Source organism: Dipodomys spectabilis, unplaced genomic scaffold (assembly GCF_019054845.1).
Source record: "Dipodomys spectabilis isolate Male_0828 unplaced genomic scaffold, ASM1905484v1 ptg000210l, whole genome shotgun sequence".
NCBI classification, from domain to species: Eukaryota; Metazoa; Chordata; class Mammalia; order Rodentia; family Heteromyidae; genus Dipodomys; species Dipodomys spectabilis.
In genome coordinates, this window is record NW_024870887.1 from 7,863,306 (window position 1) to 8,151,663 (window position 288,358).

At 42.6% G+C, this 288,358-nt stretch overlaps 2 protein-coding genes across 6 annotated transcripts in view; both read left to right on the plus strand.

Annotated features, from left to right (window-relative positions):
- Positions 1-301: 301 nt before the first annotated feature.
- Positions 302-134,661, plus strand: Ttc27 (tetratricopeptide repeat domain 27). Of its 2 annotated transcripts, none has more exons than XM_042696777.1 (20): positions 302-545; positions 3,189-3,366; positions 6,349-6,478; positions 9,399-9,539; positions 16,120-16,222; positions 24,629-24,793; positions 26,435-26,568; positions 27,675-27,787; positions 29,413-29,479; positions 43,554-43,667; positions 59,824-59,919; positions 63,484-63,606; positions 84,968-85,195; positions 96,976-97,074; positions 99,154-99,206; positions 102,824-102,989; positions 123,751-123,948; positions 125,177-125,288; positions 129,941-130,041; positions 134,353-134,661. In XM_042696777.1, the coding sequence occupies exons 1-20, from the start codon at positions 458-460 to the stop codon at positions 134,473-134,475; spliced, it is 2,532 nt and encodes an 843-aa protein (XP_042552711.1). In that variant the 5' UTR covers positions 302-457; the 3' UTR covers positions 134,476-134,661. The 2 variants fall into 2 exon arrangements, with proteins under 2 accessions (XP_042552711.1, XP_042552712.1); XM_042696778.1 differs by lacking the exon at positions 302-545 and adding an exon at positions 2,028-2,180.
- Positions 134,662-230,857: 96,196 nt separating this feature from the next.
- Positions 230,858-288,358, plus strand: part of Ltbp1 (latent transforming growth factor beta binding protein 1) — a 400,428-nt gene continuing 342,927 nt past the window's right edge. For all 4 annotated transcript variants that reach the window (XM_042696612.1, XM_042696614.1, XM_042696613.1 and 1 more), the window contains exons 1-3: positions 230,858-231,315; positions 232,276-232,346; positions 279,677-279,974. In XM_042696612.1, coding sequence (XP_042552546.1) covers positions 230,858-231,315; positions 232,276-232,346; positions 279,677-279,974 — 827 coding nt within the window. The remainder of the gene's footprint in view (positions 231,316-232,275; positions 232,347-279,676; positions 279,975-288,358) is intronic.

The window sequence follows — 288,358 nt, forward strand, 5'->3', positions numbered from 1 at the left end:
CATGCTTTTGCCCCGGGGAACTAGCTTTTTCCCTGCTTCTCAAAGGACTGAATCTAGAGCCAGCTTGGCCCCAGGTCTAGGAGCCTCCAGCCACTCCTAGACTTCCGCAGCTAGCTGGAAGCCTCCCGGAGCGGCTCTGCGGTCCACCTGACGCCCCAGCCCCGCCCACATCCTGCCCAGGGGCGGGGCAACCCAACGGGCATGCTCACTATCCCGGCTCTGATTGGCCACGGAGGCGGAAGCATGCCGTGAGAACGTGTGGTTTCTCCCAGGTTGCACCGCGCTCCTGTCATGGCTGCCTCCTGGTGTTAGTATCCGCACATGGGCTGCTAGGCCTGTGGGGGTCCTCATGGTAGTTGTACCCGCTGGACTGCCGCGACGTGGGGCCCTCCTCCTCTGACTTTTAGTTCGAACCTGTGACGCCCTCCCTGCCGTGGCTGCGGCGGAGTCCGGGGTGATGTGGGCCCCGGAGATGGCTGTGCTGAGGGGCTTTGCCACTGAGGCCGAGCGGCAGCAATGGAAGCAGGAGGGGACGTCGGGACCAGGTGAGGGGACGTCGGGCCCGGGACGCCGGGCCAGGTGCGGGGACGCCGGGCCAGGTGCGGGGACGTCGGGCCAGGTGCGGGGACGTCGGGCCAGGTGCGGGGACGCCGGGCCAGGTGAGGGGACGCCGGGCCAGGTGAGGGGACGTCGGGCCAGGTGCGGGGACGTCGGGCCAGGTGCGGGGACGCCGGGCCAGGTGCGGGGACGCCGGGACCAGGTGAGGGGACGTCGGGACCAGGTGAGGGGACGCCGGGCCAGGTGCGGGGACGCCGGGCCAGATGCGGGGACGCCGGGACCAGGTGCGGGGACGCCGGGCCAGGTGAGGGGACGTCGGGCCAGGTGAGGGGACGCCGGGCCAGGTGCGGGGACGCCGGGACCAGGTGCGGGGACGCCGGGCCAGGTGAGGGGACGTCGGGCCAGGTGAGGGGACGCCGGGCCAGGTGCGGGGACGCCGGGACCAGGTGAGGGGACGCCGGGACCAGGTGAGGGGACGTCGGGCCAGGTGCGGGGACGTCGGGCCCGGGACGTCGAGCCAGGTGCGGGGACGTCGGGCCAGGTGAGGGGACGTCGGGCCAGGTGCGGGGACGTCGGGCCAGGTGAGGGGACGCCGGGCCAGATGAGGGGACGCCGGGCCAGGTGAGGGGACGTCGGGCCAGGTGAGGGGACGCCGGGCCAGGTGAGGGGACGCCGGGCCAGGTGAGGGGACGCCGGGCCAGGTGAGGGGACGCCGGGCCAGGTGCGGGGACGTCGGGACCAGGTGCGGGGACGTCGGGCCAGGTGCGGGGACGTCGGGACCAGGTGCGGGGACGTCGGGACCAGGTGAGGGGACGCCGGGCCAGGTGCGGGGACGCCGGGGCAGGTGCGGGGACGCCGGGACCAGGTGCGGGGACGCCGGGCCAGGTGAGGGGACGTCGGGCCAGGTGCGGGGACGCCGGGCCAGGTGAGGGGACGCCGGGCCAGGTGCGGGGACGCCGGGCCAGGTGAGGGGACGTCGGGACCAGGTGAGGGGACGTCGGGCCAGGTGCGGGGACGTCGGGCCCGGGACGTCGGGACCAGGTGAGGGGACGTCGGGCCAGGTGCGGGGACGTCGGGCCAGGTGAGGGGACGTCGGGACCAGGTGAGGGGACGTCGGGACCAGGTGAGGGGACGTCGGGCCAGGTGCGGGGACGCCGGGACCAGGCGAGGCGACGTCTGAGCCTGGTTCGGGGACATTGGGCCAGGTGAGAGGCGCACACCTGCCAGACTTCGGCCAACCTAGGAGCCGGGAAGTCCGAGGTTGCCCAGCGGATTCTCACGCTTTAGGTCCTGGTGCACACGATCCGCTCCAAAACCAACACATGGGTTTATTGATCTCTTGACACGGTGGGCGGGGCCTCAAGATAGGTGCAATTCTTTACTCCAAATTTCTCGCTGCCCAGGTTTGGTAATAACAGTGACAGTGAATAACAGTCAGTGTGTCTTCTTAGTCTTTAGCGTTTATTCAGTCATTCCATCCCGGTGATAGACTGTAAGGTAGATACTACTGTTAAGCCTGTTTTGCAGGTGGAGACATCCTGGAACAAATAGATGAGTTAAATACTTTATTCAAAATCACGGAGCCAGAAAAGCTGAAACGAGACAATAAAGATGTAACTCTTGTGAGCAGTGTACATTTACTGAGAGAGGGGGGAAGAAGGCACATTTGCTGCTGTCACATAGGCAGATCTGCTTGTGCGATTTAGGCTGCGTCCAGAAGACAAAACAGGAAGAGAGAGAGAGAGAGAGAAAGAGAGAGTGTGTGTGTGTGTGTGAAGACAAAACAGGAAGAGAGAGAGAGAGAGAGAGAGAGTGTGTGTGTGTGTGTGTGTGTGTGTAAGTAGCAGAAGAGGACTGGGAAGGTGGCACAGTGTTCAAGTGCTTGCCTTGCATGCATGAGGCCCTGGATTCTATTCCTCAGCACCACATAAACAGAAAAACCCAGAAGTGGAGCTGTGTCTCAAGTGGTAGAGGGCTCGCCTTGAGCTGAACAGCTGAGGGACAGCGCCCAGGCCCAGAGTTCAAGCCCCACAACTGACCAAAAAAAGAAAAAAGTAGCAGGAGGGAGAAAATTTGTTGTTGAATGTTTAGTTTATATCTGGTGGTTTGGAAAAGTTTTGTGAGAGGTCAAAAGAGGTGGTTTTATTGATTTGTTTGTTTATTTTTAGGTACTGACAAGTGAAGAAAAATTTAGCAGGAAAATGATAAGTGCAAAAAGTGTTAAAGTTGGAATGTGCCTGGGGACTATGAAGGAACAGTGGGTGACCCAGTGTTACATGGAGGAGTAGTAAGGGTTGGAGGAACCAGCTTGTGAAAAGTCCTAGGATCCTAAGGATATTTTTCTGCTGTCAGTTGGAGTCTCTGTGAATTTCCCAGCAAAAGGACAATAGGACTATTGTATTGATATCACATCTACATTGCTACTCATACTCAGGATAGGCCAGCCTCTAGTTCTAGGAGAGATAATGATTTCTAGAACGAGAGGACTCAGTGCTTTGTAATTAATATACAGTAAGCATTCTAAGTCCTTATACTTTTTTTGTACTTAAAATGGTGGTTAGCTAATGGATTATTCTTTAGAGTGTGAACAAATTGTTTTCAGCTTATTGGACTAATTTTTTGTGTTGCAGACAGTGGATCTTTCTTACAGTTGCTGTTAGAAGGGAGCTACGAGGCCATACTGTTACATTCAATCACTCAAAATATTGTAAATTCAACAATGGTAACTGAAGAAAAGATTGACAGCTGCCTGGAAAAACAGATAGTCACATTCCTGGATTGCTCTGCAGATTTGGATGAAACAGAAAGGTAGAATTTTAACTGAAAATTTCATAGAGAAATAGACTTTGAACACATATATTAGCACTTAGACATAGAGACATTAAATGTCACATGAAATGTGTAATTGTCAAGCATTAATGTAATCAGCACCTTCTAAGGCACTGATTTTAGCAATTGTTGAAAGGCCTGGACTCATCGTATACCAGTCATCTGTGTAAAGTCACTTGTCTAGAAGATCATCTCTGAAGATCATCATATGAAGACATAAAGGATAAAAGAATTTTCTATGAAACTGGCACATAATTAGTTGGTAACTGTGCATGCTCTGAGCTTAGGTCTGGTAGTGTTTTTTTTTTTTTGTCGGTCCTAGGGCCTGAACTCTGGGCCTGGGTGCTGTCCCTCAGCTCTTCCGCTCAAGGCTAGTGCTCTACCACTTGAGCCATAGAGCCACTTCCAATTTTCTAGTGGTTTATTGGAGATAAGAGTCTGCCTGGGCTAGCTTTGAACCATGATCCTCAGATCTCAGCCTCCTGAGTAGCTAGGATTATAAGTGTGAGCTACCAGGCACCTGGCTCTGGTAGGTTTTGACCTCAGACAAAATGTTAGATCTTGTCTCCTTTTGTCTTAAACACATATCCCTTTCATCTTGTTTTTTCTAGATAACTAAGTGATACGTCTACATAATTTTATTATGTTATAGATTGTCTTTGGGGAAATTAGGAAACTTTTTTTTTTTTTTGGTCAGTTGTGGGACTAGAACTCTGGGTCTGGGCAATTCAGCTCAAGGTGAGCGCTCTACCACTTGAGCCACAGTGCCACTTCCAGTTTTCTGGAAGGTTAATTGGAGATAAGAGTGGTTAATTGGAGAAAAGAGTCTCACAGATTTTCCCACATGGGCTGGCTTTGAACTGTGATCCTTAGATCTCAGCCTCCTGAGTAGCTAGGATTATAGGTGTGAGCCACCGGTGCCTGGCTAAGACTTCATGTTCTAATTGTAGAACCTTTGGTTTGCCTTCTTCCACTACAGTTTATGCAATTTTAAAGGGAAACTTGTACTGGAAAGTTACACAGCAGTGAAATCTAAGCCTTTCAAGGGCTTTGATTTTATTATTGGAGATCTGTTAATATGCCTTTTCCTTTTTTCACCTATCTATGGGATAATGTCACATTTAATGATCTTGAAAACCCACTCCATTTTATTTTACCATTATATGTAGGGGGAATGACTTTATTTAATCTTTCAACAAATAAACCAACTATTTAGTAGTTTGTTGAGGTTGTAAAAATGAGTAATGCACTGGGTGCTGGTGGCTCATGCCTGTAATCCTAGCTACTAAGGAGGCTGAGATCTGAGGATTGCAGTTCAGTCAGCCCAGGCAGAAAAGTCCTCATGAAGCAGGAAGTGATGCTGTGGTTGAAGTAGAGTGCTAGCCTTGAGCAAGAAGAGGCTTAGGGAGAAAGCCCAGGCTCTGAGTTCAAGCCCTACAACCAGAAAAAAAAAAAGAGTGCGATACGACCTGTATTTTATCAGTTGTGGGGTTTGAACTCTGGGCCAGGGCGCTGTCCCTCAGCTCTTGAGGGCTCTATCACTTGAGCCACAGTACCACTTCTGGTTTTCTAGTGGTTTATTAGAGATAAGAGTCTCATGGACTTTCCTGACTCTGTAGTGGCTTTGAACCACGATCCTCAGATCTCAGCCTCCTGAATAGCTAGTATTATAGGTGTGAGCCACTGGCACCCAGTGTCCTCTTCATTCTTGATTCTTATTTTGCTCTCTGATGTGTTTGCACTTTTCTAGCAGCTAGCTTTGTCAGGGAATTCTATCAAACTCATGCACAGAAATGCATTACTCATTAAGAGATGAGAACTCTCTTAAAAAGAATCAACTCAACTGGGGGCTGGGAAGGTGGCTCAGTGGTAGAGCCCTTGCCTTGCATGCATGAGGCCCTGGGTTCAATTCTTCAGGACCACATAAGCAGAAAAAAAAAAAAAAGGTGGAAGTGACACTGTGGCTCAAGTGGTAGAGTGCTAGCCTTGAGCTGAAGAGCTGAGGGACAGCGCCCAGGCCCAGAGTTCAGGCCCCACGACCGGACCCCACCCCATAAAAAGAATCAACTCATTTGACTCATTTTGGTGCATTTGCGATCTAAAGCATATTCTTAGTTAACCTTAAAGATTTTATTTTATACTTAGTGGTATAAAATAAACTTTATAAAATAAAAAAAATACAACTTTCTGCATATGCATTTTCTTCGCTGTTTTCTTCTATTTATAGATGGGTTCTTTGTTATTTTTCGCAAGTGCTACATATTCTTTGCTGTCAAGCCTGTTGCACTGATGACTTTATATTCTGAGTATCACAGGTCTTATTTTTTAATCCTAAAATTCTTTTTGAGGAAGTTCCTAGGAGTCATAGAAGAGAGTGTCACTTTCGCTTCAGAATGAAACTCTGGAATTCCCTAGCTATTAATTAATTAATTTATTCCCTGTTCATACACTAAGTGTAAGTTTGAAAAGCCACATATGGATCATAGTTGCAACATTGGACATTACAGACCTAACTTGTCTTAAATCCCAGATAGTATGAATTAATATTGCTTTCTTTTCCTTTTTCTTAATTTTTTCCAATTTAGATTTTTTTCACCTATTTTATTTATTTATTTTTTAAATTAACAATGCTTTCTATTTCTTAATAAATCTGAAATTAGCTGGGTGCTGGTGGCTCATGCCTGTAATCCTAGCTACTCTGGAGGCTGAGATGGGAGGATCACAGTTCAAAGTCAGTCTGGGCAGGAAAGCCTGTGAGACTCTTATCTCCAATTAAACCACCAGAAAACTGGAAGTGACTCTGTGACTCAAGTGGTAGAGCACTTGCCTTGAGCTGAAGAGCTCAGGGACAGCGCCCAGACCCAGAGTTCAAGTCCCACGACCGACAAAAAAAAAAATCTGAAATTAAATATTATGTTTGTGATTCTGGTTTATATCTTTTCTTAACTATTCTTTATGCAGACAGCAGCTGGTCTTCTTGCTTGGTGTGAGCAGTTTGCAGCTCTTCGTCCAGAGCAACTGGACTGGCCCTCCTACGTACTCATATCCTCAGGAGATTCTGTCTTCTCTCTTATTCCAGCAGTTCAGTGAGGTATGCTTCTCAACAATCCACATGCAGCCACTGTTGTATTAGTTATTCTTTGTTGTTGTTGTTGGTTGTCCTTAATCTCTGGGCGTTGGCACTGTCCCTGAGCTCTTTTTTGCTCACAGATAGCAATCTTCACTTTGAGCCATAGCACCACTTCTGGTTTTCTGGTGGTTAACTGGAGATGATGGGCTTTCCTGCATGGGTTGTGTTGAACTGTAATCCTCAGATCTTAACCTCCTGAATAACTAGGACTACAGGCAAGAGCCACTGATGCTGGCCAAGAAATAGTTTTTTTGAAGGGAGTTCTTTTCCCTCTGCTTTGTCTGAAGCCTCTGGAGGAAGCACACTAGAACTCAGTTGGTGGGATTGGGAGAAATGGGATAGACAGAAGAAAAGAGTGATCATGAATCAAGATTGATTATGATGAATTGTACTGCCTTTATACAACTACTTTTTTTTTTTTTGGTCCGGTCATGGGGCCTAAACTCTGGGCCTGGGCGCTGTCCCGCAGCTCTTCAGCTCAAGGCTAGCACTCTACCACTTGAGCCCCAGCACCAGCCACTTCCAGCTTTTTTTTTCTTTTTGCTTATGTGGTGCTGAGGAATCGAACCCAGGGCCTCATGCATGCAAGGCAAGCGCTCTACCACTGAGCCACCTTCCCAGCCCCTATACAACTACTTAAAAGATAATGAAAATATAACTTAAAATAAAAAGAACTCAGTGGGACTATGAGGATTATGTCTCAGAGGAAGGGACAACACAAGCAAGTGTCTATCTTTTCCCCTGTTGAGGCACCACTAGGAGTTAATGTGGTCACTCACTGATTGCCTTATTTGTTAGAGAAAGGGCTATCTGTCATCTGTGATGCTAGTACCTGGTTCCTGTGGATAAGAATTTCTTTTCCTTGGGGCTGGGAAGGTGGCTCAGTGGCTCATGCCTGTAATCCTATCTTTGAGCTTTGAGCTGAGGGACAGCGCTCAGGCCCAGAGTTCAGGCCCCATGACCGGACCCAAAAAAAAAAAAAAAAAAAAAGACCTATTATCAATAGCTATAGATTAGGATCTGTACAAGCTAAATAAACACTAAATGACTTAAAAAAAAAAGAATTTCTTTTCCCTATGTTGTGGCAGCTGTTAACATTCTTTCGTTCACATTTTATAAACATAGGTGCTTTATCCATGTGGAAAATCTCTGTTCAGAGAAAGAGACTTCTCAAAGGCATCCTGCTTTTGGAGCCATCCTTCTTTTCAGTTCTAATCTATGTTACATGAGTACTTAGATTACTTTATTTATTTTATTTTATTTTTTTATCATATTTTTCATATTTATGACTGGACTCCTGGTGAAGTTCTTGTGTTTGTTCCTCATTTACCCAGGGTTAGACTGGGTCTTACTCTTTTTTGTTGTTGTTGTTGGTCGTGGGGCCTGAACTCTGGGCCTGGGTGCTGTCCATCAGCTCTTCAGCTCAAGGCAAGCACTCTACCTTTTGAGCCACTGTGTCACTTCCGGTTTTCAGATGATTATTTGGAGATAAGAGTATGATGGTACTCTTGGGGCTGGTTTTGAACTGTGATGCTCAGATCTTAGCTTCCTGAGTACCTAAGATTATAGATGTGAGCCACCAGGGCCTGGCTGGGTCTTGCTCTTGTAGGTCAGACTGACCTCAAATTTATGATTCTTCGGCTTGGCACTTGATATATTAGACTTGGTTGATGATTTGGCTTGATGGCATTTGTGGAGTGGAGACAGGCTTTATAACAATCTTTGCCATCCAGTGAGGCATAAGTGAAATGTAGTCTAAATTCTGTTGCAGACTAGTTAATGATATGGTAATTTTATTGTAGGTAAATCTATGAAGTGATGGGACTAGTTCGTTGCTAGCATTTTCTTCCCTATTTCTTTTTTTAATTGTTACTATAAAAGTGATGTACAGAGGGATTGTAATTACATAAGTCAGGTAATGAGTACATTTCTTTTTGGACAGTGTCACCCTTTCCCTTGTACTCGTGGTTTTTCCCTACCATTTCCACTCATAGGTTGTGTAGTTCACTTTCAACATAGTGTCTAGTGAGTACCACTGCTGGATTTGTTCCCCCTTTGTCCCTCCATTTTTGTGTTCCCCATTACCCTCTCAAAGACAGATAAACAAACAAACAAGACAAAATAAAAGAAAACAAAAACAACATCAAAGAAAAAACCTCTTGTTTTCATATCCTGGAGTTCATTTCAATAAATTTATTTTATATGATCAGAGGCACATAAGCATTTCACCTTTGTGTTCCTACCCTAAGTATTTCCCTATTTCTTCAGTTCAGTTTTTTGTTGTTTTTGCCCTGAGACATTTTACTATTTCCATGTTACTTGGTGTTGGACTTGAACTTCTAGGCTCAAGTGATCCTGCCTTAGCTGGGACTGCTAATGGGTATCACTGTAGCTGGCTCATCTTTGCAATTGTTTACTCTGAGATTGAGTCTCTTGCTTCTGTAAAGTTGGAGCTTCCTCTTTTACAGGATAGGCTTGATTTGTGGATTTCTGAGGGCATTTGAAATATTATGATTGTGTGCTGTTAGTTGCTCTGTCATAATCTAGTGTTCTTCTTTCCGAGCCGAATTGGCTGGAAATTGTGTGTGTGTGTGTGTGTGTGTGTGTGTGTGTGTGTGTGTGTGTGTGTGTGTGTGTGTGTGTGTGTGTGTGTGTGTGTGTGTGTGTGTGTGTGTGTGTGTGTGTGTGTGTGTGTGTGTGTGTGTGTGTGTGTGTGTGTGTGTGGTCATACAGAGATTTGAACTCAGGGCCTTGAACTTGATAGTCAGGTGTTCTACCACTTGAACCATGTCCTTAACCTATATATATTTATAAAACATAAAACACAGAAAGATGAATCCTTGTTAAATTCTGTCATAGTAATTTACAAATCTTTTTTTAGGTCAAAGAACTAGATACAGTTGTCCTGAGTCTGCTCATTCTAGATGGTGAATCAATTTACAGCCTGACTTCAGTGCCTCTACTGCTGTTACTAGCTCGCGTTATCTTAGTGAATGTAAGACACAAGCTGACAGCTATCCAGGTAAGGGAAAAGGTCCATGAGATCTATATCCTTGAGTGGCTCTTGTGCCTGTTAGCATAGATTGTAACTGAAACTGACGATGTCTTGGCATATTTTGGCTTATGTTTTGACTGTGATAGGGCTTCAGCTCAGAGTCTCCTGCTTGCTAGACAAAGGCTGTGCCACTTGATTATTCTTGAGTTCTTTCAAAGATTTTAAAATGCAAAATGTGTTTTTGGGTTTGGGTGCCACACCCATCTACAGACACAGTATTCTTTCTGCCTTCCTTCCTTCCTTCCTTTCTTTCTTTCTTTCTCTTTCTTTCTTTCTTTCTCTTTCTTTGGCCAGTCCTAGGGCTTGGGCACTGTCCTTTAGCTTCTTTTTGCTCAAGTCTAGCACACTACCACTTGTGCCACAGTGCCAATTCTTCTGTTTATGTGGTACTGAGGAATCAAATTCAGGGCTTCATGCATGCTAGGCAAGCACTCTATGACTAAGCCACATTCCCAGTTTCCAGTATTTCCAAAGGTAAAATTATAGGCACAGTTTGTACTGAATAGGGGTTTACTTTCCAAAGCATTTAAGCTTACACCCTGGATTATTCTAAAGAGAAGATAGTTGGGCATTGGTGGCTCATTCATGTAATTCTAGCAGGTTGGAGGATCCCAGTTCTAATCCAGCCTGGTCAGGAAAGTCTGTGAGACTTATCTCCAATTAGCCACCAAAAAGAGAGAAGTGGAGCTATGATTCAAGGCAGAGCCCTAATCTTAAGGAAAAAAGCTAGGGACAGTGCCCAGGCCTTGAGTTGAAGCCTCAAGACCAGCACCATAAAAAGAAAAAAGAAAAAGGAAAGAAAAAGAAAAGAGGAGTTAGGAAAGGAAGTCTCTGATGGCAACTTTCATGAGAACCAGAATTAGTTGTATTACAATGACTTTTTTCTTTTAAAAAAAATGGTTATTATAAAGATTATTATATACAGGGGGTTACAGTTACATAAGTCCAGTAATGAGAACATGTCTTTTTGGACAGTATTACCCCTTCTCTCGCTCTCTTCCCAGTTTTTCCCTTCGGTCATCACCCATAAGTCATAATACAAAGATTTTGAATAGATGGATTATCACATTTCTTAGCAAGTGTAAGGTGATCTTCAAATGTCAGTAGTTTGAATAAAAGCATTTTTTCCGGTGCTGATCTGAGTTGGATGGCCTTACAGATCATCCCCGTGCTCTAACGAAGGTAAAAGCTTAGGAGGCTGCACAATGGCAGCCTTTTTTGCTTTGTATAATGAGTGAGTAAACCCATTTTGGGTTTTGTCAGTTGAAAACTTGTATTAGGAATATATTAAGCATAATTTGAAAAATCTTAACAACTTCAGAGGATTAGTAAACATGATGAATGCTGCTGGTAGGCATTGTGAGGTGTTACTTCATCTTTTGCCAGATACTAAACTACTTTGACTTCTGCTTAAAAGCTTGTTTTCTTGAAATTTATCATGATGCAAAAGCCATTCTGTGATGACATTTTGCCTTTCGGTGGAAACATTCTGTTATAATTTTTTTCCTTCGTGTCTTTGCTTATCCTCATTTTAATGATGCTATTTAAAATGAAGATAAAATGTTAGTAAAACAGCATCACATACTAATTGAAGTTAATTTTAACCTTTGAAAATACCAGTTTTATTTTCAGTGCTGGGGAATTGAACCCATCTAAAGCATGCTAGGCAAGTGCCTAAGCTAGACCTTTGGCTTCATTTTAAATTGATTTTTATTTTACCTGGGTGCCGGTGGCTCACACCTATAATCCTAGCTATTCAGGAGGCTGAGATCTAAGGGTCATGGTACAAAGCCAGCCTGGGTAGGAAAGTCCATGAGACTGTTATTTCCAGTTAACCATCAGAAAACCAGAAGTAGAGCTGTGGCTCAAAATGCAAAAAAAGCTCAAAGATAGAGCCCAGGCCTTGAGTTTAAGTCCATGACTGACCTCCCCCCAACCCATTGATTTTTTGTGTGTGTATGTGGTATGATTCCTAAAGTAATATATTGTGTTGTCTATGAATTTATTATTTTGTAGGACTAGAGATAATGCTAGTAACATATACATGCTGAGTAAAATGTTCATCTTTCAAAGCAAACTGCAGTTCTCACTCTGTTGCTTTATAGCTGTGAGAACTTATGATAGATGATTTTCAGAATATCAACTTCCTTATTTATACTGTAGGGTGAATCAGTACATTGATGGGGTTACTTTGACCACCATACGCATTCTTGACCAGCGTGACTTCTCACTCAGACTTTTCTGTAACCAGGCTTAGAATCAGGAGAGAAAGTTGAGAAGTTGGATAAAATAAGATTTTTTACGAATACCTCAATGTTTCTATAAAGCAGTTCTTAACAAGTGGAAAAGGGTACTTATATTGTCTAGTGAAGGAATGGGCTGATTTTTATGCTAGCTCTATAGTCTCCTCCCCCATAGAAAGCTTTTGGCTCAATAATTCAAATTTATAGGTCATAGGTCATTTTTTAAAAGAGTACAGCCTCTTATGTGATATATTTCCTTAAAAGGGTAATCTTTTCCACTGGAGCCATCTAAAGTCCCTAGCAAAGCATAGAATAAGCTGCCAGACCTGACTCACTTGTTGCTGATGGCAGATAAGGGTAGATAACTAAAACAGAGACTAACTTTACTAGCCTTAGTGAAAAGAAGGACCCTTCTAGGAACAAAATAAAAAATGACTGGAAGCTGGGTGCTGGTGGCTCATGCCTGTTATCCTAGCTCTTTTTTTTTTTTTTTTGGTCCGGTCGTGGGGCCTGAACTCTGGGCCTGGGCGCTGTCCCTCAGCTCTTCAGCTCAAGGCTAGCACTCTACCACTTGAGCCACAGCGCCACTTCCGGCTTTTTTCTTTTTGCTTATGTGGTGCTGAGGAATCGAACCCAGGGCCTCAGGCATGCAAGGCAAGCGCTCTACCACTGAGCCACCTTTCCAGCCCCATATCTTAGCTTTTTAGGAGGGTGAGACCTGAGGATCACAGTTTGAAGCCAGCCTGAGCAAGAAGGTCCAGGAGACTCTTTTCTCCAATTAACCACCACCAAGCTGGAAGTGGAGCTGTGGTTCAAGTGGTAAAGCTGTGGCCTTGAGCAAAACAGCATAGGGATAGCACCTAAGCCCTGAGTTCAAGCTCCAGGACTGGTACATACACAAACAAGACTCGACATGTCTTTTATATTAGCTAATTGTGCCTTTCCTTAATTGGATTGAGGAAACAATAACAATTACAGTTAAACTCATTTGTATTTGCATTCTGGTTCTAGCAGTTGTGGGTAGCAATTGAGGGACCCTCTTACTCAAGTGAAAATGGAGGTCATGTAAAACAATTCTTGTAGTAACAAGGTGTGTACCTCTCTCTTTCTCTTATACCCATATAACACATATGAGCCACTGGTGCTTGGCTAGGCATGATGTATTACTAGTAGGTATTATTGTTAAAAAAGGAAAATTAATTTCTTGTATCTTTATGTAATATTCAGAAATACTCATTTTTCATACTTAAGTAAACCAATAAAAATACCTATTATATCTTGTACATATATAAACGTGTAGAGGAAAGTATCAACCTTTGGCATGGATGTTTTTAGAGGAAGAGACTGGCATTGGGTCAGTGGAAGAGACTTGCCCTCTTCACTATATTTGCTTCTATACTGGCCTATAATTCTCTCTCTCTCTCTCTCTCTTTCTCTCTCTCTCTCAAGAATGTGTTGATAGGTAAGAACAAGCATCAAAGAATAAAAGAAAATGCCATATGATATGCTCAGTCTATGTATCAGTCACCCCAGTGTATAAAATTCAGTCTCTACTGTCAAAAATGTGTGTTCCAGGTAGAGTGAGACATTGGAAACACTAGTTCTGTGCCATGTGGTAGAAGTGAGAGATCACGGTGCACTCCATTAGTAGCAGGCTTCATTGATGAGCTTTCCTGAGGGTGTGGAAGGAATCTGTCTAGTTTTGGGGAGTATCTGATTCTAAAGTGTTTCTTGCTCTGAGCGGACATATAGATGAAGAAGACTGGAGTTCTTGTCCTGTTGGGTCAGTACAGAGCATTGTGTTTACAAGGGAACTGCAGGCAAGTGCACAGTCACCTACACCAGAGCTCTCTCTCTCTCTCTCTTTTTGGTACCAGTTCTGGGGCTTGAAGTCAGGACCTAGGTCTTGTACCTTACCTAGCTTTTTCACTTAGGGTTGGTGCTCTGTCACTTTAGCCACAGCTTCACTCCTAGCTTTTTTTTTTTTTTTAATACTTTTTTTAAATTTTATTTTATTGTAAAGCTACTATACAGAGGGTTACAGTTACATGAGTGAGGTAATGAGTACACTTCCTCTTGAACATTGTTACCCCCTCCATTGTTTTCCCCCTGCCATCCCCTCCCTCCCTCCCTTCCCCGAGGTTCTTTTTTTTTTGATTGTGATTAAATGATTACATAATTTCAAAGTCACAAGTTCATTCTAACTTCCCTGGAGCAAATTGTCTACCACAGTCTGTAATATATAACAGTGTTCACATGTTATATACCATGTTTGTGATCAGCAGCATGGGGATATTTAGTAGTGGTTCAACCAGATGAGCGGGAGTTCTTTGTTTCTTAAGTCCTGTTAGTTTTGTCGTATCACCTAACCTTTTGGATTTATCAGGGAGACCATGTACCGTTTGTCTCTTCGTTCTTGGCTTACCTCGCTCAACATGATTCCTTCTAGCTCCATCCATTTCCCTGCAAATGCCATTATTTTGTCATTTCTAATGGCTGCATAATATTCCATTGTGTATAGATACCACAATTTTTGGATCCATTCATCTGTGGTGGGGCATCTAGGTTGTTTCCATATCCTAGCTATTGCGAACAGTGCTGCAATAAACATGGAGGTGCACGTGTCCTTGTATATTGGTTCCTGTTGTTCAGGGTAGATGCCTAGAAGTGGTATGACTGGGTCGTAAGGGAGGTCAATCTTTAGCTTTCTAAGGACCCTCCAGACTGCTTTCCAAAGTGGTTGTATAAGTGTACATTCCCACCAGCAGTGTAATAGGGTTCCTCTTTCTCCACATCCCCTCCAGCATTTGTCGTTGGCTGATTTGTGGATGTGGGACATTCTGACTGGGGTAAGGTGGTATCTCAGGGTTGTCTTTATTTGCATTTCCTTCACCACCAGGGATGATGAACATTTCCTCATGTGTTTCTTTGCCATTTTTATTTCTTCATTTGAGAAGTCCCTCTTTAGTTCCCTTGCCCATTTAGTAATTGGTTTGTTAGGTTTGGGAGGGATTAGTTTCTTGAGTTCCCTGTATATACAGGATGTTAACCCCTTGTCTGATATATTGCTGGTAAATATTTTTTCCCAATTAGTTGGTTGTCTTTCTAGCTTAGTTGCGATAGATTTAGCTGTGCAGAAGCTTTTTATTTTAAGGTAGTCCCATTTGTCGAGTCTCTCTCCAACTTGTTGTGACCCTGGGACTCTGTTCAGGAAGTTCCTTCCTGTGCCTATTAGTTCAAGTGTCTCTCCTACTCTGTCCTGCAGTAGTTTCAGAGATTCAGGTTTAATGTTAAGGTCTTTAATCCATTTTGAGTTGATGTTGGTGCATGGTGATAGGCTGGGGTCCACTTTTAGTTTTCTGCATGTGGCTGCCCAGTTTTCCCAGCACCAGCGGTTGAAGAGGCTGTGTTTCTTCCATTGTATGTCTTTGGCTCCTTTGTCGAATATCAGCTGGCTGTAGGCCTGTGGATTTATATCTGGATCTTCTATTCTGTTCCATTGGTCTTCGGGTCTGTTTTTGTGCCAGTACCATGCTGTCTTTGTGATTATAGCTCTGTAGTAGAGTTTGAAGTTCGGCATGGATAGCCCTCCCATATTGTCTTTATCCCCTAGAATTGTTTTGGCTATTATAGGTCTTTTGTTGTTCCATATAAATTTTTGGACTGTTTTCTGTATTTCAGTGATGTACGTCATTGGGATTTTAATAGGAATGGCATTGAATTTGTATATTAGTTTTGGAAGTATCACCATCTTTACTATATTAAGTCGGCCTATCCAGGAGCATGGGAGGTCTTTCCATTTCCTAGTGTCTTCTGCAATTTCTTTCTTTAACTTTTTATAGTTCTCACACTCCTAGCTTTTTAGTGATTAATTGGAGATACGAATCTCATGGATTTCCTTGCCCTGACTGGCTTCTAGCCATGATCCTTAACTCTCAGCTTCCTGAGTAGCAAGGATTACAGCCATGAGCCTCTGGCACCTACGCAGCACTGGAATTCTTGTGGAACGTCTCATAGAGGAGTTAGAATTGGGCTATGGTGGTGATGGTCTGCCACAGGAGAGATAATAAGTTTGAAAGGACATTAGAAAGCCCAATTGTCTAACAAGGAAAGAATACAGGCTCTGAGAAAATAGATGTAAAGAGTAGATTTAGGTACTATTGAAACATAGTAGTATATGGAAAAGATTATTTACAGTAAATCTTGAGTGTAAAAAGGCTAAAAATTAGTGTAAATGTAGCCTGTATTTTCTAAAGTGTCCTTTAATCTCAGCTTGTCTGTTTTGTTTTGTTTTTTTTTCCTAGAGCTTGCCTTGGTGGACTTTGAGATGTGTGAGTGTCCACCAGCAGTTGCTTGAGGAGCGCTCACCTCAGCTCTTTGTTCTTGCTGAGAACTGCATTGACCAAGGTATGTTTTCCTTTAATGTGAGGTGTGATTTCATTCTAATTTGTTGCCAACACATTCTTTTTTAGTTTTTTATTTACTTAAATTATTTTTTTGTCAGTTGTGGACCTTGAACTTTGGGCCTGGGCGCTGTCACTCAGCTCTTCAGCTCAAGGCCAGTGCTCTACCACTTGAGCCACAGCACCACTTATGGTTTTTCTAGTGGTTAATTGGAGACAAGAGTTTCATGGATTTTCCTGCCCGAGTTGGCTTTGAACTGCTATCCTCATATCTCAGCCTCCTGAGTAGCTAGGATAATAGACGTGAGCCACCAGAGCCTGGCTTTTTGTTTTTGTTTTTGTTTTTTTGACAAGTACTGATATTTTATTTGAAGTTGTTTTTATTTCTTCTTCTTTTTTTAAAATTTGGAATATCACACATTTTTAGGTGGTAGCAGTAATATCTCTTAAGTGAAAAGTAGAGGATGGCCCATCTGTTTTTTCTGCAAAAAGTCTTTGATTTAATACTTTTTGCTTGCAGAAGATTATTTATTATTTTTCTGATCCTGGCTAGAAATCAGTGCATGGGCACTGTCCCTGAGCCTCTTTGTGCTCAAGGCTAGTACTCTACCACTTCAGCCACAGCACTACTTCTGTTTTTTTCTGAATAGTTTGTCGGAGATAAGAGTCTCATGCTCTTTCCTGTCCAGGCTAGCTTTGAACTGTGATCCTCATATCTCAGCCTCTTGAATAGGTAGGATTATAGAAGTGAGCTACTGGTGCCTGGTGGCAAAATATTTTTATGAACGGGTTTTGCCAATTGACCCATGTATATTTCACTTAAACTGGACACTGTTCTAGGTTGTGGTATCTTTTACAGGTATCTGAGAAATTAGTTCTTCATCTCAATAATGGCATCTGTCTGGGTTAAATTTTGACCAAAGATTTTCAAAAGTATAATAGTATAGAAGTTATAGGAAAATTCATCCTTTATTAAAACTATCCAACTTTGAAAGTGAAGGAAGACGTGACATTATCCAAAAGAGAAATGTACGCATTACCTGAATTATGAAGAGATAACTCCTTTGTGCGACACCTTAATAACAATAAAAATATTAATAATAATAAAAACAAAAGAGCTGGGCACTGGTGGCTCACGTCTGTAATCTTAGCTACTGAAGAGGCTGAGCTCTGGGGATTGGGGTTTGAAGCCAGCTCAGGCAGGAAAATCTGTGAACTCTTATCTCCAATTAACCCCAGAGAACTAGAAGTGGAGCTGTGGCTCAAAGTGGTAGAACACTAATCTTAAATGAAAAAGCTCAAGGACAATGCCCAGACCCTGAGTTCAAGCCTCATAACCAGCAACAACAACAAAAAAAGACTTTTTGGGGATTGCAGAGAGCCCCACAAAAACCAAAAAAATCTATATTCAACCTTGACACATCACTTTTTTGTTGTTATTATTGTTGGTTGTGGGGTCTGAACTCTGGGCCTAGGCACTGTCCCTCAGCTCTTCAGCTCAAGGCTAGCGCTGTACCACTTGAGCCACAGTGCCACTTCTGACTTTTTCTGCTTAGTGTGGTGTTGAAGAATCGAACCCAGGGCCTCATGCATGCAAGGCAAGCACTCTACCACTGAGCCACCTTCCCAGCCCTGACTCTTCTCTTAATAGTGTCATATAGGGATGATATTCTTTTCAAAATGAAAGATGAAGTAGAACTTGAAGAAAATTAAGGCTTGATACCCTAGTTAGCAGTACATATTGACTTGATTCTGGTTTAGTTAAATAAAAAAAACTGTGAACAAAATCCTCTCCCCTTTATATTATATCACTGGTTTTTGAAATGAAGAGAGAACTACCCTGTTAATCTACAGTACAAGGGGATGAGCTTCTTGTTCATGAAATTGGGTAAAGTTTGGGAAGCCAGGAATGAGGTGAGTGTTATTGATCTTAATGAGAAGCAGAAATGATCTCCCAAAGGATGAAGAAAGCATTTAGTGGAGTCTGGTCCACTATTTAATTTTATGAAGAGGCTGTTACATTATACTGATTGGATCTTACATAATTACCTATACTTCATTATATTTTAATGGAAAATTAATAGTTGAGGAAACTAACGTAAATCTGTACTTGCAGCCATGTCTTTACCACATCTTAGTGGCTAATCTTAATACCATGGTCCCTACAAATTAAGGAAAGAAAACTTTCATCTTTATGTGTCTTGTTACAAGGTAGGAAGCAGCTAGTATGCTTCAAAGAAATCTAAGAGTTAAAATTAGGTCCTAAAACAGAAATGGTTAACCTAGATATGTGGAAAATTTGACTCTTGAGTGACTCATTCCCCCAGGGGCCTCCTGTCTTTCGTGCAGTGTATTTCAGGAGATCCTTTACTTTGCCACGAGACTAGAATTTTTTTTTTTATGTTGCTCTTCTGGGCTAATCAACTGCATTTTTCATTTTATCTGGTCATAAATTGGTGACTAGATATAATTAGACATTTTGGCTCTGACTAAATAGGTCAGTAGATAGTATTTAACTGTAGTATTTCATAAACACTTTTATTGTAAAAATGTTTTGTTCTGGGATATGACCCAAATGATGACCAGTTATAGCTGAAATACTGCTCAATGTCCAGAGGAGGATATTTTATGAAGAGGGCCTCAAAGGATCATCAAAACATTGGTAGGAGTTTGGGTTTTTTTCAGCCTATGAGACACAAGCAAAGGATTTTACGAACAACTGTGCTCATCATATTCTTATATAGAATGTCAGCACAACTTTGCTGGGTGTTTCCTTATCTGAAAGAAGCATATTAGGATCTTGAAAACTGTGTTCCTGGGGCTGGGAATGTGGTTCAGTGGTAGAGTGCTTGCCTAGCATCCATGAAGCCCTGGGTTCACTTCCTCAGTACCACATACACAGAAAAAGCTAGAAGTAACACTATGGTTCAAGAGGTAGAGTGCTAGCCTTGAGCATAAAGAAGCTCAGGGACAGTGTTCAGGCCCAGAGTTCAAATCCTAGGACTGGCAAAAACAAAACAAAGAACCCCCCCCAAGACAACAAACAACCCCCCCCCCCAAAAAAAAAAAAAAAACAAACCAAAAAACAAGAAACCCTGTGTTCCTAGGCACAGACACTGAATGAAACCACAGTTCTCTACAGACAACTTATGGAGTCACAGCAGCTTATTTTGGGGTATGATACTGAAAATGCTTTCCATACAATACATGAGATGGAATATAGCAGTTTAAGTATTTAGATGGGAATTCATGAAGTTACTTTCCAGAGAAAAAAGGATAAAATATTTTGTCAGCAAGTTCTGCTAGGACATCTATAGGCAGCTGTGTGACTTAGGTTGGATTGTTTCCACATCGAAAGAGATGTTCAAGAGATGAGTCTCTTGGTGACTGGTGAATACATTGATTTTTTTCCCCCTATGAACTTGATACTTTGGAATGAATGTATGTCCTAAATATGATTATCCATAATTATAATTGTCCATGGGAATTTCATTTTAACATAGAATTAAAACAGTCTCATGAGATTTGGTTTTAGCATATATTTTAAATATACTGGTTGATATTTTGATCCAGGAGATCATGAGTTTTAATTTCATAGAGAATCTATAGATTTATTAAAATAATAAATACCTATTGTGTCAGTGTGCTCTCCTTTGCTTTAAACTTTGAGTCATCTAAAGGTTATATATATGCTCAGAGTCAACTCACTGTCTTCCATGTTTCTGTTTATCTAGCCAGTTCTTAAATCTTACCAGTTTTTCCCTGAGGGTTCCATATCTATCTCTCTTTTTCAAGTTTTATCCTGGTCTGAAATCTTTGTTCTGAGAAGGTTCTTTAAAGATCATCTTGTCTAGCTGTGTCATTTGACAGAGAATCAAGACTCAGAAATTGCCCAAGTGCCAGAACTATGACCTGGAGTTTCCAAGTTCTGTTCTCTATTTCCATGACCTTTCCTCAAGCTGGTCAGCAGGGCAGCATTTGAGTAGCTAGTGGTGATAATTCAGCTAACACTTCAGTGATGTGTGTGCTACATCCAGCACTGTTCCATATTGGCTAGCTTAATGTTCACATCCATTCTGAGAGGAACAGGATGTGGCAGTAAAATGTGCTTTTTATTTTTAGTTATTATTAATTTTATTATTTTGGGGGGGTCAATCCTGGGGCTTGAACTCAGGGTCTGTACTTGAGATTCTTTTGCTTAAGGCTAGCACTCTACCACTTGAGCCACAGCACCACATCAGCTGTTTATGTTGATGTGGTAGTGAGAAATGGATCCTGGGACTTCATGCATGCTAGACAAGCACTGTACCTACCACTAAGCCATATCCCCAATCCCTAGAATGTGCTTTTTAAAAACAGTGTTTTTGAAGTCCAGTTAATGACTGAGATTTCAGGTGTACAGTTGAAGACATTTGCATATTGTATGCAAATTATAATCAAGGTAGTGAACAGGACATCACATATTAATGTTTGGCTTTTAGTTCCAGCCTTGTTGCTGACTCCTCTGTACTCTCTAGTAGCTGATTTGGCTTGCAAATAAAGATTACTTCCTTTTAAAATGATTGTTGAATCCTTTCCCGATATAAAGTAATGTGAATTTTGTGTGTGCGTATATGGCTTTAATATCTCATTGATCTTAATGCTGGTCTCTCAGAAGCTACTTCTAAGAGGTAGCTCTTCTTTTCCTGGACACTTTGATTAGGAGCTTATACCATTGCTAGACTCATGATCCTACAAAGTGCTTTGTTAGAGAACTTGAAAAGGTTATATTGTAATGCTCTTAGTGTGATTTGGAATTCTAATAGCTTAGAATGCCTAGAGCAGAATGTGAGAGTAAAAGTTTCATGGTAGGGTTTTACCAAGTTCTGTCTATCTTTCAAGGCACTAGCTTTCTGACTGGGCTCTATAACTATCCCAGATTTGTGAATTTCCTCTTTTCTACTTAGTCACTCACAATTTGGAATCAGATTAACTGTATATGGAATACTAATTGTTATCTTCAATTCATAGCTGCTTAATTCTCCACCCCATTTTATTTTATTTTTTTGTTCAGTTGTGGGCCTTCAACTCTGGGCCTGGGCGCTGTCCCTCAGCTCTTCAGCTCAAGGCTAGTGCTCTATCACTTGAGCCACAGCGCCACTTCTGGGTTTCTGGTGGTTTATTAGAGATAAGAGTTTCTCAGCCTTTCTTGCCTGGGCTGGTTTTGAACCATGATCCTCAGATCTCAGCTTCCTGAATAGCTAGGATTACAAGTATGAGCTACCAGCTTTTATTTTTGTTGGTTGTGGAGTTTAAACTCAGGGCTTGGACACTGTCCCTAAGCCTCTTTTTGCTCAAGGCTAGCTCTCTACCAGTTGAGCCACAGTGCCATCCCTGGTTTTTTGAGTGGTTAATTGGAGATAAGAGTCTTATAGAGACTTGGCTGCCTGGGCTGGCTCCAAACCATGATCCTCAGATCTCAGCCTCCTTAGATGCTAGAATTACAGGCGTGAGCTGCCAGCACCTGGCTTAGATGTTGCTGTGGATCTAGCATGATTCTAAGAATATATAGTAACTCTGAAGATAGCGACTAAAGGTTATAAGGATGGCAGAGAGGGAAGCACTTGGGAAGCACTTTACCTTGTCCTCTGGGTGTAGCAGACCTCTCTCTGTTTTATCCTTATGCTGAAGGCCTGTCTTTGTGTCTCAGCTTTAAAGGTAGGTCTCCCACTAGGTTGCTTACTGTGAGTGCACCTAGGCCTCATCTGTTGATTTTGGAGCTCCTGGCAGCTGTCAGAATAGAGCTGTAAGGTCTCTGGGTTTGGTTGTTAGCTTCACAGAAACAGAAGAATAACAGCTTCATGCAAGCTTACTTCCTAAGGCTGCAGTTCTCACCACGTTTTTGTTCTCTGAGACTTATATTTGTTCCCTATACAATCATGTACAGTATATTAAGAAGATAAAAATAAATAAAGCTAACTTTTTAGGTGTTGTTATTGAAAGAGAACAATTGACCATGTTGGTGGAATCTAAACACTAGCTAGCTCTTTAAAATTACCAGAATCTGCTGGGCACTGGTGGCTCATGCCTGTAACCCTAACTACTCTGGAGGCTGAGGTCTGAGGATTGCAATTCAAAACAGCCCAGGCATGAAAGTCCGTGAGACTTACCTCCAATTAACCATCAGAAAACTGGAAGTAGCACTGTGGCTCAAAGTGGTAGAGCGCAAGCCTGTAACAGCACCCAGGCCTTGTGTTCTTGTGTTCAAATCCCACGACCAATTAAAAAAAAATACAGATATTTGTAGATATACCAGGATCTATTCTTTCTTTCTCTCCCTACCTCTCTCCCCCTCCTTTCCCCCCTCCCCCGCCTGCTTTCTTTGCCAGTTCTGGGGCTTAAACACAGGGCCTGTGGACAGTCTCTGAACTTCTTTTGCTCAAGTCTAGCACTCTACCACTTGAGCCACAGCGCCATTTCTGGCTTTTTCTGTTTATGTGGTACTGAGGAATGGAACCCAGGGCTTCATGCATGCTAGGCAAGCACTCTAACACTGAGTTACATTCCCAGCTATCTTATTTTTTTAAACTAGCAATATTTGGTACCTGAAAGAGAAGATACAGAAGTAGAAATTAAGTTGTAGTTATACATACATACACATTTAGCTGGCGAGCGCTCTACCACTGAGCCACCTTCCCAGCCCAAGCTGGATAGTAAGCTGGATATGTGACCTATTTTATGTCATTAGGACAGTTTAAATTTGGTAATCTTCCCTAGACTTGTGTACATTAATGCAGAAATGGCCTTTCTGTTTTAATTGAGAGAAGTTTTTTTTAAAAAAAACAACTTGGCCAAACTTCATTTCTCTTGATCTTTGCATTTAGAAACTTTTGGGATCATTACTATCATTGACAATAAAACAAAATTGTATCACTTACTATTTGTGCTCAGACCATAGAAGGCTGTTATATTTCTGACTAGAGTCAAGAATAATAGGCAGGACAAAGGAAAAGAGTTGATAAAAGGAGACCTACACTAAGAGCAATAAGTGTTATCAGGCCCAGCTGTTCCTGAGTCTGGTTTGCATGATGAAATGATCTGAAGTGTCTTCACAGTGAGAAGTTTGTATTTGGGTTCCTGTGTGTCTTTTGTGGTAAATTATGTGCATCTAGGCTTAATCCCTTCATCTCAGCCCAGGAAATCTCTCAAAGGGCTGGGAGTATAGAAAAATACCATGTTGGGTTTTCAGAGCTATGTTAATTTAGCAACAGTTGGCCCCAGCATCAGGTAGAGTAGACATTTAGCACAGAAAACGTATCTTTTACCTTGACTGATAAGGAAATGACATTCCATTTTGGACATTGTAAGTGCATTCCCATTTCATGTGCACTTTTTTTTTTTTGTTTTTGGTTGGTTGTGAGGCTTGAACTCTGGGCCTGGGTGCTGTGCTTGAGCTCTTCAGCTCAAGGCCAGTGCTCTACCACTTGAGCCACAGTGCCACTTCGGGTTTTCTGGTGGTTAATTGGAGATAAGTCACATGGACTTTTCTGCCTGGGCTGGCTTTGAACCTCCATCCTCAGATCTCAGCCTCCTGAGTAGCTAGGATTACAGGCATGAGCCACCAGTGCCCAGTCCCTTTATTATTATGTTTTATTGTTATTATTATTTTGTATATATGCTACATTATTATTGTATAGTGTATATATGTCTATATACACTACATATTTATATATATATGTTTATATGCATACATACATACATACATATTTATTAGTGCCAATGTTGGGGCTTGAATTCAGGGCTTTACAATCTTACTTGGCTTTCTTGTTCATAGCTGGTGCTCTACCACTTGAGCTTCATCTCCAGTCCATATATATAATTAATTTTGAGCCATGCTTTAGATGCTGTTGCTAGGTTATTATCCTCTGATTTTTCATCTTGAATAGTTACAGAAAAAAATTAGAATAGGAATGGCAAACCATTATTCATTCTCTGATACTCATATTATCTTAGACATATACGGACATGTATTGCTTCTTTTAGGGGAGAAATTCTATATTCTTTATGAGGTTAATTCAGCTTTCATCAGACTCTGTAGTTATAAACTGATAGATTCATTTGGACGTGCACATCAACACCCTGTGTTATCACATTGTTTGTAGCATGATTCACACATGCACCTAAGAAAAAGCAGCATTCTGGTGAGGCGTAAAGGAGGTAAGAAGTGGTGGCATAGTATCCTTCGTTGTGTATTTGGAGCATATGAGTGTTAAGAGAATGCAAGCTGGTCATTGTTAATGCACTAATGTTCTTTACTGTCTACATTTAAAATTCTCCCAAGAGTATTAAGTGTGTAATAATTCTTTAATATTGTAGACTTAACATTTCACTCATCATAGTTTTCAGTGTTTGGTTATCTTTTGTTTTGCAGTGATGAAACTGGAGAATCTGTTTGTAGCTGCTTCAGGTCGATATTTGGCTATTCAATTCCACCTGGAATGTGCATATGTATTTTTGTATTACTATGAATATAAAAAAGCAAAAGAGCAGTTCAGTATTGCTAAAGATATCAGCAAATTACAAATTAATTTGACGGGTGAGATTTTTATCTTTTATGAATAATTGGATTTTGTGTTTGTATTGTATACTTGTATGTTATCTCCTTTTATCCTTTTTTCCTTCCTCCTTTTTCCTATCCTTCTTTTCTCCTTCTTTCCTTCTTCCTTTCTTTCTTTACCTCACTGTGTAACCTAAGCTCGCAGTGAACTTGCAATTAAATTTCCCAAGTCCTGGGGTTCTAGATAGATATCACCATGTGTGACTTAATTGATTTTTTTCTGGCCTAGTTCTTGCTTTAAAAAAAAACGCATTATAAATTTTTTTTTTTTTCCCTGTTTGTCATGGGCTTGAACTCTGGGCCTGGGTGCTGGCCCTCAGTTCTTCAGCTCAAGGCTAGTGCTCTGCCACTTGAGCCACAGTACCACTTTTGGTTTTCTGGTGGTTTATTGGAGATAAGAGTCTCAGACTTTCCTGAACTGCAATCCTCAGATCTCAGTCTCCTGAGTAGTTAGGATTACAGGTATGAGCCACTGGCACCCGGCATTTTAAAGATTTTATATTTTAAAATAAGCTTCACTTTCCGCTTTTTGGTGGATTTTGGAGATAAGAGTCTCATGGACTTTCCTCCTGGACTTGCTTTGAACCTTGGTCCTTAAATCTCAGCCTCCTAAGTAAGTAGGATTATAGTTACAAGTGTCAGTTTATAACTTTTGGAATAATGTGATAAATAACTTGGAGTCTTATGTGTATTTGAAAATGGAATTAGTTATATGTCTTATAACTTACAAGGTTAGACTCAGATACAATTCTTATATATTTTGGCCCTAGGATATTTTTTGGAAGACTTTAAAAAATGAATGACACCAAACTCAGAGTATTTAGATTTAATTGTTGGTAAATTTCTTAGCTAGTTTTTCTTACGTTTTTCTGCTTCAAGAGTGAAGAACTTAACAATACAAATATATTCACAAATAAAAAATGAGCATTGGTCATTACTGTTTTTCCACTCAGCTATAGACTACCATAAAAAAGTAAGCTATTTCAGTGGCTATCATACGCATGACCCATTTGAAAGGTTGATGTGTAACTTAGTACCAGACTCATCACAGGATAAAAAACAGACTTTTTTCCACTGGTCTTTGAAATCAAGGGTCTCTGTAGCTGACATTTTCCAGAAAGTAGATGTTGGAACTTCAGCTTCTCTTAGAAGTCGTCAGCACACAGCTATTCCACAGCACATTATTTCAGAGAGACATGTAGGAAAAAACCAGTTGTGTTATCTGAAGCTGGATAGAATGCTGCACTGTGGGATTTAGAACATGAAGACCTGACTTTAAGGGCCTGCTGTAATGTAGAGAGCTCTGTGACTCCATTAAGTGCCCTTGGCTTTTCTTCTGTTACCCAGAGCAATACTAGTACTTCTGTCTATTTCATTTAGTGAGTTATTATTTGAAGAAAGGAGTGGTCTGATGTGAAAAGAAGTGGGAAATTGAGTGGCTAAAGTCCTGGGTTTCAATCCTGGCACCGTAGCTTATTGGTTTTCTCATGTAATAAGTCATTTTATCATCACTGGCTTCCAGGTGTCTCTTAGGAGAAATGGAGAAACTTTGAAAGCATTTCTCTTCATATTGGTATTGTAATCTGATGGATAAGGTGGTGCATATAACTATTTTTTCAGGTGCACTGGGAAAAAGGACACGATTTCAGGAGAATTATGTGGCACAATTGATTCTGGATGTCAGACGAGAAGGAGATGCTCCTTCCCAGTGTGAATTCAGTCCAGCAGCCACCCCTCAGGAACACTTAACCAAGGTAGGTTGGGTTGTAAATGGTTTAATTCCGTTAACAGTTAAGTAACAATTTCAAGTGAGTGTCATAGAAACTGAATGGGTTGAGAAGCAGCTTCATTTTTCTATTCTTTTTTTCCTTTTCTTTTGCTTTCTCTCCTGGTTTGAACTCAGGACTTTCTGTTTGCTGGGCATGTATATTGAGCCATGCTTTCAGCCCCTCCTTTTCATTGCACCAGTGCTGAGAGGTGAACTTGGGGTCTGGGAACTGTCCCTGAGCTTTTTAGCTCAAAGCTAGCACTTTACCACTTGAGCTATTTATTTATTTTTGGCTTTTTTGGTGGTTAAGTAGAGATGAGAGTCTCGTGGACTTTCCCGCCTGGGCTGGCTTCAAACTATGACCCTCAAATCTCAAATTCCTGAGTAGCTAGTATTTCAGGTGTGAGCTAGCAGGGCTCAGCTTGTGTTAGTTGTTTCTGAGATACAGTCTTGCTTTCTGCCTGGTCCTATGTCTGGGCCAATAACCCCTTATTTTGATTGCCTGTTATAACACTTCTCTACCCACCTCTTTGTAGAGATGGGGAGTGGGTCTTAAACAATTTTTCTCTCAGACTGCTCTCAAACTACTATCATACCAGACTCAGCTTCCAAAGTAACTAGGATTATAGGCATGAGCCACTGGTACTTGGCCATTTTGTCCTTTCTTGCATGGATCTATTGTATTATTATGTGAAATTTTAGAATCAGCTTGTCAACTTGTTTACATTAGTGCCAGAGTACTTATAAATGTATCACAACTGGTCACATTATATTGTTGAGACACAGAGTTGGGGAGCTGACTCTTTGGATTACTGGCTTGAGGCCAAGTAGAGAGATCAGGGTTTGAATCCTGATACTACTATATACTTTGAATAGGATCAGTCAGCTGCTCTAAGTCCGTTTATTTTTTGTTCCCTCTTCTGCTTCTACAAGATGAATGGGTCTCTAATAAACATTTAGTCAGTGATAACCTGTTGATTGTGTGTATATATTATAGCAAGTTAAAGGTAAGTTAACATTATTTCCCTTAGGAAGCTTCTGAATGAATCAAACTTAATTTTGTTCTAAATATTTTCTTTTGTGTCCCACCAGAATCTGGAGCTCAATGATGATACTGTTCTGAATGAGATAAAGTTAGCGGACTGTGAGCAGTTTCAGGTCCCTGACCTATGTGCAGAAGAGCTAGCTGTCATCCTTGGAGTCTGGTAAAATAATTACTGGCTTTGCTGCTTTGAACATCTTGAATGTTGTCCTCTTGTGTTTGAAGAAATCTTTATTCAGAAAAGTCCAAAGAATTTTTAGGCAGCTGATTAAAAGGTTTGACATTAGGGATTTTTTTTTTTTTTTTTTTTTTGTGTCCGGTCATGGGGCCTGAACTCTGGGCCTGGGCACTGTCCCTTAGCTCTTCAGCTCAAGGCTAGCGCTCTACCACTTGAGCCACAGCGCCACTTCTGGCTTTTTTCTTTTTGCTTATGTGGTGCTGAGGAATCGAACCCAGGGCCTCTGGGATGCAGGGCAAGCGCTTTACCACTGAGCCACCTTCCCAGCCCCAAGATTAGGGATTTGTTGTATGTTGATATTCTTTCTGTTAAACTTTCTTTGGTTAGCCTCAACTGGGATTCCATTTATTTATTTATTTATTTTGGGTCCAGTCATGAGGCCTGAACTCTGGGCCTGGGCACTGTCCCTCAGCTCTTCAGCTCAAGGCTAGCGCTCTACCACTTGAGCCACAGCGCCACTTCTGGCTTTTTTCTTTTTGCTTATGTGGTGCTGAGGAATCGAACCCAGGGCCTCAGGCATGCAAGGCAAGCGCTTTAACCACTGAGCCACCTTCCCAGCCCCTGGGATTCCATTTTTTTTTTTGTTTGATGTCAGTACTGGATTTGAACTCAGGGAGTAGATATTGTTCCTTAGCTTTTCCGCTCAATGTTAGCATTCTACTAGCTCTACTTCTGTGTTTTTTGGTGATTAATTGGAGATAAGAGGGTCATAGACTTTTCTGCCTGGGCTAGCTGCAAACCATGATTCTCAGATCTCAGCCTTCGGAGTGGCATAGAAATAGTAAGCCATTAGCACCTGGCCATGAGATTAGATTCCTAATAAACTATAGAAGATAGGTGAGAGTGTTTATTTTGACTTCTGAAAATATTTACATTTCAAAGAATAGAATTTACTTAAAAAAATATAAAACTTTGTATTTTTGTATGGGGAGTGGGGCAGCTGTCCTGGGGCTTGAACTCTGGGCCTGGTGGGCGCTGTCCCTAAGCTCCTGTTACTCAAGACTAGCATTCTACCGCTTGAGCCACAGTGCCATGTCTAGCTTTTTCTGTGATTTAATTTGAAGATAAGAGTCTCACAGACTTTCCCAACTGGACTGGCTTCGAACTGAACCAAGATCCTTAAATCTCAGTGTCCTGAGTAAGATTACAGGCATGAGCCACTGGTGCCTGGCTTTTTTCTGCTTTTAAATAATTTGAACCTTAAAAACATAATTGTAAGTGATGGGTGAGTACAAAGTACTTCTGGTTTTCTTGTGGTTAATTGGAGATAAGAATCTCACAGACTTTCCTGTCTGGGAAGTCCTGGGCTGACTTTGAACTGTAGTCCTCAGATCTCATCCTCCTGAGTAGCTAGGATTACAGGTGTGAGCCACCAGCGCCTGGCAGCATTCCTTACTTTTTATACAAGCTTTGCCAAGCACATTTCTACATGTATGTATATAATGTAACATTATTTCTGCTAATATATAGAAAATTGTTCTATTTACTTTAAAATTTTTATTTCATTAGTTTTAACAGTAAGAATTAATTTACTTTTCTTTAAATCAAAGCACAAATTTCCAAAAGAACAATCCAGTTCATAAGCTAACTGAAGAGGAGCTGTTGGCTTTTACATCCGTGAGTAACGTCTTCCCTTTCCATTTCACTCTTTTTCCTTGTGACTAATTTGCCTCTGGTATATTCTTGTCTTTGATAGATCATGTTGAAACACTGACACTGGAATAAATTTCCGGGGGAGGAGGCGGGGGACCCTCTTCATTCTATTTTCCAAGCTGCCTCTTTCTAGGACAGACTTAAGCATGATTATCTCTCTTTGTACTTGCTTAGATTTGAAGACAATGACCAAATATCTCTCTGCCTGAATCTCCCTGCCTCATGTCCAGGTTTTCACTTTCAACACAGCCAGCGTAAACACTGTCCTTGCTCTCAAGGTTAAGAGTGGTAGACTAATTGAGCAACTATTATAAGCAAAATAATAAAATAGGGAGAGTCTGTGCATGGGGGTGAGGGAAGAAGAGGCAATAGAGGCTGCTTGTCAACTCTCAGCAGTGTCTGGAGACAAATGTGACTGAGAAGAGGCTGTGCGGTTTGAGAATTCAGGAGCACACAGCTTTTCTCTAGTGTAGAGCCTATGGATTATTTGGTCTCTTTACTGCAAAGAAAAAAGGAGGGAACGGAGGGTAAAAAAATGAAGGTGGCAGATAAAGACCACAGTTGGAGAGGAACAGCTATGAAGAGAAATAATGGCAGAACAGATGTATTCGGATTTAAGATGAAAGAAGGGTATTGAAGGACAGAAAAGAATTCCCAGAGGGAGAAGTCGGTCAGTATTTCTCCAGCGTAAGGCATCTTAATGGTCAGAAATTAGCTAGAGTTTTGATCTTCCTTTGTAATTTTTCAGATAGGGCAAAAGAAAAAAAAATTGATCTGGTGGAAAGAAAAGCTAGCTTATTTTACACTTTAGTAGAGAATTTTCAAATTACTCTTTCTTAAATACTCTCTTAGAACCGGATGTTGTTAATGGGCTGAGTTGGGTTTTAATCCACTTCTGATTCTTAGGAATCTGTAGTGTTCTTGTTTATTCCTCATGTGTGCCTGAGGGAACTTGGCAGGTGACATGGTAACATGGTTTTAATTTTGTTTATCCTTCAACTGTCTGTAACTATGTGCAGTAGATCATGCTTGTATCCTAGCACTTTGGAGATTAAAATCTGGAGGATGGCCGTTTGAGCCCAACTTGGGCAAAAAGTTTGCTAGACTTCTCAACCAATAAAATGGGGATGCTATAGCTTGTTTATCATCCCGTCATCCCAGCTATATAGGAATGAATAGAAAGATCCTGGTTGAGGGCATGAGCAAAAAGAAGATTGTGAGACTCCCATCTCAACCAAAGAAGCGGCTACAGGAAGTGTAAAATGGGATTGAGGTCCAGATGTTGGCCTGGGAAAAAAGTGAGACCTCAAAAATAATCAGTGTAAAAAAGGGCTGGAGTAGAGTACCAGCCTAACAAGGGTACTGCCAAAAAAAAAGTATTCTGTGATAGGTCTAGAGGCTGGTGTGCTGTTAGCCTTTAGGAATGCACTGGGGTACCTGGCCCCTAGTTGGTAGGAGAACATTCTTTGTTCCAAGCAGCCTGAATGGCTAAGAACTGTTTGGAACTAATGTTGATGTGGGAGAGAGCAGCATAGGGGACAGGGGCAGCATGCTACTCCTTGTTGCTCATATCTGTGTTTCTGCTCTGGTAGCAGCATGGTGGCCTCTGTCTGGGGTTGTGAACCTGAGTTGTCTTCTGTTGATAGAAGTGCAATAGGCATCTTGATAGCTTGCCAACAAGCCTTTGGATAGATGGAAGTCATAGGTTTTTGACATTTTGTAAATATTTATTCAATAAACAAAGGAACCGTTTTCTAGTTTTGATTTTGTTCAATTTTAATGAACTATCTTAAAGTTTACTAAAATACTAGTGAAAACTTTCCTAGAGAACTTTTTAAAAAAGTTTACATTAGGGGCTGGGAATGTGGGAGTGCTTGCCTCACTTGCTTGAAGCTCTGGGTTCGATTCCTCAGAACCATATACACAGAAAAAGCTGAATGTGGCGCTGTGGCTCAAGTGGTAGAGCACTAGCCTTGAGCAAAAGAAGCTCAGGTACAGTGCCCAGGCCCTGAGTTCAAGCCCCAGGACTGCCCCCCCCCCCAAAAAAAAATACTATATTGTTATTTTAGAGGTGATGTTACAGAAGGGTTACATTTACAAGAGTCAAGTAATAAGTATATTTCCTTTCGTATAGTGTTATCTGTTTCCTCATTCTCTCTCGTATCCTCTTTCCCATTTCCACCCATGAATTGTATAGTTCACTTTCATCAATGTTTAGAAAACTTTTTGCCAGTGGGTTTTTTGTTTTGTTTTGGTTTGTTTTTTTTCCATCTGTGTTTCCATGTTGGTACAGCATGTTGAACGGTACATGAGGTATGTTAGGAAAATGGTTTAATTCAGCAAAGCTAGACTCTTTTCCTAAGAGGAATAGCTTTACTTATGTAAGGCTGTCATTATTCTTAAGAAATTGTATCTGCATGGTTCAGGAAAACTGACTGAGTCATAGTAAAAATAACCCATATTGTTTTAGAGAAACATTTAAGTTATATAGGCTTGACAAGTTAAAATTAGCTGTGATATCTGTGTTATTCCCTTTCAGATGAGCCAAGTCAGTGACATTCAGTAATGTTTTTAATTTCCTCTCATTGTTGAAATGGGAACAATTTGGTTAATTCATACAGGTGTTTCAGTTTTCCTTGGCAAGAGTTTTGTTTAAGTGTGAGTTGACACTGGCAGTTTGCCTTCCGACTGTCTGCCTTAAGCCCTAAGGTCTCTACAAATGAAGGAAGGGAAAAGTCCTTTGGAAGTTTCACATTATATTACATATATTTTCTCTTTGTTATTGATTCCTCTTTCTTTATTTCTTTTTTTTCTTTTTTTTTGTTGGTTGTGGGTCTTGAACTCAGCACCTGGGTGCTATCCCTGAACTCTTTTGCTCAAGGCTAGCATTCTACCACTTGGAACCATAGCTCCACTTCCCTTTTTTTTTTTTGAATGGTTGGCTTCGAACTGTGATCTCAGCCTCCTGAGTCACTAGGATGACAGGTGTGAGCCACCAGCACCCCTCTCCTTTTTCCTTTTCTTTGCTTTCCTTTATTTTTTCTCTGTTGCCCAAGCTGGGCTCAAGTGCTCAAGTGGTCCTCCTGCCTCAGTATGCTTAGTGTTCACACTGCAAGCCCATACCACTATATATGGCTCTGCTATCTATCTATCTATCTATCTATCTATCTATCTATCTATCTATCTATCTATCTATCTATCTATCTGTCTGTCTGTCTATCATCTATCTATCTATCTATCTAGTCAGTTTTGGGGCTTGAACTCTGTGCCTGGGCACTGTCCCTGAGCTCTTCAGCTCAAAGAGAGTGCCCTACCACTTTGAGCCACTGTGTCAATTCCAGTTTTCTGGTGGTTAATTAGAGATAAGAGTCTCATGGACTTTCCTGCCTGGGCTGGCTTTGAACCGTGATCCTCAGATCTCAGCCTCCTGAGTAGCTAGGAATACTGGTGTGAGCCACTGACACCCGGCAACAAAGAATTATTTTATAGTAAAACCTATTAGGCAGACAGAACAGTCATAAATGTGAATGTGCCTAATAAAAGCTACATAATATATGAAGGAACAGTTGACAAAATTAAAGTGAAAATAGGTAATGTTGCCATCATACGTTAAGATTTTACACTGTGCTCCTTAGCAAGTGATGGAACAATTAGGCAAAAGCAGTGAGTAACTACATTACATCCCTATAACCACCATATCTGATTGACGTCTGTGGAATATATGCTCAGAATCCATGGGCTTTTGAAGTGCACATGATAGTAATCACCCGTGTCAGAAACAAACACAAAGTATTCAGCCTACCTAATGTATTTTGTGGAAAGAAGGTAGAACAAATACCCTAAAGAAAATTGCTTTATGTTCACATGTATTACAATTTTTACTGCTTTTCTGAGGTATAATTGGTGTAGTCTCCTTCAGATGTTTTTGGGAACCTGCATTCAAAAGAAGCCTACAGCTGGGTGTTGGTGGCTGAGATCTGAGGATCACAGTTCAAAGCGAGCCCCCTAGGAAAATCTGTGAGACTCTAATCTCCAATAAACCACTAGAAAAACTGGAAGTGGCACTGTGACTCAAGCGGTAGAGCGCTTGCTTTGAGCTGAAGAGTGCAGGGACAGTGCCCAAGCCCCTAGTTCAAGCCCCACGACCGACCCCCCCCCCCCAAAAAAAAAAAAAGCCTACATTCAAGTGGAAGACTATTCTGGCTAGAGCTATGTTTGATCTCATCTTTTTTTAAAAAATGAAATTTTTTTTTTTTTTTTTGGGTCCTGTCGTGGGGCCTGAACTCTGGGCCTGGGCGCTGTCCCTCAGCTCTTCAGCTCAAGGCTAGCACTCTACCACTTGAGCCACAGCACCACTTCCAGCTTTTTTCTTTTTGCTTATGTGGTGCTGAGAAATCGAACCCAGGGCCTCAGGCATGCAAGGCAAGCCCTCTACCACTGAGCCACCTTCCCAGCCCATGAAATGTTTTTTAAATTGCTTTTATAAAGGTGATATACAGAGGGGTTACAATTTCTTAAGTCAGGTAATGAATACATTTCTTTTGGGACAATTGTCACCCCTTCCTTAGCTCTATCCCAGTTTTTCCCTCTTGTCCCCACCCACAAGTTGTATGTATAGTTCATTTTCCATATAGTATCTAGTGAGTACCATTGCTGCATTTGTTCACCCTTTGTCTTCCATTTCTCTGCTCCACCCCCCAGTGACAGATAAACAGACAAGATAAAAAAAAAAGAAAAACAAAACATTGTTTCCATTTCCTGGAATGACCTCATCATTTAATATAGGCTATTGATGCTGAAAAGATTTTGAATTAAATTCTTTTTCCATTAGTAAGTCAATAATAAATAAGAATCAATAAACAGAAAGATAGCTAATATGGATATAAAAGGTTTAAAGAAAAAGCCCTCTGTTAAGACAAGCTACATAAGCTGTATGAGCTAAGCACATCATTGCTTCATAGCTAGATAGTTGTTTTATTTTTTTGATACTAGGACTAGGGCTCGAACTCATTGCCTAGGTGCTGTCCCTGAGCTTTTTTGTTCAAAGATGGCACTTTACCACTTGAGCCACAGCTCTACTTCTGGCTTTTTTGATGGTTAATTAGAGATAAGAGTCTCAGTCTCTTAGACTTCCTACCCAGGCTGGCTTTAAACCTTGCTCTTCAGACTTCAGCCCACTGAGTAACTAGGATGACAGATGTGCCCTGGTTAGGTTGTCATCAGTATTTTGGGTTGAAGATATAAGCAGGGTCTCTGGGTCATTCTCACATGGTCATCATTGAATTGTCAGTCTGTTTGTGTCACTTTTTAGGTTTCAACCTTGTGTCTTGCCTTAGAACTCCAATCTCTCCTATGTCAGATATTTTCAGAGACCTCCCTTCTTTGGGCCAGTTCCTTTCTTTTGGGGTTATTGAATTATATTGTCTTTATTTTATTTTATTTTGTCAGTCATGGGGCCTGAATTCTGGACCTAGGTGCTGTCCCTCAGCTCTTCAGCTCAAGGCTAGCACACTACCACTTGAGCCACAGTGCCACTTCTGGCTTTTTCTGCTTATGTGATGCTGAGGAATCGAATCCAGGGCCTCATGCATGCAAGGCAAGCATTCTACCACTGAGCCACCTTCCCAGCCCCTATATTGTCTTTAGTAGCATAGAAACCTGGGAGAAGCCAAGTAATCTTAAAGACATAGAGTAAACAAAAGGAAGGGGGTGATAGACCAGATATCACTTTGGGTAATTTTTGACAAACTTAGTCTCAGAGACTGACCTGTTGTGAAAACAAATAAACCTTGGAAGTACACAAGCATTAAAACATTGCTAGTCTTACAAAAGGCAGAGGTGTCTCACTTGAGTTAAACCATATGCAATGAAAGTCAGGGCCAGAAGTGAGAGGTGGGGAGCTGAAGTTTGGGTAGCAAGTTCAGCCCTTTCAGAGCTGTCTACCGAACTAAGGCTTCAGACAAGTCTGTCTGGCCTCTGGGAGCAGAATCCAGTCATCCATCTCCAGACCAAAAGCCTTTCTAGACCAAATGAAAATTGTGCAGTGAGTTCACAGATAAAGGTGAATAATCAGAAAGGCAACCTCCTATGATTTAAACAAACAAACAAATAAACAAACCATGCTTGTAACCTGTGTGATATTTCCACACATTCACAGCAGGCACTTTGAACACATTCTCTCCCTCAACCACACTCTCATTCTTCCCCCATGACTTAAAGACAAAAGAAAGAGCAAACATTTGATTGCAGGACTGCACAAGTTGCAGTTTTCTACATCAGAAAGCAGAACAGCTGTATAGGGAATGTTGGAAGAAATACAGGGTGCAATTACAAAGATAGACTAACAATTTTTGTTGTCCAACTTATTAGGAAAGGAAAGTATCTTCCTGAAATAACTTGAAAATAAAAAAAAGTAGATTTGAAGGATAATGACTCCACATTTAGCTACATCGGAGTGATTTCGTGTGACATGAAGAAGTGTGTATGACAAGTGTTCCAGAAATTTTATTCTGAGATGTGTATCTAAGTGAAACTCTTGCATCTGTGTCAGTGAACATGTTTAAGAATGTTTAATAATCATACGTTGTTTATAAAGACAAGAATTTGGAAATGAACCTTATTGACAGGAACAAAGATGAGTAAGCTGTGACTTCCCATCATGGTAATGAAATATACACTGGAAAAATGAAACTAGGTCAACTGGAGCTGTAAGTACCAGTGCAGAATTTATTAAGATCGTTTACCTGTTATTTGATCTCTTACACCATTTTAAAAAATAGACAATGCTGCTTTCATTGTGAACATTTTAAAGGTAATCTCAGTGTCATTCATTCATCAAGTCCGTAAGTGGAGTCAGTAATGGTTGGGAGCATTCATGGAATGAAAAAGAAACAACCAAGAAAGAAGCCCTTAGTGGGATTTACACACCCCTCCTCCCCCCTCCTACCCCATGAAATATATAGGACTTAAAGCAAAGATAGTTGACATGTTTGATATTAGGAGTTTTGTGCAAACTCATGGCGTTGTGCTTCCAGTGTTGACCATCATTGAATGAACACTCTTAGCACTTCTGCCTCTATGGATTCACTGTGGATCTGTGGTGGTGGTGTTATGAATTAATGGTGTTAAAGGGTGAAAATAGTCTAAGTTTTAAATAGTTCTGCTTTCATATTGTGTGAAAGGCAAACCTGTCACTGCCCAGAGCTGGCACATCCAGAATGCTGAAGCTCTTTCTCCTTTGAGACAGTAAAATGACCGACAAATTGGCCTCTGTTTCCCAGGTTTTCTAGGAAAAAATTTGCGCAGCAGAGAAAATAGCTTTAAAGGTATTTTAATAGCAGGAGATTCAAGCTAGCCTTCTACTGGATATTATGGCAAAAGTAAAGGTATAAGACATGAGACTTGCCTTTGTGGAATTTTTAATTTAGCTCAGATCAGATAAATTCATAAGTGTAATTACCAATACCAGGTAGTTTGAACCGAGAATTGATAGCACAGATAAATAAATCCCCTCATTGCTAAGAAAGGAAGAAATTATTTAGGACCAAGCTGTCAAAGAAGCCTTTGTTGTTTAGGAGAGGCTTTGATGCAGGCCTTGAAAGATAGATGAGTTTTGATGGAGCCATACAGTAGAAGCAGAGGCACGGGGATGGTTGAGCAAAGATTTGTTTAGGGCAGGAGTGAACCTTAGGGACATGAGGGTTGGGACAGGTTGTTTTTTTTTTTTTTACCAATCCTGGGGCTTGAACTCTGGGCCTGGTACTGTCCCTGAGCATCTTTTACTCAAGGTTAGCCCTCTACCACTTGAGCCACAGTCCACTTCTGGCTTTTTCTGTAATCAATGAGAGAGAAGAGTCTCACAGGAGGAGGCAACAATGCTTGATAGGATATGTACTCATTACCTTGCTCATGTAACTGTAACCCCTCTGTACAGTATTTTTACCATAAAAAATGTACAAAAAAAAAGAGTCTCACAAACTTTACTGCTTGGGATGGCTTTGAACCTTGATCCTCAGATCTTGGCTTTCTTTGTAGTGGGGATTACAGGTGTGAGCCATCTCACCCAGCTTGGAACAGATTTTAAATGTCTGTATGACAAGAATTGAGCCCACCATTGTACAGCTCCTGAGAAAACTGTAGGATTAAATAATAATTTACAGGATTAAACTTGGATTTTAAACTTGATGTTTAAACTTACTGATTTTAAAAAGTGAGCATTCTTTTAAAATCAATTAAAAAGATGGAATAATACTACTTTTCATAGCATTTTTTTTATTCCTTGCTTTGTAAAATCAGCCTGACTTGGGTGGGCTTTAGTGTTGCCCACAGGAAGAGTTTTGAGGTGGTGCTGACTGACATGTGGGAAGAGCAGATCTCTGAAAGCTGCTTTGTGTTGAAAGAGTGGACTGCTTGTCTGTATACAAAGCATACTAGCGACCTTGAAATGAGGAGAAGTTGTACTTCATATAGTAGAAGATATTAGCTGAATACAACAATAAATGTATATATGTGTGTGTACATATAAAGAGCTAGTTATATAAATGTAACTTTAGATGCATTTTAGAGTAGGATTACTAACAACTTAATTTCAAGCAGTGGGCCAAGTTTGCTTAGATGCTAGCATTTGTATACACAGTAGCTCAGTGGCATGTCTTAAAACAGTTAGCTTCCCTAAGACCACTGAACAGCATCTTCCCTTTCTTCTGTCTCCCTGAACCTTCTTTTTTTGCCGGTCAGAGGGCTTGAACACTGGGTCTGAGCGCTGTTACTCAGCTCTTCACCTCAAGGCTAGTTCTCTACCACTTGAGCCACAGTGCCACTTTCTGTTTTCTGAGTGTTTTATTGGCGATAAGAGTCTCATGGACTTTCCTGCCTGGGCTGGCTTTGAACCATGATCCTCAGATCTCAGCCTCCAGAGTAGCTAGGATTACAGGAGTGAGCCACCAGTGCCCGGCTTTCCTGACTCTTTGCCTTATTAACAGCTGGTGAAGTGGATGGCTTTTTAATTTATAAATATGCTATAAATAGGAGCTCAGCGGTAAAGGGCTTGCCTGTATGCTGAGTGTTCTAGATTTTAGTCCCTAGTACTACAAAAACAAATCCCAAAACAAAACAAACAGAAAACTACAACCCAAAACAGAAAACAATGTAACTGTAAATAAAGAGCATCACCAGAGTTTATTTCTATATTCACAATGATGAAAAATACTAAAAGCATCTTAAATTATGGAATTTGCTGCTGGACAAGTGAAATAGAATTAAAATAGATTTTATAGCCTAACACAACCTGGGAGACCACCAGATCAAATACCATTGTCACATAGATGAGAAAAGTTAGGACACAGTGGTAAGCATCTTTCCTGAGGGAGCTGATTGGTAGAGGGGCCTGAAGGCTATCCAGTTCTTTTTTGTTTTTTCCTGAAGTTTTGTTTTGTTTTGTTTTTTGGTTCCAGTCGTGGGGCCTGAACTCTGGGCCTGGGCGCTGTCCCTCAGCTCTTCAGCTCAAGGCTAGCGCTCTACCACTTGAGCCACAGCGCCACTTCTGGCTTTTTTTTTTTTCCTGCTATGTGCTGTTGAGGAATCGAACCCAGGGGCCTCATGCATGCAAGGCAAGCGCTCTACCACTGAGCTACCTTCCCAGCCCACTTTTTTTTTTTTTTGCTGGTCATGGGACTTGAACTCTGGGCCTAGGTCCTTAGTTCTTCAGCTCAAGACTAGTGCTTTACCACTTGAGCCACAGCACCATTTCCGGTTTTCTGATGGTATATTGGAGATAAGAGTCTTACGGACTTTCCTGCCTGGGCTGACTTTGAATTGTGATCCTCAGATCTCAGTCTCCTGAGTAGCTAGGATTACAGGCGTGAGCCACTGGCACCAGGTAGTCTCTAGGACTTTTAGGCTAAGTCTGGCCTCATACTGTGATCATATGATCTCTGCCTTCAAGTATCTAGCATTACAGGCTTGAGCCATCATCCATCTCAGTTATTTTTTCACTATGGTTTCCCACTTTGCCACATACGTTGTATGTTACAATTTAGGAGTGACTTCTTTTAAAAAGTTGTAAGGTCTTTGAGTTTGGGAGCACATGTGAAAGAAAAAAAATTTAAAGTACAGTTTAGGTTTCTTCCACACAAAAGCATATTTATCTATCTATCTATCTGTCTGTCTGTCTGTCTGTCTATTTAAAGTACACTTTAGGTTTCTTCCACACAAAAGCATATCTATCTATCTATCTATCTATCTATCTATCTATCTGTCTGTCTGTCTGTCTGTCTGTCTGTCCGTCTGTCTATCTGCCATAAGCCAGGCACTGGTGGCTCACACCAGTAATCCTAGCTACTCAGGAGGCAGAGATCTGAGTATCATGGTTCAAAGCCATCCTGCGCTGGAAAGTCTGTGAGATTCTTATCTCCAATAAATCTAGAAAACAGGAAGTGGTGCTGTGGCTCAAGCTGTAGAATGCTCTCCTTGAACTGAAGAGCACAGGGACAGTGCCCAGGCCCAGAGTTCAAAGCCCCACCACCGACACACACACACACACACACACACACACACACACACACACGCACACACATGTAGTGTGTGTGCGTGTGTGCGTGTGTGTGTGCCATAGATTGCCTGGAAAATAATAATGAAAGTATTGTTTCATGATAGCCACTTATCATTTGCGAATTATATCCTTGAAGAGTATATTATAGGGAACGAATGGAAAATGATCTGGTGACATTTACTTTCAGCACTCTGCCCCTGAGCCACACTCCCAGCCCCTATAATCTGGCCATTATTACAAGTACCATCACTGGGAGTTACACCTTTGTACAGACACCTCTGTTAAAAGACCAAGTCCTACTCTCTGCCCTTTGTTCTCTCTTCCTGTGTCCCTGCAATGTCCCAGGCAGTCTGTAGGGCCAAGCAGAACTAAATACCTGGGGGTCTGCTCTGTAGGAGCAAACCTGGAGGCAGTGATGTGTGGGGATGGGATCATGTAGGTGTGCTGATGGTGTTGGGGATAGAGAAGGCCCTCTGCAATGGGACTTTCAAGCTGAGACCAGGAGCTGATACTGAGGTAACTGTGTGGATAGTCAGGTAATCACTTCTCTGTTCTAAATTGACTGGGGTTAAAAGCAGTGATACCCAGTTGGCTGTAAACTCTGAATCACTGTCTCTGAGTTCTTTAGCTCAAGGCTAGCATTCCACCACTTTCAGCCACAGCTCCACTTCCAGTTTTCTGGTAGTTAATTGGAGATAAGAATCTCATGGACTTTCCTGCCTGGACTAGCTTTGAATTGCCATCCTGAGATCTTAACCTCCTGAGCAGCTAGGATTACAGGCATAAGCCACTGATGCCCACCACTTCTGACTTTTTGCTGGCTAATTGAAGGTAAGAGTTGGATTTGCCTTCTCAGACTGGATTTGAACCTTGATCCTCAGATCTCAGCCTTCTGAGTAGTTATGATTACATGTGGGAGCCTATTTCATCATTTATATCTTTGTTGTGCCTTATGTAACTTGATCTTGGTAAATGTTTTCTTTTTACAGGATTATGTTAATGGATAAGGTTACACATTAATCTCTCTTGAAAACTATATTGCAAGGAGATGAAATATTACAATTACCAAGTTGATTTAGGAGAGTGAGATCATTTGCTAAGACATTGCATTAGAGTGTCAGCCATGTGATGCAGGGACCTTGTCTGCTCTGCTTGCTTTTCTGTCATTAGGGCCTAGTGCCTGCTGCCTTGTCCAGAGTAAGCACTCAAGTGAATGAATGGATGAAGTGCATTCTTTTGATTTTACATTTTCTTTGCTTACTCCTCTTCTCCCACTGTTTCCAAGGTTCTTTCCCTGATCTTCTTTTGCTAGTCTATCTTCTAATTTTTTTCTTGGTTTTATCATCTGTTTCTGCAATGTAATCATGTATTATTTTTTTTTTTTCATTTAAATGGGGACAATTTCATTTGGGAAAAAAGTTGCAGAATAATATAAAGATGTTCAGGAGACCAAATGTTAGCACCAGCTTTTTCTGTTACTGAAGGTGTGACCTTGAACAAATACTCTAACCTTTTGGTACTGCAACTCTGAGTTGTGAGAAAATTGTGTAGAATTGGATTAGAAATTCAACTGCTTGGCCTGGGAAGGTGGCTCAGTGGTAGAGCGCTTGCCTTGCATGCCTGAGGCCCTGGGTTCGATTCCTCAGCACCACATAAGCAAAAAGAAAAAAGCCGGAAGTGGTGCTGTGGCTCAAGTGGTAGCGCGCTAGCCTTGAGCTGAAGAGCTGAGGGACAGCGCCCAGGCCCAGAGTTCAGGCCCCATGACCGGACCCAAAAAAAAAAAAGAAATTCAACTGCTTGGAGTGGCTAGTAAGGTAACACAAATGAGGGAGTAGACTGGGCTTCTTACTGAAAGAAGTTGTAGAGACTTTGATATAGCTGGTGCTCCATTGCAGGACTTCTTGCTAGCCTTAATGAGAATGTGGAGTTACTATTAAATTTAACTAAATCAAAGTTTTGTGTTATTTTAGTTTACTAGTTCTTTTTCTTTTCTTTTTTCTTCTTCTTTTTTTTTTTTTCCTGATCCTGGAGCTTGATTGAGCACTGTCCCTAACCTCCTTTTGCTCAAGGCTAGTCCTCTACTACTTGAGCCTGCTTTTTCTGTAATTAATTGAAGACTCTCATGGACTTTCCTGCCCAGACTGGCTTTGAACCCTGATCCTCAGATCCCAGCCTTCTTAGTATTTGAGAATTGAGCCACCAACACCAACAGTGCCTGACTTTACTAGTTCTTAAAACTGACTGCATTTGCTGGACACCAGTAGCTCAAGCCTGTAATCCTGTTTACTCAGGAGGGTGAGATCTGAGGATTGAGGTTCAAAGCAAGCCTGGGCAGGAACGTCCATGAGACTCTGATCTCCAGCAAACCACCAGAAAACCGGAAGTGGCGCTGTGGCTCACGGGGTAGAGAACTAGTCTTGAGCTGAAGAGCTCAGGGCCAGCACAGTGCCTAGGGCCAGAGTTCAAGACCCACGACCCAAGACCAACAAAAAACAAACAAAAAACTGACTACATTTGAAAATCACCTGGGGGAGTATTTTTAAAAGCATTAATGCTTAGATCATGCTTTGGAGATCTGGTTACTTTTAACATGCCAGAAGCTTCTCTGCTGCTTCTAAGGAGCAGCTACGTGTTGAACAATTGATTGATCCTGCGATGTTTTCCACACCTGGGTTTTAGAGGCAAGCTTGTTTAGCAACAGACAACAGGATGGCAACAACTTTCAGCCAGAGAACTCTTGTTGCAGTGATCTTTAATGGACATTATTTCTGGAGTGGCCACTCAGGGACTTGTGTGCATTTTTCCAAGTAGTTCTTGTTGATCGCATTCTGGTCCATCTGAAACTTGCACTCTATTTCCACTATTTGTGGTCATATTTGATTTATTTCCACTACTTGTGGTCAGAGCGCATACTTGCCATGCTCTCTGATGGATGGCTTTCTCTGGGGTTACCTTTACAGTGTGTGTATATTCAGTTCTATTGTAGGTTAGTCTTTTTCCAGAGGCCCCTTCAGGAAAGCATTTTATCTAAAATCAGAGACTCCCTGCTCTTACCAGTCGCCAGAAGGCAATCTCATATGTTTTGAAATGATACACTCTAATGAAAATTGAACGAAGACCTTTTGTCTTTGCTGGCTTAAGTGGTCAAATTTGAAGCCAGACTTTGGTGGCTCATGCTTGTAATCCTAACTACTCAGGATGCTGAGATCTGAGGATCTTGGTTCCAAGCCAGCTTCGGCAGGAAAGTCCACGTGACTTACCTCCAGTCAAACCACTCAGAAAAAGCCAGAAGTGGCTCTGTGGCTTAAATGGTAGAGCAGTAACAGTGCCCAGGACAGTGCCCAGGCTCTTGAGTTCAAGCCCCAGGACTGGCAAAGAAGAAAAAAAGTCAAGTTTGAATTTAGCTCCCCTGAGATATTTGAAATAATTTTATCCAATTCACAGTGGGTTCACTAACTTAGCCCTTTTATGTCCCCCTCATTCCATCAGTGTTTGCTTTCACAACCAAAGTTCTGGGCCATTCAGACATCAGCCTTGATCCTCCGGACAAAACTCGAGAGAGGAAGCACACGTCGAGTGGAGCGGGCAATGAGGCAGACACAGGTAGGACTTGGTGTGCTTTGTTTCTCTCATCTCTGTATGTGCAGAGAGAAAGGATGAGGTGGCTTATGCTTTACTATGTATATTTTGCTGTTATTTAGAATTTGACTTGGCTCCAGAGTGAGCTTTGTTGCTCTGACCCACTATTTGACCTGTGTTCCTCATCTGTATACTTGTGAAACAGTAATAATAGTAGCACTTACAGGTTTACGGAAAGACTTAGAATAGACAGTATAAATAAGTATTCATTTTAAAAGATCTGTAGTCCCACAGGTATTTAAGGGAGTAAAATTCATCCTAATACAAAAATTCTCACCGATGAACTAACCACATGTAAAATTAATACACATTCATGCATCATTTTCTATTTAGTTGTAATGTTTATTTTTGTCCAATCAGCAAATTGCTTGTGGTCCTTTTTATTCATATTCATTGTCTGATAACTACCCATGATACATGTTTACTAAACCAAGAAAAATAGGAAGTCTTGCAAAAGATGTAGGATTTCATAGTTTATTTTCTTACTGTGCTAGACACTGACAAGTCCAGGATCAAGGCATTGGCCCCTGGTGAGGGTCTTTTTCTCGTAGATGGTGCTGTCTAGTTGTTGATAATTGGCAGAGGAGAGTGAACCCATTCTCTCAAGCCCCTAAATAAGAATCCCTTTTTCTTTTTTTTTTTTTTTGCCAATCCTGGAGCTTGAACTCTGGGCCTGGGCACTGTACCTGAACTTCTTTTGCCTAAGGCTAACACTCTACCACTTGAGCCACAGCATCCTTTCTGGCCTTTTCTGTTTATGTGTTACAGAGGACTTGATCTCAAGGATTCATGCATGCTAGGCAAGCACTACCACTAAGTCACATTCCTGACCTTAATAAGGATCTTAATTCCCATTCATGAGAACTGTGTTCTGTGGCTTAATCATCTCCAAAAGCCCACTGCACAGTTCTTTCACATTGGCCATTAAATTTCATATGAATTTTGGGAAGAGCTTTCAGACTATAACCGTCAATGGAAATAATAGCCACTCAGGCCCTTCTACTTGTTCTGGTTAACTTAGGAATTCCTAGATCGTGAAGGTGATAAGGTCCTTGATCAAAGGAATGAGGCTGATATAAAGCAAAAGTCAAGCAAAGCTTTATTTTGGACTAAGCATCAAGAATCAAACTGACTGGTCAGGGCTGTCTCTATGGAGAGAGCGACCCCGCCTAATCTCACAGGCTAATTTTTATAGAGCAAAACTGCAAACCACAAACTAACTGTAAACATGTAGCAGTTATGAGCTAATTTTACTCTTACTGGTTAAAGCAGAAGGGTTACATGTGTGTTTTTTTACTGATTGGACCCCTTCACCTGAACCTGACTCTAGTCTTTGTTTTTCTGGGCTCTGTCACTGAGGCAAGCAAGCAAAGTTTTTTGCTTCCTTCACAGACAGGGTCAGCTTGCCTTTACTGCTCGAACAATAGGTGTGGGCAAGGTCAGCTCATACTTATACTTTACAAACCAAATGGCTGCCTAGATAGAAAATGGAGTTACTTTGGCTAATGTGGGCCTAACAAAGGTATGTTTTACTTCTATATTATCTGTGATACTGGAGCAGTAGTGGTGACTGGTCCTCTTTAAGCCTCACAAACACAAGGTGTGGTTATCAACTGTGAGTGCTTTTGCAGGAAAAGAATTACAGAGAGTAGGGAGATAGTAAGGAATGATTTCTTAGTAATGTGAAAGTATGCTTGAAAGGCTGGTAGTTCATAAAGTACTGACTACCTCGAAGTTGTTGGGGTTTCTGGATTTTATTATCCTAATTAGGCACCAATTGGGACCTTGTGTGTGTGTGTAAGTGTGTGTGTGTGTGTGTGTAAGTGTGTATGAGTTCTGAGGCTGAGCTCAGGGCCTGGGCACCATCCCTGGGCTTTTTTCACTCAAGGATGACACTCCTATTCTTCTACTTCTGGCTTTTTTGGGTAGTTTAATGGAGATAAGAGTCTCACAGACTTTCCTGTTCCCACTGGTTTCGAGCCATGATCCTCAGGTCTTAGCCTCCTGAGTAGCTAGGATCACAGGTGTGGATCCCTGGCAGCTGGTGGGATCTTCTTTTTGTGGCCCTCCCCAAATGGCATGATGACTGCCCAGGTGTGGGAATCTATATGCCTTTACTTTGGGGAAGGTGAAGGTAGGCCTGTATGTTTGATCCTTTTTTCTATTCCCCATCTAGCAGTAGAAGTCATTACATCTCTTGAGGCACATGCTTGGCCTTGATATGGGAAGTACTCTCCCTAAGGAGGATGTAAGGGCCATTATCTTAAGGTCCAGGGTGAGGGATCATCTGGGGATTATGATTCTACTTCTGTGGAGGGGAAATAGATTCTTGTAGCTAGGGACATTTCCTCATTTTTGCCTAGTCTACTTCTCTGCCTACTTCAGACTATTGGAAACTGGGCTAGAAAGGCCATTCATATTACATTCTGGAAAGAATTGGTTTACATTTTACCTGTGCCCTGAAACTTTATGGAAGGCTTAAGTTAAACAGACTAATTTAGTGGAGATAGTAGCAGCATTCAGATAACATAGCAGTCAAGATGTCATAGCATTCAGGCTATGCCACGGTTCTTGTTGGCTGCTGTTAGCCAGGTTTAAGTGAAAATTAGGAGCAAAAAGCAGAATAGAAACATTTGGAAGTTATCTGGCCAGAAAACAAAGTTGTAGACAAGAGAAGAGCATAACTGTTAAAGGGATTGCAGTTACTAGAAAGAACCTAAGCACTTACCACTGGGACAAAAGAGGAGATCCCATGAGATCATGTTGGGAATTGTCCACACACTGGCATCAGAAGCTTTCTTGAGAAGAAGGAGCTACTAGAGTGCCCTGTAATTACAGAGCTGCTAGTGAAGAAAATTTTCTGGGTTCAGCTGGCTGATTGAGCTATAGTCCAAACAGACCCAGCTTCTGCTCAAGCTGGTGGCAAACTTTGGTGCTGTCCTTATACCACAAGGTGCTGGCTTTCAAGCAGGCAGGATATGGGGTTCTAGAAGCTTCTATCCAAATTTCAGAGGAAGGCCTGGAAGCCAGGCAGTATGTAAGTATGTAATTTGGATGTCTTTCAAGTTGGGGTTAAAATTAAACAGTAGTAAAACTCATAAAATTATTTTCATATTTCTGTTAAAATGTAAATATCTTAAGAAAAAGATGTTTCTAATAAGATTTTTTTTTTTTTTTGGTTGTGGGGCCTGAACTCTGGGCTTGGGCGCTGTCCCTCAGCTCTTCAGCTCAAGGCTAGTAGTGCTCTACCACTTGAACACAGCGCCACTTCCGGCTTTTTTCTGCTTATGTGGTGCTGAGGAATCAAACCCAGGGCCTCATGCATGCAAACAAGCACTCTACCACTGAACCACCTTCCCAGCCCCAATAAGATTATTTTTAAGATATGGATAGAAATCAGGAAACTAAACAACTTGAACAGTTATAAAAAAACAATTTCAATTTCTTTTTTATTTTGGTCAAAATCTTAGCCTTCTTAATCAGTATAAGTGGTACTAGAATAAATTCACTTATTGATGAAGAAAATACTAATCTTGAAGTGATTTCCTTTGTATTCATCTCTTCTATTAACTTAGACATGGAATGTATCTAGTCAGAATTTAGTTTTCTTTTGTAGTGGCCAATTAAACTAAAAAGTACAAAAGTAAATCTGTTTTTATAAATACAGTTTGAAACATGCGTCAGCATGAATTTTGATTATGTCTTTTCTATTAAAAAAAATACACTTGGCTAGGTACTGGTGGCTCATGCCTATAAACCTAGCTACTCAGGAAGTTGAGATCTGAGAATTGCTGTTTGAAGACTGCCCAGGCAAGACAGTCGTGTCTGAGAATCAACCCCCCAAAAATTGGAAGTGGAGGTATGGCTCTCAAGTGGTAGAGTGCCAGTCTTGAGTGAAAAATCTAAGAGATAGCACTCAGGCCCTGAGTTCAAGACCCAGTACCACACATGCAACACAAAAATGTATATTGTGTACAAACATGAACTTAAAAGAAGAATCAAATCACTTTATTTGAGCATTTCACCCTTTCTTAGCTTTTCCTCATCCTGTCACCTACAGGCTAGATCATCAGAGGGTTGTTTTACTTTCAACATAAAGAACAAAGTTAGGGAGTTTTTCCTCCCTATGCAGGATGGTTTCTGTGAAAAAATATTGTCAATCTTTTAATCCAGGAATTTTGGAAATTAGCCAAATCATATCACAGGATGAATGAAAATTTATCCCTTTTTTTTTGTCACAGTTGAGCCACTTAGCTCATAGGCTGAACTTTTGCCAATTACTCTGATTCAAAGTTTGATACTGCTGTGTTTGTTGAAGTTCTTTCATTCCTGAAGAATAACAAAAATGATTTTAAATTATATAGATATATATATACATATATAAAACAATGTTTTTAAAAATTGTTTTAATCTCCATAAAAATCTCTTCCTTCCCAGCACGGTATAGAGTAATAAATTGTTAAAGCTGGATGAAATAAGCTTGAGGGGTCCCTCAGTGAAAAGATTACTCTTGTCCTGTTTTTGCTGAAGAAATGCAGGTGTGGTGGTCAGGTGACTAGCCCAATTTGGTCAGTTATCAACAGTCTGGGCTATAACTTACAATTATAGGCATTTACATTAAAGGCTCAATGCAAGTCCTAAATCATGGCAGATTTGGAAAGGATTTTTAAGTGAAAAATGTCAAACTTAAAAAAGAAAATGTTGTATCTAACCTAAAGGTAAAAATAACATTCACAGAAGAAGTGGAACTGGAGGACAGTCCATTAATAGCTGTCTTATGAGGTCATTTTCAGCTTCTCTTCTCTGTTTTTTTAAAAATGTTTAAGCAACAAGAACAAGAATCATATCTTTTAATAATAACCATTTAATCATAATACTGTCAGTCCTTAGAACTGTTAAAAGTATAAAGTAAGGATGTATATTTATATGAGGTAAAACACATGTTCAGGGAAAGGAAACATTTCTGTTTCTTGAAAGATAAGACAAAATCTTAACAATGAAAATAATTCTATGCAAAAAAAAGAAACCCAGCCTAGCAATGCACTAATAATGGCTGCCATACAGATAAAAAGGGTGATATGACTATAGGTGTGAGCTCTTGGTAACTGGCTCAGCTAGGATTTCTGTGTGTGTGTGTGTGTGTGTGTGTGTGTGTGTGTGTGTATTTGGGAGACCTGAATTTAGTGCCTGGGTGCTTCTGTGTGTGGTGTGTGTGTGTGTGTGTGTGTGTGTGTTTGGGAGACTTGAATTTAGTGCCCGGCGCTTCTGTGTGTGTGTGTGTGTGTGTGTGTGGTGTGTGTGTGTGGTGTTGTGTGTGTGTGTGTGTGTGTGTGTGTGTTTGGGAGACTTGAATTTAGTGCCTGGGTGCTTGTGTGTATGTGTGTGTGTGTGTGTGTGTGGTGTGTGTGTGTGTGTTTGTGTGTATTTGGGAGACTTGAATTTAGTGCCTAGGCGCTTATGTGTGTGTGTGTGTGTGTGTGTGTGTGTGTGTGTGTGTGTGTATTTGGGAGACCTGAATTTAGTGCCTGGGTGCTTCTGTGTGTGTGTGTGTGTATATGTGTGTGAGGTGTGTGTGTGTGAGGTGTGTGTGCGTGTGTGTGTGTGTTTGGGAGACTTGAATTTAGTGCCCGGGCGCTTCTGTGTGTGTGTGTGTGGTGTGTGTGTGTGTGTTTGTATTTGGGAGACCTGAATTTAGTGCCTGGGCACTTGTGTGTGTGTGTGTGTGTGTGTGTGTGTGTGTGTATGTGTGTGTGTATGTGTGTATTTGGGAGACCTGAATTTAGTGCCTGGGTGCTTCTGTGTGTGTGTGTGTATGTGTGTGTGTGTGTGTGTGTGTGTGTGTGTGTGTGTGTGTGTGTATGGTGTGTGTGTGCGTGCATGTGGTGTGTATGTGTATGTTTGGGAGACTTGAATTTAGTGTCTGGGTGCTGTCCCTGAACTTGCACTCAAGGCTAACACTCTACAACTTTGAGCCACAGCACAGTGCAACTTCTGTTTTTCTGGTGGTTATTTGGAGATAAGAGTTTCTTGGCTTTCCTGTTCCTGCTGGCTTTGAACTGTGCTCCTCAGTTCTCAGCCTCCTGAGTAGTTAGGATTACAGGTGTGAGCTACTGGGACTGGTTCAGTTAGAAATTTTAAAATAGTGCATGTTCAAATGAGGATGATGATGTGATGATGAAAAAATGTTTATGGAGATGCTCTTTATTGTAGTGATGATTCAGAAGCTGCATAAGTTAACATGAAATATTCTTCACTGATTATTTATGCTCTACATTTTTAAAGCCATACCATTTTCTCTGTGTCATTCTGCTTTTCATTCCCCATCTATCCAAACCCATATGATCAAAATATCACGTCTTTCTCCTTTTGCCAAGGCAAAAGTACCACAATATTCGTATAGTCCACATACATTGCTGATTAATTGGACCCTGTGAATCAAAAGAACCATCTTATTTATGTCCATACCAAAAGATAATTGTGTAGCAAAATTTCCTTATTGTCTTCCAACTTTCATCTGAAATGTTTTAATTACTCTTAAGTGAATAGCACCCAGGCGCAGAGTTCAAGCCCCATGACTGACCAAAAAAAAAAAAAAAAAAGAGTCTCTTGGACATTTCCTGCCCTGGGCTGGCTTCAGACTGATCTCAGCCTCCTGAGTAGCTAGGATTATAGGCATGAGCCACCAATGCCCAGTTCTGGTTATATTTTTAATATCTTAATTTTTTAAAAAGGGTCTGTCATGGTACCTGTAACCCCCAAACTTAGAAGGCTAAGGCAAGAGGAACATGAGTTATAGGCCAGGCTGGGATATTGTCTGAAAACAAGACTATCTCAAAAACAAACTCAGTGGGCTGGGAAGGTGGCTTAGTGGTAGAGTGCTTGCCTTGCATGCATGAGGCCCTGGGTTCGATTCCATATAAGCAGAAAAAGCTGGAAGTGGCACTGTGGCTCAAGTGGTAGAGCGTTAGCCTTGAGCTGAAGAGATGAGGGACAGTGCCCTGGCCCAGAGTTCAGACCCCACAGCCAAAAAAAACAAAACAAAAAAAAAACAAACTCAACAAAAACCAACCAATCTAAACAACAAACACAATATCTATGTACATATGACCACATTTTTATTTCATACTTGTGAGTATTACAACTCATGCAATGGAAATTAATGTCCTCCACAGTTATTTATGTAATAATTCTAATATAAATAAACTTCATTGATAAAGAATATTGCTATCAGCAGAAGACTTGGCATTGTGGGGAAAGGAGCTGGGAACACAGGCAGGAAGCAGTGGGGGAGGCTTTGTGAGAATGGTGATAGCCACTTGCACTCTAGCAGGGAGGGAGGGAAATGGAATGCCTACAATGTCCGGATATGGTTCTATACAGAAACAGAACCTGTGAACGAATCTGTGAACTTGGCTCCTGATAAGCCATTTCCCTTGGCTAGAGCCTTGCAGTTAGAATTGCATTCACAATAGGAACTTCAGATTAACACATGACCAGTTTGTAGAAAAGTGAATAGTAGGAAGTTACAGAAAGGTGAAAAAATAGGTTAAAAGTAAGTAAAGTAAAAATAAGTAAAAGTTGAGTAAAGTAGTTTTTTAATGGAATAGAGTAAAATGTACTCACTTATAGTATACTTCCAAAAGCCTTAACAATAACTTTACCCTGACTCAGGAATTCCTTCTGTTTTCACTTTTTTTCTTTTAGGAGGAGTAGGGTAGGGTCATAAGAATTTATTGATAAAACCACCATTGTAAAATGCAAGGTGAATGTGAAAGTCAAATTAAGATTTGTATTGTACAGATTTAGAGAGTTTTTTTTAAATTTTTTATTGTCAAGGTGATGTATATAGGGGTTACAGTTACATAAGTAAGGTAATAAGTACATTTCCTGTCAAACTTGTTACCCCTTCCATCATTTTTCTCCTACTTTCCCTCCCACCCACCCCCCAAGTTGTACAGGTCATTTCCAACATATGGTCTTGTCTATATCACTGTTGCATTGGTTATCCCTTGTCCTCTGATGCTGTTTTAACATAGAACAATCTGGTGTTTTGTTTTTTTTTTAATTGTGAAAATACCATACAGAGGGGTTACAATTACTTGGGCAAGGTAATGAGTACTTTTCTTTTCAAGCATTGTTGCCTCCTCCTTTGTTTCCCCTTCCTAACCCTTCCCATGTTCCCCCCCCCCCCCAGCCCCCCGCCCTGGCCAAAGTTGTAAAGTTCCTTTTTCGACAGTTTATAATAAAAGTGATAGGTACATAATTATTCTTTTTTTACTTTTGGTAGTTCCAAGGTTTGAACTGAGAGTTCGGGCCTGCACTTGAGCAACACCTCTAGACCTGCTTTCTCTGGTTACTTTGGAGAGGGCGTCTCATGGACTTTTCTACCTGGGATTGATAGGGAGTGAAAAGTCACATTCTATTGATTGAATGAATGAATTCTGTTAATGAATTAGTTTTCCTGGAAGGACAGCCTGTGAACATCTTAGGCAGCATTTCCCGAACTTGTCTGAATTTGCATGTGCCATACATCCTGGGTGCTTGTTGAAGTCTAGCCCTTCAGCCCACAGAGATTCTGGGTCCAGTATGTAGTGATTATTGGTGGTTAGTGGCCTGTTTGAGAAAGCCTGCCTTAAGCAGAGGAAGACTGCTATAGTAGCTCCAGATGATTTTCTCTCTGGCTTCCGTACATAGGCAACACAGGCTAATAAAGTAAACACCATGCTGGGGAGGCCAGTGCTGATTGAGTAGGAGGGTGAGTTCCTTGGACGCTTTGAGGGGTGTGCTGTAGATGTGAGTGGCCAACCCACTGCTATGGAGATCTCTGCAGAGCTGGTGCTTCACCAGAAACTGTAGTCTAATTATTGTGAGACTCAACTACTTTTACTATTTTATTTTTAAGAGAATGTAGTAGAGATGTAAAGCATTCACTCAGGATTGTTGTGTCTATCATGGAGATTGAACTCAGGGCCTGGGCACTGTCTCTGAGCTCTTTTTGCTCAAGGCTAATGCTCCACCACTTAAACCACAGCATTACTTCCCCAGCCTTTTCTGATTAATTTATTGGAAATAAGAGCCTCACATTGTCCTGACAAAACTGGCTTTGAACTGCTATCCTCAGATCTCAGCCTTCTGAGTAGCTAGACTTACAGGTGTGGGCCACCAGCACCCACCTCACTCAAATATTTGTTGTTCTTTGCTTTCTTTCATTTGTGAATTGCAGAGAGGTCCACTTGTGCTCTCATTTCTTTTGTTTTTTGAGAAAAGCAAATTTTATTTACAAATGGCTTTGATGAAGCAGTAGGTATCATTTTATTAAATCCTTTCCTTTGAGAATATGCCATTTTGATGTTCTCTTTGACCACCTAGGGAATGAACATTTTCAGTTGTGCCCCTTGTTCTGTGCAATGGTTATTATCTCCAGGAAAACAGAACCAGTGGCTTTCCCCGTACAGTGTGATTTTTTCCTTGAAAAACAAACTATGGGTATCTAGATGTGGGTCTTTGCCATAATTTTTCTCAAAAAATAAATGAAGTAATTTCACTTCAAGGGAAATTATTGACTTTATTAGTTACTGCTGTTAAAAATTTGAGCTTTCAATAAAAAGAGCTTTGTGAAACTTGTGACTATAATTATAAACTTGACAACTTTCTAATACTTCAAGTATTGGCATGGGACTTTTTTATTGAAATTGGTGGTGATGTCACTGCATGTAATTTATTAATATTATGTAGAAATGTGTCAACTTTTGGAAGATCAGTCTGTTTTCCAAATGACTAATACATGTTACAAAATCAAGCATAGTTAAAAAGTTCCATTCAAGGTATAAGGTAGGCCAATGAGAACTTTTGCTTTAATTTTTGAAGAATGGATTTTTAACATAACAGTATTATTATTCATTGGCAGTATTTCAAATTCTTCATGGCAAATAACTTTTAAGAAACTATCAACTATTGAATTTGGATTTGGGTGTGATATGGAAGAACAATACCCACAATTAACTATTAAAAAAAAAAGCTACTAAAATGTTCTTTCCTTTCCAACTACATATTTTGGGGAATGAAGCCAGATTTTCCTTGTAAACTTTGTCCAAACAATTATGTTGCAAAATGCTGGCTGCAGTAGCAACTGCAGTTGTCCATTTCTGTGTGACAGGGAAGAGATTCGCAGAATTGTAAGAGTGTCACAGATACACTGTGAGGCTATTTGCCACATTTTTTTCTTTAAAAATAAACGAAGTCAAAGCTGGACATTAGTGGCTAACACCTGTAATCCTAGCTACTTAGGAGATTGAGATCTGAGGATTGAGGTTCCAAGCCAACCTAAGTAGACAAAGAGACTCTCATCTTCAGCTAATCAGCAAAAAGCTAGAAATGGAAGGCTGAGTTCAAGCCCCAGTCCTGGCATTTAAAAAATTAAAAAATCAAGTAAGTGTATTACTTCATGGAAAATCATTAGTGGTATTTGTTACCAATAATAAAATTTTGAGCTTTCATAAAAAGTAGAACCCAAATTTTCCTTTCAAGAGTTTTGTCTTGCCGTGGGAAATATAATTCCTTTTCATAAAAACGTGCTTATGTTAATAAGATAGATAGATTTGTTATTTTTAAATGAATTTATAAATTTTGGACTTTTTAGTTTTGATTTCTAATATGATGAATATTGACAGATCATAGCACAGGGGAACAAAAACTCCTTGGAGTCCCTTAGTAATTTATAAGAATGTAAAAGGACTCTGTTTTAAGGACTCAAAAAGGGGTTGGCCAGGAAAGGATCCTACATGAGGCTTCTCGAAGTTTGACTAGCAGAAGTGGATCTGGTTCTCCCAGCTCCCCTGAGAAATCCCAGTTGATGCCAGGACATCAGCAGTAACTGCGCCATGTCCTTGACCAGAATTCCTTCATTACAGAATATAGATGGAGAAAAGATGGTTAAATGAAGTACTCTTTGGTGGTTCATTGGAAATAAGAGTCTCTCAGACTTTCCTTTCCCGGGCTGGCTTCAGGCTGTAATCTTAGATGTCAGCCTTCTGGGTAGCAAGGATTTTAGGCATGAGCTACCAGCACCCCATGAGATAAAGTTGGGTTTTTTTTTTGGGGGGGGGGGAGTCTGGTCGTGGACCTGAACTCTGGGCCTGGGCGCTGTCCCTCAGCTCTTCAGCTCAAGGCTAGCGCTCTACCACTTGAGCCACAGTGCCACTTCCAGAGCCTCAGGCATGCAAGGCAAGCACTCTACCACTGAGCCACCTTCCCAGCCCCATCCAAAGATAAAGTTTTAATGAAGCTCCCATTTCACATAGTTTAAACGTACCAATTTATAGTGTTGGGATCTTGGGCAAATCATTTTATTTCTCAGAGCTGCCATTTCATGCTTATGATGTAAAACTGGTGTAGCAACAGGCTTCTTGATATTGATTCCCAGTAGCTATCTCAGTAGATTAATTCGGATTCACTTTGTTCCCATCGGAAAAAATAATTTTTTTGGCAATATTGGAGTTTGAACTCAGGACATTTTACTTGCTAGGCAGGCACTCTGCCATTTGAGCTGTTTCCACCTTCCCGTTAGTAATTTTCTTAGGTATGGAGTTTGAGGTGGCACTCAGCTTGACTGCTCTATTTATAAATCACAGCTGAGTGACTGCAGGCTGCTGTCAAATAAAGCTATTTATTCCCTCTGTTAGATATAGTTGGTTAAGTGTGTGTTTTCTTTCAAGTAATAAATTCCATCTTCCTTCTTATATACAGACCTGTATGGAGATTGCACAACAAAGCAGGTGTACGGTAGGCAGGTATATGATCACTCATACCTTTTAGATTATCAGCTAATTTCTACTTGGCTCTTCAGAAAGTTAATAAACACTTTGATATGATGAGAATGAATAATTTTCAGTGAAAAGTCTTTTGGGACCTGCTGTGTTCTTTTGAAGATATGTGTGCATCTTTTAGGTCTGCGTGCATAAAGCTTAAATCATGCCAGACCTGATTCAGAATTGTCCGTATGTACTGAATCATCCTGTGTCCTAACTTTACAATGTAGTCTTCCCTTGTGGAGGTTCTCTTGATTAGAAGCCATATAAAAAGAAGGACATGTCATTGCTTTCTGGAGTTTTATCTTTGGGTGCTCCTGATATACAGGACTGGACTGCAGCTCCAGGACCTGTGGACATTGTTCAGGTTTTGGAGCTCCATATGCACAAGTAGTTTTTCTTAAGGAACACTTGAAGCATAAATGCTTTTATGTGGATTTTGGGAGAAACTGACATTGGAAAGGAGTCTTAAAACTTGAAATCAAACCAGGCACAATGACACACACTTAAAATCCCAGCTCTTGAGAGGTCACTGCGGGAAGATGGCAAATTCAAGGCCAGCCTTTAATTTGAGAGCTTGTCTTAGCACAAACACAAAACTCTTTGCAAATACTGTTTTGTCACAATAATCCTATGCAATATTTAGTTCTTGTAACTGGCTTTCCTGCTACTGGACTCCCACATCTCTAGACTGTACCCCAAAGCATTTAGTTTTCACTGTGCTCCTTGTTCTGCCCATTTAGCCATCTTCATTCACCCTCTTGGAGTAGACTTTGTCTTGCTTTCAATTCTTAGATTGCTTAGGAGGCTATCAGTGATTGGTTAGGGTATGTTTGCATCTCTATCCATTTTGGATATTGCCATCTTATTATTACCTTTTCTGGAAGACTAGGCAATCTTAGTTGTCTAGGTAGTAGATGTAACCAGGTACTTATGGCTAAGGTGGGAAATGTAGAAAATGGGATGAAAAAAATGGATAGGTGAAAAGGCAGGAAGGAGACAGACATCAGAGATCATTTCCTCAAATTTCTATACATATTGGAAGGCTTGCGCTGTGTAGATAGTTTACACTCTGTTCATACATAAATGTATGCAGTGGTAATCAAGGCTTTGTTTCATCCAGGCCTATTCTCTCAGGCCACTCTACCATTGACTGCCAGATTATGTGGGTACTTGGTTTGTTGTAAAAGTTGTACATGATACTGTGTTTAACAAATGATGCCTACAGTTGACCAGCAAACTTCCTCAAATGCTTCAACTAAAGCAAAATGCTCTTGATAAACCCATCATAATAGGTTGTTGAACATGCAAAGTTTATTTAAAAAAATCATTTATAAATGATTGCCACTAGGGTTAAATGATTCACTTTTGGGATTAGAAAAGAAGTCTGGTCACTCACTTGCCAGTGCTTGACATGCCTGGGAAGGTCTGCAACTTGTTTGTAGTTGATGGAATTATTTCACAAGTTGTTAAAAATTATCCTGCTCTGAAAGTCCTGAAGATATATTGTTGAATTGGAGGTATGGCTGAAGGGGTAGCATGCCTACTGCCTGGGAAAAGTCCTGTGAGAGTTGGAGGTCCTGATTTCAAGCCCTAGTAACAGTATGTACATGCATGCGTGAGCTATATTTGTCTCTGTCTCTCTTTTTGTCTCTTTCTGCCTCTGTCTCTGTCTCTGTCTCTATCTCTCTGTCTCTCTCTCTCTCTCTGTCTGTCTCTCTCTCAAGATGTACTGGAGCAATGCCCTGGTAGTTTTAACAAATTAGTAAATCAAAACGAATACCTTGGCTCCAGGAGAGGAAATAACAGTATAACCATCATCCCTTATTTTTCTAATATTTTGATGATCTTAGTTTTATGGTTAGGTAAATCTCATTTAGATGGTTGTCATACTTAAGGTGGGAAGAAATATATTTTGTGGAGGAATGAAATGGGGTAGAGTTCTGTTTTTAATCTTTATCATGCACATGGCCAAATCACATTCTTGTACAGGGGCTTAGTCTTGGTATGCAGCTGAGTGAGTGTTGATTGTCTCTGCCCTCTCCAGTGGTCTTTGCCATTTGGAGAGTAGCCAAGACCCCTAGATACTCTGAGATCATTTAAATGTAAATGAGAGTATCTGAGATTCATAAAAATCTGTTTATTAACAAATCCAAAAGTATTTACTGAGCACTTAATATATTTTAGCTAGTCACTGCAGCAAACAGCATTAGTTTTGTTGGATCCTTACTTTTTTGCTTGTTATTACTACAGTGAAATGTTCATTACAGACAAAAGGTATGATGTTTTTGCTTTTATGAAATTAAGTCAGCACTAGCTATTTTTTACTTCCAAAACAAAAGCATGTTGCTACAAAAATCTACCCCCCCTTTCAATAAGCATTTCTGTGATCTCTAGATATTATAACCATATGCATTCAGCCAGAAGTTATACTCTCTCCCCACCCCTACCCCTCACTAGCATTGGAGAAGCCTGCAACCTTTTTGCTAGTAAGTTTCTGTGAAGTTAGGCCAGAAATGACAAAAATGGCTTAGGAGTCTGATTATGTCTCAATCTGTTCTGACTGACTTGATTGAATTGGATTGTAGGTTGTCCAAGAAGTGATATGTAATGAGTGTTTACTCACACTTGAGCTCATTCTCTTCTTGGACAAACAATGGATCCCCCACTGCGTACAAGAATGAGAACCTCCCATTTAGGAACTGTTTCCCTGCCTATAAATTGGTCTCTTTGGCTTGGGCTTTCCTCAAGATGTGCTTGTCTTCTGAGAAAATTTGTACTTACTACATTTTACTTAATTTTTTTTTTCAACTTTTAAAGTGTATTTTAGAAAACTTGGAATAGTTTAAAAGAAGGTATTAGTACAACTATCTGTCTTTTGTGTCCTGAAGTATTGGAGAGTAAGCTGCCAGATGGTACTTCATCTTCAGATTTAGTACTGTCATACTTAGTTGATATATACATTAAAATCAGAAAGTTGACTTTGACACATCCAGATAGCTAGTCCTTATAAGACAAGTCTGAAAACTGGAAAAGACTCATTTGAATACTGCATTGTGGCAAAAGGGTCATAGTAATTCATGCTGGAGAGCAAGACTAAGTTGATCAGAATAATTAAGTCTATTTAGTACAAACTTAATGATTAATGGAGAGGCAGGAGTAGATGATCCTGGCACTGGAGCTGCTGTGAGATGTTTGTCTAGGATTCTGGAGTGCATCTTTTGGTGAACAATCACTTGACTATTGGACGGTGTCACTCAAAGCTTTGTAGTTGCCCAGGTTCCTTTTCTTGGAGTCAGCTATCTTGACCTTGTTGGTCTGCTTCTTGCTTTTACCTTCTAGGCTTCAGTTATTATTACTAGGCTAGTGTTTCCATATCCATCACACAAGCCATCTTGTATGAATGGATGTCTAGCCTTAAAGCTCTGCTGCTGAGGAGAGCACCCACTCTCTTGGTGATCTGCTTTCTCCCTTGGTTTCAGAGAAAATAATCCTGAGTGAAGTTCTTCACATAGTTCCTCGTTGATTCATAGAGTACCATTGTCAAAGCAGCACTGTGTTGTAAAATGGATATTTTCCTACTTTTCTGAGTAGTTCATTGGAGATAAGAGTCTCACAGACTTTCCTGCCCAGTCTGGCTTTGAACTGCGATCCTCAGATCTCAGCCTTCTGAGTAGCTAGGATTAAAGGTGTGAGCCACTGGTGCCTGGCTAGGTCTTTGTTTTATATAAAACTTTTCCTGCTAAATTTTTTTTTTTGCCAGACCTGGGTTTGCACTCTGGGTTTGGTTGTTGTTCCTGAGCTTCTTTTGCTCAAGGCCAGTGCTCTACCACTTGAGCCACAGCACCACTTCTGGCTTTTTTAAAAAAAGTAGTTTATTAGAGATAAGAGTCTTTAGGAGTTTCCTGCCTAGGCTGGCTTTGAACCAAGATCCTCAGATCTCAGCCTCCTGAGTAGCTAGGATTATAGGCGTGAGCCACTATCACCTGGCTGTTGTTGCTTTTTGTTTGTTTAGTTTTTTTGTGGTCTTGGGGATTTGTGGTTTTGGAATTGAACCCAGGGTCTTGTGCATCTTAGGCAAATCCTCTACCATTGAGCTCTGTTCCCAGCCTGAGTAAGTTTATGTAAATGTTGAACAAGCTAAAGTTTTTTAAACATTTAAAGAAATTTAAGAAATGATCACACAACTTACCTACCTTATTAAAAATACTTGAATTCTTTATTGCTTGTATTTACATTGTATGATTTTTGCAATAGGAATTTTGTTTATATTCAAGTTATTACACAGGTTCTTACTATTATATATTCTTCAGGCTCTTGCAGACCAGTTTGAAGATAAAACTACATCTGTGTTGGAACGTCTGAAGATTTTCTATTCCTGTCAAGTACCACCTCACTGGGCCATTCAGGTATTTTTCTTTTTCCTTAGGAAAATACTTTGCATTAGAATGAAGTGGAAAGAGTGATTTCAACCCTTAGTTGAATTTTCAAATATTTCAATAAAAATAATAAACGTATCTTAGCTGGAGAGTGCTACTTCAAATTACTGTTTTGATTCAAGTGATACTAGACTTTTTTTTTCTTTTTCTTTTTTTTTTATTGTGAAAATACTGTACAGAGGGGTTACAATTACATGGGCAAGATAGTGAGTACATTTCTTATCAAGCATTGTAGCCTCCTCCTTTGTTTACCCTTGATACTAGACTTTTTAAAACATTTTTATAAGAATCTGAAATGATAGTAGAATCCTAGAATTTAAATTCTAGGAGAAAGCTGGGCACTGGTGGCTCATGCCTGTAATCCTAGCTACTCAGGAGGCTGAGATCTGAGTATCCTGGTTTGAAGCCCACAAGGGCAGAAAAGTCAGTTACACTCTGATCTCCAATTAACCACCAGAAAACTGGAAGTGGCTCTGTGGCTCAAAGTGATAGAGGGCTAGCTTTGAGCAAAAGAGCTCAGGATAGCATCCAGGCCCCGAGTTCAAGCCCACAACAGACCATACATGCATACATACATAAATAACATACATACATACTAGGAGAACCATCATGTCTGCATTTTCAAGATAGCTTTTTTATATTTGAAAATTCTCTAAGGACTTTTTGTTTGCCAAAGAATGAACCTAGTTCTTTACAGAAAGTAAAGGAAAATATTTTGTGGTTTGGATCTCTCCCTCCCTCCCTTCCTTTCTTTTTTCCTTCCTTCCCTCTTTCTCTTTTACTTTTGTTCCCTCTTCTTCTTTGTGTGGTACTGGGTATCAAACTAAAGGCATTGCATGTGCTAGGTGAGCTCAGGTATTTCTATCCCTGAGGATATAGTCTTTTTTCTGTTTCTTTTTTCTTGTCTTTTTTTTTTTTTTTTTTCCAATTGTGGGCTTGAACTCTGGGCCTGGGCACTGTCCCTGAGCTCTTCAGCTCAAGGCGAGCACTTTACCATACCATTTGAGCCACAGTGCTGCTTCTTGCTTTCTGGTGGTGAATTAGAGAGGAGTCTCATGGACGTTCTTGCCTGGGCTGGCTTTGAACCTCAGTCCTCAGATTTCAGCCTTCTTAATAGCTAGGACACAGGCATGAGCCACCAGCACCCTGACTTTTTTCTGTTTATGAACAGAAGCATTAAGAAATTTAAATAAATACTACTCAAATAGAATTTAAACTAAATGTTTATCTTAACTGCTTAGAACTCTGTGGATTTTAGAATCCTTAAGCAGTTAGATAAAGATTGTTTAATTACAAGGTAAATCACTGCCTGGCTGTGGTGGCCCTGTATCTGTGAGGCAGAAGCAGGAGGAGAGTGAATTTCAGGCTTTGTACTTGTTAGAAAATTCCAGGCCAGCCTGAGTTACATAGAGAGAACTTGTCTCTACCTCTCCCAATAGCACCCTCAAATGAAACAAAAGTTAAATCACCCTTTTTCTTGCCTCTTTATGTGTTATTTTAAAGGTAAAGAGATTATCCCCCCCCCCCAAAAAAAACAAACTTATTTTTGGTTGGTCATGGGGCTTGAACTCTGGGCCTTATTGCTGTCCCTGAGCTCTTCAGCTCAAGGAGAGAGCTCTACCACTTGAGCCACAATTCCACTTCTGGTTTTCTGGTGGTTAATTGGGGAGAAGAGTCGCATGGACGTTCCTCCCTGGGCTGGCTTTGAACCATGATCCTCAGATCTCAGCCTTCTGAGTAGCTAGGATTATAGGCGTGAGCCACTGGCACCCAGCTAGCACAAATTATTATAAAGGGAGATTTACTCTTTGCCACTAACTAGCCATAAAATCTTGAATGCCACTTCTTTACCTACTAAATGAGACAAGTGAAATACTACATTTGCACTAAATTTTATTATAGGTCCCACATCTTATGTCTAGTTTATTTGAAAAGTTTAAGCAAATGCTCTGAAATTGCTAAATTGTTCTGTATTTCATGGGATTCAGAAATATTAGACCACTTTTTATGTATTTCAATAATATGCTAGCTTATAGTTTTGTCTATTTCATTTTGTCTAAATTTTTTGTTGTTGTTATGTCAGTCCTAAGGCTTGAACTCAGGGCCTGCTCTGCTGTCCCTGTGCTTTTTTGCTCAAGGCTAGAGTTCTACCACTTGAGCCACAGCTCCACTTCCAGCTTTTTGGAGGTTAATTGGAGGAAGAATCCCACAGACTTTTCTACCCTGACTGGCTTTGAACTGCAATCCTCTGATTCTCAGACATCAGCCTCCTGAGTAGCTAAGATTACAGGCATGAACCACTGATGTCCATCCTATTGAAAAAAATTTCTTAATCCAGTATCTTCCATATCCAGTTTTAAATGTGAGCTGAATTTTCAAAGAATGGTATATGTACTCAAGAGAACTCAATGTAGCTCTTACTAATGAAATTATTTCTTATTTAAAAATCTCATATAGGCTAGATGCCAGTGGCCTGTAATCCTTACTACTCAGGAGGTTGAACTCTAAGAACAGAAGCCAGCCTGAGCAGTAAAGTCTGGGAAACTCTTATCTTCAATTAATCAGCAAAAACCCAGAAGTGGAGAATTCAACCCCAGTACCATAGAATGCATGTACATGTTCGTGTGTGCATGTACACACTAACACATACACACAAAAGTGGAGCTGTGGCTCAAGTGGTAGAGTGCCAGCCTTGATTGAAAAAGTCAATTGAGAGCTTGAGGCCCTGAGTTCAAGTGCCAATACTATGCATGCAATGTGTGCATAAGAAGAATCTTGTCAGGGCTGGGAAGGTGGCTCAGTGGTAGAGCGCTTGCCTTGCATGCCTGAGGCCCTGGGTTCGACTCCTCAGCACCACATAAGCAAAAAGAAAAAAGCCGGAAGTGGCACTGTGGCTCAAGTGGTAGAGTGCTAGCCTTGAGCTGAAGAGCTGAGGGACAGCGCCCAGGCCCAGAGTTCAGGCCCCACGATCGGACCCAAAAAAAAAAAAAAAAGAAGAATCTTGTCTACCTTTTCATCTTTCTGACCTTGTTTCTTACTACTGCTTACTGACCTTGTTTCTTACTACATACTTCTAAACCATAATATGTTGTGTATGTGTACCCTTCATTGACTCTATCCTAGTTTACTGCTTATCTCCCAGGGACTAGGAAAAGCAGTAGTTTATTAGAATGAACCTAAAATAAATTTTGAATAAACCTATGTGAGAAAGAGTCACAGGTCCACTTGTATATAGTTCAAGATGACTGACATAACATTTATGTCATCTACACTGCCTACTCAGACTTTTCAGAACTCATCTACTGTCTCTTACGCTTACAAATAGAGATTTTCATATATAATCTTTAGGTCAGAAGGAAATAATTGTTCTTAAAAATTGAACAGGTTCTATATAGTTTTTTAATTCCTCATCTCCTATAAAGAACCTTGCTGAAGTAATCTTGATTATCACAAATTCCTCTTTATAACCTGTAAGTGAAACCGAAATATCTGTGTACATGAACAAATGTTAAATATCCTAACTTGTTTTTCTAGCGCCAACTTGCAAGTTTGCTCTTTGAGCTGGGATGCACCAGTTCAGCCCTTCAAATATTTGAGAAGCTAGAGATGTGGGAAGACGTGGTCATTTGTTATGAAAGGCTGGGGCAGCATGGGAAGGTATGTAAGAGTAAGACCCTGTGTACTAGTCTTTCTACACAGGACTCTGTCCCTTTGAGCATCTCCTTTCTTCTGTTTTGTTTTTTTTTAAGTTAATTTACTTCGTTGTTATTATAAAGGTGATGTACAGAGGGATTACAATTGCCTGAGTCAGGTAATGAATATATTTCCATACAGTGCCTTCTGTTACCTTACTCTTTCCCAGTCCCTCCCTCCCTCCCTCCCTCCCTTCCTCCCTCCCTTCCTCCCTCCCTCCCTCCCTCCCTTCCTTCCTTCCTTCCTTCCTTCCCTCCCTCCCTCCCTCCCTCCCTCCCTCCCTCCCTCCCTCCCTCCCTCCCTCCCTCCCTCTCTTTCTCTCTTTCTCTTTCTTTCTTTCTTTCTCTCTCTTTCTTTTTTTCTTTCTTTCTTTCATTGTGGGGCTTGAACTCTGGGTCTGGGCACTGTCCCTCAGCTCTTCCTAGCACTCTGCCACTTGAGCCACAGTGCCACTTCCGATTTTCCGGTGGTTTATTGGAGGTAAGAGTCTCATGGACTTTCCTGCCTGGGCTGGCTTTGAACTGCAATCCTCAGATCTGTTTCCTTAGTAGCTAGGATTATAGGCATGAGCCACTGGCACCTGGCCCTTTATTTTGTTTTTAAGCTCCCTTTTGCCAATATTCTCTTATGTTCCTCCTTTCATTTTTTCTCAGAAACTTTTTAATGTTTCTCTGTTTTCTGATAGGACAGATTCTTTTATGTGTCAACAAATGAGAAAATTGGACTGAAATTGATATATTTGACATTTAAGAAACAAGAACGAAAGCTCTGAAGACACTGCAATTTGATTTTACTGACTATGGTATAGGACAGCTTCGAAGTGAAATATGAGGATTTATTTATTTATGAGCTGATGGCCTGGGACAGTGCCGAGGATAAGAGATAAAGAGTCTCATAGACTTTCCTGCGTGGGCTGGCTTTGAACCACAATCCCCAGATCTCAGCCTCCTGAGGAGCTAGGATTACTGGTATGAGCCACTAGTGCCTAGCAGGAATTATTTTAATTATCTTCATTGTCTGATCGCAGAGCCTGTGGTTATATGGGAGATTACCTAGGAGGCAGAACAGCTGCCTCAGCCTGGATAAGAAATCCAAAGGCTACAGTGACCCCTCTTGGGGTAGAAGAGTTGTCTAGTGTATGATGTATATTTATTTAATTCCACTCTTAAATTGCGTCAAGAAGGAAAACAGTGCAGCATTTGCATCTGTTATTAATCTGTTAGTGGACTTTTCTCTCCTACATGAACTGACTTTTAAGAAAAATAGGAACTCCACATTGTGAATAGCCATAAAAACTGACACATTGTTAATTTTGAATTAAGATTTTAAGTGACTAGGTAAAATTTATAGTGGAGTAAAACCTTCCCATTGAATCGTTTGTATCTTTGATCAGCAACCTTTTGCTATCACATGAAAGATGAGAAACAGTGATTCAAGGACATAGTTTTCTTTTTTTTTTAATCCATATATTTTATTGTAAAGATACTGTACAGAGGGGTTACAGTTATATGTGTAATGAATACATTTCCTATCGAGCGTTGTTACCCCTCCTTTGTTTTTCCCCTCCCATCCCTTCCCTCCCCACCTCCCCAACTCCTCCCTCCCCCACCCTGAAGTTGTAAAGTTTGTTTTCAACATAGTAGGACATAGTTTTCTTTTCTTTTTTTTTTTGTCGGCTGTGGGGCTTGAACTCTGGGCCTGGGCGCTGCTGTCCCTCAGCTCTTCAGCTCAAGGTGAGTGCTCTACCACTTGAGCTACAGCGCCACTTCCAGTTTTCTGGTGGTTTATTGGAGAGAAGAGTCTCAGCCTTTCCTGCCCGGGCTGGCTTTGAACCGAGATCCTCAGATCTCAGCCTCCTGAGTAGCTAAGATTACAGTAGGACATAGTTTTCTTAAATATCTTCCCAAGTATGTCATTTAGAGTAATGGTGACAGATGCATTTGTTTCACTAATTAGTCTGTGATAGTAAAAGTCTTTGGTTTGTATTGGCTTATGGAGAAAATAGCACAGAACTAGAGTTTTTATTGTAGAGATTGTGGAATTATGATAGTTTGATTCTAGGAAAGGATTCCATAACCGTGGATTCCTCTTCCTTTTCTAAATAAGCAGAGGCATCCCTTTTCTTATGATTTACGTCAGACCACAAGGCCAGTTATTGATTAAGCTGTAGTCACGCATAGCCTCTGAATTTAGGTTGCTCGGGCTCAGATGCTGGCCTGCCCTCACGCCGGCTTTGAGCTATTGGGTAAGCACTTTATCCCCCTTGCTTTAGTTTCTTTGTCTACAAGTGTGTGATCTACTTCACAGGTTTTCATGAAATAGTATACGTAACGTACATAGAATGGTGCTTACTGCAGAGTGCTACATGAGAGGGTGTAGCTCTTATGGTGTGGAGCTGTGAGAGTTGTTTTTCGGAATTATTTCAATGCCTCTGAAATCAGTGTATCTAGCAGTTAGTGATGTTTCAGCTGTATTCGCTGAGGTGGTCATTTCTTCAGGTTATCAACTCCTGTGCACTTTAGTTATGGTGATTTTCAATATTGTCACTTCAATTGAGTTATGGACACTGTCTCAGTACTGTCATATGTTCGAGAAAATTTTTATTTTAATAAACATTGAATATAGAGAAAAAGACATAAATTTGTAAATAGGTATAAATTTGATATTAATGAAATAAACATTTGCCCTTGGAAAAAATCGTCATAATTGCATTAGCATATCTTTAAAAGCAGGGTTTAGGAGTCATGCAGAGAAACACTTGGAAGTAGGAGAAACTTTGTTTTGTACTGAGATGTATATATATATGAGGTATATAAATATATATCAAATATACCATATGATATATCAAATATGCCATATGATATCATCTCTCTTTATATCATATATATATATATTTTTTGCTTGGTCATGGGGCCTGAACTCTGAGCCTAGGTGCTGTCCCTCAGCTGAAGGCTAGTGCTCTACCACTTGAGCCACAGTGCCACTTCTGACTTTTTCTGCTTATATGCTGCTGAGGAATTGAACCCAGGGCCTCATGCGTGCAAGGCAGGCACTCTACTACTGAGCCACCTTTCCAGCCCCAGATATATTTTCTAAATTGACATTTAAAATATCAAAGAATCTGGGCACTGGTGGCTCACACCTGAACTCCTGGCTACTTAGGAGGCTGAGATGTAAGAATGGAGATGGGGAGCCAGCTCAGGCAGATAAATCAAGGAGACTCTTACTTCCAGCTAACCATTCAGAAACATGAAGTGGAGCTGTGGCTCAAGTGGTAGAGCACCCAGCCTTGAATGAAAAATCTAAGGGACAGCATGCAGGCCAACTTCAAACCTTAGTACTAGCGTTAAAAAAAATAATTTACAGGGGCTGGGAAGGTGGCTCAGTGGTAGAGTGCTTGCATGCATGAGGCCCTGGGTTTGATTGCACAGCACCACATAAGCAGAAAAAGCTGGAAGTGGCACTGTGGTTTAAGTGGTAGAGTGGTAGCCTTGAGCTGAAGAGCTGAGGGACAGCGCCCAGGCTAGAGTTAAGGCCCCATGACCAACAGTAAAGAAAAAAAAATTACAATGTCAAGGAATGTACTGAAAGCAGGAGAAATTGCCATTTTTTACTGAGTAGACAAATAAAATCAAAGCAGAGCAAGGTTGGTATGAATCATTCATAGTATTAGATCATAATTAAAAGCATTTTCTCCTTCTTTGTTAAGACTGTCTTATGATTGATTACATCTCACATTTGATAACATATAGATCATGTTTCTTCAGGAATTTAACTATTTTTTTCAGTTTCCATTGTATGGTACTAAAGTTACACTCAAATGTTTAACAAAGAAATGATCAGATGAACAAGTGTCTTCTAATTTGATTTAGTTCCTATTATATTATTCTGTAATCTTTCCATTTTTAGTCTTTTACATTGTCTGAAAAATAAATGAATGTTATATAAAAGTAGGGTAGGCTTTTGAGATGCTAATTTTAATATAATTAGGCAAGTAGGTGAATTGTAGATCCCAATACATGTCTTGAGATAACAAGTCAATTATTTTTAGGAAGTGTGGGAAGCTGTGACTCCTTTATTACAAGAGAAAGAATTTAATACACCTATCCCTCAGTGAAGAGCTTTAACTATGTCCTTCTAAGTCATTGTAAAATTATTTTTTAAGGTTCACATATGACCTTGTAAGAATTGTCTTATAGTAATGATGAATACTGATGTTTCTACATACTCTTGGAAATATGTATATTTAAATTTTTAGGAATGTAATTATTCAATTTTTTTGTGAATTGTAGCCAACACCAATCCCCATCTTGATTTTACATGCTAATTTTAGCATTTTGTCTTATGAAAGACTTCTCTTAATCTGGTTTTCTTTTTTTTTTTTTTTTTTTTTTTTGTCAGTCGTGGGGCTTGAACTCTGGGCCTGGGCGCTGTCCCTCAGCTCTTCAGCTCAAGGCGAGCGCTCTACCACTTGAGCTACAGCGCCACTTCCGGTTTTCTGGTGGTTTATTCGAGATCGGAGTCTCACGGTCTCTCCTGCCCGGGCTGGCTTTGAACCGCGATCCTCAGATCTCAGCCTCCTGAGTAGCTAGGATTACAGGCGTGAGCCACCAGCGCCCGGCTTAATCTGGTTTTCTTATTTGTATATACAGATCTGATCCTAAAGAGTTTTGCTTCAAGTTGGAAGCACATGTTTTATTTCTAAAACAGCTGAGGTTCTTTTAGAATTTGGTCATGTGCCAGAAGTTTTCACCACTACTAGAAGTTTGTGAAATTTTAATCCTTGCTTTTAATGCTCAATGGCATACTTAATTTTGAAACGGCAAACTTAGAGCAATGCCTCAACCTAATTATTTTGTTCTGGGATGCATGTGTATACTCTGCTGCAGTAGAACTCAGCCCTTCTAATTTAGAAACTACCTGTGGACATGCTTGTGATTTAAGGACCACTGAAAAACACCTCAGGTGAATTTTGCTTGACCCTTGGATCAGAAGTGGATCTCATCTGTTGGTTTTTAGGTATCTGGCTTACTCACAACAGTTTCTACTAGCTTGTGACAAATTCTTACTCAGGTTTAGTCTCTAAAAGAGCAACAACGACAAAGCTGTCATTAATTCAGTTGGAAGTGAGAGTGGGTGTGGTCCTACTGAGACCTCTCTTGTCCTTGCTTCCTGCAAGGCTTCTTTGAGAATATGTAACCTTATGTAGTGTTGTTCTCTGTTTGCATATTAATTCAGCCAGGAACTCTTTTTTTTTTTTATTTCCAACTAAAAATTGCAGCTTGTTTTGTGTGTCTGCATGTGTGTGTACTTCTGGGGCCTGAACTCAAGGCCTGGTGCTATCCCTTAGCTTTTTTGCTATAGGTTGGTGCTCTGCCACTTGAGCTACAGCTTTTTAGGGGTTTAATTGGAGATAAGATGCTTAAGCAATTGCCTGCTGGGCTGGCTTCAAACAGTGAACCTCAGTTCTTAGCCTCCTATGGAGCTAGGATTATAGGCATGAGCAACTAGTGCCTGCCTAACCATGAACACTTAAAAGTTTGCTTTTCTTTAGATTGTAAGTAAATGTTTTATTTCCAAAACAGTTGAGGCTGTTAGTTTTTTTTCTTAGCAATTTATCTGGATTTTTTTTTTTTTTTTTTTGCTTGGGGGTTCGTCTTGGTTTGAATTACAAGACTACCCAAGTCCTTTTCTCACACTAGAGCCAAAGTGATCTTCCTAAAGACAAACCTGACCCCTGTCATTCCCACCTGTTAGTAACTTCTTTTTCAGGTCTAGGATTAAGTCTGAGTGTTGGGAATGGCTTACAGGTGCTTCATGATATAGCTTCTGCTTCCATTACTATTTTTGTGCTATTCTTTTGTCATTGCTCTCCCCCTTCACACTCTCATGTTCAGGTGGTTCCTAAACTTCTAGAAAGACCAAATTCCTTGTGGTTTCCTGGCTTTGCAGCATCATTTCTATTCAGGACCTGTGGACATGCTGTTATGTGTCTAGAACCTTTGTCCTTCTTTAGCTAACACGCCTGAGTTCTGCAGGTTCTCCATGTTGGTTACTCTCTACAGGAAGTCTTCCTAGTTACGTTCTTTTGGCTTTGGTGTTGCTGTTCTCATGTGGATTTCTTTAGCACCTTATGATACCCATTCGCTGCCCTATCTGTTCTACTAAATGTAAGCCATTTAAGAATCAGACCTACATTATAATCAGTGATTAAGTTGTGTGCTCACCTGTTAACTGCATTGAAGCAGATCTCCAAGTGTAATTCTTCTAAAGATGATGTTACGTGTAGCAGAATATACTTCTCCAATTGCTGCCATGCTATTCTTCCTCCACAAACCAGTGAGAGATTTCCCCACTTGAGCCTCAGAAACAGAAATAGGAACCTTCAGGAATTTCAGTGTTTGGTCACTAAATTGCAAAGACATTTGTGACTGTGTTGTTCTATAATGCAATTTTAAAATTTAATTTGATCATATTTATTCTTGATGTTAATCCTGGGGCTTGACCTCAGGACCGTGGCACTATCCCTGAGTTATTTTGCTCAAGGCTAGCACTCTGTCTCAGCTGCACTTGAGGCTTTTGGCGGTTAATTGGAGACAAGAGTCTTGGGGCTGGAAAGGTGGCTCAAGTGGTAGAGTGCTAGCCTTGAGCTGAAGAGCTGAGGGACAGAGCCCAGGCCCAGAGTTCAGGCCCCATGACCAAAAAAAAAAAAGAGTCTCATAGACTTTCCTGCCTGTCTTTGAACCCCAATCCTCAGATATCCATCTTCTGATTAGCTAGTATTACAGATGTGAGCCAACTATGCCCAGCTATAGTGTAATTATTGAGTGCTTCTTGTGTACTACTTTATTTAGGTGATTATTTTGTGCTTGTCACGTGCTGTGCTGTTCACAACAGTCTACAATGTTTGAGTAGTTTCTGACACTTTAGATGGCATTAGTAAGTGAGCACATACTTTCTTTCTTGCTCTATCTCCCACACCTGCCGCTGTCATTGTTACTGTTAGTCCCTTAAAAATTGTACATCGAGTTTGTAAGCTAAAACCTGTTGTAGTCACTTGAATGACAAAAATAGGCAAGATAATGGGAAATGTTCCACAACTTAGTAATGCAAATAAGAGATCAACAGATAATTGGATAACTAGGCCTGTTTTAATTACTCTATTTCACCTTGGACTTGGAGTGTTTTTTGTTGACAAATCTAGCCCGAGCCTAGTGTTGTCACACGCATGAATGGAAGAGACAGTGAACAGGTGGCTCTGTAAGTAAGTGAATAGGCTCTAGCATCACATAGAGGGTGGCTGTGAGGGCAGGCTGGGAAGGGGCAAAGAGCTTTGTCCTTTTCATCTTTTAGTTTCTGCTCATAGAACAAGAAGTTAGATGAGGAGAAGGTGTTTTGGTGCTGTCTTAGTCTGCCCTAGTCATCTTATTCTTGGTGTCAGGGATGGTAGAGGACCTTCCCAGAGGACAGTCTCCTGGTGTCTCAGAACCAGACACTGACAATCAGGGTCCACGTTTGTACTCTGCCTTGGAGGAAAGATGGGAATTAGACTGTGCTCACGGTTTTGTGCATTCCATGTCTGACACATGAGCTTGTGTGCAAACATACACACACGTGCAAATCTTCTTTTTCAATCCTAAAGCTACTGCCAGGAGGCCGGATCTAATAGCATGTCTTTAAATTCTTTGTCTGTTTTTTTTTTACCACCCCATGAAAATAACCTTTAGTTGTTGAGCCTATCTATCATTTCTATGGTCCTTAAGATATTTTTTTTATACTTGGTATTGTATCTGAGTCTAGAACTCTCTATTTTTTCCCCCTGGTAATGGACATTGAAGCCAGGGTTTCATGCTTGCTATATAAGTGCCTCACCACTTCAGCTATAACCCCAGCCCATGGGCTCATTTCCCCCCACTTTTTTGCTTTCTAAAGTCATTGGTTTACCAGTTTCTCTTTCCTCTGTTCTGACCAGATGCAAGGTCAGATGAGGGTCACTGAAGTCACACAGTAGAATTTTCTCTGTTAAGATACAAAATCAAGGTTCAGCTCCCAGTCGAGAAAGCTGTTTTCATAATTACTTCTTACTCAAGTATGAATAATTTTTCTGAAGTTCTTTAGCTGCCTTTTCATTAGAGGCTGGACTTAACTTGTACTCATTTTCTTTACCCAAATCCCAAGGCCTTGTCTTTGACCCAGTGCTGTCAGAATTTTAGCAGTACTTAGCATAGAACTTCCCACCTTGAAATGTCCCATTTAACAACTTACAAAAACATTGTTATAGGCTGGGGATATAGTTCAGTGGCAGAACATTGACCTAACATGTGCAAGCCCCTGGGTTCTATCTCTCCAGAAGTTGTTTTGTTGTTGTTTTTAAATAAATAATTGCATAGTTAGTATTAAGGTGTTGTACAGAAGGGTTACCATCTCAGAAGTCAAGTAATGAGTACAATTCTTTCTTTCAGTTTTCCCCTCTCATCCCTGCCACAACGTGCATAGTTTATTTTCCACATAATGTATAGTGATGTATTTATTCACTTTTCTTCTCTCCCTCTGTGCCCACTTCCTTGCCAAAAAAATAGTCAAAAAAAAAAAAAAGGAAAAAAAGAAAAAAACAAACAACATCACTGACCACCACCACAATCACCACCAACAAAATCCTGTTTCCATTTCCTGGACTTTTTGTCAATAAATAGTATTTTGAATGTTAAGCGGAGTTACGACTGTGGGTACCTCCCCTAAGGGTATCCTCCTTTAATCTGTTTGTATGTGAATGCCTAGAGTCCTGACAATTATCATGTCCAATTACATTTTAAATGTAGCTTCCACCATTTCTCTCTCTGAGCTTGGCTTACCTCATTTAGCATGATTTGTTCGAGGTCATCCATTTCCCTGCAAATGACATAATATTATTCTTTTTTTCATATATATTTTTATTTAAAAATACTGTACAGAGGAATTACAGTTATATAAATTATTCTTTCTAATGGAAAAGGTAACATTTCATTGTGTATTAGCACTTTTTTTTTATCCACTCATCTATTGTAGGGCCTCTGGACTGTTTCCATAACTTGGCTATTGTGAATAGTATAGTAATGAACATAGATATGCAAATGTCTTTACCAAATCCTGACATATTACAAGTCTCCAGAAGCTTCAACCCTTACTCATAAATATAAACGTGTTCTAATATAGCATATGTGAGTTCTTTTGCTTCTGTACATCTTCAGTTCTCAGTTCTCAACATGGGTCATCTAAGTAAAAGGTATATGTCATAAGAGTGGACACACCCTCAGATTCTTAGAATCTGATTTGGAGCTATAAATATTACTGCTTGGCTTTAGGCTAGTCTCATGGTACAGAGACACATAAACACAGTAGTTGAGTATGATATGAAGGTGTTGAGATGTACAAATGTTCAGAACCCAAATTCTGTTTAACCTACCTTTTACAGTTAAATATTTTTTCTCTAAAGCCATAGCCCCTCAGTTTCTATCTTGTATAGAGTTCTTCCTAAAATTCCTGGGACATTCTTGTGATTTTCCACATTTGATTGAAACAAACAAAACAAACCTTGATGTTGGGTTAGAATTAAGTCTTTTGTTTTGAACCTGGGGCCTGGGCACTGTCCCTGAGCTTTTGCATTCAAGGCTAGTACTCTACCACTTGAAACACAGTCCTACGTCCAGCTTTTTTGTGATTAATTGAAAATAAGAATCTCCTGGACCTTCCTGATTAGGCTGGCTTCAAACCACAATCCTCATATCTCAGCCTTCTGAGTAGCATGAGCCACCAGTGCCCAACTAGAATTAGATGGAAAAAATTTAGCTTTAATCTTATGCTATCATTTGCTCTTTCTCTTGGAGTTCACTGAATTGGCTCCTGTTGGCTCAGTCCTATCATGTACTTAATAGTTAACTTCAATTTTTCTGCCTTTGAGGAAACTGTATAGTTGACCAGTGAGATTGTAGAAATTTTAATGTTCCAAGTAACAATTTCAGGTTTTCAGGAAACTTTTTTGTTTGTTTAGTCAGTCATGGGACTTGAACTCAGGGCCTAGGTGCTATCCCTGAGCTTTTTTTTGCTCAAGGCTAGTGCTTTACCACTTTGAGCCATAGCTCCATTTCCAGTTTTCAGGTGGTTAATTGAAAGTCTCACAGACTTTTCTGCCCAGGCTGGCTTTGAATTGCAATCCTCAGATCTCAACCTCCTGAGCTAGGATTATAGATGTGATCCACTGGCGCTCAGCAAAAAGAAACTGTTTTAATTGTTTCAGCTGTTTCAAGTGAAATCTCATGCATTTTTACTTTCCTGCCTGGTTTTCCAGCAGAGAGAGTTGAGGAAGAAAACAGACTTTAGTTGAGGGCTGTGTTCCTCTTTGAACACTAGGTACATTCCACATCTAATACTTTGATTCTGAACTAGGTAAGTACAAATGAAGAGCAGTCAGTCAAACACTGGTTTAATTTGTTCATACATTATTAAGTACAGAGTGCTGGCATTTGCTTTTCCTGACTAATGACAGCTTCATTCTCACAGCTCTTCCTCTTATGGTTGAAAGTTTATAGAATGGATGTGCCACACAGTTTTCTAGAAATGTGTTAGAACTTATTTGGTTGTAAAAAAAAAAAAATCAGCACACACTAGTTTAGGAATGGGAATCCAGTGGTTCACACAACAGAACATTTGAGTAGACCTTGCTGTATTTGGTGGGGGGGGGGGGGGGGGGGGGAGAGAAGTGATGTCATTATGACTATAGCTCTCTCCACGAAGCAGACATTATGGCCACAGGAAGCCCACACTTAGTAATCGCACTGGAAAAATGTAGTCAATGTTTTATCTCTAACAGAAACACTGCAGAACACTGAGAGGTCTGACTCATGTGCCTCCCATCTCAAAGTCCTGCCTGTGCTACACGAGGCAAGGCGTGAGGGAATGGGTTCCCCTCAAGAAAGGGGAGCTCTGCTACTCCCAAATCAGGGAAAAAGTGTTGGGCAGAGCAAAGAACACCTGATGCTCACCATAGGGTAGGAGTTGAGTGCTCTGAATCTGGAGTGTGCAGCTTTGCATAGGTGGGCAAAGGTAGGCTAGCAAAGTATTAATCTGCCTTATACAGTGTTTTTTGGGGGGGAGGGGGTAGTAAAAGAAAAAAAAACAATAAATGCTGCCAGATTCATCTACAATACTTAGATTTCTTGGAGAGTGAAAAGATATAAAAACACTGGGCTCAGTTCCACACTGATATTTTAAAGTGGTAAGAGCTGAGCGGCAGCTCAGACCATCCTCTTGGACGGTCCCTAACAAGCCTGGTTCATTCATTCTTAAAAGCTGGCAAGAATCTCTAGGCACTTAACTGTGTGACCCTTGCTCTAAACATGCAGGTTTCCCTGGTAAAGTACGTAGTATTCCAGCATGGGGGGATATGGGTTCAATATGGTAGAAGTGCTTGCCTGGCAAGCATAAGGGACTGGGTTCAAATCTCAGTACCACCACCACCTCCACCACCATGCACACCTAAATAGTATTCCACCTATCCTTCTAGGTTCTGCTTGAATCGTGGTTGTCTCAGTTTCATGTTAAAAATTTTACTATCCATATTTACCTGTTGTTAGAAAGTTGTATTAAGGATAATTAATAACTATAGGCATGTAGAATTCCACAGTAAGAGATTATTGGAGCAGCCTTTATTTGTGTTTATGTGAAAGTTGGGGAGATCGTTAGGGCTTGCATCTGATGAAGTTCTTGCAGCACAGTGCCCTGTTTAAATATCCTTTGCATGTGTGGAAGCCTATTTTTACCTTAGTAGACATTTAGAGGAAAACTTTCTTACACTCTATAAAATTATAAGCCTATATTTTCCCATAGAAAAGCAGCAACCCATCACTAGATACATCAAAGAATTTGGACTTAGTGAAGATTTCTGGTGGTTCACATTGGTGTACAGTAAAAGCATTGCTACAGAAGCTGTGCACAGTGCCTTTGGGCTGTAGGCATCTTCACTGGAGTGTCTTCTGTAGTTCTTTTTTAGTGATTGATTGTGTAAACTGAGTGGACAAGGGAAGGCACAGGGAAAAAATTAGAACATGTTGGAGAGAATGAAGAAGACAGGAGTGGAACGCGACTAGTTGAAAAAAGGAAATATATTGCCTGCAAACAGGGCCCCTGGGAAAGATAACAGTCTTGGCAGAAAGGGGTGGAAGATCTCAAGGAGAAAGAATGAGCTTATCTAACAGAAAAATGCAGGATAAAGAATTTGAGGAAAGAGATGAGTTCAAACTGGGCAGGGTCACTGCTCCAGAGTTTCTCCCATTCTGTAGAAAGCCGCCCCTCTCTGGGGGCCCTCCACACCCATCCCCAGAAGCAACACATTTCCTACCACCCACTGTGTTGTTGATAGCAGTTAGGTGGAGGAAGCAAACATGGAGGTGAAATTTTGTCTCAGCCTTTCTCAGTGTGAAGATTTTCCTGATGTAAATTTAATCTTAAACTTGCATACTTATTTTGTCTTATTTGTACGGTTATAAACACTAGGTCTTGGACTCCGATTTAATGCTCTGTCCTTAGAAGTAGAATAAATTTGCATACAGAAGCCTGGCACTGGTGGCTCACACCTGTAATCCTAGTTACTTGAGAGACTGAGATCTGAGTATTGTGGTTTGAAGCCAGCCCAGGAAGAAAAGTCCCCATGAGACTCTTATCTTCAATAAGCCACTCAAAAGCTGGAAATAGCACTGTGGCTCAAGTGGTAGAATACAAGCCTTGAGCACAAAAAGGCCCTGAGTTCAAGCCTCACAACTGATGTGTATGCATATACATACATACATATGCATGTATATATATGTGCATATATACATATATATGTATATGCATACAGTGATTTTTTTTTTTGTCAAGCAAGTACTTGTAAGGTATGGTTTGATGGTGTGAATCTTGCATTCTATTTCTAGTATAGGGTACTTGTGGAGTATAGAATTCCTTATAATCTTTTTTATTTGTAGGTGGTAGCAATGTTTCCTCTTTCCTTTCCTCTTTCCTTTCCTCTTTCCTTTCCTTTCCTTTCCTTTCCTTTCCTTTCCTTTCCTTTCCTTTCCTTTCCTTTCTTTTCCTTTCCTCTTTCCTTTCCTCTTTCCTTTCCTTTGCTTTCCTTTGCTTTCCTTTTCCCTTTCCTTTTTCCTTTCCTTTTTCCTTTCCTTTCCTTTCCTTTCCTTTCCTTTCCTTTCCTTTCCTTTCCTTTCCTTTCCTTTCCTTTCCTTTCCTTTCCTTTTCTTTTTTTTTTTTTTTTGGGTCCGGTCGTGGGGTCTGCACTCTGGGCCTGGGCGCTGTCCCTCAGCTCTTCAGCTCAAGGCAAGCGCTCTACCACTGAGCCACCTTCCCAGCCCCTCCTCTTCCATTTCTAATTACAGTAATTGGAGTGTCCAGAACCACTTTTTGGTTTGCCTATTTTCTCTTGTTACTTTTTTTTCTTCTGTTTCTTTTATTTACACCCCAGTTGTTTTTTTTTAATTGTTATTTCCTTCCTTCCGATTGCTTTGGGTTTCATTTGCCCTTTTTTGTCTGGTTACTTATGATTGGAGATTAGATTGTTGAAATATTTCTTCTTTTTAAAATAGCACTTAGAGCTAAAATTTCCCTCTAAATATACTTTTGCCATATCCCATAAATTTGGAATGTTATGTTCCTGTTTTTATTTATCTTAATGTGTTTTTAGTTTGGTGGTAATTTCTTCTTTGATGCATCAGTTATTTAGGAGTATCCTGTTTAATTTTCACATATTTGTGATGCCCAGATTCCCTTTTGTTGCTGGTTTCAAATTCTGTTGCGGGGGGCTGGGAAGGTGGCTCAGTGGTACAGCGCTTGCCTTGCATGCCTGAGGCCCTGGGTTCGATTCCTCAGCACCACATAAGCAAAAAAGCCGGAAGTGGCGCTGTGGCTCAAGTGGTAGAGCGCTCGCCTTGAGCTGAAGAGCTGAGGGACAGCGCCCAGGCCCAGAGTTCAGGCCCCATGACTGGACCCCCCCAAAAAAAAATTAAATCAAATTCTGTTGCGGGTGGAGAACATATATTGAATAACTTTTAGTCCTTTCAAGTTTACTGAGATGTGCATTATAACAGCATAAACTATATCCTGGAGAAGGATGCGTGTACTTGAGAAGAATATCTGTCTTGTTATCATTGGGTATAGCATTCTTTAAATGTCTATTAGGTCTAGTTGGTTTGTAGCTTTATTCAAGTTTTCCATTTCCATTTCTTCAGTTCTTCTATCCATTATGGAAAATCAGTTGTGAAGCCTCTTTTTTTCCCTTCATTCCTGTCAGGTTTTGCTTCATGTATTTTGGGGCTATGTTATAAGTTCATATATATTTAAAATTATTATTATAAATAATCATGAAGGAATGACTGTAATAAAATATGCCTTTTTATTTTGCTAAAAAATTTTGTCATAAGTCATATTTTTTTTTTTCTGAAATAGTTGCCTCTGGTGCCCTTGGCCAGTTCTTTTAAAATATGGAGAGAATTTTCAGATGTTCTGAAATCATGATATCTACCTGTGGAATAATATTAAGTCTAGAGTCATGATTCTTGCTTTTCAGCTTAGTTTCTTTTGGTTGGGGGCTGACCATTTGACCAAGAATTCTAAACTTTTACTTCCTTGTCTCAAAATGGGTACTTTCTGGTTGTCAGAATTATTATAGAGATTGAGATAATACATTCAACAATGGAATGGATAAAAACTAGCCTATAAATCACTATCAAATGGGAATATACATAGAAAGTTTCTTTTACATAAAAGGCAAAAATAAAAGAATGCTGCCACTTACACTTGCTTTATTTATAGAAGTAGAGCCATTTTAAATCTGTTTTTTGTTTGTTTGTTTGTCGGTCATGGGGCTTGAACTCTGGGCCTGGGCACTGGTCCCTCAGCTCTTCAGCTCAAGGCTAGTGCTTTACCACTTGAGCCACTGTGCCACTTCTGATTTTCTGAGTGGTTTATTGGAGATGAGAGTCTCATGGATTTTCCTGCTCAGGCTGGCTTTGAACCATGATCCTTAGATCTTAGCCTCTTGAGTAGCTAGGATTATAGGCAAGAGCCACCGATGCCCAGCTGACCACTTTAAATCTGTTAGGGAATATGGACAAACTTGGAAAATGAAGAAATGAAAGGAGTCAGGAGCAGGGAGGCAGTCATCATCCACCAGTCCATCTGTACCACCGTTTATCAGCCAGAATTTATACCCGTATCCCAGAAGCCAAGCGCTTCTAACCATTGAGGCCACTGAGATGGGACCACTAGAGAAGCTGGTGGAGAGGTTCTAGAAAGTGTTTGCTAGTTTCTTCGTTGCTAGCAACACTGTGAATCCACAGTGAAAGTGTATCTAGGGCCTGGAGTTCCATCAGTTCAATCAGTAAGGCCTGCCGCTGGACAGGGTCAGCCTCTGAAAAGTCGCACAGGTCAAGCTGGGACCTGCAGATCCCCTCTGCATCTTGTTTGACACCATACTTGACTGTGACAATTTTGCCATGTGAATGTGTTGCTTCACCTTCACTTTTCAAATCTCTGAGAAGTCCCTTCTGACCAGCTCTAACTTAGAAACAAGAGGAAAGGGTTTAAGGCAACACTGTTTCTCAATTGCTATAGCATACAACAGTACATGGGTCTGTGCAAGAATGTAACCCTTTAATTTGGGAGTTTGCTGTTGGGAAAGTGGTGGAGTACCAGTAGTTACATTATATAATTAAAGAAGAGTTCTGATAAAGGGAAACATTAATGGTTGTTTTAGAATAAATGTTTATGTTTTATCTAATAGACTAGATCCTTAGGGGGTAATATAACAAGTGAACTGTTTTTTTTCTTCCAAGATCAGGACTCAAACTCAGTATCTGCCGCTTTTGCTTATTGGCCGTTGCTCTACACCTCAGCCATGCCTCCAGTCCCTTGGGGTTAATTATTTGTTTTTGTTTTGTTGTTGTTGTTCAAATGAACTTCTATAAAGTGAACATAATTTTACCTATTACAAATTATGGTATCAAGCATATGATGGCTTCCAATTAGCTTTTGGTTGACTTTGGCACACTTTGTGTGTGTGTGTGTGTGTGTGAATGGGCGTGCACCACACCTGTGCATGTGCAGGTAGTGGGGTTTGAACTCAGTGCCTGGAAGCTGTCCTTGAACATTTTTGCTGAAGGCTAGTGCTCCACTTCTGGCTTTTGGGTGATTAATTGATGATAGGAGTCTCATGTATTTACCTGCCCAGTAGCTAGGATTGCTAGGTATGAGCTACTAGCACATGGTGACACTGTTTTTTGTATTTTTTTTAATCTTTTTTCTTGAGTTTTGTTGTTGTTGTTGGAGGTGGTGGTGGTGGTAGTGGTGATAATGAGGCTTGAACTCTGAGCTTGGGTTCTTTCCAAGAGCTTTTGAAGAAAGCTAGTCCTCTACCACTTTGAGCTTCAGTTCCACTTTCAGTTTGGGGGTAGTTAATTGGACATAAGAGCTCAAGAACTTTTCTACCCAGACTGTCTTGAATCTGCAATCCTCAGATCTCAGCCTCCTGAGTAGCTAGGATTACAGGTGTGAGTTACCAGTGCCTGGCTTCTTGAGTTTTATTAATGTGCTGTCATGAGGGACTAATAAGCTCTGATGGGGTAGTGAGACACTCAAGGCTTGTGCATGAAGTCCAAGTAATTCTGAGGCATGATAGGAGAAGTGTACTTTTCTCTGTGCTGGTGAGCTCACTGAAGGTTGGCTATTGGGTATCTCTATCTAAAGACTGCTTTCTGTATAAGGATAATGACTCCCATAAGATCATACCTGAGGTAGTAGCTGCTTTGGAGCCATCTCTGTGCTAAGTTTATAACAATCCATGATGCTTTCAAGGACCCAGGTGTGTTTTCAGTTTGAGTGTGTAAGTCAGTGACATACATACCCTCAAACTGTCCACCACTCACACTTCTTGTACCTTTCAAGTTTTTAATAGTAGTTCAAGTCATTGTGGTAGTGTTGCTTGGATTTACTTCTAACGGGAAGGGGAGCTTTGTGGGCTTTCTCTTGGCCCTCCACTTAAGAAAGGCTTTCCTTGGTATACCTAATTCAATAGTGTATTTGGGAACTGGGGAAGTAACCACTGGATGGGTTCAGAGACTTACTAGGCCTACTGTAGGATGGTCGGATTCCCATAAAGCCTATCACTCACCAGTTGGAGTCCTAAAGGCTTAACACTAGCAGCTAACTGTCAAAGAAAAGATATTTTGCTGGGTATGGGGGCTCATGTCTGTAATCCTAGATACTAGAGAGGTAGAATTTGGGAGGAATGCAGTTTTAGGGCAACCCAGACAAAAATATCAGTAAGACCCATCACACTTAACAAACTGATTGTTGGCACACAGCTATGGCCTTTGCTGTATAGGTGGCCTGGGTGGGAGTGTTATTGTTTGGGTCTGACCTGGGCAAAAACTCCAGATCCTGTCAGAATAACTGAAAGCACACAAGGACTGGGGTGTGGCTTAGGGTTCTTCCTAAGTGGTTGGATTCTCCTCTTTTTTAATTTAATTTAGTTTTTTTTTTTTTTTTTAATTTAAGAGTCTTTGAGTCTATAAGATGACTCTGGTAGAAACTGGGTGAAAGACAGTATGTTAGCAGAGTGACTCAGGTATCTCCAAACCCAGATTTCTTTTCTTGTCCGTCCATCCGTCCGTCCATTCCTTTTCTTTCCCTCCCTCCCTCCCTCCCTCCCTCCCTCCCTCCCTCCCTCCCTCCCTCCCTTCCTTCCTTCCTTTCTTTCTTTTTTTTCTTGGTTGGTCATGGGGCCTGAACTCTGGGCCTGAATGCTGTCCCTCAGCTCTTCAGCTCAAGGCGAGTGCTCTACCATTTGAGCCACAGTGCCACTTCTGGCTTTTTCTGCTTATGTGGTGCTGAGGAATCAAATCCAGGGCCTCATGCATGCAAGGCAAGCACTCTACCACTGAGCTACCTTCCCAGCCTAATACCCTTTTCTACTCTTGGCCGTGATATAGTAGCTTTAAACAACAGCTACTGTTCCTGTTGCTAACAAACCCACTGGAAACTTAGTGGATTAAAATGATTATAGTCATTTGTTTTTCTCTCATGGTTTCTGCGTAATAGGAATTCTGGAAGGGACTGATTGGGTTTCTCATACAGTTGGCAGTAGATGGAGACTGGCTTAGCAACTCTTCTCTGGTCTTACCATCTCCCTTGTGGTTTCCTCTTCTGAATTAGCTTGTTTGTTTGTTTTTATAACATTAATGACCTCAGGACAGGGCGATTATTTACTTTGCAGCTCCGGACTCCAACTGAGTATTTTAAGAGAAACACACTGTGGCACTCTGACCATAGTCACAAATCTATCTAAGAACTGTCACCAAAGAAAAATAAAATGTTTAGCTGAAAGCCAGTGAAGGAAGTGATAAGACCAAAACCTATTTGATCAACCCTGACTTTCAGATAGAACTAATGAAACTGAATTCATCTTCCATTGTTCTTTAGCAGTCCTGAGTGGCAGGGTCTATCTACACTTCATTTTGGCTATGTTTGATTCTGCTAAGCTACAAGGGAAAGTAAAATTTTAGATTATCGTGGAGATTCCCTGTTTCCCTGACCTTGTGAATTTAAAACACTGAAGGTCATTTTCTCTCTTCGGGTAATCTAGTGAGCTTGGAAGCAGGAAACCTGCCTCACACTTGTCTTTCCTCCTAATGTCCGGCTGCCTAGTCCACAGAGCCTTGTTCCTGCATCACTGAGTGTTGTAGACATGAGTGTTACACCACCTTGCCTGCTCACCATCTTCCTGATAAGAGACCAGTCGGAGAAGTTCCACTTTCTCCAGGGTAGAGTGCCTGCATGCAGTTACTCTAATGCCATTATATTACTGCGCATGTAGAATCCACTGTAACTGGCTGAAGTGGAAAGGAATTACTATTAAATGAATTCGCTCCCAGAATTTCTGGATTGGGGTGGGTCCCAAGTACCAATGTCTTTCTTGAGAGAAAAACCTTCAACCACATTATGAGCTTATTGTTGCAAAAGTTGGTAACAGCTACAATCTGTTGTATATAATTTTAGTTATATGCATCTCTGTATGGGTAGCCTTACAGAGTTATACTCAGATACATTAATACCTCATATTCTTTGTGACTGGAGAAATTACATGCATTATATTCTGAAAGCTCACATTTGTTTTGACTATTTGGGGTTTAGAATTATTTTCCCTTAGCAACTGCTGTATAAAATCGGATTCCATTTTCAGCTTAGTCCTGAAAAGCCTTGTTACTGACATTGTGTCACAAATGCAGAGGGGGCCAATATCCAGAAATTTGTTTAAAAGATTTCACAAAGCCAGCCACTGGTGGCTCACGCCGGTAATCCTAGCTACTGAGGAGGCTGAGATCTGAGGATCACGGTTCAAAGCCAGCCTGGGCAGAAAAGTCCGTGAGACTCTTATCTCCTATTAACCACTAGAAAACTAGAAGTGGTTCTGTGGCTCAAGCAGTAGAGTGCTCGCCTTGAGCTAAAGGGCTCAGGGATAGCGCCCAAGCCCAGAGTTCAAGCCCCACGATGGACAAAAAAAAAAAAAAAGATTTCACAAAAATCAGACAGCTTAAGAACTGTAGATATGTTCAACTTATGTCAAACCAAATATACAGACTTTCAAAGAGTCAATGTACATGCATTAGAGACTTTACATTCTCATTTCACCTTCCTGGAGGGCAACCTTCCAGGATATCTATGTCTGTTTTGCTGATGGTTATCTTAGCATCTTTAGGGATAGCACTGCTGTATATGTGAAGGTGGGTGAGGATGCAAAGTAGGGTGACTGTCATGGGTTTTGTTCTCTGGTAAAATTCATCAGAAGCAAGGTGTCAGGCATGGTTGAGGTGCAGTGGAAGATGATAGTAGCCAGTGCAGAATTAGCTCCAGCAACAGGGAGGCTCTGAATTGTGGGCGTTGTAATAGCCGAGCCTGCACAGTGATTGCAGGATGAGTTCATTTCTAAAGTGAATGCACTGTCTGGGACCAGATAAGGTCACAGCTTTTGTCTGAGAGGTTTGATGTGACTTGTTTAATAAGTAAGTTTTTAGCCTACTAAACTGTATCTTCTCCTTTCTTTTTCTTTCTTTTTTTTTTGGGGGGGGGGGTCCGGTCGTGGAGCCTGAACTCTGGGCCTGGGGGCTGTCCCTCAGCTCTTCAGCTCAAGGCTAGCGCTCTTGAGCCATAGTGCCACTTCCGGCTTTTTTCTTTTTGCTTATGTGGTGCTGAGGAATCGAACCCAGGGCCTCATGCATGCAAGGCAAGCGCTCTACCACTGAGCCACCTTCCCAGCCCTTCTCCTTTCTTTTAAAAGTTTTTTGGCAATCAAGGAAGGAAGGAAGGAAGAGAGGAACAGGGGGAAGAGCAAGGTGTAGTCAAAATTTCATTGCAGCTGGATGTTGGTGGCTCATGCCTGTAATCCTAGTTACTCAGGAGGCTGAGATCTGAGGATCCTGGTTCAAAGCCAGCCCGGGCAGGAAAGACTGTGAGACTCTTATCTCCAATTAACAACCAGAAAACTAGCCTTGAGCTGAAGAGGTGGGGGATATAGCACCCAGGCCCAGAGTTCAAGCCCCACGACTGACCAAAAATAATCAATCGATAAAAATAATAAAAAATTCAGTGCACTCTGTACATCACGTTTATAATAATGCTTTAATTTTTTTAATTCAGTGGATATACTACAAAATTAAGAAAAGTGAGGGAAGAGGTGGATTGAAAGGAATAGGCGAGAATGTTGAAAGGGATGACATTGATCAAGATGCATTTTATGCATAAAATACTTCGTTGAATGGAATCTTCTTTGTACAGCTACTTAAAAATAAAAATATGAAAGAGGGAGAAGAAAGGAAGGAAAGGAGGAAGAGAGGAAGGGAGGGAGGGAGGGAGGAACGAACGAACAAAGAAAATAAGGAAAGAAGGAGAGAAGATAGAGTGAATTATAGGCACTGCTCTGATGAAGTCATTGTGGTAACAACCAGGGCAGGGACGTAGATGTTAAATAGGCGGCAGCAGCCTGTTACCATGAAGTGAGCCCTAGGTGCTGTGGGGACTAGAGAGGCCAGTAGAACAACATATGCCTCCCATTCCTTCTTCCTGTTTTACAGGTACTGTACTTCTTTCTCCTGAGCCTCTCTTCTGTAGCCAGCATCCTAGATGCATAAAATACACAAGTACTCTCAAATGCTGAAAATACACATTTGTTTCATGTGGAGTAAAATGTGCACATGTGATAAAATAAAGATTAATCACGTCAAAGCAGTTTCATAGTTTCTGATGTTTCCAGGCAGAAGAAATTCTGAGGCAAGAGCTGGAGAAAAAAGAGACGCCGAGTTTATACTGCTTGCTGGGAGATGTACTCAGAGATCACTCCTGCTACGACAAGGCCTGGGAGTTGTCCGGGCACCGCAGCGCCCGGGCCCAGCGCTCCAAGGCCCTGCTTCACCTTCGGAACAAGGAGCTTCAAGAATGCGTGGAGTGTTTTGAACGCTCAGTGAAGATTAACCCCATGCAGGTTAGACAGTTCAGAACCCCCTTGCCTTTGGTGTTTGTGTTTTTCTTCAGATATGATCTGACCGAATGAATACCCACTTTCTGTCCCAATGACTGGAGAGCTTGTCCTTGAGAATCTGATCTATTTCTTGCTTGTCAGCAAGCGTGTACTTTCTGTTAGTGTGTGTGAGTGTGTGTGTGCGTGCATGCACATATGTGCATGCAAATGATGCAAAGAACTCAGCCTGGTGCTCTTGTTCACTATGGCATGTTCTCTATCACTTTACTCACAGCTCCACTTCTGGCCCTTTATAGTTTATTGGAACTAGGATTTGTCTGCCCCAGTCCTCAGATCTTAGCCTCCTCATAGCTGGGATTACAGGCTTGAGCACCAGCTCTTTCTGTTTCTTTAACTTTGCTGTTCCATTTTGTTATTTTTTTCTCTCACTTATATTTAATGTAGCTAGTAAAATTAGATACTGTTTTGAGCAGTTATGTTAAAAAGGAAGTGTAAAATTCTGCAAGTAATTGATGAAAATAGTAAAGAAACCTTTTTATAAATAATGTAACCTATAGAATTGATTTTTTTATCATCTAAGAGGAAATATAAGTACATATATATATATATATATATGTATGTGTATATATGTGTGTGTGTGTGTGCTCACACTCATACATTTGAGTGCATGAGTATTTTTTGGTAATCAACTTGTTTTGTTGTAGTTGTGGTTTTAGGGTTTGGACTCAGGGCCTTGTGTTAGCTAGGCAAACATTACCACTTGAGCCACACCCCAATCCCTATTTAATTTGTGTGTGTTGGTCCTGAGGCTTGAACTCAAGCTTTTTTGCTCAAGGCTAATGTCCTATATATAACTTGAGTCATAGCTCTACTTCTGTCTTTTTGATGACTAATTGGAGAAAAGCATCTCATATACTTTCCTGGCTTTGAACTGAACCATAATTCTTATATCTCAGCTTCCTGAGTAGCTAGGATTGTAGGCATGAGCCACTGGTGCCCAGACTAAGTATTTTTTTTAAGGTTTGCAAAACTAATTTTAAAAAATGACATGAGGGCTGGGAAGGTGGCTCAGTGGTAGAGTGCTTGCCTTGCATGCCTGAGGCCCTGGGTTTGATTCCTCAGCACCACATAAGCAAAAAGGAAAAAGCCGGAAGTGGCGCTGTGGCTCAAGTGTTAGAGCGCTAGCCTTGAGCTGAAGAGCTGAGAGACAGCACCCAGACCCAGAGTTCAGGCCCCAAGACTGGACCAAAAAAAAAAAAAAAAAATGACATGATACATGTGTAGGATATTTGTCTCATGTCATTAAGCAGCCATTGTTCAGAACTTTTCATCTTGTGAAACTAAAATTCTGTATCTATTAAACAACTCCCTATTTCCCTTGTCCCATCACTCCTGGCATCCACTAGGAGTAGTGGTAGTCGCATGGATTTAACTATTTGATACACCACATGAAAGTGGAATCCTCCAGTATTTGTGCTTTGGTACCTGGTTTATTCACAAGGCATCTTGTCTCCTGGGCTCATCCATGTTGTAGCAGGTGTCAGAGCCTCCTTCCTTTCCATGTGTTCAGCTGCACTTTGTTACTGTTCATCTAGTGGACACTTGGGTTGCTTCCACCTCTTGGCTGTTAAAATAGTGCTGCTGTGGAAATGGGTGAGGTGTATACCTAAAATTCCAGTCTATGGAAGGCAGAGGCAAGAGGTTTGTGAGTTCAAGTCAAGCCTGGCTCTATTGCAAAACTCTGTCTACAAAAAAGGAGTGGTCATTTTTATAATTGAGCAGAGTTGGGAAGTATGTTTTATAGAAAAAAACCCAGACATTCCAAAGTACATTAATTAATTATTATTTCTGGTTACTGAGGCTCGAACTGAGGGCTTCTTTCACTGTCACTTGGCTGTCTTACTCATGGCTGGTGCTCAGCCACTGGAACCATGCCTCTTATCTGTCATTTTGCTGGTTAATTGGAAATGTGAGTCTCATGGACTTTACTGCCTGGGCTGGGTTTGAACTGCAGTCCTCTATCTCAGCCTCTACAGTAGATAGGATTACAGACTAAGCTACCAGTACCCAGCTCAGTGTGTGGCTCTCTCTCTCTCTCTCTCTCTCTCTCTCTCTCTCTCTCTCTCTCTCTCTCACTCTCTCACTCTTTTCTCTCTCTTTGTCCTTCCCTCCCTCCTTCCCTCCCTCCCTCCCTCCCTTCCTCCCTTCCTTTTCTTCCTTCCTTCCTTCCTTCCTTCCTTTTTCCCTTCCTCCCTCCCTCCCTCTCTCCTCCCTCCCTTCTTTCCTTCTCTCTTTTCCTCTCCCTCCTTCTTCCCTCCCTCCCTTCCTCCCTCCCTTCCTTTCTTCTTCTCTTCCATTAGTAAATTGGATGGTTTTCAGTGAGGGGAACAAGACAGCAGGGTGGTAATGCTGGAGTCTTCTTGTGAGGTTAAACTGTTGGAATCTGAGAATCTCTGAAGTTGGTTTGTTTTGTGCTTGTTTTAAATGCAGGAATAGGGTATACAGGGAGCTAATGCTGGAACACTGTTTTGGCAATACTGTCTGTGGGAGATGGTAGAAGGGCAGAAGTGGGAAGCTACAGTCATAGTCTTGTTTTAGCCCTGACCAGCATCTGTGGGAGGAAGAATGACTGAAAGGAAGTTACAGTGGAGGACTTGATAAAGCTCCATGGCTTATTATATAATTGAGAATTAATTCCTTAGATAGACAAAGAAATGACAGTTACTTTTAGCAGAGTCACAGATGTTGTGTGAGGACATTTTGCAGCCTGTCATATGATCCAGTTCATGCAGGTTGCATACCTGCCAAAACATTCAGGCATTTGATGGTACTCTTGTACAGAACTTCCATAGGATGCAAACTTGAAGGCTGTATAGACTTGAGCTTGTTATCCAATGTGAACTAGCTCCAAAAAGTGTTCCTCTGTACTGTTGTCTCTGTTAAGTCCTTAGCTGAAGGTTGATTTGGAAAATAGAAATAAAAACATTTCTGTCCTCTTTCTTTCCAAGCAGGTTTAACAATCAGGTGAAGGCAAACTGTGAAAAGTATAGCTTTGGAATAAAAATTGGAGTATTTGGCCTCAAATTAGGGATGGGATGCAAAACTCACTGCACTGTTTGTGGTACATTTGTTAGAGAATCAGAAGATGGGCACAGTTTACAGTTGTGTCTTCGAGATTGCTAGCTACTCTTCATTAAACTCGCACATTTCCACTTCTCATTCTAAAGCTACTAAAATACACCCTTAGATTTGCATTGTTGGGAACTGCAAAGAATAGAAGGGAAATCTAACCAAATACTCCAGGCCAGATTTTGCAGACCCAGATTTAAAATACAGATATTGGCTAGGCACTATTGGCTCAAACCTGTAATCTACTGAGGAGGCTGAGATCTGAGGATCTCAATTCAAAGCCAGCCTGGGCAGAAAAGTCCATGAGACTCTTATCTGCAATTAATCACCAGAAAACCAGAAATTACACTGTGGCTCAAAGTGATAAAGTGCTCTCCTTGAGTGAAAAGCTCAGGGACAGCATTGAAGCCCTAAGTTCAAGACCAATGACTGAAAAAAAAAAAAAAAAAAATATATATATATATATATATATATATATATCCATATCTATCTGGGGGTAAGTAGAGCTAGATAGGTAGATAGACAGTTAGATGGACAGACAGATAGATAGATATTGCCAGAGTGGGGTAGAGTGTGTGTGTGTGCGCGTGTGTGTGTGTGTGCGTGCAGTCCCAGCATTTGGGAGCTAGAAGCCAGAAGTGTGCCAATTCAAGGTCAAGCTGGCTATATAGCAAGACCTGTCTTAAAACAAACAAGCACATCTTTATTATTATTGTTATTATCAGATAATAATGATTATTCTCATTGCCTTCCACTTATATGCAAAAAGTAAAAAATAATATTTAGATGTCAAATCAGTATGTGTACTACTGATAAAGGAAAATATTACATCCTGGAGTTCATTTCAATAAGCATCATTTTATATGGCCATATTCACACAGCTATTGAGCCATTGTGATCCCTTCCTAAGAATATCCTCCTCCTCACTGTGTGGTGCTTAGAGTGATGTTTAGTTAATCATGTCCAAGTGTAATTATTTGTGTTTCTCTGGTTAATTGGAGATGAGTTTCTTGAATTTGTTTGCCTGGGCTGACTTAGAGTCTCAGTTCTCAGAGCTCAGTAGCTAGGATTGCGGGTGTGATTCACCAGTACCCAGAGGCCTTTTTCTTTTTTTTAAAGACAATTGATTTTTCTGAGCTGGAGGCATGACCTAAAAGGTAAAGCACCTGCCTAGCAAATGTAACTTCCTAGTTCAAAACAGAACATTATTTTCCTAACTTTCTCATTGGTCCAAACTCTCCTCTTTGGACCTCTACCTGGTCACTGGCCTTTGTAAGCTGTGTGATGTAAACTGGAGCATGTGTACTTGAAAACATGCATGGCAGGAGGGCTTGAGGCGTGTAGGATAGATGAATGGCCACTGTAGCTTGTGGGGGCCCGGAAAGCTTTGTGTAGGAGGCAGGAGGCAGGTACTGAGTAAGAACTAGAGAGTATGTAGGAGGGGAGCTGGCTTCCAGGTGGGGGAAGAGCTTGAGGAGAGATGTGGATTTGTGTGTTTGTAAGCATCTGTGGCCATCAGTGTATCCCTGCTATCTGGGTGGCCCATCTAGTTTAGTGTTTGTCCAGACCTCATTTTTAAATGAAGTGCTGATAGTAATGGGAACCTTAAAGGAAGCTGGCTGGGTTTTGTAGGCATCTCCTTTGTTCTTCCATCTTCTGCTGTATTTTCATCCTGAAAATGCATTCTCATGCTGAATGTATGTACAATGGCTGGAGCCCTCACTGTGCGTAAATCTCAAGGATGACAAGTAATATCCTGTCTTTTTTCCCTCAACTTTTTCCAGATGCAATTCAACTAACATACTCTACCTCTACCCCCCTTGAAGCACTGCACTCAGGCTGCTTGCTGGTAAATTTAACTGCTGGCTTTAAGTAGTTAATTATAGTCACATCCTTTAGGTCTTGGCTATAGATGGGAGAAATATTGGAGCCATTGTCTCTGTGAGCCACTTGATATATACCAGACATTCACGCCATGCCGTAGCCTGTGCGCTGCATGGAAATTGCTTGGCTACCAGTTGGCAGGATTCGTGGGAAAGGCAGAAATTGGAGGCTAGATGTGTGGGGAGGGGTAGAGCCCTCCTGTTGCAGATAAAGCATATGGAGAATAGTTCTTATTCCCAATGAAGTTGGGGTTGGCTCACTTACTAACCTGAATCTACCACTATTTTATGCCATAATGCTTAGTAACTTTTTTTTACAGTTTATTATAAACCTTTTAGCAATCACCATCTCTAGAAAAATCAGACAAACAAAAATTACAGTTTTAGGGAATAAAGACTCAGCTTACATTTGTCAAGAGAATTAATGAATAAATGTAACTGCACGCCATGTAGTTGGTATTTCCTCCCCGCTTCAGAAATGTTTTTTAGGTGAATAGATGGATCATATAATTCCTCTGATAATAAAACCAATTTGTTTATCAACAGTTGGTTGGCCAATAAATAAATTTTGAAAGAACGTTTAATTTATATTGCTTGAGTATTTTGGTTTCGTTTGAAAAGCGTTCCGGTTTAGACAGGAGGTTATGTGGTATTTGGCTTCCCGACTAAGCATTGTCAAGCGCCTGTTTGTACAGGACGCAGATGTGGAAAGGAATTAGGTTGTGGCAGCCTATCAGAAGAAAGTATGGTATTTGTGCTGAGAAATGAGATGGTTTATGAGGGGCATGAATGCCCTGGTTATCTAACTCTGGATGTGGGAGTCTATTGTGGTTCTGAATAAAAGAGTGATATTTCCAAAGTAAAATTATAGGAAGTTTAAGTAAGGAATGAATGGCCTGGGTGAGTATCAGTGACTTTTCAGTAAGCATGAAAAAATAGAAAAGTTGAAGTCTCATTACCAAGGAAAACTTTTTTGGATTTACATATTGAGATGGTAGGATTGAGGAAAACCTTAGAATCAGAAAAAGATGCCAGTGTTCTAGTTAAGAAGGAAAATGTTTGTTTTGGGGGGTGGGGTGGGAGAAGGGTATCAAATGTAGCTGAGGATTAAAACAAAGCCTCATATGTCAAGCACATACCACTGAGCTGCTTCCCCAGCTCAAAATATCTCCATTGATAGTCACAGAGAATTCAGCAGGCAGGGAAAGTATCTTTTGCAGGGAAGGTAGTGTGATTTTTTTTGGGGGGTGGGGTGGGGTGGAGATACTAGATTTGAACTCAGGGCCTCACACTTGCTGGGCAGGTACTCTACCACTGAGCCATGCCTCTAGTGTTTTTTTGCATTCGTTATTTTGGAGATAGGGTCTCATTTTCTCCTCTAGATAAGTATCTAAGCCGGGATCTCCTGTTTCATGCTTCCTGCTATGGCTAGGATGATAGGTATGCATTGTCATGCCTAGTGTCTTTGCTTAAGATGGAGTCTCCTGGACTATTCTTCCTGTGCGAGCCTCAGACTCTATAAACATTCTGATCTCAGCCTCCCAAATAACTAGAATTATAGCTATGAGTCATTGGTACCAGTGTTGATTTTTATTTTATTTTTTTGAGATAGGATCTTGCCTCAACCCTGTCGTCCCTGCTTCTAGTTCCTGAGTTCTACGTGTATAGCCGTATACCGTAATACCCAGCTTAGTTTAGTTGTAGGAAGAAGAAACAATTTTTTACTTGAAATGGAGTGAGATAATTGGTGTTGTAAATTCGCATTACTTGTGGTAGGCTGAAGGAGTTCACATTCCAGTGGTGAAGATAGGATAAACATATGTGAATAGTATGTACAGAAAAAAGATTCTTTCCTTTTGGTTCTTCCTTTTTCATATGGGTAAGTTTTAAAGAATGGACTCCTGGCCGGGCGTCGGTGGCTCACGCCTGTAATCCTAGCTATTCAAGAGGCTGAGATCTGAGGATCTCGGTTCAAAGCCAACCCGGGCAGGAAAGTCTGTGAAACTCTTCTCTCCAATAAACCACCAGAAAATCGAAAGTGGCACTGTAGCTCAGCTAAAGTGGTAGAGCGCTAGCCTTGAGCTGAAGAGTGCAGGGACAGTGCTCAGACTCAGAGTTCAAGCCCCATGACCATCCAAAAAAAAAAAAAAGGACTCCTCAGGTTGAACTTGATGAATGGCCCACAAATCCGAGTCCTGTGATAACATCTGGGCTGTAGCTGTGACCAAAGAACAACAAAGACTGCAAAAGCTTTGCTGTGGGTATCTGGTTCTGAGTTCTGGGAACCCAAGGAACATAGAAACCAGTCAAACGTCTTCATCTTTCTAAACTCTTTTTTTTTTTTTTTTGTCGGTCGTGGGGCTTGAACTCTGGGCTTGGGCGCTGTCCCTGTGCTCTTCAGCTCAAGGCGAGCGCTCTACCACTTGAGCCACAGCACCACTTCCGGTTTTCTAGTGGCTTATTGGAGATAAGAGTCTCACGGACTTTCCTGCCCAGTCTGGCTTTGAACCATGATCCTCAGATCTCAGCCTCCTGAGTAGCTAGGATTACAGGCGTGAGCCACCAGCGCCCGGCTTCTTTCTAAACTTTCATAAGATGCAAGTAAATAGTAAGGACTGGGTAATAGATGTTCCATAGTATTACTTTTCTCTCCTGTGTATTACACCAGGGTGAGAATGAGGGTGGTAGAAATCATTGCTACTCCAGTGTCTGCAGCCTAGTAGAAGACTCCCAACAGGCCATTTTCATATGCAGATGACTCGTAAACGCAGTGACAATGCAGTGAGGCTTCTCTGCAAAGACTGTGTAGATATAAGAGCTAGTGCTAACCATGAGGTGTAGTTGGTCCTTTAAAGGAAAACACTGAGTTAGAGAAATTATTCCTTTAGTGAGGCTGGTTAGCTACAGGCCAAGTTTGCTGTTCCTTTATGGAGGAGAATTTGAAAGTTCGTGAGAAAGTTGGCATTGCCTTTTTTTTTTTTAGATTAAGTGAGCCAGGCACCAGTTTTTCATACCTTGTAATCTTAGCTGCGCAGTAGGCTGAGAACTGAGGATTGCTGTTTAAAGCCAGCTGGAACAGGAAAGTCCATGATACTCTTACCTCCAATTAACCACCAAAAAACTGGAGCTGTGGCTCAAGTGGTAGAGCACTAACTTTGAGCAAAAGAGCACAGGGACAGCACCTAGGCCCTGACTTCAAGCCCCAGGACACACACACACACACACACACACACACACACACACACACACACACACACACACACACACACACACACACACACACACACACACACACACACACACACACACACACACACACACACACACACACACACACACACACACACACACACGATAAGTCATCACACACACAAATGATGTCTTCACTTTAGGAAAAGCTACTATAAACAGCATTATTTTTGGCTTGGACCATTTCCCGTTTGATGAAACCCGTTTAACATCTCTTGTGCATTTGGGTTAGGGGAATGAGGCATGATAAAGGAGAGAGGGAGGGGGCGTGGCTTTAGGTTTGCATTGTAATATGCTAACCTTTGTTATATATGACAGAAGAGGTCCAACAGCGGATCCTGTAAGGAATTTAGCCACTAATCATTCATCCTGCAGAAAACTTGTGGGGACAGAAGCTGAGTAGTAGGCTTGTAATTTAAAAGGAAAGTTGTGATGTATAAGGAAGGGACCTACTGCAGACAATTTTTAAACAAGCCTTACTGTTAACTTCTCTTGTAAAAATAATCTGTTCCTTATCTCGTGGCACTTGCTGGACTTCAGACTATTTAATTTTTTCTTTGCACATATCATACACCAGAACCAGTAACCAACTGTGTGGCTTTCAACAAATTGTTTCTTCTACATTTTCCTTTTGACATCTTTTTAATTGATTTCTAAGGCCTGTAATCAAATAGATTATATTCCACCACCAGATGGCACTAGTGTACCTTTGAACCCTGTGACCTCTGGTTTTTAATCTGAGGAGACCTCAAAAGCTTCATCTAGTCAGTCGCCCTCATTTAACACCTGGGGGGCTGAGACTGAGGTTAAATGACATGGGCAAGGTCATATGGTCTCAGAACCATTTGAGTTGGTCACCTCTATTACCCTAGATACCTTAGAAGAAAAGTCTAAGAGATTATGTTCACCATTTGTTTTTTGTTAATCATTTAAAAAAATTAGGCCATCCTTAAAGTACAGCTATAATTAATATTCAGAATAACTGCTGTCCTGCTTTTGTGTTTCTCCCTCATAGATACATACTAGATTATCTCACTCCTCACCATGGCTGCTTGTCTTCCTGGTGTGCCCTAGAAATAAACGAGCTGTACAGAAATCTCATCCAGAGCCTCTCTGTCAGACGATTGTCTCTCTCCATTCCTGCCCAGTCCCTTTGGTGAGAGGTTTTTCCTTCCAGCTCTTTCCTCCACCAGAGGACACTTTTCTTTGGCTGCTATGTGCCTGCTTAGCCCCCAGCCAAGATGGTCTTTGGGAGCTTGTGTGGATGGCTCATGCCTCTAATCGAGGCTAAGATCTGAGGTATCAGTTCTCAGCCTGGGTAGACAAAGCTATGGGACTCATGTCTAGTTGACCAGCATAAAGTCAGAAGTGGCAGTGTAGTTCAAGTGGTAGAGCACCAGCTGTGAATGAAAAAAAGCTGAATGAGAATGTGAGGCTCTGAGTTTTAGCCTCAGTACCAGCACACACGCACATGCGCACAAATACACATGTACACACAAAAGAGAGAGAGAGAACATGTGTGTGTGTGTGTGTGTGTGTGTGTGTGTGTGTGTGTGTGTGTGTGTGTGTGTGTTTGAGGGAGGAAGGGAGGAAAGCTAGGAGAGACAGAGAGTCAGAGACATGCTTCCAGTTCTTTAAATTTTGATATTTTGCCAGGCATTTGGTGGCTCATGCCTGTGCCCTAGCTACTCAGGATGCTGAGATCTGAGGAGCACAGTGTAAAGCCAGCCTGGGCAGAAAAGTCTGTGAGACTCTTATCTCCAACTAATCACCAAAAGGACTGGAAATGGAGCTGTGGTTAAAGTGTGGTAGAGTGCCAGCCTTGTGTGAAAAAGCCAAGCAGAAGAGTGAGACCCTGAGCTCAAGCCCCAGTATCAACACACACACACACACACACACACACACACACACACACACACACACACACACACACACACACACACACACACACACACACACACACACACACACACACACACACACACACACCCTGCTTCTGATATAACCAGCCTTGTGTGAAAAAGCCAAGCAGAAGAGTGAGACACACACACACACACACACACACACACTCACACACACACACACACACACACACACACACACACACCCTGCTTCTGATATAACCAGCCTTGTGTGAAAAAGCCAAGCAGAAGAGTGAGACCCTGAGCTCAAGCCCCAGTATCAACACACACACCCTGCTTCTGATATAACTGGCAAGATATTAATGATTTAAAAAAACATGCACCTTACAATGGATGGAATATATCACACAGGTCACAGGTTTGGAATTTCCAACCTGACTAGAAATTAGAGGGCTTGTTTTATATGTTGTTTTGTTAGTTGGCATAAGACTTTGGTCCTGTCTGGCTGTGTCCTGTTCAGGGAGTGTGCTTTGACCATTGAAGGTCTTTTCATGTGATTGTATAAATAACCAGATGAAAGGAAAGTAGTGAGCTCATCTTGAAGTTGCTGGAAGTTCCATAATTCAGAAAAGTGAATCTCTTGTAGTTTCACCTAGTCCCCCTCTCCTCACTCCTCCTGCCAGACCCTCTGCACTTCCTCCAGACTTCACCTGTCCCGCCAACAAAATCTGTTCTCCATAAAGGCTCTTGATAGCAGTTATTTATAGCTTCTTGTGAGTTCATGGCAAAGTGGTAAATTGCCCAAGGATGTTTGCTTTCTAAGCCTTATCTCTAATTAACTGCCTAAAATTGTTTTATCTGCTTGGAGAGCTTTCAGGCCTCAGCCAGCCATATGGAACAAGTTTTATGGGAATGATGGAAGGTTCAGAATGTGGAGGCAGCCTTGACCTCTGCCTCTGAGGAGGCTAGGGCCTTTCCTTTCCACCTCAGTGGCTCCCCCTAGAAGCCAGCAGCAAGAGAGACAGCAGACGTCCAACTACCACTGGCTTTCAGTATGAAAGGAAAATAAGCAACTCATAGCTGCGCTCTGACTAATGGTTTTCACTTTGTATCAGCATTATCTCTTTTTTGATAGAAGCTATTGAATTTTAAGGAAATGAGATAATATGAAGAATTCCTTTGTAATGAATAACTACTTCCTATTTTTTACCTGTTTTCAAAATCTCAGTGTTTATCTATCTAATTGACTGGAGTTTGCTTTGAGTCACTTTACAGGTATTCAGTAATCTAGTTTTGGCCTGTTTTCCAGGTTATTTGTACTTGGTGTACTTCTTTGCATAGTAAATACTCAGTGAAAATATTCAGTGAATGCAGATTTATAATACCAGATTTATAAACAAAATGTAACATTGCTCTTATGGAGTTTGGTTAACATGATGTACAAACTTTCTCAACAAGAGATGTGTAATGACATTGAACATGCTCTCTGAGTTGTAAGTGAAAACCACATAGAAAATCCATTTCTGTTGATAAATTGCCTATATTTACATGCAAGGCAAAAGTTTATTCATGTACTAGTGTTTGGTGGAGTATTTCAAATCCTTTGCAGCTGGTCTTGGGAATGTCTCTGCTTGACTGACCTGGATTTTGTTCTTTGCAGCTTGGGGTATGGTTCTCTCTAGGCTGTGCTTACTTGGCCTTGGAAGACTACGATGGCTCAGCAAAGGCATTTCAGCGCTGTGTAACCCTGGAACCTGATGTAAGTCTGCCTTGCTGACTTTCCTACTTAAGCTCCTCCATATTTCTTAAGTGTTATGTAGTCTGAACACAATTCCTCTGTGGTGGAGGGAAGTAAATTTGGTGGAAGGTCATACCACTCAAGATACAAAGTTTATAAATTTGGAAATAAGGGTTTTTTTTATTACAGTAGCTATAATTTGGTTTAGAAAATAACTCGACAAAGTAATTTTTACTTAAAAATGTATATTGATAAACAACAACAAAGTGTCATGTATATTTTACCATTTCAGAAATTTTTGGGGTGTTGGGAGGTAAAAGAGGTGACATCCATCAAGATGTGTTGAATTATAATCCCTTTGTACAACTATTTAAAGATAATAAAAATAAAATTTTTAAAAAAGGTTTTGGGGGCTGGGAAGGTGGTTCAGTGGTAGAGTGCTTGCCTCACATTCATGAGGCCCTGGGTTCAATTCCTCAGCACCACATACACAGAAAAAGCTGGAAGTGGCGCTTAAGAGGTAGAGGGTTAGCCTTGAGCTGAAGAACTGAGGGACAGTGCCCAGGCCCAGAGTTCAAGCCCCACAACCGATCAAAAAAAAAAAGACTTTGGCCATTACTCTTATAATCTTAGGTACACAGTGGCAAAAATCAGAATAATCCTGATTTAAAGTCAATATCTTTTATTTTTGGTTCTATTTCGATTAACTTTTCCTGAGGGGGGAGGGTTTTATGAATGCAGTTATTATCCTGCTTTTTAAAAAAAATTTTTTTTATGAAAAAAGATCTCACTGTATAGTCTAGACTGGCTTTGAACTCATAATCCTCTGGCTTTGCCTCTCAGGTATTGGGATTATAGGTATATGCCACCATGCCTGGCTTTTAATTCTTTTTTATTGTATCCTCCACATGATGAATACTATGTTGTTGAGTTTCTGGATTTTCTTGTCTTCTTTTATTAAAGAAGATTGCATTTTATTTTGGCATTCAGTTAATTTACTTGTGGATTATCTTGCTTTAGAATTCTCCTTTTCTAAAGTATAACCTTTCTGGGCTTTAATCTAATGCTGTGTGTGATCAATAAGAGCTCTTCCCTATGGACCTTGTCCAATCTACTTGTGTCACCTCCAGTATTCTCAGTCAACTCACAACCCTTTTGTGGTTGTTCTTTCTGGGACCTCAGAAAGTTTTACTTTGCACGTGTAGAGCATTCCACCAAGGAGGCTAGAGGATGCTTGCTGAGATTTCTAGAGCCTGTTCTCAAAGCATATCTCTCTCCCATAGTATTTTGCCCTGAAAAGTGTAACTGTATTTTCAGCCTTCATCTCCAGAAGATTTCCTGTGCTTTGTTTGCTTTCTAACCTCCCTGTATTGCAGCCCTGAATGTGCCTCTAAGGCAGAGGACTAGGTGTGTACTGAGACACCTTCATTCTTCCCTTCTCTCTGGAATGGGACACCTGTGCTGCCTGTTACTTACTCTGTATTGTCCAATGTGTAGTTTTCTTGTGGCAAGAAGACTGGGTCAGTGCCTAAAGGAGGAAGTCTAATACCACTTAAGAAGTAAATCCTATATATGGAGTTTAAGAACAATGCATGGTTTACAAAATGTTTAACAAAGAAAAAATGTAATTCATATTGTTCTTACTGGAGACAACACTGCTCTAAATCTTTTATTATTTTCACTAGGTAGAAGAATTGGTAGAGAAGTATGTTTGGTTGATAAGATACTTAGAATACTGGAGAATTCATAATCTCCTGTCTGATGGAAAAATGGCAAAGCCTCTAGTATAGGAAGACCAGTGTTCTGTTGCTTTAGATTTGTAACAAATCTCTCTATACTATATAAATTATATTGTAAAATTTTCAACTAGTAAATAAAATTAAAATCTTCACTAAATTCCAAGTCAATGCTACTTAGACCACTGGTTGACTACTTTTTTGACCTTTCTATAAGTTTCAAAAGGTAAGTTGAATTTAATTTCTTATTTTTATCTTTAAATATACTTCACTAAAATTGTCATTTTTAAGAACATATTTTTAAGAACACATATCAGATTAGTTTCAGCAATTCTTTTCCTAACTGGGTTCTCTATCATTTCAGAACGCAGAGGCTTGGAATAATTTATCAACCTCCTATATCCGATTAAAACAAAAGTAAGTGCATCAGACAAATATACTTCCAAGATAAATGAGTGAGATTTTCTGTATTTCACTATTTTCTAAATAGTGAAACATTGTATCTTCTCTTTCTTTTCCTTTCTTTGAGGAGAAGAGGCTTCTGAATTTCAAGTACAGTTTATTTTTGAAAACATTTGATATGTAATAAAATAAGAAATATTATAATTATATATTATATATAATTTAATTATAATTATATAATATATAACTAATATATAATTGTATATAATATATTATTATCTGCCATATATTATATATAATTATATGGCATATAATTATATATTGTTATATATTACATAATTATGTGAATATAATATATAACTATATAATGTATTATATGTAATATAATTTTATTATATAAATATAATGTATATATAAGTATAAAATAAGAAATATTACTGCTGAAAATATTTACTGCTAAAGGTTTGCATCCTAAATTTCATTACAGTGATACCTCTAATTGGTTAATTCAATTGATAGACTTCCTAGTAATTGATTGCTTTGTACTAGATATAATTGAAAATTATAAGTAAATAGGAAGTAGTCTTTTTAGGAAATGTAGGTTGAAGAAGTAGAATAATATGCCACAGTTTTAAAAATTGATTCGCAGTATAGACTACATGTGGTCAATGTGAAGGACAAATAGAAAGGGGGCTGTAATAATAGTTGAACACTTATTTGTCACACCCTTCTGAGCATCTCAGGAGAGAGAAGATTCAGAGGTAAACCAGAACCAGTGCTAGGGGGGATAGATTTGTTGACCTAGAGTCCATTGGAAGGTTGAGTAGAAGGACAGAGGAGAGCCTTTTGGGAAATGATGTGAGCAAACACAGAATGGTAGAAATGGAGTTCTTTTAGGCGTTGGAAGCAGAATAGTCCAGCCATAGAGCAGCGGGAGTCGTGTGGTGAGAGGGGGCTGGTAAGATAGCTGGGGTGCACTTCTCTACTCACTAACGCCTTGAGAGCATCCTTCCTGTAAGCAATAGGAAGCCAGAGACTTCGGTGGGGGTAATTTTATGAAGAAAGAAGCTATTTGGAAGAGTTATCTGGTAACAGTGTATGACATAGACTAGAGAGGAAACTGGAAGCTGGGAAATCAGTTAGCAGACAGCTTTTGTAACAGTCCAGCCTTGAGAGAACTTTCTAGGAAGGAAAAAAAAAAAAAGGACAGATGCCAAGCTGTATAGACAGGAGACAACCACGATGGGATGGCCAAATGGGCCTGTGACTGGCGAGGAAAAGCGAAGGGAAAGGAACAGAAAAGAGTTGCTATTGTCAGGGTTTCAATGAAGTAAAAGAGGGTTATAATGCTCGATAGGAAATGTACTTGTTATCTTACTTACGTAACTGTAACCTCTCTGTACAGTGTTCTTACAATAAAAAAAATTTTTTTAAAGATGTTTACATTTCTTTTTTTTTTTTGGTCCGTCGTGGGGCTTGAACTCTGGGGTTGGGCGCTGTCCCTGGGCTCTTCAGCTCAAGGCCAGCTCTCTACCTGCTTGAGCCACAGCACCACTTCCGGTTTTCTAGTGATTTATTGGAGATAAGAGTCTCACGGACTTTCCTGCCCGGGCTGGCTTTGAACTGTGGTCCTCAGATCTCAGCCTCCTGAGTAGCTAGGATTACAGGCGTGAGCCACCAGTGCCTGGCTTTATAGTTCACTTTTATTTGGTCATATTTTAAAATTTTTACTTAATTTTCTGGCAATACCCTGTAATCTATAATACATTGAAGTCATGAAATGCTTCCTCCATTCCTGGATGACAGTCTTCGAGAAGTGCTGTTTGATCTGCCATTTTCTTCAGAAGACATTCCTATCAGAGACTTCTTTGGTTGTAAGCAGTGGCAGGGGAAATGCCTGGCAGAGTTGTAGAGTGCTCTCAGTCTTCTTCCTAGTGACCCAGATAAAGCACCATAGAGTCTTCTACCTGGTCTTCTAGCTTGATAATCTTAGCTATTCTGTATGGACATTTCTTGCATAGTGTTCCCTTGGCCTCTTGTTAACCCTTGCTTGCCTTTCTACAGCTGCATTCATGTCTGTATAAAAGTAGGATACAAGACCAGAAGTAGATTATTAACATTACTATTTTTTATGTGTGTGTGCCTGTACTGGGGTTTGAACTCAAGGCCAGAGTATTGTTTCTGTCTTAGATTTTTCACTCAAAGCTTGTGCTCTACCACTTGAGTTACAGCATCACTTCCTGCTTTTTGGTGGTTAATTGAAGATAAGTCTCATAAACTGTTTTGCCTAGGCTATCTTTGAACTGGGATCCTCAGATTATGATCTCCTGATTAGGATTACAGGGATGAGCCACAGGCACCTGCTTCCCCTTTTATTTTTTTTAAGAAGGGATCCTTTTATGTGTTTTTCACTTAGGGTTGGTCAGTAGGTGGGGTACTCTCTTTTTCTGCCAGATGTATATCTGAATCTTATCTCATTCTTTCTTCTGTTTCCTCACTGTTCTTCTGTTTATTAATCTGAAATTCCTCAATATTCTCTTCTAGTTCACAAGTTTTTTCTTTGACATTCTGCAGCCTAGTTTTAGTCGCCTGTTGATTTTGTTTTGTTTTGATGTTTCTTATAATTCTGAAATGTCCAGTTGGTTCTTAGTCACATCTCCATGATCTTTCATTTCTACCTGGTTTTATTTCACAAGCTCTTACTCTTTTAAAATGTAAATTATTTCTTTTGTCTCTTTCAGTATTCGTTATAAACAAATTTGTTTAAATATTTGATAGGTTTTTTTTTTTTTTTGGGTCCGGTCGTGGGGCCTGAACTCTGGGCCTGGGCGCTGTCCCTCAGCTCTTCAGCTCAAGGCTAGTGCTCTACCACTTGAGCCACAGCACCACTTCCGGCTTTTTTCTTTTTGCTTATGTGGTGCTGAGGAATCGAATCCAGGGCCTCAGGAATGCAAGGCAAGTGCTCTGCCACTGAGCCACCTTCCCAGCCCCATATAGTTTCTTTTCTTTTCTTTTCTTATTTTTGAGACAGAATCTCACTGTGTAGCTCAGGCTGACCTGATACTCCTTCCTCAAGCCTCCCAAGTGCTGGGATTATAGGAATGTACCACCACACTTGGCATAGATTGTTACAGTTTTATTTATGTCTTGCTTGGTAATTTTGTACACTGTTGTTTCTAGTGTAGCTTTTCCCCACAGGTGGTAGAATTTTGTTTTGTAGTTTGGTTTAGAGTATGAAGAACTTTTTGTTTTGTTTTTGACCTTACCCATAATCTCTTGACTACTTTCATGTCCCTATTTTTTTGTCTTGCAGGCTTGCACTTATGCTAACTAGGCTATTCTGGGTTTGGGCCTTCTCCTGGGGATGGTGAGACTGGCCCCTAGTTATAAAATAATGTCCTGTTACCAGTAAATAGGTTAGGAAAGGAATATTTCTGTAGGTATGCTATGTATGCTAAAGGGTCTGTCAGATTTTATAGGAAAGTTTGAGCTAGTTAGGGTTATGTGGGCCTCTGGTTCTGTTTATTGACAAGGATGATGGACCGATGGTTCACATTAGCATGCTAAATACTTAGCTATGTTGTATTCTAATTTTAAAAAAAGGTTCATTTTAAAAATTTGATCTTCGCTAGAGTCAAAGCTTTCAGAACTCTACAAGAAGCTCTCAAGTGTAACTATGAACACTGGCAGATCTGGGAGAACTACATCCTCACCAGCACGGATGTCGGGGAATTTTCAGAAGCCATCAAAGCTTATCACCGGCTGTTGGATTTACGAGACAAATACAAAGATGTTCAGGTAGGATATTCATGTTTTCTTGTTTCGGCTTGTGTTTTATATTAATACTTGATTATATAATACAAATTGTTTCCTTAAGTATTACATGTGTCTTGTTAAAGACATCATCTGTGGAGAGACTTACTTTCTCTAGTCAAATGGTCTGTTATTCACAGGTTCAGTTTCAGAGTGGTAACACAGTCATAAACAATGTCACTGCGACCCAGCTATAAAAACTTGGACTTACGGTTTACGAACATATGGTCAGTTTAGAGGAACTAACTAGAATGTTCTTTGCATAAGTTATGTCTTCAGGTAACTCAGTATATGACGTATAGCTGGAACAAATTCTATGCTTATTTTTTCACTCTTTTAACAAGCATTTATTACATGAGCAACATAAAGGATGGATAAAATTTTCTGGTCAATGTTTAAGAGATGCTCCTCTTTCCAGTGAAATGACATTATGTTTTCAAAAATTATAGGACATTTGCAGCTGCTGTGTTTGTTAACAGGTTAAGCAAGACCTTTTGTATTTTCATGACCAAAGACAGCCTACAAACATAGGTCATGGTGGGAGTATATGGGTTATGAAGTCAGAGGGCTAGAAAAATTGAATACTTCAACATTTGTGATCATCACAATGTTATTTAAAATGATGTGTTTGGAATTGCAAGAAAATGGAAATAAATAAATGTGATTAAAAAATACTTCCATCGTCATACCTCCATTATCTGTCCAAGTTGTTCTAAAATTCAGCTTATTTCAGCCCTGTCTTAGAGCCCTAGCCCTACCATCTTGCAAGGACAGCTATATAATTGACCAAGCCATCCTCAGGGTTGGGTTCTATTCAATTCCCTGGAAACAAGTGTAACTTCAAGTAAAACTCACTTGGGGGAGCTACACTAACTTTTTCAATTGTTCTTCCGTTCTTCTTCTTTGTCTTTTGCTTTCTTTGTAATATTACTTATTGAGCACCCATTATAGAAGGAAGGGATTTCACTATGTATAGATGGCTTAAAAGGTAAATAGAAGCTGGGAGTGTGGCTCAGTGGTAGAGTTCTTGTCCAGTACTATGAGGTTTTGGGTTTGATTCCCCCATCTGTAGGAAGGGAGGAAGGGGGGCTGGGAAGGTGGCTCAGTGGTAGAGTGCTTGCCTTGCATACCTGAGGCCCTGGGTTCAATTCCTCAGCACCACACATAAGCAAAAAGAAAAAAGCCAGAAGTGGCGCTGTGGCTCAAGTGGTAGAGCGCTAGCCTTGAGCTGAAGAGCTGAGGGACAGTGCCCAGGCCCAGAGTTCAGGCTCCATGACTGGACCCAAAAAAAAAAAGGGAGGGAGGAAGGAAGGAAGGAAGGGAATGTAAATGGAGACAGGACAGCGTTTTGCATCTTACAAGAGATAGGTGCTCTAGCAGATCAGTGTGCATAGCCCCTAGAAATCTAGTATTTGTCCTGTTCATACAGCTACATATTCTTTCTCCTCTACTCTTTGCCCCTTGGCCCAGGACATCTGGAGGCTCAAAACAGATCGTAGTACACTCACTGAGAATACTACTTATCTTTTGTGTATGTCAACTGTTATATTTAAGATCTTTCTTTACTAAGAAAGCTTTCTGAAACTTATTCCTAATAATCTCAGGGAGAATGTGAATTATTTACATTGGCATTATATTCCATGTTTGTATTTGAAATCCATTATGTTTTTTCCTCATTTAGACATCATTATATGCTCAGTTATGGCACTCTTTAGAGCCACAAACTATCGGAGGAAGAAGGTACTTTGTTCCCATGGAATTCTTCTGGCTGGGCTAAGTAAGTGTGTAGCTCAAATGAGAAGGAAGTCTAAAACTCCCTCCTTCCTGATGTCACCCTGGTTGGTTTTACTGCTGGCTGCTTGGCTATCCTGTCTCTTCCTTCATAGTCTTGGAATTGGCTTCCTTATTCACTCAGATGTCACGAATCTGCTCTTTGAGTTCTAATTCATCTGCTCTTTGTGGTGTCAATGGGGTTTCCTCTTTAAATCTGTATTTTAGACCGAAGAATTCCTTTGTATTCACTGAGAATAACAATTGACACCCAAGATTGGCTTTTTGGATCATGAAAAATCATGTGTGTCTTGAATAGGAATTAGTTCTATATAAAGATCCCAGATGGCTAGTCTAGGCCCCTGTCTCCCCTGCAAGAGATGGACTTGTGTGGGTTACAGTGTAATGCATTGGAGGAAGGGGCTTTCCTGTCTTCTCTATGTCATGTTCTCTGCTTCCCAAGGTACAGAAAGCAAGTCACAGTGGACACAGTGAAGTAATAGTAACTCATAGCTACTGAGGGCTGCTCTGTGTCCAATACTGTGGCTCAGTTAATTTCCACCACAGTGATGTGGGATAGACTTATACTGCTAATAAGCTGTAGCTTATATGTATATCTCCCTGCCTATTGATTCCGTATCTTAAGGGCACTAATGGTATCATTCACAATAACTATTTCCAGATTATTTCATACAGGTGTTTCTTCTACATCATAGTTATGAAATTACCAAGGTGATGCTACTTTTAGTTGCCATAAATGCCTCAAATATGCCAAATCTTCTTGCTAACTATGCCTGAGAGGCAAATATAAGCATGTGAAATAATCACTTTCCTAAAGATGCTGACCTAGAGGGCTGGGAATGTGGCTTAGTGGTAGAGTGGTTGCCTAGCATGCATGAAACCCTGGATTCAATTCCTCTGTACCAAATAAACAGAAAAGGCCGGAAATGGCACTGTGGCTCAAGTGGCAGAGTGCTAAAGAGCAAGTGGTAGAGAGCAAAAGAAGCTCAGGACAGTGCCCAGGCCCTGAGTTCAAGCAAAAGGAGGATGTTCACATAGAATAAAATAGATTGTCTAGGAGGTGGCACTGTAGCTCAAGCACTAGAGCATTTGCCTTGAGCTGAAGAGCTGAGGGACAGCGTCCAGAGTTCAAGCCCCATGACCGATCCCCCCCCAAAAAAAATAGATTGTCTGGATTGTTCCTTTCCTTTGTAATTTCCATAGCTGAACAGGTATTAGGGAAATTAAAATTTCCTTTTTCTCACCCTATTCCCAGCTTAGGAGTCTCATTCTCTCTCAGAATGAAAGAATTTCTTGCTAATGTTTAGGCATTGTATTTGAATATCTGCTAATGTATGGGGAGCTGTAACATTTGGAATAATTTTATTGATAGTCAGAGTGGTATCAGCGGAGGCAACACTGGCAAAAATATGCTCAGAGGGGCTGGGAATGTGACTTAGTGGTAGAGTGCTTTCCTAGCATACATGAAGCCCTGGGTTTGATTCCTTCTTGCCACATAAGCAGAAAAACCCGGAAGTGGTGCTGTGGCTCAAGTGGTAGAGTGCTAGCCTTGTGCAAAAGAAGCTGAGGGACTGTGCCCAGGCCTTGAGTTCAGGTTCCAGGACTGCCCAAAAAAAAAAAAAAAAGCTGAAAAGTTATTTGATCCTAAATATAATACTTTCGGTTATCAATTTGACATATTATATACCAAACTAAATGCATTTGAATGATGAGAACACTTGCCTAGAAATATTTCAGGTGTCTTCCCCAAGGATGATTGAAAGGACCCAAAATGCACGGTAACGTCTTGGAGCATTTTTTTCAGTAAAGGGGACCCAAAAAAAAAAACCCCACCAAAACAGAATTTGAGTTGCCTTGATTTAGCCATTATCTTAAAGGGCTGTTTCAAACATATTTTAGTAGTCATATTTATTCCTAGCTCCTTACTCCTTTAATCACAGAGTATTTTAAAACCACAGCCAAATCATTCTGTTTCCCATTTAAAGTTTTCTAATTTTATACCTGACTGAATAAAATTTGTTTGCTATATAAAACTATTAGAATTATTTAAACTCGTCGCCAGCTAATATTTTGATTTCTTTTTCCTGTCATCCTTCCTTTGTTTCACAGTTTCAGAATGAGATATTCTTTTCTTTTCATAATAGGATCTCAGATCTGAGTGTGAACATTTATGTGTGTGTATGTATGTATGTATGTATGTATGTATGTACGTATGTATGTATTTATGTGCTGGTACTGGGGCTTGAACTCAGGGCCTGGACACTGTCTCAGCATTTTCATATAAGGCTGGCACTATACCCTTGAGCTACAGCTCCACTTTAGGCTTTTCTTCTCTTTTAGTTAATTGGAGATAAGAATTTCATAGACATTCCTGCCTGAGCTGGCAGGATCTGGCAGGATCTGCCTGAGGCGAATCTCAGCCTCCTGAGTAGCTAGGATTACAGGTGTAAGCCATCTGTGTCTGGATGAGTATGAACATTTAGATGGATTTGCAATGTGAGTTTGTGGAAGTTAGATAGGGAAAATCAATGAATGATGACAACTGGATACTTGATTCCTTTCTGCAGCCCTACTCTGTGCACCCAAGACCAAGAATAGTCCTCTTCTTGGGCATATTGCATGAAAACACACACTTTGAGAAGCACAGCATACTTCACAGATGTTAGATGTTAGAGTTGTCAGCTCAGTTTTCACGTCTGGACTTATTAGGAAACTGTTACTGAAAACATAACCAATAGATAACCACTGACTTGCTTAGGTAAGCTGATCTCTTTAGCACCTTAACAAAGAACTCTTGGGCACTTAGATTTAGGAATAGTGTGATGAGATCACCAGCCCTGTGTCAGAATTCTGAAGGCCTTGTCCAGAAGGCATGATAGAGCCTCCAGCAAGTCGGGCCAAGAGGTTAGATGGTCACTGACACACAGTCCCCATGGATCAGGAGACTCGGGCATACCCAGCTTCCCAGCACATTGTCTGTCATCATGCTTTGTGACAGCTAGTCTGTGTGCACCAGGACAAGTGATACAGTTCTGGGGATATTTTTATCTTGAGTGAAGAATTTTTACTTAATTTGACTCTATGTGTTTGGCAACAGTTGTCTGCAAAAATCTCTGATATTCTTACCTTTGACACAATCTGACCCCATTCTATTTTAATTCGCTTTAAAATTCCTTTTATTCCTTTTCTACTTCTTTATAGATGTGGATTATTATGATTATATTTGTTCTTTTGTGGGCATATGAGAATTATGATTTCATTCTCATTTTAATACAGACAGGAATTAAATTAGAAAAAAATTACTTTTTTTTGGTAGCAAGAGCATGAGCATATTTACTTCTGTATTATCATTAATCTTTTTTCCTCTGTGTCCTAATTTTAACTAGTAAAACCTAGGAATGCTTTCTGTGAGGCTTTTCTGAATATTCATGTCTACTTTTGTATGTCTCGTGTTCATGTACCTTAAGTACTTGTTCAGTGTTGCAGGTTTCTACTATTAGAAATACTGCCACGAATCTGCTTCTAGACAGATCTTCTTCACATATATATAGCCATGTGTAATTCCTAAGGGAAGGGTCTAATTTTTTTTAATTATAAAGGTAATTTTTATTGTTATTATAATCTACTGACGGGTTATAGTTACATAAGTCAGGTAGAGTACATTTCTTTTTCAACAACGTCAATGTCACCCTAATGCTAATTTCTTAGTTATAAAATGATTTGGTATGAATAATGTATGCAGTTTTTAAAATACTATTCCAGTATCAATTTTCTGGTTTTGATAAATACATTATAGTTGTATTAATTATCCTCTGGGAAAGTTGTCTAAAATACACTCAAGTACTTTCTGTACTATTTTGCAGACTATTATGAGTCTAACATTTCAAAATTAAGCTGTTAAAAAATTTAAAAAAAAGAAGAGTCTCACGGACTTTCCTGCCCAGGCTGTCTTTGAACCATGATCCTCAGATCTCAGCTTTCTAAAATAGTTAGGATTACAGGTGTAACCACCAGCACCTGGCTAGGTACACAGATCTTAAATGTTAGCTTTGTGTATCTTGATTGTTACATATTCATATGTATTCATGTATATTTGGTAGTGGTCTCTGTCTGGATCTCCATGTGGTATGTTCTTTGGGATCAGGAGAAGGCTTATTTAATCTAAAGCCCTTTCCAAACTGTAAAAGGATTTTTGTTTGCTTGATTGATTGGTTAGTTGATTGGACTTGTTTTTCTGAAGGAAAAATACTAAACTCTCTCTCTCTCTCTCTTCCCCCCCACCCCCCTCTCTCAACTGAGGTTTGAGGAAGCTGAGGGTAAGGGTTATCAGACAAGGAAACAGCAATTTACTTAGAGAGCTCTAAGCAGGGGAGGTGGAAAGTTACTTTTTTCCTGGCCTGGAGCCCTCCTGGAAGTTTTTGTGACTGGACCCAGGGCAACCCTACCCTTCCTGCTATGAGGACCTCCAGGATGTGAGGGCCACAGCTTTGAGCATTCAGCCAAAATTTGATGAGATTAACTAAGCACTGTAAGCTTAGTGTTAGTATTAGTATTCTTTTCCCTTTGTGGAGATTTTTCAGCTTTTATGTTAGACTTGCTGCTTCTTTAGATGAGAGGCCCTTAACTCTTCAAGGGTCAGTGTTGGTTTTTTTTTTTTTTTTATTGTGAGAATACCATACAGAGGAGTTACAATTACATGGGCAAGATAACGGGTACATTTTTTATCAAGCATTGTTGCCTCCTCTTTTTTTCCCCTTCCCATCCCTTTCCATACTCCTCCCCACCCAATCCTCTCCCCCAATCCCCCACCAAAGTTCATTTTTCGACATAACGGAAAAAAATTATATTAAGTGAAGTAAGTCAGGCCCAAAGAAACATAGGTCCCATGGTTTCCCTTATTTGTAATAATTAGTATATGTCTGAGTCAAGCAGAAAAGGTCAGATAAGTTGATGTTAGGGGAGTGAACCCCAAGATAAGTATTCAAATGTTTTTTTTTTTTGTTTTTCCTTTCATGCAATTGTTTCAGTGTTGGCTCTTCATAGTCATTCTCTACTTGCTGAATTCTCTAAGCACAATCTGTGATAAAGATGAGAAATAAAAGAATAAAACAAAGGTTCTGTTTCACCTAAATAAATTAGAATGTGGGTAAGGGGTTGTTACATGGACTTGGTGGCATGTTATTGGTTTGAGTAGGGTATAAGGGACTATGGGGACTTGTATACTAATTAAGACAAAATTTCCTACTAGTCACAGGGCTGGGAAGGTGGCTCAGTGGTAGAGCACTTGCCTTGCCTGCATGAGGCCCTGTGTTTGATTCCCCAGCACCACATAAGCAAAAAGAAAAAAACTGGAAGTGGCACTGTGGCTCAAGTGGTAGAGCGCTAGCCTTGAGCTGAAGAGCTGAGGGACAGTGCCCAGGCCCAGAGTTCAGGCCCCACGACCGGACCCCAAAAAAAAAAAAAAAATTCTTACTAGTCACATACAAGGGATCCTCAATAAAATTACCAGCAGATTTTTCATCAAAAACTCTGGAAGCCATAAAGCAATAGGCTCATATTGTACTAAAGCCTCACAAAACACAATGCTGTATTTGAAAAAAAACAAAAAAACAAAAAACAGCACTTTGAGACATTGAGACATTAACATATTCTTAGGTAAAGAAAAGCCAAAGAAATTTGTAGCCACAAATATATTCTGTAAGTAATGCTCAGGGAAGCTGGATATAAGCAGCCCATGCCTGAAAAGTCCTAACCACTCACTCTGTAGACTTGAGACCTAGAGGATTGCAGTTAGAGCAACCCTGAGACAAAAGTTTGAAAGACCTCATCTCAACTAATAAAAAGTTGGTCACACTAGCTCTCATCTGTCATGCTAGCTATACAGGAATCATAAATAGAAAAATCACGGTCCAGGCCAGCAGTGACAAGTAGGGAAACCCTATTTAAAAAATAACAAGAGTTGCCAGGTGCTAGTGGCCCATGCCTGTATCCTTGCTACTTAGGAGGCTGAGATCTCAGTATTGCAGGTTGAAGCCAGTCCTGGCAGGAAAGTCCCTAAGTCTCTAATGTCCAATTAACTACAATGTCTAGGCCCTGAGTTCATGTTCCATGACCAGCACAAAAACACACAAAGCACAAAAGGGCTGGGGGTCCTGGCTCAAGTGGTAGATCACTTGCTTACCTGGTGTAAGGTTCTGAATTTCAAACCCTAGTACTGACTAACAAGCTCTTCCCACCAAAAGAAAAAAAAAATCACAGGAAAGATTTTCAATGAACTTACAGTTTAAAGAACTAGAAAAAGAAGAACAAATTAAACCCCAAATTAGAAGAAGGAAAATAATAAAGATTAGATCAGGGATACGTGAAGTAGAGAATAGAAAAACAATAGGGAAAATCAGTGAAACTGAAAGTTGGTTCTTTGAAATACAATTGACAATCATTAGATAGATGAAGTAACATTCACATTACTAAAATAAGAAATGAAAATAGGGACATTATTACTGGTCTTCAGAAATAAATAGAATTGCAAATGCGTTCTATAAGCAGTTGTTTACCAACAAATCAGATAACCTAGATCATATGGACAAAGTCATAGAAACTCAAAACCTACCAAGACACAAGGAATAGGTTTATAATTTAGAAAGGAGATCGAATGAGTAACTATAAATATCCCAACAAAAGAAAGGCTGGATCCAATGGCTTTATTGGTGAATTTGACCAAACATTTTAAAAAAAATCTTGATATCAAAGCCAAAGATACTAAAGGAAAGAAAACTATATACTCATATCCCTTAATGAGCATTGGTATAAAAGCCCCTAACAGAACATTAACAAATCTGATTTGGCAGCTTAATGGAAGTATTACACACTATATCCAAGTGACATTTATATTTGCAGTATGAGGATAGTTCAACATATGAAAATTAACATAATATACCACATTAACAAAATGAAGTAAAATCCCCACACATGATCATCTCAGTTGAAGCAGAAAATACAGTAACTCTTCCTAATAAAAACATCCAATGAGCTAGGAACAGAAGGAAACTACCTTAACATAATAAGAGCAGCATTTGAAGCAAACCCACAGTGCCTGTAACTGTCAGTGATAAAAGACTGAAAGCTTTTTTCTTAACATTAAGGATGCCTTCATTCATTATTTAACACTATACTAGAAGGTCTAGCAAGAGCATTCGGTCAAGAAAAACAAGTAAATGGGAAAAAATTGAAAGGGAAGAAGTAAAATTAACTGTTTGGCAATATTATGATCTTACATGCAAAAAATAAAAAAATCCACAAATAGCTGTTAGACAAAATAACTGAATTCTGCAGGGTAGCAGAATACAAAGTCAACACATAAAAAGTTAAGTTGTGTTTCTATACACTTACAATAACCAAAAAGGAAGTTTTTAAAACATTTCTGTTTACAACAGCATCAGATGGTAATCAAGGAAGTAAAAGACCTGTACAGTGACAACTGCAGGACACTGCTGAGAGAAATTAAAGTTGATATAGGTAAATGCAAATATTCCATGCTCATGGATTGAAGGCTTAACATTATTATGTTACCAGTATTTTACAAGTGATCTACAGAATTTGGTGCCACCTCTATCAAAACCCTGGTACAGTTTTTGCAGAAATAGAAAACTCTCTCTTTTAAGTTCATGTGGAATCTCAAAGAATTTTAGGTAGTCAAAACAATCTTAAAAAATAAGAAGTAAGCTGAACAACTTAAGTTTCTTGATTTCAAAGCCTACTAGAAAGTTACAGTAATCAATACAGTGATGCTAGCATAGACACACGTGTGGTAGATTAGATAGGGAACCCAAGAATAAACCCTTGCATATATGATCAAATGATTCTGAGGGCCAAAACCATTCACTGGGCAAAGGACAATAGTTTCAACAAGTTGTGCTGGTGTCCACAGGCAAAAAAATTAAGGGAAACCCTTATCTAACACCTTATATAAAAATTAGCTCCGAGTGGCTGGGAAGGTGGCTCAGTGGTAGAATGCTTGCCTTGCATGCATGAGGCCCTGGTTTCCATTCCTCAGCACCTCGTAAGCAGAAAAAGCCAGAAGTGGTGCTATGGCTCAGTGGTAGAGCTCTAGCCTTGAGCTTAAGTGCTGAGGAACAGTGCCCAGGTCCAGAGTTCAGGCACTACGACCAAAAAAAACAAAATTAGCTCCAAATGGGTCAAAGACTCAAATGTCAGAGCTAAAACTATAAAACACTTAGAAGCTTAGAAGAAACTATAGGGCAAAGACTTGATAATATCAGATTTCATAGCAAAAAAGAAAATACAGACAAACTAGATTTTCCCAAAATTAAAATTTTTGTGCATCAAAACATACTATCAACAATAAACAGGCAAATCAAAAAAAAGGGGGAGAGAGTATTTACAAGTCATATCTGATAAGGGATTAATATCTAGGTTGCATAGACAATTCCTTAAGGCCCAAATTCCACCCCCCCCCCCAAAAAAAAACAACAAAAAAAAATCAAACCAACTGGGCACCTGTGTCTCACACCTGTAATCTTAGCTACTCAGGAGGTTGAGATCTGAGGATTTTTTTTTCCAGGCCTGCCCAAGCAGGAAAATCCAGAAGACTCTTACCTCCAATTAAATACCAAAAAGCAGGAACTGGAACTGTGGCTCAAGTGATAGACCACTAGCCTTGTACACAAAAGCCCAAGGACAGTGGCCAGGCCCTGAGTTCAAGCCTCAGAACTGGCATCAAAAAAAACCCAAAAACCGAACTAGTTAAAAAATGGGCAAAGGACTTGAGCAGATATTTCTCCAAAGTAAAGAACAATAAGCAAATGAAAAGATGCTCAACATCACCAATCATTAGGGAAATGAAAATGAAAACTATGAGATATACCTCATATCCATTAGCATTACTGTTTATTAAGAAAGCTAACAACAGCAAAGCAACCAGAAAATTACAAATATTGGCAAGTATGTGGAGAAACTGGAACCCTTGTATATGTTAGTGGGACTATAAAATGATATAGCCACTATGGAAAGTGATATGGTGACTCCTCAAATAGCTGAAAAAAGAAGCTCTGGGAAAATACTTAAAAGAATTTAAAGCAGCGGCTCAAAACAGATACATCCATGTCCATGGCAGCATTACTCACAGTAAGTTAAGCAGGGGAGCAGTCCAGGCTGGATGGCTCATTGGTAGATGAACGGATAAGCAAAATGTGGTGTATCCCTGCAATGGAATGTTCCAGCCTTACAAAGGAAGTTCTGGCATGCTGCAACATGGATGAACCTTGACATTATACTGTGAAACAGGCCAGACAAAAAGATTAGTCTGTATGATTCCACTTACATAATTTTTTTTCTTTTTTGCCAGTCTTGGGGCTCGAACTCTGGGCCTTGGGCACAGTCCCTGAGCTCCTTTTGCTCAAGGCTAGTACTCTACCACTTGAGGCACAGTGCCACTTCCTGCTTTTTCTGTTTATGTGGTAATGAGGAATTGAACCCAGGGCTTCATACATGCTAGGTAAGCACTCTACCACTAAGCCACCTTCCCAGCCCTGTATGGTTCCACTTAAAGAGCTACCTAGAAGTCAATAGCAGAGACTCAGAAAAGAATGGTGTTGAGTTGAGGAGAAGAGGAATGGGGAGTTAGTGCGTAGTGGGTAGAGAGTCAGTTTTACAGTATGCAAAGAGGCATGGCAATGGAGGTGGTGGCACAGTATTATCAATATATTTAACACTACTGGACTGGTAACAGTGATTAAGATAGTAAATGATGTGCTACATGTATTTCACTACAATAAAAGGTTGGGAAAACTCTAAGCACCCAAGCTTACAATTTTATTTAGATTATTTTATGCTACTCGAACTCCAAATGGACTGAATATATGCCAAATATTTGGGTTTTTTTAATCTCATAGTAAAATTAGAAATAGAAGTGGATGCTTACCAGAGTTCTTGAACTCTGAAGCAGTAGAAGAAAACTGGAAGGAATTTTTATGACCACACTAAAAAAATATGTGACAAAATATTTGTATCAAATAGGAAAGGCTAAAGCTAACAATATCCTTATTATATAAAAAGCTAACATCTGCTACAGGGGTGAAATGGAGTGTATAGAGAGAATTCAGGACCAGATTCAAGTAGATTTGCTAGTGTAGTACACTATCATGATGGCATTTTACAGCTATGGTATAAAAATAGAATGGTCAATATGTATAGATTGGTTGGCTGAACATTTAGGAACCAAAGTTTCAGTTCCATCTCACTCTTAAAACCAAACTAAGTCAGATGAGTAAAATATTTAAACTGGAATTTCTTGAGAAGCAGAACAATGGGGTAAGAAACGCAGTCTGGGTTGGACATCTTGGATGTGCTGTGTGGCCTTGAGCACGACTTCGTGCCTCAGTTTCCTAGAACGGGGAGAAGATGACTGTCTGGCACCCAGGACTGTTGTGAAAAGGCTTGGGGCAGAGGGCAGCGCTGAGAGCTCTTTAAATGCGGCTCCTATCTGGTTCGAGTTGTCATTGAAAAAACTGATGAAAGCATTAAGAAAATATGGTGACGATATTTGTGAGATTGGGGAAGGTTCATGTTTTATTATGACACAAAAGCAATACTTCATTAAACAAAAGATCAATAGATTTGATATTTATACCTTTTACGCATGGGGAAGTGTGGGTGAAATGACGAATAAGGTACTGGTGTATGTGGGGGGGGGGGAATCATCAACCTTAGAAGACACAGGCTGTGACAGTGACTGTTTATTACTTCCTGCACTGAAGTCAAGAAGAAGAGCCACTGAGTGCCCTGGGAAGAATTTGCTTCAGTGTGTCACATGTTTTGGTCTTTCTATGTATGTGCTATGTATTGGTTTCTGAGGACTGCTCGCTATAACAAATTACCACAGACTTGGTGTCTGAGAGAGATTTTTACCAAGTTACATGTGATATTGATAAAAGACTAGAATCTCAGACCATGATTGGATAAACTGAAATTTCTCTTGGAAAATCACCTGAAATTCCAAGAAAAGAAATTTGTGTGTGTGAATATGTACCTATTCTTAGAAAAGGGTTCAAAATCATCATTTAGATTCACAAAGGGTGCACAGGCTCCAAGAGTAGTAGATTATGAGGCAAAATTTTCAGACAAGAAGGCAGTGGGGCCTTTCTTCTAACCACTCTAGAGTAAAATTTACCTGTATAATTTGTTACAAATGGAAAAATAGCACTGCATGCATTTATCTGTTATCCTTGGTTTTGACAATTATTAAGTGTTTTCCAAGTCTGTATAAATAATTAGGCCCCAGAAGCAAGCAAATATCCCCCTCGCTCTCAATTTCCAGCCCCTTTCCTGCTGATCTTCAAGGCAAGCAGGTTCCTCCCACTGGTGTGGGAGCCCATGCTTGTAGGCTTACAGCCTACAGTCCACTGAAAGTGCCCTCAGCAAGGTCTGAGTGGTGACTATGGCTCACTCAACCTGTCACCCTTCTTAAGCCTCACTGATCTCGATTTCCTCTTGAACACTGTCTTCATGTGGCTTCCAGGACCTCATACTCTTTTGGTGTGTGCTGGTACTTGAGCTTGAAATCAGAGCCGTGTGCTCTTGCTGGTGCTCTGCCACTTGAGCCACAGCTCCACTTCTGGCTTTTTGGTGGTTAATTGGAGATCAGAATCTCACAGACTTTCCTGTCCAGGCTGGCATCGAACTTCTGTCCTCTGATCTCAGCCTCCTGAGTAGCTACTATTACAGGTATGAGCCACCGTGCCTGGCAGGATCTCATATTCCTGCCCCCACCAACTGCTGCTTCCAGTCTCCTTCAAACTTTACATCATCTTTCTCCGTGAGACAGCCGAGCTGAGTCCTCACAGTTTTTCTTCCTCATATGTACAGTGCTACCCAAGGGATCTTGTTCATTCATTTGGTTCTTACCTTCCTGAGGGCATACATGTATTGTGAGATGTAAACATTTTTTTTCTGAACCTGCCCCTTGAATTGATTTTTTTTTTTTTTTGGTCGGTCGTGGGGCTTGAACTCTGGGCTTGGGCCCTGTCCCTGCACTCTTCAGCTCAAGGTGAGCGCTCTACTGCTTGAGCCACAGTGCCACTTCCGGTTTTCTAGTGGTTTATTGGCGATAAGAGTCTCACGGACTTTCCTGCCTAGGCTGGCTTTGAACCACGATCCTCAGATCTCAGCCTCCTAAATAGCTAGGATGACAGGCTTGAGCCACCAGCGCCTGGCTTCTCTTGAATTCTTTTCCACACAGTCTATTCAGTTTATGTTTTATGATGGGTGCTTTTTTTTTTTTTTCCAGATGTGTCTTTTTTTTCCCCTGTAGATGTGAACATCTCTTGGGACATTGGCAGTTGTACTATAATATGTGTTTGCAGGGAGAGACCGAAGGCCAGTATCTAACTCAAGCTCTCCTGAGTTGGGTGCTCACCTCTCAGTTATACCTTCCCTGTGAAAGGAAGCTTTCCTTCCCATGGCCAAATGCTCAGCACCAGCTCACCTAGGCACATGAGAGAAGAGGAGGAAGGGGTTCCTGAGGGTCAGCCAGGCCCCCGAGCCTCTGCTTCCTGCTCCCCACCCTAGCCAGGTGCTCTGCTCTGATGTGCTCACATAGTCCCTGAGTTGCTGTTTTCACATTGTGACAAGTGGCATAAAGGGTCACATGTCCTGTGTGAGCTTGGGCACCTAGCACCTTCCACCCTGTCGGTAGCCAGCCAGCTTCTGTCTCATTGGGGGTGCTCCTTCAATTTTTTTCTGTTTTGGGGGTTCGAGAGTGAGTTAATTCTGGGTCTCACCATGTAGCCCAGGCTGGGCCTGGCACTTGCTTTCTTCCTGCCTGATCCCCCATCACCTGGCAAACTTTCTCTTTCAAGCAGTGTATGGGCTGGGCTGGCAATCAGAAGAAAGAGCTAGCAACATGTGTTAGTTTATATGAACAGTACAGCTTTTCACATTGGGAAAAATCAGTTCAGTATATATTAAGGAAAAAATTAAATTTCTTAGACAGGAAATATATTTAGTCCACAAACATTTGGAAATGTTTAAGGAAATGGAAAGGCTTAACTTCACTAATAATGAAAGAAAAGTAGTTCAGAATAATAGCTGCACCTACCTTTTATGGAATAAAATTTCAAAGATTAAAAAAAGAAGGGCTAGGACGTGGCATAGTGGTAGACCTGGCAAGCGTGATGCCCGCGTTCAACCCCAGTACCACAAAAAGAAGGCTGAAAGCAGTAATCCATAATAAGCTCACTTGTTAAGATAATAGCTGCAGTGCTGGGAGCATGCAGTAGAGTGGCGCGTTTTTGTGTGCTCCTGATGCTCGCCATTTGACTTGCCCTCCTAGAAAGTTACTAGCACCTCCAGAGTCTTCAGATGTTTATTTTCTTCATTCCAGAATTATAGCCTAGGGAAGTCTTTTTTTTTTTTTTTTTGGTTCAGTCATGGGGCCTGAACTCTGGGCCTGGGCGCTGTCCCTCAGCTCTTCAGCTCAAGACTAGCGCTCTACCACTTGAGCCACAGCGCCACTTCTGGCTTTTTTCTTTTTGCTTATGTGGTGCTGAGGAACCGAACCCAGGGCCTCAGGCATGCAAGGCAAGCGCTCAACCACTGAGCCATCTTCCCAGCCCTAGGGAAGTCTTTAGTGTGAGAAAAATCTTTAGGTACAGAAATTAAATCTTTAAGCACACTGATTTACCCTTTATTCCACGATTACTAACAAACACAACTCACAGGAGCAGCATAGCCCACTCCAGAGGGATTATGAAGTAGGCGTTGGTCTCTGCACCAAATTGAAGTGTGTGTGTGTGTGTGTGTGTGTGTGTGTGTGTGTGTGTGTGTGTGTGTGTGTGTGTGTGTGTGTGTGTGTGTGTGTGTGTGTGTGTGTGTGTGTGTGTTGGTCCTGGGTGTGTGTGTGTGTTGGTCCTGGGTGTGTGTGTGTGTTGGTCCTGGGTGTGTGTGTGTTGGTCCTGGGCTTGAACTCAGGATCTGTCCCTGAGCTTCTTTGCTCAATGCTATTTCTCTACCACTTGAGACACAGCGCCACTTCTGGCTTTTTTGGTGGTTAATTGCAGATAAGAGCCTCACAGATTTCCCTGCCTTGGCTGGCTTCAAACTTCTATCCTCAGATCTCAACCTCCTGCATAGCGAGGATTACTGGCATGAGCACTCTGCCCAGTAAAATATTTTGGCTCTATTAAAGCAATATATTTAAAAAGTATATGAAAAATGCATACATGAAAATTTCTGTAACAGTGCTAACTGAAAAAGGTGGGAAGGGAAGACAAATAAGAGTAATGGAAGTAAATATGACTAAATTACATTAGAAACATGTATGAAAATGCTATAATGAAATACATTATTTAAAGCACAAAATTCAATGACTTTTGATATATTCACAGTTTTGTATTCATGAAATACATTATTTTATACAATTAATATATACTAATAAAGGGGAAAAGGCAAGATAAAATTAGTTGCATAGTATATTTAAAATTTATGCATAGCAAAAGATTAGAAAGAAATTCAGTCTAATGTTAATAGGCTTATACTTAGCCGATGTACCATTGGGAATTTTATTTTCTCTTTTTATTTTGTGTTATTTTTAATGTCTTGGAGAAGTTTTCAACTAAAAATTCACAAAACAAAAATATGTCTTTTTGGTTGAAACAATATTTAGCAAAAAAACAATGAAATGATAAAAGTCAATGGCATATATGTATGTGTATATGTATATATGTGCATGTATATATACGTATATATAATCTTCAGATTTCCCATGCTCATGGTGTACTACATTACCTGGTGGTTCCATTTGTTCCAGATTTAGCTGTTCCTGTATACTTGATGTTCAATAGATGACACACATTTAATATTTTAGGTTTAAAATTCTTTGCCCTTCTTCTTATTTCATTTGAGCAACCCGTTCCTATTGTTCCTACCTTCTTAAGAATTATTCTTCCTCCATAATCTTAGCCTTCAGTATTCTACTCTACAATCACTTTATGTAATATTTAAAAAATGGCTACTTTTGGCTAGTTGCTGATGGCTTAAGTAATTATGATAATATACTCATGCTAGTGGATTAAAGACTTTACATGTTTTAAATAAAAAAAGAAGAATGCTGATATATTTGTAAACTGCCCCAGGGGAATGGTACTCAATGATTCATTTAACCAAGGAAATTTTATTATAACGTTCTTGTTCCTTTTAAGCTATGAATGTCTAGTTAAGCAAAGTTAGATATATTTTGTAATTTGTTGCTTTTTGTAGTTAGCCTGGATAGTCATAATTGATTATGAAAATGGTGCTATTAGCTAGTAAATTATAAAATTACTCTAATAGCTTTTAAAATAACTATGTTACCATTGAAACCACTTTATAAAATTGCATTTTAGCTTCATTAGTTTATATATTTGCATAAATTTATTTTTTCTGCAGTTCATAGAGTTTTTTTAATTGCATAAACAAATTTTTGAATTAGTTTTATTGAAAAATAATGACAGTAGACGCCATCATTTTTGTTTCCTTTTTTCTGATCTTTGTATGTACTTGTTTTAGCTTTTCTCTGTTTTTGTTTTTATTTTATTAAAACAACATAGGTATGTGGTTTTATAAGCCGAACAGAAATAAAAAGCTAATTACAAAATATAGTGATCTCTTCTCTACTCAAGATCCTTCTCTCCAGTGTGAAGAAATTGCTTCTCTCTTGCTAGTTGCACACTTGCAAATTTATATTAATAGCTATGTACCATTAGTGTTTTGGGGGGGGGGGGGTTTGGGTCCGGTCGTGGGGCCTGAACTCTGGGCCTGGGTGCTGTCCCTCAGCTCTTCAGCTCAAGGCTAGCACTCTACCACTTGAGCCACAGTGCCACTTCCGGCTTTTTTTTTCTTTTTGCTTATGTGGTGCTGGGGAATCGAACCCAGGGCCTCAGGCATGCAAGCACTCTACCACTGAGCCACCTTCCCAGCCCCATTAGTGTTTTTTTTTAACCCAGAATTAGGCATTGCCTGTTGGCTTATCATAATGATAACTTAGGACTCTTATGCCAGCACTTTTACTCCTTCTCTTTCTTATCTTCCTAATATATTTACATTAAAGATTTCTTTACAGGAATAGTCTCTGTTATCATTATGATACTCAAAGTCAGTATTATAGAATACTGTGGTTAGTGGGAGGTTTTTGTTTTGTGAGAGAGAGAGAGAGAGAGAGAGAGAGAGAGTGTGTGTGTGTGTGTGTGTATGTGTGTGTATGTGTGTGAAGAGTCTCACTTTATAGCCCAGGCTGACCTCAAACTCCTTATTCTCCTGCCTCAGCCTGCAGAGGACTAGAATTCCAGGTGTGTGCTGTCATGCCCAGATTTATTTTTGTTTTTCGCTCTTTGTTTTTCATAATGTTAATAATTGCTTGTTTTTCATGTGTTTCTCTGTCTTTGTAAACTCCTTGTTTGAAATTAAGATCTCTCCTGTCATGCTTGTACTGGCCGCAGTCCTAGATACAGTTAATAAGCCTGTAATTGCCAGATGCAGCAGAATTTACTAGTCCTAATCTTTTTTAGATAGAATCTCCATGTGAATGTCTCCTTTCTTGGTTTCTATGACATCACTTTCCCCCACTTTTCTGGTTACTCCCTTTTCGCCTCCGGAGTAGATTATGTTCATTGCCCTCCTCTCCAATGTGTTCCCTAAGACTCCTCAGCCTTATTCTTACCCAACATGTCTCTGGGTGATATCTTCCATGCCCATGAATCACTTTTGTGGTCTTTTCTCCAATAAAGAACTCTCCTAAGTGCTAAAGCCAGCTTTTTTAAACTGGCCATCAAACATGCAGACAGTTTATCCTTCTGCTCACCTCTACTTCTTGTAGTATCCATATGTGAATTGATAAAGGCCGTCCTATACCTGTCCTTCCTTCTACTAGTGCCCGCTGTCCTTGGCTCTCCCAGCACAGACTCCTCTCCCTAGAGTGCCCTTCATCTACTCCCTCAGCATACGTGCGCTCGCACTACCACCACTGCTGCCAACAACAGCAGCATCTTCTTCCCTCTCAAATGCCTGTGATTGTAGCCCTCCATTTTTAGTTGTAAGAAGACCACACGCTTTCTCTCCCCCCATTATTTCCCCAGGGAGACTGGAGTAAGGGGATGGCATATTGGGCCGTAAGATCCAGAAAGCAGGGAAGTAGTTTCCTAATCTAGTGTATTACATTTACTGGTGACTTACCCCCTTTCAGAGTGTGTTAATCCTCAAAGTCCTTACAGAATGATCACTGGAAACAAGTAGCACACATCCCTACTGTTGCTTCTGCATGGTTACTTTTAGATTTAAAACCACAAATGAGCTTGTTGTAATAGGAATTTTGCTACTTTTAGTTGTAAAACCACAAATGAGCTTATTGTAATAAGAATTTTGCTACTTTTAAACATAAAATTATGCACATGGAATTGTAATGTGAATTTACAGGCCGAGACAATTTACATTATTCAAACAAGGAAGAACAAGCAGAGATAAGTACTATGTATATTCAGATCTGTGAGTCTGTTTGTTCTAGGAGAGACTCAGTTCTTCAACTATGTCTCAGGCATGAATCAGAATGGTCTTGTAGCTGAGATGTAGATCAATAATATACACAAGGCCCTGGATTCTATCCTTTGTAATTCTTTTCCCCTCTTCTCCCCCACACACATAAGAAAAGAATGTTCTAGAGGAGAAAGACCTAGATTGTTCCAGAGGAGGAAAGTGTTACCTTGGTTGCATGTCTCTTAACACTTGAAAGAGAATATTCTGCTCAGCCTTTCTTTCGGGGACAAGTGTTTACTTGGTGCTATGTGCAAGCACTATGATAGACACTGGTGATCCAGGATGTTGAAATGTGTCTCCTGGGACCTTGCTATTCCAAGTTCTGTAGGCTATCAACATTAGCCTTCACCTGGAACTTGTTAGAAATGTAGAATCCCATTTCCCCAGGATGGGATCCAATACCTCTCTTCTGGAATTCTGCATTTCTGACAAGTTCCCTGGTTCACGGACAAAATGTCATAGAGTACTGTCCTCACCAAAGGAAAGGAAGATGAAGGGAGCACTTGTTCCACCTTCTCAGATCTGCTTTGAGGTGCACAGATGTGTCTTACCATAACAGTATAACCTGTTGATTTTATAATCTTTTGATTTAATCTAATCCATCCACCAACATTCAGAGCAGCTAGAATAGAATATGAGAGCAAGCTAGCCAATCAGTTACTAAATGGAAAGCTGACCTGGGGATAGTCAGAAGGAAAAGAAAGACCTTGCACGAGCAGTTTGTCATTTAATAATTAGGAAAAGGTGGGAGCTCTTTAAGCAGAGTTAGATTCTGTCACAGCAATGCAGGTGAAAGTTCATGAAGACTAGGGAAGGTAGGACTATAAGGAATGTCAAGTTGAATCAGATGTAACAAAAGTGGGAGAAAAGAGCGTTGAGATTGATGCTCAGAATACTGGCTCTGGGAACCATGAAGGTGGGTTTATCTAGAGACTGCAGGAGGCAGAGGGATGTGAGATCCCTGTTTCACTCTCGGGTGAGTAAGTATGCTATATAGCCAGGGTCTGCCCAGTAGGTGTTTAGGTAACAGTCCCGTGCTGTAGGCAGAAACCTTGCTGAAGCTACAGAGAAACCACGAGAGTAGCCTGTGGTGTTGCAGTTGAAGTTACTAGTGTGGGCGGGGCGGGGCCTCAGAAAGGATGTGTCAAATGGAAAGAGAGGAGAGCTGGAGACAGGGCTCAAGACAGGGCTTTCAGAGAGGTGGTCAGTGTACCACGTTAGATGGTGACTCTGGTAGTCGTTTGTTTTGTTTTTAAAATTTGTACCAGTGATACCCAGACAGATTTCACAGGGTCATTCATGTCATTATCATTGATGATGAGCATGGACTGTTACTTGGTTTTCTATCTTACCAAATCTTTCCGTACATCTTAAGGTCCTTAAAATTCTGGTCAGGGCAGTGGTTAATGGAATGCCTGATCGAAGTGGAGATGTTGCTACTGGCCTCAAGGGAAAGCTGCAGGAGCTACTTGGCAGAGTAACTTCAAGGGTGACCAACGACGGAGAAATCTGGAGGCTGTACGCCCAAGCCTATGGAAATGGACAGAGTGAAAAGCCTGAGGAGAATGAGAAGGTGAGGCCAGCTCCCAGACTCCTGCGCCATTGTCTGGGGCTCAGCTCACAGGCAGGCGATTCTCTTTTGTTTTGTTTTGTTTTTTAATAAAAGGAGGAAGAGTTTACTACTGTGAAAGGTAGAATTCATGGGCTCAAATTCAACTTTCAATTTTGGTTCAGAGTCTTTGAGTTGTGGGCAGGCTAAGACTTGTAACATTTGTCTTTTTACTTTTCGTGGGTTTCCCTGATTTAGCTGTTTCCTATCAAGGGTCTCGTCCTTACTGTATCTACAGCGACCAGCTGGCTCTTGTTTTTTTTTTGCGCCCCACTGCTGCAGGCCCATTGCTAAAGACCAAGGCAGTCTTGGTACAAGGACAGAAAGCGTTTACATCTGAGGCATTACTACCACAAGGAAAAGTTAAGGGCTTAGATAAGGCAACTGAAGCAGAACTTTCCAAGTCTAAACATGTAACGCTTTACAGAGGTTGTCCTGCCCCTTTCTCGGAAGGGCAGTAGAAACACCAGCTCTATTCCAGTTGTACCATTGCCTTCTTATTTTTAGACCTAAAGGAGCTCCCAGAGTTTCCAAGGTTGGAATACTGGTTTTGTGTTTCTCTTCCAAAAAATCCACAACAAATCAAATATACTCCTTGCATGGGTTTGAAATTCGCCACGGTACAGCTAATCTATGGGATTCCCAGCCCTCCTCTCCTCCCTCAGCTCGCACAGCTGGTTTCTACCATGGCCTTGTCAGCCCAGAGAACACACATCACACGCATGCACGCACGCACGCACAATTCCTTCTTTCTGTCTTTCTGTTTCTCTTGAATTATATACTCACTGCGCAAAAGGAACTAAGGCTTGATGATCTATAGCTTCTCCTCCAAGAATTCCTAAGTAATGTGTGTTTTAAACACACCTACTAGCAATTCCATAGTTTTCATCAGCTCATAATTTCTCCAATAACTCTCTCTTAAGATAGTGGCTACAAATGTTGAGGAAATCTGAATACTTCTTATAGATTTCCAAGCCTGGCCTTTCTATTTTTCTAGGTGTAGGAAAATATCTTGCAATTGCTATTACTAGATATGCATCTCTATCTCTTCTTTGATGAGAATCGTAGAGACTGTGCTATATACCACAGGTGATACTTTTCAAGTTGGAATTAGTTTCATATGACTTCTACGCAACAGAGTTTGAAATGTGAATTGTACTTACTATTCTGAATGTTCTTCTTCTTTTCTTAGGCATTCCAGTATCTCTCAAAGGCCTACAAGTGTGATACACAGTCCAATTGTTGGGAGAAAGATATTACATCATTTAAGGAAGTTGTTCAAAGAGCCTTAGGACTTGCACATGGTAATCTGATATCCATGGCATATTTTATTGCATTTGTTACTAATATAATAGAGTGACAGTCAAAAAACAAATCTGCATGACAATTTTAGGTTTCTCCATCATGTTAAAATTGTTGCATTTAATTCAGAGAAGATTTTTATTTCAATTAGAACAATAATATAATTGGACCAATAAGAAGAAACCGGACAATGGCTTACATACTGTTTGAATAAGTGAGAGGAATTAGAAACCTTCTAGAGATATGAAATACAAGTGTAAAAACGTTTGTTTACACAGTTTGTGTTAGAGATACAGTGATAAGGAAATTCTGGCTTTTCCTTAACTCATTCTTCCTTGTTCATGGGCTGAGGATATAGTCCTACATCTAATCCCCAGGACTGAAAAAAAAAATTTAAAAATTTGTAAACTTTTGGAGTACATAGTATATCTAGAGAGCTATGATGTATGTAAAAGAAATGTACAATGTAAGCCGGAAACCTGTGGCACATGCCTATAATTTTAGTATTCAGAAGGCTGAGATTTTAGGAACATGGTTCAGAGATAATCCAGGTACATAAATGCTAGAGACTCTTATCTCCAGTTCCAGCAAAAAGCTGGAAGTGGAGGTATGGGCTCCAGCCTTGAGCAGAAAAAGCTAAGTGAGAGTTGCAGGCCTTGGGTTCAAGCTCCAATACAGGCAAAAGAAAGAAAGGGGTGGGAGGGTGGGGAACGGGAAGAAATGGGAAATTTGGAGGGAATAATTTGAAGGGAAAATATTTGCTTATTGAGTAAATACAGTCCAGGGAAAGACTGCTTTTAATTATTTGCCTTAATGAAAAAAATGCATGTGTGTTTCTGTGAGAATACAGTTCTGTGAACCTATCCTGCAGTCCTCCTAGCTTCTTCCTGGCACTGGTAGTGACAGCACATGGGAGTCACCAAAGAACAGTGAAAGAGAGTAGGTGACTGAGTCAGTTACTTGACTTTCTGAGACTTCGTTTAGTTGTAGGGGATAACCACTACTCATGGTGTCAGGAAGAATAAATGAATCGTTTCAACATTTTAAAATTTTACTTTATTGTTTAAAGGTGATATACAGTGGGGTTGGCTGTACATACATCAAATATTAAATATACTTCCTTTCACATAGTGTCATCTGTTCCCTCATTCTCTCCCGTTCCCTCCCTCCCTTCTCCACTGACAAGTTGCATAATTCACTTTCATCCATGACTAGTGCAGCCAGTGTGCTCCACTGACTTAGCACAGTTTTATGCATTTCTTCTAAAGTAGAGGATCTAAACCTTATGATAAGGACTTCAAACTAAAAGGGAAAAGGTGAAGAAGGTGGATAAAGTTTAGCTTGCCTATAAAAAAAGTCATAGAACATTTAGACGGTTTCAAAATGGATTTGGTAGTTAATAATTCTATTGTAAGGTTTTTTATTTTTTTGACCTAAAGGTTATAAGTGTCCAATTTTCTGGACCACCTAGTGTTAGCAGATAAGGTAGGAGTGCCGACCCCTGTGTGGCTGACATTCCATGTGGAAAGCTGGAGGGAATGGCTGGTACTGTAGAAGGATGTTTGTGGGATGGCTGGGATCTCTGGGGCTTTGGCTGGCCTTAGGAGAGGGGCCTCCAAGGGGGATCCGTCCTTTGTGGATGTGCTTAGAAAAATCCACACTTAGGTATGTTACATACATAATTAGGAGGGTGGATTTATGTTGGAGAATTCATCTTATCTCCTTTAGCTTGCCCACTCTAAACATTTCTGTGAGCCTCTGGCTCTGTATAGTCAAAGCCAAGATGTTTTCTGTGCTCAAGTGCTGGGATTAAACTTGCCAACTATAAATAAGCAGGGTAGAGAAATAATTCCAGGAAAAATCTTGCCTTTACATCTTGGTTTTAAACTGTTGTTGGCACTGTGTTTGCTTGTTTGTTTCAGGACCGTACTTTACTAAAAATAAGTGTCTGTTCTTTGAAGGTCTCCTTGGACTGTAACTGATGAACGTGTTGGTGCTTCTGCATTTTAAGCATACTTGGATGGATGTTTAGCTTTACTTGCTAACCTTGTCTTTATTGCATTTAGACAGCAGCAGTCAAATAATAAACTGAATTTGTTATTCTGTTCTCCTTTCTGTCCTTCTCCTTCACACTGTTCCTCCACTCCTCAATTCTGAAAAGGAAATAGAACATTCTAAAGTCCTTTTCCTGGCAGAGTTGCTGATATAACAGTCCTTGTGCAGCTCAGCAAGCTCCAGAAGCCATTGCAGTCTCCACACAGAATTTGAGACTGGTCTGTAACTGAGGTTGCTGTGTGCTTTATTCCCATTGTCTGCAGGATGAGGGTGTTTTCTGAGAAAGAGTGGGCAAGAGTTCCTTTGTTCTCTGCCATCCTGGAACTTTTAAAGTAATAGTTATGTCGTCTAACTGCTGTTTGCAGGGAGGAAGCACTGCTGTCTTGGATTTTCTATTAATTTGAAACAGCAGGATCCCTCTTCTTCTCCCTCTCCCTTTTCACCTCTCTCCCTTTTCACCTCTCTCCCTCTCCCCCCCTCCTTCTCTCTCTGTCTGTCTAGTCTGTCTGTCTGTCTCTCTGTCTCTTTCTTTCTTTCTTTCTTTCTCTCTCTTCCTCTTCCTCTCATCCCTCCCCTCTCTCTTTTGGGGCTTGAACTCAAGACCTGGATGCAATCTCCCTGGATAGCACTCTACCACTTGAGCCACACTTCCGGCTTTTTTTTTTTTTTTTTTTGGAAATTAATTAGAGTCTTAGGGACTTTGCAGCCAGGCTGGCTTTGAACCACAATCCTCAGATTGCAGTATCTTGAGGAGCTAGAATTAATTATAGGCATGAGCACTTGGGCTCAGCTTATTGCTGTTTTTATGGGTTTTGTTTTTTGTCGGTTGTGGGGATTGAACTCTGGGCCTGGGGGCTGTCCCCGTGCTCTTCAGCTCAAGGCGAGCACTCTACCACTTGAGCCACAGTGCCACTTCCAGTTTTCTAGTGGTTTGTTGGAGATAAGAGTCTCACAAACTTTTCTGCCCAGGCTGGCTTTGAACTGTGATCCTTAGATCTCAGCCTCCCTGAGTAGCTAGGATTACAGGGTTGAGCCACTGGCACTTAGCTTTATGGCTATTTTTAATAATGCCTTTTGGAAATGGGATTAAGGAAGGGAACTAACAGAGTATATGTTTGTTTTTCTTGCTCTATTCATGTTTTTCTCAGAATGAAAATAAAGGGTTAAAGAAAGTGGCTGTTACTGATAGCTTCTAGGTATTAGGCAGCTGTGGTAGTTACAGCTTCCCTCTGAGGTAGGAACAGACATGGTGCTCCTCACCCTCTGACAATGGGGCTACTGGTGCCTGTTAACCCGTATCCTTCCAGCCACCCGCTGAAAACTGCCCAAGTCTGTTGTTCAAAATAGGAACATCAAGCTGGGTGCCATGGCTCATGCCTGTAGTCCTAGCTACTCAGGAGGCTGAGATCTGAGGATCGTAGTTCAAGGCCAGCCCAGGCAGGAAAGTCTATGAGACTCCTATCTCTAATTAAGCACCAAAAAACTGGAAGTGGCGCTGTGGCTCAAGTGGTAGAGCACTCACCTTGAGCTGAAGAACTCAGGGACAGTGCCCAGGCCCAGAGTTCAAGCTTCATGACTGATAATAGAAAAAAAAAAGAACATCAAACCTAGTTTATTGCTGATCATGGAAGATATTACTATAAATAACAACAACCGTATTTTACCTGGCACCAGCAGCCTCTATCAATTGATTAGAATTAGCAATAAAGAAAGGAGTCTATTTTCCATCTGTGGTATATGATCTAGGATATAAAGTCGGCTCTAATCCTTGCCTTCTTTAGTAAGTTTAAAGTAGGATCTGGTTATTGGTCTATTTGAATTTAGAGAGCATAATTTCAAGGAATAAAAATGAGAAGAGATTAGTGGAACAATATCAAGCATATGTTTGTACAAAAGTCTTTGTTCTTATGAAGCCAGACAGGAGCACACCGCTTCCTAATTGCAAATTTTTAAGGAAGTAAGCTCCTTGGAAGGCTGGAGGCAGAGAAGTCTGGGGTTCTCCCCACCTGCCACCAGGACCACCCCTGCCCCCCAACCCTCCCACTCTCCTGCTGATGCCAAGTATGGCTCAGGGGATCGCTGGTGTCAGTTTTTCCAGAGTGTGCTGTAATCATGGAGAATGAAGATGCACCTGGCTTTGAGCTCTGCAGATCTGGATGCGACCTCCTTGGGCTGGGGTACAGTGGGAAACCCCATCTGGGACGCAGTGCTGTGAAGCACCACACAGCCGTGTTGCACTGTGCTCGTCCTGTGTGGTGCCTTGTTTTCAGTAACAGTGTTTGCCTCCTTACTAAATTTCATTAGGTGGTTGTGTGCGTGCGTGCGTGCATGCGTGCGTGTGTGTGTGTGTGTGTGTGTTGGATCTCTTGCTGGTGATCTGTAAGTCATCACAACTTGTTTCCCTCACATTCTCCTCAGCACTAAACCTTTCTCCATCAAGAATGATAAAAGTGAAACTGGGGGTATAGCCCCATGGACCAGGTCTTTCCTGCCATGACAAGACCCTGGGCTCAATCCCCAAAGTCGCACACCAAAGAAAGAAAGGGAAATAGGGAAGAAAGAGTTCTTGATGGATGTTTTTCCCCCGTTTATCTTGCAGTGGCTATAAAATGCAGTGAAAACAAATCAAGCCCCCAGGAAGTTGTGCAGATGCTGTCTTCAGTCCGACTCCACTTGCGCGGCTTGTTATCCAAAGCAAAGGTGAGATGAGTGAGAATTGATTAGGCGCGCTGTGATCGTGGTGTGCTGCATAGAAGAGGGTCACTGGCCTCTGCTTTCGGCCTTCTAACTAACCTTCCTTTACATCGTGGAGAATTTTAGGTCCCTGTCAGAATTTAGTCACCAGCTAAATACAACCAGGTGGCTGGTTGTATCTAGGAGGAAATTACTGGTGCCATGGCTACACTGCCCAAAAGGGAAGTAACTTACGACTTTTTGAAAATAAGGTTTATATTCCAGCCTTTAATTTTGTCTATAAGCAACGCTTGGCCATTCTGTAGCACTTCCCCATAGCGTGACATATATTCACTGGGATATGCCTTGACCTTCACGTTTTAGTGCCTAGCAGAAAAGTATGGCCAGCACCACAGACCTCCAGTTTCCTGATTCTGATTGCTTGGTTTTGATTTACAGTAGGATGTTTCCATTTGGGGGGCTGGGGAGCCTTCTGTGTAAGGCAAATAATTGGTTTAGATATTGTCACTATATAGATTTGACCCAAAAAACTGTTAAGGTAGATGACTGACTCCTATGTGACAACTTAAATATAGCATTAGTCCACGGAACAACACGGCACCAATGGGCTGGGGATGCCTAAGAATCCCCCAGAGCTTTTGTTTTGTAGTACCTGGGAATGAATTTAGGTCCTTACATTTGCTAGACAAACACTCTCCCACTGGGGCCATGCCTCCAGTCCTTTTTCAGGTAGAATATTGAACTAATGTTGCTTGGTTCTGGCCTCATATCATTATCATCTTACTTCTATTTCCCATGTAGCTGGGACTATAGGTATGCACCCTCCTCCCACCTTGTTTTTGAGACAGACTCTGTGTTTTGCCCTGGCTGGCCTCAAACCTCAGCCCTCAGTAGCTTGGATGATAGACATGTGCCATGATCATATGATTCCAGGCAATGTTTTTGAAAACTGGATTTTTGGGTTGTGTCTGTGATAAAGGTTCCAGTCTGCAGTGGAGGCCGAAAAATAAGTTTTCTACATGATTCTAATGTACAAGTGGGTTTTCATTCTACTGCTAGAAGAAAACATGAAAGGAATCTACCTTCGAGTACAATTTAGTACTTCTAGAATCTCTTGGGTTGCAAGGTGATGTTGATTTATTCTAGAAAGCAAATCCATGCCACTTGGATGCCACTTCTCGGATACTTTTTTACTTCAAAACTGTCCAGAATGAGAACTAATATTGCTTGATCTTTTCAGATTAGGGCTTGGTTTTTATCTCTGTAGATAATCTGTGAACATCCCATGCCTTTGTGCTGAGCTGCATTTCCTCTCAGCTTGACCACACAACCTCAGAAACCTGCAGAAGGACTGGGGGCACAGCTCACAGGGTACAGTGCCTGCCTTGCAAGTGTGGGTAAGGCTCTGAGTGCAGTCCCCCAATACTACCAAAAAAACGGAACCCAAAGAACATTCGCAAAGTCAAGGAAGCAATTATTCTGTAACTTTCTTCCCTAAATTAGATGGTAAGTTCCCTACTTCTGATGAGATCACAGTCCATGCTTCGTTGTGTATTTGTGTCCTCATCTCCTTACAAGCTTCTTGCTCTAACTTACTACTTTTACATAAACTTTTACCTGCTTGACTTAAATGGTGCTGCATACTGTCCCATATTGTGGAAGAGTCCCAAATATTGAAAATGAGGATGTATAACAGTGAGAACATAAATTTTGTTATCATTAGTTTCCAACTGGATCATCCCCCAAAATGGGAAGGATTGCTTCCTAACTCCTCTTTAAAGCACCTTTTTGCTTATAATATTTGGAAATCTTTGGTTTTGTACATCATATGCCCTTTCTCTTTTTAAAATTGGATTTGCTACTCTGAATTCCATTTTAAAAAAAGTCCTATTTTAAAAAACAAAGCCAGGAGAGGTGGCACGTGCCTGTAAATCTTAGCATTTGAGAGGCTGAGGCAGGTGGTTTGCAATTTTCAGACCAGCCTAGGCTGTATACTGAAACTTGTCTCAAAATACAAATAAAAACAAAGTGAAAATGAATTGAAATAGCTGGATTAAATAATCTGCGGCAAGTCTTTGTGGAAATAAACTGCTAGGACTCCTAGGATATAAATAAGAAATAACTTCTATATACATGCACACCTAACTTGCAAAGTGCTAGTACATTTTACATAGACTCTACAAGTCATTCAGTCCACTCTCACAAGACAGAGTAACTCCTAGGCCTTTAGCACCTTGTCACTGTATAGAGCTTCTGGGTGGAGGCCCTTACCCAGCTGATCGTTAATTCTTTTTTTTTTTTTTTTTTGATTGTTAATTCTTTTAAGCTCCAGTTTCTCTCTGCTTTTCCTTACCTCATACAAAAGTGGTTTAGTTTATAGTGGTTTGTATATACTATAATTTAAAAAAAAAAAAAAAAGTGCTGTATGAACCTGGGCACCAGTGGCTCATACCTATAATCCTGCCTACTGAGGCCGAGAATGGAAGAATTGTAGCTTGAGGCCAGCCTATATATAGCAAGGCTGATGAGACGCATAGCTTCTCAACCATGGCTGTATGCAGTGGCAAGTATATACCAACCTGAGCTAAATGGAAGACAGATCGGGGGGATTTGGACTTTAGGCCAGCCCAGGCAGAAGAGTCAATGGAACTTCACCTCAGTAGAAAAAGCTGAGTATGGTGGTGCACACCTGTCATCCCCTCTATAACAGGGAGCCTAAAATACACAGATCATAGTACCTGGGCCGGAAGTAAGACCCTGTCTAAAACAACAACAACAATCACAACAGAGAAGAGTACCTGCCTACCAATCAAGAGGCCCTGAGTTCAGACCCTAGTATTGTCTGCCTCCACCCCTCTAAAAGAGTGCTGAGTCCAAGTTATTTTCTCTGCTAATTACATTGTAGTAGCTCTTACATCCATTCCATTACTTTATAGATGGTTTAGTCAAGTCTGATGAATATGATTTATTCATAATAAGCCAAATAAGGTATGTTTCTGGTTAAAACATATATATGTACACTCACATAATACACATACATATATACATGTGCATGCATGTGTGCACATAAACACAGTAAAACACAGGCAGTTCCCTTCTCTTCCACCTCCCCATCCAACACAAAATATGGTCACAAAATGTTGAAGCTGATTTTTTAAAGGAAAAAACCTCTATTTATTTTTATTTGTATATGTTTTTATTGTAAAAATACTGAACAGAGGGGTTACAGTTACCATGAGTAAGGTAATGAGTACATTTCCTATCCAGCATTGTTACCCCCTCCTTTGTTTTTCCCCTACCATCCCTTCCCTCTCCATCTCCCCAACTCTCCCTCCCTCCCCCAAGTTGTAAAGTTCGTTTTCAACATAGTGTTTTGTACATCTCATTGTTAGAATGGGTCAATCTGTGTCCTTATTTCAGCGTTTTGTTATTTCCCCTCCCCTCCCCAAATTAGAAAAATGTGTATACAAGATGCAGGGCACTGACATCAAATACAGTGACAACAGGGGTTTTACCGTGGGGGAAGAACAAACAAGAGAATGAAGCTGATTTTGTGGGTCCCTCCTTTGGCTCTTAGAGAGGCATTCCAAAGTGTCCAGCTCTGGAAGTATGGAATTACATTGTAATAAAGCTCCCAAGGTAATTCCTTTTCTAGAAGAGCACACATTTATTTTTATTCTATTTTTCTGGATTCATTTGCTTTGATAATATTTTGATAATCTTTGTGGTCTCTGGGGTCTATGTGAAAATTTTTTTTTTTTGCCAGTCCTGGGGCTTGAACTCAGGGTCTGGGCATTGTCCCTGAGCTTGTTTTGCTCAAGGCTAGCACTCTACCACTTTAGCCACAGCATCCTTTACAGCTTTTTCTGTTTATGTGCTACTAAGGAATCAAACCCAGGGCTTCTTGCCTGCTACACAAGAACTCTACCACTAAGCCACATTCCAGCCCTGAAAATTAATTTTTAAGTAGCACAAGGACATGATTTTTTATTAATTTGAATATAAACGACATTTGTTTTGCTCCCATAGGCAGTAAGTAGATCTTCAGTTGGATTGATAATGTTGGTCATCCCAAGCCATTGCATAACACGGAAATGAATAACCAATATTTAAGGCAGCTGCTTTGAAGACAGAGCTCTTGAATTTCTAAGTTGACACATGTTGTTTTGATTCATTATTTATTATAACTGTTACATGTCTAAAAAAGATACTGCCATTCTATGTGTTGTTATGCAAAGGATTTTAATTCTGCACTGTATTGTATGTGGAAGAAGTTTTCATTGTCTTGACAGTCATGCTTTGTTTTGTGTGCTGCAGCAAAACTTTACAGATGTGGCAAGTGGAGAGATCTCCGGGGAGTTAGTGGATGATGTAGCAGCTGTGGACACCTTGGTACTAAAGCTCCAAGACCTGAGCAACCAGTTTCGGAATCAGTATTGACCATGCCGGAGAAGGTTCTGGAAAAGGGGCTTTAAACTCCTCCAGTATCTCTCATGCCTGTATATCGAAACACAGAATACTTGTTCTTAAAACAAATTTGTGTTATGCCTAACATTCTTGTTTTTGTGATGTTCCTGTTTGTATTGTCTAAAATACATTAAATAAAAATGTCCCTATTTTTTATTTTGCCCAGGTATGGTTATATTCCATATTTATGGTATTTTTTAGTTATTTCAGCCCAAAGAGTAAAAAAAAAAAAAAAAAAATTACAGTTCTCTTTTAGTGTAGGGTTCTTTCTCTCTCAGCCTAACATGAATTATGTCATTCTTCGGAAAAACAGTCTAAACAGGAAAAAAACAACAGCCACATACTACAAGTTTGTAAAATCATAGATTGGCTGCCCTATCATCCAAGAGTGATAAAAGAGGGAAGTTGGCAATGGAAACATTTGTACTTCTCTAGATTTTGTGTTTGTGTCAGGAAGATACTGGCTTGGCTAAATTGGAAGTATGAGCATGGTTTAACTTCTAACTCAAGAAAACACAAGAAAAGAAGTGACATAACCCAGACTAGAAGCCATCCATTAGCCACTAGTAACCTGGCGGTCACCTCCTAAGGATACGTCCTGCCAGCTCTAAAGATGTTGTTTAGTAAGGTTTATTAGGGATGAAGACAGCTATAAACGGTGCCATATTACAAAAATGCCAAAGTAAAATGCTTTCTTAGTAATGTCTATGGAAACAAATACTGAAGGCTGCAGCTGAGCTTAATAATCTTCGTATAAAAGTTGTAGTGAGGAAATTCTTAGGTTTCTGGCTTGAGTTGCTGAATTTGGGGCCTAATGCATAAATCACTTGATTCTCCCTTCCCCTTCTTTGTTAGATGTGAATAATTCCTACTCTTTGCTTTGTGACTTTAAACTGTCTTTGGAAATTTAACATTTCATAATCCATAAAGTACTCTGAACATTTAAAAAGCCTTTAAATTTTCCCTTCATTAATGAATTTTGCTTGTGAATGTTTATCAAAGCTAAAGACTCTTTTCCTAACCACCTGCTTATCTTTCCTGTCAATCAGGAAAGAAGCCTGTTAATCAGGCTTAGAAGGACACACAGCTCAACAGTTTCTCTTAGAGAAGAGACCATCCTTGTGAGAAAGCCCAGTCAACTGAGGTAGTTAGTAGCAGCTAACACTTAGAGTCCATCTAAGTCTTTCATGGAAGCCACTGAGGAATATGTGGCCACTGGATGCTGGATTGGTGAATGGCTGAATGAATCAGTACAGCAAGGATTTAAGATTACCTTCTTATCATACTGAGCTGTGAACCCCAGTAGAAAATAGAAAGGAAATAGTAAAAAGGAAAGGATTTTAGGAATCAAGTGTAAGGCTCTGGTTCTTGATCTTTTAGAGTGCTAGATAGAAAGGCAGCCATGATTGGAAAGGTCGAAAACCAAAGTGTAATCTTCTTTTTGTTCTGTTCTTGTTGCTGTGTTAGATCAAAGTCTACAGGAGGTGCCATATTCTCCCTTTGGTGGTTTTTGCAAAAGTGGGTTATTTGGTATCTTAAAAAACAACAACACATAAACCAAGAGGTGGGAGGGCAGGCTGGGTGCAAGCCTGAGCCTAGTGAGGAGGCTAAGGATGATGGATTGTAAGTTAGAGTAAGTTAGAGGCCATGGTGTGGCGTGCAACCCTGGGATGGCGGGGAGGGGCGGGGGGGAGGGTGGAGAACATAGACCTTTTTTTTTTTTGGTCAGTTGTGGAGCTTGAACTCTGGGCTCTTCAGCTCAAGGAAGGCTAGCACTCTACCACTTGAGCCACTGCACCACTTCCAGTTTTCTGGTGGTTAATCTGACATAAGAGTCTCATGGACTTCTCTGCCTGGGTTGGCTTTGAACTGATATCCTCAGATCTTAGCCTCCTGAGTAGCTAGGATTACAGGTGTGAGCCACCGGCGCCAGGCTAGCCCTATTATATTTAATAATGTTATATGAGTGTTGAAAATTGCAGAAAATATGTGGTAGGAAAAGTTCAGAGGTTTTTGTTGTTGTTTATCAAAATCTTACCTCTGTTGCCTGTGAACCTTTCATATGTACTACTTAGCTCCTGACTTCCTTATCTACAAAAGGATTTGGTACCAATAGCGCCTTCCATCATGTTCTTCCTCTGCCAGATCTATGTCAGTCAGCTTCCAAATTAGCATTGTGTGTCTGTATCAGTTACTATAGGGACTTAGATCAATTATGGTTGAATGCTTGCATTTTTTAATTTACTTATTTCTTTTTTGTCTGTCCTGGGGCTTGCACTCAGGGCCTGGGGCACTATTCCTGAGCCTCTTTATACTCAAAGGCTAGCACTCTACCACTTGAGACACAGCTCTACTTCTGGCTTTTTCTGAGTAGTTTATTGGAGATAAGAATCTTACAGACTTTACTGCCTGGGCTGGCTTCAACCTGACCCTCACCTGAGGAGCTAGGATTACAGGTGTGAGACACTAGCGCCTGGCTTTCCAAATGTATTTTTAAGTTTCAGCTTTGGTTGTCTAACACTAATATCTTTGTTTCCAGACTTACACTTTTGCTTTGTCAACTAGAAAAATAGAAAATAAGTGATCCTCTGTGTTTGTTGTATTCCCACAGTATGAATGAGAAAAATAAGTTGTTTCAGGCATTGCTATTCTGGCTTACAAACTCTAGAAAGAGAAATAGATAGGATTCAAACACTGCCTAAACCCACATTTTTTCTGCTCACTATGGTGATGCTTCCAATTGCCAGTTGATTTATCTTCCCTTTCTAATAATAGAATACCTGGACAGTTTGCCTACCATCATTCATAAAGTTCACTAGAAGATCTTTTGTAAGATCTCAGTTTGATGATGACCAGTTATTTGTAAGGATTATTTACAACTCTTAAAAATCATTCATTTCTGCTGGACACTGGTGGCTCATGCCAGTAATCCTAACTACTCAGGAGGCTGAGATCTGAGGATTCCAGTTGAAAGCCAGTCCAGGCAGGAAAGTCCGTGAGACTTTTTTTTTTTGGGTCCGGTCGTGGGGCCTGAACTCTGGGCCTGGGCACTGTCCCTCAGCTCTTCAGCTCAAGGCGAGCACTCTTACCACTTGAGCCACAGGGCCATTTCCGTCTTTTTTCTTTTTGCTTATGTGGTGCTGAGGAATCAAACCCAGGGTCTCGGGCATGCAAGGCAAGCGCTCTACCACTGAGCCATCTTCCTAGCCCATCTGTGAGACTCTTATCTCCAATTAGCCACCAGAACACTAGAAGTGGCGCTGGGGCTCAAGGGGTAGAGCGCTCGCCTTGAGCTGAAGAGCCCAGGGACAGCACCCAGGCCCAGAGCTCAAGCTCCATGACCAAGCAAAAAACAAACAAAACCATTAAATTGCTTGTCAACCTTTTCCCCTAAAGACTTAACATAATAAATGAGGTCCTGAGTGCAGAGGAGTAGAAACAAACTGGGGTGGAAGAAGAGATCCTTCTCAGCACCCAACCAAGCCTCTGGAATCTGAGATAGCCACCACATCTTAAAAGCAGAGCCATGTGTACTGATGGGTGGGGAGGGAGGAGAGACTCGGAATCCAGAATGGACTGTGAGGCTTATGTAGGAAGGCAGGGTATGGTCCTACCTCCAGTGATGTAGTTAAGAGAACCCCACACGTTGAAAGCAAAGTTTAGTTGTGTCCCAAGGCTATTCTTTCTGTTATACTGGTTGCTATTGGAGGTGCTGTCATTGTAGCCATAACAGGTGTGTATAGTCCCATCTACTTTTCCAGACTGGTTAAGAGATTCTGACATCATCAGAGTCTGCCTAGCTGAGTTTTATTTGTGACCATTTATCCAGTTTATGCTAATAGATTTATTAAGCTAAAACCGTGGGTGGGTGAGTCTGAGGGAAAGTGTTTCCCTTCTTCCCCCATTTTGATTTTATAACATCTGCATCAATCTAAATTACTGTTTAGATAAGGTAACTCTACTGGCCAAGAGTGAGGAATAAAACTTGTTACGTGGATACAACACACTTGCTTTCTCTGCCTGTTTGTTCAAGGGGTCCTGTAGTGAGATGGCAGAGGCATTGATTCAGATGGCGGGGGTGTGCTGTGCCATGGAAATACAGAAGGATTGTTCACAGCATGCAGAAGTGCTTATAAATAGATAGGTTTCAATCAACAAGCAGCTCATTCAGGCATGTGCTCAAATATAGTAGCTGCATTCATTAGATAGACATTTCCACTAATCCCGACCCTCTACTAATAAAAGAGTAATCCTGCTATGGCTGAAGGTAGTGTTGCTTTGCTTTTAACTTGGAGGTTTCAACAGTCTCAAGCCTAATAATAATTGTAGCCACATTTGGTTTTCAACAAGTGGACTTAAAAGCTGAGCTTATCTTGAAATTTTCCCTATTCTTGCTGTTTTCCATTGCAGTGGTTTAATAAAGGGGTGCTTTTTACTGTGGATATGTAGCTCCCAACAGAACCATTCTAAAAGTCAATTGTGTGTATGTTTGTGTGTGTGTGTGTGTGTTCTCATTACTTTATCATGATAAAGTGCTTGCTCTTTCACCCTGGTGAACAAAAAATGTTTGCTTGAACAGTTTCTGGTGTTTTCTGTTTTGTTTTTCTTTGACCTTAGGATAAATAACCAATTAATGTTCAAGTTCAAAATATTTGCAAGCTCTTAATGGAGTAGTTTGATTTTATATGTGGATGTTTTCCCCCTTGGGCTTGGCTTCGCTCAGCGAGTTCTTTCTTCTCTCATGTTGTTCAGAGTTAGCTGTAATTAGTTCGCTTAACACAACACACACACACACACAAAATTTCCCTTGCCAGTGACGTCAGATCTGCCTTCCTTTTTATTATTCTGACTTCTTTTAAGCTGCAGTGGCCTGTGAGTCAACCTCACCATCTCCTGGCCCTGTGCCCAACATTGTGATCTATGAAAAGGAAGTCCTGCCAGAGGCTATGAGGCGGAAAGCTGATATTATATTAAAGTGAGCTTCTGAACAGTAAGTATTGGCCATTAAAAAAAAATCTCTTGTATGTTACTGCAAGAAAGGAGGGTGGGGGGAGATAAATGGTGTTAATGTTGTTAAGGAGCTAACCCAAGCCTTGCTGACTTTTTCCAGTATCTGTAGACAAGACACGGTGTTGTTCACACACTCACGTGTTTCATAATACTCTTACTGTGGGAATCCTAGAGGTATTAAAATTAACAGAAGATTCATGTAAAAAAAAAGCATCATATATATAGGATGAAAATAAGGATATCTTAGAAACCATTTGATGCCAAGCAAGCATCAGTAGTTCACACCTGTAATTCTTGCTACTCAAGAGGCTGAAATCTGAGCATCAAGGTTCAAAGCCATCCCAGGCAGGAAAGTCTGAGACTTGCCTTCAGTTAGCCACCCAAAACACCAGAAATGGAGCTGTGGCTCAAGTGGTAGAGCACCAGCATTGAGTCAAAAAGCCAAAGCCAAGTGAACGCATGAGCCCCTGAGTCCAACCCTAGTACCAGCACACACAAAATGAAGAGGAATGAAAGGAAAAAGAAAGAAACTTGTCACCATCTTCTGTTTCTCATTTGGCATCTGTGTTGCTGGTCCTGGACAGCCAAATGTTGTCAGTCTCTGCTCTTCTTTCTCCTTTCTGGGCTGCAGGGGAGGCTATGGCAAGGGAGAAAGGAAAGAGTACAGTGAATTTGTATGAAGTAAGGAAAAAGAGCAGAGTTCCTATCAGAGTTTAGAAAAGGAAAGAGAAATGGAGTTTGGAATGACTGGAAAGTAGAAGAGGGAAATTAATGCCTGGGAAGGGGGTCCGGATAGGAGGAAGGGCATGGTCAAAGCACAGTACGTGTGAAAATGGATGCTGCGTGGTCAGTACAGTAATTGTTAAATGATGAAGTAAGGAATTCACTAGGATTTGTTGAGGACCAAGAGACTGAAGTTCCATACATCTCCACTTGCGGTGTGACCACAGCTGAGCTCTGGACCCTCGCTGAGCCCCAGTGTCCTCAGCTGGGAAATGCGAGTAGCTACCTTTGCAGGGTGCACAGGCTTTGTCAGGCGATGCATCTGAACTATTGTGAGCACAATTGCGCACAATTAGTTCTTGTTATGACCAAGAGAAAGGGGCTTTGTGGACCTTCTGCCAGTTCCCAGGGGCTGTGGAGTCCCTGGATGGGGGCATCTGGCAGCTTGGCTCCAGTTCCTGTAATCCCCATGGGGTTGGATCCCTGTGGTTTGAGAAACAGTGCTGCACATCTTTCTCTCCCTTACCCCCTCATCACTTCCTCCTGAATCTCTTGGCCTTAGGATGTCTGGGGCCGCACCGAGAAAGCTTCTTGGTATTTCTACAGCTGCCTGCTTCACGCCTCAGTTTTTTCTCATGCAGCCCAAAGCTGGCTGCCAGCTCATTAACTAACCTTGTATGCCAGCTTGAATGCCTGACTCTAGTCATTAGAGCATGGGGTTGTATTTTCTGACTAATGTTCACCTTTTGGGTATGTGCACGCATGTACACTAGTACTGGAGTTTGAACTCAGTGCCTGGGCCTTGGTACTTTGACTTAGCCTTTTTGTTCAAGTCTGGTGCTATATCACTTGAGCCACAACTCCCTTTCTAGGTTTTTGCTGGTTAGTTGGAAATAAGAATCTCATGTGCTTTCCAGCCTGGGTTGGTTTCAAACTGTGATCCTTGATCTCAGCCTCCTGAGAGGCTAGGATTACAGACATGAGCCACTGTTGCTTGGCTCACCTTCCTTTTAAAATAAATTCCAGAGTGTTTCATTCTTCCTTACAAACAAGTTAGAAGATACAAAGAAACAATAAAAAAAATAGCACATGTTCCCCCTGCAGAAGATAATGTGAATATTTTCCTATCTGTTCTTCCAGACTTCTGTAAATGTACATGTGGGCCACAGCTTGTGGTTCTTCAGCTTTCCGGTGGGGCAGAAGCAATACACATTCTATAGTAATGAGCTGAGTAGAAGCTTTGATCTTTATGCAGGTGGGTAATACGTGTCCTGGGAGCTTTGCGCTGGCACAGCCATGTGCTTACAGGGGTGAACGGGCCCTGACTCTGCTGTGCGTCATGCTAGTAGCTTAGTAAGCTGGGATGCTAGCACATGAGTTGTATTAATTGCATTTTCCTTTTATGACATTGTTATGACATTGTTTCAACATTTTTCAACAATAGGGCTACCTTGCTCATGTAACTGTAACCCCTCTGTACAGTATCTTTACAATAAAAAATATATATTAAGGGAAAAAAAAAAAACTAAGGGCTGGAGGCATGGCTTAGTGGTAGAGTGCCTGCCAAGCAAGCATGAGGCTGTGAGTTCAAACGAATATTCTGAAAACAAACAACATTATTTTTTTTCTTACTGAAGCAGGCCTCGCTAACATTGTGCAGAGGAGGGCCACATTTAAGATAAAACACAACCCAACTAACTGGCTGGTTATTATGCAAAAAAGAAAGCCAAGGGGCTGGGAATATGGCTCAGTGGTAGAGTGCTTGCCTAGCATGCATGAAGCCCTGGGTTTGATTCCTCAGAACCACATAAACAGAAAAAGCTGGAAGTGGCGCTGTGGCTCAAGTGGTAGAGCACTAGCCTTGAGCATAGAGAGGCTTAGGGACAGCGCCCAGGCCCTGAGTTTAAACTCCAGGACTGGCAAAACAAACAAACAAACAAACAAAAAACATAGCTAAGTTAAAATATAAAACAAAAGTTCAAAATCATCAAAGAAATGAAGGTTAAAACTTTGACTGATAGTAAAATGGCTGTTCATCTCATGTGTTAGTGTAACTGCAACTCTTTAAAAATTGCTCATGCTGCTAGGCCCTAGTGGCTCATGCCTGTAATCCTAGCTACAATGTTGAGATCTGAAGATAGAGGTTCAAAGCCAACCTGAGCAGGAAAGTCCATGAGACTCCACTCCAATTAACCACCAAGAAAGCTGGAAATTGATCTCTGGCTCAAATGCTAGAGTTTTAGCCTTGAGCAAAAAAGCTCAGGGACAGCGCCCCAGCCCTGCCCTGAGTTTAAACCCCAGGACTGCACCCAAAAAAATTACTTGCACTTTTTTGTTTTACAAATTCTCTGGAAAACAGTTGCTAACTGCTAACTGATGATGTGTGTAGTCTATAATCCAGCAACTTTACTCTTAGACACAGGCAAAAATGCTTGCACTATAACCATCATATAAGACTATAGTGGCACTGTCCATCGCTGCTTCCAACTGGAAACAACCCATTTATCTACCAACAGGAGAATGGACACGTAAATCGTGGGCTAGCCATGCAATGGAATAGTATACATCAATGAAAATGTTTTCCAAAGCTACCTCATAGAGGTAGAAACAAACATCTCTCAAACCCTTTTTTGCAAAAGAAACCAGACATTTTTTAAACATGCATGTGGCATGTTCCCATATACAGAACAAAAAAAGCAAATAAAAATTACACTATTATTGAGTGACGTGTGCTTTGTGTGAAAATAGCAAAGGAAAGCAAGGACACGGAGAGCACAGGACTGGACACGTTTTACAGTGGGCGATGTTCGGGAGGTGGCATTGTCGTCTTTTCTAGCTAAAGTCGTGGTTCTTTTGCTGTGGTTTATTGAGCTGAATATTTTTGTGTTTGCATTTGCCCAAATGTGTGTTCTATTTTACAGCAAAAGGCTTTGCAACATTAGGAAGAATATGGATGCTTTTAGCGTGAGCCCCAGGGGCCTGCTCTTTCCCTCTCTGTTCTGTGTTGTTGTTGTTTTGCTTTCTTTGCGCTTGTCTGCTTCTGACCCTCCCCTCTTACTGGATTTTGAACCCAGGGCTTCACGCTTGTTAGCCACGTGCCTGACCATTAAGCCACACTTCCACCCCCCTCCCCTTTCCCTTATTTTGCACTGGCTGTCTTTGCGATAGGGTCACACTTTCTGTCTAGGAATGTTCCTGGATTATGATCTACCTGTGGTCGCTTCCTGTGGTAGCTGGAATGAAAGATATTCTTTTTTTGGGGGGGGGTCCAGTCGTGGGGCCTGAACTCGGGGCCTGGGCGCTGTCCCTCAGCTCTTCAGCTCAAGGCTAGCACTCTACCACTTGAGCCACAGTGCTACTTTCAGCTTTTTTTTCTTTTTGCTTATGTGGTGCTCGAGAATCGAACCCAGGGCCTCATGCATGCAAGGTGAGCGCTCTACCACTGAGCCACCTTCCCAGCCCCATGACAGATATTCTTGAGCTGGAGTTTGATGGAGTTCTTATGTAGGGGCTGGCCTGGAACTGTGATTTTCCTGTTCTCAGCTTCTCATGAAACTATGATGAAAAGCCCAGCAAGGGTTGAGGAAACTCGAACTTTTCTGCCTCACTGGTTGAACCCTCCCAAGTAGCTTGGATTACAGAGGTGACCATCTAGCCTGACTTTTTTCTTTTTTTGAGGCAAGCTGCCCCTTCTCAAGTGATCTTCTTTGCAAGTTACAAAGTTGACTTTTGAGGCAATGTGCTGTTTATTTGAGGTGAAATCAGGTACCTGAAGCCCAAACTTTACCCCACATAACTAGTTCACCAACTATCCCCACCCCCAACCACCTCCTCAAAACAAGAAAACAACGGTTTACAGCTCTGAGGTGGTTTTACTCTACAGCAAAACTGTGCCGTATTTGCTGTTGTACTCTGAATTCTTCACTTCTTTATTACCATGAAGGTGATTCTGTGCCTTTCCACACTGCTGTCTGAATAAACAGTGGGGTGATAACTTCAGAGAGCCTAGGCCAGCTCGAGTCATTGATGGAGTATGGTCATGTTGGTGACCAAAGCCAGCTTCTCACATTTCTTCTTGAAAAGCATTGTGTTGACATGTGGAAAATCCTGTGGCGTTTCCAAGCTCTTGTCTGAGGGGAAAAAAAGTCCCTGTGAATGTCTGAAGGCCAAGTTGAATAGCAAGGCCTAGAGACCCTCTACTTCACAGCTCTGGCTGGCGTGGCGATTTCTAAGTTGTCATAGAAACACAAAATGTCACACTTGGCAAGATCCACATACTGCCAGTTACAGGGCTAGCACTTAATTGTGCCTGCATTGCTTTTGAAAAAAATAAAAATAAAGGCAAAATCTTATCTGCATCATAAATCAAAACTTATTACCCTCCAAAAAAGAAAAAAAAAGTCTTAGATTTGAGGCATTTCTGAAAGAATTCCAAAAATGTATATTTCAAGGGGATATCTCAGGACAACCCCGAATAAACCAGTGACCCACAGATCAAAGCCGTGATATTTATGAGCTGTCTCCTGACCCGACAATCCTACTGTCCTACTCCAACTGTCACCCAGGGCCCTCCCCCGTCTGTCTTCACTTTCTTCCTCCAAGAATCACAAATCAGCCTTGACAGCGTTTGGTTTCTCATCTTCAGGAATGTAGCTGGTACGTTCCTTTTGTGAAGGAGGCAATCCAGGAAGGGGTAGGAACCAGACAGAGCGGAGAGTATCTTATTTCATCTGCCCAGAACAAAAGACTGTCTCTTTCTCTTTCTTTTATAAGAGCCTGCACTCCTCCAAGGAATGGAATGGAAGCAGACTAGTTGAGCTTAGTTCCCGAGACAGATGTGGCGGGGGTGGGGGTGGGGAGAGGGCACCATTACTCTGATCATAAGAGTCCCATCTTAGGAAGGGAGCAGTAACAAAGGGTTGACACAAGGCTATTTTTCCTTGGTTGTCACCTTCCAGCAAATAAAGCATTTCCCTGCACAGATCCCAAGTTCAACAAGTTCATGTGGAACATTGTTCTTTTTAAGTGTTGCAAGTTTCTCAGCAGTTTCCTCTCCCCATCCTAGGCTCTTTGTGATGGATGGGGCCTCCAGGGTGGCATCTAATGATTGCTGCCTCTTGTGTCTACAGCCTTATGTAATCTCTGACTTAAGTACCTTGTTGCTACCTTAAACTATTGGTATCCCTAAAAGGATGCTATGTCTGTAAGGAAGTTGCAAGACAGTGCATTCCCAGCAGACTCTCCCTGCTTGTCTTTGATAAAGCAAGCCACCATGTTGGAAAGGCTCGTGTTCACCTGGACAGGGGTTGAGGGTGGCCCTCAGCCAGCAGTCTCTAAAACCCTGAAGAAGCAAGGAACCAGGAAGTCCCATCGTCCATCAAGCTTCAAGGAACTATATCCTGCAACAAGCACTTAGAAGCAAATCTTTGACTAGTTGAGCCTTCCAACCAGACCCTCTCCCGGGTTGCCATCTTGATTGAAGGTGTGTGAGAGGCCTGGAAGGAAGAACTGACTTGCTTGTACCCAGACTCCTGAAATAATAAATGTATATGGTCTAAAATGGCTAAGTTTATCTTAGCAACTGGATGTTTGAACTCAGGACCTCTGCTTGCTAGGCAGGGGCTCCACCACTGAGCCATGCTTCAAGCCCTACCATAGCATTTGTTGTGATGCAATAGATAACCAACACAGGTAGATTCCATTTGTCAGCGATCATAAAGGTGATGTACAGAGTGGTTACAGTTACCTGTCAGGTAATGAGGATATTTGCTTTTTCCTTTTAATAAGTCTGCAAAATATATCTTCTTTGGATATATTTGGGCATATTTTGTAATTTTAAAGATTATAGATATGCAAGTTAAACTTAATATGCTTTCAGTGCTGTATTGCCCTAAAAATCCATCGTCTCCTGAGTTATTCATGAACTGACAGTGCTATGAAGCCTCTACAGTCTACAGCAGAAATGTAGTGGTTCCATTCCTTGGCCTTCAGACCTGGAGCTCTCCAGGGGACACGCTTTCCTGTAGCTTGATCATGTGACCCCCCCCCCATCTTCCCAAGCTTTTTCCCTCTCACACCATTCCACGCGGATGCCTCATGCTTCAGCATGAGGATGGTACTTGACCCCTCCCCAAGCTTCAGCCCACCCTTCTCCACATCCAACGTCTCTCCTGCTGCCTGTGAAATGTAAAGGTTGGCAGAATCAATGGAATCACTTGAGTCAACCTTAACCACAACTACAACAAAGTAAATAAGGCCAGAAGGTTATGGTAGAAAGATTCTTTTGCATGTTTGTCAGAACTATCACAGAACCATAAGCTTTTGCAAAGACCACCACAACCAAACACAAAAGTTCTTCTGCAAGGACATCTGTCCAGCAACCATCTGCTAGGCATTTCTGATATTACTGCTCTCAATTTTGTCTTGTCCTTGAATTTGCCCATAGTTTATTACAGCAGGAGTATTCCCACTGTTGTGCTCTGATGATCCCAAGCACTTATTGTGTGCTCTGGAGAATCTGTTTTTTGTTCAGGAACTTTTTGCTCTTAGTGCATTTTCTAAGGCTCAGATTCATCTCATCTCTTAAAACAGGCTAAGAAGGTAATCATTCCTGGGGTTGTGTATATAGATAAGAGTCCATGTGCTGAGCACACTGTCTAAACAGTATGTAAAGCACTTAAGAAATACAAATCCCACTGGGCGCTGGTGGCTCACGCCTGTAATCCTAGCTACTCAGGAGGCTGAGATCTGAGGATCGCGGTTCAAAGCCAGCCCGGGCAGGAAAGACCGTGAGACTCCTATCTCCAATAAACCACCAGAAAACCGGAAGTGGCGCTGTAGCTCAAGTGGTAGAGCACTCGCCTTGAGCTGAAGAGCTGAGGGACAGTGCCCAGGCCCAGAATTCAAGCCCCACGACTGACAAAAAAAAAAAAAAAAATACAAATCCCTCCTTTTCTTTAAATCGTAGACCCCACCCTTGTTCTGAGTATATGAGGAGGACATTTAACTTCCAGCTGAGACATTCAACCAGAAAGACCACTATATTATTTTTTTTTTTTTTTGGTTGGTCATGGGGCTTGAACTCTGGGCCTAGGCACTGTCCCTGAGCTCTTCAGTTCAGGGTTAGTGCTCTACCACTTGAGCCCACAGTGCCACTTCCAGCTTTTTCTGTTTATGTGGTGCTGAGGAATCAAACTCAGGGCCTCATGCATGCAAGGCAAGCTCTCTACCACTGATCCACCTTCCCAGCCCCCAGACCACTATTTCTGAAACCATACTATATTTCTGAACCAGGTATGGTGGTACATACCTGTAATCCATTCTGGAGGCTGAGGCAGGATGATCTTGAACCTGAGTCTAGCCAGGGCTACATAAAGAAACCCTATACAAGAAAAAAAAAAAGGCCAGTGTTCTATAATATTCTAGGCTAAATGTGGCTGTTCCTTTCTCCCTATAAGGGCAGTTGTGACACATAATGGTTGAGAACAGTGGGTTATTGCATTTGTAGCTAAAACAGAGGCTCTGGACACTTTTGCTGCATCCTTAGAGCAGCACATCTCATTTTCTCCTTGAGAATGGCAGGGGAGAGGGTGTTTGCATTGGCAGGCATGAGTGAGAGAGAACATAAAAATGGGTGGAGCCTGTCGTCAGTGATGAATGGAGATGTGAACATTTTGGCTTAGAAATCAATTTTCCTTTGCATTTATACTCAGGCCAAAGAAGCCCCAATTACCTGAGGACTTTCCTGGAATAATTAATTCACCAGGAATGCCTTCCTCTCCTCCCTTCCTGTGGTCCCTTCTCCATGGCTTTGTTTTTCTTTATTCAGAGGATGTTACTGACGTCAGGCCTTGCTAGGGATGAAGGGGACAATGGAAGTGGAGAGATGGATGTGCACTCTTAGACCCTCAACCCTTGTCTCAGTATGAAGTCTGTCTGGTGAGGTGCCAGCTGTGTGCTCCATGGAGAAGGAAGAAGCCTGGGCCAAGGAGTCCAAGGGGAGTGGAATGCACCATGAAGAAGGACAGGACAGGGGCAGAATCAGGGTGGATGGTAGTGATGGGGACATGACTGGTGTTTAAGAAATAGCCGGGGTCAGGAGGACTAGAGTGCAGAAGATGGAGAGAAACTCAGGGTAGGTGGCAGGGCCCAGCGCTCAACCCCTCACCCATCTCTGTGCTGGCCCCTTTCTTTTAGCTCAGGAGAATGAGGTTCCATGGCTTCACTCAGGAAGGCATCAGTTGAAGCCAGGCCCTGCTCTGGGACCAGGGTTGCCATGGTCACCAGTCCACTCAGCTCCTGTGACCTTGGAATCCTGGAGCTGTGACTCCTTAGGGGCACTGTGGGTGTTGTAAGAGCTCTTACAACACGTTGCACGTGGAGGTTCCCATAGAGGACAAAAGCAGGGCTGTGTTTTCCAACTGGGGAACATACAGAGCTGCGTGAGGAAGTCAGCACGGAGTGTCCAGGTACTGCACTGAGCGTCTTCTATGCGGCTGGGGAAATGGGACCCAGCCATGGGCCTGGCTGGCTCAGCCTTCCAGAGGCAGTGATGCGCATTTCTTCTCAAGACCGTCTATGAAATCAGTCATGATGGAAAACAGTCACACCTGAAAACTGATGAACACTAAAAATCACAATTCCTGCTTCAGAAAGCCTCACTGGATCATCACTCTGCATCTATGCATATGTATTCTTAATTTAGTCTTCACAATAAGCCTAGATTGTATGCATGGGATAATGATGTGATCTTAGCTACTCAAGAAGCTGAGATCTGAGGATGGCAGTTCAAAGCCAGTCTGGGCAGGAAAGTCTGCGAGACTTTTATTTCCTATTAACAAAGAAAAAGTCAGAAGTGGAGCTGTGGTTCAAGTGAAATGCTAAGGGACTGTGCCCAGGCTCTGAGTTCAAGCCCCAGAAACAGCACACTCCCTTAACATTTCCCCACACACAATCAAATCAATTTCAAATATGTTACCTTACTCCTAAACACTATTTGAGAATAGGTCAATACAGAAAATATCATCCATAGTTTACAGGAACATTGCCTCTGAGCGGCCATCCTACCAGGGAGGAGCAGTCCTGACATTGAACCCAAGTTTGACTCCTCTTTGTGCAATTGGTTCAGAACCAGTATCCTGGTCACAAGGACCAGACAGTTCAGACAAGATGTCCAGCCTCAAATACCCAGTAACAGGAAGCTTCCTCCAACAAGAGAGGCTCCGTTTCCTAAATGACCTTCCTGCTCTGCTTATTTTTGTCCATGGAGTATTCTCAGGCGATGTTCAGGGCTTAAATAGGCCAGCTCCACCGAAGCCTCCAATCAGAAGGGTTTCTCTTTTGAGGAGGTGCGATGCTGTGCCAGGGAACTGTGCCCTTAGCTGGCATGGAAAGAAGGCAATCGGAGCTTTTAAAAACCTAACCAACCCTGTTAAGGTCTTGGCCCAGGCCATGGGAATTTCCAGATTAGTCCTCTTGTTCTAATTGAGGTAGTAATGAGTACACTTTGCTAGCATGAAGCATAGGGATTTGTATCTCCATGGAAAATCCCCAGGTTTGTGGGGAGCTCCTTCCCAAATGGCGAGAACAGCAAAAGCGACCAGGAAACAGTAAAGAAGACACAGGACGGAGGACACAGAAATCCCCAAGTCCCCGGGATGTCTCCTCATACTTCTCATTTTCTGAGGACTCCACGTGGCATCTGTTGAGAAAAACAACTGAGTGAAAAGCTGGTCGCATCATGGAAAAGCATGGCCAAAGATCTTTTTGAGCTAGAATTTTCCTTTGTGTCTGGGGTTTGGATGGCTAGGATTCTTTCACATCTGAGGACAAACCCTGCTGTGGTTTCCTGTGCCCCCTAAAACTCACATGTTAGACACTTGCTTCTCTAGGCAAAGGCAAACGTGTTGGAAGAGGGATCTTTTTTTTATTGTTACTTATGCTTTTTCAATACCTTTAAGTAGCTGTACAAAGGAGCTGTCATTTCACAAAGGGGTTTATGAATACAGTGCTTTCTGGTTGATGTTACCCTTCTCACCCATCCCTCCCCTACCACTCCTTCTCGCTTAGTTTTATAGGCTGTGCATTGCATTCTTCCCTTCTTTTAAGAGATGGCTCAGTGGTAGAGTGCTTGCCTTGCACGCATGAGGCCCTGGGTTCGATTCCTTAGCATCACATAAGCAGAAAAAGCCGGAAGTGGCACTGTGGCTCAAGTGGTAGAGCACTAGCCTTGAGCTGAAGAGCTGAGGGACAACACCCAGGCCTAGAGTTCAGGCCCCACAACCAGCACACACACACACACACACACACACACACACACACACACACACACACACACACACGAGATGAGTAGATTGTGAGTTCTCTGTCTCTCTCTCGAAAGAATTTGATAAAAAGATAAGCTGGTCCCCTTCTCTAGCACGTGCATCCTCTAACCCTATGCCTTCTGTTACAGGATGATAACCACAAAAAAGGCCTCTGCAGACACCAGCTCCTCCATCTTGGACTTTTGAGGCTCTGTAAGAAATAAATCTCTCCCAATGTGTGGCATTCTGTTAGAGTAGCAAATAGACTAACGCAAACAGCCACTCTGCATTGCCACACTCAGAATTCTTAGTGTGCTTCTCGTACTATCTGACTCCTATGTGGAACGTACTATCTGACTCCTATGTGGAAATTTCCACACACACTATCCAAAGGAATGAACTTATTTGTGTTTGAGTTCTGGAGGCTAACGATCCACAGTGGAGGGGTGGGGGGGGGGAACATGAGGAAGGATGACCTCTCAAAACAGGAAGCCAAAGAGAGCCCGGGGTCCCCTTGTCCCTCCTGAGCACCTCCCTCCCCAACTTAGCTAAGGGTCTCCTGCGGGGCTCACCTCATAGAGGTGAGTGTCTGCTGGAACAACACACAAGCCACAGCCCTCCCGTGTCTGTAGAATGACCTTCCAGAGCATGCCAGCTGGAAAACCTTGAGAAAGTAGGAATGGGCCCAGCACATGACAGAGCTTGCCTCAAGGCCACAGAGCTTTTAGAATGGGAAGATTTACTGGTGGAAAGCAGGGGCCCCCTACACAGTGCTGAGAGCTGACCGGGATCCCTGCAGCTCAGCACAGTGTTTGTCCAGAACTCCACCTGGGTCACCATGGACCACAGGAGTGAACCCAGAGCATCTGACCTGGGACACGGAGGGAGATCACAGGCTACGAGAGGCAGCCACGGGGAGCGGGGGTGGGGGGAAGAAAACTCACTGGCCAGAACTCTAGAAATTGCAGCATTTCATGGTTCCTCCACCAGGAGCATCAGCACCCTTTGCGGACTTGTGAGCATGCACAGTGTCTGCCCCGCCCTGACCCAGGGACTGGGAATCTGCATGTTAACACAGATACCTGAACTCCAGCAGCCCTGCTGTGCTCTGTGTGAATCTGTGCCCTTGCCAGCCCTTCTGTGACTTTACTAAGATGAGGTCAGGGGCATGAGCATTGCAGGGTAACCAAAAGGTGCCCTTAAAATAAGGAGTGTAGCTGTCTCTCCCACACACACATTCTCTCTCTCTCTCTCTCTCTCTCTCTCTCTCTCTCTCTCACACACACACACACACACACACACACACACACACGATCTGGACTCTGAAGAGCTTTACATTTCCAACCTGCTCTGCCACACCATCCTTCTGAACACATACGAACATAGTATTTCTCAGAGGAACTCCCCTTAGCTGAGATAACAAGCATTAGACACTAGACACTTTACACGTTGCACACTGAAGCCTTTTCACAGCCCTTGGGACACAGATGTATTGTGACTCCAGTGGGACAAGTGAGGACCTGGAAGCCCACCCGTGAATCACCTCGAGGGACAGGGTGCACTCGTGGGGCTGCTCAGAGCCCACGCTCCCCCACCCCACAGGAGGCCACCACAGCAGATTACGTGAATGATGCATACAACCCCCTCATGATGCATACAACCCCCTCGTGATGCACAAAAACCCCTCATGATGCATACAAACCCCTCATGATGTATACAACCCCCTCATGATGCATACAACCCCCTCATGATGCATACAACCCCCTCGTGATGCACAAAAACCCCTCATGATGCATACAACCCCTTCATGATGCATACAACCCCCTCATGATGTATACAAACCCCTCATGATGTATACAACCCCCTCATGATGCATACAACCCCCTCATGATGTATACAAACCCCTCATGATGTATACAACCCCCTCATGATGCATACAACCCCCTCATGATGTATACAAACCCCTCATGATGTATACAACCCCCTCATGATGCATACAACCCCCTCATGATGTATACAAACCCCTCATGATGTATACAACCCCCTCATGATGCATACAACCCCCTCATGATGCATACAACCCCCTCGTGATGCATACAAACCCCTCGTGATGTATACAACCCCCTCGTGATGCATACAACCCTCTCGTGATGCATACAAACCCCTCGTGATGCATATAACCCCCTCGTGATGTATACAAACCCCTCACTTGCAGGCCCCTCCCTGAGTTACTAGTTCCATTGTTAGATGAGAGGACAGCTCCTTTAGGCAGTCTCCTAAATAGATATTCATAGTGATTTTTCCCTAAGAGGAATGGAATTCTGGGTGTCTTTTTGAGAGTTTCTCGAATTTTCTTGAAATTAACATGTTCTGTTTGGGTCATGAGAAAGAAAACCAGAAAAATTACCCTTTCAGAAAATTCCTGGTGACTTGGCTCACTAGAGTGCTCGCTCAGGCACAGTGCAAAGACAGAAAACCTTGTAGAGCCTGAGCCAAGCTCCATCTCTGAAAAACTCAGTGTCCCTCCTCCCTGTAGCCCTCTAGGAGCCATCACGAGAGAGCTGGGACAGGCAGAGGGTGCCACGCATACCAAGGACTGGAACTTGGACAGAGGAAGATGTCTGTGTGTTTCTCTGGTTCAACTGCATCCCAAATGAACATCCCCAGTCATAGACCTTGCTGCGTGTAAAGAGAAGTCATGGACGAGTCAAAATGAAATCCTCTGGATGTAAAGACAAAGAACAGAAGGAAAGAGGAAGGGAAGGAAGGGAATGGAAAATGTCTGAATTAGACTCAGGGTAAATGATTTTCTAGGTGTGGAAAAGCTCCCTGCAAAGTTCTTTGAAGTATAAAGACTCCCACAATATCGACGAGGAGGGCGTGGAGCCCTTGGAAGCAGCAGCAGCAGGAGTGAAAGTGGGGATGGAGAAGCAATTCCCCGTTCCCAGGATCCGCTTCGCACTGTCATTTGGACGAGTAGCAGTTTTGTATCTGACCTACCCAGGGTAAATGGAAGAATGGAAGTGGGAACTCAACTGCATTACTTGCTTTCAACGTCATTGACAAAATCCCAACACACATCCCATTTCTCCCAGCTCCTCTGGCCTTGCTGTGTGGGAGGGTGAGAATGTCACCGCTCACTTTGTCCTTGTGTCTCGGTTGTCTTAGATGTGCTCAATACCCTCTTTGGGCACTTTTAACCTTCTAGGAATCTACTGAGGCTCCCCAAAGAAACCAAACCAGACCTGATTCATTTTGATGATGGTGCTCATGATTCTTAGGGGGCTCCTAACCCTCCCTGGAGCTTCCTGACAGTCATGAGCTCCTCCTCTCCGATGAGGAGGTGGGGGTGGGGGAGGGAACCTAGCAGGATGCAACAGAGACCTGCACTGCTTTAATGCCCCGCAAGCCTTCCTTCACTGAAGCAGGGAAGGGCCTGGCATTGGCACAGAAGCGAAACTCGGTTGCCTATCAGAAATGTCCAGCAGAATGGAAGTGATCTCTAATACAGAGAGATCCAAAAGAAAGGAAAAATGATCTGAAGAAAAAGGGTGGAAATTAGGTGTGTGCACAGTGCTTTCATGTAGTATGATTCTTAAGCCTGGCAAGAGAGAAAACTACAGGACAATGATATGTCTGTGTTTAGATCAAAGATGGTTGGTTATATGAGAGTTGCCAACCTAATGCTTTCTTGTCAGCTAATTAAGCAACTTGATTGCCATCTCTCTTGAAAAATCTAGAACTGGAACATCTCCTAAGGGCTCTCAAGAACCCAGGTTTGGTGAAGGAAATTGAGAGACCCTCAACCCCCACAGCTCATGCAAGCAAGGGCCTTCCAGGCTTCGGTGGTACTTTCTGAGTCAACCTAATGGCCTTGGGTTATGGGAAATCAAAGTTCCATTCTAGAGAGGAAGATTGGAAGACATGTTGATTAAGAGAAACCAAGATGCACTTCCTCTTCAGGCTCACTCCAGGATCCTCTTGGCTGCAGATGTTGCTACACCTGCTATTTAAAATGTCCACCTATAACATGCCCATTTACTTTTCTGTGTTCACTGTGGACTAGAACTCTGAAGCAGAACTGCAGCTGTGGCTAGCTTGGACAGCGGGGCAGATGTGCAAAGTTCCTGTTGCCAGGCTCCAGGGAGGAAGGGTGTGGCTGTCTGTGTTCCCCTGGATCCAGGAGAGCATAGCCACCCCCCCACACACACACACTGCTCACCCCACCCTTTCTCTGCACACAGGTGTCAGGATTTTCTTCACACAACAGAAAACAAAGCCATGGAGAAGCTTAGCATTCCAGTTTATGCTTCACTATTGATAAGAAGCTGCCTCTCCTTCCTAAATTCCAAGCCAAAATGTTCTAGGGAAGGGCGAGGTCAAAAGTCCACGCTGGAGCGCAGGTGGCTAGAGCCCCCACCAGAACCTCGTGGTTGGAACCAAGGGAGTAGTGGATCCCAAGGAAGAAGTCTGGAGCAGACACGGCCATGGCTGTCTGGCAGGACACCTTGCAAGATGAATGAGTATGTTATGGAGCTGGGTGGGGTGGCAAAGAATAAGAAATGGAGTGTGAGGGCGGGGGTGGAGGAGGGGTGGGGTAGGTGCTCGCATCGGGGAGCTAATGGAAAGGACGTTCAGTTCTGCGTGCTTCAGGCCATGTATGTGGCTTGCCAATTTCCTTTCAACCTCAACTAGTAAGTTTTCTCTTTAAATTCTGTCTGAGAGAGTTGGCAAGGTGTAATAACATTTTCTGTTTATTTGTGCTTGGTAAAGCTCAAAAGATTCATGTAAATTTTTATTTTGCCTTAATTTGGTCTATAAATTTCTACCCAATATAAATCCTTTCTCAATAGGTTAACTGGGAAATGTGAGCTGTCTGATATTTGTCAATAGGAGCTATGCCTTTTTACTTGGTGGACTGTATTTACCAGCTATGAACTCTAACTGTAAGTGAAAAACCTGTTCTTTCATTGACAGTACACACAGAAGTGGGGTCTTGGCATTCTGGTGGAGGCAGAGAGTGAGAGAGAGACAGAGACAGAGGCACACAGAGACAGAGACACACAGAGAGATAAGACAAAGACAGAGAGAAAGACAGAGACATAAAGCCAGACGATAGGGGTAAAGATTAGTTTGGAAATGAATACATAGAATAAAATATATATATATAAATCAAAAGTGTGTTCTTTGAAAAGGCCCACAAAATGGACAAAATGTTTAGCTAAATTGACCCAAAAGGTGGGGAAAACTAAACTGTATAAAATCAAGAATAAAACCAGGAATATTACTATCAACCTTACATAAATCAAAAGAATTATAAGGTAGTCTGCGAACAATGCACGGGATTAGATTAAAACCGACGCATTGGGCCAATTGCTGGAAAGACATGAATGACTGGAGCTGGTCCAATAAAAAATGGAGTACCTCAGGCTCCCTCCCTCCCTCACCATAACTTCTGGAAGGCTTTGGGAGTGCGTGTTTCAATTCCACTGGCTCGGCATATCTATCCACGTGACCTTGAGATGGCACACACACCTCAGGTGACCTTGAGGCCGTGTTAACAGGTCTGTCTAGAGGAATATAGACAGATGCCACTGCTGCTGGTGCTGAGGCTGTGGACAGAGAGCTTTAAATAAAGCATAGTAGGACTGCCATTCCTACTAGGCCCTGTTTTTTCTTTGGCCTGCCTGAATCCCATTTTAATTCTGCCTGGGATGGAGAACATGCATCACACTCAAGAAGGGAAAAAAACAACATAGAAACCCAAGCCAAACAGACCTGTAACAAGTATACAAACAGAGGGCTCTCATTTCAGACTGTAGTTCAAGTCTTACGCGGACCTAAGCACAGCCTGTGGTATGAAATGCTCCAGTGACTCCAGGTAGCAGCTTGCTTGTCTCTAGTTCTCTGCCCGCGTTCAGTTAGCTGATTCTCTTAGCAGAGGCTGTTGATGGTGGAAGAATGACGGAAGGGTTTATCTCTGGTATCGATTCCAAAATTTGTGAGGTTGGTGGTTACCGCACCCAAGGTTTCTAACCTAATTGGAAACAGTGGAGCGCAATTTAGTTGTGGCTGTGTCTGTAGCTGTTAATTTAGCTGATTTGAATTGCATGATGGTTTTAATGGACACAGTCCCAGACTAATTAGCCAGCACCTCGGCGGCTAGAGTGGGATTCAGGTGGCAGGCTCTGTGGCTTTCTCCTCATCCCTGCTTAATATAGACCTTAATACAGGCACCCGGCCCTAGCTCTGGCTGCATTTAGCATCTAGAAACAAATCCTCAAATAACAAATCCTCAAATCTGAGAGTGTTCATAATCAAAACCAGAGTGTAGCCAGTGACCCCAAGCTAAATCTGCTTGAGTTTTGTTTTGTGTTCTTGCTGCATTTCCAATGACAAAATGCCAAGGGCATTTTGTTTACTGGGCTCATCCTGGATCTGCTGCTGAGATGAGAAGAAAGATGTTTAAAAGACAAGTTAGCACCTTGAAGTGGAAAAAAAAGGTAAAGCAAACATTTTTCCATTTCATTATTCTATTAAGACTCTGGCTTTTGGAAAATCTGATATTTACATCTGCTAATTCTTGAGGATTAACTCTGTGTTTTTTTTTTTTCCTAAGTGTTCTAAAGGGCTCTTCAAGCAGATCAGGCAACCCATAGTCCAAAAGTTTAAGAAGGCACAGATAAAGTGATTTCCCACAGCCAGGAGTGGGACTTAGGGTTCAGCCTGAGTCTTCACAGCCCTGAACCCCAGCTGTCCCTGTTTCTAGGTGGTTCCAGTGGCTCCTTCTACCTTCCACGAGATGCTGGATCCACAGCCCTGTTCTTCCTCCTTCCTGCTCCCTGCGTGCCAATGGCCTAGCTTCAGTGGCGGCTCAGATGTTGGTAGAACTTAAATCAGTTTGAGAAATGAAGTCTGCAGTCAGCACATTCCCTAGAGAGGTGTTACAGGATTCCTGCGTGGATTGCTCCGCAACCAAAGGAGGTCCGCCAGCTCTCGGGGACACCAGCCACTCAAGTCACAGGTGTGATAAGATCTTTATGGGATAAGATCTTCCTTTCATTGGGCTGTCAGTGTTATGCTGCCCACTTGCCTCATTTCCAAACTCAGAGTGTAGCTTGCGCAATGTGGAGATCTAAGATGAACACTCTACCACATTAAGCAAAACTAGTTTGGTCTCAGTGTTCAATAACCAATTCTGAACATCTATCTCAGGCCCGATAGATCGGATTTTCCAAGATACCTTATTTAAAGAATTTCTGATATTTTTCATAAAGGTAATATGTTAACACTATATACTTTTAATTTTTTATTGTGAAAATACCATATCAAGGGGTTACAATTACATGCACAAGGTAATGAGTACATTTCTTATCAAGCATTGTTGCCTCCTCCTTTGTTTTTCCCCTACCATCCTGCCCTTCCATCTCCACGACTATACTCTCCCCCCCAAAGTTGTAAAGTTTGTTTTTACAACTAGCATTTTGTACATCTCATTGTTGCAATGGGTCCACATGTATCCTTATTTAAACAATTTGTTTTTTTCCCTTCCCCTCCCCAAATTATACCAACATCAAATACAGTGAAAACAGAGGTTGTACCGTGGGGAAGAGACATACAAAGCAACAAAACAATCCTTTATAAATATATTAGAAACAATAGCAGGAAAGAAAAAACTACTTGTATCCTTATATTGGGGTTCATTTCACCTATCTTATCTGACCTTTTCTGCTTGTCTCAGACATATACTAGTTATTGCAAATAAGGGAAACCATGGGACCTATGTTTCTTTGGCTTACTTCACTTAACAAATTTTTCCAAGTCTTTCTACTTCCTAACAAATGTGGCAATGTCATTCTTTCTGATAGAGGCATACAATTCCATTGTGTACATATACCACATTTTCTTGATCCATTCATCTACTGGATTGGTTCCATAACTTAGCTATGGTAAATAATGCTGCAATAAACATAGTTGTGCTGGTAGCTTTAGTATGGTCTTGTTGGTGATCATTCAAGTAAATGCCCCAAAGTGGGATTGCTGGGTTATAGGGGAGCTCTATGTGGAGTCTTTTGAGGAACCTCCATACTACTTTCCAAAGTGGTTGAACAAGTCTATACTCCTGCCAACGATGCAGTAGGGTTCCCTTCTTACCACATCCCCTCCACCATCTGTTGTTATTAGATTCTAGCCATTCTAACTGGGGTGAGGTGATATCTCAGTGTTGTTTTGATTTGCATTTCTTTTATGGCTAGAGAGTGTTAACTCTATATTGAATACAGCTGTAATGCTTGGGATTCGTCTAAGTTGACAAATTAGGAAAATAAAGGTGCAATTTGAATTATGTGTTCCAGGTTTGGAGTTTGGCTCAGCGATGTATTAGAACTTTGTTAGGAACAGTATGCGTGAGGTGTCATGAGGCTGCATTCCTGCTTTGAAGGTGTTCACTGTGGACAGGGACAGGAAGTGGATATACCATAACTCTAGGAGGTAGACAGAAATCTGTGACAGGGCAGCTCACAGATTACCTGAGCTGGAAAACCACAAGGGGAAGCTTTTCAGCCAGGGCTGGAGGACACAGGCTTTGCAATATTGGGGGGGGGGTGAGTCTATGGAGGTATGATATGAGCAAAGCCTGCAGAGAAGGGTGATGGGCACATGCAAGTGTTGGAAGAGGAGTGTGGTGAGCTGAAGCTTAACACTCCCAGCAGAGCATTGGGAACCAGGTGGTGGGCGGTGGGAAAAGATCAGCTGAGGGTCATCAGAGGCAGAGTGTGGTGAACGGCTAAGGTAATAGATGTGTAGGAGGGAGACTGATGGGAAGGAATAAGGAGCTGGGTGCAGATGGCTCACATCTGTAATGCTAGCTACTCAGGAGGCTGAGATCTGAGGGTTGGAGTTTGAAGTCAGCCCTGGCAGGAAAGTCTGAGAGACTCTTCAATAAACTACCAAAAAAAAGCTGGAAGTAGAGCTGTAGCTCAAATGGTAGAGAGCTAGCCTTGAGCAAAAGAAGCTCAGGACAGCAACCAGGCCCTGAGTTTAAGCCCCAAGACTGGTGGAGAGAGAGAGAGAGAGAGAGAGAGAGAGAGAGAGAGAGAGAGAGAGAAAGAGAGAGAGAGTGTACAGGTGACTAGGAAGGTAGTGGGACCTCTCATGGTGGAAGGAAATGACTTGTTTCCCAAGGCAGTGTGTGTGTGTGTGTGTGTGTGTGTGTGTGTGTGTGTGTGGGGGGGGGGGGTAATAAGAGGAACTGAATCTGACAAAGAATGCCATGTTGGCCAGGGAAAAGGGACTCTGGGTTAGAGCAGGACTTCTCCAACTTTAGTGTGTGCACAAACTGCACGGTAGCTTGCAAAAATGGAAATTGGCATTTGTTAAGTCTGGGCAGGTCCTGGGACTCCGCATTCCCAACCAGCTCCCGGTGACCTCCATACTGCTTCGCCGGCAGGGAGGAGACCCGCTCACCTTGGCTCCATTTCCGCAGTGACTCTGTGAGATAATGTGACCCAAAGTATTTCAAAGTGCTTTTCACTTCAAAATCTCATTCTGGCTGGGTATGGTGGGCCATGCCTGTCATCCTAGCTATTTAGGAGGCTGAGCTGGTGAGGATTGAAGATCCCAAGACCAGGATTCATTCTAAATGTTGCAGGAAGCTAGCGTGTGGGTCTGACTGGTTTTTGTTTCCAATTTAGATTCTAACTTGACCCCTTGGAGTCTTGACACACCGTCTCCAGGAGGCTGTGTGAACAGTAGTTCTGAGTGTATAAATTGCAGGCAATCCCTCATGACAGCCTCCTCCCTCCATGTGGATGGAGGAGAATGGAGAATGCCAGGAAAGTGTGCCCTGCCATGGTTCCAGAAACCTCCCTTCTATGTCTGGCATGTAAAAGAGCAGTTTTGGGACACATCAAAAAAGGAAGGCAATGTGTGCAAAGGTGGTAGATCACCGAGCCATCCTGCAGCAGTATCTAGAGTTTTCTGTGTGGGAGGGACTGATGGTGAGCTCAGCCTGGGTGGGCAGTAGGAATGCAATACACAAGGAAACATTTGGGGTAGGTCTTGCAGGATATTCATCTCCCTTTTTTTGGCTCATATGTTAAAGGCTAGGTCCTCAGTTGCTGGTGCTGTTCTAGGAGGTTCTGAAAACTTGAGGAGGTGGGACCTACTGGAGATAGTTGGTCATTGGTGGCGTCTTGTCTCTGGTGACTTCCTGTCTGTCTCTTTCTGTTTCCTGTCCATCATGAGGTAAAGAAGTTTTTCTGCACATGCTCCTAACACGATCATGTTCTTCCCCAGTGCCCAGGGCTCCATGGGCACAGTCTGAGCTCTCTGAAGCCAGAGCCGCCTTCCCAGATGAAATCCTTTCCCTCCTATATTGTTCTCCTGGGTGTTTTGGTCACAGCCACACAAAGTGAACGATAGAACTGCTTTCCATGGCTCTGAGGAGCACTTCCTGTCATTGCCTGAGGCCGTCTGTGCCTGCGGTGTTGGCTGCCCTTTGTGTCAGCTCTTCTTGCTTCTGTGGGAACCAGGATTGCTCGGGTTGAGCTCTCTGCCTGGGGCATGGCCATCGACACATTTGAGCTGTGAATTGGTAAGTATAGGGGAAACGTTTGTCCCTCTTCATTGTCTTAAACCATTAGAGTCCTATTTCTCTTAGTGCTCAAATTAGTAGACTTGATCCGCCATCCACCTCCAAGGGCATTTTGGGTCAGCCTCCTTTTCTCTCCTGGGACAGCCAGGCCAGGCTGCTTATTTGCACGTTTGGCCCTAACCCTCCTTGTCTCTGTTCTGAAGTTAGCTCGGGCTCTATCTGAGGAGGCTGGAGCACTGAGTGTACCCTCCCAGTACTGGAGGAGCAGGTGCACAATCCTGTCTGATCTAAGCCTCATCCGGGTTTCCAGAACCTGCAGGTCTTAGCCGGTGAGCAAGCTTCAATGTCACGTGGGACTTTTGCCGTGGTTCAGGGCTTTGCCTCGTGAGGCTGAGAGGAATTGATGGGCAGCAGGAGCCTCCCCGGATAGGGTGGAAAGGGACATTGAATGGTTCCCTTGGCAAGCCTGGATGCCCCTGCCCCACATGGTGGTGGATGACCAAGCCCAGCCACACTACTCAGAGGTCCCACCAGGCCCGTGCCTGTCACACAGCATTAGATCTGGGGCCAGAGACATGCGTCTCCCCTCCTTCTCTTTTACAACAAGTTCCTTCTGACTGGGGAGGTCAGTTACAGCCATTGATTGGGAGTTGTCCCCAGCCATCACCAGTTATTCTTTTATAAGACTAGTATAAGGCAAAGAAGTCCTAGCTGTGAGCAGCAAGGGGTCACATCCTGGCTCTGCCTCAGTGATCACACAGCTTGCTGCTCCGGGACAAGCACTCTGGGGCCAGGCTGACCCAGATCCACAGGGGTCGTGCAGCCACTTGAGCTGGCTTCCTCTGCCACGAAGCAGAGCTGATGAGACCCCTGCCCCCCCCCACCCCAGGGTGCCAGTAAGACATGAGTTACAGAGCCTACAGGAACCGCCCCCCCCCCCCCACTGTGTGTGGCCCATGGGAAGCACTCAATAAAATCAGCTATCACCCGACGAGGATACTTACCTAATAAGTAAGGAGTTGTGGAGTTTATTGAGCACAAAGTGTGCACGTGTGCCCCTCAGTCCCCTGGCCCCCAGGACCACGAGCTCATAAATGTGGAGTCCCGCATCCGTCCATTTGGTGGCCGCGTCCCCAAACCTCTCATCAAAACCCGGGAGGAAATGAAAAGGCTTGTCATTTATAAAGCAAGGTTCCTCAAGGAGGGGAGGTCCAGGGGAGGGGAGTGAACGGGGAACACACACTGGGGGTGGGGGAGTCCCTTGCCCCCCCCCCCCCTTGCAGGCAGCTCCAAACAAAGCAGCACTTTGTCCCGTGGCCTGGCTTGGCTTTCCGTCATACTATTTAACCCATTTTGAAATTTCAAATAACATCAGAGGAAACGTGTGAGATGTTTCTGAGCACGGGTTAAAAAGCTTGGGAAAGCATCTCTAAGCTGTGCAATGCAGCCAGGCTCCCCAGGGTGGGGTGGGGCTGGGGGGGGAGGGACAGGGACAGGGACAGGGAGCGTGACTGCCACCCACCCCCATGTGCCCACCCTCCACCCCCAGGCGCCCACCCAGCCGCAAGGTGGCGGTGCACCGCTGGGACCCACCAAGGCTGCCTAATTGGAAAAAGCTGGCATTTGCACAGGGCGCTTCTGTGTGCCAGATCCTTCCTTTGGCTTTATAGTGCTAATGAGTGAAACCTGAACAAATGTTCATTAAAACCATTTGAAAGCCGTTGCCGTCCCGCATGGGCCTGCGCTGCTCTTCACGCACTCCTTGCCCGGTGCTCACCCACCCTCCACTCAGCCTGGCTGAGCAAACGCCCCTGCTGAGTCTTTTTTCCGGCTTTCTAATTTTATTTTTAATAAGACAGACTTAATAAAACGTAAACACGAATGAAAGTGAAAATACACTCATTAAAAACCAAACCAAAAACCCAAAACGAGTGCATGTGTTTGGCTTATGGCATCCTTACCAAGAGAACTTGACCAGTCCAACACGACCACCCGCCTTTTGCTGGCTTGTGCTTGAGCTTTGTGAAGGCGGAGTCCTACAGAAGGCTGTGGTGGCTAATCTTGTCCAGGTGACTGGGTTGAGAAGCACCTAAGAGACTAGTAAAAACACCTCCGAGAGCCTCTGTGAGGTGATTAGCTAAGGGAGAGATTAATTAAGGGAGGAGAGCACCCACCCTGAATGTGGGTGGCACCATCCCATAGGCTGGGGGCCAGGGTGGAATAAAAGGGCAAAGGAGAAAGCCTGCTCCCCCCCTCCCCTCCCCTTCTCCCTTCTCTCCCCTCCCCCTCCCTGTCCCCCTCTCCCCCTCCCTGTCACCTTCTCCCTCTCCCCTCCCTCTCTCCCTTTGCCCCTCTCCCCTCTCCACCTTCTCCCTCTCTCCTTCCCTCTCTCTCCCCCACTCCCTCTACCTGTCTCCTTCTCCCACTCTCCTTCTCCCACTCCCCTCCGTCTTCTCTCCTCTCCTCTTTCTCCTTCCTGGCCACCATGATACGAGTTCCTGGGCTCTGCCACAGCCTCCCTGCCATGATGGATGGAAAAGTCTGAAGCTGTGAGCTGATACAACTCTTTTCTCCCTTAGGTTGTTTCTGGCAGGTATTTAGTCACAGCACTGAGAGAAGTAATCAGATACACTGCTCTACAGGATGCATTATATCAGGGAGACTGTCACCCCTATTGTTGAATATCATTCATCCTTCTTTCTCATCGGGCAACATCAGGCCTTGTCTTGGCACAGGATGGGACAGACCCTGATGTTTCTTTCAGTTGCCTGTGCCTCCTCTGTCTGTATTGATAATTTTGCACAGCTTGAGAACGACCCCTGTATGGCCTTTCATGATTGGAGACATTATGATTGGACACAAACATGTGGTTCCTAGCAGGATTGGTCCTGGGGATGGGCATGTGCTGGAGTCAGCCAACTGGGATTCTCCATGAGAAAGCCAGGAGGAATCTCTGTCCCTCATGAGAAGCAGCATGTCATGGTAGACTGTGGAGGTTGACCACTGTGTTCCGTTTTCACGGTGTTACTGGTGACATGTGGGATCTGGGGAGAGCTCTCTCTTCCTTTTCTTTTCTTTCTTTCCTGGTACTGGGACTTGAACTCAGGGCCTTGTGCTCTTACTTAGCTTTTTCTCTCATGTTGACCCTCTTGTCATTTGAGCTGCTTCTGGCTTTTTTGGTGTTTAAATAGAAATAAGAGGCTCATGGGCTTTAGCCGGGGCTGGTTTTGAACCACAATCCTCAGATTACAGATATGAGCCGCCAACATCCAACTTGGTAGAAGTTCTTTCATGTCTTCTTTTCTCATCTTAGTTTCCTGTGGGAAGAAGGAGATGATAATGATTGTACCTACTCCATTGGGTTATTTCAAAGACTAAACGAGTGTTTAGAATCTCCCTGGGCAAAGATTAAGTGTGCCTATTGGGAGGTCATCTGGCCATCGGGGGCGTGCCCTTGTGGTATAGAGGATGGCTTTCTTTCTTGCCTCAGACATGGGGTGAACTGGCTCTGCCCCATGTTTTTGCCGTTATGTGCTACATGCCTATTGGAGGTTATAAAGCAATGTGCCCACATTGCTCCAACCAGACCAGAACCTCCAAACCTGTGAGGCGAAATAACCCTCTTCTCTTAGGAGCTAATCTGTCTCAGTTACTTGTAATAGTCATGGAAGGCTGACTAGCACAGTTGTCTCAGAGAAGCCCTGTTGTGAGCCACCTGCAGCTGACTTAGCTGCGTTTCTCCATGGAGTATCATTTATGCTTGATGGAGCAAGTGATAACCAGACTTAGGTACTGGGCAGGAGTTTTCTTCTTTCTTTCTTTTAAACAACAAAGAAAACCCATCACATAAAGGAAAATAGCTCTCCATACTCATTGCTAAAGATAAAACTTTAAATTTCATGTAGAAGTTAGAATTGTGGAAAACACAAATGGCTTTTCCATCTGGTAAATGGAGTTATTCACCGAAGGAGCCAGAATCTTAGGCTCCAATTTTGTAACTAAATAAAGTAATACTTGTGTACCATCATAAGGTACAATGTGATATTTTATACGTGTATATGTTATGAAAAGATCTAATGAAGATAATAACTATATCCCTCATCTTACCTGCTTATCATGTCTGTAACAAGAATGTTCAGTCTTTTTTTTCTTTTGGCACATTTGAAATATTATGTATTAATGTTAATTATGGTCACCATGGTGGGTCTAGCTGAAAACTTGTTCCTCCTGTCAAGCCAAGAGTTTGTAACCTTTTTTTTTTGGGTCCGGTCGTGGGACCTGAACTCTGGGCCTGGGCGCTGTCCCTCAGCTCTTCAGCTCAAGGCTAATGCTCTACCACTTGAGCCACAGCGCCACTTCCGGCTTTTTTTTTTCTTTTTGCTTATGTGGTGCTGAGGCATCGAACTCAGGGCCTCATGCATGCAAGGCAAGCGCTCTGCCACTGAGCCACCTTCCAGCCCCAGTTTGTAACCTTTGACAGCATCTCTCCTCCACCCTGCCATGCCCTTCCCTAGGTAGCTGCCCTTCTACTCTGTTTTCACGGTTTTAATTTCACACGTGAGGGAGACCAGGCAGATTTGTCTTTCTGAGCCTGGCTTATTTCACTTAACACAATTGCCTTGAGACTCTGCCATGTGGTCCCAAGTGACAGACTTTCCTCCTTTTTAAAGCCAAATAGTATTCCACAGTGCATACATAACACATTATCCTTTGCTCTGCTGATGGGCAATTTTGTTGTTTGCATAACTTGGCTATTGGAAACGGTGCTGAAAGATCTTGTCAATGCATCTATTTGAGTTTCTTTGGATGCGTATATAATAGTGGGATTGCTGAGTCCTTTGCTAATAGGTCCTCTACTGCTATTTTCCAAAATGATGGCACTAACTTACAGTCCCATCAACAGTAACTACACTAATTTACATCTTCACTAACATCCATCTTTGTCTTCTTTTTTTTGGCCAGTCCTAGGGCTTGAACTAAGGGCCTGGGCACTATTCCTAAGCTTCTTTTGTTCAAGGCTAGCACGCTACCACTTGAGCCACAGCACCACTGGCTTTTTCTGTGTATATGGTACTGAAGAATCAAACCCAGGGCTTCATGCATGCTAGGCAAGCACTCTACCACTAAGCCACATCCCCAGCTCCATCTTTGTCTTTTTGAGAATAGCCATTCTAAAATGTCGGAGGTGATATCTCATTGTGGTTTAATACACATTTCCCTAATGTTGAGCAGTAAAAGAAACATCTGCTGGCCATTCATTTCTCTTCTGATGAGAATCGGTGTATTCATGTCCTTTGATTTCCAGGCCAGTTGGTTGATGTGTTGCCATTGAGTTGTTTGGGTTCCCGATGTATGTTGGGGATCAGCCCATGGTTTACAAGCATTTTCTCCCAATCTACAGATGGTCTCTGCAGCCTGGCCTGTGCTATGCAGGAGCTTTCGAGTCTTTTTTTTTTTTTTTTGCCTTTGAATGCTTCTGATTTTTGGGGTCTTCTCCAAGAAACCATTGCACAGAAACCACTGCTCACACACAGCTCCCTCTCTCCAGTCCTGGCAGTCCTGTTCCCAACAGCAATGTCTTCTCACCCATCATCCCTGCCCCCATCTGCTGTGGGGCCTCCATCCCCCACTCAGGAGCTTCACTGATTGACAGGTGGGAGTCACCCTGGAGGAGGAGCTGGGCTCATCCAGTCCAGCTGCCTCTGGCCTACAGCCTCAGGGAGGTAGGGAGGTAACCCTGCCAGCTGGCTGATCCCTTGGCTTGGGGGGGGGGGATGTTGGATTGTAAGTGTGTGTGGGGGGGGGGATGAGTTCAGCCCAGGAGGGAGGGCAGCTGATGCTGCAGTTGGCAGGAGGAAATGACAAGTAGGTCCACACCACAGGGCCTCCTTCCTCCTGCCTGGAGCCCCTCTTTGGGATGCATGCTGGAAGGTGAAGGGATAGCACAGGCCTTTGCTCCCACTTTGGGGGAAGGGAAGTGCAGATCTCTTATCCAGCAGGTGGTTTTTATTTGAGGCTACAATTCTTACAACATAGGGTCCACCATAATCTCACGTCTTTAGTTTGCAGTGTGTGGGGGGGAACAGGGGGAGATGGGGGGGAGGGCTCTTTCAGACCTCAGCAAATTCCCAAGAAGCCCTCATGCTGCTGCTTATTGATGGCTGACTAATGTTATTCTGTAGCAATTATTGTGCAATACCTTTTCAGTTCAATTTCCAAGGTTATTGTTCTTGAGGTATCAGAATTCCTTATGTCTTACTTTTTTTCTTTAATGTTTTTAAACATACTATTTTGAAATAGAACTTTACCTTCAAAGGGTGCAAAAACAAAAGCCTGACACCTGTGGTTTATACCTATAATCCTAACTACTCAGGAGGCTGAGATCTGAGGATTATGGTTCAGAGGAAAATCTATGAGGTGCTTTCTCCAATTAAACAGCAAAAGGAGGGAAGTGTTGCTCTGGCTCAAGTGATAGAGTGCTAGCCTTGAGCAAAAAAGCTCAGGGCCAGCATCTAGGCCCTGAGTTCAAGCCCCAGGACCAGCACACGTGCACACACACGCACAGTTGCAAAAGCAGCATGGTGAATTCCTCTGTCTCTGTCACACCACCTCTCCCAGTAATAGTGTCCTCCGTAATTGTAGCACATTACCCAGATCAGGAAACAGACATAAACACAGTGCTATGAGCTAAATATAGAGCTCATTTTATTTCTACACAGAAACTTCCCTGCTACATCCTCATAGCTGTATAACACTCATCTTTTTATTTTAAAGTTATGCTTGCTAAAAGTATCTATGATAAGAGTGGAATAGTGCCATAGCAATCATAAACTTTGGATGGCATAAAGTCACAGGGCTGGCAAGGACTCCTGTGAATGTTGAATAGGTCAACGGGGTGATTTGGGGCCATGAACACAGTCTCTGAGATCCTGCGTACGCTAGATACAAAGCATATGGAGTGCCTGGTACATCTCAGGTGCTCTATCCATGGTCACTGTCTTAGGTGGGGTTGCCTAGGAAACAAACTTTGGGAAGTGCTCATGGGGTTGGTGCCTGTGAGCTGGGAAGAACGCAGGTGTAGATGGAGGGAGAATCTGAACTGTGATGAGGTGTTAGATGATCGTGTGGGGAGCTGGGCCCTGATATTTGAGCCATGCTCCCAATCCTTTAGTTATATTACCATATATGATCTTGTATTTCTACCTCCAAAATAGTTCAGACAACAGATGCACACCAACATACCCAGCTATTAGTTGAGATGTGGGGGAGGGAAATCTCACTAACTTTTTACTTAGGCTGGCCTCAGACTGAATGCAGTTTTCCAAATGTCCACTTCTGAGTAGCTGGGATTACAGCTGTAAACCACTGGGCTGAATCTTGGCCCCTAAAAGAACCTACACACGCACCTGCTAGGCATTGCACGGATGTTCCTGGCGAGGACAGAGGGTGGAACTTTGGGCAGGACGGCTTTTCCGGTGCAGGGCAGGCCCTGAGGACAGGCAGAGCGCGTGGGCAGCTGGGGGACCAGCTGGGGGACTGGAGGGAGAGCGTGGGAGGGGCCTGGCCGGGGGCCCAGCTGGGGGACCAGGCGCTCTGTACTGACAGGGAGTCAACCACAGACGCTCTATACTGACAGGGAGTCCACCCCAGCCATGGTTGTTCGGTTGGCTTTGAGGAAGGGGACATCAAAAGGGGAGGCGATTAATCACGGAGGTGTCATCCCCCACATGGGAGCCACATTCGGCCCAGGCATAGGAACGGCTTGAGCATCCAGCCAAGGCGATGCCTTTTTTTTTTTTTTTTTTTTTTTTAAAGAGGATCCGTTTTCATCTTCTGGCTCAGCTAATTTGGGGGAGAGGAGAGAGAAACAATAGATCATCTTTTCTTTCAATACGTATCTGCGAAAGGGAATTTCTTAAATCTCTTTGCCAGCTCCACACAAGAGCCCCACGGTGCCCCGGGTGAGCACTGCCTGAAGTGAGTGGTGGAGTCTGACGTTCTTGAGCTGCCAGCGCTGTGGCTCTGCGTGTGGGAAAGCAAGCCGGTGCACTTGTTCAGAAGCCTCTGCCGGTCTGGAGAGCTGAGCCCAGGCCCCTGGGGATCCAGACAAGATGCTGATTCTCTCTAGAAGAGTCAGTGGTGCTCCTCTCCGCACAGCATATGGACAAAATGTGGGGTTTTGAAAGCCCACAAGCCGTCTGCAGACACCCAGTGAATGTCTAGCACTGCACAGCCTGATGAAGAGCCTGGTGTCCCTATGTAAACTTGATTCCGGGTAGTTTGATTTACAAGCATCACAAGTGATGTCCCGTCTCCTTCTAGAAGAATGTTTCTGCACCGTCATCAGTTCACAGATGGCATGCATTTTCCTCACTCATGGGTCTCATTGGAGCAAACTCTTTAGCCAGCGATCCAAGTGGTGCTTTGCCTTTATTTAAGGATAAAAATTCAGCTCACAGCACCTAACAGTGAATTGGCAACATTAAGAAATTTCCTGAGTTCAGATGATTTTTTACTGCCAGAAAGTGTGGTGGCATTTTTGGTTTTGTGTGTGTGTGTGTGTGTGTGTGTGTGTGTGTGTGTGTGTGCACCAGTACAGGGGCTTAAACTTAGGGCCTTGCACTCTCATTTGGCTTTTTCACTAGAGAGGGGCACTCTACCATTTGAGCCACAGCTTAACTTCCAGCTTTTGTTGGTTAGTTGAAGAGTCTCATGGACTTTTCTGTCCAGGCTGGCTTTGAACCTCAACTCTCAGACAGTCTCCTGAGAAGAGGATGATAGGTATGAGCCACCAGCGCCCAGATACTTTTCGTCTTTTTGCAGCATGCAGACTGGGTGTTTAGAGGCAGGTGTCTTTCAAAGCCAAGGTCACATCGATGGCAGAGGTCAAAACCCTTATACTCCTCAAATCTGAGCAGGTTTGAACTGGACCCTGCAGATCCCTGTCTTGTCCCCTTCCCCCTCTCTCTCCCAACTTTTCCTTGGCGGGAGGGGTGGCCATACTAGACCAGGGATGGTAAAGCTCCATCACCTGGGGAACTTAAATGTCACCTGGCTTGCTTCCTCACTCCTGGGGCTGTCTGGGGACCAGCCATGTCTGATTTCCCTTGGTGCCCACTGGGCTTATGCAAGCGCAGGTGGGCATTGGTGATGGCTGGAGATGGAGTAGACTTTTCTGTGACTCTACATTCCCAGCCAGAGAATGGAGATAGGACTGAATAGATCATGAATGAATGAATGAACTCAGATGGGTCCATCTGAGATCTGGGTTCATTTGGGAAACATCTTAGTGAAATCATCCGATAGATGAGTTAACATAGGGCCTGGGAGTCAGCTGAGGCCTGAGCCCAGAGCCACTGCAGCTCTGTCACCATTGTGGCTGGTCCCCGGAGGCGCCGTGGATGAACTGGTGAACTGATTGATATTGACATTCCTTCCTTCCATAAGCTTGTTTTATGGGTCAGATGAAGGAAGGCTGGCAATTTGTTGGGGTCACTACATACTCAGCACAGATGCTTGCTTAGTAATGGGTCTTGTCAGCTGGGCACAGTGGCTCAAGCCTACATCCCAACTAATTGCCAGCCAGAGATTGGGGCATCATAGTTCCTGTGGTTTCCCTCCTCAAAAACTGTTTGCAAGAGTCTGTCTCAACCCATGGCTGGGTTCAGTGGTACGTGCCTGTCATCTCAGCCACCCAGGGAAGCCCGAGGATGAGCGCAGTCCAAGCCAGCCCAAACATAAAGCAAGACAATGTCTCAATGAAACAAACAGAAAAAAGTGGCTCAAGTTGGACAGCGCCTTCTTGGCAAGTGCGAGTGCCTGATTCAATCCCTAGCGCCGCCACAATAGTTCCTGTTCCAACTCACCCAGGGAACGTTGAACATCTAGCATGTAGAAAATTCACTGAAGGACTGGAGGCATGACTCAAGGGGTGCAAGACCCTGGGCTCAACACTCAATGGTGAGGGGAAAAACAAGGAAGAAGAAAAGACACAGATACACCTTGGGTAGTGAGCATGGGCACTGAGCTTTGCAGCATTGTACTCAGCAGCCAGCGTGGGCCAAGCCCCGCCTCCCCCCACCCCCCACCCCCCGGGCAGGGGGGCCTCAGTAATCGCAGCTGCCCCCCAGCTCCAGAGAGGATAGGACTGCACACTGTGTGCCCCAGAGACACGTGAGCAACATTCAGAATCACACGTGGCTTGTGCACCCTTGCACCTTCATAAGTTGGGGACCTTCATAAGTTGGGGACCTGGTATTGATTATTATGTTACCTGTCATCAGGTACCATGCCATCCAAATCTATGCTACGCAGGACTGTAGGCATTCAAACACGGTGACACCAAAGGAGGATACGCTTAGGAGAGGAACGTAAAAGAGCCGTGACTCTTTGCCTCTAATCATATGAAATATTTATAGAAAGGAAAAAAAAATCAGGATCCCTGGGAAGGGGACATGAAATGATTACATGATAACTTTCTAAGATTTACTTATTGTGATTTTCTTTGGAACTGTTGGACTTCCGAAGTGGTTCTGTTTAGAAGTTACTTTGAAAGATAAAGTTCTTTACAAGAAAGAAAGTAACATATTGGAGTACACTAAAACAAAATTTCTTTATGTTTGCTCTTTGAACATTCAAAACAAGCAGGTAGAATTTCTAATTATATGCTTCAGGACAGTGTCCTGGCCTGTCATGGCCTTTTTCCTCAGTATGTGTTTTTCACCAGTTTACCTTTTAAATGTTTCAAATGGCTGGCCACCAGCAGCTCATGCTTATAATCCTAGCTATTTAGGAGGCTGACATTTGAGGATCATGGTTTGAAGTCAGCTCAGGAAAGAAAGTCCATGAGACTCTCATCTCCAATTAACTACCAAAAAAGCTGGAAGTGGAGCTGTGGCTCACATGACAGAGTGCTAGCCCTGAGCAAAACAAAAACAAAACAAAACAAAACAAAAACACTCAGGGGCAGGACCCAGACTAGGACTGGTACACTTAATTTTTTCTCCCAAATCTGAGCCTCATCAATATGAAATTGTTGATACTTCAGCTTACTTTTCTCTGTTATCTATAATATATTGAATGGAGAAAATCCTCTACAGATGTGGAGCTACCTTTGAAACTAAGAATAATACTACAAAATAAAGCTGATCCCCAATTGTGTTTCTTAAAATATTGAAATGCATAAATAATTCAAACCAAATATTTTCTCAGGTAATTTTGGCCTCTATTCAGGAAGCTTCTCGTTGATAAAAATGCCTACGTACAACTTGCCAAGAAGTTGTCTCTATTTACAATTCTTCTGAATGGTTCGCCTTCTCAATTACATTCTATTCCAGGGCAGAATTTAAATTTAGCCAAATAAAAATAGGAGTGCCATCAAAATGTTCTCCTTACAGGACACCAGTATAGAATTTCAAAATTAAACCTTGTGCTATTACAGTTCTCATTGCCTCTCCCCACGTGGCTGTTACTGAATGAGTTTCAAGGTCTTCCTCTTTGTTGAAAAGGTCCTACCAAGCTTGGGTAATGTTCACTGTCATCATCGTGAAAGATTTTTTTTTTTTTGTCAGTAGTGGGGCTTGAACTCTGGGCCTGAGCGCTGTCCCTGAGCTCTTCAGCTCAAGGTTTTCTGGTGGTTAATTAGAGATGAGTCTCATGGATGTTCCTGCCTGGGTGAACCACCATCCTCAGATCTCAACCTCCTGAGTAGCTAGGATTATAGGCGTGAGCCACTGGCGCCGGGCCTCAATTCCCTTTTAACTGTGTTGCCCATGTGAAGTGTCAGGAAACCACTGCTGTTTGGTGGTGGTGCCCTGCGGGGAGAGCGTGCTAGGGGTCCAGACTTGTATGGGAGGAGCAGCTGTGCACACGTTGTGTAAACTTTACGGGCTGAGGCTTCATCACCTGGGAAAGCCCTCCCCAGCACGGCCGCCAGCGCGTCTGGGCCAGGGCAGCTGGGAACAATTCTTAGTTGGAAAAATCAGTTATGTCGAAAGGGAGTGTAGCCTTTCATCATATGCTGGCCATGTCAGGCAGAAAGTCCAATGGCTTCTCTTCCTATCTGGTTGGAGTCAGGCATTTTAGGGGCACATGAGTCACACATTTCCCCAGCAGAAGGTCCCCGGAACACTATGACCAGGATCCTCATATTAGTTCTCTCGAATCCTTTACCGGGACATTTTGGGAACCAGATGCTAAACATTTAATAATTATAGACTGCCTTGGTAGAGTTTTTCTGTACTACCCTATATGATTAGCATGATGTGTTTATGGAAAAGCCATTTGAAATGTATAATGTATAATGATCTAACGTAGACTAAAGTTGTATTTCTTGTCTTTTTGCTTTTTGTTTGCCAGTCTGAGGCTTGAACTCGGGGTCTGGGCACTGTTCTTCAACTTTTTTTTTCCCCTTAAGGCTGGCCCTCTATCTTTGTGCCATACTTCTCCTTCCAGTTTTCTGGCTGCTGGTTCATTGGCAATAAGAGTCTCATGGACTTTCCTCATCAGGCTGGCTTTGAACCTCAATCCTCAGATCTCAGTTTCTTGAGAAGCTAAGGTTACAAGCACGAGCCACCAGCACCAGGCAAAATTGTATCTCCTAATCTAAAATAATGTCATGGATGTAGGCGAGCAGATAACTGTGACTGGAGCTATCTACAGGGAAGCCAGTGAAGAAGCAGAGTCCAGAAGCAGAGTGAAACCACATTTGAAATTTGGGATCCCTGGTTGTTTCCATCGTCAGATATGCCGCTCTTTTTCTGGTTGAGAAAGCAAAAGGCATGTGTGGCTTCCGTCCACAGGCGTCTGAGAAACAGAGGTATGTGTGGTTCTTGTAAACTCCATCCTGTCAACTCTGGAAGTGCTTTGTTTGCCCACAATCCATGATAGAAGGTTAGTCTACGTGTTGATTTTTATTTGACTCTATTTGCAACTATTTTAAATATGTTGTGATTTTTCTAATTAAAACTTTTTTGTTGTGGTATAACATACATAAAATTCCATTAGAACCATTTAAAATATACAATTCAGTTGCACTAAGTACATTCACAGTGTTTTTTTTTTTTTTTTAAAAGCACCATTATTTATAGAGCACAATTTTGAATCTTGGTGTGTGTGTGTGTGTGTGTGTGTGTGTGTGTGTGTTTGTGTGTGTTTGTGTGTGTGTGTGTGTGTGTGTGTGTGTGTGTGTGGTGTGTGTGTGTGTACTGGTGCCAGGGCTTAAATTCATGTTCTCATTGGCTTTTTCACTTGAAGCTGGTGTTCTACCATGTTCTACCACCTGGCTTTTTGCTGGTGTTGGTTGGAGATAAAGAGTCTCAAGGACTCTCTGCCCAGGTTGGCTTTAAAACTTTATCCTCAGCCAGGCACTGGTGGCTCACGCCTGTAATCTTAGCTACTCAGTAGGCTGAGATTGAGGATTGTGGTTCAAAGCCAGCCCGGGCAGGAAAGACCACAGGAAAGACCGTGAGACTCTTATCTCCAACAAACCACTCAGAAAACAGGAAGTGGTGCTGTGACTCAAGTGGTAGGGTAGAGCACTCGCCTTGAGCTGAAGAGCAGTAGGGTAGAGTACTCGCCTTGAGCTGAAGAGCGCAGGGACAGAGCCCAAGCCCAGAGTTCAAGCCCCATGACCGACCGACAAAAACAAAACAAAGGAAAACAAAACAAAAAAACCTTGATCCTCAGATCTTAGCCTCCTGAGTAGTTAGGATTAAAGGCATGAACCACCAGCTTCTGGTTTGATTTCTAATTTTTTTTGTTTTTTTTTGACAGTTGTAGGATTTGAACTCGGGGCCTACATGCTGTCCCTGAGCCTCTTTGTGCTCAAGGCTAGCACTCTATTACTTGAGCCACAGCACCACTGGTTTTTGAGTGGTTAATTGAAGGTGAGTCTCACAGGGACTTTTCTGTCTGGGCTGGCTTCAAACCACCATCCTCAGATCTCAGCCTCCTGAGTAGCTAGGATTATAGGTGTTAGGCACTGGGACCTGACTGATTTCTAATCCTTTAAGCGTCTCTAGTATATAGTATTGAGAAGCTAAAATCAAGAAGCTTCTCAATCATAACAGAAAAAACAGAGAAAGGATATGATTTTGCAGAGATCATGGTTTTTTCTTGCTCTCCTCCTGCTTAAGAAGGTAGAATATTCTGTAGACTAGCTTTCATTAGACTAGCTTTCATTGAGTTTGTTGGTATCTGTCTACATATTGTATTTTACCTTTTTTTGAACTTTTACTTTTATTCTGGGATGACTGTAAGCTAAGGAAAGTGGCAAAAATTTATAAACGCTCTAGGAAGAGATGTCAGCGGGACCATATGGCTGGTAGGGGAGATGTGGGGAACTTTATGATGTTCATATTTGGAAGAAAGTTATTCATGCCACACCATGATTAACTCTGCCTGTGTGGGTGAATTGAGGGAACAGATAAGAGTTCAGTATCTAAAGTTCTACCCTCAAAAAGTGGAGGAGTATAATTGCAAAATAGAACCTTTGTGTATATATATATATATATATATATATATAAAGAAATAAAACCGCCACAGATCTGAATGACAGTAAGAATTCTGCTCCCCACCCCCTGAAGTGTGTGAGCATGTTCCCAGTGGGGACCCTACACAGCCTCTCTCACCAGCCATAACCCAACCCAGGTGGCAGTGCAACTTGGTTACAGTTCCATTTGGAGTGTTTATGACTCTATCTGGCCTGGCCTCATCCATGATTGCAAACAGCTCAGCGTGGAAAAGTTGAGTTGTAAATAACCTTTAAGGAGAAAAATGGCAATGGGACTGTTGGCATTCATGAAACAATGTATCTTGTGAGTCCAGTGAAGATAGACGTGGATTATCCATGGGTATACATGGGGCGCCGATGGCAAGGTGCTGGCGTTTGTAGAGTCATCTTGGCTGCCACATGGGTCTGTGTGGTTTATGATTTTTTTTCTGTTACCTTTTAGTTGTCATTAAAAGGGGTTTCAATTCAACATGTCAGTTTGTGAGCACAATGCGTCTTGATCAGCGCCACCCCCTTCCATTATTTTCTCCTGTTCCTCTCTCCCAGCCTCACCCATCCACTCAGTTTTCCTAGGTCAATTGTCATGGATGAACATTGAACGTTATGACTGCATTCGCCCACACTTCCTATCTGCATTGGGGTGATGCTTTTTACTCTCTGTGCTTTGGGGGAATTGATGGGGCTTCTTCGTTCCATGCAATCATAGCTGCTCACTTTTTCCAAGACACTTCATGGATGCACCCAGTTCACAGAACCATCTGGGCAACGCTGCTTCAGGGCATCTAGCTTACACTGAAAGAACGGTCCCGTTCCCCCTCCCCCCCCCACCCCCCCCAGTCCTAAAGATCCTTCCATGTTATCTGCTTGGGACACTCTTAAGTGGGTGAATTCAGAAAATAAATCGTGCTGATTCTTTAGAGCTGGAGGCTTTGGACAAAAGAATGAGTATCCTCAGTCATTAACATTCCTTGTTTGTTTTGAGTTCTTTTGAATGTAATCAAGGGAAGGACGGGAAAGGAGAGAAATCCGTTGGCACTCAGCAATGCGCCGCTGATGAATGACACACCATGGGTACGTGGCTAAGTGGGTCCTGTGTGTTATTCAACACTAGGAAACATGCTTTACTTCAAAGCACCGTTTCTCTCAAGTATCTCATATAGCTTTACAAAATGCTTTTGGGAATGCTAGCGTGATTTCAGTGTACCAAGTGTCTTTGAGTTGTTGTCTGAAGGGACAAAGCTGGGGAAAAGGAGAGGGCAGGCTGAGGGCACCCGACCACAAAGAGTGAGAATTTCATTGGTTTCTGGAAGAATTTCTTGGCTGGAAGCTCTGGGAATTGGGGTGGTTTATTGCAAAGATTCCCAGGCATCGTCTTAATCACGAGGAGTCTTTGGGATGCTCTGTCACAGAGGATGCTTTTAGCTACAAGTCACTACAGATGCAGTCGCAACTATGCATGGCTTAAGCCCCAAGGCGATTATGTTGCGTAACCACATAAGCTTGAACTCAGGGCCTCACACTTTACTTTTTGGCTGAGCTGTTTTTCATTTTGCTCAAGTGTGGTGCTCTGTCACTCAAGCCATACCGCTGAGTTCCCCTTTTGATGGTTAATTGGAAATAAGAGTTTGTTGGATTTGTCTGCGCAGGCTGGGGTCTGACTTTAATCTTCAGATCTCAGCCTCTGTAGTAGCTAGGATCAAAGCAGCGGTGCTCCACCTGGGGTGCACAAAGTGCTCCTTCTCTGAGGTTTCCCAGGCTTGCTCTCTTCTCCTTGTTGGCTTCTTCCTGCAGCAGCTCTGAGTAACACATCCCTTCTCAGCAGTGGCTTGGGCTCTGTTTAACCTTGGTTGGACAAGTGTGTATCCAATAGGGCGTCTGGAGTTCTCGCTGGGGACAGATGGAAGCCAGCTGCCATGGTCAGCAGCTCAAGTTGGAAAGACAGAGAGGCACGAGGAAAGGAAGAAGGGCAGGTACAGTGGGGACCAGGGGGACCCCAGCTCTTAAGGGGGACATGTCCATCTCCATCTTTGACTTCTGCCAAGGCAAGTGAAAATCAGGCTGCCTCCGGCCTAATGCTAACATTACCTGTAAGGAAAGCAATCTCTTGTGATCTTAAATGGAAGAGGCCACTTGATAGACACACAAACGTTCATGTTAACACACTGCCTAGTATTGGTTAATATCACGACCATAAGGGCAGGGATTTTGTTCTTGTCACTACTAGGCTTGCAGTACTGAGGTCAATGAATACCACCTAGTTGGTTCTCAATAAATAACCAACAAAAGAATGAGGAATGATAGAGGTAGCTTAAGGCACTAGCTTAGAGAGGAGGTTCTAATCTAGTTTGAGAACCAGGGGGAAAAAGCTAGTGAGATCCTATCTCAATAAACAAGTCAGGTGTGAGGGTTCCTACCTATCATCCCTGCTACCTGAGAGGTGTAGGCAGGAGGCTGACAGTTGGAGGCTGGCTCAGGCAAAAATGTTGGAGATCAAGCCGGGCGCTGGTGGCTCACGCCTGTAATCCTAGCTACTCAGGAGGCTGAGATCTGAGGATCACGGTTCAAAACCAGCCCAGGCAGGAAAGTCCGTGAGACTCCTATCTCTAATAAACCACTAGAAAACCAGAAGTGCCACTGTGGCTCAAGAGGTAGAGCACTCGCCTTGAGCTGAAGAGCGCAGGGACAGCACCCAGGTCCAGAGTTCAAGCCCCACAATGGACCAAAAAAAAAAAAAATGTTGGAGACCCTTTGAAAAAATTTGACTAAAGCAAAAAGGGCTGACGGGGTAGAGTCCCTGTCTAGCAAGTGCAAGACTCTGAGTTCAAACAAACAAGCAAATAAGCAAGACAATGTCTTTTCCGGACAAATCCCCATCGGGGAGATGACCTCACCCCTTACATGTGGACTGTGCCTGGATTCCCTCCAGAGTGCAGAATGGAAAGAAGGCAGAGAGCGGGATCTTGGGGAAACTGACAAGCACTCAGCCAGCTGGTCAGCAGTAACAACTCATCCTGGTAGAGTGTGTGTGTGTGAGAGATGTCAGAGGATGCCCTGCATGGTCCTCCAATAACCCACAATTCCAGTCTAACCATGAGAAATACACTCAACAAGCAACTGGGAGAGCATGCTATGAGACATCTGACCAGTGCATTTCCCAATTGCCAGGGTCATCAAAACAAGGTAAGCCTGGAAAGCTGTCATAACCAAGGAAAGTGTCAGGATAATGTGGCATCCCGAGTAAGTTCCTGGGAAAGCGATGTCAGGAAGAGACCCCAGGGAGACCTGAGTGAACTGGGGCTTCACTAATCGCCTGTAACATCAGTTTATTGGTTGTGTTGAATGTCTGGCACTAATGTAAGGTGTGAACAGGGGGGCTGGAAGGGGGCATACAAGTACTCTGTGTGCTCTTCAGGACTTTTCTGCAGTGATTCTGAAGCTTCAAGTTTGTCCGGAATAAAACAGTCAGGCTAATACGATAGGAGGGAAGAAGAAAACAAAGAGCAGAAGGAAAAAATAGAAAATATTGTAGGAAAAATGCTGGCTGCTTAGTTGCTCCCACAGTTTTATTCACCGTAAGTGGCAATTAATTATTTGAAGGCCATGCATGTCAGCTCAGGTGAAATAAAAAGTAAGAGTCAATACATGCTGTGCATATCAGAAATTACTTTATCTATAAAAAAAAAATCCTACCTACTCAGGAGGCTGAATCTGAGGATCACTCTTCAAAGCGAGCCCGGGTAGGAAAGTCCATGAGACTCCTATCTCCAATAAACCACCAGAAAACCGGAAGTGGCGCTGTAGCTCAAGTGGTAGAGCGCTCGCCTTGAGCTGAAGAGCTGAGGGACAGCGCCCAGGCCCAGAGGTCAAAACAAAACAAAACAAAACAAAAAACTTGAAGGCATTGAACTGAAAAGATGGTCAGACATCTGCCAATCAAACAAGAATCAAAAGAAAGCTAAGCAGGTGCAGTAATATTAGACAAAGCAGGGTTCATAAAAATAGATATAACCATGGGGAAAGAGGGAAATTTATAATAATAGACATGCCAGCCCATCAAGAGGACACACCAGTCTTTAATGTATGCAAGTGTAATGACAGAGCTTTGAAATACACAACTACACCACAGAAAGAGAATTGGAAGAATAGAGAATGGAACATTTTATTTGTTTATTTACTTAAGAAATAAAAAACGTATTGTTTAGTGAATGCATGAGAAGAACAATACTATCCACTATTTAACACAAATTAATTAAATGGCTTTTATATTACTTACAACAAAATTTTACAAGATTTTAGAGCCCCTTTCCCACCTCAATAGCTCTCCCTCATCATTACCTTGTGCTTCTGTTAACACAACTAGATAGCTTAGAAAATTCAACAGTTGTGAGAATAGAATTTTTTTTTTTTTAAATTTTATTTTATTTTATTTGAGAACATACTGTACAGAGGGGTTACAATTACATGGGCAGGATAATGCATACATTTCTTACCAAGCATTGCAGCCTCCTCCTTTGTTTACCATTCACCTCCCTTCCCCGCCTCCCTCCTCCCCCCCACCCAATCATACCCCCCCCTCCCCCCCCCCCCACCGACATTGTAAAGCTGGTTTTGACATGACATTTTGTACTTCTCATTGTTGCAACAGGTCCACCTGAATCCTTAAACAACTTGTTTGTCCCCGTCTCCTCCACATGTTATACTGACATCAAATATAGTGAAAGCGGGGGTTACACTGTGGGGGAGGGACATACAAAGCAACAAAGAAATAATCTTATAAATGCATTAGAAACACATGCATGAAAGAAACAAAAACATTAAAATACATATTTGAGGGTTCGTTTTCCTAACATCACATTCTCTGACTTTTTCCGCTTGACTCATACCTATACTAGATATTGCAAATAAGGGAAACCATGGGACCTATGTTTCTTTGGGCCTGGCTTACTTCACTTAATATAATTTTTTCCAAGCCTTTCCATTTCCTAACAAATGGGGAAATGTCATTCTTTCTGATGGAGGCATAGAATTCCATTGTGTATATATACCACATCTTCTTGATCCATTCATCTACTGAGGGGCATCTGGGTTGGTTCCATGTCTTAGCTATGGTAAATAATGCTGCAATAAACATAGTTGTGCTGGTAGCTTTAGTGTGGCCTTGTTTGTGATCATTTGGGTAAATGCCCAAAAGTGGGATTGCTGGGTCATTGGGGAGCTCTATGTGGAGTCTTTTGAGGAACCTCCATACTGCTTTCCAAAGTGGTTGAACAAGTTTACATTCCCACCAACAATGAAGTAAGGTTCCTTTCTGTCCACATCCCCTCCAGCATCTGTTGTTGTTAGAGTTCTTGATTTTTGCCATTCTAACTGGAGTGAGGTGATATCTCAATGTTGTTTTGATTTGCATTTCTTTTATGGCTAGGGATGTTGAACATTTCTTCATGTGTCTATTGGCCATCCTTCTTTCTTCTTCAGAGAAGCTTCTCTTTAAGTCTTTCGCCCACTTACTTATTGGGCAGTTGTTTCTTTGAGGATTTGTTGTTGGGTGGTTTAATTTTTTGAGTTCCAAGTATATTTTAGATATGAGACCCTTGTCCGTTGTATGGCTAGTAAAGATCTTCTCCCAATCCGTGGGCTTTCTATTGATCTTGCTAGCTATGTCATTTGCCCTGCAGAAGCTCTGCAACCTTATACAATCCCATTTGTCCAACCTTTCTTTGATTTGTTGTGTTTCCTGGTCTCTATTCAGAAAATTTCGGCCTGAGCCAAGGAGACCGAGAATAGAATATTTTAACTGGAGGTTTCAATATTCTTCTCAAAGAAACTTATGGAGAAAGTAGGAAGTAGCAAGTAGGAAGAGAGTGAAAACTTGACTAAATTCCTCCTCCAAAGCACAAAATGAAGTGCATAGCTTCTAAGTGGCACATAGAATTTGGCTGTTGCCAGGCGCTGATGGCCCATGCTGGTTATTCTAGCTTCTTGGAGAGACTGAGGTCAGAAGAATCTTGTTCCAAGCCAAATAGAAAAGTCCAAGAGACTCCTGGAGCCTGTCATCACAGCCATGATAGGAGGCCTTAAATAGGTGGGTGAGGTGAGCACTCAGACAGGAAGCAAACCCTGTCTTGAAAGTAACCAGTGCAGAAAGCAAGCCAGAGGCCTGGCTCAGCAGTGGAGCACCTGCATGAAAACCAAACCAGCACTACCAAAAAAGAAAAAGAGAATGTGGCCGGTCCTTTTCGGTTCTGTCCAAAAATCTCTACCTTTTAAGTGTAGTGTGTAGTCTCTTCAAATGGATGAAATTTCTGGTGGTTTATGAATCTTCTTGCTCTGTTCCTACTTCTGCTGTATATTCTTTGTTCCTTTTCTGTCTTCTCTTAGACTAATAAGTATTTTCATGTTCTTTGTCTTTTTTTTTTTTTGGTTGGTCGTGGGGCTTGAACTCTGGGCTTGGGCGCTGTCCCTCAGCTCTTCAGCTCAAGGTGAGTGCTCTACCGCTTGAGCCCCAGCACCACTTCTGGTTTTCTAGTGGTTTATTGGAGATAAGAGTCTCACGGACTTTCCTTGCCTGGGTTGGCTTTGAACCATGATTCTCAGATCTCAGCCTCCTGAGTAGCTAGACTTACAGGCGTGAGCCATCACCGATACCCGGCCATGTTTTAAATTTTTTAATGATTTTTTTGTGGCTCTACAAGGGCTTGAACTCAAGCACTGAGCACTGTCCCTTAGCTTTGTACTCAAGGCTGGCATTCTACCACTTGAGCCCCACTTCTGGCTTTTTGCTGGTTAGTTGGAAATAAGAGTCTCATGGACTTTCCTGCCTGGGCTGACTTCAAAATATGATCTTCAGATTTCAGCCTCTTGAGTAGCTGATTACAGGCATGAGCCACCAACACTTGGCTCTCTACTAGTTTTTAGCTATGCTTCTTTGCTTTATTTTTTTTAATGGTGGCTCTAATCATTGCAATATGAAACTTTAAGTTGACATTGCTAAAACGTATTATAACAGCTCATAAATAGCCTAAATATAACAATTCCTCTACTTACTTCTTTCTTTTCTTGGTGCTATTTGGTGATTTTTTTCCCCCAATGTATGTTATTTGTCTCATAATACTACCTTTTTTGTGACCCTGTAGCTCTAGAGCTCTGGGCCTTGAACTTACTAGACAGATATCCTACTACTTGACCCACATTCCTTTAAGCCCTTTAAGCCCTGGTTGGCACCCTCCAATTTATACTTTTCACAGAGCTGAGATGACAGCTGGGCTATGTGTCCAGCTATTGGTTAAACTAAAATCTCTTGAATGTTTTTACCAACTGGTCTCAAAACACAATCCTCTTGATCTCAGCCTCTGAGAAGCTAGAGCTACAGGCATAACCACTGTGCCTGGATATTTCTGTTACTTTTATTTAATCAGTTAAACTTCTAAGAAAATAAAAAAACTGGCCTTGTATATTTGCCTCAATATTTATATTTTCTTAGTGCCCTTCATTTCATTTTATAGATTTAGGCTTCCATCTAGGATAACTTTAATTTACCAAAACCTCTAAAGATCTCAATCATGTATAAACCAAACAGCCATGTCTTGTATTTTGGATCTATTCATAATGCATTTTCTCAGTTTTTGTATCACTAAACACTGATTTCCCCCACATGTGGAACTTTATTTTCACTGATAGAAGGCTAGGCTGAGTTTCTGATTTTCCTTTTTGGCATTTAAATGAAGCTATTACAATCTGTTCTAGATTCCATCATTTCTGATGACAGTCAGCTGTCATTCACATTCCTTCTACTTTCCCATCTCCTTTCCCCAAATGCAAGGTGCATTTCCCAGCTGGACACCTGTGGCTCACACCTAATTCTAGCTACTTAGGAGGCTGAGATCTGAGGATCTGTTTCAAAACCAGTTCAGACAGGAAAGTCTGTGAGACTCTTATCTCCAATAAAATATTGAGAAAAGGCCAGAAGTGGTGCTGTGGCTCAAGTGGTAGAGTGCTAGCCTTGAACACAAAGAGGCTCAGGGACAGCGCCCAGGCCCTGAGTTCAAGCCCCAGGACTGGCAAAAAATAAAATAAAATTCATGTCCTCCTAACTCCTTCATGACTTTCTCATTTTCCATTTGCTTTCAATGACTATGTTATACCTGAACAATCATCTTCTTTTGATTTTTACCTTCCTACTTGGGTTTTGCTGAGTTTCTTACATCTGTATTTTGATGCCTTTTAAAAAATCCATTGTCTTAGCATTTTTATTAACATGTATTAATTGTATAAAATAATAGGTTAATGACTTAATTTAAGTGAAATGATATAAAATCTAGTTTAAAACTCCTAGAACTTATAAACCACTTCAGCAAAGTTGCAGGATACAAAATTAACCCACAAAAATCAGTTGCCTTTCTGTACACCAACAATATGCAAGCAGAAAGAGAAATCAGGGAAAAAATTCCATTCACAATAACCTCAAAAAAAACCCACAACCCTAGAAATTAACCTAACCAAAGATGCAGAGGATCTAATTACTGAAAACTACAAAAATCTAAAGAAAGAAACCAAAGAGGATACCAGGAAATGGAAGGATCTTCCATGTTCAGAGATAGGTAGAATCGATATTGTGAAAATGGCCACACTGCCAAAAATGATATACAAATTCAATGCAATTCCCATCAAAATCCCAAATGACATTCTTTACTGAAATAGAGAAAACAATCCAAAAATTCATATGGAACAACAAAAGACCTACACTAGCCAAAGCAATTCCAGGCAAAAGAAACAATGCAGGGGGGATCAGGATACCAGATTTCAAGCTCTACTATAGAGCCATATTAACAAAGACAGTTTGGTATTGGTACAAAAATAGACCTAAAGACCAGTGGCATAGATTAGAAAATCCAGAAACAAAATCACATACTTATAGAGCCAAAGACATACAGTGGAAGAAACACAGCCTCTTTACTGGTGCTGGGGAAACTGGACAGCCACATGCAAAAAACTAAAAGTGGACCCCAGCCTGTCACCATGCACTAACATCAACTCAAACTGGATTGAAGACCTCAACATCAGACCTGAAACTCTGAAACTACAGCAGGACAGAGTAGGAGAGACACTTGAACTAATAGGCACAGGAAGGAACTTCCTGAACAGAGTCCCAGAGTCACAACAAATTGGAGATAGACTCGACAAACGGGACCATCTTAGAAAAGTTTCTGCACAGCTAAAGGCATAGCTACCAAACTAGACAGACAGCCAACCAATTGGGAAAAGATATTTACCAGCAATATATCAGACAAAGGCCTAATATCCATTATATAAAGGGAACTCAAGAAACTAACCCCTCCCAAATATAACAAACCAATCATTAAATGGGTAAAGGGAGACTTCTCAGAAGAGATAAAAATGGCAAAGAAACACACAAAGAAATGTCCATCAACCATGGCCATAATGGAAACGCAAATAAAAACAACCCTCAGATACCACCTTACCCCGGTCAGAATGGCTTATATCCTAAAATCAACCAATGACAAATGCTGGCAGGGATGTGGAGAAAGAGGAACCCTATTGCATTGCTGGTGGGAATGTACACTAATACAACCACTCTGGAAGGTCCTCAGAAAGCTAAATCTAGACTTCCCCTATGGCATAGGCATCTACCCTGAGCAACAGGAACCAGGATACAAGGACACCCGCACCTCCATGTTCATTGCTGTACTGTTCACAATAGCCAAACTATGGAAACAACCCAGAGGCCCCAGTACAGATGAATGGATCCAAAAATTGTGGTACCTATATATAATGGAATATTACACAGCTATTAGATAGGACAAAATAATGGCATTCTCAGGGAAATGGATGGAACTCGAACAAATTATGTTGAGCGAGGTAAGCCAAGATCAGATTGACACATGGCACATGGTCTCCCTGATATGTTAAATTCAGAATGCAAGGAGGTATGACAAAGAAAACAGGACTCAAGAAGCAAAGGAACTGTATGTACTTAAATTGTCATATCATTTCTAGATGACTCCATGTTCTGGATTTCACATATGGTATATACATGTGCACATCTGAGGGAAGCTTGGAGAATCAGAGGGAAACTGGAAATACAACCGAGGGGCCCATCAGCTGCATTAGCCATTGGTGAAAATGATCTAAGCAACTCAAGGGCAGAGATGGGAGGGAGGGAATGAGAGGAAAAGAGGGAACAGCTAACACGAAGCAAAAGGAAAGAAATGTATGTATCACCCGATTTGGAAGAAATAGCTGTAGTGTCAAAGTTCGTAGAGTCCATAAGCTGTATAGACCATGGTAATGATAATGTGTCTCATGCAGGTTAAAATGTGTGTGTGTGTGACTTTAACTGAGTATCATTATCCCACAATGCGGTGAAATTTATGTAATCACTTAATCTCAACAAAAAAATTCAGCTCCTTGGTCACAATGGCCAATGAACAATTTCAAATTTCAAATGAACAATGCCGTGGGTGAGAGGCAGGGATGTACTTTGTGGTGTAAGAAAAGTTAACCTTTAAGATACCTCCCCCGTTGCCTGCTTGTTTGTCTTAAAATCCTTGTGCTTGTTTAGGCAATATTGCCCTGTGCCAGTAGTTGGGAGAGAGTTCTAGAGCTTTTTCTGGGTAACATCGAAACAAATCTGCGCCATTGGGATGCTCCTGGTTTGTGTGCAACTGCAGGCTCTCCTGTGATGTGAGTCATCTGAAGCTGACCATGGCATTGGCTGTTCGGAGCCCTGTCGTGATTGACATTCACAGTGGAAGGTCATTCCCAAGAGGCAGCCTGTGGGAGAGGGGGGCCAGGCACCTCTGACCTCTTCTCCAGGAGTGTGATCTTACAAAGGACAAAGGAAGAACAAACTCCCGAGGAAGGATTTCATGGGCGAAGGTCAGACTGAAGTTGAGGAAGGAGAAGGATCCAGACAGGGGCGGCCATCTAAGGGCTGTCCCCTCCCCCACTTCGGTTCAAAGAGGCTGTGGTTGATCAAAGCTGGGAGGAAGAAAGGGAATCTTACAGAAAAAAATCAGGCAGAAGAGTTTAAGTGGATTACAGCAGCTCCTCTTGGGCTTCTATGAAACAGGACTTGGTGAGCCCATCTTTTGACCTCTCCTTGTGATTCTAGAATATTTTAATAATGAGACACACCCACACCGTGTTTAGCACCACACCACCTGCTGCTCCTTGTAGCCGGTATTATTTGTCATCAGATCTGACCCCAATGGCAGCCATATTATTGGATATCCTCTGAAACATGCGCTAAGAATATACCCTTTTCCCTCTAAATCAGCCGTAAGCTCACAACTGGAGATGCAGCCACACAGAGCTGCCCCTTTTTACTTCACTTTAGGGAATTAGGTAATAATATTAAATTCCACATCTCACGGTAGACTCTGTCTATTTGAACTTGGCTTGGTATTTGAAGAATGCATTTATAAATGAAAGCTAGGCTGCATTTTACCCCATGCAAAGCAAAAGGTTTATAGGGTCCTGGTATCTATAATGCTTTCTGTTTACAATGAAACACATCCAGTCTCTCCAAAGTTTCTCAGCTATGGTTATTTTCATCTGAGACTTTCTCCTCTTTTACGAGGACCTTTGGGCATGATCTAAGAAAGCTAGTTAAAGCAGAACAGACCCTTAGCACCAAATCTATGACCCTCAATGTAACTGTAAAATAACTAGAGAGCCCCTGTAGTACCAGATTGTTCCTGCTACTTTTGCATTTACATTAGTTTACCGAAATGTACTGATTAGAAACAGAAAGAGCTAGGGTTGGGTATGAGGGCTTATATTTGTAATCACAGCTACTTGAAAGGGAGAGATCAGGAGGTTAGAAGTTTGAGGTCAACTTGGGCAAAAAAGTTAGTGAGATACCCATCTTGTCAAATAAGATGGGTAGGGTGGTGTGAATCAGTAATCCCTGCCACTCAGGAGGCCATTGGTTGGAGGATCGAGGTCTGAGTCCCACCTGTGAGGGTGAGAGAGAAGAAAGAAAGAAAAAAAAAGATGATATCTGAAAAATAATTGACTAAAAAACAAGCAAAAGCAGAAAGGCACTATAGATGTAGCTCAAGTAGCAGTGTACCAGGTAGCCAACATTACCACAGCTTAATCTTAAATGCTACACAAGAAACAAGTTTCTTTTTCAGAAATGAAAAAAATAAAAAATCACCTCTGAGCCTTATGTGTGTTGTACTTGGTTTTCTTCTTGCTTTTACTTTGTAACTGCTGGGTGCTATTTGTTTTATTCTCTAGAAAGAGTTAAACTTCTTATAGCCCCTAACCCCCAGTGGAAAGAGTTGGCCAAAGGCCTAAAGTTGTTCTTTATGAGGAATACGAGACTCAGAGGGACTCCAGCCTTTTTTAGAGCCGTCATAGGGTTTGCTCAGGAAGCAAGACATTGGCAGAAAGGGAACTTGGGTGCCTTTAGCATGGTTATATAAACGTGGAGTCTGAGCTTTACAAACAGAGAAATGCCATACAAACCCATGGGACAGAGGAGGGGAATGGGGGTCTGTGAGACAGACAGACAGAGGTGGAGAGAGGAGGAGGAGGAGAGAGCCTTTCTACTCCAAGAGCTAACAGTACAACTGAATCAGAGAAGTGAGAATATAAACATAAGGATCTTATGATAGTGCTGTTGGTTGTTTTCACTTTTGTTTCTTTGCAGTCCTATTCAATTTGGGCCTGCTAGGCAAGTACTGAGCCCTGCCTCTTGCTTTACTTTTATTTATTTTTTTTGGTCAGTTGTGGGGCTTGAACTCAGGATCTGGGCACTGTCCCTGAGCTTTTTCCACTCAAGGCTAGCACTCTACAACTTTGAGCCATAATGCCACTTCCAGTTTTCTGGTGGTTAATTAGAGATAAGAATCTCATGGGCTTCCCTGCCCCAGCTGGCTTTGAACCGAGATCCTCAGATCTCAGCCTCCTGAGGAGCTAGGATTACAGGCATGAGCCACTGGTGCTCAGCTTCACTGCTTATTTTTAAAATGGGATCTTATTTCCTGCTTAGACAAGCACCTGGACTGTGATCTGCCTATTTTAGGCTTCCTGTCATTGCTGGGTGACAGCTGCATGCCATTGCTTTCACCTTCCCTCCACAGAGATGGGAGCTGGTGGACTTTCCTGCTTGGGCTGGCCTCGAGTTTGTAATCCTCTCATTCCCAGCTTCCCTCATTACAGTCGTGAGCCACTGGCTCCTGAGAGAGATGGGGAAAGAGGCGCAGGGAATCAAAGTTCAAACGAATGGAAGGTATAGTAAGCATTTTTTTTTTTTTATGCTTAAAATTATTTTATTGATTCAAGATTTATATTCTCTATAAGGCCACATACTAAGTTAATAATAAAACCAACTTAATTACATATAAAATACAAAACAGAATAAAGAAAAATGTTAGGTAAATAGGTCTACGAGATTTCTGATTTGCACAATCACTGCACCTGATTACTGACAGGTGTGAGATTCCTGTTACACTGACAGTGTACCCTTAGATACTTTGGCCTTTATTGAGGGCAGAAAACAATGTGTTCTTTCTTTGAATCTGGACCTGACACTACTCTTTTTTTTATTGTGAAAATACTGTACAGAGGGGTTACAATTACATGGGCAAGATAATGAGAACATTTTTTATCAAGCATTGTTGCCTCCTCCATTGTTTCCCTTTCCCATCCCTTCCCATATCCACTACCCATCTCCCTAACCCCCCTCCCCCCCCCAGCCAAAGTTGTAAAGTTCCTTTTTTGACATAACCACTTGTACATCTCATTGCTTGTACATCTCATTGTTGCAGTGGGTCCACCTGTATCCCTATTTAAACGATTTGTTTTTTCCCTTCCCCTCCACAAATTATGTCAACATTAAATACAGTGAAATCAGGGCTTACACCGTGGGGGAAGGGACATAGAGCTACAAAGAAATAATCTTATAAATATGTTAGAAACAATCGCATGAAAGAAAAAAAAATTTGAATCCTTATCTTGGGGTTCATTTCACCTAACATCAACTTATCTAACCTTTTCTGCTTGTTTCAGACATATACTAGTTATTGCAAATAAGGGAAACCATGGGACCTATGTTTTTTTGGGCCTGGCTTACTTCACTTAATATAATTTTTTCCAAGTCTTTCCATTTCCTAACAAATGAGACAATGTCATTCTTTCTGATGGAGGCATAGAATTCCATTTTGTGTATATACCACATTTTCTTGATCCATTCCTCTACTGAGGGGCATCTGGGTTGGTTCCATATCTTAGCTATGGTAAATAATGCTGCAATAAACATAGTTGTGCTAGTAGCCTTAGTGTGATCTTGTTTGTGATCATTTGGGTAAATGCCCAAAAGTGGGATTGCTGGGTCATAGGGGAGCTCTATGTGGAATCTTTTTTTTTTTTTTTTTTAATTTAATTTAATTTTATTTGAGAACATACTGTACAGAGGGGTTACAATTACATGGGCAGGATAATGCATACATTTCTTACCAAGCATTGCAGCCTCCTCCTTTGTTTACCCTTCACCTCCCTTCCCAGCCTCCCCCCTCCCTCCCACCCAATCATACCCCCCCTCCCCCCCCCCCCCGACATTGTAAAGCTGGTTTTGACATGACATTTTGTACTTCTCATTGTTGCAACAGGTCCACCTGAATCCTTAAACGACTTGTTTGTCCCCATCTCCTCCACATGTTATACTGACATCAAATATAGTGAAAGCGGGGGTTACACTGTGGGGGAGGGACATACAAAGCAACAAAGAGATAATATTATAAATGCGTTAGAAACACATGCATGAAAGAAACAAAAACATTAAAATACATATTTGAGGTTTCGTTTTCCTAACATCACATTATTTGACTTTTTCCGCTTGACTCATACCTATACTAGATATTGCAAATAAGGGAAACCATGGGACCTATGTTTCTTTGGGCCTGGCTTACTTCACTTAATATAATTTTTTCCAAGCCTTTCCATTTCCTAACAAATGGGGAAATGTCATTCTTTCTGATGGAGGCATAGAATTCCATTGTGTATATATACCACATCTTCTTGATCCATTCATCTACTGAGGGGCATCTGGGTTGGTTCCATGTCTTAGCTATGGTAAATAATGCTGCAATAAACATAGTTGTGCTGGTAGCTTTAGTGTGGCCTTGTTTGTGATCATTTGGGTAAATGCCCAAAAGTGGGATTGCTGGGTCATTGGGGAGCTCTATGTGGAGTCTTTTGAGGAACCTCCATACTGCTTTCCAAAGTGGTTGAACAAGTTTACATTCCCACCAACAATGAAGTAAGGTTCCTTTCTGTCCACATCCCCTCCAGCATCTGTTGTTGTTAGAGTTCTTGATTTTTGCCATTCTAACTGGAGTGAGGTGATATCTCAATGTTGTTTTGATTTGCATTTCTTTTATGGCTAGGGATGTTGAACATTTCTTCATGTGTCTATTGGCCATCCTTCTTTCTTCTTCAGAGAAGCTTCTCTTTAAGTCTTTCGCCCACTTACTTATTGGGCAGTTGTTTCTTTGAGGATTTGTTGTTGGGTGGTTTAATTTTTTGAGTTCCAAGTATATTTTAGATATGAGACCCTTGTCCGTTGTATGGCTAGTAAAGATCTTCTCCCAGTCCGTGGGCTTTCTATTGATCTTGCTAGCTATGTCATTTGCCCTGCAGAAGCTCTGCAACCTTATACAATCCCATCTGTCCAGCCTTTCTTTGATTTGTTGTGTTTCCGGGTCTTTATTCAGAAAATTTCGGCCTGTGCCAAGGAGACCCAGGGTTTCTCCTATTCCATCCTGTAATGTTTTCAGAGTGTCTGCTTTGAGTTCAAGGTCTTTGATCCATTTGGAGTTGATTCTGGTGCAGGGTGATATATAAGGATCTAGCTTTAGTTTTCTACATGTAGTTAACCAGCTTTGCCAGCACCATTTACTGAAGAGGCTGTCTGTCTTCCATTCTATTGTTTTAGCTCCCTTATCGAAGATTAGATGGCTATAGGTCTGTAGGTTCATTTCTGGGTTTTCAATTCTATTCCATTGGTCCTGAGGTCTGTTCTTATGCCAATACCAAGCTGTTTTGATTACTATGGCTTTATAGTAGAGTTTGAAATTTGGTACTGATATTCCTCCAGCAGTGTTCTTTCCGTTGAGGAGCGTTTTTGCTATTCGGGGTCTTTTATTGTTCCATATGAATTTTTGGATTGCCTCTTCTATTTCCTTGAAGAATGAGGGTGGAATTTTGATAGGTATTGCGTTGAATTTGTAGATAGCCTTGGGGAGTATTGCCATTTTCACGATGTTAATCTTTCCAATCCAGGAGCATGGGAGGTTTTGCCATTTTTTAAGTTCTGTGTTGCTTTCCTTTTTCAAGATTTTAAAGTTTTCATCATAGAGGTCCTTCACTTCTTTAGTTAAGTTAATTCCTAGGTATTTTATTTTTTGTGGGGCTATTACAAATGGAGTTGCTTTCCTAATTTCAGCCACACTTTTCTCATTGTTGGCTTACAGAAAAGCCATTGATTTTTGGGGGTTAATTTTATAACCTGCTACTTTGCCAAAGTTTTGAATCAGCTTGAGTAATTTGGGAGTGGAGTCTATGGGATTCTTTAAATACAAGATCATGTCATCTGCAAAGAGGGAGAGTTTTATTTCTTCTTTCCCTATTTGGATCCCCTTTATGTCTGCATCTTGTCTTATTGCTGTAGCTAGGCATTCTAATACTAGATTGAAGAGAAGTGGAGAGAGTGGGCATCCTTGTCTTGTTCCTGAGTTAAGAGGAAATGGCTTTAGTTTTTCACCATTGAGTATAATGCTGGCTGTAGGTTTGTCATATACAGCCTTTATTGTATTGAGGAATGTTCCATGGATTCCTAATTTTTTCAAAACCTTCATCATAAAGGGGTGTTGGATCTTGTCGAATGCTTTTTCTGCGTCTATTGAGATAACCATGTGGTTCTTATTCTTGCTCCTGTTGATGTGATGAATAATATTAATTGATTTGCGTATATTGAACCAGCTTTGCATCCCTGAAATGAATCCTGTTTGATCGTGGTGTACGATTTTTTGGATGAATTGTTGAAGTCGGTTGGCCAAAATTTTGTTGAGAAGTTTTGCATCAATGTTCATCAAAGAAATGGGTCTATAGTTCTCTTTCTTTGATGAGTCCCTGCCTGGTTTTGGGATGAGGGTTATGATGGCTTCATAGAATGTGTTCGGTAGTGAGCTTTCTCTTTCAATTTCATTGAAGAGTTGGAGGAGAATTGGTGTGAGCTCTGCTTTGAAGGCCTTGTAAAATTCCGCTGTAAAACCATCTGGTCCTGGACTTTTCTTAGCTGGGAGGTCTCTTATTGCTGTTTCTATTTCAATGCTTGATATGGGCCTGTTAAGATAGTTTACCTCATCTTGGTTTAGTTTTGGCATGTCAATATTTGCTAGGAAGAGGTCCATTTCTGTCAAGTTCTCAAACATTAGCATAAAGTTTTGAGAAGTATTCCCTTATAATGTTCTGAATCTTGCTTGTTTCCGTGGTGATGTTTCCATTCTCATCTCTGAGTTTATTAATTTGGGTGTGTTCTCTTCTTTTTCTGATAAGATTTGCTAAGGGTCTGTCAATTTTGTTGAGTTTTTCGAAGAACCAACTCTTTGTTTTGTTGATTCTTTCTATAGTTTTTTTGGATTCTAATTCATTTAATTCTGATTTAATTTTGATTATTTCTTTCCGTCTACTGGATTGGGGTTTATCTTGCTGCTCTTTTTCAAGGAGGTTTAGATGTGTCATTAAATTGTTAGTTTCAGATCTTTCCAATTTGTTGATGTAGGAGCTCAGAGCTATAAACTTGCCTCTGAGTACTGCCTTTGCTGTGTCCCAGAGGAGCTGGTATTTTGTGTGTTCATTTTTGTTGAATAGCATGAACATTTGAATTTCCTTTCTAATCTCTTCCATGACCCACTCATGATTCAGCAGTGTGTTGTTCAGCCTCCATGTGATACCGGACTTTCTTTGGTGGCTTTTGGTGTTGAGTTCTAACTTTATTCCCTTGTGGTCAGAGAGAATGCAAGGTATAACTTCAATGTTTCTGAATTTAGACAAGTTTGCTTTGTGGCCTAAAATGTGGTCTATTTTAGAAAACGTTCCATGTGCTGCTGAGAAAAACGTGTATTCTGATGCTGCTGGGTGAAATGTTCGGTAAATGTCTGTTAAGTCTAGTTGATCTATGCAGCTGTTTAGATCTGCGGTTTCTCTGTTGAGTTTTTGCCGAGTTGATCTATCTAGTGGGGAGAGTGGTGTGTTAAAATCCCCAACGATTAATGTCTTTGGATCTATATGGGATTTGAGGGAAAGTAGTGTTTCTTTGATAAATTTGGGTGCTCCATTGTTTGGCGAATAGATATTTAGAATTGTAATATCCTCCTGAAGGAGAGATCCTTTAATTAGTATGTAGTGACCTTCTTTATCTCTTTTCACGAATTTTAATTTGAAGTCTATTTTATCTGATATTAGGATTGCAACTCCCGCCTGTTTATGCGGTCCGTTTGCTTGGTAGATTTTGTTCCAGCCTTTAACATTGAAAATGTGTTTGTTTTTACGGGCAAGATGTGACTCCTGCAGGCAGCAGATAGAAGGGTCTTGTTTTTTAATCCAACTAGACAGTCTATGTCGCTTAATTGGAGAGTTCAGTCCGTTAACATTAAGAGATAGGACTGAGAGGTATTTGGGAGTTCCTGCCATGTTATCTACCTTCTTGGGGGCTCCGAAAACTGGGTTCTTCCTATGGTTCTTGGATTCTCAGTTTGGGTGCAGTTTCTTGGCCTTTATTGCGGTCTTGTTGGTTTTCTATGTGTAGGACATCTTTAAGAATCTTTTGTAGGGCTGGTTTGGTGGAGATGTATTGTTTCAATTTTTCTTTGCTATGGAAGGTTTTTATTTGGCCTTCAGTTATGAAGGAGAGTTTAGCTGGGTACAGTATTCTTGGTTGATAGTTGTTTGTTTTTAGGGCATGGCATACATCATTCCAGGCTCTTCTTGCTTTGATTGTCTCTGCTGAGAAATCTGAGGTGATTCTAATTGGTTTCCCTTTATAAGTGATTACCCTTTTCTCTCTGACAGCTTTAAGGATCTTTTCCTTGTTCTGAGTTGATCCTGTGTGGATTATTATGTGACGGTGGGATGTCCTATTCTGGTCTGGTCTATTTGGGGTTCTAAAGGCTTCTTGTATCTGGACAGGTCTATCTTTTTGCATGTTTGGGAAGTTCTCTGCTAGGATCCTGTTAAACAGATTTCCTAGACCATTAACTTCTGTTTCTAGGTGCTCCTCTACACCCATTATCCTTAGATTAGGCCTTCTGATGGTGTCTTCCAGGTGTTGGATAGATCTATCATATTTCTTGGACTTGTCTTGGATGGTTGTATGTTCTTTCTCTATAATATCTAGGCTGTCTTCAATCCCTGAGATTCGATCTTCTGCATGTTCTAACCTGCTGTCAAGACTCTCTACTTTGTTTTTTATCTCTTTTCCTTCTAGTTGGTCAGCTTTGATGGCTTCAAGTTCTTTGTTGAAGCTCTGTTTTAGGTCTTGTATGAATTTCTTTACTTCCTTAATTTGGTGTTCAGTGTTTGTCCTCAAATCACTTAGTTGATTGGTTATGGTTTCTTTGGGCTCCCATTCCTTCTGTTGGGTTCCATTCAGCATTCCCTTTGTGGTCTCCCTGACTTCCTTCATCTCTTTGTTAATGGATTCCATGAATGCCTTTAGTGATCTTTGTGTGTTCTCTACCTGGTCTCTCAATTCCTGTATTACTCTTTGATTAGCTTCCTCCCGTTCGCGGGATTCCTGCAGATCTCTTTGAGTGTTCTCAGCCTGCTCACGCCATTCCTCCCTTTCTCTTTGAGTATTCTCAAGTTGTTCACGCAAATCCTGTATCAGTTTTTGAGTAGCTTCCTCACGCTTATGATATTCCTGTATAAACTTCTGGGATGCCTCCTCTCTCTCCCTATCACGCTCATACAGAGTCCTTTGTACGTTGTCAAACTTTTCATTTATCATGTTTGCCAGCAGTGTTTGTAGAGCTGTTTGGGAACTCTCCTCTGGATTATTCATTATCTGTTCTAACCCCTGATTATCAGGATTGGGAATTGAGATACCCGAATTTGCCATTTTTCTTGTGTTTTTCCGGCTTACTCTGCCCATTTGATATGAAGATAGCACCAGTTTTGTGCTAGAACACTATCTTAAGGCAACCATCAACCAAAGTTTGCATTTGTACAGTCAATAGTCTACAGATACAATCTAGTTCAACAGATACATCTATTCGACATCAAACAACTATATGTTAAAGGACTTTGAACCGCAGAGAAGAATTTGGAAAACCAGAAATTATTAGGGTTAGGGAGAGATGTGGGTAAAAAATAGGAATAGATTGGTGTGGGAAGGCACAGGGAGAGTTAACTATGTCCTAATCACAATGCAGGAAATAGGTTGGGTAGGATGTAAGTAGAGAGAGAGAGAAAAGGGAAGAAAGGGAAAGGGGAATGAAAAGAGACCAGAAAAAAAATAGAGACGTAAAAATTAATGTTATTTTAGAGATTAAAAGACCATCTATTTATAGAGGGATATGAATATGTTGAGAGAAAGGGAGGGACGTAGAGGAGATGAGAAAAACTTTTAAAAAATGCTTAAAATATTATATAGGTATAAAGAGGTAGTACTGTTATTAATGAATTTAAGTCTCAGAGGTTTTGAATTGAGTAATAAGTTTGTGGATTAAGTGTGTACACAATGGGGGATAGGGTCTACTGGTTAACTACGGGTTTATCTGAGGATGTGCAGGACAAGAGTTAAGTCACATAAAGGTGAACAAAGAGGAAAAGTTGGAAAGGATAGGAAAGTGAGAAGAAAAGATCAGAAGTTCAGTAGAGCTAGAAAAAAAACAAAAACAAAAAGATAATTAAGAATGAATGAAAAAGAGAAAGAAGACAAGAAAAGAAAAGAAAACATACATTCACGTATTCCTAAAATAAAAATTATAAGAGGAGAAAAAAAAAATTAATGGAAAACAATTATTTTTTCAGAAGAGGCAAAAATTAAAGATTAATAAAAGTTTTAGAAAAGCAAAAAAAAAAATTTTTTTATATATATATAAGGTAACAAAAAACGAAAAAAAAAACAAAACAAGAAAAAGAAAAAAAGAAAAGAAGAAGAAGAAAAAAAAAAAAAAGTTCTTTGATTTTTTTTTTTTTTTTTGGGAGGGGTGGGAAGAGTCCTGTATCTCCCTTTTGTCTGTAACCAGAGTCTGGTTGGAGTCTCTGGTCAGCTTGAGGTCCTGTGGCTTGATTGGTTTCTTAAGTCAGTTTGTTGGAACAGGCAGAAAAATGCTCTGCTTTACCCAAGATTTTGAGATCCCCCTCCCAGGTTAGTTTACTGGGAGGGTGATCTGCTTTGAGAATCACAAAAGAGGGGGATGCAGTGATGAGGCTAGGTTCTGGGTAGAGTTGAGGTCTTTCAAGGAACAGTAGCTTTTCCCTGGGGCTATTTTGTGAAAAAAAAACTCACAGCACCCAGCCTGGAGCCATTCTCAGGGTTTCTGTTTTTCAATTGATTGTGGTGGCTGCTAGAGGGAGGGGCAGCCTCTGGCTCTGGCCACCCAGCGAGGAGAGCCACTCCAATGGCTGGTGCCTGAGCTGGGCGACCCCTCCCTGGATGGAACTGAGTCTGTGAGGTCACCTCGCCGCCAAGTTCCCGTGAACTGCCAAATGACTAGCTCTATTCCAAGGCCTGAGCTGGAGCTAGCCGCTCCTCTGAGCTTTGTCGGTATCCAAGATGGAGATCACCGGTGCTGGGGGGGGGAGGGGTGGCCTTCCCTCCTCTGCTCCCAGAGAAGGAGTGAGGAAGCGGGGCTTCTACTCACGGGGAGTCTTGGATCCCGGGTCGTCTCTGGTCTGCAAAGTGCAGGATGAAGTTGTCCGCTCCTTGTCGGTTCTTGCTGGTGTTGAGTAGAATCCGCTCGTCCGCTGCGTCTGGCTCCTTTGTCCCGGACTGCGTCTCAGGTATGCCTCCGCGGCGGTGGTCGCCGCTGCGACCCTGCCGCCGCAGCGGCAGCTGCTCAGATGTGTCTGCTTGGCTTCCCCTCTCTTGACTAACTCTCTGTCCTGTGATGGCACACTTGGTGTGATTCTCTGGCTTGGGACTGTTCACTGGAACTCTGAAACTGTTTTCTATGCAAGAGCTTGTTCAGATTCCAGCTTCTCCTCCGCCATCTTCCCGGAACTCCCTTTTTTTTTTTTTTTTTTTTTTTTTGCTGGCCCTGGAGCTTGAACTCAGGGCCTGGGTGCTGTCCCTGAGCCTCTTTATGCTCAAGGCTACCACTTGAACCACGGCACCACTTCTGGCTTTTTCTGAGTAGGTTATTTTTGTTTGTTTGTTTTATCTTTATTTTATTTTAGAAAGAGTCCCACAGACTTTTCTGCCCAAGGTTGGCTTTGACCTGTGATCCTCAGATCTCAGCCTCCTGAGTAGCTAGGATTACAGGTGTGAGCCACTGGTACCCAGCATGCATTTTAAATGTAAAATAACCAAAGCAATTTTGAAAGAATGAGGATGGAGATATATACTTTCCAACTTTAAAACCCAATTATACTTTACTTTGTATAGCTACAGCAACCAAAACCAGCTAGTGCTGGCATAGAGTCAGCCTACAGACAAAACAGAACGGAACTGAGAGCCCAGAAACAAACCATATATCTGTAGGCAATTATGCTAGAACCATTCACTGATAACAAAGATGTGAACCTTATCTCAAACCATACACAAAAAGTGCATCAATTACAGATATACTCATGAAAGCATATATAATCCTTATAGAACACACACACACACACACACACACACACACACACACACACACACCACAGGACTGTATATAGAAGTATAAGACTCTTAGAAGACATATAGGTATAAGTCTTTGGGACTTTGGATTTGGCAATCATTTCTGAGATATGATATCAAAACACAAATAAACCTGGAACTAGTGGCTCACGCTTGTAATCCTCGCTACTCAGGAGACTAAGACTTGGAGGATTGAGGTTTGAAGCCAGCCCAGGCAGAAAAAGTCCATGAGCTTCCATTTCCAATGAACTAGCAAAGGGCTGGACTGGAGGCAAGCCTCAAGTGGTAGAGTACTGGCCACAAACAAGATTGTCAGACCCCGAGTTCAAGCCTTAGGACTGGCAAACAAATCAAAACAAATATGGAAGTTGAATTAACTTATAAATATGTAAGTAAGTACTTTGGAGGTATATAAGGATACATAAGTGTATTAAAACAAATATATTCAGAGGATTTAGGTAGATTCAGGGGAGAACAGTGTAATCAACAGTGTAATTTCTTAGAAAGGCTAAGTCAAAGGTCAACAAGGCAAACACTAGGATACTTGAAAGGAGTGAGGTGGGGTCAAGAAGAGGGAGTAGAAGAAGAGAAGACAGGGATGCAATACAGTAAAAGATTCCCTGTATACCCTACAACAGTAAAAAGATTAAGAGAAGGGTGGGTTGGGAGGGAACGTTGAAAGGGGAGATACTGATCAAAGCACTTTGTAGTCATACACTGCTTTGTTGAATAGCAAGTCCTTTGTATAACTACTTAGACAATTAAAAATCAAAAACAAACACTAAAAACCAGTACAACAAGAAAAAGTTCAATTGGACTTCATCAAAATTTAAAAGAATATTGTGTGACAAAGATCACTGTCAAGAAAGTATTTCTCCTTAAAGAGTGAGACACAATGTTTGCAAATATTGTATCTGATAAGAGCTAGTAGGCAAAGGATGATTATAATTCAGCAGGAGAGACGTGACCAGCTGCCAGCACCACTGACAGCAGGGCGAAGCTAGGGAATGGACACGCCTCCAAATACACAAGCGGCCACTAAGCATATGAAAATGCAGTTTCCACCATGAGCCATGAAGAAAATGCAAACCAAAGCCCCCTAAGAAAGCCACATGGAGGCAGGCACCAGTGGCTCATGCCTGTAATTCTAGCTACTTAAGAGGCTGAGATCTGAGGATCAAGGTTCAAAGCCAGCCCGGCAGGAAAGTCTGTAAGACTCTTATCTCCAATAAACCACTCAGAAAACTGGAAGTGACTGTGGCTCAAGTGGTAGAGAGTTAGCCTTGAGCTGAAGAGCTGAGGGACAGCGCCCAGGCCCAGAGTTCAAGCCCCACGACCAACAGAAAAAAGAAAAAAAAGAAAAAGAAAAAAAGAAAGAAAGCCACTTTGTCTCTATCATATACTATGATAAAATATAAAACAGAAAATGAAACATGCCAGCCTGGAGGTTGGCATGGATGTGGAGGTGGAATGCTTACCTATTGCTGAGGATGATACCAAATGAACAGCTACCTGGGAAACAGCATGACAGTTTCTCACCAAGTTAAACATAAAGTTATGCCGTAACTCCATGATCACACTCCTGGGTGTGTAGTGGAGAGCCGAAGACATAGATTCATACACAACCTTGTGTGTGTGTGGTCACACCATCACTGCTACTGACACTCGCAGTGAACAAACCCCAGATGATAAACACAGTGTGGAATAACCATAGCATACAATTAGACCAAAGGAAAAGCAGGTGCTCTACCACTGAGCCCCTCTTCCAGCTTGTGTGAGCTTGTGTGTGTGTGTGTGTGTGTGTATGTGTGTGTGTGTGTGTATGGTGGTACTGGGGTTTGAACTTAGGGCCTGGGTGCTGTCCCTTAGCTTTTTCAATTTAGTCTACTGTTCTTCTCCTTGAGCCACAGCTTCACTTCCGCTTTTTGCTGGTTAATTGGAGATAAGTGTTTCACAGACTTTCCTGCCTGGGCTGACTTTGCACAAGAATTCTCAGATCTCAGCTTCCTAAGTAGTCTGGACTAGAAGGTGTGAGCCACTGGTGCCCAGTGATTTAGCCTATTTTTATGCTGGTTATCTTTGAGTAGGGATTTTACTTCCTGCCAGGGCATGTGCCCAGCCCCATGATCTATTATTTTTAAGCCTCCCCTCTTGGCTGCCACAATGCTCAGCTTTTTTCCATTGGGATGCAGTCTAGAAGATTTTTCTGTCCAGGCTTGCCTGGAACTGCCATCCTCCCGATCCCAGGTTCCCATGGAGCTTAGGGTGATGGGTGTACCCCGACTGTGTCCAGCTGTGGGTTAAGAATGGGGTCTCATGAACTTTTCTGCTTGGGCTGGCCGGAAACCTTGATCCTCCTATTCTCAGCTTTCCAAGTAGCTAGGATTACAGGCATGAGCCTGTAGTATCTGGCAAGAAAAAACTTCTTGAAGTAATCTACTTTCCATTTGTATGGATACCTATTCTGGTCATTCAATTAAATGGAATCATGTTTGGCATTTGACTTTGTCTGGTGGTGGTGGTGGTGGTGGTGATGTGTGTGTGTGTGTGTGTGTGTGTGTGTGTGTGTGTGTGTGTGTATGTGTGTGCTTTTACTCAGCATACTATTTTCAAGGCTTATCCATGTGGCTGCATAAGTTCATTAGTTTATTATTTTCTACTGCCAAAGAATATTACATTGTATGGATAACCCACATTTTATCAGTTGATCAGCTGATGGATATTTAGTTGATTCTATGTTTTTAGCTCTTATGAAAAATGTTGCTATGTGCACTCATGCATACATTTTGTGTAATTGTATGTTTTTATTTTTGTGTATATTTTAAAGACTGTAAAAAGTTGCCTGATTTATTTATTTATCCTTTTATTTACTTAATTTGTTTAGTTCACAATCCTGAGGATTGAATTCAGCACCTTATAAAGTACTCTGCCATTCAAGTCATGACCTGACCCTTTTGTTTGTATTATTGAGATATGATCTTGCTAACTTTTGTTGATGCATGCAAAACTATCTCATCAAAAGGTAGAAAATGAAATTGTTTTTGATTGTGGGGCTTAAAGTCTGGGATGGGCACCGTCTCTGAGCTTTTTCACTCAAGGCTAGTGCTCTACCACTTGAGCCAGAGCACTATTCTGGTTTCCTGGTGGCTAATTGGAGGTAAGAGTCTCATGGACTTTGCTGCTCAGGCTAGCTTTGAACCTCGATCCTTAGATCTCAGGCTCCTAAGTAGCTAGGATTACAGGCATGAGCCATTGGTACTAGGCTAGAAAATGAATTCTATTTTTTTAAATCATGTCTCATTCTAGGAACATTCTGGAGTTTAAAGGAACCTAGACTACCTGCTGAGTAAGACCCTGATTCTATTGACAAGGCCTAGGGGAGGTGACCACCATGAAGGAGCCAGCCAGTGAGGGACTGAGACTTACACAGCGGCGTTCACTCTGTGGATGCACCCTTCCCTCCTAGAGGAGTACTGTGGATTCTCAGCCATATGCTTACCCAGAGCCAACGCCCGACTACTAAGAGTCAGGGAGGAGCTGCCCATGACAGGCTCATGCCTATAATCCTAGCTACTTAGAAGACCAAGATATGAGGATGACAGTTCGAAGCCAGCGGGGGCAGGAAACTCTATGAGACTCCTATGTCCAGTTACCCAGACATAATCCGTAAGTGGATCTGTGATTCAAGTTGAAGATTCAAGCCTTGAGAGAAAAAGCTAAACAATGACACTCAGGCCCTGAGTTCTAGTACTGGTGCACATGTGCAACACACACACACACACACACACACACACACACACAGAGGGTTCTTCCATGGAAGTGGTAAATCTCCCCCAAACCAGGCCTTTCCCAGAATTGCTTCATTGTCAGTTAGCTTTGCCATTGTAGTTCATGGCGGGCTCCCAACTGAATGGCCTATGGGAACACTGAGCAATGAGAGTGAATTGGGGGGAAGGGAGGGCTGGCAAACTGGAAGACAGAAGCTCCCCATAATAGAGCTCAAGACAAAGCTTCAGGAGCAGGGTCCGGGAAGGCTGGTGTCAAGCAGAGGCTTCTGGGGACATTTGTGTGTGCATGTGTATGTGGTTGTATGTGTGTGTGTGTGTGTGGCTGTGTGTGTGTGTGTGTGTGCTGGTACTGGGGCTTGAACTCGGGGCTTTGCACTCTTGCTTGGCATTTTCTCTAAAGGCAGATGCTTTACCACTTGAGCTATACCTTCACTTTTTTTTTTCTATTTAGAGCTAAAAGTCCATCGGATATGTCTGCCCCGCTGGCTTCAAGCTGCTAAAATCCTCAGGTGTCAGTCTCCTGGAGTTGCTGGGATTACACCGCCACTTGGCTTGGTGAAAACTTTTAAGGAGGCTAAAAAGCCATAATCATTTGCACCATTCTATTACTGTACGAAGGCCCAGAGAGCCTAGAGAACTTAGGATTTATTTCTAAACTAACATTCTCTGCTCAGCAGCGCATTGAATATTTTGTCATCCATTCATGAGATACGATCATTACGTCACTAAACCCAACTCCCAACTCTGCTAGTGTGGGACATGTCGCTTCACTCCTTGGGGCCTCCGATGGCTGCTCCAGGGCCTCGCTGAGAGTCTTGCTATGGGGGTATATGAAAGTGCAGATGACAGGAACAGATGTCAGAGCCCCTAGATCAAAGGGCTGGCGCTGCCTGAGAAAATCTGCCCATGCCACACAGCTCTCTAAATCTGCAGGGAGGCTGTAGTAAATACTCAGTACAGATTTGTTTAATTGGCTGACCTCAAAAGCAAACATATTTTTCAACACTCCTGTGGAAGATGAAAGCTGGTGTCCAGGTGGCCATGAATGAAGACAAGGAATCGTCTTACTTGGAACAAAGTGCCCATGGCTGGGTCCCCTCTCCCCTTTGTGTTTGCCTAGTTTCTCTATATCTTAAGAATTTTTTCTTCTCTTTGGTCTAAAGCTACCCTAAAATTGTTTTCCCAGTGGGGTTGTTTGTTTACCAATGAAAATAAGAACTCACTGTTTCTAGCATTGTAGACAGTTATCACAGCAAAAGGAAAACCAGGAAAAAAGATCTTCCTGAGGAGACCCAGCCTAGTTTTCTTCCATCTTTCCCCTTTTCCTTCTGGGAATCTCATTTTGATTGATTGATTTATCTTTGTTCCAGTCCTTGGGCTTGAATTCAGGATTAGGGCGTTGTCCCTGAACTTCTTTTGCTTAATATTAGCACTCTACCATTTGAGCCACGGCTCTACTTCTAGCTTTTGTTTTTGGTGGTTTAGTGGAGCTTTTGTGCTCCAGGTTAATGCTCTACCACTTTGAGCCACAATACCACTTCTGGTTTTCTGGTGGTTCATTGGAGATAAAAGGCTTAGGGACTTTCCTGCCCAGGTTGGCTTTGAACCATGATCCTCAGATCTCAGCCTCCTGAGTAACTAGGATTACAGGTGTGAGCCACGGCATTCAGCTTATGTTGTGATTTTTGACATGCATGTCTTCCTGGATGACTCTCTCTGAGAAAATTATCAACTACTACCCCATGGGTACAAAGTTCTGATGGCTTCGTGCCATTTGATCTAAGAAATTACTTGTGGCCAATGATTATAAGAAGAGTAACACATTTTCCCAGATAATATGACCTATCTTTGTCCCTTAAATATGCAATTCTTATGTATGATGATGTATGTGAAACTCCAGATAGCAGACAAAACACACATGGGAGTCAAAACCCCAGCCTTGGTCTCTGAATAGTAACTATGTAAAATCACACCTGCTGGCCCACATCAGTGTGCATATTTTTTTTCCTTTTCCACAGAGAAAATTCAATGCAAAATGAATTTATTGTTGAGAAAAGGACTCAGGGTGAGGGGCCCATGTAAACTTAATTCAGTCATTGATATTTTCTATAAAAGCTATAGACAGGGTTTAGTTGAAGCTGTTTGTGATATGGAGCTGAAATCCTTTTATTTCATTGTAATCAGATTGATGTTGTGCACAATGTGTCATAACCCAACAATTTAATCTTAAGAACTGTCTGTGGTTTGAACCTGGTGATCTTTTAAAGATCAATCTATACCCCCAACAAAGAATACTGCCTGTGTGTTAGATGCCTGTGTGTTCTGCTGTTAGTACTCAATATTGATGAGACATGAGGACTGGAATTTTCCCATAGGTGGATGGTGAGGTTATCACAGCCATCTATTGGGGATGGATTAGAGACAGGAGAAATTTAGTTCTGGATTTATTCTGTCATTTTCTTAAAGTCACAAAACCCCTTAAGTTATTGCACCTCAAAAACCTTTTCTTTCAAGCCATAGTTTTCCTGGTGATATGGCAAGAAGAGAATGCTCTTGTGCTTGCGTTTAGTAAGACATGTGGTCTTTGTCTCTGTTGGATATTAACATATAGTATGTGTTTTGGAAGCATGGATGCCTTAGAAAATTTAAGCTATGAGAAAATGTCTACAACTTTCTAAACTCACCATATATCATCTATGTAAATATATGCATACAACCTAAAGGGTATGCAACTTTGCTGATTTCTGTGTTTTTGCTGGGAGCAGTGTACATTTCTATACATGTGATTTATTGGTGTTTGTGACACAAGTTTATAACTGCTTATAGTTTGCAAATTGTGCCAAGCCTAAAGCTTATTTTCTGGAAGTTTTTTTTTTTTTGTACATCTATTAAAAACAAAAGTGAGGTTGATGCTTGCCTTGAGGTTTCGAAAGCTCTGGACCAAAGGCAGCCTTGTCTGCAGTCCATTCCATCAATCCAGTTCCAGGCTCCACTTTGCCTGTCCTGGAAGTCCAGTTGGGGGTCTTTCTAGTAACTTGTCTTCCTGTCCCTCAAACTCTATATTTGATCCATCAATACATTCTGTTTCTGTTACTTCAGTAGCATTTCAAATAATGTCCTATACAGGTGGAGGCCAGCCCTCATTTGGTACCATTGCTACTTCTTGCATGGAGGCTGTAAGGCCCTTTAATGCTCTCTCTGCTTCCCCTCTGAACCCTCAATGATGCATTGGTTAGAGAGACACTGGAGTTATCTGGAAAACAGGTGCAGCAGGTCTTAGGACTTTCTGGCTCAAAGCATCCAATGGCTGTGGCTCAGACATTTCACCTGTAAGATTACATCTGTCATCTTGGCTACTAGGGCCACTGAGAGCAGGATGATTACAGTTTCAAGGACAGTCCAGGCAGAAAAGTGAGTGAGAACTTATCTCAAAAATAACTAGAGAAAGAACAGGGCTGGAGGTGTGGCTCAAGTAGTAGAGCAATCATTTGGCAAGTACAAAGCTCTGAGTTCAAATCTAAGTTCTGCACAAAAGTGTGTTAACTTCTCATATCTTTTAGACACATTCTGACTTCCTTACAACAGCAGTGTGCAATTCCTTTTTTTTTTTTGCCAGCCTTGGTGCTTGAACTCAGGGCCTGGGTGCTGTCCCTGAGCTTCTTTTTCTAAAGGCTAGTGCTCTACCACTTGAGCTACAGCATCACGGCTGGCTTTTTCTGAGTAGTTTATTGGAGACTTTCCTGCCTGGGCTAGCTTTAAATGGTGATCCTCAGATCTCAGCTTCCTGAGTAGCTAGGATTACAGTCATGAGCCACCCGAGCCTGGCTAATTCCTTGTTTTTGTGTCTTTTTTCTACCTTACCTTATGATCTCACATTTGTCTATTTTTCCTCCTGGAAGATATGGTCCTGCTACTTTTCAGAAAGTTCTAGACACAAATCAAGCTGTTTCCAGTCTCAAAGCTTTTAGTACCTTGCTTTTCTCTCAGTCCTAAACTGTTCACAGAAATCTATCAGCCCAAAGTCACCTTCTCAGAGAAAATTTCCCTGGTCATCTTCAGATACCTTCAATGAACTAAAATGAAATGATAAAATAAAAAAGAAAACTTTGTTATTTTCTGTTTTCTATCTTTCCTTCCTGGCGCTTGCTACAATCTGTAAGTATGCTGCTTGTTTATTACGTGTCTTCTTCCTTCCCGTGAGATAAGGCTCTTGTAAAGATGAATCATATCTACCATGCATCCTCAGTGCTGCACACAGAATTTATCACAAAGTAAATGCTCAACAAATACTGCTGAATGAATAAAAAATGAGCAGAACATCCTTTTGAAGATTCAAGGAAAATTGGCCAACCTAAAATTTCCACTATTGGTTCTCATTTTCTAGAGTGTCTAAGGAGTTCAATAGATTTGATATACAAGCTCCTATTTCCATCTTGGAAATATGTCTTAATCTGAGTTCCATGCTGCATACATCTCACCATGTCCCCTGGCATGGTGTGGCTTTCAACTTTCTCAGAAGAATCATCACTGGCACCACAGCATTTTCTTGGATCTACCTCATTACCTACTCTTCCTCCTCCTCGCCCTCCTCCTTTCCTTCTCTAGTCTATCTTCTTTTATTCTCTCCTCTGTTCTTGTCTCCATCCCCTCTTACCTTCCTTTTTTTCTGACTCTGTTCTTTGTCTCTTTGAACTGAATGGTATCTAATTAATCTGTTTATTCGCTGGATTTTCCATTAGCTTGGGGATTTAGCTTTCCAGAATGCCTTTATTTTTTTGATATTGACTCTTGGGTACATGCCCTTTGTTATTTGTTATTGCCTGTGAATATGTCCTTAAAGACAACACACACACACACACACACACACACACACACACACACACACACACACACAGCCATGAACCAGGCATTGATAGTTCATCTTCAGGAAGCTGAGTTGCAGAGGATTGAAGTTTGAAGCCAGCCCAATCAGGAAAGACTGTGAAACTCTTTCTCCAAAATAGCCAGCAAGCAATATTTTGAAGCTGGAAGCGTGTCTCAAGTGGTAAGCATCAGCCAGGAAAGCGAACTGAGTTAGCACAAAGCCCTGGGCTGAAATTAAACAAACAAATACACAAATAAATTAAAAAATAATTGAGCCTATGAGAAAGTTTGTTTAGTGGTTATATCAGCTTGTGAGTTTACTTATGCTTTTGTCCACCGGGATTGTTTGCAGTTGCATTATTGTGGAATTTAAGTAATTTTCTCTTTCCTCCCAAAGATTCTCTACTCTTTTATATGGAAGCCATATTCTCATTGGTTAAAATTATACCCAGAATACCAGTGTTTCCTTTCAATTAAGAGCTGAACCTATTTAGCTAGGTGTGAGAAGACATCTCAAAGCTACTCTGCTTTAGCAGAGGTAAAGAGTGCAAGTTCTTGGCCCTGAGAATCCTGCATGCCGTTAGGTGTCTGCCTTCAGCAAGCCCATCTGCCCTGGGGCCTGTGGCAATCCCTCGCCCCACAGGTTTCTGGCTGGCACTTGCCCTGATAGGCTGGTTGCTTGCTCTCTGACTGCCTTCCTGTGCAGGGGCCATGCCTTTTTGCACCCTCCTTCTCCCCGCTTCTTTTGAAATGATCACTTTCAAGGCCATACTTCAGCCAGAGTTCCACCTCACCTACCTGACAATGCTATACTTCTTATGCTTATTAAGTTCCAACCCCTTACCCCCCACCATCCAGTGTCTGCCAGTCTGTGTCAGAGGTATTTGAATGTATTGGGGTTGTTCTTGCTAGAGTCTCTTAATTTCAACAAAGAATAACACGTGAGCTGGCTATGGCTGGAAGGCTAAAATAAGGAGGGGGTTCACAGTCTAGGCAGGAACTCATGCAGGAAGTGAGACTCTATATTAAAAGTAATTCGGCTGGGTGCTGGTGGCTCATGCCTATAATCCTAGATGCTCAGGAGGCTAATATCTGAGGATCGAGGTTTGAAGCCAGCCCCAGTAGGAAAGCCCAGGAGTCTCTTATCTCCAATTAACCACTAGACAACTGGAAGTGGAGCTGTGGCTCGAAGTGGTAGAGTGCTCACCTTGAGTGACAAAGCTCAGGGACCGTGCCCAGACTCTGAGTTCAAGCCCTAAGACTAACAACAACAGCAGCAACAAGATCAGTTCAAAAAAGACCTGAAAATGTGGCTCAACAGATGTGGGTGTAAGTTTTAACTCCCCCTCCCTCCACAAAAAGAATCAAAGAATCTGACTTCTTTGCTTTTTAAAAGAAGACTAACACATGAGATTATCACCTACAGGAGACTGATGGTTTCCAGATTGTTCCATTCTCCCGTACTCCCTGCTGAGATTCCCCCCTCTTCTCACTTTCCAGTGTTGTGTGCATTGGTAGCCTCTCCTCCTACCTCAGGAGAGCATTGCCCAGCCTGCACCCCAGGCCCCTCTCCCGTCTTCCCTCCTTTTTTGCTCCCTGTGAATTCCCTCTGCCATCCTTGCTTGTCTCGCCTTGCCCAGCCACTGAACCTGAGGACACACCCCTGAGAGCTGGCATGTGCTTTTGGAGGCTCATTAAAAGGCCCACTTATGGGTAGTGTGGCGGAGGCATTGGAACTTGAAACGGGCCAAGTTGGGTTCTCACCCAAGGGTTGCCTGCTTCCAAGGAGTTACTTCATCACAGCGGGTAAAATACGGGTAAGATTATTACCTAACTCTGCACACAGACAATACAGGGATTCTGGCTGTAGTTTTTGCTCTACCGCTCCACCGATGTGTCAATGTTTCCTTGTCTATAAAATGCATAAAGGGGAATCTACCATTTGCATTGACTTGTGGGATAAATGAGCACCATAAATTATATCTCTAATTAACTGCCATTGTGGGAGAGGTATAGCCTACTGGTTAATACAACTGTTTGGGATTACATTTGAGAGCTGGGTTTGCCTCTCCTCCGCCATGTGCTATTGAAGGAGATGCTGTCTTTGTTTTGTTTTTTAATTTTATCACAAAGGGGAGGTAGAGGGGGGTTACAGTTATGTAAGTCAGGTAATGAGTGCATTTCCTTTTGGACAATGTCACCCCTTTCTTTGCTTTCTCCCAGTTTTTCCCTCCCTTCCCTGCCCACAAGTTGTGTAGTTCCTTTTCAACATCGTATCTAGTGGGTGCCACTGCTGCCTTTGTTCACCTGCTGTCCCTCCATTTCTGTGATACTCTTTCTATGCCTTATTTTCCCCCGTGGCACAATGCCCACACCAGACTGTAGTGCTGTCATAGACACACAAGTTCCATCCTGCGCTCGGTGCTAGCAAAGACTTCAGAGTTGTTGCTACTATAAGACTTGGGTTTGGCATTTTATTCCCCAGACCTGAGGAAGCCAGAGTTCCTGGAGTGCTGGGGATGGAAGAACCTGGAGGTGCAGGAAGGAAAAGAAGATGGAGGAGCAGCTGGAAGACAGCAGTCAGAGAGGACCTAGCATCAGTGGGGACAAGCCAGGGCGCTTAATTGCTCCTTTTCTGGTCCTGGGCCCATTTATCCCTTCTCTGGGATGATCTATAGCTAGTGGAATGACTGTTCTGCCTGAACTTCATTGAAATCACCCAGCCTTTGCTATCATCAGATGCTTTCCTATCTCAGAAACCATGTGCATGATCCAATTGTGATGCCATTGTCCTGTTTCAGATTTTTTTCCCTGAAGACTAGAGTTATCCGAAACACTGGAGACAGTGACTTGAACATACCGTGTTTTTTTGTCTTTTATTTCCTCTGGCGCACAAGTCTTCAGTCCTGTTTAGTCACGTGCTCTCTGACTCTAGGCAGAGGCTAGGACAGGGGCTGCCCATGAAGAACATGGAAAGAAGGGAATTACTTTGCTATAAAACTTTCCACTTTCTAGAAAGAAGGGAGAAGGTAAGCTAAATGGAGACAGCTTTTTGCTTGTTTGGAAATACAATCACGATCTTTGTTTGGGTTGCTTAAGCCGCCTACGGAGACAGCAACCAGCCTCTGCCAGAATCACTTCTGCAAAGAAAATGCTTTTGCATTCACTGCTCCTAGCAATGACTTGTCTTGAAGCCAATGAACTTAACTTCCTACTTCTCAACTCTGCCAAATAAATAACTGTGGCACCCAAGGACACAGGAAGGAGGAAGCAACATCCAGGAATGTGCCAGAGTTGAACTCTGGCCTTTTAAACAAAATGGACCATCTTGTGGATAGAGGAGAAGATGTTAGCATTCACTTATCTAGTTGGGGTACAGCCCCATGCTTCTCCTCGCTCATTTTTATGAGGTGTAAATCTCCATGTTCTTGACCATAAACCAGGGAGATAATGCCTAGATAGTGGGCTGGCTGAGGCTTGGCTGAGATTAGATGTGAGCATGCAGACGGGATGATTCCCTCCAGCCATTTGTTTGAATGTGATAAAATGTTGAAGGAATTTCCTTTTTTGGATGGAAGAGAAGGGGGACTTTCCCAGGCATCCTTCAATGAGAGAAAGGCAAGCGGTAACAGGAGAACAATGGAAGGGCAGCATGGCTTCTGTGTCCCCTGCCCTGGTCCCTCATCTTAATTTGGTTCCCTATTCCTGACCACACCCCCAACCTAATCAAATGAGACTTGGAGTAGAGCAGGGCTTTGGGCTCCGGCGACCTAGAGATGGAGCAGAACCACTGCTTCTATTCCATCCAAACCCATGTGGTAGCCATAGGCTCAGGACAGATGTTAGCTGAACAGTATGTTCTCTGATGGCTTGTGGGCCATGGCTGTTCTATTCTGAAGCCAGAAAAGCAGTGGATTATGCAGACTTAATTATTCATTAAGTGGGGACAGCTTCTGGATGCTTGGAAGTTCCAAAATCACTAGGGACAACTTCCCATGAAGTTGGGGGACATGGGGTAGCTAGAGTGAATCAGGGTTCCTGAGGGCTTGTAGTCCTAGAATCTGAGCTTTCTTTTCTTTTCTATCTTTCCTTCCCTCATTTCCTTCCTGCCTTCCTTCCCTCCCTCCTTATCTCTTTCTTTCTTTTCATCTTTCTTTCTTTTCTTCTTTCTCTTTTCCCCCCTTATTTGGTGGTAGTATTATATTGAGGTTTGAACTCAAGACCTTGCACTTTTTAGTTAGGTACTCTATCTTCTTGAGCTAACTCCTGGCTCTTTTTATTTTTAGCTATTTTCAGATAGAGTCTCTCATGTTTTCCCCAACTGACCTTGGACTGTGATCCTCCTACCTCTACTTCCCAAGCAGCTGGAATCGCAGGCCTATACTGCTATGCCTGTGTTGTTCTCTGGTAGAGTCTTGCTAACTTTTTGCTAAGCTGGTCTTTACCTGTGATGATCATATCTCCACCCCCTAAATAACTGGGATCAAAGGCATGAACCATTGTGCCTGGGTAAGTGGAGTCTGATTTTAATTATTTTTCACAAATTGGTGTGATCAGGAGATATGTGAGATATCGGTATCTTATATGGTTTTAGAGTGGATTGAGACAGAGAAAGACCATGTTAAAGTACTTTGCACATTTTAAAGGCTGGCATTATTGATGAGCTTTTCTGGAACCTATTGCAGCTAGAAGCATCTTTGTGCACAGGGTACAAAAACCCCTTCCAAGGCAGCAGCTCTGCTACATAGCTGTCAAGTGTAAGCGTTTCTACCTATTTAGGTTTTGTGTGTGTGTGTGTGTGAGTGTGTGTGAGTGTGTGCATGCCAGGCCTGCCTAGGGCTTGAACTCAGGGCATAGGTGTGGTTCCTGAGCTTTTGTACTCAAGCCTAGTACTCTACCACTTGAACCACAGCTCCACTTCCAGCTACTTTGGTGGCTAATTAGAGATAAGAGTCTTGTGAACTTTGCTGCCTGGGCTGGCTTTGAACTGTGATCCTCAGCTCTCAGCCTCCTTGAGCAGTGAGGATAACAGGTGTGAGCCATTGTTGCCTAGTTCCTATGGAAGTTTTGAAAATCAATCATTGTCTCTGGTGCTTTGGAGCTCACAGTTGAAGAAGCTCCAGACTTTACATTGTATTCTAAAGCCTGCCCAGATTTGTCATGAGTGTTAGACAGACCTGGTAGCAACGCTCCCCCACCCCCACCCCCCGCAACCTTGCCACATGAAGAAAACTCTGCAGGTACAGTAGCCATGGCAGACCCCGTGGGTCTATGGCAAGGCACAAGCTTCCATCCCACCAGCAGGAGGCAGGTGGCCTCACAGGTGAATTTGCAGACACCGAGAGCCCCACAGTGTGCTTGCAGTCCATATTATGTCTTCTTGGCTTTCTATCCTTTTTTTTGTTTCCTTAAAGTTTCTACAGGAAACAACTGGATTTTGTCAAAATGCATTCACCATTGTCCATTAGTACAGAGAGTTACCCAACAAGTATTCACTGAATAATTCTTGGAAGGAAGTCAGCACAAGACAGATGCATTGTTCTCCCAGTTCTGTGCCCACAGCCTAGACATGCTAACTCTCCCTGTGGCTTGTCAGGTTAGATACAGAGATGATTACAGTACAGCAGAAAGCTTACAGAAATGGTCTCCTGGATGCCATGTGTGAAGGGTACCACCTCTTTTCTGAGGAGGAGGGTTTGTCTAAGACCTCTTCAGATGGGAAGGGTAGTTATGCATTGGCTATGACTATTCCTGTGCTCCGGCTAAGGTACATCTCAAAGGAGGGCCTTCCACACACTGGACAGACACAGGGAGCCAGCAAGATGCCCTCAAGCCAGCAAGATGCTGCTGGATCTAAAAAGGAAATCCACAGTTGCTGTTCGGAAAAACTCATGGCCTGAATCAGGGATAAGCCGACTGTGGCTTGTGGGCCTGATCTGGCTTACCACCTATGTTTGTAAAGAATGTTTTATTGGAATTCGGAAAGACCCACTTGTTGACATAATGTTTATGGCTACACAGCATCTCCCATAAAGACAGAGTTGAGATCTAATGGCCCACAAAACCTAAAATACTGGCTATTTGCAAAAGGTTTACCAATCTCTGGTCATGTGGGAGAGATGCAATCAAGCCTAGTTCACTCTTGTCTGAAGCAGTTTGAATAGGATCTGTGGGTGGTGTCTATAAGTGGTGAGGGGTTGGCTGGCTAGCTGTCACCCATGGATATTGCTTGCCATGCTGGGCAGATCAGTCTTCAACCTCTGTGCCTGAAAATAGACTTTATAGGTGTTCCTGGACTTGTCAACCTAGTTCATGACAGATGCCCAAATAATAGACAGTGACAGCCTTACAAAGGACCATCTATGGGTTGATGAGGTGGCTCAAGTAGTAGAGTTGCAAGTGCAAAGCCCTAGTTCAAATCCCAGTACCTTCAAAAAGAATATAAAAAGGGTCCTTGGAGAATGTGTTATGGATTAGCCCTGTCAATTGCTGGACCAATTTCTATAGGACTGTCCTTTCTGCATGTTATAGCACTTAACTGAATTCATGTAGTTCTTGAAGGTTTTCTGCTGAGCACTGTAAAGAGGCCTGGAGGATAGTTCAGATCAAGGGGAAACAGGCCAGACAACTCCACTCAAGTGCCTGAACCGAAGGCCCTGTCAGTAATCTTCCCCTGGAAAAGCCTAGAAAATGCCAAGCCCATGCCTCCTTGGATCTCTTCTAAACATAGCTTTCTAATGCCTTGCTTACATCACTGGCAAAGGGTCACAGCTGGTGCTGCTAAAAGGAGTTGGTTCATGCCAGGTGGCCATGGCTCCCGCTTGTCATCCTAGTTACTCAGGAGGCTGAGATCTGAGAATCGAGGTTCAAAGGCAGCCTGAATAGGAAAGTTTTGTCTCCATTTAAGACCAGAAAGCTGGATGTGGAGGTGTATTTCAAATGGTAGAGCATTAGCCTCCAGCAAAAGAGCTTAGGGACAGTGCCCAAGGTTCAAGCCTTAAGCCTTAGAACTGGCACAAAAATAGTTGTTTTTTGTTTGTTTTTTTAAGGAAGATGGGCAGGTGATGAGTTTCATGGTTTAGAAATACATCCAGCAGGGTTGGGAAGGTGGCTCAGTGGTAGAGTGCTTGCCTTGCATGCATGAGGCTCTGGGTTCGATTCTTCAGCACCACATAAGCAGAAAAGGCTGGAAGTGGTGCTGTGGCTCAAGTGGTAGAGTGCTAGCCTTGAACTGAAGAGCTGAGGGACAGCGCCCAGGTCCAGAGTTCAGGCCCCATAACAGACCAAAAAAATCTATATCTATATCTATATCTATCCAGCAAAATTTGCATGAAGTACAGATTAAATCCCAGGAAAATTCTCAGGTTTGCTGCTGATGGTGAGTAGGACATGTGAGATCTGGAGTTGGAACCAAAAGGAGGGGTGCAATTCTACAAAGATATAAGATAGGAGTGGGGAGCATCAGAGGGAAATAAGGCTTCTCTGAGATTTTTGTTGTTTTTCTGAGACAGGATCTCAAGCCGCAGCCAGGTCGCTCTTCAGCTTTCAATTCTCCTGCCTCAGCCTTGAGAGCTAGGATTACAGGTGTGCACTCCCACACCGCACCTTCCTCTGAGCTGATGTCCTGAACAGTGAAGAGGAGGATTGTGTCAACTGGGTTGGAGCAGTTCACAGGAGGAAGAGGCTGAGTTTGTTTTTGGACGTGTTGAATCTGCGGTATCTGTGGGTCATACAGAAGACCGTTTATTTGGAATATAGATGAGAGAGAAAAAAACAAAGATGAGGTAGAGTTGAGACGCGGGGGCTCATTGACATCAGGAACGTTAGATAGAAGGTGAAGAAAAAACCATCCAAGAGAAACGTCTAGGATGCAAAGGAGAGGAGCTGACCATGAAATTCGGGAGAATATTCTCATCATTTAAAGGTGATCAGGTAAGAGAGACTGCGTTCATTCACTCATATTCATTCATTCATTCATTCTACAGCCAACAATGATGCCAGGCACTTTCCATAGACATGCTCTGGATGAGAGCACTGGAAAAGTATGAGTCATTGCTCTCAGAAAGGAGGGGAGTCAGGAAGCACTGGTCTGGTAGTGTTGACTATAGTTTGGGCTATAAAGTAGGGAGGAAGCAATGGGAGAAGGGGAGAACTGGTGTTGGGGGTGATAGGAGGTGTGGGGGTGGGGAGGAAGGGAGCAGGAGGGCCAAGTGTGAGGGACAAGACAGAGGACTGAACAGGAGATTGGAAAGCTGAGCAAATGCCAGCCTAATCAGGTGTACCTCCATCACCATAGCAACCACTGGGCGTTCCTCTGTTGCACATTCTTGCAACTTTAAATGAGGAAGTTACTTTCTATCAAGTTACCTACTAATTAGGCTGAAATTTTCCTGTCTCTTCAAACATTCCCTTAGAGGCTGGCTATATTTTCTCTTCGCACAGTTCCTTGTCCACATTCTTCTTTCATCTGCTGGAATTCTGCACCAAAATACATGCAACGCATACCGGGAAAGATTTATCATTTTGTTACCTGGCTATGAAAGTAGTGATTGTAAAATCTTGAAAAGAAATAGAATACAAGTAGAATATGAGTAGGTAATATAAGTCTCTCATTCTGTTGTTCTTAATATCCTGTTATTTTTTCCCCAATAAGTTGCTAGACACAATTTACTATACTTAAATTTATTTGCTATTGTGTATTTGTAGTTTTGTATGTTATTTTGTGGTTAACTACTTATATCATGGACATTTCCCACACATAACTAATTGCATTCCATTACAGACACACTTCATGTTATCCATTTCTCTATTTTAATGCAGCAATTGTCCATCTTTAGGCCTAATTTTTGTACTTGAATCTTACAAATGGTCAACTACATTTACATCTCAAAATTATTTTTAGACTTTTCCTTGGAAAAGTTGAACTTTGTAATGTCTCATGTATTATGACGTCCAAATACAAATTATTTTGAAATATTACCTGATTACCTTGTAAAGTCCATTCCTAACAAGTTTGATCCAAATTTGGGTAATGATGAGTTGTATTTAATTTTGACTTGCTCAACTAAGCACCAGGTTTAATATTTAATGGCTTGAATTCCTCGTGTCCCACTGATGGAATTTTGTCAGTGTTCGATTTATAGAAGACTACTTATTCTGAACCTAGATCACTTCTTGTTTCTCTCTCTACATTTAACCTTTTTCCTAGTTTTATTGTGTCAACTTATACAAAAATCACACCAGAGAGCAAGCAGGTATTAATACTATTTTTTTGCTTGTTGGAAAATTTCACTTGCCTTATGTAGCTTTTATTTCCCCATTACTTTACTGTCACACATTTGGTCTACTACTGTTTTTTTTTGTTTGTTTGTTTTTTGTTTTGATTTTTTTTTTGGTTGTTTTGGTGCCAGTCCTGGAGTTTGAACTCAGGGCCTGGGTGTTGCCTCTGAGATTCTTTTTCTCAAGGCCAGCACTCCACCATGTTGAGCCATAGCTTCACTTCTGGCTTTTTGGTGATTAATTATAGATAAAGTCTCATGGACTTTCGAGCCGTGGTTGGCTTTAAATCATTATCCTTAAGATCAGCTGATTACATGAGCCCCCAGTTCCTAGCTAACTGTTCCCCTTTCTTTTTGCTTTAGTTATTATATTTTGATAGGGTCTCCTGCTTTTTGTCCAGGACCAGTTTCAGATCACACTCTTTCTACCCAGCTGGGATCACAGTTATGTAGTTCCTGGCTTAATTTTTGAGAAGGGAATGGGGGAAGGTATCTTGCTACATTTCATATTATAGATATAATATAGATATGGATATAGATATGGTATTATAGATATGAGCTACCATGCTCAGCTCGAATGTTGAACTGTAAAGTTTTCCATTCTGTGTTTCAGTTTCAGAAGTTAAAAATCTTCCTTTATGTTCATGATAGTATTTTTACTTCTTGTGTTTTAAAATTCTTTAACTATATTTATTTTGGAAACAATATTTATTTTGGAAACAATAGCCTGCCTGCCAAATTGGGCTTGTTCCTTTGTTTTGTAAATACAGTTTTTGGGAACTCACACAAGTCTATTCATTTATACACTGCTACAACAAAACTGAGTCCCAGAGAGGATCTATATGGTGCACAGCCTAAAATATATGCCATCTGGCTCTGGAGAAGAAATTTTGCCAAGTCCTGCTTTAAGTGTTAATCGCACATGCACAAATCTAAATTCTGATTCTGTTAACTGATAACATCTTACTCTAGGTGAGGTCGTATGGTTTATATCAAAAAGTCATTTTGTTGAGCATTATCTCTAAGAATATTACCCAGCATGGACTGAGAGAATATTCTATTATAATTGCTTTTGTCAAGTGCTCAACCATTTAAAATGAATATTTTCCGGTTTAGAATATTTACAGAATACGTACACAAACTAAATTTGAACCCAGGCTTGATTTAGTATGTCCGGTAAGGAGGAGGAGGGATTTTTACTTTTTCATCCATCCAAAATTAAAATTCAGAGGCGTAGCATTTCCTTTGCTAGTTCCCTTTACATGGCAAATATTTTTGAGTTCACTTTTACTGGGAATATAGGCCTGTGGGGACTCATTGTAACTTCTCTGTAAGGACACTACACTGCCCATGGTGGCTTCCTGGGTCCCCTCTGCCAAGGTGGAGTGGGGCGCTGGTGGCTCACATCTGCAATCCTAGCTACTCCGGAGGCTGAGATCTGAGGATCATGGTTCAAGGCCAACACTGGGTAGGAAAGTTCGTGAGACTTATTTCCAATTATCTACCTCAAAAGTCAGAAGTAGAGCTATGACTCAAGAGGTAGAGCACTAGCCTTGAACAAAAAAGCTCAGGACAGAGCCCAGACCCTTAGTTCAAGCTCCAGGACCAAATAAATAAATAAATAAATAAAATAAAAGAAGATTGAAAGATGGATTTTACAAATCGCCAGCAGTGCCCTGACGGTCCCCTATTTGTGTGAGCGTGTGTTGTCCATGCTTATTTCCGATTCTGGCTTCTCCTTCATTGTTGGCCACTGGGAATTAAGATGACTTACTATGTTGCCAAGTCACTGTTCATTTTATCCAGCATTTAATAGATGCTGGTGGGGAAGGATTTATTTTAGGATAAAGCTTGTCAGATTAGCAGATATAAACATCAAGAAAAATTTAAAGAAAAGATACATAACTAGGAGAATGGAAATGGAAAAGCGTTCTGATGATCCTACCAGGCCCAAGTCTCCACACAGTGTGTTGATGTCTGAGTTACGAGACAACCTTGGTTGGGAGCCAAACTCTGCCACTTACCACTGCTGGTGGTGAAAGTGGAAACATTCTGTCTACAAAGGGCCAAATGGCAAGTATTATGGACCGCATGCAACGACGCAATTCTGTATTATAGGAATGAACATCGATTGTATAAGGTATAATAGATCTGTGTTTCAATAAAACTTTATTTACCAAATCAAGCAGGGGCTTGGATTTGGCCTTTCCGTTTTAAGTGTGTATACCTATGGCCTCATGTGAGTAAAAGAACCTCTTTGACCATCAATCTACACATCACTAAGATGGGGATCATATTACTCTGAATGGGTTATGTTAAACATTAAGTCAGTGAATTCAAGTAAATACTACAGTTGGCTTCAATGATGCTATTGTTGAAAATGGGGATGGTTGTTTCAAACCACTTCCCTGGCTCTAAGATGGTATGGTTGGGCATCCATGGCTCATGCCTGTAATCCTGTCTACTCAGGAGGCTGAGATTTGAGGACTGAGGTTCAAAGCCAGCCCGGGTGGTAAAGTCCACAAGATTCTTACCTCTAATTAACCACAAAAATCCAGCAGTGGAGGTATGGCTCAAGTAGTAGGGTGTTAGCCTTGAGTGAAAAAGCTAAGGGAAAGCATCTAGGCCCTGAGTTCAAGCTCCAGTCCCAACACACAAAAGATTATAAGATTATCTTCACTTGAAGCATTTGGGTGCTACTGACATTCGTGTGAGAAAGCTAACATCACATGCTAATGAGCACCCCTGGCGTGGGGGTTGATGAAGCTGGAGCACGTGCAGTTCGAGCCAGAGGCTCATCCACTACTAGTAGCCATCCTAGGCTATAAGCTCCAAGAGGAAGCTCCATTTTTCCAGGGTAGCTTCTCTTACCAGAAGAGTTGAGGCCACAAACTTGGAAAGACTGAACTGGCCACAGGAAACCCTTCATGGTCTCTGAGAAATGTTCTGTGTGCTGAATCATAAAATGATAAAGTTGAAATGGCGGTCCCCAGCAGGCCCTTTCCAGTGGAAGGCAGAGATTATCTAGCTCCAACTGCTTCCAGCTGGGAAGTCCTGAGAAATCCACCCCCATTCCCTGGTGAACTCAATTGTTTAAGGGGATTTGAGTCCTGGATCCCAACCCTCCATCCAGCTGCTTCCTGGATTCACCCAGACCATGGATCTTTGCCCCCACCTCGACTCTCACCCATGAGAACCAAACAGGGATCCGAGGCCAGGCTACTGACAGCGGAGTTTGAGACTTCTGCTTTAATACTGTACTCCTTCTGGGGGCACAAACACCCAGAAAGACCTGCTTCCATCCTACTGTGTCACATCCACGCAGGATTTCCCCCTCCTCCCTTCTTTCTCATGTCTTTAAAGAAAACCAGCCTTGATCTCATCAGTATTAGATGCCCTAATGTCTAAAATCCTTTTCTCATTCTTTGTTAATTAGAGAGCAAATGTTCCTCAGAACCAGTTAGTGAGCATCACCGCCCCTGGAACTACAGCGCTCAGCAGTCTGAGGCAGGAGGACCCTGAGTTTAAGGCCAGTCTGACTGACAGCGTGAGACCCCTGTCAAAAATCAAAGGGCTGGGAAGGTGGCTCAGTGGTAGAGCGCTTGCCTTGCATGCATGGGGCCCTGGGTTCGATTCCTCAGCACCACATAAGCAGAAAAGGCTGAAGTGGCGCTGTGACTCAAGTGGTAGAGTGCTAGCCTTGAGCTGAAGAGCTGAGGGCCCAGAGTTCAGGCCCACAACCGACTAAAAAAATAAATAAAATTTCATTAAAAAACACACACAAAAAAACAAAGGGCTGGGGACTTAGCTCAAGGGTAGACAGTCTTCCTGAAATGCATAGGGCTTTGGGTTTGATTTCCCAACATCAACCCCAAAAAGCTAATGTATGAATAGATGAATGAGTCCATACATGAATGAATGATTGAATGACCCTGCAAGTTTGTGACAATTCATGAATCTTGGGCAAGATGTATGTTCATCATGAAATTAAAAAGTCTGAGCTAGTTGGCAGGTTTCTTATTGCTGGACTACCGGGTACAATTAGGCAGCATGAAGGACAGACCTGTTCATTTAAAAATGCATGGCTAGGGGCTGGGACAGTGGCTCAGTGGTAGAGTGCTTGCCTTGCATGCATGAGGCCCTGGGTTCGATTCCTCAGCACCACATAAGCAGAAAAGGCTGAAGTGGTGCTGTGGCTCAAGTGGTAAAGTGAGCTGAAGAGCTGAGGGACAGCGCCCAGACCCAGAGTTCAGGCCCTATGACCAAAAAATAGAAATGCATGGCTTACCTGTATTCCTTAGCTGTTCTAAGGAATGGTAGCGCTGGACTCCTCCCCTGTGTGTATGCGTCAGGGGGAGGGAGACCAAGGGGAAAGGGAGCCATAGAAGTGGAGAGATGAAGGGTAGAACAATAGTCACAACCTTCAAATGCAGCTGTGTAACTCGAGGGAGGGGTGGGGTTGGGAGAGAGGGGAGAGGAGATGGAAGGAGGGACATTGGTCAAGATTCATTGTATCACAGACTGTTCAGTTGAACTGAAACCCCTTTGCGCAGCTACGTAAGGATAATAAATTTTAAAAATGCATTGTATGGTGTCCCATCGGAGGAGATCTGACACGCCAGGTCTCCGAGCCGGACACTGGCGGCGTCTGGCGGGGGAGAGGCTGGGGTGGAGTCAGATACTCAGAAACTGAACCACGGAGACCTATAAGGAGCAATTTCCCAGTCCTGCTGGGAGAATGGAGTAGAACACCCAGGCGATGGGCTGCAAAGGGTTAAGAGTAGAGGTCTTGGCAGCTGGCAGCTGTAACCTGATCCCCCTCTGCAGTAGCTTTTTAAACCTGGGCTTTAAAAGCAGGAAACTTGGAGGACTAGCTGGGCCCCAGGCTGGTTTTACTAGCCTCCCTCCTCTGTTTAGCAGGCCAGGCTTTTCCTCCTGAGCCCCATGTCTGGTGGAGGGAGTTGCTTCTGTGTGTTGCTCTGTTCATCTAGATTCTGTGGACTTTTATTAGTCTCATTCTGAGTCTGTCCTGTTCTCCAACAACCAGGCAAGTTAAAAAAAAAGAAAAGAGGGAGAGAGGTTATAAAGCAGTGATTATTTTAATGAGGTAATTCTGTCAATTCTCAGTGACAAGCTGGAATGTCCTTACTGCACCTCCTCTGTTAGGAACGGCGACCTGCCTCTGTGCTGGTTTCTTTGACTCTGATGGAGCCCTGGGAAAGTTCTCACCTGCAGAGCATGCTCTCTAGCAAAGCATGCTGGGAGATGATAGTAAGTACTGCCTGAGCTCAGATGAAGAGCGTGAACTGAAGGCCTGGGTAGCCCAAAGAGCTTGGTGGATCCTGAGCTGGATTTTGAGGGGAGAAGGCCTTAGAGATAAAGGTATCGCAAATGAAGGGGGGGGGGGTGGGGGCGGATTTAGAAGCAGGAGTCTGGGTGTCAGGTTTCTACCAACTCCTGGCTGGTGAGGGTCTTTTATTCTTTCAAAAAGCAGGAAGACAAATAGGAAGGAATGAGTTAGAACAGGTTTGTTTGGGAGAGTAGCTGACTGGTTTGAAAAGTAAAAAGGAAGCAATCTGCAAAGGAAAACAGAAAGCTAGGAGTTGGTATGTGGAGGGGTGCAGTATTTTCACTCCTTGTTTTCTGTTTCTGTAGGTTGCTTTGACCTCAAACAGTCTCACGTTCTAGTGCCTTGGGTGAAAGCTCCAAGGTAGAAGAAGACACTTCTAATTATTCGTGTCCTGAAATTCGAATGAAGAGGCAATCTCAGCAACTCAGTAACCAGGAAAACAAGCAGAGAGCCTGTTTAGACCCAGATGTGGATTTCTGAGTAGCTGTGTGTGAGAGGACATTACTGCTCACCTGCTCTCAGCTCGTCTTTTTTTTAAAAAATTTAAGTAATTTGTTATTAAGGTGTTGTACAGAGGGGCTACCATTTCCTAGGTCAGATATTGAGTACTTTTCTTTTCCTCTTTCTTTCTGCTTTCTCTTTCTTTCTTTCTTTCTTTCTTTCTTTCTTTCTTTCTTTCTTTCTTTCTTTCTTTCTTTCTTTCTTTCTTTCTTTCTTCTGTCTGTCTGTCTTCCTTTCTTTTTTTCTTTTTTGGCAATGTCACCCATTCCTTTAACTGCCCAAACCTGCCCACAAGTTACGTAGGTCATTGTCCACATAGTGTACACAGAATAGCATGAACACATTTGTTCACCCTTCCCCTTCCCTTTCTGTGCTTCCCTTCCTGCCCACCCCCAGAAGAAAAGCAAAAATGAATACCACTACCACCACCACCAACAAAAATAATAACAAAACCCCCCATGTTTCCATTTCCTGGAGTTTATTTCAATAACTAGTATTTTAAATGTTCAGTTATACCTTGTGTTTCTCCCCTAATTCTCCTTTAACTGTGTGTATGTGCAAATGCCAGAGTTCTGTATAAATGATCATGTCCAGTTATATTTTAGAATTAACTTCCAGACATGGGAGAAAACATGCACTGTTTGTTTCTCTGAGCTTGGCTTACCTCACTTAGCACAATTGGTTCTAGCTCCATCCATTTCCCTGCAGATGACATAATCTTATTCTTTCTAATAAAGGAGTAAAATTCCATTGTGTGTGTGTGTGTGTGTGTGTGTGTGTGTGTGTTTGTGTGTGTGTGTTCCATTTTTAAAACGCACTGTTGTAGGGCATCTAGGCTGTTTCCATATCTTGGCTGTTGTGAATAGTGTAGTAATGAACAGAGATGTGCAATTGTCTTCACTGTATCCTGACTTGTAATGTTCTGGGTAGATGCCCAGGAGTGGTATGGCTAGATTGTAGGGAAGGTCTTTGTTTAGTTTTTTGAGGAAGCCCCAGGCTGCTGTCCAGAGTGATTGTACTAGTTTATATTCCTACTAACAGTTCAATAGGGTTCCTTTTCCCCCACATCCCCACCAGCATTTGTTTTTGTTCAAATTCACAACGTTGGACAATCTTATTGGGGTGAGATGGAATCTTAGAGTTATTTTGACTTGCATTTCCTTTATGGCCAGAGATGATGAGCATTCCTCATGTGTTCTGTTGCCATTCTTACCTCTTCTTCTGAGAAATCTCTCCTTAGTTCCTTTGCTCATTTAGTGATTGGTTTATTAGGTTTTGAAGGGGTTAGTTTCTTGAGCTCCTTTTATATATTAGATGGTAGGCCTTTGTCAGATGTATTCCTGGTAAAGACCTTCCAGTCTGTTGGCTGTCTTTCTAGTTTAGTAACTATGTCCTTAGCTGTACAGAGACTTTTTATTTTGGTATAATCTCATTTGTCAAATCTCTCTCCTATCTGCTGTGTCTGCTGAAACTCTTCAAAAAGTTTCTGCCCATGCCTATAAGTTCTAGTGTTTCTCCTGGGCCTTCTTGCAGTATTTTTGAAGTACAGGTCTGATGTTGAGATCTTTGATCCAATTTGAGTTGGTATTAGTGCATGGTAACAAACAGGGATCCATTTCACTTTTCTCTTGCCCAGTTCAACACCAATTATTGAAAAGACTATTTTTTCTTTTGTTATATATCTTTGGCTCCCTTATCAAATATCAGATAATTCTAAATACATAATTTTATTTCCAGACCTTCAAAAGTCTGTTCCATTGATCTTTGGGTCTATTTTTGTGCCAGCTGCAATCTGTTTTTGTTATTATAGCTCTGTAGTAGAGCTTGAGGTCTGGGATTGTGATACCACCAGCATTACTTGTTTCTCCCCCCCACCCCAGAATTGCTTTCAGCCAATGTTGAGCTTACAGCAGAGAAAGTAGAGGAAGGCTCACTGACTGGATGGAAGGTAAAGAAATGCTTATAGCAGAGAGACCAAGATAGAATGAATGATTCAGGGCCATGAAGCCAGCGCTGCAGAGGTCTCTTGGTGGAAGTGTATCTCGGTGTAGTGTGTCTCTTTTCTTCGCAGCAGGGGCAATTGCCTTTGTACTTCCTTGGTCCAATCAGAGGTGAAGGATGCCAGTGATAAATGTGACTAAAATTGCCCTGGCAGGAAATTAATTGGTATGAGCTGCCACGTGTTCAAAAGTTCTGAATTTTATGGAGTGAAAAAAAAAAAACCCCTTGATTCTAGGGATGATCTGCGAGGGGGACTAGAATGGTCAGCAAGGGAGGAAAACTTGAGGAGGTCCCTTTTCATCTATTGGCTCTAAGATTGTAGGTGGGCACACCATGGTTGGGATGCTTTTCTCCCTCTTGGGGGTGGTCTTGCACGGCACAGTGGCTTGGCGGTACGTGAACATGTGCAGTCATTGGTCTGCTCTCTTCATAATCCAGCCACATATTTATTTTAACTTGTCTACTTAAATGGAAGCCTGTTTTGGAATTGCTGCCAGATTAGCCAGGACCCTGTAGGCATTTGACACCTGCTTCTTGAACGACTAAAGATGAGGTAAGGGATGAGAAATGCTGGGGACCCTCAGCTCTACTTGCTCCGCTCTTTCAAAGCACATTGATTGGTCCCCCAGGGCAGACCCGTCTCCAGCCTGCTCACACAGCTCAGCACCCAGACACGGGCACTCCCTTCAGAAGGTCTCTGCCCTCATTTTTATCTGTAAAGCTCGGTGTTGTTATTTCTGTAAAGCTTGGTGTTGTTATTTCTGGAAACAGAGTCAGGTTTAGAAGTCACATGCTTCACATCTTTCCCTGCCCCATTTAAAAAAAAAATTATTTTTAAACCCCAAACTTTGGATCTTCCTGCTTCACCCTCATGAGTGCTGGACTTAAGGCAGGCACGACCACGCCATTATTTATTATTTTTAGTACTGGGTTTGCACTCAATGCCTCACACTTGCTAGACTAGTGCTCTACACTTGAGCCAAGCCTCAAGCCTGGTGGATCTCCTGTCTTTCTGTTCATATTTAATTTTACATTTTTTTCAACATTTATTTTGTGCCAGTACCCTGGTTTGAACTCTGGGCCTTGACCTGCCTTGGCTTGCTTGTTTATGGTTAGCACTCTATAGCTTAGCTACACCTTCAATCTGGCGTTGGATGGTTAATTGGAGAGGGAGTTTCATAGACATTTTGCCAGGGCTTTAAACCTTGATACTCCAGGCCTGAGCCTCCTGAGTAGCTAGGATTACAGGTGTAATACACCAGTGCCCTGCCTCACCTTATTTATTTATTTTGTTGGTTGTGGGGTTTAAACTCAGTACCTGGCTGCTGTCCCTGAGCTTTTTCACTCAAGGCTAGAGCCCTACCGCTTTGAGACACAACTCTACTTCCAGTTTTCTAGTGGTTAATTGAAGATAAACGTTTCATAGACTTTCCTGCCTAGGTCGGCTTCAAAACACGATCCTCAGATCTCACCCTTTTGTGTAGTTAGGATTATAGGTGTACACCACCAATGACCAGCTCACTTATTATTTTTTTGTGTATAGTTTTATTCAGCTATTATTTTTGAGATGGGATCTTGCTTCCTGCCTGCATGCTTGCCTGAGCCACGTGATCCTCCTACTGTGGGTTCACATCCTCGGTAGGTGCACCACTATGTCTAGCTCCCATCCATGCACTGCAATCTTCTGATCTCAGCCTCACACATAGGTTGGGAGGCTTGGGACATGGTATGGTGCCCATCTGTAGGTTGAGAAGAGGTCTCCTTGGCTTTTTGGCCGGGTGGGTCTCAAACTATAATCCTCCCATTTTCAGCCTCCCAAGCAGCTAGGATTACAATTGTGTGCACCAGTGGCAGGCTTCTCTCTGTCTTTTTGGATGAAATGGTTGGAAGTGTAAGGCAGAGGACGGGGAGAGTGAATTGAGGTGTTTATTCTAGGTTTGTCTCAAGCTCAAAATCCTCTTGGGAAGTCCTGTTTATGTGGGACTTCTTGACTCTACCACTTTGTATGAGGTGTGGGTCGCTAGTTATTGTTCATTCTAGCCCAAACCAGGACAAGCTAATGTCACAACTAGCTGAGGTTCAGAAAAAATTGCTGGCATTCTAAAAGAACAGCCTGAGAAAAGTGTAGCCACAGGGTCTGTTTTTCCTATATTTCTTTGATTCTTTCCCTTTTCTTATTCACTGCTGGCTCCTTCCCCCTCCTCCAGTTCAGTCATCTTCTGTCTTCCAGCTGCCTTGTTGCTCCTTCTTGCATCCCATCCCTCTTCCCCCCTCCTCCCCGACGATCTTTCCCGCTTTCTCCCATGTCAAACTTTCTGCCACTATCACAAAATACCTGAGGCACTTAACTTACAAGAGAAAAGATTTACTTAGTGTGTGATTACGGAGGTTTCAGCCGATGATGAGGTGGCCTCACTTCTTTAGGCTTCTGTGAGGCAGCATATTATGGTAGAGCAAATAACCTAGGAAGTAAAAAGAGCAACAGGGAGAGACCAGGGCCCTCCAGCTACCTGCAAGGGCCCACTCCTCATGACCTAAGGAACTCTTCCTAAATGTCTATCACCTTCCAATAGTATCTCAGCGGAGAAAAGGCCTTTACAGTAGCATTGACCCTCTGGCATTCATACCATAGCATCTTCGTGCTTTCCTTTCCACATCTCAATGTCTCCTCCAGCTTCTCTTTGTGTACAACCTCCATGCTGTCTTGTTTGCTTTCTCTCCTTTTCTCTTTCTAAGAATTTCTTGATGAAGCTACTAAGGACTAAATAGGGGCCCCATGTTCTCCCTGGCTGGAGGAGAGTGTGGTGTAAGCAGTTCTGATCACAGGCAGCCACTAAATTTGATTTGTAGCTGATCTTATATGTAGGAAAAGATTTTCAATTACAAAACTCATAAAGTGTAAAGATGAGGGAACCTGGCTGCATTCTGAGTTTGACTAATGGTCTCAAAGTGCTTTAAAATGCTTGGCATTTGTCAGCCTTTCTTTCTTCCTCTAATCCTCAAACTCATGAGTTTTTATGGGAAACATAATCCTCTTTTCTGATTCATTTACACTTAGCTCATCTGAGTATTGTTTTGTTAAAAACCATGTGAAGTCCAAGAAGTTTTATGAGAGCTTTAAAGCCTTGATTTTTGAACCAGGAAGTTGTGTTCTGCCAATATAAATGGACCTTGAACCCTAGGGGGCTTCGGGTCTCCGATCCATGGCATTAAACTGGGTCTAGGCTTGGCCAAGGTTGCTCTCTGTGCCTGACAGAAACTGGGCTTTCACTTTCAAAATAATAGTAAGTTCAGTGTTGTAGATGAGCAGCCATCGCCTATGATACAACGTGGGGAGTGTAGCACATTTTTCCAGGATTATCTCGCTAGTTAGGTCAATAGCGAGAGACTTATGTGGAAAACTGTGATTTTGCTGGCGTCTCCCTGCTAGGGAGTGGGGCTGCCTGCCCACACAGGTTTCCATATTAATGGTTGTGCATATACACACATATATTCAAACATGTGCATGGTCTTTTATGGGTGGGATTAACTTTCACGCAAGAGATTTTTCTGACTGTGCTATATCGGAATCTGTCAGAAGACAGGTTGTAATTGGCTGGAAATATCCACCCTATGGCATCTGTGTAACTACACAATGTATGCATTATGCATATACAATATATACAATCCGTAGAGTGCGTATATCTGTATTTATACTTACAAGGACATACATCTATTTTCAGTGGTACTGGAGATGAGACTCAGGGACTCATGCCGGTTAGGCAGGTATTCTACTACTTGAAGCACGTTCCCATCCCTTTTTGCTTTATTTTTGGGATAGAGTCTTGAGTTTATGTCCAGTCCATTCTGGACTGCGATCCTCCTATTTCATGCTTCCTGCATAGCGGGGATGACAGGTATATCCTACCACAACCAGCTGTTGGTTGAGATGAGGTCTTGCCAACTTTTTGCTACGGCTGGTCTCAAACTACCTTCCTCCTGGCTTCCACTTCCAGAGTAGCTGGGATTATAGAAGACATTTTTCTGAGGAGCTATCAAACATAGTAAAGGTAAATTTCACTGAAAATACCAAGATTCTAGGCAAATTCCCTAGTCCTCCAGAATGTAAGGCTCAGGTTCTCATCAGAAGTCAAGCAGCAAGCAGCGTGAGAACCTCCAGCCTATGTGTTCTGGGAAAGATGCACCCGCAAAATCCAACCACCCCTGAAGACTGGTAAAGTCCCGCCCGAAGGTAATGGCATCCTGCGCCGTTTCCCCAGCTCTCCCCTCTCCGCTCCTCTGCTGGCTCTGCACAGTGCTGCGAGCTCTGCCTGACAGTCCCTCCCCACCCCTCATCCGTTTCTGCTCTTACAGCAGCTCTGCCCTGGAGCTGAAATCTTCATGGGCTGATCTGAGTTGCAGGGAAGCATTGTTTTCCCTGCAGGGGGAGAACTGTCCACTGGACAAGAAAGAACTCTATGATGACACAGGATTACAGAAAACAGAGTTCTGCTTGTGACAGTTCCACTTTTTCTCGACGTGTTGCTTACCTAAGTTACTATTTTTCCAGCTTTACTTAGATTCAAGCTTGAGGTTTCTCAAAGGCAAAGGCAGACCTCACCTGGTGAGGTCTGGCCTATCCAGGGGGTCCTTTGTGTGCCTTCTTCAGAGCTGGCAGGTGGTGACACGGAGGCCTTTGCTTTGTATTTTTCATATAGAATGTGTTGCAATAGGATAGGCAGCTTCTTCAGCCTCTCCATCTGGCTCACTTTGGCCTGGCTCCTGGTGGCTGACCTGGAATAATCCTGTCCAGAGGGCCCCTGGGTGTTGTTAGAGCCACAGACGCTTAGGGGCTGGTGAGCACAGTTGCCCTGTAACTCCTCCAGTTTGGGAGGAGCAAGCTGAGTTTCGGAGAGGAGGGGAGAGACATGGAGAAAAGTGGAGGGGAGTACTGGAGAGGGGAAGAGAGAAGAAAGGAGAAGAGGAGTGAATTGCCTAGAGTCTTTCAGCCATTAAGTCTCCGCGTGAGGCTGAAACGCTATTCATTCTGTGACAGTGGCTCTCCCAGAAAGCTGGGCTGAGGGCTTCCGCCAAGTCAAACTTTGAAGGTAGTTTTCCAAGCTACAGAGAAAAATAGACATAGAGATTGTTTCAACCTTAAATGATTTTCTGTGAATACTTCTGCAACCACTCACCTCTACCACTTGTCCTAAGTCAATGCAGGCAGACCAAACACCAAAAAGGAAAAGTTGCAAATAAACCCGAGAGAGAACAACCTAAAGCCTTGGAAATGGACCACGCGTGCTTGGCTTAGAGACTTGGTTTGTTATTTTTTTAACGGACCGCTACAATCATGTTTTATTTTGTTTCACGTACATAATCAAAGTCAGGCATTCTGCCGGTGACATTGTTTTTAAATCCAAATGTAGACGTGCAGCTGTCATTATTTCTACAAAGAACACCTGCCATCTCTCTTGAATGGGATCTTCATCCGCCCGACCAGGGTCCTGGGTAATGATCTTTAGAAACCAAAACAAAACAAGTGCTCCTGAGGTTGCAGGGATGCTGGATGATTGCAGGGATGCTGGATGATTGCTGTAGACCAGGACCAAAGGTTGGCCCCTGTAGCGGTTTTCCCCATCTACGCGAGCGCCCCCTGCTGCTCACCCCGTGCCATCCCACCTGCCAAGCCAGGAGTAGAGGGTACCAGAGGCTGCGGACCCGAGGAGCCACCGGTCAGCAGGAATTTACAGCCCTGAAGACGCCGACCTCCTCGGGACGGGCGATGGAGAGCTCTGTGGCCCTCAGAGCGTCTTCTCGGGACCCCGATCTGGCATTTTAATCCGGATGCCTGCAGCATAGGAGGACCCAAACAATGTCATCGGACTCCTCTAGGGCTGGCGTCCGGAGAGGGCGTTTGGTTCCCCAACCTGGCGGCGGGGGGAGGGGGGTGTCCTTTCCCGGGGATGGGGGTGGGGGGTGGGGTGGGAGGGTCGCGGTCTGGATGGAGACCCTGCCCGTCCGACCCACAGTGCCAGTCTCGGTGGGTGCGGAGGTGGCCTCGCGTCCCCCAATTAGGATTGAGTGCCTGACGTCACGTCTGCCCGAGATTGGCTGTTGCGATCGGACACTGGCTTCCACCGGGGCGAGAGGAACTTTTTAAAGACTGCGAGCGGGGCCGGGGCTGCTTCGGAGCGGAGCGCCCCCCACCCCGCGCGCGCGCGCTCGCCAGGACCGGGGCGCGGCGCCCCGGGGTGTGTGTGGGGGGGACACCCTCACCTAGCGCAGCCCGCGCCCCTCGCCCCTCCCCTGCCGGGCTCGCGCTCCCCACCCCCACGCCCGCCCCCTCCTCCGCGCCACTCTGCAGCGGGGTCCGCGGCCGCTCAGCCGCCCGGCAGAACTTCCTCCCTGGCGGGCGGGCGGGCGGGCTGGCCTCTCTTCCCCGGCCTTTGCAGGGCGCTGGGCAGTTTTCTCCCCCAGCGCACACAGCGCGGGCGGGCGCGCGCGCGCGCAATCGCGGGGCGATCGCCCGGCTGGGGGTGGTCGGGGGGCGGGTGGGGGAAGCGGAGGCCCGCGATGGCGGGGGCCTGGCTCAGGTGGGGGTTCGTGCTCTGGGCGGTGCTGCTCGCGTCCGCGTCGTCCGCTCACGGCCGGGTACGGAGGATCACCTACGTGGTGCGCCCGGGCCCCGGCCTGGCGGCGGCGGCGGCGATGGGCGCCGTGCCCCTGGGCGGGCCCCCGCGCCCGCGGACCTTCAACGTCGCCCTAAACGCTAGGTACAGCCGCAGCTCGGCGGGCGCCCCCAGCGTCGCCGCGGCCGGGCCCCCCTCCGAGCGCACCCGGCGCACGGGCAGCGCGGGCAGCGCGGCCCTGCAGCGACCCGAGCGCCCCGGCAGCCCCAAGCCTGGCGGTCATCCGGCGGCCACCCCGTTCACCAAGCAAGGCCGCCCAGTCGTGCGCTCCAAAGTGGCTCAGGGGACCCAGAGCGGCGCGGGCTCCAGGCTGCAGGTTCACCAGAAGCGGCAGCTGCAGGGGTAAGCGCACACCCCCGCCCCCTGCGCGCCCATCCACCCATCCGTCCCGGGCTCGCGCCGGCCGGGAAGGAGGAGGAGGGGGGGGGCGCGGGGATGGGGGAGCCCCGGGATGGGGGCTCCCTCACACTTCTCCTCCCGCCCCATCCTTTTGACTGATGGGGGGGGGTGCATTGTTACCCGGGGGCCAACACAAAAGGCATCCCCCCCCCCCCGCGCCACCTCCTGTGCGCCTACCCGACCGCTCCCTCGAAGGTGGGCGTGGCCAACGACGTGAGATCACTCCAGCCTCATTCCCCAGCATCAATTAAACCTCTCCCTGCCAGCCCACTTTTAGTTTGTATCTAACTCATGGGAGAAAAAACAAACAAACAAACGTGTTGGGAGAAGGCTTACGTCCTGTCCCAGCCCCGGTTCTATGGTTGGGGAACTTTTGAGCATCCTACAAATTAGGTGATTGGGTTTTCCCTGGGCTTTTGTGGGTTTCTCCTGTATAGCAAGAGGACGCGGGGAGGCCGAGGGAGGGGATTAGGGGTTGTTAGCACCCACAGAAGTTTGGGTTGGCAAGTTACCAGGCGCTGATAAGTTCTCTCTCTGTGGCTCTCTTCCTCATGAATCACGGGCTGGGCTATGCAGGGAATTCCTCTTGCTTGCTTGTTTGTGTGCATCAAGAGTTGTGATATCACTTTTTTTTAAAATTAAAAAATACTTCTCTCTGAAAGTCAGTTTCAGCTGTGGACCCAGATGACACGCAGAATAAAATTGGCTCTCATTTTGGGATTCAGACAATTATTGGATCGCATTGTCTTCACGCGTCCTCCTGGGCCAGCTCTGGGCTGCGCATCCCCGGGTATCCTTAGGTCTGACTCTCTCAGATCCAAAGGAACGTGGAAGCCAGAGACTGGCCTTCCAGGAACCTTCGGGAACCACCGCTGCTGGGCTCACAATCTTGCTTCGTTTCAGGGTCAATGTCTGCGGAGGGCAGTGCTGTCACGGCTGGAGCAAAGCTCCCGGCTCCCAGAGGTGCACCAAACGTAAGTTGCCACCTTGGCCGCAGGCAGAGTGGGCCTGTCCACACCGGGCCTGCGTGTGCCAGGGTCCCACGGGCTCACTTGAAAGGGCTACTCTGGCCCTGGGGATGTTGCAGTCTGAATTACAACCTGCCTTCTACCTCTGACGGGGGTCACAACACCCGTGAGGGGCTGGGTCAGGGCCAGCAGCCATGGGCCTGCAAAGCCATACTGCCTATGCTCCATTGCCCTGCCCTCACTGTAGGAGCTAGCTACTCTGTCATACCTGTCCATCAGGAGCTAGGAAAGCTGTGGTATGGTGGAACCCATAGGATTGATTTAAACAGGATACCAACTAATGGAAAATGTTCTTCTAAATAATGGATAGCAGGGAAGGAACAAGCCATGGGAGTTCCTTCTGGAATAAGACATTGCTAGCTTTTGAAGCTTCCTGAAAACAGCAACCAGACTCCTCCATCCATGAGGCTTGATTGTTGTCCAGCTATCCTGACCACTGAGCTTTCCAACCTTGTGGCTCCAGTTGGTATTCTGGCTCAGCAACGCAGTAGTCATGCCTACAGGCAGGAGAGCATCTTAAAACATTTCTCTTGTGTGCTACAAAGTTGAGGATTAAGTTAAAATGTGCTTTGAGGTTCCTCTTTACAAGTTGATGGTAAGTCTGCAACTAACTAGAAAGCAAAAGTCTTCTGCAAAACAAAATCAGGCATGTGTTATTCTGTGCAAAGAACAGCAATTCCAATGTCCAAAATTTCAGCCTAAAAAAGTAAAAGTAAGCTAGGCACTGGTGCTCATGCCTACAATCCTAGCCACGCAGGAAGCTGAGGTCTAAGGATCTTGTTCAAAGCCAGCCCAGGCATAAAGGTCTGTGAACTCTTATCTACAATTCACCACCAAAAAGCCAGAAGTAGAGCTGTGGCTCAAGTGGTAAAGCACCAGCCTTGAGTAAAAAAGCCCACGCACAGCACCCAGGCTCCTAGTTTAAGCCCTAGGACAGGCACACATGCATACACATAAAAGTTATTTGTCTTACTGGTAGTTCAGATTTTAAAACAGAAATGATTTTTTTATCATTCTAATGATCTAATGCCTTTAATCCTTTGTTTTATTTTTTTGTGTTGGTCCTGGCACAGTAGCTTCACTTTTCTTTTTTTTTTTTTGAGACAAGATCTTTCCATGTAGCTGAGGCTGGCCTGCAGCGCACTATGTAACCGTTAGCTACTTGAGTGCTGGGACTATAGCTATGCATCACCATGCCTAGCTAAGCTTTTATAAAAAGGAATTATCTACACATTTTAGGATTTTGCCATTTTAGGAAGAGCGATAAACTTCAACAGCCTCTGGATTGCTGAACTCAAACCACTGGATCAGAAATACTTGGGGTTGTACACATTTTAGATTAATTCATCATTCCCCTACCCCCCCCCCCCCCCATTCTTAACTTCTCAGGTTACACTTGGTAGACATGTATCATGATTTTCCTGAATTTGGAATTGCTCAGGTCAGATGACATTCCCTTCCCAGTAACTACATCTGCTCAAAACCTGATCTGGTCTGGTTGCCCATAACTGGGACATTCCATTTGTGACAACACTCTAGCGGTGAGACATTGCTGTGTCAAGGCCAAACACACAACAGGGCAGGACTTCACTGAGCCCTGAGCTTCCCATGCCTGTTGGAGAGAATGCTTGAAGATCTCAACAAATTTTCTTGGAGCGCTTGGTGTAGTGGTGCATGCCTCTAATCCCTGCTACATGAGAAGCCACAAGTAGAAGGGTACTGTCCCAAGGTTAGCCTTGGGAAAAAGGTCTGAGACCCAAGCAGGGCATAGGTGACTAACTCCTATCATTTCTAGCTGCTTTTAGAGGCAGTGAGAACAGGAGGATTGCATTCTAGATCAGTCTTGGCTGAAGAGTTTTTCGGAGTCCTTCTCAGCCCATTGGACGTGGTAGTTTGAATCTATCATCCTAGCTTTGTGGTGGGCTAAGATGAGGAGGACCAGAGTTACAGACCAGCCCCAGGCAGAAAAACCCTTGAAACTTGGTCTCAATAGAAGTTTCTGGACGTGCGTAGTGGCACATGGATGCCCGACATCCCAGCTGCAATGGGAAGTCTCAGTGGCATGGATTCTGTTTATCAGGACAGGAATCAAGCCCTTACCTTAAAGTATACACAGTGCAAAACTGGGCTGGAGGCATGGCTCCGTGGTACAGTGCCTGCCTAGCTAGCATAAGGCCCTCAGTTCAAAAACTAGTACTGGGGGAAAAAAGAAACCAACATTTGCTTGTCAATTGTGAGCTTTCTCTGGAGAGAGGACATCCCTTCAGCCCCCACTGTCTGAGGACTGGGGATCAGAGATAGTTTGAAAGGAGAAATCCAGACTTTGATTCCTGGCTTCAGGGCTTTTTTCTTTCTCCAGGGATGGGAGCCAAGATGAGCTGCTGTTTGGAGCTAGGTTTGCCCTTGATAATGGGAGAGGCCCCAGAGGCCTGTGGCAAGAAGAGCTAGGGTCACACATTTACTTTGGGGTGTCGGAGGCCGTGGCTGCATGGGATTGATCTCAGCTTTCCTCCCAGCCCTGAGAGTCAGCCATGGACAGCATGGATGGAAGCAGGCCAGGCTCACACTCCCCTTGCCTGTGGCTTTGAGCAGTCAAAATATCAGCGGTTCCGACCAGTGGATTTCAGGCTGGAAACGGAGATCACAGCTCCCTTCAGGAATAAGTGCATTTTCCAGAGGGATGCTGGGTGGGTTAGTGCTCAGTCCAATATAAAATAGTTACGAGATGGCTTTATTTATATACTTCTTTCTGGCAGTGCTAGGGATCAGACGTGGGGCCTTGTGCTTGCTGAGCAAGCTCTCCATCGCTTGAGCTGCTATGCACCCAGCCATTGGTCTTCTAGGAGCCTTGCTAACTGTGCTCAAGCTGGCCTCCAGGCCTCAGCCCTGTGTTCCACCTCCCAGATAGCTAAGATGAAAAAAGCTGCCTCCCTCCATGCCTGTCTTAAGATGGATTGTGTGTGTATGTGTGTGTGTGTGTGTGTGTGTGTGAGAGAGAGAGAGAGAGAGAGAGAGAGAGAGAGAGAGAGAGAGAGAGAGAGAGAGAGAGAGAGAGAGAGAAAGAGAGTGTCCTGGGACTTGAACTCAGGGCCTGGCTGCTGTCCCTGAGCTGCTTTTGCTCAAGGCTAGTGTTCTGCTTGAGATACAGCTCTACTTCTGGCTTTTTTTTTTTTTTGGTAATGAAGAGTCTCACAGACTTTCTTGCCTGGGCTGGCTTTGAACTGTGATTGTCAGATCTTGCCTACTGAGTAGCTAGGATTATAGCTGTGTGTCACTGGCATGGAGCTAAGATGGATTTTTTTTTTTCTGTCAGTCCTGGGGCTTGAACTCAGGGCCTGGGCACTGTCCTTGAGCCTCTTTGTGCTCAAGGCTAGCACTCTACCACTTGAGCCACAGCACCACTTCTGGTTTTGAGTGGTGAATTGGAGATAAGAGCCTCACAGGGACTTTTCTGCCCAGGCTGGCTTTGAACCTTGATCCTCAGATCTCAGCCTCCTGAGTAGCTAGGATTACAGGTGTGATCCAACAGTGGTCAGCTAATGGGGTCCTAGTCCACGTGTATCTTGTAGGCTTCAGATGGGATGGCTGGAGTGACCACTGCTCGAAAGTATGTGCATATGGCCGAGCAGTGTGATGCCTTCGGTTCAGAAGACCTGAGTTCAAATGGTGCAGGCATCACTTGCAGTGTGGCCTTGAGAAATATACTTGTCCTCCCTGATTCTGTGTATTCTACTCTAGAAACAAGTGTCCCTTTTATGGGATGATATTAGGTGTGTAGCTGGGAAAGAATGGGTGCCATTCCTTGAGGGAACCCCAGATATTTACAGGATTCAGCCCAGTAAATGCTGTCTTCCTTGAATATCATTTCGCTTCCTTCTTTTCCTGTGTATGTATCCCTGTTGTACTTTTCTTTTTTGGCACATAACTAGGATTTGAACACAGGTCCTCATACTTGCAGGCACTCTTCCACTGAAGCAACACCTCCAGCCACGCCCCCCTTTTTTTTGATTTGGTTGGTTATTTATTTTTTGGTGCTGGTTCTGGGGCTTGAACTCAGGGCCTGGACACTGTCTCTGAGCTTTTTTGCTCAAGGCTAATGCTCTACCACTTGTGCCATGGCTCTGCTCCTTGCACTTTTTTTGTTATTTTTTTGGTGCTTAATTGGAGATGAAAGTGTCATGGACTTGCCTGCCCTGGCTAGCTTGGAACTGTGGTTCTCAGGTCTTTAGGATTCCAGTCCCTGGTGCCCAGAGGCTGTGATTATTTTTGAGATAGGGCTTTGCGTTTTTGCTTAGATCCTTCCCCTAAACCACCATCTTCCTACCTTAGGCTTCCCAGTGTAGCAGAGATGACAGGTGTGTACTACTGCGCTTCTTTCCATTGAGTTGGAGTCTCAGGGGCTTTCTGCCACCGCTGGCTTGAAACTGTGATCCTCCTGTTCTGTACCTATGTTCAAGTTGTAGTTGACATGGTAGTGTCTTGTGACTCTTTTGCCCTGGTGGGCATAGAACCTCAAACTTCTGGATCTCAGTCATCTAAAGTAGGTGAGATGAAGGGTATAAGCCAGGTAGATATGGATATATTTTTTATAAGTTGTATATCTTTTTTTTATCTGCAATGCTCAGGGCCAGTACTTTGGTTATTTTTGGATTTTGGAATATTTGCATACACATAATGAGATATCCTGAGGATGAGTCCCAAGTCTAAACATTCAATTTATTTCTTTCATATGCTCCATCGCCCAAGGTGGTTTTACACATTACTTTTAGCTTGCTTACATTTTAACTGCAGCTGGTCACATGGTATCAGGTGTGGAATGTTCTAATTGGTCTTGTTGGCTCTTAAAAAGTTTAGGTTTAGGGATTTTGAGATGCCCCATCAGAATACCATCAAAGTGGTTTGGGTTGTTTTGTATCTCTGAATCATTTTTTATTTTATTTTTATTTTGTAAGTCTGTGGTTTGAATTCAGTGTCTTGTGATTGCTAGGCCGGCACTCTACCACTTGAGCCATGTCTCCAGCCCTTTCTTATTGTATTGTTATATAGGTGATGTACAGAGGGATTACAATTACAAGAGTTAGGTAATGAGAACATTTCCTTTCATACAATGTCTTCTGTTCCCTCTCTCTCCCAGTCCCTCCCTCCCATCTCCACCCACGTGTTGTAGCGTCCACTTTCATCAGCGCCCAGTGAGCTCCATGGCTGTATTTTTCATCCTTTTCCGCTCAAGTTCTGTGCCCTCCCCCAACCCTTCCTAAGATGTACACTTGAATACACCACACATAAGGTAAAGAAGACAGAATCATCAGCAACTAAAAACAAAAAAATAAAGGAAGGAGAAAACAACAGAGGTCGCTCATTTCCGTATCTTGGAGTTTGTTTCAGTATGTATGTTAATTTATATACATCTGAGGAGGCGCTTAGGCATTGCACATTTGTGTTTCTCTCCTAAAGTATCCTCTTTCGATCTCACTCTAGAATCCTGTATAATTTATCATATCACAGTGCGTTTTAGATCTAATTTTCACATATCAGAGAGAATCTGTGCCATTGTCTCTGGCTTACCTCACTTACCATGATTTGTTCTAGTTCCACCTATTTCCCTGCAAATGACATGATTTTATTCTTTCTCATGTCCATTCTTGCTTTAGCTATGTATCATATATGGTCTGTGTTTCTGCTCAGGTGAGTCTCACACCACAATCCCCCCCCCCCCATTTGTGCAGCTGGGGACCACAAATGTGTGCCGCCATGCTTGGCTTATTAACTAAGATGGAGACTCACTAACTTATTGCCTGGGGTGGCCTCCAGCCAAGGTCTTCCCTGTCTCTGCTTTCCAAGTAGTTGGGATTACAGGTGTGTGTGTGCTACCATGCCTGGCTGTCAATGGTTTATTTTAAAAGACACTACTAGCAGAGCTCAATTTCTCTTTATGTAAAAGCTTCCAGGTTACAGGGCAATACTTTCTGAAGTATTCTGATATTGATGGGAAATAATAGAACATATCCCTTCTCCAATTTTTTTTGTCACTGTAGCCTCTTCCATGAATAACAGGGATGTTGAGATGGTCAACTGAACTGACATATGAGCTTCTTCTCTTAGTGTTACTACTCCATGACTGAGCAATTGCACATTCGAATACAAACACCAGCAATACATCCATCTTGAGTTCCTTGTAAGATAATAGTTTTATGATGTAAAATGCATGCTTTGACTTCAGTATCCAACCCAGCATGGAAGAATTCTCACTGGACTTTGAGAATAATGTAAAGGGTTTTGTGGCATTATTTCAGTTTGTTGAGCTAATATCCAGTGGATGCAGAAAATATTTCCGTGTAAGCGATTGGATATGTTCACAGTGTTCAGTGTTCGGTTCATCTAGAGAAGAGAATGATGTGTTCTTGTGGCCAGCTTGGCTTGTTTGGAGTTGATTGACACTGGAAGAAAACATGCCATAGGAAAAATGCTTCTGGAGACGGAAGATTTAGTGAAGCTCTAATTGTGGAGCAGAAATGTGGAAGAAGTGGGTGGCAGACCACACTTGGGAACAGAATGCCTGTGTCAGAGACTAGCCACCCTGGGCCCACAGAGAGATGCCAACTGTATTGCTTTCCCAGCATCCTCTGTGTGTGTGTGTGTGCGCGCGCGCGTGTGTGTGTGTGTGTGTGCTGAAGTTACAGCTTGAAATAAATCTTTCTAGTTGTTGCTGTTATTATTATTATTACTATTATTAACTTGTGATAATACTGGGGCTTGAAATCACCTCTTAGGTGCTATTCCTGAATTTTTTCATTCAAGGCTGGTCTCTTCATTCTTGGTTTGTTTGTTTTTGTTTTTGCCAGCGAATTGGAGATAAGAGTCTCATGGACTTTCCTGCTTGGGCTGGCTTTGAACTCTGCGCCTCACCTTCCAGCCTTCTCAGTGGCTAGGATTGCAGGTGTGAGCCCATTGATGCCAGCTATGATTATGAGGTGGCTTTTTTTCTACTGGGTGATGGGTGCTATGTGTTTTGGGGCAAAAGTGGTGGTGCCCCTCTGTTCTCCTTCTAAAGACTTGACATATGCAGGTTCTTTTGTGCCTTTGGGACTTTGTCTTCTGAGTGGAACAAGCCCCTAATATGTACTATTTTTGCTTCTTTCCATGTTTACATTCTCCCCCTCCCCCCCCATCTAAATTATCCTCTTTCCTTCAATTGGCACTCCAGTCTTTTTCTGTGTCTCTTTCAGTGCTGGTGTGGTGGGCATGGGGCTAGAAAGCACAAAGGAATAAAGGAGCTGGGAGAGTGAGGCCAGGCTGGCAGTCCCCGGGGTTGAGGGGAAGGAAAGGTGGAGCCCCGACTCCAAAGTGGGTGCCTGGCCCATGGTAGGCCCTTTGTAACTGCATGCATGGTTCTTTCATTTAGCAAGCGGATATCTGTGTAGCTTTTACCATGTGCCAGGTTCTATGAATAGGGGAGAAATGCAGCCAGCCGTGGGGAGCGCAGGGTCTGTTTTTACTCACGTAGCTCATGGCACATCAAATGACTTGTTCTCTCCTTAGCAAGCAAGGAACAGAAAATCGATATTCCATTGCTTTTCCATTGGCCTCCAGCCCACAGTGCCCAAGCCAACCCTACGAATGTTTCTTCAGTTATCTGTGGTGGAGACATGGTGACTTGTACCCTGGGTGCCAGAGATGCAGCCATCGGTGGCATCACCCAAGAGGGTGGAGTGTGGCATGAGTTCGGGTGACCCACAGCATGCCCACAGCCTGTCTCCCTGCCCTTTGGCTCAGCCTGGTGCTAGCAAGGCTTGGGAACGAGGCCCAGGAGTACTACACTTTTTTTCTTTTTGCATGCCTGCTAGCGCCATTGACAGCTGCTTTGCCAGTCGATCTGCAGGAGGTTTCCCATGGCCGATATTGGGAGGGTCGCCAGCTCTGGCCCCAGTGCAGGGATGGGGTGGAGAGGCTGCAAAATCTTCATCACATGCACAGACAGACTGACCTAGAGGTCAAGGTCACACAGGGTCACCTGTGTGTTCTCAACACTAGTTCAAATAAACAACGAGGACCCATAAATTCTGAGTTGGGAGAGTACTTAAACCTTCAGGCTGAAGCCCGCCTCCAGCTCAGGGCTCCTAGCCTCATGTGCTCCCAGAAAGATTGTGCTGCCCACTGAAGCTCAGCCCTCAGGAAGCCTGCATGTTTAAAGGACCTTGAACAACCACAGGACTTCGCTCTTTCTGACCTGCTAGATCTTTCTCACCTCTTCTCTATGTCTGGATACCCCAACTATTCAAGTGTGTAGAGGTGTTTTCTTAAAGTATGGATGTTTGGTTTGCTATGCTTCCTAGCAAGGAATAGGGCAACTTGAAGTGTGAAGTCTGTGCTACTCTGTGTGTGTGTGTGTGTGTGTGTGTGTGTGTGTATACATGTGTATGTTTTGGTACTGGAACTTGAACTCAGAATCTCGTCACTATCTCTTAGCTTTTTCACTCAATGATGATACTCTCCTTGAGCCCCAGCACCACTTCTGGCTTTTTTGGTGGTTAATTGGATATAAGAGTCTTAATTGCCCAAGCTGGCATTGTACGATGTATGACCTTCAGATCTTGGCCTTATGAGTAGTTAGAATTAGAAGTGTGAGCCACTGGTGTGAAGCTTAAATATCTGTTTTTAAATTATTAACACTAAATGTATTAAAGCAGAAACTGATCTACCTATTGATCTATCTATTATGCTTTTAAAAGTTCCCTTAATTACAATGGTAATTAAGCACAATGGTTTACAGATGAAGGAGAAACTCTGGTCTTACCTTGCTCTGAATGAGTGTTTAATTAATGATGGTTCCTGCCTTTAGGGTGCAGAGAAAATAGGACCTAAGGTATGCTATCAGTTGGTTGCTACGGAAGAGACACACCAGGACTGTGTTTATAAGCACCTGTTCATTTATTTTGCTTATTGTTAGAGATTCAACACTTTGAGTGATGTCGTTCAGTGGGAATGGCGGCTCTTTGCATGAATTGCCATTTAGACCCCAAACCAGGTGGTCATGAGATGGAAAAGCTACTGGTTGCTTCCCATCCCCTGTCAGCTTACTGCGTACAATTACCTTCTTCCTCCCTTTATGTGTGCCCAGTTTGACTTGCCTTGCAGCAGATACAGGGTGGTTCAGTCCAGTCTTTAGAGTGAGAAGCCAGGGCTGCTAACTTGACCTTCATACTGCACTTTGTGACTTGGCCAGATAAGCTGTGAGTCTCTCGTTGCCTCTAATCGCAAAATAGATGTAGCGATGACTGTTGCAGCCATCATTGCAAGGCCTGCTGGGGGACTGCATGATGAAACACAAGGGAAGTTCTTGGAGAACAGTCCCTTGAGTGGCCACACTTGACATAATGGATCTTAGGCGCTCCCCTTTGCTCAGGACTGCCCCCTCCTGGCCACTGTTGTTACATATGCCTCAGGTTCCCTAATGAAAATTATAGCTCTCTTTTTGTTGCTCCTAGGTGCTCTGATTTCTCTCTTGACCCTGGGTGTGATTGGCCATCTGCCTCTTGATCAGTGTTGTAAAAATTTGGCTGTTGGGCTTGAACTCAGGGCCTAGGCACTGTCCCTGAACTCTTTTGCTCCAGGCTAGTGCTCTACCACTTTGAGCCACAGCTCCACTTCTGGTTTTTGAGTGGTTAATTAGAGATGAGTATCATGGGGACTTCTCCGCTTGGGTGGGCTTTGAGCCTCCTGAGTAGCAAGGATTATAGTCATGAGCCACCAGCACCTGCTTTCCTCTCATTTTTATTTATTTTATTTTTATTTTTTATATTGTGCTAATGCTGAGGCTTGAACTTAGGGCCTTATGTTCTCTCTAGCCTCTATCACCTGAGCCACAGCTCCACTTCTTGCTCCTTGCTGGTTAATTGGAGATAAGAGTCTCATGGATTTTTCTGCCTACGCTGGCTTTGAACCTCAGTCCTCAGATCTCAGCCTCCTGAGTGGCTAGGATAATAGGCCTGAGTCACAAATATCTGGCTTCTTTTACCTTTGGGCAGCAATATCTGGGTTTTTTTTTTTGTTCGTTTGCTTGTTTTGTCGGGGCTTGAACTCAGGGCCTGGGCATTGTCCCTCAGCTCTTTTCTTCAAGATTCGTACTCTACCACTTTGAGCCACAGTGGTTAATTGGAGATAAGAATCTTGTGGGGACTTTTCTGCTTGGGCGGGTTTTGAATTTTGCTCCTCAGATCTCAGTCTCCTGAGTAGCCTGGATGACAGGTGTGACCACCAGAGCCTGGTTCATCTATTTGTTCTTCTTTTCCACATGTTCTCCATACGCTTAGCCTGGCTCACCAGACACTCGCTCTCATGATGACTTTTCAGGGGCCACACACCTGGTTCTGTTTTCTCCCACTTTCTCGCTGTCAGGCTGACCCAGCATGGCTCACACTTTACGATGACTGTTTCTTTATCTCTGTCAATTTTAGAATCTTTCTGCTCCATATCATATGATCGAGATTTAGGACAAAGTAAAAGGAATGTTGTATGATTTCCCCCTCCCTGTAATTTTAGATCCCTAAATACAGCTCTTGGCCACCGATCCTATTCCCTGTGGCTTTTTTCACTCCACCACATTTGAGTAATATTGTTGGCATGGATGTAAGTAAACAGCTTGCGAAATGTTGTGTTTGGTAAATTAGAAGATGGATGGGCTGGTTTTTAAATGCATGTGCTTGGTTCTGCTGGGCCAGCGAAAAGAGGAGCTTGGCCAGTGGGTGGGAAGATGGACTGGACAGTGGGTGGGAAGATGGACTGGCCAGTGGTGTGCTGTCTGGAGCTGATGGGGTCCATTTGTCTCAACTCCTGTGATCTGTTGCTTGTAGATGAGAAGTGAGTGTCTGCAGGAGAAACTTCAGAGGGATTTTGGTAATGAATTGAAGGGAACTCCTGGCCCAGGTAACCAGTAAGAAGTCAGCAAAGGAAACGCTAAGAAGAGTAGAGGAAAACAGGACAATTTCTAAGTCATCACTAAACAATTTCAATGTGACTTTCATGCATGAACTTGAACTCAGGGCTTCACCTTCTTGCTTGGCCTCTTTGTTCAAGGCTGATGCTCTGCCACTTGAACTTTATCTCTACCTCAGGCTTTTTGCTGGTTAATTGGAAATGAAAGGACTTTTCTGTTCCGGGCTGGTTTTGAACAGTGGTCTTCAGATTTTGGCCTCCTCACTAGCTGGGATTTACAGATGTGAATCACAAAGTGCCTAGCTTGTTGGGGGTCTTTAATTAAAATGTAAATCTCCATTCTTTCTTTCATATGCCATGTATGTATTTTAACACCTGCATTGGTATATTTATTAGTGTTTTTAAAATTAATTTTTAAATTGTTATTATTAAGATGATCTATAGAAGGGCTACTGTTTTATAAGTCAGACAATTAGTATATTTAGTACGTTTATTTTAGTATATTTATTTTTGGACAGTGTCATCCTTTCTTTCGCTCTCTCCCGATTTTTCCCTCCCATTCCCACCCCCAAGTTGTGTAGCTTATTTTCAACATTGTATCTAGTGAGTGCCACTGCTGCACTTGTCTACTCTTAATTCCTCCATTTGCATTGGCATCTTTTTTTTTTTTTTTGTCGGTCGTGGGGCTTGAACTCTGGGCCTGGGCGCTGTCCCTCAGCTTTTCAGCTCAAGGCGAGTGCTCTACCCCTTAAGCTACAGCACCACTTCCGGTTTTCTGGTGGTTTATTGGAGATAAGAGTCTCATGGTCTTTCCTGCCCGGGCTGGCTTTGAACCGCGATTCTCAGATCTCAGCCTCCTGAGTAGCTAGGATTACAGGCGTGAGCCACCGGCACCCAGCTGCATTGGCATCTTTAAATCTGTATGTTTTAAAAGCTTTTGACATCGGCCGAAACATATCACTTCCTTGTGACAATCGTTTCCTTCATTGGTTCAGGAGGGGTAGATTCGGCCTCTTTATTGGCTGTGCAATTTCGAACAGGTCCGTTAATTCCCATCACCCTTTTCTCAGGCTTCCCCTGGGGGGAGCGCAGTGCAGTGCCAGCCCCCCTCAGCTCACTGAGCCAGGCACACAAGTTGTGCTTTACATTGCATCACATTGGCCATTTGTGTGGTTTTTGCTCCAGGCTTGACTATGAGGTCTGTGAGGGTGAGGATCTTACCATAGTCACTTTTAGTCTTCATGGCCTGTAAACACATAGAGGGAATGATTAGATTCACTTGCTGTGCTTTAGTGAGTCCCTGTACACTAGATAGTGGGACACAGAAGGTGTTAAGTACTACCAAGCAGTAAAGCAAGGTAGGAGACTAGGCTGATAGCATAATCACAGGCCTGTATGACACTGGGAGAGTGATTTAGCTCCAGAGAAGAGGCTCAGGGGTAGGAGTAGGCCAGGCTTCTGTGGCAATGCTAGGCAGGGTACTAGGGTTGTCACTGAGGGTTGTAGTGACAGGCAGTAGGATTGTTAAAATAAAGCCTTACCTCAAAGAAAAAGTCAGATTTGTGAGGATCATCACATAGCACCAAATAAAAAAAGTCAAATCTTTTTAAAAAACTAATGATAAAAGATTGAATTTTGCTGGTCATTGAAAATTCAGAGACCATATAGGATATGAAAAAGGGAGAGTTCTGAAGTTTTCTTCACTCCCCATAACATCTAATTTAGAAGCAGGGTTTACCTTTGGCTCCCCCTATTTTTTTTTAATTTTTATTTATTTTTGGGTCCGGTCGTGGGGCCTGAACTCTGGGCCTGGGCGCTGTCCCTCAGCTCTTCAGCTCAAGGCTAGCGCTCTACCACTTGAGCCACAGCACCACTTCCGGCTTTTTTCTTTTTGCTTATGTAGTGCTGAGGAATGGAACCCAGGGCCTCATGCATGCAAGGCAAGCGCTCTACCACTGAGCCACCTTCCCAGCCCCTCCACCTATTTTTGTTTCTTGGTTGGTTGTTGGGCTTGAACTCAGGGCCTGGGCATTGTCCCTGAGCCTCTCTGTGCTCAAGGCTAGCATTCTACCGCTTGAGCCACAGAGCCACTTCTGTCTTTTGAGTGGTTAAATTGGGGATAAGAGTCTGACAGGGACTTTTCTGCTGGCTGGCTTCTAACCATAATCCTTAGATCTCAACCTCCTGAGTAGCTAGGATTACAGGCGCGATCTATTAGCACCTAGATCTCCACCTATTTTGTGTTAAAGGTTAAATGAGATTGATAAAACGCTGCACAGAGAGCTGTGAGTTGTGTATGTGCATGTGTGTGTATGTGCATGTGGGCATGGGTGATGATGTTAATAAGAACTTATTTTTGTGTGTGAAAATTCTTCCTGTCTGGGTGTATTAGTTGTGTGTGTGTGTATGTGTGTGTGTGTGTGTCTGTGTGTGTGTCTGTGTGTACTGGGGATTGAAGTCAGGGCCTTGTACTTACTTACTTGCTAGGTAGGAACTCTACCACTTGAACCATGGTCTTCAGCCCCATTTTTGGCTTGGTTATTTTCAAGGTAGGGTGTCACTTTATTCCTTAGCTGGCCTGAGCTATGAACCTCCTACTTCTGCTTCTCCTTGTCACTGGGGATGACAGGTGTGCCCTACTATACCCAGCCATTGGTTGTGATGGAGTCTTACAAACTTCTTGCCCAGGATGGCCTTGAATGGCTGCTGGTCTCTGCTTCCCAAGTAGCTCAGATTATAGTCTGGGCAACTACTCCTAGTAGATTCTTTTCTTTTCTCTCTTTTTTCCCTCCCCCCTTCACTCCTTCTTTTCCTCCCTCCTTTCCTTTTTCTTTCTTGCCGTACTGGGATTTTAAACTCAGGGCCTCACATTTGCTCAGTTGGCACTTTACCATGTGAGCCACACCCCCAGCCAAGCTTTTTGCTAGAGATGGAGTCTAGCATCCTTTTCTGCCTTAGCTGGCTTCAAAGCGCTATCCTCAGATCTTAGCCTCCTGCCTAGCTAGGGTTACACTGGGCCACTAATGCCTAGCTGCTGTCTTGGTTATTTCTTGACTTGAAAAATAGAATGTCTACAATCCCCCCAGTTTTGATGAGGAAAGAGCTATGCCTTGATTTTCACTTTGTCAGGTTTCCTGATGCTGTCTATACACCTCCCCATTTTAATCCTCTCTCCCCTAAATTTGCTTTATTCTTCTACAAGCAAAGATAATCCCCCCCCTTTTTTTTTTTTTTATCAAGAAAGCCTTTTCTTTTTTTCTTTTTGTGATGGTGAAGAGGTTAAATTAGATTTCTTAGGCCATGATTTCCTAGTAATTGGAGGTGAAATATTACAGACAATAAGTAAGTTGAAGGCAGGGACTGTGTTTTTATTTTACTTTTTTTTATCCATTAGGAAGTTGGCCTGCCGGGCAGTCCTGTATATACAATAGACCTTCAGTGAGGTTTCTTGATTAATAAGCACTACAAGCTATGTTCGTTTCTGAGCGAAAAACCAGCTGACACTCATTTAAATCAATGGATACTGAGATTATGTCATGAAGCAGTTCCTTTTGTTACAAGAGATCATGTATTACAACAGACTTCTCCGGAAAAAGTAGTTGGAAATGCTAGGTTTTGAGTGTTAGAGGTTCTTTGTATGGTGGACCAGCTTCATTCCTTCCTCGAATACACACTGCCTGCCTGAATGCACTCCACAGACCATTAGCAGAGTGGTTTTCCAAGAGGAGTTCCTGGACCTGTGTGTCAGCATTGGCTAGGAACTTGTTCCATGCAAATTCCGAGGGCTGAGGGGCAGAGCTAAGTGGTAGGCCTTGTGTTTAGCAGATGCAAGGCCACAGGTCCCATATACAGCCATGCACTCTCCCCTCCAAAAAAAAAAAAAAAAAAGAGGAAAAGCATGTGCTGCAGTGTTCTCCCCGGCCTAGCTGTTGGGAACTGTGGCATTGGGCCCAGCCAAAGGTGTTTTAGACGATCTGTCCCCTCCTCCTTTTCCATATCCTTCCTTTCTATAATGATTACTAGCGGCTGAAGGATGGCTTCTTTGGGCTGCATGCCTTTGCAACTAGAGATGTGTGTGTGTGTGTGTGTGTGTGTGTGTGTTCCTCCCCCCGCCCCCCTTCATTTCTGCTTAATGATGGGTCTGTATGGGCCAAGCAGGTCGCACTGCATGTGTTACTTGTGTGCTTCCCGCAGAGTCTCAGAACACATTTGCTGTTCTGAAAATACACCTCTGAGTGTGAGTGTTGCATCGTTACATCGTCTACTTTTCTTCCATTCCTTAATGTGGAAGAGGCTGTCAAAACACTTGCTCAGATCCTTCAAAGCTTTGTTTGGGGTGGTGTGGTACCCAGACCTTCTGGATCAGAATTCCCACCAAAGCAGATGGTGAAGAGTGACTGCAGACTTTTGGAATGGGAAGCCCAAGGGGTCGCTGCCACGGCCCTCATCTTTTCAGGTGCTCAGATGGATCCTCGTGGAAGCTCGGTGATCCTGGCTTTAAAGTGTGTGTCCTGTAATAAAGATGTCAGAAGCAAGGAATGGTGAGAATGGAATTATGAGCTGCATAAAAGTATCAGTGGAGGGCTTGGCACCGAAAGCTCAAGCCTGTAATCTTAGCTACTCAGGAAGCTGAGCTGTGAGGCTCGAGGTTCAAAGCCAGCCCAGGCAGGAAAGTCTCTGAGACTTTTATCTTCAGCTAATTACCAAAAAATTGAAGGTGGGACTGAGGCTCAATTAGTAGAGTGTCAATTTTGAGCAAAAAGGCTAAGGCCCAGTGCTCAGGCTCTGAGTTCAAGACCCAGGATAGGCACAAACAAAATGTATGAGAAGAGGGATTATGATGTTTTACTTCAGAGATAGGAGCTGCCCTTGCTTGTTTCTAAAACAATTTAAGAGAGGAAAAGAGAGGAGTGAGCGCTTACAAGAGTGAGTCTGTACACTCAGCACCGGCAGAGCCAGGAAGTTCAGATGGAGGGGACAAGGTGGCACTGTCTCTTTCCCAGGGGCCCAGCTGCTCAGCCCTGAAAGTCCTCAGAGTGCACGAGATGCTTGCAAACAGCCCAGCCTAAGAATTTCAGCAGTGAGACTTACTTTTATTAGATGCACATTTAGGAAAGGAATTGCTATTTTTAGACTCTAGGGCCTTTTGAAGCAAGAACTGGCGATGTAGTTGATTTACTTCTGTGAAATAGTCACTTTTTTCTCTCTGTGTGTCTGTGCTTGCTTTCTACAAAATACATTGTTGCACAGGTGCGTGCATGCGCGCGTGCATGCGTGCATGTGTGTGTGTGTGTGTGTGTGTGTGTGCGCGCACTGGGACCCTGAACTCAGGGCCTGGGTACTGTTCCTTAGCTTATTTCACTCAAGACTGGCATTGTACCATTTGAGTCACAGCTTTACGAATCATAGCTCTGCTTTTAGCTTTTTGGCGATTAGCTGGAGATAAGAGACCCATGGGCTTTCCTACTTGGACTGGCTTTGAACCATGACCCTCATACCTCAGCTTCCTGAGTAGCTAGGATTACAGGCTTGAGCCACTGATACTTGAGTCTAAGTCTGCTCCTTTTTAAGTGCAAAGATAGTTTTTTGATGATTTAAAAATTGTGTTATTATAGTGATGACTATATTTCATTAAAAGTAAATATCTTAATGTTTAATATTAATACTTTAAAATGTAAAGGCTAAGCTCTTAGAAAATGATGCTAAAATTATGAAAAGTCTGAAATTTAAGGAATTGCTAGAAATATGGACTAAAAGGACTTGAGTTCTCTTTCAGTCTCAATATAGATTCATGATTGAGAGACCAGGCTCGAAGAATTTAGTGAGACCTCATCTCAACAAATAAGCTGGGTAGAATGGGGGCACACTTGTGTTCCTAGCTACTTTGGCAGGCAAGGCATAGGTAGGAGGATTGTAGTCTGAGGCCCACCCTAGGCAAAACTTGGAGACTGTATCTGAAAAATGAAGCAAGAAAAGGATTAGAGATGTGGCTCAAGTGGTAAAGCACCTGCCTAACAAGCACAAGACTCCAGTTCAAACCCCAGTACTTCTCCTTCTCCTCAGTCTCCCAGTAGCACCTACTGTATAATAATGTAGTGTTAGTATCAGGGAATCTCCATGCTCTGCATAGAGCTCTATCTGTATCAGCAGATAGAGGCCCCTGTGTCTCCCTTCTTCCCAATGGACCTGACAAACACAGGGCTGTTTCTGCTTTATTGCTGGAGATCATCTTAACTACTGCTTACCCTTCCAGTGGCCTTGGCCAAGTCTTTTACTCTCTCTTTCTTGGCATTTGATTTGAATTCCAATACATTTCAGATCCCCATTTTACCTTCCCTCCTAACGTTTCTCATCATCCAATACCCATGCCTTCTGCTGTTGGGGAATCTCCTCTCCTGATGAATTTACAGAGCAGGAGAGTCATTGCTTGGGTCATTTGAGTCCAGCTGCACGAACAGCAGGATTGACTTGTGGGCCTGTGGAGTGAGGAGGAGAGAGCTCCAAGAATCTTTAAGGGTCACGTGTTCTCATCCACCTATTCTGAGGAGCAGGGGAGTAAGGGCAAAAGGAAGAGAGTCAACTTTCCAGGCTCTGTGGATTCTGTTTGCCCCTCTAGCCTCTAAAGAATTCTGCCCATTATTATCCTAGGGGTTTGATAAATACCTGCAAGATGCAGCTTACATTTATTGAAGGAAAAAGTGCCTTCTGTAAGTGTTGACTGTAATTAGTCTTATACTTGGGATAAGTTGCATTCACTCTGTTCAACAAGTGCAATGTAAAACTACCATTGGGGGAGACATGGAAAAGCAAAGGTGCTTTAATCTGGAACATGAACAGACTTGTATTGCTGAATAAGGCCTATCTCTGAAGGACCTTTCAGTGGCTGTTGGTGGCTTGGGCCTGGGTCCAATGGACAGTATGGTCTGCTGCATCCTTGCTGTATCTTCCCTGTGCTAGCTGTGCTACCTGGATGGTTTCAGGAAACTCCACAGCATGCCCATGATTGATCACCTTCCACCTAAGCCTCCATCTTCTAGATGAGCCAGCTGGCGTGGAGAAGGGAGACATTCCTACAGCCTGTCATTGTCTCTGGCATCGTGAGGAGGTCGCAGAAAGGACTTGTCCTCTGTGTGTCCTCCCTACAGCCGGCTGCCATGTTTGGAGATGTTTTCATGGGAAAGTGAGCTCCTGGTTCTCGCTGGGGATTCTCACGCGGGAAGATTGCACAGCTGCCCACCCTCATAGGCTTGAGCAATACTCATTTGGTTAACCAGGCATGTACAAGTTGTCCTCATGAAGATCCAGATCTTTCTGTAGGAGCTGGCAGTCTTATCTGAGTTTAAACACTTAAGGAAACCCTCTCTCCCTCAAGGCTCCTGGCTCCTGATTGGCTGGGACTGGAAGTGTGGGAATGAGGATGCTTGGGGACCCTGTGGAGCCTTCCAGGACACTTTTCTATTTGCAAGTGTTCCTTTTCATATCCTTAACATTGTTAAAAATAAATTTAAAGGTATCTTTCAATAGTTGTCCAGAACAGGTTCCATTGAACACATCCATGTTTGTGAACAATGCCTTTCGATCAGTGTCCCCCGACCTATCATGATCCCTCTCACATCTGTCCTAACCCTACCTGTCCCCTCGAGTTTCCTAGTTAACCTTTTTCTTCTGGAAACTACAAGGAAGACCTAGATGGTCTTCTTTCTGATTTTGGAGGAAGAATATGCTGGCTCAAGGCTTTCTGAGGGTGCTTTCTGCTATCAGTTTCAGGTACAGAAAGATTTCTTTTCTCTTCCCTGGTGCCTGGTACATGGGGAAGATAAAATATTTCGTTCTACATAATTTTTTTTTTGGTTAGTCCTGGGGCTTGAACTCTGGGTCTGCGCACTGTCCTTGAGCTCTTCAGCTCAAGGCTAGTGCTCTACCATTTTGAGCCACAGCGCTACTTCCAAAGGACAGTCTTCACCCCCACCCCCACCCCGCCCCCCACCAGACCTGGAGCTTGAACTCTGGGCCTGGGCATGGTCCCTGTGCTTCTTTTGCTCAAGGTTAGCACTCTACCACTTAAGCCACAGTGCCACTTCTGGCTTTTTCTGAGTATGTGCTACTGAGGAATTGAACCCAGGGCTTCATGCATGCTAGGCAAGCACTCTACCACTAAGCCACATTCCTACCCCCTCTGTAAATAGTTTTAAAATTGAGTGAACTGATCTGTCATCACGTTGTCTGGCCTTGTTGAGTAGATTCAGTGAGCCTTTTAAACAGAAATGATTGTATTAGATTTTTGTTTGTACTCTATGGGAGATTCAGATGTAGCTGCCAGGGCTGAGGCTCAAACTGGGGCTTTCAGGATGCTGCTTGGGAGGAAATGAATTGGCTGAAGGCTAACACAGAGGTGGCCAGGGCTGAAGGGAGCAGGTGTGTGCATAGGGGAGCTGGGACTTGGAGGCTGTGGGAGGCAGACTTGTTGATTGTGTGTGGAGCATACGTGTATAGACTGGCTTCATGAAAGGGATCTGTTTCCAGATAACTGAGAGACCTGGGGTTTGTGTTGGCTTCAGGCCTGATTGGATCAAAAGGGAGGTATCAGGACCACATCCAGCTCTATCATTTTCAGAGTTCAGTGCATGTTATGGAATCTTTGTGAACGTATGGATTTTAGGATGGTGAGAGAACATGACATCAAGCACAGGACTCTTCTAAGCAGAGCACCTCGTGTGGCTGCACAAATCCTTGGCCTGCCAAGCTGTCTGTGGTTAGGAGCCAGCCTCTTTCAACAAGTCACACACACACACACACACACACACACACACACAGCCCTGCGTATCTGTGATTGCTTTTTATTTCCAAATAGACTGTCTCCATGTGACATCAAAATAACACCAACAAACCCCTAACCTGAATTATTCTTAGAAATACTGATATTAGAGGTAGTAAAAATATTGTGTCTCTCTGAGAAAGTACGCTGATAGGTAGTTGGCCAAGCTCTGGTCAGGTTTCTATTCATGAACCAATCACGTGGCCCGAGGCTGAGCTTGCTCTGATTGGCTGGGTTGGTAGTGATGGGAAGGTAGAGTCAGCCCCACTTCGGCCTTCGGTGTTTCTGGGCAGCATTTTGGACTGGGAAGGGAAAGTCCTGCCTGGAAGGCATGGGGGATAAAGAAAGAGACTGCCTTGTGTCATCTTGTATCCTGTGAGCAAAGCAATGGGTATATGTCAGGACTTGGGAGCAATAAGATTCTTCACCAAGTGTGATTTTGAAAGAGTCTACAAACAAAGGTAAGGGGTAAGGAGAATGAATCCTAGAACGAAGGCACAAAGGAAGAAGTACCTTGTGGTCTGTGGTCTGTAGAGTCAGACTGGTTCCCTTAGAGACCATTCCTGTAGGGCAAAGTCATTAATTGTCACCCTGGGCCGGTTTTAGGAATGTGTGTGTGTGTGTGAGTGTTGAGACTTGAACTTAGGGTGTCACGTTTTTGCTTAGCTTTTCCACTCAGGACTAGTGGAAGATTATAACTTGGGCCACACTTTCATTTCTGATTGAGGTAATTGGAGATATGAGTCTCACAAACTTTCCTGCCTAGGCTGGCTTTGAACTGTGACCCTCAGATCTCAGCCTCCTTGAGTAGCTAGGATCACAGGCATGAACTGCAGGTGCCCGGCTTGGTTTTAGGCATTCCTGTAGTTAATGAGGATGAGAATCAGATGATTTTCCTTCAGGTACCTTCCTGAGTTCTTGAGTTGGAGTTCTGTCATTTGTGATCTTGGACCACTGTGGGGCCAAAACTACGCTTCAGCTTTGTCGCTTATAGCGTGGGTACCATGATTGTTCCCAAACAGCTGCTGTGAACCAATACAGTGCCTGGTTTAGAGGATTGAAGCAGATACTTAAGGAAGACGTTGGTTAGTGTTAGTATTTGTTTCAGGGAGTGGAGGTCACTGCTGTGCACTACCATCCCTCCCCACCCCCACTCCTCCAGAATGCTTCTGGCCGTATTTCTTTTTCTTTTTCTTATTTTTTTTCATTGTGAAAATACCATACAGTGGGATTATAATTACATGGGTAAGGTAATGAGTACGTGTCTTATCAAGCATTGTTGCCTTCTCCTTTGTTTCCCCTTCCCATCCCTTCCCATCCTCCCCCCCTCCGTTCCCCCTCCTTGCCCCCTCCCCCCACACCAAAGTTGTAAAGTTCGTTTTTCAACATAACGTGTCATTGTTGCAATGGGTCCACCTGTATCCCTATTTAAACAGTATTTTCCCTTCCACTCACAAATTATACCAACATCAAATACAGTGAAAACAGGGGTTACACCGTGGGGGAGGGACATATAAAGCAACAAAGAAATGTCTTATAAATATGTTAGAAACAATAGCAAGAAAGAAAAAAAAATTGAGTCCTTATCTTGGGGTTCATTTCACCTAACATCAACTTATCTGACCATTTCTGCTTGTCTCAGACATATACTAGTTATTGCAAATAAGGGAAACCATGGGACCTATGTTTCTTTGGGCCTGGCTTACTTCACTTAATATAATTTTTTCCAAGTCTTTCCATTTCCTAACAAATGGGGCAATGCCATTCTTTCTGATGGAGGCATAGAATTCCATTGTGTATATGTACCACATTTTCTTGATCCATTCATCTACTGAGGGGCATCTGGATTGGTTCCGTATCTTAGCAATGGTAAATAATGCTGCAATAAACATAATTGTGCTGGCAGCTTTAGTATGATCTTGTTTGTGATCATTTGGGTAAATGCCCAAAAGCTCTATGTGGAGTCTTTTGAGGAACCTCCATACTGCTTTCCAAAGTAGTTGAACATGTTTACACTCCCACCAACAATGCAGTAAGGTTCCCTTCTGTCCACATCCCCTCCAGCATCTGTTGTTATTAGAGTTCTTGATTCTAGCCATTCTAACTGGGGTGAGGTGGTATCTCAATGTTGTTTTGATCTGCATTTCCTTTATGGCTAGGGAGGTTGAGCATCTGGCCATATTTATAATAGAGTACTCAACGGTCCTTTTGTGCTCCATGAAGTAACATTCATAATGTCTGTGAACAAATTACATGGCAGGGACTTTAATTAAGGGTCAGGAGGTGGGAAGCATTTCCTGGTACCATCACCACATCAATGTTATTGTAAAAATGAGATGGAGGAAGACTTGACATAGACACCCAAGGAAGAGGCCATGTGAAGATGGAGGCAGAGGTCGGGGTGTTGCAGCCACAAGCCAGAGAATACTGACAGCCACCTGTAGCTAGAAAAGCCAAGAAACAGAATCTCCCTGAGAGTCTTTGGGGGCCAGGGGGAGAGAGAGAGGGGGGGGAGAGAGGGGGGGAGAGAGGGAGGGAGGGAGAGGGAGAGGGAGAGGGACTTTGCCAACACTTTGATTTCATCCCAATGACAGGGATTTCAGACTTTGAACTTTCAAGAACCAAGAGAGAATAAATTTCTGTCGTAGGCTAGCCAGTTTATGGTAATTTGTTAAAACAGGCTCAGAAGAACAATGTAGATCCCCCACCCCGACCTTGGTTATTTGCCTTGGTTTCTGGGTTTACCTGGCTAAAGGATCAATTCTGAAGGAATCAGACAAGACTGTTTCAGGGTGGCAGATGCCCATGGCATTTCTTCTTAGAGAGTCCCAGGAAACTTAGAACCAGCTCATTTGGAGGCAGCTTCTTGGCACTGAGGCAGAGTAGACCTGAGCTGATGTTCTTTTGGGTGGATCTGAGGTTGGGTGAGGAATACAGATCCTTACTAAGTTACAGAGAGTCAATCATCTGACCTTGCCATTCACACTTTTGGACATTATTGGTGGAACTTGAATATCTGATTTCCCAGTGTGTAGAGGTATGAACCTACAAGATCCTCCTGTCTCACCTCCTCCATCTAAGTAACTGTCATACCCCATCTAAGTAACTGTGGCATGGATCAGACTCAGAATTTGAAAACAGAGCATGATTTTGGCCTGAGACTCAGATCATGAGACCTTCCAGCCAGCAGGTGTTTGAACTTGATAGCGAGGCAATGGGACATGGCGGTTACTGGGTCTCTTGTTTCTCACCTCAGAAATCTATGATAAAGAATCATTGTCAGCAAGGCTCATACAAAATAAATTGGAGTCAGAAGATTTCATTGAAGGCACTAATTAATGAGGGAACCAGTGAGCTGTTACCACTAGCTCGAAGGAATGCTGGAATGAATTTATAAATAGATGCGGAGTGGTTCTTCCCACAGGGCAGTAACCAATTGGGATTCACAGACTAGTGATTTGCATTTTTATGATCATGGATCATTTGCATTTTTATGAGTTTTCTACAAAAATTTCTAGGACTGCAAATTGCTTCTAGGTAGAGAGGGCGGGGTTAGCTGGCAGGGGGGGCCCTGGGTATTCACATTCAGTTATATTTGGGGGGCCCATTTAAAATGCTTTCACAGTTTTTTTGTTTGTTTTTGAGATGGTCAACCCTTTCTTCTGGCATCACCATCAGTTTCTCCTGGGAAAAGGGACAGAGGTATCTGGGGAACAAATCCCTTTTTCCTCTCAGTACTGGGTCTTTCCAGTTTCTTACATCCTGAGGGCCTAGAGGCTGTGTAGACCAGCCAGCAGGGACTGGATACTCCCCTTCCTTTTTTTTCCCTTTGGTGCCAGGACTGGAACTTTGAACTCAGGGCCTTGTACTCTTGCTTGGCTTCTTTGCTTAAGGCTGATGCTCTAATCACTTGAGCCACACCTCAACTTCCAGCATTTTCTGGTTAATTGGAGAAAAGGGTCTCATGGACTTTTCTGCCCTGGCTGGCTTTGAACCTCAGTCCTCAGCTTTCAGTCTCTTGAGTAGCTAGGATTACAGGTATGAGCCACCAGCAAAAGGTGCTTCCTTTTGAAAGGTCAAATAGTGCAGTGAGCAAGGAGCCCATCTGGGTTCACATTTGGCCTCTGCCCTTCCTAGCTGCATATCATCTTGGTGCCTTAGTTCCCTCTTTGGTAAAATGGAGATAGCAGTATCTACATCATAGGATGTCAGATAACTGAATGATTAAGTTAACATTTATTAACCAGTATAGCTAGTTATCTGTAAAGCAACAGATAGCACTTGACACACAGTTAGCATTAAGTAATCGTTAGCTATTATTAAATTCTAAGAAGGAAAAACAACCATTGTTAACTCCTGTATTTTGGAGCTGCTTTATTAATCCAATAGTAATGGTGTCTCAACATAATATTCTGTGTGTAATTAATGGGGTAGTGGTCTCTGGCCAATAAGCTCACAAGATCTGTTATTTTCTGGGTGTTATTATGATGTCTGAGCATTCTGCAGGTCTGAGACTAGTCAGCTCTCTGGATCCACACCCCCTGCATCATTAAATTCAGCTCACCTTGAATTGATGATATTTAGATATGTCTTGAAGACTTTTTCCTTGTCATTGTTCCCTAAACAATACAGTATAACGGCTATTTATGCAGCAGTTAACTTGTATTAGCTGTGATGAGTAATGGAAGGTGAATTAAAGTACCCAGGAGAGTACATGCAAATACTGATATTCTATGGAAGGCATTGGAAACTTGGAGAATTTTGTTAATCCTCAGAGGGTCCAGGGACCAGTCTCCTGCAAGAATGAATGGTCACTAGGGCTCCACATTTTAACCTAGTGATGAATAGTCATATCAGATTGCATGGAGAGACAGTTTGGTGTGTTTGTTTTCTTTTGCTTTTTAAAGCAATGTGTGTGTGCACATGCGCTTGCATGTGTGCATTGCACCTCTTCTTATTCTAGATACTCAGGAAGTTGAGGTAGGAGGATCTTTTGAGTCCAAGGTATTCTGGTCAGTCTGAGCAACACAGTAAGACCCTGTCTGCAAAAAAAAAAAAAAAAAACAGTAAATATTTTTTTTAAAGTTGTAGGTCATTTCTGTAACTTTTCTGCATTACTAATGGAGTCTCATTTAAAAACACTGTTACCACTTGAGGCCTTAGAACCCTGTCCTACCTCAGATACACGAGAATGGATTTCAGGGAATGATGGCATTGGGGTAATTAACACATTGTGATCAATTTGGATAGTTTTCATATACTTTTCTAATAGGTGCCCCTCATGATTATTTTTGTGCTGGTTTTGGAGCTTGAACCCAGGGCCTTTCACTCCTGCTTGGCCTTTTATCTCATGGTTGGCACTCTACCACTTGAGCTACACCTCCTCTTCTCCTCTGGTGGTTAATTGGAGATAAAAGTCTTTCAGATTTGTCTTGCTAGGGCTAACTTTGATCCATGAGCCTCAGATCTCAATCTCCTGAGTAGCAAGCACTAAAGGTATGAGTCACCAGGCCTGGCTCTAACAGATCCCGTTTGATGACTATTTTAGAAAGCAAAGAGCATGTTAGTGGAGCACCGGTGTGAGTCACAGCCCAGCCCTGCAGAGCAGCTGTGTGGAGGAAGCAAAGTTCCATGCCTCATTAGTAATTTTTATGACTACATTTGTTATCTGAGCCTACTTGTCCGCACAGTGTTTTACTTTGGGTGGGAACAATTTAAATTATGTGAGTGGCACTGGGTGTACCTACATGTTTTCTGTGAATAACTGTGGGCTTTTGTGCACTCACTCTGTCCTGTAGAAAAATGTGGGCATTTTTCTTGCTCCCTGTTCATGCCTCAACTCTCCGAGATTTGCAGGTTGGTTTTAAAGATTATAGTAGCCATTACCCCTGCTCCCAAATAGGAAGACACAGTTCAAGATAGCTGTAGCAAATCTTCGAAAGGATGACCAGTATTTTGACTTGAGGACAAAGAAAGAATGTGCTTATTTTCTTTTGCTTGGATTTGTTACTCATATAGTAATTTTTATCTCATACCTCAGAATTTGTTGCTGAAACTATGATCTCATTTTACCTTATCTTGCTCTCCCAATATTTGCTCATGAGAACACCTGCATTTACAGAGGGGTCAAGGCACTGCCTCTTTGTGTGTGTGTGTGTGTGTATGTGTGTGTGTGTGTGTGTGTGTGTGTCTGTGTGTCTGTGCGCATGCGTGCATGCCAGTACTGGGGCTGGACTTGGGACCTGGGCTGTTCTGCCCCTTAGTTTTTTCATACAAGGCTAGTGTTCACCACTTGGGCCACAGCTTCATTCCTGGTTTTTTGGTGGTTAGTTGGAGATAAAAGTGTTTTAGATTTGTCTGCCCTTGCTGGTTTCAAACCCTGATCTTCAGATGTCAGCCTCTTGAATAGTTAGAATTACAGTTGTGAGCCACAGGCATCTGGTCAAGCCATTACCTTTTAAAAATGGATCTTAGTTGTCCACGCGTGGATCATTTTTACTTGTGGATAAACTGAGGATTCTAATGACTTGAATGTTTTTCTTTCTTTCTTTTTTTTTGGGTCTGGTCGTGGGGCCTGAACTCTGGGCCTGGGCGCTGTCCCTCAGCTCTTCAGCTCAAGGCTAGCGCTCTACCACTTGAGCCACAGCGCCACTTCCGGCTTTTTTCTTTTTGCTTATGTGGTGCTGAGGAATCGAACCCAGGGCCTCAGGCATGCAAGGCAAGCGCTGTACCATTGAGCCACCTTCTCAGCCCTGTTTTGCTTCTTGAATTATTGTTGTGTAGTTTAGCTTTTCATTAGAATTTGCAAACATAACCCACCACTTCACTTATCTAAATCTTCAGATAGCTTTTGGCAGTTTGGGGAAATGTTTTGGAGTCACACATAGACTTTGTTGCTAAGAAGGGTCTGGAGATGGAAGCCATTAGCCTCTTTGCCTTTGGATGATTGCACCATGTGGGTCATGTGATACATAGATGCTTGGTGACATGGGATAAAGCTTCAGCAAACTGTTCTCACTTGTTACAACGTGCCAGGGCCTGCCGAGCATCTTGTGTGGGTGTCCTTGTACCAGGAAGGGGGTGGTTTTGGAGTCTGACTTGGAAATGACCTAGGAAATCTGTCACCTCATCTTGCTAACCTAGGCTTGCTCTAACTCAGGAAGTCCCTGGGTATCTGTGCCAGCGGCCACTTTACCTGGACGTGAGGCTTCACAGGGACAGGACACTCATTCATGAAAATCTTTTTCTTTCTCAGACAACTTTAAATTCTAAAAAAAAATTAGAATGGATTTTTTTGAGTTTGAAAGTTCTACTCCTTTATGTTTATATTCTTGGGTCTCTATTTTTAGATAAAATAGGTCTTCATGTTGATAACAGACTCTTTAAAATATTGTTGGAATAGCCTAGCTCAGAGAGACAAATGACACGTTTTTCTCTCATATGCAGAAACAAGATCTAAAATACACTGGGGCATGATAAATTATACTGGACTGTAGCCTTTGACATACAAACAGTGAGACTAAAAGAAGATATTTGAAGGGGAGGAACCCAAAGGCCTAATGCCTCTGAACATTTAAAATACTATTTACTGAAATGAATTCCAGGAAATGGAAACATACTCTATTTTGTTGTTGTTGTTATTGGTAGTGTTGTTGTATGTTTTTGCTTTTTGTTTCTTTGGTTTTATTTTGTTCATTCTTTTTTCTGTCTTGTGGGGAGGTAAGGGGGGTACAGAATGGAAGGAGGAAGGATGAACAAATGTAGGCATGCTGTTCAGTGGACATTGTGGAAAATGAGCCATGCAAATTGTGGGCAGGAACAGGAGGAGGAAACTGGGGGAAAGCAAAGGAAAGGGTGCTATTGTCCTAAAAAAGAATTGTGCTCAAACTATGTTTATTGCAGCATTATGTACCATAGCTAAGATATGGAACCCACCCAGGTGCCCCTCAGTAGATGAATGGATCAAGAAAATGTGATATATATACACAATGGAATCCTATACCTCCATCAGAAAGAATGACATTGCCCCATTTGTTAGGAAATGGAAAGACTTGGAAAAAATTATATTAAGTGAAGTAAGCCAGGCCCAAAGAAACATAGGTCCCATGGTTTCCCTTATTTGCAATAACTAATATATGTCTGGGACAAGCAGAAAAGCCCAAAAGCTATGTACATATGACCATATAAGATAATGTTAAGTGAAATGAATTCCAAGATAGGGACACAAGTGGTTTTTTTTTCCTGCTATTGTTCCTAATGTATTTATAAGGTACCATGTGAATTTTTTTTGTTTCTTTGTATGTTCCTCCCCCATGGTATAACCCCTGTTTTCACTGTATTTGATGTTGGTGTCCTGCATCTTGTATATACATTTCTCTAGCTTAGGGAGGGGAAGGGAAAAAACAAAATGCTTAAATAGGGATACAGGTTGACCCATTGTAGCAATGAGATGTACAAGACACTATATTGAAAAACAAACTTTACAATTTAGGCGGAGAGGAGGGAAGGGAAGAGGGGGGAAGGGGAGAGTGTAGTTGTGGAGGTGGGGAGGGAACGGAGGGTAGGAGAAAAACAAAGGAGGAGGTAACAATGCTTGATAGGAAATGCACTCATGACCTTGCTCATGTAACCGTAACCCCTCTGTACAGTATCTTTACAATAAAAGAGTATTTAAAAAATAATTGTGCTCATTATCTTTGTTATAAAATGGTAACCCCTCTGTACAATACCTTAAAGATAATAATAAAATTGTATTAAAGAGAAAATGAAATATTGCTGGAGTTAGGATAATATTCCCCTCCTGCCATTTGTGTGTATATTCCTGCACATGCTATTGTGGTACTATATGTGCATATGTATGTACATATATGTGCACATATAGATGTATGTACGTATAGATTCATATGTAGATATTTATATATATGTATATGTCTCATTCCTGAGCCTGACAGGCTCAGGGGAGCCGGGGGAGCAGGGACTATGGGAGCAGTCCTTCATGAGCGTGGGGTAATTTACAGGGAAAGTGATGGTCCATGCGTGTAATCGTGCGAGGTATGGCTGTAGTGCGGGCTGGGAGGAGTGGCAATGAAGGCTGCCATCCATGAGGAGTTCAAGTCAGCAGAGCTGGAGGAGAGGAGGAGTCGCACAGAGGAATCCTCCAGTGCTGCAGGGGAAAGAGGGCTAGGGAGTGCTGGGCCTGAAGGGTAAGCTGGGGAGGCGGGGGCGCAAGCAGGAGGAAGAATGGAGCAGTCTGTTAGGAACACAAGCAGGAGCAAGGGAGGGAGGTCCTGGATTACACCAAGCCTGGAGTCCAGCTTGGTGTGTGGAGAAGGAGCCAGCTTGGAAGTGGAACTCATCTGAGGACTGAGGAAGGAATGTATTCCAGGGTACAGTGAAACCAAGACTGGGGGCAGGCCTGATACATGGCTAATGGTAGCTGAGATGTATCAGGAAAATAAAACATCTCATTGTTTTTGTAGACACACACACACACACACACACACACACACACACACTTGCATATACAAGATCAATTCAAATACCCTCTATTATTTAGGGCTGTATGTTTCCTTAGAAAACTCCTTCAGGAAATCCTCTGCCCTCCCAGGGAATGTGACTATATTTAGAGGGTTTGGAGAGAAAGCCTGTTGTTAAATACCATGTACTCAGTTATCTGTCATCAGGAGGCTGGGGAAATGTAACCCATGCATCAGTTAGATGGAATGGGCATGTTGTTCTATTGAAGACCATGAGATTAAAAACACAGTTCCCTCCTTGCTGAGAGCTTCTTTCTGGCACTGTGGCCATAGGAACTCAAGAAAGGAGCTGGGCACTGGTAGCTCACGCCTGTAATCTTAGCTACTTAGGAGGCTGAGATCTGAGGATTCTGGTTCTAAGTCAGCCTGGGCAGGAGAACCATCTCCAAGGAAAACCGGAAGAGGTGCTGTGGCTCAGAGTGGTAGAGTGCTAGCCTTGAGCAAAAGAACTCAGGAGCAGCACCCAGGCCCTAAGTTGCAGCCCCATGACCACCAACACACACACACACACACACACACACACACACACACACACACACACACACACACACACACACACACGAGGAGGCACTGGAAGGACCAGATGGCTTGCCTGCTCTTAGCTTCTTGGGTAGCAGATGAGGAACCTGAGACCTGGGGCAGCAGTGCTGGCTCAGATCACACAGCTCAGTAGAGGCCTGTCCTTTGAAGGGACCCATTTATTCCAGGCTAGGCCTATTAGACTCTTGTATACGTGATGGGTCTAGATAGTGGGGACTCCAATGTGTGTGTGTGTGTGTGTGTGTGTGTGTGTGTGTGTGTGTGTGTTAGTTAATCAGGGACTGCCAGCTACAGAGCAGTGGGACCTTGATGTTTATTGTAACATCCTCAGACTTTAGTTGACAAAGCCTTTGTAACAAGTGTCCTCTGAGGGCTGGTGGGTTTCAGGTAGCACTTTGTGTCCGCCTGCTCTGGTGAGCAATTTCCCTGGGGCCAGATGGTGTGCCTGGCACTGTTCAGTGTGTTCTCTGTGGATGATGTTTTTCTTCAGCCTCACAGTGTCTTCTGAGGGTGGCAATGTTATTTTAGCAACTTGACAGATGAGGAAACTGAAGAAACACAAGGTTCAGGAACATGCCCAAGATGTCACGGCTAGAAAGTAGATTCCACCCCTTCAGTTGACCCCAGAGCTGGTCTGTACGCACATCTTACACAAATTTACTCATCTTGATGAGTACTACCATCTCTTGGGAATATTTTTGTTTTCCTGGCTGGGAAATTTCTACCCCAGAGCCTTTGGGCATGGCTAGGCAAGGACTCTGTTACTGAGCTCTAGTCCCAGCTTTTGATTTCTGGAAACAAGGAACTGCTCTGTCGCCCTGGAGGCCTTCAACTGGTGATCTTCCTGTCTCTGCTTCCTGAATGCTGGGATTATAAGCAAGCACCACCCTCCCCCGTGCTACTTGGGGATTTTTTTTACCATGCTCTCATTTTTTTTTTTTGTAAACAGCACCCCAAACCAGAGCGTCATCATCCTGGTGGATAGCACCTTGCATTTCAGAGCAAACTTCAGACTCCAAAGTTCTTCAGATTTATTGTGGCTCTCAGCTAGGCAGAGAAGTGTGTTGTAAATCACAACTGGTGGAATATCAAAGTATGTGCAGAGGAACATGTTGGGGTCCCAAGGAAGTGTGGGATCAGATCCCTGCTCCCCGGGTAGAGTGAGGTTCTGTGGTGCTCAGGATTGTGGGGTCAAGCAGGGACGGCTTCCAGGCTTGATGAAGGGCACTCTGGAAAGTTCATCCACTCTAAAGCAGCTCTTGTGAGAACGGTCATACATTTGTGCTTTTCCTGTGTGCCAGCCTTCTGCTCAGGATGTAGTGTAGCTCAGAAGTTGTCTCCTGTTCCTCTCGTGCCCTCTACAGGATACACCTCCTGGACTCCCCATATATAGACAAGGAAAATTTGGCTTACTTTCTGTAGCCAGAATCCTAACCTGAGCCCCCTGCAATGAGCTGCTGGACTGTGTGGCTTTCCTGCGTACATATAGGCATCCTCTCCAGGAAAATCCCTAGAGCCTTGGCTTTGTTAACCACATGGATTCGATTTGAAATTATTGGTTGACTCAGGAAGCTGTAACAATATACCTTAGATAGGGTAGCTTTATAAGCCATGGAAATTTCTTACCTCTCTGGAGGTTAAGAAGGTCAGGGTTGGGCTCGGAAGGTGGCTCAGTGGTTAAAGTGTTTGCATTGCATGCATGAGGCTCTGGGTTTGATTCCTCAGCACCATGTAAGCAGAAAAAGCCAGAAATGGTGCCGTGGCTCAAGTGGTAGAACACTAGCCTTGAGCTGAAGAGCTGAGGGACAGCGCCCAGGCCCAGAGTTCAGGCCCCAAGGCCGACCAAAAAAAAAAAAAAGTTCAGGGTCCGGGTATGACTCAGTGAGGGCATGCGCTCTAGATTGCTGGATATTCCAGAACCTCCCATGGTAGATGGGCAAGGAGTATCTTTGGGGCTTTTGTGTTTCCTTTTAGAATGGCACTGATCTCATGATGGAGGCTCTGTCTCAGACACCTCCATAGGCCCTTCCAGCGGACGCCAACACTTTGACATAAGAATTTGGAGGTCTTACTCTATGTCTCGGGGCTGACCTGGACTAGGGATCCTCCTTCCTGGCTCAGTCTCCCAAGTGTTGGGGATTATAGGCATGCTCCACTGTACCTGTTCTGAGGAGATTCTCATCTTAGGACATGATTTACCTCTCTGCTTTTTGTTCCTGCTTTTATCCAACATGAGATGCTATTTCTTTTTCACACAGTGTGCAGTACTTTGTTCTGCCCCCAGCAAACTCATGAGGCATCCGTGTTTTGTTCTTGCTTTATTGAATACTGTCTCTGGGGATGTACTAATCCCACTAGACACATCTCTTTAAGAATATATTCTAACTTCAACCTGATGAAATATAAATCCTGCCTCAGCCATCTATTTCCATTGTGTGGCAGGTTTTAGCATTAATGTTTGGTCTCACTCTCTGATGCTGGGTGTGTGTTATTTCTCTCATTGTTAAGTTCATAGCTTCACAGACATCTTCTCAGAATGCTTGTCAGCATTGCAGTGATTTCCTGGTTGGTCATCGAGACAGGGCTGGGTGTGACACTGGCTAGAGAGCATGCTTTCTTGTCCCAGTTCGAATCCCAGAGCATGTGAAATGTACAAAACATGGTGAAAAATTGCAGCTCTCTTCTGCTGCATAGTGACAAAGTACAGGTCAGACTCTGATCTCCAGTTAACTAGCAAAAACTGAACTGGTGGCATGGCTCAAAGGGCAGAGTGACAGCTGTGAATGAATGAGCCTAGTCAGTGAGGGTGTGAGGCCCTCAGCCCTGGCACAAAATCAAACTAAAACGTGGCACTTCACCTGCTCACCAATGGATGGGTTTGGCCAGGGCTGGGGGGAGTGCGGGGGTGGGGGTTCACAGTCACAGCTGTAGGTTGTCTTCCTCACGAAGAAGCTTCTGTAGGCAGCAACCCATCTCTAAGAATTCTTTGTATCTTTTGTGATCTCATGACTATAATAATTCGCAAATATTAGTCACCTGTCCAATTAGGGCTCCCTCACCTCTCTCCATACATTTATTATTATAACACATAACCTCATGGTGCTATCTCCCACATACCTTTGTGCCTTTGCTGTTTGACTCTGATCTTGACAAAAAGAAGTTTGCCTCTATATTTTATGCACAATTCTTAGCACATTGTTGGTATATATAAGGACTCAGTCTCCCCTGCCCTGCCTTCCCGGCCTTTGCTTCCTCTCTCTTCCCCTCCCTCTTTCTTTTTGTGCCAATATAGGGCCTGAACTTGGGATCTGGTGTTGTCCCTTAGCTTTTTCACTCAAGGCTGATGGTCTACCACTTGAGCCACAGCTCTACTTCTGTCTCTTTGTGGGTAATTTGAGATAGAGACATGGATTTGTCTTCCCAGGTGACTTCAAATCTTAGGTTTTTCACTCAATGTTGATGCTCTATCACTTGAGTCACAACTGTACTTCTAGCTCTTTTCTGTTTAGAGATAGAGTCTCATGGATTTGACTGCCCAGCCTAGTTACAAACCTCAATTCTTAGATCTCAGCCTCCTGAGTAGCTAGGATTATAAGCATGAGCCACCATCCTGTCAATAAATTACTCTAACATTCCATAGGTTTCTGGAAGCACTGGGTTTTGAAATGTCAAGTCCTAGGACTTGCACGGTAGACATTCTACTATTCAAGCCATGCTGGGGCTCAGTGTTTGAATAATGGATGAAGCTAGTTTAGATGGTATTAAAACAAGCTCACAAGCTTCATTAAGAAGATTAATGATGAACATGACTAATTACTCATTTTTATTCATTTTATTTATAATTAAGTTATTTTTCAGAAATATATCATCTTCTTTCCAGTGAACTGTAAAGATGTTATCTATTACAATACTATACAAGTATGCAAATATACTTGTATACATTACTGTACAAGTCTGTTAAAGGCCAAGAGTTGGTAAACACTTGATTTATAATCCTTACCCCCGTATGTACTAGTCTGAAAGCCCAAAGGATAATTATAGGAGTAATAGTGTTAAAAAGTGAATCTTAGAGCAGGGTGCTAGTGCCTCATGCCTGTACTCCTAGCTACTCAGGAGGCTGAGATCTGAGGATCGTAGTTCAAAGCCAACCCAGGCAGGAAAGCCCATCTCCAATTAACCACCCAAAAGCAGAAGTGGAGCTATGGCTCAAGTGGTAGAATGCTAGCCTACCATCTGGGGCAGTGCCTAGGTCCTGAGTTCCAGCCCCAGGACTGGTATACACACACAGATATACACAAAAGTCAACCTTAGGTAAGCTCATTTTCACAGACTTACATCAAGCAGAGCATGGCTTGCCAGGCTGGCAGCCCTCAGCTCTAGAAGGACTTTGAGAACTCTTGCCTGCCATGTGGACAGGAGGCAGGTAGCAGAAGGGAGGCTTGGGTTCAGCTTGTCCCTTATGCCTGAGACTGGAGCTCAGCTGCTGCCATCAAGACTCAGCTGTCCAATTCAGGATTACACTCCCAAGAGGCTTTGAGCCAGTTGAGTTCAGGCTGAGCAGTCTTCATCCAAAATGTTTGCAATCAAAGGTTTCTGAGTTTGGACTTTTCCAGGTTTTGGAATATTTGCATATGATTAAATACCCTGGGGATGGGACCCATATCGAAACACAGCGCTCATCTATGCTTCATACACCTTCATATCTACATCACTTGAGGGTAATTTTATACAATATTTTTAGTGCACCTACAGTGTGATCTATCACATTCACTCAGCTAAAGAATTTTATTCCTATAGTGTCATTTTTGAACTTACAAAGTTCTCGTGTTTAGAGTGTCTCAGATTTTGGAGCATTTTGATTTCAACAATTCAGATTTCATTTTTTCTTCCAGTCCTGGGGCTTGAACACAAGGCCTGAGTGTTGTCCCTGAGCTGTTTCTGCTCAAGGCTAGTGCTCTACCGCTTGAGTCGCAGGGCCACTTCTGTCCTTTTCTGAGTAGTTTATTAGGGATGAGAATCTCAGAGACTTTCCTGCCCTGGCTGGCTTTGAAAACTACAGTTCTTAGATCTCAGCCTCCTGAGGAGTTAGGATTACAGGCGTGAGTCACTGGCATCCAGCTAAAGTGCAGGTTTGTTTGTTTGTTTTTTAAGGATTCAAGTGTGAAGACATCTCAGGACAATTTTAGCTTGATATTAGAGAAGATGCTTGAGGAATGAGTGAATGAATGAATGAAGGAATGAAGGAACAGTTGCATTTGTATTCATGGTAGTATTATCCAATAATTGAAAACTTGTTATTGCTCTATAATTCTAATTTTGGGTGGGTCTATAATAACCATATGCTGCCCAACCTTTCAGGATTCTCTTGAATTTTTTGTTGGAATAAATAACAGTGCGGTAGAAGCTAAATATCTGTATGCACATGGTGTTTTTCTTTTGATTAGCAGGTTCATTTCTAGAGGTCTAGGAAACATATTGTTCTGATTTCTAGATAGCTCCTGTATTTACTCCCAACTTTGCCACAGTTTGTATGGATATTTTACACTTTTTCTTAAAGTGAAGTAGCTACAATATATCTCTTTGCTTTTGTTTGCATTTCTTTCCATAGCCCCTTAATTTAGTTTGCATTTCTTTCCATAGCCCCTTAATTTGAGTATTACCCCACAGTTTATTATTAATTGCCCCTTTTCCCTTTCTCTTGCCTTTCCATTTTCCTTTTTTGTTTTGTTAACAACAGTTTCTATTAAGTCCTTTCTAAAGCATCTATTAGTATTTTGTGAAGACATTTTCCCCTTCTTTTGCTATTTTAAATTAAATATTAAATATTTATACAGTCTTGTAGATCTTTAGTTTTTTTTTTAAAAATTGAATGTCTGTGACTTAAAACAACTTCCTAAAACAACATTATTCAGACCAGAAACAGAATCCAGAAAAAAAAAAGAAATCTGATTAATTTGCATTGTTCGACTTGGTTTAGTGGTGCCCTATTCTGTGGGTGATCTCATTTATTGATGGCGTCAGGAGTGTGGTTGGCCCCAGCTGACTGCCGATTTTAAGTTAAATCACATGGTGACTGCCCGTCTTGCTGAGCTCAGGCTGAGGGACCCTCAGCCTTCCAGAGAGCAGACTCTGCTTAGTCCATTAGGCCGATGAGGGGCTGAGAACTGGGCAGAAGGGCATTAAACACCCGGATAAAGCACAAAATGGTGCCCACCACCTATGAGGCCTATGCTTCTTGTCATCTTTGCTCTGCTTGACTATCTGCTTGGTAGGGCTTGAGGGTTAAGATCCTAAAAGCTCAGGCTTTAGGAAAAAAATGGACAAGGAAACCTTGTGCTCCTTGACAGTTTGATTTGGCAGGAACAGCGGCCAAGGAAAGCAAAAGCACATAGACATCTCAGATATTTCCAGTGAATGTCCACCATGAGAAATGGTGCTTCACAGGCCTGGTTTACTTATCTAGGAAATTTAGTTGTTACTGTGGCGTTCTTCATCATTTCCAAAGGCAGAGTTGGAAAAACCCAATGCTACACTAATATTCTCTTTGTCTTTAGGGATTTTAGAGGATGCTGACCCCCTGAGCCGTTTATAAGGAGAAAGGACAGCGTGTGTTTGGGTTTGGCACAAGGAGCAGACAGTAAGCAGTAGACCCCAGTGTGTGACCTCACACCATGCCTCTTGTGATCTGATACCATTCTTGTTATTGAATCCCTTCAAAGGCAGCTGGGGAGTGTCCTGAAGAGCCGCACAGCAGAGCAGATTTCTCACCTGCTGATCACAGAAGACGCAGCTTCCGCTCACATTTCTCCCCAGGCCACATGCCGTAGGCATGCTGCAACTTGTTTGCAGTAAAAGGCAAGAGGGCAGAGTCGCAGGGCTAGCTCTGTGGTCCGGGGCAAGTTTTAAATATAACTCAGGGTTGCGCTTTTAGAATGAAAAGCACTGGAGGCTGAGCTTCAGAGCATGGGTTGATTCCTAAAAATACAGTCGGCTGAACTTTTAAAGAACTTTAGGATCGGCTTGTCAAACTAGAGTGTACATTCACATGGAGAGGAAATCTGACACTACCATCCAGGCCAAGAACGGAAAATGAACTCAGTTTGCACTGTTTGAAATGATGAAAGAGTGTTTTCAGGTGGGTGCTGGTGGCTCACGTCTGTCATCCTAGCTACTCAGGAGGCTGAAATCTGAGGATTATGGTTCGAAGCCAACATTGGCAGGAAAGTCAATGAGACTCTTATTTCCAACAGAAATCCAGAAGTGGTGCTGTGGCTCAAGTGGTAGAGCACTAGCCTTGAGCAAAAGAAGCTCAAAGATAGTGTCCAGGCCCTGAGTTCAAGCCCCAGGACTGACAACAACAACAACAAAAAGAATGTTTTTCAGACTACCCAGTGGGTCTTGATGGGGAGGATTGTGTTGCCCAATCTGCTTACCCAGATCTTGACAACAGTAGTTTTCTGCATCACTGTTTTGGTGGAACTTTCTGCTACTCGAGACCAACTCTACTGATTCATCTCTACTTCAACCCTGTGAACAAGGGACAGATTTTTACCTATCTTTTCATGTTAGTTGTCTGTTGTTACATTAGTTAAACAATAGTTGTATTTTGAAAATACTTACAAAATATAAAAGATATAATAGCAAACAACTTCCTGACTGGTTATCCTGGCTGCCATCTATTTTATTATATTTTTGTTTTATTTTAGGAAAAAAAAATCTCTCTCTCTATTTTTTGTTGGTCATGTGGCCTGAACTCTGGGCCTGGGTGCTGTCCCTCAGCTCTTCAGCTCAAGGGTAGCACTCTACCACTTGAGCCATAGCTCCACTTCCGGTTTTTTTGCTTATGGGGTACTGAGGAACCGAACTCAGGGCCTCATGCACGCAAGGCAAGCACTCTACCACTGAGGCACCTTCCCAGGCCTGGAAAAAAATATTTTGATCAAGTGACTTTTTAAAAATTTCCTCCCTTTCCCCTCTAGTGATTATTGTTGTAAACTTAGTGTGATGCTAATATGTTTTTATTTATTTATTATTATTTTCTTCTTTCTTTTACTGTAAGGGTGATGTACAGAGGGGTTATAGCTACATAAGTAAAGTAATGAGTACATTTCTTTTCGAATAGTATTACCCCTTCACCTTGGCTTCCCTCCCCACCCCCAGGTTGTAAAGTTAATTTCCAACATAGTGTTTTGTGAATATCACTGTTGTATTGGTTCACTCTTGTCCTTTGTCTCGCCATTCCTATGATTCCCTTCCCATCCCCAAATCGGATAAACTTATATATATATATATAATACAAAGGGTATCAAAATAAAAAAAAAACAGTGACAACAGGGCTAAACCAAAGGGCAGGAAAAACATGAAAGAAAAAAGAAATAACTGCATACAGTACATTAAAAAACAAAAAACAAACAAAAACAAAAACAAAGACAACTCTTGTTTCCATATCTTGTAGTTTATTTTGATTAGCCTCATTTTATATAGTCATATATACATAACTTTTGAGCTATTATTATTTTTTCTAGTATGTTTTTATACTTTTGTTGATCTCATATGCATCCATAAAAACACATGGTATTGTTTCAAGAAATGTAACTAGGCAGTTATAATGTCATCATTAGCTAGTATTAGCTAGTAACATCTATGGCATTCTTTCTTCAGCCAAGACACCTAGCCATGTTGCTAGATCACATTTTTTTAAACAACTATAGAGAATTCTATTGTAGGAATGAACCATAGTTTGCTTATGGTGTAATTTTCTTGATCATTGTCAGTATTTTTCTGCTATAATTATTTTATGAATGTTCTGATAGCCTAAAGCCAGATTGCTGATGAGTAGGGTTTGCACATTATAACTACAAGGTATTGCCAGATTGTGTTTCACAGGGCTTAGTAATAAACCCTGTATACATACTGGCAGTGGGTAAGTGTTCCCATTATCCTGTGTCAGCTAACACTCCCTGCTAACAGACTTTATGTCAGTCTCTTCATGGTGGGCTCTCATCTCAGTGTTGGACTTGCAGTCACTTGATGATTGAACTTAAGAATCTTCTTGTGCTGATTAGGCACTTAAATTTCATAATCCATTAATAGCTGCTTCATATTCTATGTTCTATGACAATTTTCTTTGTTGTTATTTTCCTATTGATTTGTAGTTCTTGCTGTATGTAGCTACAGGAAAATTACCCTTTGTGGGAACCCTACCACATTGTTGGTTGGAGTGTAAACATGTTCAACCACTTTGGAAAGCAGTATGGAGGTTCCTCAAAAGACTCCACATAGAGCTCCCCTATGCCCAGCAATCCCACTTTTGGGCATTTTATCCAAATGATCACAAACAATACCATACTAAAGCTACCAGCACAACTATGTTTATCATAGCATTATTATTATTTTTTTAAATTTTATTGAGGAGCTTTGTGTCTGTGTTTATCAAAGAGATTGGTCTGTAGTTCTCTTTTATTGTTGGATCTTTGTCTGGTTTGGGGATGAGTGTGATATTGGCTTCATAGAGTGAGATTGGGATTGCTCCCTCTGTTTCTATTTCTTGGAAGAGCTTGAGGAGTATGGGTATTAGTTCCTCTTTAAAGGTCTTATAGAGTTCTGTAGCGAATCCATTGGTCCGTCCTGGTCTTTGCCTCATTGGAAGACTTCTAATTGCTTTCTCTGTGTCATTGTAAGTTATTAGGTTAGTTAGTTGATTTCATTCTTCTTGGTTTAGTCTGGGCAATTTGTATTTCTCCAAAATTTCATCCATTTCTGCTATGTTTATTTCCTTAGTGAGTATAGATTCTAGAACTAATTCTTTATAATTCATAGCATTATTTACCATAGCTAAGATATGGAACCAACCCAGATGCCCCTCAGTAGATGAATGGATCAAGAAAATGTGATATATATATAACAAAGCACATTAGGTGGTTGGGCCTCAGTTACCAGGCGTGTGAAAAGAGCAACTTATTAGCAAGGCACCTTAGAATAGATGGATGGAGTGGTAAGCTTGGTGGAAGGTTAAGGGTCAGATGGGGCCAAACCCTTAACCCACCATGTGGCCAAGATAAGAACTCAAGATGGCGAATTTCTGAAAGAATGCGAAGAAACCCTGAACAAATAGATCAAGCCTACATTGGCTAGCCTTTGAGAGGGAACCTAGAGGGGGGTCACGGGGACCCAGCCTGTGTCGCACTCTTCAGGGCACAAGCCAAAATGTTGTAGAAAAGAGAAAGGGAGAGATAGGGAAAGTTGGACATGATTGGCAGAGAGAGAGCAAAGACAGCCTGGAAGTAAACAGACCTCTGACCATTTACCATTGCAGTGGCAAAAACTGTGTACATCTGAGAATGGCTTTCCAGGGAACGCAGAAGGCATTTCAAAGGGTTTTCACGGCTCAGGCGTGACTCGCAGCACCCCATTAAATGTGTAGGAGAGTCAGTCTGGTGAGTGAAGGAGAGCTGACCAGGCAGAAGCGGCGTCCCGACTTCCCCCAGAGCCCTCTAGAGAGAAATGGCCAAGCCCCCAAAACCAAGCGTCCTCAGCTTCGGAGGTGACCGGCCTTTCAGCTAAAGGCCGTAGAAGCTCTCTGGCGGGCGCCACATCTGGACAGAGACTGAGCAACAGAGAGCCGTAGAGAGTAGTTTCACCCCCTCCTTTCCTCCCTCCCTCCCTCCCTCCCTGCCTGCCTCCTTCCTTCCTTCCTTCCTTCCTTCCTTCCTTCCTTCCTTCCTTCCTTCCTTCCTTCCTTCCTTCCTTCCTTCCTTCCTTCCTTCCTTCCTTCCTTCCTTCCTTCCTTCCTTCCTTCCTTCCTTCCTTCCTTCCTTCCTTCCTTCCTTCCTTCCTTTCCTTCCTTCCTTCCTTCCTTCCTTCCTTCCTTCCTTCCTTCCTTCCTTCCTTCCTTCCTTCCTTCCTTTCCTTCTCTTTTTCTTGTCCTGGGGCTTGGCCTGGGTGCTGTCTCTGAACTTTTGTGCTCAAGGCCAGTTACAACTAACCATAGCTCCACTTCTAGCCTCTTGTGGTTAATTGGAGATAAGAATCTCACAGAATTTCCTGCCTGGGCTGGCTTTGAACTGTGATCCTCAGATCTCAGCCTCCTGGGTAGTTAGGATTACAGGCGTGAGCCACCAGTGCTGGGCAGCTGTTCTGTTTTCCTGCATGCTTCGTAGGTACTTGGACATATTCACCCTCATTCACCATCTCCCTTGGCCCTGAGCCACAGCCTTTTTTACTTTCTTGTGGCTTATTTTCTTTTGCCTTTGAATTGCATATTTCACAGTGCACATATGTTATACTTTGGCTCTGTTAACTTGAGCTATTGCACTTCCCCCCTTCTTTGCTTCCTTCTTTCTGTACAGCAGCTTTCAGTGAGATTTCTTGTGCCATCTCCGTATGTAGACACAATGTCTTTGCACGTCATTCTCTTCCCCTCTCGTTTTCTTCCTCCCAACAGTTCCACAGGTAGTTATAATCACTTCTGTCTAGGAGGCATGAAGTCAGAATCTCAGTTTATTTCTTTTAATAAGAATTCTCTTATCCTGCTTTTGGATAAATATTGGTTTCTTTTCCTACACCATTGTGTAGATGATATCTTTGCTATAGATTCGATGTATCTATCTTCTCTAGAATTTCCCAGTTTTGAGTCTGTTTTTAAGCTGCCCAGTTAATTCCACTGATCTGGTTTTCTGTCTCTGCACCAATGCTACATTTTCTTAATTTTCTGAGCTTTGTAATAAATCTTACTATCTGGTAAGGCAGACTTCCCCCATGGTCTTTTTTCAATAGCATTGTTTTGGCCATTGTTAGCTTTCAATGAGTCAAGATTACTTTTAGAACTAGATGATTAATTTTTCTAAAAAAAAATCTTATTAAGATTATAACTGAAATCCAGGCACCAGTGGCTCATGCCTGTAATGAGGCATTCAGGAGGCTGAGATCTGAGCATCACAGTTTGAAGCCAGCCCAGGCAGAAAAGTTTATGAGGCTTTTATCTTCAGTAAAAGCCAGAAGTGATGCTGTGGCTCAAGTGGTAGAGCACAAAGAGGCTCAAGAACAGTACCAAGGCCCTAAGTTCAAGCACCGGGGCCAGAAAAAAAGATTTTTACTGGGATGTTGTTAAATCGATAGAAAAAATTGGAGATAATTACACGTGTGTGTGAGTGTGCATGTGCTGGTACAGGGACTTGAACTTGGGACATTGCCTATTAGATTTTTCTGCTCAAGGCTTGTGCTTAGCCATTTGAGCCACAGCTTTACTTCTAGCTTTTTTGGTGGGTAAGTGGAGATAGGAGTCTCACAGACTTTCCTGCCAGGGCTAGATTTGATTCAGATCACAGCCTCTTGAGCCACCAGTGCCCAGCTCTGAACTAAATATTATAGCATGCATATATGATGTATCTTTATATTTATTTGGAGTTTTTTTTCTTAAATGTTTTGTAATTTCTTTCAAAAATCTTGTATATTTTTGTTAGATGATTTATAATGTGTTGATAATTCTTCTATTACCTTTAGGCAGTTATGTATTGCTTGTTAGAGGAATCATGTGCATTTTTTCTAGACTTATTTAGAAGGTGAGAATCTTGGTAACTTTTCTTGTTAGTTGACAGTTTGTAGACTCTTGTAATATTATGTAGAAAATTAGGAAAACGATAAGTATTGGTGCATTTCCCTCCCTCCTTTACAATATTTTAATACTTTAACTCTTTCTGTCACATTTTCTTGGCCCTACAATACATCACTTATTAGAGGCAATTGTGAGCATTTAAACTTGTTTCCAACGTTGATAGCATGCCTCTACATTTTCTGTAGATTTTGCTGCTGTGGGCTTTGCTGTAAATACAATTTACCAGAGTAAGGAAATCCCTTTGTATCATAGTTGGCTAAGAGTTTTTGTTTGTTATCATGAGTAGATGATGAATTTTATTGGAAGCTTTTCTAGATTCCTCTAGCTAATTCTCATCTATTTTTTAACACGGGGAATTACACTGTTAGGGCTGTTAACATTAGAACTATCCTAGAATTTCTGGATTAATTCTACTTACCTTTCTGTTTCTGAAACTTTGACACTCACTGATTTGCTAGTTCTGTTCATAATTATGAGTTACTTATTCATTTTATTTTAGTTTTTAAAAAAACAGAGCAAGTTTGTTTGAAAGAGAAAAGAGGACATTCTCTTTGGAGAACTGAGAGTCTAATGGGGCCCTCTGGGGAGGGGCTGTTATAGTGGGAGGGGGTCATCTCACACCTCCCCCCTTGGGCTTTGTGCAGATTGCTTGATCGCTTACATGTGTTCCACCAAGCCACTTAAAATTTTTTTCCCTTTTAATTTAATTTCTTTTATTTATTTTTTTTATGTGGTACTAAGGAATCGAACCCAAGGCTTCATGCATGCTAGGCCAGCACTCTATCACTCAGCCACAATCCCAGCTCCAAGGCACTTTTTAATTGGTTGAATGGGAACCCAAAGCATTATGGGAAAAATAAGCATTTGAGTGAAAACCCAGGGTATTATTGGAGGACAAAGCTCCATGATGGGCCAGCGTTACCTATCATGTCATGTCTACCATTTTCTTATCTCTGTGTACCTAACTAAAAAAGCCCAACTCTCCTTCACTGCCTGCTCTTGGATGGTACCCTTAACTGCCTTTATGGGTTGAGGACAATGATGGCCACAGATGCTTCCAGCTAAGAGGGGGTGGGGTGGGACACAGCAGTTGGGGATCCTCTGGGAAGGATCTTTTAGTTGGATGGGACATTTATTCATTTTCTCTTGGGAATTATATATCAATATTTGAATATTGATGTTGATGGAAACACATCTACTTTGAATGACTGGTACAGTGTGCTAAGTCCAGAGATGCAGACATAATTTTGTGACAGAGTGGGACCCCATTGCCTCTTTCCTACAGAGATGCCCTGAAACCCCAGCGTCCTTAAGAGAGTAGTGGCTCTACATTGAAATCAGTCAATCCCCCAAGATGAATGTTCAAGCCCTCCTGTCCTAGGGCATAGACTATTCCACATAAGCCATTTATACTGATGCTATGGTTGATAATCTACTTAGGAGAGAAGAGATAACTTTGTCAAAGGATTGACTATTAGTACGAAACACACATGTGAAATGTGCAAAGAATGATTAAAATGGACAGGATGTGAGATGGAGTGAGGATTCTAGAAGGGGTGGGCAGGTACTTGGAAAGACATAGAGAAGGAAGGACCGGAAGCTTTCTGTGCACTCATGGAATTAAAGAACCTGTGTTCCTGGATGGAGCACCCGTGTGCAGAAGCAAGGCGACAGGAACCCAGGAGGACATGGAGCGTCGTAGGGATGAGCCAGTCCATGGTGAGGGGTGCACAGTAGATGGGGTCAGATGTATAGGGAGGGTTATGAAATTATCCATGGGCAGCAGAAATGAGTTGAACGCTTTTGAGTGAAGGAGCCGTATTTCAGAAGACTTGGATGGGTTAGGATTTTCCTTTCTCAGCCTTGGCTGTACTTTACCATTGCTTTAGTGTTAGAAAGGTACTGATACTGAGTCCCTCCCTAGTGAGTCTGATTTAGCCTGCCTTGATCTAAGGCCTAAGTCTGGGGCATTTTCAAAGTTCCGCAGGTACTGTATAGCTCAAGAAATCCTGCCCAGTATCTTGATCATATCTTACTGCAACCTCTGCTCACTGTGCTGAATCCAAACACAGCTGGCTAGGCATCTGCCTGGGGGAAAACACTCCATTTAAAAAGCACTTTTCTAACATTATTTATGATGGTCTACAGAGATCAACACCTCAATTGTAATCACAGCTTTCTCATAAATACCTATCCATTTTTTTTTTTTTTTTTGTGCTGGCCATGAAGTAGGTGGTGACAGATAGATAGAGTTTTGGAAGATACTCCTAAGTGATCCCAATAGTTTGGTCACTTGGAAAATGTTCCCTCTTTTTTTTTTTTTTGCACCCAAAATAAAAGAGCAACATAAAAGCAAACACATTTGTCATAGCCAAGAATTCCTTAAAATAAAAGCAACTGTTCTGTGAAAATACAAGCAGGTTATAAAAAGATAAATCCTCAAAAAAAAAAAATGCTAGTAGAAGGTAACCAGTTTCCAAATACTGCTAGGTCAGTGGTTCTCAACGGAGCAGGTGCGATCAAAGATTGCTTGGCTCCAGGTTCAGATATAACAGGCCAGGGGCAGCCCAGGGATATGTATTTCCACAGCATTCCTAAGTGATGTCACACTGCTACCCCAAGCTGCCAGACTTTATGAACAGTTTCCAGGCTGGGTGAGTAGCCTAATGCATGGCAGGAAAAATGGCGTGATCAGGGGACCCAAGGTTTACTTTTTCCTGTCAGACAAGGGCTTGACTTGGCCATCTTAGGGCATTTTCCTCAGTAGGGTAAGAGGAAGGGAAAATTGTCCTCTTATTCCCCCATTCCAGCCTTTTAAAATTTCCTATAGAAGGGTGATATTGCACATATTCATTCTGTAACACAGTATGTTCTTTTCATTCTAGTGAAACATATGTGTGAATTTTTAGTAGTTTTTTTTTTCCTTTTATCATTCTCTACCTGCCCTCCTATTAGAATGCAAAATTTGAGGATTTAAAAACCACCACCCTCCCTTTACATTTCTAGGCCGTTTATGTCCTTTTAAAGACAGCTTCTTGTGGCACGTTGAGAAGTGTGCTGGATGATTTCCGTCAGCTTTGGCAGGCTGTACCATGGAGCCTTCCAGTAGATTAAGAGACATTTTCAGTATACCTCAGGAGCATGAGAAATGACTCTCAGATGTTCATCTGAAGCATGTTCCTAATTGAAAGCACGAAGAGAATGTATGCATGCAAATGCCTGGGCTGAGCTCTGGCAGAGACTTAGCAAGACAAGAGTGGCCCGGTCCACTTCTGCTGGAGTGGAGCTCATTCTCTGTGACATTTCATACATGGATGAGCAGGGACTAGATTGCAGCGTCTATGGCAACTAAGTTTGCTTAGGCAGTTAGAGATGTGGACAAATAAGTATCCTAAGTTTTAGAAGTGTATAGCTTTTGGATTTGTCTTCTATAAGGCCGGGGAGGGAACAGGTCTCAGTGCCATTTGAGAACAGGCCAGCTACCTGTGCGTCACAGGCCCCAAATATGCACAAGCGCACAGGTGTCAAAGTGAATTGTCTTATCTCCAAGGTCACTTAGGAAGCTGGCTCCTTTTGAATCTTTCCCAACTTTTTTTTTTATTATAAATTTTAAAAAATGCTGAGAAATTTCTGACACACTCAGGGATTAGTCCCCCCCCCCCCTTTTTTTTTTCTCAGTAAGTTTCAGGACTATTAGGTCTTGCTGATTTGGACCTAAGTAACTAAGTCTCCTGTGGTTCACATCGCTCATTTATTTTGTGATGGTTTGGTGGACTGTAGCTGACCTTGGATTTGGGGGGAGATTTGATAGTGTGTGATCTCAGGACCCTAAGTTTACAGCTGAAGTGAGCTGACAGCAGAAGGAACAGGGTAACAAATGTATTACAACAAATCAGGAAGGGACTGAAGAGACTGAGGCCACAGGCCTAGGACATTACCTAATAAAACCTAAGTCAACAACCCCTCAACTCCCGAGGGGACTTGCCTATGATGAAATCCACTAACCTCACCCGTGACCCCCAGCTCTGCTAACTTATAACTGTACTTGGCCTCAAGTCTGGTGACTCAAAGTTTAGACATTCTAGCAAACAGGAGATGAAGAGCTTGTTTCTGTTTTGATTGCCTTTCATCGTAAGATTAGAGATGATGTCCTGTGTGCTGAATGTTTATCAAAATGAGCAGGGTCATAGTGGGTGATGCTTAGACTTAGGTCCCTCAGTTTTCTCAGAGGTTAACAAAGATGAAACTCAATTTCAAAACAATCTCTCCAAGCCCTGATAGTCTCTACAAGTCTGTAGGAAAATATTTTTTGAGTGTGGATTTGTGTGTGTGTGTGTGCGGGGGGGGGGGGGGGCAGGGTGGTTTCAAGTCTTGGCAAAAACATTTAGATATGCAGAATTAAAACAAAATTTAAACTCAGGGTATAGAATGCGGATGTAATGGCAGGGAACGTCTTAGGATTTCCCTTATGGGTTCAGATGCATTTGTGGAGGCATTTACAGGAAAGTGGCTAGGCACCATGGCTTTGGAATCCTGGATCTTCTCATGATTGTGTAACCCTTGGCAAACAACGTAACCTTTGCTTCATCTGTAAAACAGGCAGAATAAAATATGACCCCAGACTGTTTCTAGGGGATTCAGTTTGTTGAGCTATTATAGAACAGTGCCCATCACAGAAGCCACAGTTATTAGGTAGGTGTTGTCCTTAACACTATCATCATCATCACCATGAATGCTGATATGCTGTTTTATTTTATTGCTATTGTTAAACTGTTGGAAGAATTAGTGAGATTGACTTCATTTTTCCTTCAAAATTGTGCCTTCTGTTGTGTTTCTGCAGCAAGCTGTGTCCCACCATGCCAGAATGGAGGGATGTGCCTCCGGCCTCAGCTCTGTGTGTGTAAACCAGGAACCCAGGGCAAAGCTTGTGAGACAGCGGCTGCCCAGGAGACCTCATCACCAATCTTTGGAGGGCAGAATCCTGGGGTTGTCTCCTCTTGGGTCCTTTCTGAGCAAGCAGCAAAGCACACTTCATCCAAGAAGGCAGACGCTCTACCAAGAGTCAGTCCCGTGGCCCAGATGACCTTGACCCTCAAGCCGAAGCCTGCCATAGGACTCTCCCAGCAGATACATTCTCAGTGAGTGTTTTAAACTTGCCTCCAACTAAGGAACATCTTAACCATCTTAACCACTTTGCCTTTCTGGCACAATTTGCAGAGACTGCTTGGGTAATGATGTCTTTCTTTGCTTTCCACAAGGGTTTACTTGCCAGGCTTACACATCACAGTTCTTCAGAATGTTTGATATATTCATTTAGTTCCACAAGGTAAATTAACTATGAGTATAAACTATAACAATAACCAGGATTATAGGGATCAAGGTGGGAAGGGAATAATGAAGATAGTTATTTCGTAGAGTTGTGAGTTGAAAAATTCTTTTTGTTTTTTTTTTGTGGTGTTTTTTGTTTTTTGTTTTTGTTTTTTTTTTTGGTCAGTCATGGGGCTTGAACTCTGGGCCTCAGTTCTATCCCTCAGCTCTTCAGCTCAGGGCTAGCACTCTACCACTTGAGTCTTAGTGCCACTTCCAGCTTTCTGGTGGTTAATAGGAGATAAGAGTCTCACGGACTTTCCTGCCTGGGCTGGCTTTGAACATGATCCTCCGATCTCAGCCTCCTGAGTAGCTAGGATTACAGGCGTGAGCCACTGGTGCCTGGGGGCTTTGGTTATTTTTGAGGTAGGGTCTCATCTTACTCTCAGGCCAGACCTGGTGTGATCCAGCTCACTTGTGCTTCTCCTTGTCACTAGGGGATGATGGGCACACACCACCACACCCAACCACAGCTGGGGTGACAGGTGTACGACACTGTGCTCAGCTGTCAGTTGAGATAGAGTCTCATGAACTTCTTTTTGCCCAGGTGTCCTTGAACTGCCCAGTCTCTGTCTCCCAAGTAGCTACAATTACAGACTCTAACCACTGTGTCCAGCTTTGAAACAACCACTTAAGAAGAGAAACAACATAACATTTAAAGATCAGGGAAAAAGTAGGAACTCACTTTTGCACAAGGAATGCTTTTAAGAGTAAGTGATTCCTGGGATGACAATGATTCTTTAACTTCCTAGCAGGTCCAATGTCTCTTCTTTTTATAAAATGCGTTTTTATCCTCATATATTGATTGTATAAAACAATGGGTTTTCAGTGTCAGTTTTTTGTTTTTTTGGTCAGTCGTGGGTTTTGAACTCTGGGCCTGGGTGCTGTCCTTGAGCTTTTCAGCTCAAGGCAAGCGCAGTGTCAGTTTTTATATGCATATCGCGTACTTTGATCTATTCTTCCCATTACCCTCTCTTGTCCCCACTCCTGATGACCTCCTCCTTTTTCTTAAACAGTCTCCCTTCTACTCTCAGGTTGCATTGTGCACATCTGCCACATGTGCTTTATCCGTTCATTTGTTGATGGCCATTCTGTAACTCGGCTATTTGTGATGAGCACTGCAATAAACATGGGTGTTCAGGTGTCTTTATTGTATGCTGACTTAGACTGCTTCAGAAATATAGCCAGGAGTGGCCTGTGGCAGCATCGTATTTCTAGTTTTAGTTTTTTCAGGAGTCCCTTCACTAATTACCCTAGTGGCTGGACTAATTTACATCCTCACTAATAGTATATAAGGTCCTTTTGTTTTCCTAATTTCCAAAACAGAATTTTTTGGTGGTGTTTGTTTGTTTGTTTTTTGAAAATAGCCATTCTAACTGAAGTGAGATAGAATCTCAGTGTAGTTTTCATTTACACTTCCTGATAGCGAAGGATATTGGATATTTGTTTCATGTATTTAGTGTCCATTTGTACTTTTGAGAATTATCTGGTCAATTTATTTGCCCATTTCTTAATTAGGTTATTTATTATTTTGATATTTAAATCTTTGAGCTTTTTGTTTTTGTTTTTGCCAGTCATGGGGCCTGAACTCTGGGCCTGGACGCTGTCCCTCAGATCTTCAGCTCGAGGCTAGCACTCTACCACTTGAGCCACAGCACCACTTCCAGCTTTCTTTCCTTTTTTTTTAATGTGGTGCTGAGGAATTGAACCCAGCCCCCCATGTATGCAAGGCAAGCGCTCTACTACTGAGCCACCTTCCCAGCCCTTGAGTTTTTTAATATAGTCTGTATGCTAGTGGCTTTTCAGATCATGAATTGGCTTTTTTCCCCCTCTCCTTTTATAGGCCGTCCCTTCAGTCTAGTGTCCTTTGGCAATGTGGAATCCTTTAAATCTGACACAATCCCATTTGTCAATTATTGTCCATTTCCTGAGTTACTGGAATTCTATTCAGAAAGGCATTGTCTATGCCTCAAACCTCAAGTATTTTCCCTGTTTTCCCATGGAAGTTTAAGAATTTCTTACATTAAAGTCTTTGATCCATTTTGAATTTTTTTTATACATGCTAAGAGATAGGGATTTAGTTTTGGTCTTCTACGTGTAGCTATTCAATTTCCCCAGCACCATTTGTTGAAGAGGCTGTTTTTTCTCTAACAAAGTTTCTGCTGCCTTTGTTGAGAATCAGATGGCTGAAACTATGTGTTTTTTAGAAACTGGTCTTCTGTTCTAATCCATTGATTTAGTTAGTTCTTGTATGAGTATCATGATTTTTTTTGAACTGTGTCTCTGTAGTATAATTTGAATTTAGGTATTGTGATACCTCCAGCATTGCTGTTTTTATTTAGGATTGCTTTAACTTCTTTAAGTATTTCCTGTGTTTTCTTTTCTGTGAAGAATGTCATTGGAATATTCTTGAGAATTGCATGAAGCTGTAGATACTTATGACAGTATAAAGTTATTTTCACAGTATTCTTACTACTGATCCATGAATATGGAATATGATTTCATCTTTTAATGTCTTCTTCATTATTGCTATATTTTTAAATGTTTTTTTATTGTAAAAATAGTGTACAGAGAGGTTACAGTTACATGAGTAAGGTAATGAGTTCCTATCGAGCATTGTATTGCTATATTTTTTGAAGCTGTTGTGAATGGAATTGTTTTCTTGATTCTCAGCGTGTTTGCTATTGCAAACATCATCATCATCATCATTATTATTATTATTGTCAGTTGCAGGGCTTGAACTCTGGGCTTGGACGCTGTCACTCAGCTCTTCAGTTCAAGGCTAGTCCTCTGCCACTTGAGCCACAGTGCCACTTCTGGTTTTCTGAGTGGTTTATTGGGGATAAGAGTCTCACAGACTTTTGCTGCTTGGGCTGGCTTTGAACCACGATACTCAGATCTCAGTCTCCTGAGTAGCTAGGATTACAGGTATGAGCTCCTGGCTCCCCGCTTGGAAAGCTAATTATTAATTAGCTAAAAGTGTTTATCAAATCTAAGGTAGTTCTCATGGTGTTTTGGGGCTTTTAAGTATAAATTCATATCACTTGTAAATAGGAATGATTTGATTTCTTTTTTATTTGTATTCCTTTTTACTTCTTTCTTTTGTTTTATTGTACTGGCTAAGAGTTTAAGCAGCACGTTGAATAAGAATACAGTGAATGAACATCTTTATCTCGTACCTGATTAAGGAGGAATGACTTTCAGTTTTTCTGCATTCAGTATAATTCAGTATAGGTTTGTTGTTATGGCTTTAATTTTGTTGAGATATGATCCTTCTTTTCCTAGTTTATTTTTTCCATTTGTAGAATTATTATTAAAAAGGTGATGTGCAGAGGAGTTACAGTTACGTAAGTCAGGTAACAAGTACATTTGTTTTTGGACAATGTCTCCCCTTCCCTCACTCTCTCCCAGTTTATGCCTTCTATCCTCACCCATAAGTTGTATAATTTGTTTTCAACAGGGCTGGGAAGGTGGCTCAGTGGTAGAGCGCTTGCCTTGCATGCCTGAGGCCCTGGGTTCCATTCCTCAGCACCACATAAGCAAAAAGAAAAAAGCCGGAAGTGGCACTGTGGCTCAAGTGGTAGAGTGCTAGCCTTGAGCTGAAGAGCTGAGGGACAGCGCCCAGGCCCAGAGCTCAAGCCCCACGACCGGACCCCCCCCCCCCCCAAATTTTTTTTTATTTTCAACAGATTGGCTAGTGAGTTCCTAATTTCTTTGGGACTTTTTATCATAAAGAGGCACCGAATTTTGTCAAAGGTGTTTTCTGTATCTCTTGAGATAGGTAGGTTTTTGTTCTTTTTTTTTTTTTTTTTTAGATTTTTGTTCTTGACTGTATTTCTGTGCTGTATTATATCAGTTGCCTTGCATCCCTGGAATGAAGCCTGCTTGATCATGGTGCAGGATCCCTTTAAATATGTTATTGAATTTGGATATTTATTGAGCAGCCGGATGTAGTGGCTCACATCTACAATCCTAGCTACTCAGGAGGCTGAGATCTGAGCATCACAGTTCAAAGCCAGCCTGAGAAGGAAAGGTCGTGAGACTCCTATCTCCAATAAACCACTCAGAAAACCAGAAGTGGTGCTGTGGCTCAAGTGGTAGAGTGCTAACTCTACCTGCAGCTGAAGAGCTGAGGGACAGCACCCAGACCCAGAGTTCAAGCCCCACAACCAACAACAGCAGCAGCATCAACAACAACAACAACAAAAAAGTATTTTATTGAGGATTTTTGGGAAAATTAAATTGAATCTGTAGGTTGTTTTTGGTGATATATTTATTTTCTCAATATTAATTCTGCCGATCTTTATGAACATGAGATTTTTCTTTTTCTTTTTTTATTATATCCTATCTTAGTTTGGGAATCAGGGTAATATTAGTGTTGTAGAATGAGGTTTTTTTTTTGCCAGCCATGAAGCCTGAACTCTGGGCCTGTCCCTGGCGCTGTCCCTCAGCTCTTCAGTTCAAGGCTAGCGCTCAAAAGCTTTTCAGCCTGGTCTGGCCTGTAACCATAATTCTTCCATTCTCATTCTCAGCCCCCCCCCCCCCCCCCAAGTACCTAGGATTACAGATATAAGCCACTGGCACCCGGCATGTGCATATTGATTTAAAATCACGTTTAACCTTCCTGTAATCATGAAGGTAATTTCTGCGGTACATGAGCTTGCTTTCTATTTATGGGAGCTCACCCCCCTCCTCCCTACCCTCCATGGGTGTTGGGTGGTAAATGCTGTGCACAATGAGAAGTCAGGGATAAGAGAGATTATTCTTGACCTTCTGTGAGTTATATGAGAAGCACAGCCCTTCAGATGCACAGGGTTCTTACACAAATTTTCTCCTCTTTAAAAAACCCCACTTGACATGGATAATGTGATAGAGAATTGGCTGCAGCTATAATTGTCATTTGCCTGGGAATGTAAAATACAGGAAGTCCCCGACTTAAAAAGAACTTGACCTAGCCATTCACTGGTAAATCACTTGCTTGGAATTTAGAATGCTTTTCCCCTCATAGGGACTATTTCCACATGTTGATTAGTACTCACGTAGCCCACTGAGGTTATTTAATCTGTCACTGTAGATGGAATTACCCTAATTTATATTTCCTATTGGAATAGGCCACCTATAGTTCCTGTGGGGTCCTAATAACTTTTCTTTTCCCTTCTTATTTTGTCCTCAATCTTCTTTTCTTTCTGCTGGTTTTCTTCATTATTCTCTCATCTCATCATTCATTATTCTCTCATCAGCAACAATCCTTCCATTCTACCATGATAAATACTTTGGGGAGCTAGGTTTAAGTCTAACCACTTTGCAAGATTTCAGTTAGAAAACACATTTTGCAGTTCTAATGAAAACTTAGTAAGATTTTGCTATATTCCAGCAACTCTTTAAATGCTTCATAGAGATCATTAATTTACAACTTAAACTGGCACAACCTCTCATTTACTGATGAGAAAATTGAGATTCAGAGTGGTTTAAGTATGTTTTCAAGGTCATATGGCCAAATGATGAACTACAGGGTTAAACAGAGGTGGCCAATCCTAGCATCCATACCCTGAAGGGAGGGGCTAGTGCAAGTTTCCTGTAATGGACTGGATAGTAAATATTTCCAGCTTTGGGGGACGTGTGGTTTATGTTGCAGCTACTTAGGTTTGCATTTGTGGCATAAAAAGCACTCTTGACAGTGCACTAACAACACTATTGTGTTGCAAAAAAAACCTTTATTTATGGATGTTGAAATTTGAGTTTTGGTATCCTGAAATTTCCTTTTCCTTATGACTTTTTTTCTTGGCCATTTAAAAATATAACAGTCCTTCCTAACTTCTGGACCCTACAAAATCAGGCTGTGGGTTGTAATTGCTCATAAGCTGTGGCTCGCTCACCCCTGCTCTGAAGGAAAATGGTACTGTTTTGGTGCTAGACCATGACTGTAGCTGTGTGTGTCCTTGCAGTGATATAAACCGTTGGCTGTCTTATAGCCAGGCATCTTCCTTTTAGCATTGTTCTGATCCTGAAAACAAAGAACAATTTTGTGCTGAACTATGCTTCAGTGATCAATAGTTAGATTATAGAGCATTGCATTTAGTATTTCTCTCCTACCTTTATTTCTTACATAAACTGTAATGTGCAAGCAACATTGTATCACTATCCACGGTTAGAATCTGAAGCTCTGGCATTGCGCATGTATGGATTGTGAAAGAACTATTTGTCAGATGGAGGAGCAGCCTCCTCCCCTCCCCCACCTTCTTTGGGTCGCAGCATTGTAGTTTGGACAAGAATGTTATGAGTCAAAGAGGAGGCTACAGTTTCAGTCCTGACTCGAAAATAAAGATTATTAGGTAATTTGCTCTGGAGACCTACTCTGCTGAATTGAGATGCTTTTAATGGTAGCTTTGTGGTAGTGGGTGTGCCACTTAGGGGCGAAGATGCCATGAATCCTGATACTAAGTTGTGAACTTAGTGGTCCCTACAGGATAGACTAGGACATAGAAGATAGAGTCCTGGCCTATACAGGGATTCTGAGCTGATGGCTGGTCTACAAGTGGAGTAAAAAGGAAAGGCACAGTTGGCCTGTTAGTCAACTGTGACGTAATCTCATCCGTGTTTAATCACCTTATCAAGTATGATAGGCTCTCTTCGCTTTCTTTCGTTGTTGTTGTTTTTTAAGAATCTTGCCTGTTGGAGATGTTTCAAAGTCTTGCTTTGTGCTTCACCTGTGAAGGGGAGGTGAATCTAGCCTACTGAAGTTGTTCTACTATAAACACGAGGTTGCCTGACGTGCCAGATGTTCGGTGTTACAATACAGACTGCTTCAGTCTTCATCGCTGACTTGGCCCGTCTTCACTGAGCACCTCCTGTGTGAAGGGACTGCGGTCAGGTGAGCAAGGTTGGAGGCCTGCTTCCCACTGGAGAGGGCCAGAGGATGGATGGATGGATGATGCCCTCCTCTGCATTTTGGGGTTGTGAGACGTGCTGTGGAAAAGAGGACTAACGAGGAGAGAAGCAAGGTGGGCCGGGTGGGGGATGTGCGGTTTGGAATAGGCTGTCAGGAAAGGCCCTGGTGGGAAGGTGGCAGTTCAGTCGAAGTTTGAGGATTGGAGTGCAGGAACCACACAAATGTCTGTGGGCAGAGGCCTCGAGACAGGGATGTGCCTGGCATGTTGGAGGGATGGCTTAGTTTGATAAAACAGTATTGTTAAACGTGGACACAGTTAGCTGGGGGCCAGTGGTTCACACCTGTAGTCCTAGCTACTCAGGAGGCTGAGATCTGAGGATTGCAATTCAAAGCTAGCCCAGGCAGGAAAGTCCGTAAGACTCTTATCTCCACCAGAAAACTGGCGCTGTGGCTGAAGGGGTAGAGTGCTCACCTTGAGCTGAAGAGCTCAGGGACAGCGCCCAGGCCCAGAGTTCAAGCCCCATGACTGACAGAAAAAAAAAGACACAATTTAGGTCAGTAGCTATGATTTGAATTCAGTTTACCTTTGGTTGAGTTGAGTTTAGAGAGTGTGTGACCTAGGTCCAACAAAGTTATTCCTCTCTTCTTCCTCCTTTTTCATCTTCCTTGTCTGTCACTAATGTCTTGCTCTATAGCCTAGGCTGGCTTCAGACTTGAGATCTTCCTGCCTCAGTCTCTCACATGTTGGAATTATAGATGTTCTCCACCATATATGGCTCCAGGAAAGTTCTTTTTTTTATTGTAAAGGTGATGTACAGAGGGGTTACAGTTACATAAGTCAAGTAATGAGTACGTTTTTTTCTTTCTTTTTTCTTTTTCTTTTTTGTCAGTAGTTGGGCTTGAACTCTGGGCCTGGGCGCTGTCCCTCAGCTCTTCAGCTCAAGGATAGCACTCTACCACTTGAGCAACAGCTCCACTTCCAGTTTTTTGGAGATAAGAGTCTCATGGACTTTCCTGCCTGGGCTGGCTTTGAACCGTGATCCTCAGATCTCTGCCTCCTGAGTAGCTAGGAATACAGGCATGAGCCACCAGGGCCCGGTGCCTGTTTCTTTTTGAACAGTGTTACCTTCCCTCATTTCTCCCATTTGCCTCTCCATCTCTCTTCCCCCCCAAGTTGTAGAGTTCATTTCCAACATAGTGTCCAGTGCGTATCAATGTTGCACTGGTTCACCCTTTGTCCCACCATTTCTGTGACTCCCCTTCTTT

Coding starts and splice junctions, on each gene's coding strand:
- Ttc27 (XM_042696777.1), top strand. CDS start 458: ATGTGGGCCCCGGAGATGGCTGTGCTGAGGGGCTTTGCCACTGAGGCC. Junction 102,990..123,750: donor ACAAATACAAAGATGTTCAG/GTAGGATATTCA, acceptor GTACATCTTAAG/GTCCTTAAAATTCTGGTCAG. Junction 123,949..125,176: donor AGCCTGAGGAGAATGAGAAG/GTGAGGCCAGCT, acceptor TTCTTTTCTTAG/GCATTCCAGTATCTCTCAAA.